The sequence below is a fragment of the Melospiza georgiana genome, chromosome 4 (genome assembly GCF_028018845.1).
Source record: "Melospiza georgiana isolate bMelGeo1 chromosome 4, bMelGeo1.pri, whole genome shotgun sequence".
Taxonomy (NCBI): Eukaryota; Metazoa; Chordata; class Aves; order Passeriformes; family Passerellidae; genus Melospiza; species Melospiza georgiana.
In genome coordinates, this window is record NC_080433.1 from 9,558,017 (window position 1) to 9,846,374 (window position 288,358).

General features: G+C 38.8%; 2 protein-coding genes across 2 annotated transcripts; both read left to right on the forward strand.

Annotated features, from left to right (window-relative positions):
* The first annotated feature begins 3,623 nt into the window (after window positions 1-3,623).
* SEMA3E (semaphorin 3E) lies at window positions 3,624-130,383 on the forward strand. Its single transcript, XM_058022912.1, has 17 exons — window positions 3,624-4,492; window positions 70,257-70,417; window positions 77,793-77,852; window positions 82,512-82,631; window positions 97,258-97,351; window positions 103,571-103,690; window positions 104,192-104,334; window positions 106,054-106,168; window positions 106,504-106,573; window positions 107,858-108,002; window positions 112,579-112,801; window positions 115,426-115,517; window positions 116,715-116,756; window positions 119,979-120,145; window positions 126,161-126,228; window positions 127,687-127,826; window positions 129,144-130,383. The coding sequence occupies exons 1-17, from the start codon at window positions 4,378-4,380 to the stop codon at window positions 129,594-129,596; spliced, it is 2,328 nt and encodes a 775-aa protein (XP_057878895.1). The 5' UTR covers window positions 3,624-4,377; the 3' UTR covers window positions 129,597-130,383.
* Window positions 130,384-153,280: 22,897 nt separating this feature from the next.
* On the forward strand, window positions 153,281-244,249 carry RERG (RAS like estrogen regulated growth inhibitor). The gene is made up of 5 exons (XM_058022158.1): window positions 153,281-153,346; window positions 154,793-154,967; window positions 224,506-224,562; window positions 239,169-239,242; window positions 239,858-244,249. The coding sequence occupies exons 2-5, from the start codon at window positions 154,907-154,909 to the stop codon at window positions 240,263-240,265; spliced, it is 600 nt and encodes a 199-aa protein (XP_057878141.1). The 5' UTR covers window positions 153,281-153,346; window positions 154,793-154,906; the 3' UTR covers window positions 240,266-244,249.
* The last annotated feature ends 44,109 nt before the right edge of the window (window positions 244,250-288,358 follow it).

The following is a 288,358-nucleotide window of genomic DNA, read 5'->3' on the forward strand; positions in this document are numbered from 1 at the left end:
TCTAAACCTGGTTTAAACCATTTATGGTTACGGCAAATCTTGGACCACCCCTGCTTTAAATTTTCTAAACATTTCATTTTGCTTTATGGTTATAATGCAATTTGTTACCAGTACTAGTAGCTGCAGATCTACTTATTTATGTCATGCTCCTGCGTTTACATTTCACTCTATCAGTTAAACCAGTTCACACAATATGTCAGAAGTATTTTGTGTTAGAGTTCTTAGATTTACAGGCTCAACAATTTCATTATGATTGCTCTGGATCTGCAGCAGCTGTAGCAAATCAAACTATGGTTCACAGACTTCACATAGCAACTCTCAATTAATTTGTAGTTCTTTTAATGGACTCTTTTTACTGTACATAAAGACTGCATATGCACACAGCAACCTTTTTTTTTCCCCTTTTGAAAAAACTCATAATCTTCCTCTTTAGGATAGTGCAATTATAGGCATTCTACACTGGCAATCAAATACAGGGTTTGCATTTCAATTTTCAAATGCTCTTTACTTACAGGCATGTTTGCAGGCATGTTTTTTTAAACTTATCTGTCAGCATTTACTTAAACGGCAATTATACTACTGAAACAAACTCAGGTTTGACAGAGATCTGTTGCATTTGCCTTATTAAACAGAAAATAAGGAGTAAACCCACCTTGTTTACTCTTCAGAGATCCTTGTACTGTACTACATGAGGGCTCCATAGCCCTGGGGCTTTGTGTTTGTACTGATCTAAGCCTGAATCCTAATATTTGAACATCTGTGTTGCCATCCCTCTACCTACTATTTAAAACTGTGGAGGAAAAAGTCTAACCCCTTGGGGCAGGAGTGTGTACCTATTAAATTGAAAAGATGCTGAGGTACAGAGCTTGACTGCCTTGCCTGAGGCCACACATTTCTCTTGGGTTGAAATTGTGTGTACCTTTCCACCACTTGCTTTGCCACAAATCATGTTGTGTAAGGGTGCAAGGGCTTGCAATCCTCACACAGCAATTTGTGAATTATAAAGAGAAGATTCACCCTGCGAGAACACAAACTTAGGGGGAAAAAAAATAAAATCTATCTTCTGCATGTACCTGTATGTGAATTTTCCTTTCCTGTTGTTAGGTTACTTTGAGTGCAGGCATCTTTCCGCATGCCCAGCAGCCATTTCCAGATTTCTTGCTGACAGCCAAAGCCTGAACACTGAGCAGCAGCTCCAGCTCCTGCCTCCCTGCCTTTGCCCCAGCCCTTCCCTCTGCAGGCAGGCAAGGAGCCTGAGGCACCCACGCAGCCCACCCTGCTTGAGAATCAGATTTCAGACAAAAAAAAGCTTTGTCCTTGGGCACAAATATGAAAATCAGCTTGTTTGGGTATTTCTGACTCCTCTGGAGCTCCAGCCCTGGGTCACGTTGTGTTTGCAGAGAGCCAAGCAGTTGTGTAATGGCTGGGATATGTGGGGCTGGAAATGCAAGTGAGTGCATGCAAGCTCAGGTTGGTGGGGGAATTGCCCTTATTTGTATGCATGTATTTGTTTGAATAGACCTGCTGCACCCCACATCTTATCTAAACACAAAACAAGGCCCACAGAGCTTCTAGCAGCTCCCTTGTGCTCCCTCCTCCAGCTCCTTTTCCCCTGCAGGAAAATGAAAACAGAACTTTATTGTTGGGGAAATTGTTTTGAATTTGCCACACTAACCTTTTTGGTACCATCTCAGGATAACCAAAGTGTACATATTCAGCCTGTCAAGCATCTCAGGTGCCAGCTGAAGCCCAGGAAAAGTAATAAATAACACCATATAGCAGCTTGGAGGGGAATTCTAGAGAGAGACAAGAGTTGAGATATTGCACTAATATTTGCTTTACTCACTGAATATGGTTTTAGCTTTCATAGTGTGAGCTCACATTTGGATTTTTGCGCACTTTTTGAAAGTACACCTCATAATTAAAAAAAAAATATTAAATTTTCCACAACAAGATCTTTCAAAGAGAAAAATTCCATTTGAACTACCTCAGAATCAGAAATGCTTACATTTTGCAAGCTTATGATGACAGAGAATGAGTATTTGAGAAATGTCTTAATTGTACATTTGTGGGGTGGTTTCGGTTTTCTTTTTTCTTTTAGGAAAAATGCAAATATTTCAGTAAGAACTCAGGGTATCACAACCAAAGGGGAGTCTTCACTGACCTCAACAGGGACCAGATCATGCTGCCTTACAACAGCCCTCAATGGCCAAAGGCAGAACACCTGTGTGCCTCAGCAGCACAGAAAGGTGCCAGCAGCAACAATCCCATCAGGTGGACACAAACCCATCCCTGCTGAGGGCTGTGCTTGCAGGCTGAGCCTGCATTGCCTTCTCCACTGACAATATCTCCAGTTCTCATGCTGAGCTGCTCCCAGACAGCTGGCACGTCAGCATAAAACCCACTGCAACCTGCAATTGTGTGCAAGAATTGGAGCAAATGGCTGTGAGTGATTTAGCTGGTGCTGCCGAGGTTCAAGTGCTGCTGGCACAGCTTCCAGCTGATTCAAAGCAAGCCCAGGGATGTGTACATGACCTGCTCCTGGAGAAATAACAGGTACACATGACCTGCTCCCTGCTCCTGATTATACAGCAGCCTCCAGGAGTCCTTGGGCATTCTGAGGATTTACTTCTGTCCTTTCACCACAGCTGCGGTTTTTTTTCCTCTGTCCTAGTAGTTCACATATTTTATTCTTCTGGAACAGATCTGTCCTCTCCCATCCATGTATCCTGCTATTACATTTATTAGCATTTCATTATATTATTGTTCTGGGTTCTTTTCAGTTTGCTGGCATACAGACATGTCTTATTAAATCTTTCTCTCTAGATATTATTATCTCTGGTTGACTACCAATTTTGTTTGAGTGCATTATTGTCAAATGCATATATTAGTTTTCATTTTCCTTTCTTTGTGATTCTTTTTCTGTAAAAAACAATGAGAAGTATAAAGACTTAACGTGACTTTAATGCTTCATCCTATTAAAATAGTGCAATTGTTAATGTCTAAAATGCACCTTGCATAATCCTAAATGATTATATGCATGAGATCTTAATTACAGAGAACTTTATTCCTTAATCAATGTATTCCAGACATCTGTAGTTTTGATGTATAAAAACCTAGTTCTTGCCATGGGTATATTTTAAGTCACACATGCAAAAAAGAGATGAAGTTTTCTGGTACTTGTGAGCAGTGCAAGAGGTAGCTTCTTGCACTTTTAAATCTGATGCTGTTAATCATCACAGTGCTTGGATCAGGCTTTTATATTTTTTTAAAATACTGCCCAATCCTACAGGTATGTATTCAGATTTCAGATAAATAAATTTACTGACATATATAGATGACCTCAGGTTCCAGACTCAGAGACATTTAAAATGTAAAGGGAAGAAGCTACTGTGTAAAAGCACATAAGGGGGAAAAAATGTAAAAAGCAGATCCTTTTTCTTTAAAGTGAGAAAGTGTATACATCTAGACTCTTGTTACCCTGATCCACTTAGGAGCACGCTGTTTACCGACACTAAGTGACAATGTACTTAAATGGTTAACGCAAGGGTTGATCCTCCTCTAAAACTGAGCTGGGAACAAAAGCTGAAATGACTTTTTGAGAGGGAGGGACAGGGGGAATTCTGCCCCTTCTTCTGGCGTTTTACAACGCGAAGCCACGCAGCGACTGAGGAATCGGAGCACGGCACGTGGATTAAACGCTTCCTAGGAGCAGCCAGGACCGTGCACTGCCCAAACCCTCGCTGAACTTTCCCGGTGAATGCAGCAGCCTGACAGCCCGGCTTCCCGCTGGGTGGATCCTGCACCTCCAGGAGGCAATGGCACTTCTTGCTTTTAATTAGCAGAGGTGAAAGGTGAATTAAAGCTAGCTGTTTGGCAAGTCAGAGCGAGGGGCTGAGTTCTGAGGAGCACCAAGGAGGAGGGTGCTTTCTCCTTTTTTCCGTGGTGGTTTTTTTTTTTTTTTTTTCCTCCTCTCCCTCCCTCCTTCTCTGAATGAATTGCCTTGCAGGAGGGACTGAAAATACAGCTTCTTCCTGAATCCACTGGCAGAGTTACTAAAGACAGCTCAAGACACAACACTGCAGAGTAACGCCTTGGAATGTCCTTGCACTTTATAAACAATTGTCCTAGGGAGGGGAATATTTTTACATGACATTTGCACAGCTTGACAAATGGCTAGCTGAGGCTGTGCGCTGCTCTGATGAACGCTGAATTTCCCAGAGAGGCACCCCACAAACTGACCAAAGAGAGAGAGAGACAGAGAGAGATCTAACTGCACTGGCAAAGTGGAAGTTGGAGCCTTAAAAAACACCCCAGCAGAACAACAAACAAACAGCAGCACTGAGTGAAGAGAACAAGAAATTTATCCCGGGCAGGATGGCATCTGCTCAGGACCTTCTGATGCTGGCACTGTGTGGCTTGTTGCTGGGGCTCCCGGCTGGATGTCGCGCTGCAGATACGAGGCAGCCGAGGTTACGTCTGTCACATAAAGGTAGGTCAGTGTGTCAGGTTTTTAAAGACTTCGTACTCTGCAAGTTCACTGCCTTCACTGAATGCATTGCATCGGGATTAAATTTTGGTCCTTTGATAGATAAAGTGTTCCTGTTCAGAAATGTTGTGAATTGTTTCCTTGTGCTAAGCTGCATCCTAGATTAAGTTTACTAATTCTAGAATACTTAAGGTACTTACAGTGATGATTTTAGACTGCTGAAATATTCTTCTACCTGAAAGTGTGTTAGATTTGCATGTCATTCTCTCTTACTCTCCATGCTGTAAGAAGGCTGTCAGGTCTCTTATTAGGAGGGAAAGAAATGGAGAAGATAACCTGAAATTATTGCTGAATAAATGTGCATCATGTAACCCTTGAACAATTAAATGTCTGTTTCACTTTTAGAATTCTATCTGTCTACAAATATAGCTAAGGCAAAAGGACTGAATTCCTGTGCAACCATATGATTCATTTTCTAAACTAGCAAGTGTCATCACACTATAATTAAAATGAGTACCTGCCAATGTAAGTCTACTTGCTGTTTAACTGAGTTAGCCACAGGAAAAATGTTATTTTTTCTGACATTTTATATGGAATACTTAGAACTTTTATTTTTGCTTAAAATTATTTAAGTCTCAGTTACCTGAAGGCTAAACCATTCTTCCTTGGCTCCTTCAGTGTCTCTGTTCTGGATTGAATGTCATTTAAACTCTTCTCTATGATTTGGGTTAAATCCTGTATATATATATAAAATACCTGTGCATAGCCATGGCATTTCAGTTCTTTGCAGCAGGGCATACATTTGTAGATTATATACTTAGACAGGTATGAGATGGTCATTGCAATAGGAGAAAGAAATGTAAATGTGCAAGATAAAGTGATGATTGGCCAATCAGTAATGTTTGGATATCACCTCTTAGGTACAGATGAAAACAAAATGCTTTTTTGCTGACATAGTTGGGAATGAGCAAATTCCAATTTACTCAAGAACATCTCAATGGTTATACAAGTGATAACTAAGCTGCATCAGTGTGAAGTACATTAGAATACCTATTTTAAGAATGGCTAAGTTTTAAGAATTAGCAGCATCTAGAGATCCATGTGTACACAGCTTTACTCCTAACAAGGTTTAATTGTGTTTTATATAGCAAGCTAAATTACCAATTATAAGGAAGGGAGAATCTGAATAGGATAATTGGTCTGAAAGTCTTGCTAGGAAGCTATAAGAAATGGGGCTTGCTTTTATAGGGCTATGAAATGGTTTAGAGAAAGAAGTATTTTTCATGGAAAGCTGTCTTGTAAGTAAACAATTAATTGCTCTGAATGAAATAAATTATATGACCCCTTTTAACATATAAACCACTTTTCTTTTAACCTATGGCTTCAGAGTACAGTAGGAATGAGTGCCAAATGCTGACTGTATAATCCTTTCACATCTCTTACTGTTGAAAATGTGCATTTGAATATTGATTTATTTCTAGATGTAATTGCTAGGGCTCCAATTGTTACTGACATTTGTTTGCTTCTGTTGGGGTTATGGGGATGAGAAAAGCACAGTAAATGAGACAAATAGACCAAGTGTTATGTTGGTTCAGGACTTTGGCTTAGCTGAAAATTTTGGCAAGCTCCCCACTGTGATGCTGTGACTATTAACTGCTTCTCTGCTCACTTGTAGTAGTAATTGCTGCCCAATGGTTGGAACTAGTGTACATTTCACTGCATACGACTTCTCTTTTCAGCAGTGGGCCAGTAATTTGGCCATAACACATCATAACTCTGGTATCCTCAAAGAGATCTTAAAACATCAATTTCTCACAGAGGGCCAAACCTTACCTGCCTGATGGTAGTTCCCTCAGATCCAACAACACAGAAAGATCTGTCCTCATAAATTCCCCACCACAGTCACACACATCACCATGTTATGTTTCACCTTGTACAATACCCCGTCACATTTTTCACCCTTAGGAAATGAGACTGATTTTACAAGCAGCGTTGCAGCCAGGGAGTGCCTGACCACATATCTATCCCCAGGCAAGGGCTGGAAATGGCATACCTGCCTGCCACCCTGGGAACAGCCACTGCAGCCCGCCCTGCCAGAAGAATGTAGCGACCCAGCAAGAAGACAGAGAGCAAATGTCACTGCTGTCCTCACTAATCAAACAGGAGCAGCAGGAGGGACCCTCATCTGAATTGCATTTGCTCCAGAGAAAGGCTGCTGTGGGTACCAGAGAGCTTGGGGAAGTTACAATGATGTGGGTGTGCACCCTCTGTATGAAGGTGCCTCAGCCTGTGAGTTGCTGATGTGGCACAGAGGATGAAGCCCATATGTGCAAATTTTCAGTGTGGAGTAGGTGCAGCTCAGATAAAAAATTCACTGCAAAGACCCTGCAACATGGAAGTCAGCAGGCCTGCTCACTGCCTCCCTTTGGAACTGCAGATGTTGGTGGCTAATTGGGATTCAGGCCCTTGCAAGAAAGGTCAGTGCTGACTGGAAAGTTAAAAGCTTCTGTGATGAGTATGATGTGGTTATGGACATCAGATTTGTTGTTGTTGTGGAAGAATAATTAAAACCAGTCCATTTTAAAGTCTTGTTTCCATTCAGTCAAGAGCACACTTGCACGAATTAGTGTGTCCTTTGATTTTTAACAATTCACAAATTATCTCTTTAAATCCCTTTTAAAGTGGTGCTCAGTGAAAGTGAGTTAGTGGCCTGACAGTGAAGGGGAACCTTTTGCTCTCCCAGCAAGCCAGACCTTCACCTGCAGTGCACACGTGTCTCCAAACCCACAGCAGCAAGATCAGGTCCTAACCCTTGCAGAGGGGTCGCCTGATGGATTGGAATACCACAATCCCCCTGCCAATTAAGGGATGTATTGTGCAACCCCTGTTTGACTCCGTGGCCATTTACTCTGCTTCAGTGGGAGTTAATGGAAGTCCTGCATTCATGAACTACTGCTAAACCTGTCAAGCCAATGCAAACTGTAATGGTGATTTTTGCTAAGGCAGGTGATGGTCTCAATTCACAGTAAGCTCAAATGTGCATGTTGCCATTTCTTTATCAGACGTGACTTGATCCTATAATCACCTAGCAGTCATTTTATGGTTCTAACTTCATTTCTAGTAAGTTGAGATAGGTTTATATCCAGAACTTAAAGGTGTTTTCCTCAAACCATGATCTTGTGTTCATTAGGAAATTTATACTGCAATCAGTACCACTTGTGGTATTAAAGACACTAAAGATCAGTGTTTGAAGATGACCAACCAAGATCTGTGTATTCCAATATCTTCACGTTGATTTGTAGAGATAAACATGTGTTATAGCATGTCAATCTTACAGAGAAATAGATTTCTGCATTATTAAGTTATAGGTTGACAACTTCATTTAAAAATCATTAGCTCATTTTACATACAGTACAGACTCTGGCTAATGAGGTGTTAATGGAAGCCAAGCTTCAGCCCCTGTTCTTTATAGGCTGCTGGTGAAATTCTTTCCCAGTATCCCACAGTTTGAGTTCTAGCAATGGGAAGTATATAATTAAGGTGAAATCAGCACACACTGGGTGTTAAAAAGAAACTGTTTACATTACAGATTGAAATGGATTGGGTTTCCAGAGGACAGGAGGGATATATTTTTATAAGCCTAACAGAGCTACACTGGAAGCATGTGGTCATGAAAGGCACATGAAGGACATGATTGTCTAATTCAAGCATTATGCATGGTTTTATTTGTATTTCTAATTGGTTTGGGATGGGATTTTTTTCCTAGTTCATAATTATGGTAATGAACAAAGGTAATACAGTATGAAAATGAGATGTTGAGCCTTTAGAGTGGTCCGTACAGTTCTGTTGCAGTGATGGGGTCTGGTGCAGTTAAATGCAGCAATTTGCACATCTTGAGGGATCTGTTTTCTGTTTTACCCACTGCATTCTCTTTAGTGGCTTGAGGGGTTTTGGCATTACCTGACACTCAGGTTGTGCAGCTATGCACTGGACGCTGCTCTTGTCTGGAAAAGTTTGGCTAAGAACCAGCTGTGCCTGCCTTACCCTTTGAAATGTGTCTTTTTACCTGTTGTTGGAATTGATTGCAACTTTCTGCAGTAGAGTCAAGCTGCAGCAGGCAGAAGGAGCACACTGAACTTAGAAGGAAATCATCTGGGTTAAAAAAATGTATTCTCCAAGCACAAATATTTCAAATAGTAACATGCTGCTAAGGAAGGGAGAGATGAAATGTTGCAGACAAAAACTGATACTCTCCATGCTCATAGTAATATTTTAATATATAAAATGTGTAATATAAAACATTTAATGTAGAAGAATTTTGGTTTTTTTGAGGCTGACTAGTCGTCCTGGAGGGCTGCTGAGGTCTGTTACAGCAGAAAAAATGTTTCATTGCCATTTGCAGGAACAAGTTTCAGCATGCCTACTTTAACTTCCCTGATATTTTCAATTTAGAATTTATTGTAATTAAGAGTTTCACCATGTTTATCCATGATAACTTCCTCTGTTCTATAGCTAGAGGGCAGTAAAATTTACTCAGGGACTAACAATTACATTGAGTAACAAAAATGTAGGGCACATTTAGACAGTCACTTCCGAATTCTAAAGTAGGCAAATATGTTTAATCAAAGTTTAGTATTTTCAATTAGTAATCACCTGGCTGCTTAAATCCTGGCTAATTAATGACCAACCACATAACCCAAAGATGAATCATGACTGGTTCAATTTCATACATGAAAATGTTTTCTATTTCTAACAGCTTTCACTGGTTTTGAATTAGGAAAGAGCAGATTTCCTACCAAAGCACATTCAAATCCAATAAAGATGTTAATTCATGCTTGATATAACTCACCTTGACTTTGTACCAAGATAAGGAACCGACTTGTGGTCTTTGTTTATATGTAGTCCAGAGAGGTCGGTGTACAAAAAAAAGTAGAGGATATTGTGTATGTGTACACACATCCACACACATATATGCATATAAATTATATATATATATTTATATATATGTATGTATGTATCTGTAAAATATGTGTATGTGTATATAACAGATTGAAGTTTTTGTATTTCTTACATTGAATTAAAAAGCAGTAAAATTCCAAGGGTTTAGAACCTAATGTTTTTTATTATGGCTTCACACATAAATGTGCTTGGGTATAAGGGCTGATAACCAGAATTAAAAGTGTTTGGAAAAAACACGTGATGAGTAATGTTCTATAATTCTCAGGGCCACATAGAACTCAATGTCAGTTTAGAAATATCTTAGGCAAAGATGCACAAGCATCTCTAGGCCACTTATGAGGCAGAGAGGAGAGCTTTTGCACCTCCCACTGGATAGGCAACTGATTGTCTACCAACATTTAGGACAAAATTCAGGTTTATTATCTACCCATATCACAAGGGGTGACTGCTAGGAAGTTCTGGAGTGCTTACAAGTAACCTTAGAGTGCCTTGCTCACTGAGATGGGGATTTTTTGGCAGAGAATTTATGCTAGTTCCTTTCATAACTGCACTTTGTTGACAAAGGCTGCTGTAAGTATTGCTGTAGCAGAGCTCTGGGGCGATGAGTGCCACGCCAGGGATGCAAGGAGCAGACGGTTTGCAGCCTAACATCAATCACTCTCCTGCTCCTGCTTTAAAGCACTATCTGAAGGTGCAAGATCAGAATATCCTGCACGCTGCTGCTTCTCTGCAGCTAGCTCCCTGCTTTCAAAGTGATAACACCATCTGCTATTTTAAACTCTTCATCAGATATCATACTCATCATTATTTCACTGAAAGCAGGCGTTATATTTTGCTTAAATGAAAAGAGGATTAATGCTATTTACGTGATTTGCAGATGGTGTGCAAGGGTGAGCATCTGTGTCAGGCCTTTTGAGGAACTTTTGATCAATAAATATACTAAAAGTGTGCAATGGAATTTTATATATTATTAAAACTCTTGCCCTGGTTTACTTCTCGTAGCCAGGCAAATGTGATGAAGTTATAGCATGCAGACAGTGTAATTACAAAAATCATCATTTCTTGAAGAAATTCATAGCCTGTAGAAATAAAGATAACAATCTTTGTTTTACAGGGAAAAAAGCCCTCTTGAGTATACTATTTAAAATGTTTTGTGTTGGTTAGTTAATGTTTGGCATTTATTTAAATCAGTTAAGGATTCAGGATTAAGCATGAAAGAGCATGTTGAAAAAGAATGAAAATATTGCATTATAAACATATGCAGTACTTTAGCCATAATTTCAAACTCCTCTTAAGAAAGGACTTAAATAATTTTGAAGAAATAATATTTGAGAAGTTTTAAAAATAAACTCAATCTTTAAATTGGTGAAAATTTTGAAATGTCATCACCAAGATTCAGTTTGAGGAACTGACTTTACTGAGCCTACTGTATATATTAAAACAAAGGAAACCATCATGATTCTCTCAGAGGCCAATTTCAAAACCAATGTGTTTATCTCACGTTGACAAATTCCATTTTTCCCTTGATCTTGGTTCTTCTGATCACCCTCAAGGCTACAAATTCATGTTTTAGAAGAGAGATTTCTCCTTGTTAACGACTTCAATTGAAAGCTGACTTCAATGTGCATTTCCTCTAAGCATTTTCTTAGTTTAAGCTATAAATTGATATGCTTTCACTCATGCTGCATCCCTTTGGCAAACTATTTTATAGTCTAAATACTATTTAATAGTCTAAAGACTATTTTTTCCCCTTTCAAAACAATGTAAAGCAGGACTGTACCATTATGTATTCAGTTTTTTTCTTGTTCTGTGATGATTTTCATACTTATAAAAAGCACCCAAGCAAAAGTATTTTAAGATAAGTTTAGTTTGCTGGGTTTTTTCATTTTTTAAGACACAATGTTATAAACAGAAGGAGTGGTTTCTCTGATTTGTCTCAGGGGTTCTTTGTGGCATTTTGATGCTAGACCTTTGTCAAAGGGTTTGTAAATTGCAGCACATTACAATCAAGCATCCAAATGCACTTTTTAGCTGCACTGCTCTTGGTGAATGTATAATCTTAGTGATGAATCTTTGTTCCTCTTCTGGTCTACCCCTTCTTATTTTACCTGAAATTGAGAGGACCTCCAGAATGAAATGGCATGTCAAAGGTTCCTTTTACAGTTTCTGTGCAAGTATGTACAGGAGGTCTGCAACCACAGAGTTGTCAAAGGGATGCCTGCCAAACATCTTGGCCCTGGCGTGACACCGAGCCTGTGTGTGCAGCCAATAGCTGCAAAACTGGATTCGCTCATGTGGCTGCAAAATAATGTTTGATGAAATGAAAGTTGAATCTCATCTTTAAATTACTTTTTATTAGTCTCAGGTGAAAGCAGAGAATTGGCAGTTGTTTATGTCATGTCTTTCTGCCCTGTCTCGCTAGAGTACCTGATGTGTTTTATTGCCTCTTCTGTCAATCAGAATCTGCTCTGCTCTTATTAAAAGTCAACAAGAGTCCTCCAGTTACATGTAATGATCTGAGATTTGTTGCTGAATGCAGTGTTGTGTTTCAGACTGAAACTTCATTTGCCCTGTGGAAGTGCCAACCTTTTCCCTCATAAACTCCAGAAGAACAGAACCAATTCTGTGTACCAGGAAGCAGCAATAATCCATCATGTTGTCTTTGCTTTTCCATGGGGAAGCACAGTGCCACAGCACCCTCTGTAACTCACCTGCATGCTGCTGATTGCCTCTTGGTACTTAGACCTCCAGTATCAAGGAATGGATTAAAAACTGGTTTTGTAAATTTCTGCACGTTACAAAGTCAATGCAAAAGAAACCTTCTAATGGTCAAATGGCAAAGCCTAGTTTGACATATAGGTGTAACATTCAAAAATTATATTACCATTCTTGGTTGAATTTTCATTTCAGAAGTTCCTAATTGTGAAGGAAACTTTCTTGTCAAGGAAGATTATATGAGAAGCATGAGACTTGTCTTGCTTTGTGGGATCTATTGCAATATAGTTCAAAGGATCTTAATGAATATTTAACGTGAAAAAATAGAAAAAAAATAAAGGCCAAAAAAGTTCATTAATGAAAAATAAAAAAAAAACCCACCAACATAAACTCAACCAAAAAATGTCTAGTAGCCAAAAATGGGAGAAAGGCAAAAATATCACTGACAGCTTCTCCTATCCCTTTGGCCTGAGCAAAAGATGTTCGTTATTTATAAGAATTTGATGACAGGCAATATACAGTACTCTTCAGACTGTGATTTGGCAGGAATAGATATGAAAAAAGGTTGTTTATGGTCCTTGTGAAATCATGTTGCTAGCATTTTTACTACATCAGTAATGAAGAATTTCAGGTTTTAGGAGATTTGCTTGTTCAGCATTTGCGGTTTATCTTCCCTATTTTTTTTTAAACCCCCCAAAATAAATTTATATGCAAACATAAATTCTCAACCCATGCTAGACTCCTTTAACATAATGATGGGTCTTTTTTTTTTTCCCCCAAAAATAATTCTCTAAACCAAGGGGCCAGTGCTTGGAAGATAGGCATTCAGTGAAAGAAGATTTAACTCCTCTTCACATCCTTAATGTCTCTGTTCTCTACTTCTGTGTTTATTTTCATCTAAAGGATTCCTGACTTCATACTGTGAAGCAATTGAAGCTTCTGTGGGGAGTCCAACAATGGGGTTTTTACTGTTGCTAAGTTTGCTTTATAAGCTCTTTCTTACAACACATTTGTTTAATAGGCCTAGTAAAGTGGTGAATGCAGCTGTAAATATATCTTTTATTTGTTGATGTGCAATAAACATCACAAGGATTTTGGTCTTTTCTTATTCTGATCTTCCTGACACTGGTGAAAGGAAATGGTACAAAATGAATGAAAAGTGCCTTAAACTGATTGCAGAAAACAACAGACCCCACATACCTAAGGGTTAGTACCTTGTTTCTCTTTTAACAGATGATTTCTCCCAGCAGTGTTACTAAAACTTAATAATAGCAAAATAATAGGTTTCTTAATGTGAGGGAACTATTCCAGATAGCACTATTCACTGGGGTCATCGCTGAAGGTCATTTTTCATCCAGAAAGCTAAAGGTTAGCAAGTGTTGCTCAATTCCATGAGCTCCTGCAACTCTTTATTTATGATTAAGCTAAGTGCTCTCCTGTGGGTGTGTGGTAAAAGCCAAGAGTAAAGGAAAATAAACCCATTCCTTTATATATTAAATGTTTCATCCTAGTTGATTGAGAATGGTATGATGCAAAGCTTGAAAGTATGTGCTGTCTGGGAGCCCAGAAAGACATAAGCTCTCTTGGAGATCTTGTTCTTATTAATGTTGTTGCTGTGAAAATGTCTTGTCTTTACGTGCCCGTGTTTACGTGCAGTTAAGTCATTATTCTCTCTTCTCTGCTTATCTTAGGCATGGCCATGTCCTCCTGCATATTTTCAGGTTACACAAGCATCTGGGAGAGCAGTCATTTCTAAACATACTGCTGAGAAGGTGCTAAAGTATTCAGCAGGTTCAGCACTTATTATAGCTCATAACCAGGCTGTAAACAGTCCCAAGCACTTTACTGATTCCATAGTATTCCTTGTTGAGTGACTGCAGCTTCTGTGGTTTAACACTCAAGCTCTGCAGTGGTTATTTCATTTCTAGAAGAATTCAGTTTTTGTAAATAGAATGCTTCGCATTTACAAGTCAGTAAAGAAGTGTTTCTCCAACAATGGCTCTGAATGCAGTACACTGTCCTTAAATTCTGCTGCTATATATGAAACCTTTATTGCAAAACCAGAATAATTGATACAAAAGTTGAACAGAGAGCTTATTTCACTAATTACAATAGCAAATCTCCCATAAACTTTTGTGACTACAAAGTTGTCAGCATATTGCTTGCTCCTGACCTTACTCTCTGAAAGAGGTGATCCATTTGGTGATTGTGTTTCACCTGGAGGTGTATTTCTGCCTCTGCTGAGTTTAGAGGGAGAACAGTGGTCAGCTTAAGCCAGTCCTTACATTTCAATAAAAGTAAGATGAATTTGGGAAGAATGTCTGATGGTAGGTCTAGCATGTTACACATGCAAGGATAAAACCCTTTGCCTGAGAATGACTTAGTGCAGAGTTTGCAAGCTGCAGTACTGTTGCCTTGATAAACTATAAGTAAAGATATTATTCTTAAGTAGTGTGTCTTTGACCTAATAATGGTCTGGAAGAAGAGGATGGAGATGTAGTCATTTGAGCACTGTAAGTTGCTCCCAGAGCTGCTGGACACAATTGTCTCTGCACCACAGTCATGACTGATGTGCTCTGCACCTGCTTCCATGCACAATGTGCTGATTTAGATTGAGCATGGCATACTTAGGTTAAGCAGCTTTCAGAACAGTTTAAACTAAATTGATGTACTTTTGTGTGAAATAGGTGAGCCACTCACAGCTGTCTGCCATAGCTCAGCTACTCCTCAGCAAAGAAGCAGTAAAAATCTGCTGGAGGTTAGATACAAGCTAGGTTATTTCCACTGCACAAAAAGTGGCTTTAAAGACTGCATCCTAAAGCTATGGTTCTATAAGTATTTGATCTTATGTGTGTACTTTTAATTGTAAAAATTGCTTCTTTGATTGAAAGTTAAGTTGGGGTTTGTTTGCAAGATCAAAATCTATGGCATGGATTCTTTGAGGCCATCCCTGTAGTGTGATCCATTAAGATCAATGACAAAAGTTGCTCTATTTTGCCCATACCCCAGGCATTACAAAGCAACTTTAAACTTTGAAAATTCTGATTTATGTGTAAAATTTCACTTTCTATTTTATTCTCCAGTTAAACACTTACGGAAAATCTTGAGAATTACAACTTACTGCCCTCCTTTGTCATAAGGAAAATTGTATTTGCAGAAGATGATTCTTTCAGGCTTTTTAGAACACTGTAATATGTGTGGGTACATGTCATTTAGAATTGTGGAATAAATTTTATAAGTGCTATATGTGGTCTCTGTAATTTTCTTGACATGGAACAACCCCTTACTTTCTTAGAAAATGAAACAAGTTACTTCATAATATCAGGCTAATGGATTTTCTTTTTCTTTTTTGTGATTTCACATTTACTGCTTTAATGTGTAATAGCACTAAAATCCTTGAGCTGTAAAATTAGATGCCTGGGCTGTTGAAAACTCCTTGTACTTCTAATTTAAGAGTAAAACAAAGCAAAAAAATTGCAGCATGGTGATTTGAAAATAATAATAACTAGTGTTTGTTCATTCTTGTGAAACAGTTCCTGAAGTGTGCTGTGAATTTGATAGCAGCATAGAAATGCCTTACCTTGGGATTGTTGAAAGGTAACAGAGATATTGACATTTCCTGATATCTGATACCAGTGCCTGGGAGCGTTGCAGCACCCATGGGGAAAAGCTGAGAGTTAAACTTGTCATGTCTTAGCATGTTTTAGATTTTAAATGGTGTATACTATAAATTAACTGGTAGGTTTCTAACCTATGAGGAAAAGGTGCTCCAGAGATTTCTGAATTAGTCATACATTATATGCAGGACTGCAGCCTGCCTTCAGCCTTGTCGGAGTGGTTTGGCCTCTGCCTTCAGCTGCTCACAACATGCTGATAAGTTTCTACAGGTGTTGATTTCTGTGTGAATTTTGTCTCACTGGTTCTGCTTTGTAAGTGTTTGGTCCTTCAGTCTTCAAGGCCTGCTGTTGCCAGGCATTTTAATTTTGATGGCAGAGGTTAGCTGTTACAGCATCGACCAGAGAACCATAATTATGGCTGCAAACACATCACAGTAGCACAGGGAGAGAACAGGTTTCTGTTGGCATCCTGCAGTTGGTTTCACAGGAGTTGTAACAATGCTGATGCTGCTTACTCACTACAGAATTGTTCACGGACTTTACAAAATGCATTTGAGAGCACTAGAGTGTGGAGGTAGATCCAGAGAGCAGGTTCCATAATTGCATTTTAAAGTTGTGTTGATCTTAATGCTGTTGATTGGACAAGACTTGCTTTTAACCCGTCACTTCCTAACCTAAACATATACTGATTTTTAATCCTTAAAAGACCTCACACCTGCCGAAAATATAGAGGATGAACCTAAATAAAGACCTCACAACTGATGGTTGGTGTCTATCTTGGATAGTGAAGTCCAGACATCTGATATGATGCTTAAAGAAGTTATAGTACCTGTGAAACTTGTCTTTAAACCAAATATTTTTATAATTAAGATATTTATTTTTTGGAAAGTCAAGGCCTTTTATTTCGCCGAGAGTTTTTTTTGTTGGGTTTATTCAATCACCAATAATATATGATCCCCAGTAATATTTTAGCAATCTGCATTCATTTAATTTTATATGGAAAACTTTCAGCAAGCTCCTGTGATATATTTAAGTCTTGCTAAACCTCATAATTTGCTTCCCAGTAGAATTATACAACCTACATGGAGACTAAAACTTCCTTCTAACTACCTTTTGTTTTATCTCAAGAGACTGAAATACCTTTGAGCAGTGTGACACTGGCAATAAGGAATATGAGCATGCCTCAGTAGCAGGCTATCATTAAAGAAGATAAACTTGGAAAATGAAGGATGTATTCTGTACTCCCATATCCTTATATCACATGTGCCTTGGGTTTTTTTCTGTTCTTTCCTCTACTGAAGTACTCTGAGACGTTATTTTCTTTATTATTAGCTTTTTAAACATCTTCAATTTTATTCAATCACTTAATTCTTCCAAAGTCATACTCACTTTTCCTCATCCCTAGTGTTTTCCTACTGCAGATATAAGGGCAACCCAGGCACTGAGGTCTCCCTTATAGCAACCATATCCCTCCCATGGAACCTTCTGCAGTATTTCTTCAACCTTTTTTGTTCATTAAACACTTACTTGGCTCTCTAGGTGGGCCAAAAACAGCCGAGGTATGATTGTTTCTGCATGGGCTTGTTGACCAGTTAGTTTGCAAGTGCTAATTGACAGTTAATTGGCCTGCTAATTGTATTAGTTATCTAATGATTTTGTTCTCACTCTTTTCCCACAAAATTTAAAATTGGTCAGTGGGATCTCTTGTGTCATAGAGAACAAGGATTGTGTCGCCAATTTGCAGAGTGTTCCAGAACGCCTGATTTTCTAAGGAAATTAGATCAAAAGGCAATGAAATAATTTTTACTATGATAAATGATTCCTCTCTTTTGGCCCTTCCAAACTGATAAATTCTATAGAGAAGTCAGATAACTACTGACATTTTTGTGGCAACATAATTATCTTTTCCAATAGTTCCTATAGAAATTTCAGTCTCCTGTGTTGCAGGTAGCTGTTCCTGTGAAATCTACATGATATCTAATAATGATTTACCCTGAAGGTATTTTCTTGTTTAATGAATTAAAGGCACTAAATCTGTATTCTTAAGGATTAGGAGAATTAAAATAAGGATTAAGAGAATTAAAATTAACAGAAACATGGGGATTTGTTTTGAAGTTTTTTGGCAGTAAATTGAAGACAGTGGAATAAATGAGTATTTGGAAGCTACTTTGTTTTCTACTCCTTGCTTTCAAATGGGTTAGAATTATTATCCTGGCACTTTCCTCTAGGATTTTGACATACTTCTATTCCCAGGGGAGTCTTGGGGATGTACATACATGTGGAGATTTCTGGAGCACGAATATTAAAGCCAGGAGCCAAGGAATGATAGAGGTGTCCCACATCAATATAAAGCTATAGGAAAAGAACATTTGGAATAAAAGACCACATAAATTCTATATGACTGAAAGATGAGAGTCCTCACTAGATAAACATTTGCACTGGATGTTTAGAGAAGACCATGTAACTGAGGTAGTGAGATGGGGCTTCATTTAACCTAAATCAAACCCACTATATCAGCACGGGCAATCTTTTCCCAAAAGACTTGCTAACATGAAAATTTCAAGAAAAGAAGGATCAGGCTGGCAATTGGAAAGTGCATTAGACAAGCAAGTTAAAAAATAATCTATGGTTATCTGAGCACATTCTGCTTTAGGAGTAATAACAAAAAGGCATTCTGTATTTACTTTGTATTATCTTAGATGGTGTCATTCTCAGCTCAGACTGGTAAACTAGTAATAAATTGTTGTATGCTTTTCTAACAAGCAGGTTTTTTTTAATCTGTAAACTCTAAAGTTTGTAAGTGAAACATTTTATTTAAAGTGCTTTGAGATACTAAGTTAGATAAATTAACCTTTTTCCTTGTATTGATTGTGCTGTAAATGCATTCCAAAAATTCTAGTGTGCTGATGAAACCAAATTTTTCCTTAAGCTGCTGCCATTTGTTCTTTTGTAATGTTTATCTAGATAGTGTTAATTAACTTCAATTTTGCAGATAGTTTAGGAATGCTAAAAGGAGCCTTGGCCTATTTCAGTTGTCAGAAACAGTAGCAATGCTTTGAAAAAGTAAATGGCTGTTGTCTTTCAATTTTAGACTCCACAATAATGCTTAGTTTTGTTCACAGGTAAGCATTTAATTCAGAAATTTCATATGAACTGATTTTGTGATGACTGCCATTTTAATAAATTGAGATACAGCATTTTTCTTTCAAGTCCAAGGTTTTGAAATGAGACGTTCTTAAGAATAAGTAATTTTTGAAAATTATAGTGCTCAGAATTGCATAAAATTCTTTGAAACAATATCTTTTCAATGTTTCAAATATTGAAAAAAATGGACAGTAAATTGAAAGAGCTTTGCACTTATTTCTGGAAATATTACAAGCTTTTCTAGAAAATCTCATCTGCCATTATAAGAGATCCCAAGATGGCAAAATTCCTTTTTTTTTGGATGAATGTGAATAAGCACTAAAAACTTAACACATTATCTGTGACTTTCAATGATGCTTTTTCTCTAGGACAGAGGTTTATCATCATTACTTGAAACAAGTCTTGAAAAGGATATTTCATTAAACTGATGTGATGAAGAACAAAGCAAATGTTCATTTATTCTAAAGTAGCATTGGTGACATGGATCATTCTGTAGACAGCTTCCCTGGTTTGGGGTTTTTCTACAGATTCTTCAGATTTGATGTGAACTTTGCAATTCACTTATGCAGAGAAGAGTTTCCAGTGGTTTAACAAATCATGTGGCATCTAAGTGCACATATACAGCCTACTGAAAATATAAATTAAACTAACTTCACAGCATTGTTGGTAATTTGAAGCTAAAATTTCTTGATTCAGAGGCATTCATGCTAACTTTTACCTCATCATAACTTGGTCAAGTATCAAATCCCCCTCAGTTCATGTTCATGGCTGATTCTCCTGTTGGCCTCAATGGGCTATTTGTTTATTTTGGAAAGGTTTCTGCTTAACGCAAAAAAAAGAGTCCAAGAATTTTTTGCTTTGCTAGTGGAGTTTTTAAAATTCGTTTTCCTGATTCTTCAAGGTCCAGAAATAGTTGTGATTAGTATCATGTGTTTATGCAGCTTCCAACTAGTAATACAAGGATTTAAGTTAACTTCATATTATATGGGTCCAGTTATTTTTGGTATAAGTTTAATTTTTGTTTTGGTTTTAACAGTCTTCTGAAATGTCATATCTTAGGTTAATTTTTTTTAGTTTGTTATTTTATATTATTGCTGCTCTAAGAGATCTAAATTTAATTCTGGTTTGATCACTGTTACTGAATATCTCAAGTATATATTTTTTTTCTATTTTTGATTAAAACTTCCTTTTATATGTTCCAAAACAAGCCATTCCAAGAAGGAATCATTTAACATGCAAAATAAAATTTCTTTAGATGTTTTCTTTATTATGCCAGATAATTAACAAAAGAGATGTCCAAGATATGTTTTAATGTAATATTACTCTTTTCTATATCATCACTAATCTTGGCCAAGACCATGCCTGTAACATTCTTTCCAGTAGAAGTAGTACCATATCTTTGTGCCTCTCTCTGTGTACTCTACATTAATTTGAGAAATAAATGCACTTTTCATATTTTAGAATACATGTACTTTTTTTCAACAGTTGCATTAGATATAGGTTCTTGTTTGTATACCCTGGAAGCATTTCCACCCATTCTTTTGTGGTGTATGCCTCTTTCTCAATTTTGGGAGCTCTGGATGAAGAAATGCTTAAAGATTTTTACAAAAAGTGGAGGTTTTGTATTGCCTGTTGGTTTGGGGTTTTTTTTAAGTTGAAAAAACTACTGAAAATACAGAAAGCAACAGTTAAGTTTTCAGCTCCAGGTATAGGATTTAGTTGTGCCAGGGGAGGTTTATGTTGGCTATTAGGAAAAGGTTCTACACGGAAAGGGTTGTCAAGCATTGAATTAGGCTGCCTGGGGAAATGTGTAGATGGAGTGTTTGCATTTAGGGGTGAGTTGGCAGTGCTGGGTTCGAGGTTGGACTCAAGGATCTCAGGGGCCTTTTCCAACCTAAATGGTTCTATGATTCTGTGTTTTGTGATGTTTGAAAAGACACAAGTCTCCTGAAATTAGCCCAAGGTTTCTTGTGTGAATGAGAACCTAGGAAAAGCCCACATTAACATTAGTGAAGAAGCAGAAGAGGCATGAAGTGTGATCCTTTCAAATGTTACCTCTTTCTTTCTGTTCACAATTAACTATCTTGGAGGTGTTAGAAGTATGCTGGTGAATTTCTGTTGTTTGGGAACTTAAGTTCCTTTTAGGCTCTGGTGGTTATTAATCATATTTGTGTAGAATATTCCATTTTAATTCATAAAATAGTATGATTAAGTAATTTTTCCAGATTTATATGCATCCACGCCCAGTTTTTGGTTGTTTATGATTCTTCAGTCCATTTGAACTGTTCCTATAGTGATTGGCTCCTAGGACTATTGCTGGACTTATAGGGGAAAAGGAATATTCTGTGAGCACCCTCTGAAAAATTTCAGTGGGGCAGGATGAAAGGAAAAGGAGAAAATTATTCCATCATGTTTCTTCTCCACCCCCCTAAAAAAACCTGCAAACCAGGGAAATCACCTTTAAAAAACCACAGGAGTTGGCTTCAGGATGGTGCAGATTAATGTGCTGAAACTGGGTAAAGCTGTGACACACTTCCTCTGGCATGAGTTTATAATATTGCCTCATCAGGCCTGCCCTGACTGCCAGCACCCACATGCTACAACCAGAATGCTGATGGACACGTTATTCACAGGTTGTTGTGATAATCTGCAGTGTTCTTATTATTTACAGGTCATGTCAACACAGTAGAAAGAGAGCAGAAATTTAAAGTTCTATCTAAATTAGTAATCTTCCTACTCTTGATCTGTGTATGCTGCATTTTTAAATGCTGTCCTCTGTTGCAGTTACAGACATATATCCACTGAAGAAATGGGTGGTCCTCCTATTCTTCCAGATCTTCAATCAGTGGAACAATTGGGGTATTTTCCTCATTAGGACACTCTTAATCTAAGTGAAATGCTAATTGTCATGCTGTGAGATCGCAATCCTACATCTGAGGGGGAGATGTAACATCTGAGCTACCTGCAGAAAAGATCTTGTGTCTGAAAACTCGTTGCTTTTTCCAAATGTTTTGGCATTAGACGTTGTAGCCTCTGTTTTCCTTACCTACATTTTGGGAAAATCGCAACCAGACTCCATGAATAAAATGTGGGAAGTGACTGACTTATTTTAAAACCAGTTGTTAGCAAAGATTCACATAAGCCATACTCCAAAATGATAATGTTGCTGAAATGAAAACCAAAACAACGAACAGCAGTGTTCTAGGATATTAAATATTTAGATAGTTTATCTAAATATCTGTGCTATTTCCCTCGTGCCTTGTTTTTATCCCTGTATTTATAACTAGGATCAGAAATGGAAATGTAACTATATTCTTAAGGAAGATAGAGAATTACAAAAAAATCCCTCAGATATGATTTTTTTTGTACATTCATTCCATCTTAAAGAAGGGCAGAACTCTGAGTTTTGTAACATTGCTAGTTCTGTACTTGCCAATACAGTTCAGGTAGGCAATTTTAGGACAAATTGACTGTTTGGAACTGTTGGAATGGAATTCAATTCAGCCTTTCGACATCTATAGTTGATGATCTCAGGCTGATTTACATGAGCACACTGAGAACAGATTTGAACTGAGGAATTATGTTGCATTAATTTATATTATGGTTTACACCCATAACAACTTTAAATGCCAAGTTCTCACTTGTTATGATTAATAGAAGTTTTAAAATTTTCTTTTTTTCCCTTTTTTAAGCTGCCTTACATTTGTAAAGGAGATATGGGCTTCTCTTTACTTGAATATCATCATATTCCATCCTGATTTGGAAGGATCATTAAATCCAGCTCCTGGCCCTGCACAGGACACATCCCGAATCACACCCTGTGCCTGAGACCATTGTCCAAACTCTTCTTGAACTCTGACAGGCTTGGGGATGTGACCATTTCTCTGGGGATGCTCTTCCAATATCCAGCCATCCTCTGGGGAAAAAACTTTTTTTTTTTTTGGATATCCAACATAAAACTCCCCTGGCTCATCTCCATGCCATTTCCTTGGGACCTATCACTAATTATTATTAGTAGTAGTAGTGTTTAAAACAATATCAATTGCTGCAGAAATTTTTAAATCTGATCCCAGATAGATGGAAGGTAGATGAAAAAGATTGTGTGTGTATCTCTGTATCTTTTATGTATCTCTGCCTTTTTTCTCCTTGTGAATACATTGCTCGGCCTGTGGAAAATAACAATGAACAGCAACAGAGTAGATTGCATGAACTTTTTGGATACTGTCTTGAAAAAGCTATATCCTTGCTCAAATGAATATACCCATTTTGTTGTAAGTTAATAATTCTTCTTTTTCAAAGATATATTAAGGATAAATATAGATATATTGTTGTAGAAACCATTCTCACTATTCACATTATGGGAATGATCTTCATAGATAAAGTCTATATATATATTGCACAGGTCCTGAGTTCCTTGTTATTTATTATTTGGCTCTGGCAACGTTTTGGATTTAATTAATTATGTAATTATCTTATGTTTTCTGTTGTATATTGTATTTTGAATTTGTTTCTTCTTACAAAGTATGATAGCTGTTTTCCTGTTCTTCTAAGTAGCTTTATAAATTGCTTATTGATTTTAGGACCATATTAAGAGATGTAAAACTCTGCTACAGGTAATGCTTATATAGGTAAATACAATATTTCAATACCATGTCTCAGTGTTCAAAAAAGGTTTCCTTGTCATTTGAATACCTCTTGAAGTTCTAAAGACAGATTCCCTTATCCTGTGGTACTGTCTGAAAAACAGATAAATGTTACAATATGGAGGTTAGCATTTCTTGGCTCAGTAACTTTTGTACTGGCCAAGACTTCAAACTTTAAAAAGATGCTGGAGGCCAGTCTGTGACTTAAGCAACAATTCTGTCTTCAAGGCTTGAGTTTGAATAGCCTGCAGGATGCTAAAATCTTGCACTCACAACATGTGATTGAGAATCAGTGATCCCTGGTGCTTCAGCTTGCTAGAGAGTAGATCCATGGAGTACAGGCAGTTTCCTGGTCAATTAATTAAGGAAAGGATAGAGTTTTCTACTTCACTATGAATCAGTTAGACAGTTTATCATTCTTACAGATCCAAAAAAACCACATCTGTCCACATCTTGTGGAACAATATTTTTTTCACCCTATATTTCAATAACATATGCCTTTCACCAGCAGGAATTCTTGTTATTCACCTGCAGTGGTCAGTAGCTGAACATATTCAGAGAGAACATAATGTTTACAGTTAAAAAAGGCTATTCACGGTTTACTTTCCTCCTACTCAGCCTATTCAGTTTGTTATAGATGAATTATTACAACAGTAATTTGAATTCCTGAAGTCTCCAGCACAGCCATCCAAAAGTAGGGTCATCAGAGCAGAAAACATCAATATTTGGAGTTTGTGTTGATGGCTGCAAAACCTGGTTTGCAGAAGCAGTTGTTTCAATAAGAGTATGTCTTGTCTCAACTTGTACACCTTGAAGTGATTGATTGTAAACAGATGTTTGGGCAAGTGAGAAATAATAATGCCTGAGCAAATTTTGTCCACACCTGGCCATTTCTGTACTGTTTCTGAAGAGAAATCGGAAGAGTCTGAGGCAAATTGTATTAAGTATTGGTACAAACAGAGTTTCACAACTTCTGTGTGATAAATCAATGTAAAGTTCACAGTAGAAGAGGAGGAATTAGGCCTGATCATGACAATGATGATAGTTTTATTCCTTAATGAATGCTATTATGTAAAATGAGTCTAGTCTACACCTGGCATTTCAATCATCATACTTCAAACATCTTTTTTTTTCCGGAGTGACTACACACATATTCATGAAGCAAATATTTCAACAGCAGCAAAATTTTCTCCTCTATGAAAGAGTAGCTTTTCATTTTGAGATACTGAATAATCCAGGAATTAAAGTTTTCATTGTTTTATATGCTGCACGTGCATAAGTTTCTACTTACACTTCCTCTGCTTATGCCAAATACTGGAGTTTCCCGGTATCCAGTTTTAATAGATTCACTTTCTTTGCCACTCAGTGCAAACCAGATTGCATTCAAATTCTAAATCCACTGCAGTTTACATTGTAACTCGGTGTAAATCGATTTATCACCCAAAACTTCAGTGATATACACTGATTTCACTGCTCTTCACATCCAGTTTATCTACAGCTTTCTTAGGCTTGTGGAGATGAGCTGGGTCACCCCAGATGTGTAGTGGTGGATGGGAATTAAGTGGAAGTGGTAAGCATGCAGGGCTGCTGCTCTGGATTAGCTAAATAAATTCAAATGAGGTTTTGCAGGAGCCAGTGGAGCCTTTGCTCTCTCTGGGATGTGGTATATCTTCAGCAACAACCTCTCCTAATGGCTGGGATCTGCTTGAGGTATCCAAACTATCTTGTACCAAAGCAATCAGCACACCTGGCTACCTGGTTCAGTGTTGTGCTTGTAATTTCCACTCAATCTTTGGCCCTTCTCATTAATCCAACGGGGAACAATTCTCATGAAACCAACTTTGTATGATTAATTTTCTACATTTGCTGAAAATCAGTGCATTGAACTTCCTGGCCCATGTGTGCCAGGAAGTTCAGTGCACTGATTTTGCGCTGCCTTTGAGGTGTCTTTTGAGCAGATACCAGGGTGGTTGGTTCAGGAGGCCTTTAGCAAACACCCACAGCAGTGTCACCCATGTTATCCTGCCCCTTAATTCTTACCCATGAACTCAACTGGTTCTTCATCCCCCCCATGGCAGAACTCAATACATTCCTGTTGCTCTTCACATAAAGAGCCCAAAGAGACTATAGTTAGTTTCTGTTGGCTGATATGAGGACATCATTCTGTCTTTGGTCTCTCGTTATGTATATTTGGTTAAATAATATTATAACACGTGTATTATATATATATTTATTTTTTAAAAAAATATAAAGGTTTCTCAACAGACATATATGTATAAATACCAATATTTACTTAGCAACGCCTATAATATGGCATTTCCTATGAGAATATCTCTGGTTCAAGAAAGGGTCTTTTCATATGTCTGACTTTTGAAATACTGCTGCCTGTACTCTGCACACAGGGTCAGGGTAGATCTTTATAATGTTCTCTTCTATCCTTCCAATTTCTGGGACGTTTCTTATTTGGCATAATTCAGTCCAGCTCTCTTGAATGCAAAGGCATTTACAAACTTAATACAATTTTACTGTCAATAGGCTCCTAATTTATAAAGGCAGCTCTGATACTCTTTCATCATTTATGCTCAGTTTTGATCTGATGCACTTTTTTTTTCATTGGACTTCAGGCAAACATATGAAATATATCATTTTAGCTGCTACTGCATGCCTGAATTTAAAAAGAAAGGAAAAAAATTAGGAAGTTTTATCGTGTTTAACCACAGTATATTTTTTCCATCCTCAGGGAAAAAAGAAAGTAATTCCGTTTAAAAAGGATACCCTGTTATGTATAGAATAATGTTTTCTCTGACTCTAATGGATTTCACTGTTTTAGAAAGCATTGGAAATGGAAAAAATTACACACTGACAACAAAACTCAAAGCACACCGGTTTTATTAAAAACAAAAAGCCTTTAGAAAAGAGACCAGAGAGAAGCATGGATTGAGCAGTATTCCTTTCTTTAAAAGATAGTGATTTCCACAATATATTTTCTTTAGAAACATATGTAAGCATGCCTAATTAAGATACTTAGAGATATTTAATAATGAGCAATTAGTTTGAAATTCAAAAAAGAAACTAGCATTTTAATAGTTTGGTTATATGTAGGAACAATGCAGACATTCAGTTTTCATGAAGCATCAGTGTGACTTGATAATTGATGTAACAACTGAAGAATTTTCTGTGATCCATCCCATTATGCTTTAATATTTTTAGCATAATTCCCAATTATGTTCTAAATTAAAGTCTTACATAAACAGAGGCATAATTGCGAATGCAGTGTTTAAGATGCCATGTCTGGAATATCACAGAATTTCAACTAGCAATTCCACTCAATCCATTTATATTACATTTATAATCCACTGATAACTCTGTTAGAGGGGTCATCCCTACTGATCTAAAGCTTCATATAAAGTAAATACTAATGTGAATTGATTTTGCAATTATTTATGGAAAGCATATTTTTTTAATGGAAGTACCTGAGAAGTGGAATTCCTCATGGAAGTTTTTTACTTAATGAAAACTAATAAATATATTTTTCACAAAGCAACTAGAAGAGCTTGTTTCTTTTTAGGCAAATGTATCCTGAAAACAACATAAACTGTTCTTTAACTCTGCCATTTTAGTTTCAATTCAACACTAACCTTCTCCTCCTGTTGGTGACCTGCACTTTTAAAGAAGTCTCTGTTTGAATGCTCAGATTAGTGTGTGGTTCAAATAAGTTATAACTAAATACAATATAACCATAAATGAGTGACTGAAAGTTCTATGAGTGACTTTATCACTGAAAGGTTCACGTTGGCTGACATTTTCAATGAAGGTTGTGGGGTTTCAGTGACCAAGTCCTTATATAACCCCCTTTAAACCCTTTGAAAGTTCTAATATTAACTGTTAAATTCTCCTAATAAGGTATTTCTGAAAGTACCCATGTATCTCTCAAATGGCACACAATGGACCACTTTGAAAGACTTTGAGAAGGAGAACAACAGGTGGTTTTTCGGTGATATTTCTTAACTCTTCAAATAAAGTTGTGGGGTTTTTTTAATGCAGTATAATTCTAATTTCATGCTACATAGGAGCTGTTTAACAACATATTTAATTATCTTCTTTTGAGAAAAGTACAAAAACATTATTGTAAAAAATATGAATTAATAAAAAGCAGCTATAAACATTGCTGCACTTATATCTGGCAATATATTCCAGCACAGCTTCTATTTATCATTCTCCCTAAATGCTTTATGTAGTAAAATATATATACATTTTGTATCAAATATTCGTAAACATACCAATTTCAAGCACAACACAATGCTTTTCCAATATTACTTTAATAACAACAGTCTGGCATATCTATGTGTCTTTAGTTATTAATATTTTTGAATACATTATTGCCTTTATCTAGTGTGAGTGAGATTAAGGTGACATTTATGTAAATCTGTAGGAAGATTGTTCTGTTTCCAGGGAGCACAGTTTGCCTTTTGTCTGAAAATATCTGTGGTATTAAACTCAGTTTTGGTTGCATATCCTTATACTGCCCCTTCTTACTGGAAAAATAAGCATTAGAGAAATTTACTACTATTCTGGCATCCTCCATAGGATTTAATGAGATGTCTCTCATTTTTCTGATCTTGTAATCTAGGGAAACCTTGCTTTATAATGTTATTCTTCTGAGAATTTAATTGAGTTTTTATATGCAAAGGTCAAATTCCTTACTCGTATTGGCTTAATAATTCTGCAAAACAGTTGAGTTGTCTGCAGCACAAACTACTGCACAGACATGAGTGCTATGTAATATGATTTTATAGAGATAAAATAGGGTTTAAAATCTAGTTTCTGAATTTGAAATTGCACACCACAGAAGGGCAAACACAATCACGTTTGGGTGTCTGAAATTTCTTGGAGACAGCCATTTGACATCACCCACACTGACTTTTGAGTCATTCAATTTTTGCATAATGCCATGTTCTTTCTTTACCTTCATAATCAGATCTGAAAGTTACTTTTTCTATTTGATAGAAATAACAGTTAGGAACATGGAAAATAAAGAATGGAATAAGGCTTGTCTACTAATAAAAAATGGCTCAAGTTCTATTCCTTATATTTGAAAGAAACAACCTATTAAAATAACAACAAGAGAGAAAAAATATTTTTAAAAGACTATTTACTGTGGTTAAAATCTATCTTGAATGGAAATACAGTTCATATGAAAAGTTAATATATAAATTGAAAATGTAAAATTATACATAAGTGGCCTTATTCAAGCAAGAGAAGGATTTGAAAATTTGATGCTGTCAAAATGACAGGAGTGCTTATGGTCAGAAGTAAAATCCAATATTTCATAGCACTAAACTGTGGTCATTATTTGAGTGACAGTGGAGATTAAATTGATTTAAATTTTACTTCGCTATTATAGCTATTAATTCCTGTATCAATTATTTGTATTAAGACTTTGCTTTTCCCTTGGAGATGTCAGAGCACTGCAGAAGATGTACAGTGCTCTTTAAAGATATGGTTCTCATTAAATAAGCCATCTGCCCGGTTTACTCGTTTGGAAATCCAACATGTGTCTGCTAAAATTATTTATATAATTTTTAGTGCCCTCTTCAAGGCAGAGGTCAAGCAACAGCATGGTTGTGCCTGTGAAAAGTCAGTCAGTTTCAGCTGCCCATATACTGGTGCCACATCTCAAACACTTTGAGCCTCTAACTTCTGTAGACAAGTGACAAGAGCTTGAGAATCTTCTATCTCAGTCCCTTTCCCTTCTTGCTAAACAACTTTGAAGCCCATGAAATTTTCCCCCAATATTGCCTCAACTTCATGGATCTCCCCAAGCTCCACAACTTTCACACACAATGAGTTAAGCCTGTATGTTTCTTATTACAGAAATATTTTCTAGCAGAGCATTTATGTTCATTGATACAATTATTTCCAGTTTGAAAAATATACAGGCATTGCCAAGGAGGGCAGCTTTAGGAAATCTGTTAAAAATATTGAAGAGAGACGTTTCATGGTGTCTCAGCCCAGTTTCAAGAGCTATAGCTCTCATTTCTTTGATGGCTTTCATATTAAATTTTATTTTTAAGTCAAAAAAGTGTTATTAAAAAAAAGTCCAAAATGCATCCTTGTTTCTTTGCAAATTATTCTGTCAACATCTCTGCATAAAATCGGACATGGAAAATATTTGGTAGGGTTATATTCCATTTGTTGATTTCTTGTGTTTATTTACCTTACTTGCCCATCAACTTTGAATAATAATCAGGAACAATTTGCAATCAACAAATGACAATTTGAGGAGAGATGAAATGTGAAAAAAATTTATCATAGTGAGCATAATCTTGGCAAGTAACTTGCTATAAAGAAATAAATTGAAAATATAATACAGTAAGGAGGAGTATCATTGAATAACTGTTAGGGTGAATTTTCTTTTGTCCAATATCTCCTTACTTTGATAAGCAGGGGTCTCATTAGGATGAGCAACAATTATGACCTTGATTTTAGGTGGTTTTTAGGCAAGTATGAGATAATATCAGAAAAATGAGGAAGTCAAATACTGTGTCTTGGTCACAATCTAAATGAAATAAAACTGGAATAAACCATGTCTTACTGCTATCTCCCCAAGGTGAGATATGAGAGAATGGACCAGAAAGAGGAAGAAGGCATCTCAAGATATTGGCTGATTCAAGAAAAATTCAGGTGCTCCACTGCTTCACTGATACTCTTGTCCTCTGTGATGAGCACTAAGGGCCTGGGTCTCTCTTCAGTGTCCCCTACATCTGAAAGTTCTGTGTCGCAGCAGAGAGAGAACTGACAACTGCAAAGTATAATCTTTAAAGTCAGGAGCAAACTGAGGAGCTGCACTTTACCAGTTAGTAGGGAAAGGGGCAATGTTATAGTGGCAGTTGTCATGTAACAGAGAGTTTCAGATATCCGCAAGACAGAACTATAAAACTTTTTAAAAGTAATCATCTGCTTTTGAAACAGGAGATGGGGTATCAATTTTTCTCACTTTATGTAACTTCATTCCTACCTAACTTAATATGTAGAACATTTTTTCTTTGAGAGGTAACAGGTCTGAACTCAACTTCTGTCTTTGCTGGTGGCAATACAACTTTTTATCCTTCACCTTCAGTGGAGAATTTTCATATTGTGTTAGGATCCCTTGTCTGTCCTCCCACTGCAGCTCTCACTTTTATAGAAACATTTAAGACATTAAGGAGAGGATACAGGTGGGAGTAAGGCCAGCAAATGGCAACCTGAAAGCTACGGCAGTGTCCTGGATAAAGAAATTCTGGACATCCCAAAATCCTCCATATATTTAGGCAGTTGCTAGCATACTAATTTTGAGTGTTTCAAACAGAATTTCGAATTATTGCTTTAAATGTTATCTTCATCACATAATTTTATTACACAGCTAATAAATCTGCACTGTAGCACTGAATTTAGCCTTCTTTGAGACTGCTGCAACCCTGCCTTGCTTCTTACATCAATTTCTATTTTTAACTCTGAACAGGAGCCAAGTAATTTAAAAGTATGTGAGAAAGTTAATGTATTATAAGTGCTTCTAATAGTTTATTCTCAGAGCATTAAAAATCAGTATTTGCAGTGAAAATATGAGTCTGGGAGAGACAGATCCTACTCCTCTGTAACTGATGCAGATTTGGTGATTTAGAAGTTCAGTTTTAATTGCTTTGAAGGTTTTCAGCTTTCACAGGCCTGCTCCATAAAAGAAAGTTTGCTTTTGCTGACAAATGAGAAAACACAACAGATAAATGTATTAAATCAGACAATGCCTGGACCCTACATTTTTTTTCCATCTGGAAGCCTATTTAGCCAATATGAGTCCCTAAGAGACTTGCTGCCAGTAGCTAGCTGTACTTGTTTATTTATATATCAGTAATGTTTTTACTTCTAGAATCACTGAAACCCGTGTGCAGTTTAGGGTTTCATCTAGGCTCTGGATCTCTGGTCTTAATGAGAATGGTTAGGCTCAGAGTAAGAGTGAAATGCCCACATAAAAGGGCAAACACAGAACAACCCACAAGTGCTTTGTAATCCTTCATGAGCCTTCCAGCCTGGCAGGGCTGCCTGGAGCTCTGCTGCCTGCCCAGCCTAGGGAACACCCTGGGACACAGGGAATTAACAGGGAATTCACAGGGAATTCACATTGCCTTTGGCTCAGTTCTTCCACACGCTGGCCAGTGCAGCTGAGCTGGCATGGAAGTGGCACAGGAATTTATTTCTGGAAAAGACCACAAGCAAATGGAAAGGCTGAGGGTGAGGGGAGGAAGCAAGGGAGGAATTATGACTCAGAGGGATGGTTGTCTGTGACTCCCAGTGTTTCCCTGGGTTACCCAGGAGTTACATGCTGCCTCTTACTTGGAGTTAAAATAAAGGAATAGTCTATTTCAACAGCAAAGTGAGTACTGGAGTTTGGAGTTTACATGTCTGGTTTTGAAAAGAGCAGCTTCTTAATGATGTTTGTATTTTCATGTGCTTTCAGCTTGAATTGAGGGCATGTAAAGTAATTCTGATGAGGTAATTAGAAAATCTGAGATCATGATTCTGCTTCATTCCTTCCATTGCGTTCATCATGAATCTCACAGTGATAAATACAACAGAAACTGTACACATTACAGTAGAAATACAAAGGTGTGGTTCCTTACTCTAGAAGGCTTTTACAGCTTCACTCTTGGATACCTGTCTGGTGAAACTCTTTTAAACACCCACTCAGTGGCAGTGCAGCTGGGTGATTCCAAGGAGCAGAAAAACTTCTTTCTACAGCTTTACTCCTCTCCAGTGAAGAATTTAACGTGTCCCTATATGTCAGGGTCTGTTGAAATGCATTCATGTTCCAATGTTCTAATAAAGCTAAAATGTTAACATTCCTGTAAATATATCTATAGTGGAAATACTTTTTAGTCCCACAGTTATCCATGATAAATACTTCAGCTCAATACTAATCCATTCTTCCTTAGGATAGCAATTATGCTTAATTTGTGTTCTGAATAAGAATGTTCTTACAAATCAGAATATACACCTACAAAAGACCAGTGGCAATCTTTTTATTTGCCTTATTCAATAATTCCCTTGGTGAAAGAATCAAAATGCGTAAGAGTTTATGCCTCTTCATTCAAGTGCTTTTATCTCATAATATGAAAACCAGCTTACTCCTTTTGTGCACCTGGTCTGCTGCTTTACATCAACAGAAAAAGTGGTTTAGGTTTGCTCTCTCTCACTGTGGTCACACTCTGGACAGCCACCACACTAAGAACTACTGGATGTAGCACTAAAACTTCAGTGGTTTGCGGAAAGATCCCTAAAGATTCAGAAGTGGTTTTAATAAAGGAGTAGGAAAGTGTATCCTTAAACTGATACAATCCAGCATCAGGTTAAAGTTTATGCCCTTGAAATTCAATGAGAACTTTGCCAGCCCCAGTGTGGCACTGGGCTCCAGGTGAACCTTCTTAAGAACAACAGCTTGGCATTTGAAAAAGGCGAACTAATTGGTAGCCTCATTTTCCAGTGATCATATATTCTTCTGATACAGTAAGATGACATTAATATTAGGATGAGGCAAGTTTGCATGTTTATATATAAAATGATGTAGTGTGAATATAGACACACATTTCTTTGATGTGTCTCTACACAGATATACATGTATATGTGCATACACACATCTCCACGCTTTCGGTTTATAAAGTTTCGTTCTTCTGAAAATACAGATGTCTCATAAACCACTTTCAGTAATTGTTCCTGTGCTTTAGGTTAGCACTGCACCATTTGCTCAGTTATAATCCCTTGCACAAGTTGTACAGAGATTTTCATTCACTAGTTAGTGCACAATAGGCATTCTGTATTTAGTTACCCTTTTTATCATTCACATGTTTGTACTTTAATTAAAAAAAAAAAAAAACAAGAAACTAATGTGGTGAAATTATTCACACAAAGAACAGAAATTCAATGTCAATTATTTCTTTATGGACATTATTTTAAAGTATATATGTTTCCCATATATCAGACATTCATAGCAAGAAATTGACATTTCTACAAGGAAGTTTTCCATTAAAACATGGTTCTGTTCCCCAGCACTGAGGTTTCAGCCAGCTTTGCTTTGACTGCCCATACTCCTCCAAGGGAAAAAATTCCTCTCTTGGAGAAATGGAAAGGATAATACATGCATTCATAGACTAAATTCTGTGTAGTATGCTTCAAATGTAACATTCAGCTTCCTTAAGAAAGTAGAAAGAAGCTTCTGTTTGTGGTATTAATAATCATGAAAATGTTTCCAAAAGAGAAGGTTTTCCACCCTTCCTGAAATCAGATCAGCTGTACTCCCCTTTATTTAGATATAGTTTCTGAAAGTCTTCTGTATTATGATTTACTAGGACAGAATCACCACAGAATCACCAAGTCTAGATTTTTCATTTATATTTGTGTAAAGATTAATTTTCATTAGCCTTCAAAGAATAAAAGGAAAGGAAACTATAATTCCATTTTTTTTTCTTTAGATGTAACAAAAAGTCCAACTCACACTGATGCTAATGGGTGAAAAGCATCAGTTATTCCATAAAATCTCTGTATCTCATCCCACATTTTGCTGTAGTGAGATTCCAGCTATAGTCAGTTCACCTAAGTCAGTGTCCCAGTGGCCTGGGCTACACATGCCAGGGCTGCAAACTATTACAACTTTTGAAAACCCTTTGTTTCAAGGAATTTTAATTATGGCTCACAAGGTCATTCATGTTGAGACTTTATATCACAGGCCAAACTTCAGATCTTCATGGGTAAGGCAAGAGGTTAGCATGTGTAACTCTATCCTCACTGTAGAGTTCATATGCTGCTGATTATGAGCTTGTAAACAAATCCTTCACATCTCTCCTGTCTGAAACTGCTTTATAAGGAGTTTATTTTTTAGAAAAATAAGAACAGGTGACAAGGACAAATTGTCATGAAGACTGTGCAAGAAAGTTACACCCCCAGTTTCTGATGAAAAGGAGTATAAAATCAGAAATATCAGATCTCTTTAGACTATGTGGAGCGTACTTAGGTCATGTCACAGATGTGTTGTCAAGGAACACTAGTCCTTGGCTTCAGAAAAATACAGGATAACTTCCCTTTTCATTCTTCTCAGCATCTGTTTTCTTATCTTCCCCTCTTTCTCCATGAAAACATGATTTTTATATGCTAGCCTTGAGCTGAAGGTGATCAAATCCCTGGCAAACCAATTTGTAAACTCCTTAACGTATTTGGCAACCTGAATGAGAAAATGTTTATAACTACTACCATCTCTTAAGGGACTTAAACAAAGTATATAAATATTTAATCCAGATTCCCCCTTAGGAAATTATTAATCTGTGTGAATCATGGTGATGATTCTGCTGTTTAGTCTATCCTTATATTTTAAGACATACCTGTGTTGAGTTTGTTTGGTCCATGCAGGAGTACTGTTTTATGGTGCTTTTTTACTTGAAAAGGCATAGTTCTTTTTTTCTTCCTTTTCTTGAAATAAGCAATTCTGGCTTCTCTGCCTCTCACTTTATTTGACAAACACAACTTGTCTTCTGCCTTACGAATCAATTTGGCTCACTTGTGTAATTTGCTCTTTTAGCCTGCTTTTGTCATCTTTGCTTCAGAGAACATTTATGTCTTCAACTAAATTGTGTTAATTAGGAAAATATCTAATGGCAGCTTGCCCATCACCATGCCTGAATGGCCACGTAAAGTTAAAGTAAAAAAAAGCAGTACTGTTTCCCTTGAGTTCATATGAAATCCTTCCAAAACTGCCATCACAGAGTAATTTATCTTTTTAAAACACAGACAATGTAACAGACAAAGGCATAGTAGGACAGATTTGGATAGGAAATTATGTTGACATTTTTTAAAATAATAATTAATTGTTAGGAGCATTTTCCAACCAAAGTGATGGAGCAGCAATAGCTGAGTGAGTTTTTCTCTAAATCATGTACTTAAGCTCATCAGGAATTTGTTAGGCTTGATACAGAAATTACTTCATTAAATTTTACACCCTGTGTAATGAAAGAGGTCAAAATAAACAGTCACAGAAAACATTTTTGGCCCTCACTGGCAGGTGAAATTGTGGTCAAGTGAATCCTAATAGGATCTAAGACCTATTGATTTCAATAAGAAAATGTTTTCACCCAATAAACTTAAAAAAAAATCTTTTGCTTATGGTAGGTGAAGACAGAAAAAAAGTATTTTAGGTAATTTTTTTTTAATATATTGTGCTATGTAATCAAGTATTATGAAAAAGTGTGAAATATGGATACAGTGAGATGCCTATTTATGGTTTTTCTATGGTAATTGCAATTAATATTTTTTATTATTGTGTGCCTTTATTAAGGGACAGAAAAGATAAAAGTACCTTCTTTATCATGCTGAGAAAACAGCTGAATGTCCCTATGGAAATTTAGCATCTGTTCATCTGACTTTTCTTAGCTCATTATTACTAACACTACTGCCAATGAACCTGCTAAGATTTTACTTAATACTGGGATATAGTATTTACTATATTGAATATTATGATAGTGTGTATCTAAAGATATATATATATATATAAAATATGTACACATCATATATATTGTGTGTTGAGTAGCAGATCTTGATCTTTTTCTAGTCAATTAGAGACCCTTTTAACTTCCCTGAGACCCAGGTTTAAGTCCCTGCTGTTTTTTATTCTTTTGCAAGTTAATGCCTATATTTTTAGCTTCTTTATATAATATAGCAGAGAGACCCATGCAATCTAGAATAGAAAGCAGGTCAGCCTGCTGCTGTGCCCCCTAATTGCTTCTGTCTTAAAACATTTCAGTCATTCTATGACATGTAATTTCTTTTTTCTTTCCAGTACACATGAAAAGGGATAATGTTAGCATTTTGCAGTTAATTCAATTACTTCCCACTTGTGAAAATGCTGACAGGATTTCCGACCACTGGAAGAGGTGCCCTGACTGTTAGATGTGATTGGCAGCCCAGACATAACTTATAAATTGCAGCTGAAATTAAAGCATTTTATCTTCACTCATATATATCCTTCATGACAAACCATTCAGCAATACTTCCAAGCCATTATTTCAGTGAATTGATTTTCAACAGCAATTAGTGACCAATTTGTGAGATAATGTTCTCAGTCAAATCACAGGCGTGTCAGGATCTGTTTCAGTAATAGACAAGACTTTAATGCACTTGAGATCATAAATCTTAACTGTTGTTCTTTAAATACTGTAGATGAATTTTTTGCAGATTTACACCATCTGCAGTAATACTGTTATTAGAAAACTGTGCTCTGTGCATTTCATAAAAACAGGAAAATGTGAAAAAAGAAAGCTTATTCAAAAACTGCCATTGTCTACGTGTCGGAGAAGATAACTTCCCTTAATAAACCCATTATTTTTCAAAATGTTATTTAAAGATAATAGTAAAAATTTGCCGATAGCATAATAAGAAAATAATTTAGAAAATAAAGCTTGTCAAAAGCAATTATAAAACACATAGAGGAAAAAAGGCCTACTTCAAAATATATTCAACTAAGGCTCATAATCATCACACCTAACTTTAAGTGTCCATTTAGTTCAGATTTTCTCTATGGCCTGTGGGAAAAAAATAAATGTTCCCAAAGCTAATTTATGTGAGAGTTGAGTTGAATTTCCTTCTCCAAGTGGCTTCCTGTTGTTATTAAATGTAGAGAAGTGGAAGATCCCTCTGTCCCTTTTTAGACTTCACTTTTATTTTTTAGACAACTAATACTAAGAGATATAAGCCTCTATTAACTCACCCTCTGATGACATTAGCAGGATTTTAACACCTAAAAATGCATAAGAACAGAGGTGAAAGTAGGAAGAGTGCAAAGTTTACTATGGTAACTCAATGACTTAATACCATAATGGAATTTGCAGATAAATGCTTGAACCCTGTATTAAAAATTGGTAGAAAATATAATAGCCACATGGCATTTCGTGGTTTTCAGAAGCAGATTTCTCATTCTGTTCATCCTTCAGCTCTGTGGGGGAGAAATGAACGATTTCTTCTGGCAGCCAAGGGCTCTGTGTTGATTTCTTGTCCCTCCTTGAGGAGTAATGAGAGGGTCATGCATGTTCCCAATCTGGAAAGGCAGAGATGCAGTTGAGTTGTTATGCTCCTTGCCTTTACATGATATGGAATAGTAGTTTAAATACCTTAGAAATGCAGCACTGAACATCCAAGGCAGCCTATGGATTTGAAAAGAATGATGAAGTCACATTATATAGCTAATATTAGTCAACGCACATGCTTTTAATTTTTCTTTTCTGTAATAGAACTTCATTTTTCTTCAAATTAAAGCTAACAAGAGATTTAAAGATGAAAAGTTATTAAGGAAAATTAAGGAAAAGAACTATGCTCATATGCAATTTAAACCTCCTTTGGTATCATGAAAAGATATTTTTGTAGTTTTAATCACATTTGCTTTACACTCTGCTTCAGTTTAATTAATTTTTTTTTTCAGTTTCTCAACTTTCAGAATGCTAATTAAACATACAGAGTGGTTTATCCCTTTAGAAAAGGAGTCAATATGTTTCATTCCTTTGGGGAAACTCTCATTTATTAAAGACCCACTTGCAGTCCAATAGGCAGCTTGTTCTTTAGACACGAAGGCAAGCATTTGGTACAGTTTGCAATATCCACTTTAACTAGCAGACAGTTGCTAGGTATATGTTGTAATTGCTATTGTAATTTTAGTGCCTCAAGCAAAAAAAAAATTATAAATGTTTCTTTGTTATGTCTATACTTAATTAAGTTTAGGGATATGGTTTTCTCCATCATCATGTGCTTCTGATTACAGTGATACCTACAATAGCCTGTATTTTGAAGGATTTAAATCTTAAATATTCACCATCTGTTAATAAGAGAGATTATCTCACAGCATTTTGCAACAGGTATAGACTAATTAGAACCAATTGATATTTTTTGCATTCCTTTTTGTCATAAAGGAATTCTTCAATGCAGGAGTTACATGGTTAAAATTTATCTTTTGGCTGAGTGCAGTTTTATTGGATCATTACTTAATCCATCAAAGATGTTGATTATATCTTTTAATAACTGGAATAGTTGAGACCAGAAAAGAGATTGATTTAATGATATGGCAGTTTTAGCACAAAGCAGGCATTTCAAAACTAAGTGGTTGCCTGAAAGGGGAGAAATTGCCTGAAGGCTTTGGGGAAAGCATTCTGGTATTTCAGTGGCAGGTTTGCTCACTGCTCCTTCAGCACAGCTCCTTCACAGCTGGCTGCTTCTGTTTGTGCTTGCAGAGCCTCCCAAGGATTATGAGATTATTGGTCTTGACTAAATAAAATGAAGTGAAACTTGAGATTTCTGCACAGGCTTTGCACTATTAAAATGATATAAGTTTATTTCCATGAGTATGTCTATACCAGTAATTAGTGGAATCCACTGCCTCAGTGATTCCAGTTTTGAGATTAATGTGATAATAAAAGAGAAATTGTGAGGCAGCTGCAAAAATCCTTCTCTCTGAAGTAAATGCATTCTGACAAGAAGAACAATAAAATATCAATTTAAATCTTAATGATAAACTTATTTAGATAATTTATAGTTATTAATATCTTGGTCAGACCTACAAAATTAAAAAGGAATTAAGTCCAGTAAAAGAATCCTTCTCAAAAATAACTTGATGACTGGATATATTTTATGATCCGAAGAATCCTTTTGGTGTTTTAAACTAATATTGTGTTTGGTTCAAAATTACTACTACATTGAAGTGGGTTCTTGCAGAGTAGAATGACCTTGGCCATAAATCCAACAAGAATTGCCATGATACCATAAATATAGATTTATATTGATTTGAAAAATAAATGAAATAAATTTTTTTTCAGAGAGCTGGATCATTAAAAGGAATGGTTGAAATTGATACTTTAACTTTTCTTATGTAATAATTGTAAATATTCTACATAAGAGGCCACAACATTTTAGATGAGAACATTTGTTGCTGGGCTTGATGTTCCTTGTTTCTTAAGATTCATTAGTTTATTTTTTTTCCTCACATAGATTTCATTATTTTAAAAACCCACATGGATATATAGACTGCATCAGGATAAAAAATGCAGTTTGATCTGGAAATGTCTCATAGGCCAGTTTACAGGGTTTTATCAGGCCAGGTGAAAGGGAAGCCTTGTGAAAACCTCCAGCTGCTTCAGAAGCAATGGTTCTCATTCAGACTTTGCTAAGAACACTTTCATAGGTTGCCTAATTTTTGAAACCTTGGAAAATTGTAACCCAAGATCTGAAGGGCTGCATGAATTTGTGTGATTTGCTCCTCACCGATAATAGATTATTCACAGGCACTGAGGGAGACTGGGTTTTAACCAATTATTTTCCATAATCATCCAAACTTCCAACAGTTCCAATAACATCCCCTTTGCTGTATGTGAACCAGCCATGGGCAGACCCCAGGACACCATGTGGTTTCATCAGGAGCTGTGGCTGTGAGAGGAATTTCAGTGTCCACTGGGACATTGCTTAGCATTGGCCTCAGTGATTCCTCTTACCCCTAGTGACTGCTGAACCAAGAGAATGTTTGTTTTTTTTTTTTTACTCTGATGAGATTTGAGACATTAAAGGTGATCTGAAAAGTCATCATCAATTGATGATTTACAGTATAAAGTCACCATGTATGTAATAATTATGTTCATTGTTAATCTGAATATTCTGTCAAGGGAATTTTGAAATACACTTTTTGGAAGATGGTCTGCAAGACCCTTTCAAATGCTTCTTTGGAAGATTATCCTACAACCAAAATAAGAGTTAAGAAATATTAAACAAAAAAGTTTCAAGCCCAGCTTTAAACAGGAGGCTGCCCTTCATATTGTTTTCTTGGATTAAAAACTTCAAACAATACTGCAAACTGAAGCATGAATGTGAAAGTTGCCTCCTAAAACTCTGTTTCTAATTCAGGCAGATTGATATTTATTATTCAATTTCAATCTTCATGTTTTCTGATCTTTTGATCTACAGATAACCTATTAAGCTAACTACTAGGAAAACATGGAAGTAAAACATTATTCTTAGACATACTGTGCCAAATGTTTTAACAAAGTAACTGAAAGGGATCTGGAGATTTTGTTTTAAGGAGATGGTAGTGAAGTTCAGCTATGCATGAAAAGGTGACAATGGGCATTTGGGTAAAACCCAAAATATAATCTATATGTGGCAGACAGCATACTTTTGTTTACTTATTACAGAATCATACTGGAAATTATTCAGATGCTTTGTAGCTTCTCTAAGTGTTGATTTGATAATGTAAGCAATCTGAGAGATCTGGACAGGAAAACCAAAGTGTTTAACAGAGAGTGCTAAGGAGAAAAAAACATCAAATACCTAGTCTGTGTACCAGAATGGCAATGATCCCATCAACAGGCTGGTAGCAGACTCTGAAATCCAAAGATCTTAATTACAGATGGATCATCATTATTAAATAAAGAGTCTTTAAAAATCAGTTTTTAACTTTGTAACTGCAAGTGAACTAGATCAATTGGGAACAATGAAACCTATTTTATCAATAATATGCCTATAAATAGGATTAGAACATTCTTGTACCAACAGCTCTACTTGAATTTGTCTTGTGAGCATCCTTTAGTACCAGTGAAGAGAAATAACCACCTCTAGAGCACAATTTGTGTCAGCAATGTTGGACTTGTACAATGGGGAGTTGAAAAGTTGTCTTCCTAGAAAGACTCACATTGTTGTAGATTAGAACATATCTAAATATCAGATTTCTGGAGTTGGATATGGTACCTTCAATGTTTTATAAGGTGTTAGCCATATATCTGCATCTTTGTGAAAAATAAGTTATGTTTCTGAGCTTGAATTTTCCAGGCTATTATGCAAGGACAATGCCATTAACCTGTCCTCTAAATGTGGCCCTGAGATCTTAATTTGAGTGTGTTAGGAATGATTTTATAGATGAGAAAGTGAAAGCAGAGCTCAGTCTTCTGACTTCTTTGACTGTGCCAGTATTGTGATTGCCTGTTTCCCTGGAAGCCTTAACTGCAACCCTAGCAGTTTCTAATGCACTTGACTGAAAACAATTGAAATTGCAAGTGAATTGCAATTGCTACAAAGCCTTGTCCCTGCAATTTCTGATGGCAATTTCCTTGGCATTTAGTGAGATTTTGAAAAGCAGTTAAATTGCAATTAATAGAAATAATAGTGTATCTGTAATTTTCTTTGGCCTGGGACCAAACCCTGATTGACATATATTCTAATAACATTGTCATGAATGTTAGCTGCAACTTTTTTTCTTTCTTTCTTTTTAAATGAAGTAAATAGGATTGAATATCTCTATTATTACAAGCCATGAAGCATGCAATTACTTGGCTAGCAAGTAAATAGTAACTGGCAAACTGTGTAGACAATCTGGAGCTCAGATATCTGGACCTTCCTGGTGGTCCCAGATTCTGCAGTGAAGACTCAATTGCATAGGGACTGAACTATTCTTGCAGCTGAGTAGGTGGTTCTCTGCAGTTCAGAGCTAAGACAAATAACTAGCAAAGGCAGGAAAATATTTACTGCCACTACCCACTACACATACTGCCACCATACATCATGTACCAGCATTGTGACTGAAAATAACTTTCCTGGCTCAAAGACTATCAAACTATCACATGCTACACCAATAATGCAAGATGTTTGTAAATGAAACAGGATGGAAATGCCAGCATTTATAACATCCTAACCACATCTGTGTCACCACATTCATTGTAGGAGTCAAAGCATATGTTCATTTTATCTAAATTCAGGCACCTATAATGCTTTTATTAATATTTTGATCTTACTAAGCAGCTCATGCAGTCAATGCAAAAAGATGGGCCTTTCCAGAAGGCAAGGCTGATCTGCAGTAAGCTAAATTACTCTTTGGAGGATCATACTTGTCTCCATTAACTATTAGGTATTTCAGTTACTGGATTTGTACCTTGTGTGCCCCGAAGATTTTACTTGGGTGGAATGACTCCAAATTCATATGAATAAAAATATTGTTGAGGAGAGTATAAAGGAAATGATACATAAAGTATCTGAAGGACTGAATTTGGGCTTTTTTATTGTTCTTGGAGTTTCTCTGATATTCAGTCCAATATTAGTGTTGGGTATGGTAAACTTCACCCAGTTAACATTGCCGTGTTCAACCTGAAGCATTTGATTTGTCTTAGTAACTGAATTCTTGAATTTTACCATTAAAGAACCAGTTTTCTCATATGGGAAGTCACGTGTGAAATAATGCATAGTTTCTAATTTATAGAAACAACCAAGTTCAATCAATATTCAATTTACCTTCATTGTCTTCTCATTTGATGACAAGAAATCTCACTGAATGTAACAAGTCAGACAATAATGTTTATCCATTGCAGTTGTTTCACCTTTTAGAATGAGGCTCAGTGTACCTCAACTAGACATATGTTGGCCTTCAGAGACCTATAACTCATCTAAATTCCAAACAGAAAATTTGAGATTAGTGTATTCAATTGACCAAGAAATGTCATTGCATCCTATATCTCATGCCCTGAAAGACATGTTATAATCTTCCTGTGAAACAGGAATCACAACCTTAGAGTCTTTCCTGCAAGATAATGAACTAACTGTTAGGCAGGAGTAAAATGCCTGTTTGCTCATTTGTCTGAACAAGCCCTGTCCCTCTTCCCTTTTTAGCCAACTGACTCGCACCTGCCTCAAAACTGACTTCACTGAAGTCTTATGATGGATTGTTAATGATAAATGCAGATGTCTGAATCCAAATAAAGCAAGTTCAGAGCTATATTTTAGGTGTGCGTGTCTCGTTTTATGCATATATTAAAAACTAATAAAATTCTATAATTATAGGGTATTTTTGATGAAGACCACTGCCAAAGGTTCCAAATCCCATACGCTGCAGCATCTGACTAGCTGTTACAGTTACTGATATTTAAGGACTTTGTGGTCTTCATTTTAAAGCACAAGTATGTATTTATGTATTTACACCCTTGAGCTAAACCATCAAAGGCATCTTTGTAAGCTACAATTTTTAGTAAAAATAAATTAAAATTGTTCTGAATGCTACTGAAATAACAAACTGGGGCAATCCATCTGGAATTCATTTTACTTCATATTACAGGCTTTGTGTCGCTGCTGTCCAATTTGACACCAAAAAGCACAAAAAATAACATTGACATAAGGATATAGTTATGTTTATAGCACAGAAGTAGATTTTTTTTCCATGTTATTTTCAGAGTAGTATCCTTAGAGCTGGCACCCTCAACTGGATTTCAGAAAAAAACTGTCTGGGGTGGTCATGTTAGAATGCAGCAGCAAAAGAATGAAGAGCTGTCAGTCCAGCTACTGTTCTTAGTCAAGTAATGCTGTTGTGCCCATTGGGGGAGCCTGTGGGGCTGGAGCTGGGAGCCAGGATTTTCCAGACATGCTTTGAGGAAATAGGTACAATACAGGTCTGCTGCCTACACCACTGCTTTTTTCTTATGGTCCATTAAGTCATGCCAATTAAAATCAATAGGATTTTTTTTCTTTAAAAAGCAGAATAAAATCTGATTTTTTTTTTCTTTTGTTTTCCCTGGCACCACATTCAATGTGCTTATGTAATGTATTTTTTAAAAACATCTAGAAATCTTAGTCTCTACTATGGCTGCAGTTGTAAGAACTTTATGTATCTGAAAGAGATAATAGGAAGGAGAAGACAATTAGATAACTCTTCAATAAGGGCAGAACTTAGGGATGATCTAAGAATGAGCCAAAACTAGATAAAAATTTGTTTTCAATGAGGGAAATAATGTCAAAATTGAAAATAACAAATGGATTTATAAAAGGGAAGTGTCTTTATTTGATTTAAATAAAAAGCTATAAGGGTTTTTACAACTTCAAGTCAGAAAATATAACCTTCTTCTTCAGCCCCAGCTATAGGCTGATTGAGCTATCTAAAAGTGTGGATGCTAATTCATTCAAGAGAGAAAATAGGTATCTCATTTAATTCCTAAGATGTCTGTGTACATGTACGAGTGCTAATGTATGAAGTGATTTATTCTTCACATATGCTTACATCTTTCATTTGGAACCTAAAAGGCTACTTTACACCAGATGCCTACATTATGTTTTGCTAAATTTAGGTAGAATATTCCTTCAATTTAAAGGAAGAAACCCGTCCTTAAAACAGAATTAAACTGAAAGCAAGATGATACCGAAGACAGTTTCATCAAAGATAAATGCAATTACTTGTACTAATATATTTCTATTTAATATAGGATTAATTCCTTCAGACATGAAATGTAGTAGGGAAAATGTGTTTAGACTTCAATAAAACATTTAATATAGTGCTATAAGATGCTATTAGTCAGCCATGGGGTTGGGGTTGGACAGGTATTAGCACACACCTTACAAAACTAAAAAAAAAAAAAAAAAAAAAACCAACAAAAAAAAAGATAGAAGCTCTATTTGGAGAGAGGTTTTTTTCAGAATTCCACGAGGGTTATTCATGGAATGCATCATCTTTAATAGACTCATTTATAGGCTTGGCAGAAAACCAAGCAATTTGCTAAAGAAATTAGCAGATAATGAACAAAATAGATGACCTTAAGGAAGAAGCGTTAGACTGAAATAAACTAAATGAAATTTTAATAGTATTGAATGTTTGGATGTGAACACAAAGGTCCATAACAAATGACTCTATTAAAAGCTGCAGCCAAGATTTTGGGGACCCAGAAGGAGGAAGAAAACGGAACTGTAAGAGCTGATTCCAGGGAGATTATTAACTAAGCAGTGGGATTGGCCATGTAAAGAAAGAGAGGCTCCTAGAATCTGTTAAGCAAAGTGTTTTCAGTGGAATTGGGAAGTAGTGAATGAGGAATAGGTAAGACAGCCATAAAATCATAGATGCAACAGTTCTGTGAACTGGGAAAGGCGTGGGGAAGATGCAGATATCTGCCAGCCCAGCAGCAGTGAGGATGCTGAGCTCCACTCCCCCTATGAAGCCTCAAGAGAGTTCCTTTATCACCTCCCAGGACCAGGGACTGGGGCTCCCCAGTGAGGAGGTAGAAATCGTGTACAGCTCTGTAAAACTCCTCCAGCTTCCTCCTTCTGGTGCCAGAAGCCAGAGCAAAGCTCTGTGAACACATGGTGTCCCTGCTGCAGCTCAGGGGACTGAGTTACTTCATTATTTTACTCTGGAAAAAAGCTGAATGATCTGAAAGAGCTCTCAGGTTAGTGGTACAGATGGCTCATGGAATTCAGTATGAGTGTGTGGTGGGGTGTCCTTTCCTTTTCCTTCCACACAGATGATCTCCCACTCATCACAGCTCATGCCATAGGAAAATCCTATTTTGAGTTGAGTAGTAGTGTTGTAGCAAGATGGTAGTAAGTAGCTGCAAAACTGTAAATTTAGAAACATTACTCATCTAATAATCAGGAGAGGTAAAAAAAGTGAATTTTGGTAGACAAATAAAGTACTTTTGTATAAATGTATCCAGGGACAAGGCAAATAGTGAAGTTATGCAGCAAATATATTGTGTTGCCCCTAAATTGACTGTTCCAGACATTTCCATGTGACATCAGCAGGCCTTGTAAAAGATACAGAATGATCATGCCACCAAAGTGTGACCAGATTGAAATGTAGCCACATTTCTGCTGATAGAACATACTTCCATCCAACAATGATGAGGTATAAACAGCAGGGACTCCTATCATATGCTTATCTAATCTGTGAGTAACTGTGCACTAATGAGCAGCAGATGAGATAGATTTTTTGTAGTCATTGTTTTCCTTTCTCCCCTCCCCATTTTTCTTCCTTTTCTTTCTTTCTTTTTTTTTTTTATGTTTTGTTCTTTTTGTTGTTGCCTTTGCTTTTCTCTGTGCGTTTGTGTTTATTGTCTTTGACTTTTAGAGAGAATTCTCCTGTATATTTTTGCTTGTAAATGTAATAATTTTTCCTATATATCTCATTGTTTTAAGTGTAATAAGTTTTACATATTTTAACATACTCTGTCCTAAATATCTACAGTTTCTCCTCTACCTCATGCAATTTCTTGAAGGCATTCTTAGTCGGAAGTATTTGTGTAAAGAAAAGGAAAATATCTATATATAGAACCTTATATCTGTTTTTTTGTTTCCTTTATGCTTCAAACAAGGCCAACAAATTTTAAAACAATGAAGGGTAAGTGAAGATGAGAAAAAGTATACATCAGACCTCTACAGAATACTACCTCATTTACATTGTTAATATTGTGTTTTTGCAATTAATTTCATTCATTTCTTCTCCTGGAAGAATGATCTTCAAACATATTAAAGTAAATGAGGGAAACATGATTTAAGGTTTTTAGATTATGTATACTTCTTGAAAGAAATAACAATTGTTCAGCCTTCTAACAAACTTCTGAGCCATGGAACTATTGAAACACATGGAGATAATTTTATGTGTTTAATTATACTTACTTTTTTATAAAGTTCTAATCCAAAAATGTTCAACATTGAAAAAAATCAAATTCAGCATTTATAAATATCTTAAATGCTATATTAATGTGCCTTGTCCATACAAATATATGTATTTATAGAAATAGAAAAAAAAGTGTTAGACATGGAAAAAAATATGACAAAATTAAATGTAACACAACAGAGCTGAGGAAGAATTTAAAGTCTGAAATACTATGAGCAACTGAATATGAAGATAAATATACAATATTACTTAAAATAATATTCACATTATAAAGTGGAAGCACATTAAAAAGATTATGTGCTTTCAGCAGTCTAGAGAATGCATTGTTTTACTTATACAGCTGAATGTACTTATTGAATTAGCCATGAAATTTTAATGCTATTGACATACTTATTCACCAATGATAATAGCAATCCATTTTCATTTTTCTACATGTGTATTATATACCAGAAGACTCTGAGTGGGGTAACACATGTACTATGTCACCTGGTCAGTATTAGAATTACTCCAGTGTCATCTGATTTTTGCCAGAGTCAGCATAAAATTGCTAGTCAATATTAGCAATTGAAATAATTTAGAATTAATCTTGCATTGTCTTTTCAGAATCAGAAAAATATTTCGAAATAATTATCTAAGTGGACTTGAGGCAGCGGAAAACATATCTGTAATCTTACTGTGGGGCTAAATGTCTCCTTCCTTTTGTGTTACTTTGATGTGGTTTTTTAGTTTAGACTGTTTAATTTTGGATTATGCAATTCAGCATGTCTACATTATAGAGCGGAAAATGTAGCACTGTGCCTACAGCAAAATGTGAGTGAGGAAATATTGGCACAGGAAGGTTGATCCCATAGTACACTCAAGCTTATTATTCATCTCTTAAATGAGAAAAGCTGGCTTTTCATCACAAGATGGTGATTTATCACATAGTTGAAGTGAGAAGCCAAAGGTTAGTAGAGGCATATGAAAATGAAACTCTTTCATGCTTTAGTTGAGTAAGGAGCTGGCAGAGTTATAATATTTTGGTTTATAATATAGATTATATTCAAATATCCACATTAAAAAGAGGAAAGAGTGAAATTCTAAATAATATATTTATAATCATAGCAATCATTTGTAGATTACTTCTTAAGGAGATGTGGTAGACAGCTCCCTGCCTATGCTGAGTAGCGTAGCTAAAGCTCTAAGGAGGAATTTCCATATCAGGAGCACATAGTCCTTACATGTCTGGATATGGAGACTCTGATGATCGAAAGAAAAAGAATTGAAGCAAAATTCTGACTAAAACCCTTAGATTCTGTTCTTGGCACTAGAACAAGTTGCAGTTGCTAAGTTACTTATAAAAACCAGCATTGTATATGCAACTTCACTGTTTTCCCTAGAGAGAAGAGTTTGTGCCTAAGCGCAATATAATGTGATTTATCAATACATATCTACTGTAGAACGTTTGTTTTTCTGATGAGAAGACTATGCTGGGGAAAAGTGACCTGTCACTGTCTTCAATGTGATTACAATTTCCATAATTTGAAGCAATTATTTCACATATCATGCCTGTGAAATAGATTGCTGTGTTAGATCCTAGGACCTTTCCTGTGGTACGGGTTTCCTGGGGACTGGATATTTCCCTGTAGTGACATTTGGATTATTTCAAATGAAATTTGAAATTCTTAAAATAATTTCTTATGTCTTAATTTTGCATTCCATACTCAAATGCTTCTTAGATTAAACAAGATTATTTATATTGAGCTATGCTGTAAACCTAAGTATGTCAAAGCAGCTTCTTAACTAGATTTTAATTAACAGATTTCAGATATGCTTTTCTTAAAATGTTGATGATAGCTGAAGTTACCACTGCTCATCAGCATTACTGTGGTGACATGACTTATTCTCATTATTGCTCCTTGGCTTTGAGGTAGCATGTGAATATTTCCCTACTGTTTTGCCTAACTCAATGGCAAAGGACTGAGCCTTTATTGTACACATGTGAGGTGTGTGGTAGAACTGAAATTCTTCTCAGTTCTCCCAACTCTGCTCTAATAGATCAGTTCAATAATAATTAATACATTTTGGAACAGAATAGACATGCCATAAAACAAAGAATTACCCAAATGGAAAGAAAACCATCAGAGTCGATTTAGAAAAGATTACATATCATTTTAAAAGGTAAATCCAGAGCACAAGCACCACTGAAGCATTGAAATGTGATAATTCCTAGTATTTAAATTTTTGATGTTCTTCTTGGCAACTTTGAAAAACAGTACTTGGGCATGGTTCAGGAAACAATACAAGGGCTATTCTGCATTAGGAGGGTTGGATGACGTTATCTTGCTTGGAGATGAAGACAGTGGAACATTTTAGCTTTATGGATGTATGCCATGTGGCCTCTGAGACATAAAATGGTTTTATTTAGTAATACCTCTGCAGCCAAGAAAACCATATTCTTTCATACTAGCAGAGCCTATTAAAGAATTGTTACTTTTCAAAAGAAGAGGTGGTTGAAGTTTCACACCTCTCCAGGTTGTGTTGTAGTTGGGTCAGCTGCAGCTCTTTCGTGTTGATGTTATTTGTTATCTTATTTGAGGATAAAAGTGGCTGAATGCAATTAAGATAATGTTGACAAGTATGAACTAAAATTCATTAGTTTTATTCATAAATCTGCTAATACACTGTTGTTCACTTTTCAGTACAAATAAATTTTAATTCTGCCTCTGAATTCCATCTCTTGGTTGAATTCATTTATGTTTCATATTTGAATGGAATAAAGAATAGGGAAGACACTATTCAGAGTGACTTTCCCCCAAAAATTTTTTGTTAAATATCATAAAATTTGTTGCCAAGAAAATCAAAGTCATCCTTGAGACCAGACACTGAAATTTTTTATGCTATACTTTCCTTCAGTCATCAGCACGCTAGAGAAATAACACCGCCTTGAGGTTTTCATCACATGAAAACATTTGTCAAGCTGACAGTTTGGCTACTTCACAGAAATATATAAAGTTCATCAACAGTGCATGAAAAAGTTGTAAAGTAAAGCTCTTTTTATTCCACTTCAAGATATATGATTAATGGGATATAGCCTAGTTTGATTAATCTATGCAATCATAGTATCTCCCACTTGACTTTTGTAGATAGTTGCTTCTTTTACAAGAATTTTTTCTTACATTTTTATACAAAAGAGGATTAATCATCCTTCCAGTTAGTCACCTTTTTTGTCACTTACCCACCAAAAAGACTTGGCTTTCCAGAGAGTGTTTCCACTAAACACTTCTGCCATAATATTTGGTTTCTTCACCACATACTCAGTTTTCATCTCTCTTGGCCAAACTATTTTTCATTCTACAGCTTATATGGAGTGTGATGTTAGCAAGTTATTTGAACAGAAAAAGACATTGCTGGTCTATTTTCCATTTCATATGTAATGAAAACAATTTGAATTTGAGTTGACATGCAAGCACTAATAGTGCTCATTCAGGGGAAAAGATAAATAATGACAAACATCAATAGTGGTGGAATCTTAAACTTGTATCTGACAAACAACCTCAGTGTCCAGCAATAGAGCATATGTCTTGAGTATAGGCCAGAAAAAAAAAAAAAAAAAAGAAAAGAAAATAAATCAGGTAAAGTACAATCAGTAGCCACTTAAGCAGAAGAAAAAATGTCATCTTAATCCATTATTTCATTTAATCTCTCAAAGGAGAGGTGCTCCAATCCTTTGAGCATCTTCATGGATTCCTCTGGACTTGCTCCAATGTGTCCATGTTCTTATGTTTGGGATCTCAGAGCTGGATGCAGCACTGCAGGTGGGGCCTCAGGAGAGTGCAGTAGAGTGGCAGAATTACCCTCCAACCCGCTGCCTATGCTACTTTGGATGTAGCCCAGGATAGAGGTGTTTTTCTGGTATGTGAGCACACATTGCCAGGTCATGGCAAGCTTTGCATGCACCAAATTCCCCAAGTCCTTCTCCCCAGGGCTGTTCTCCATCCATTCTCCACCCATCCTGTTCTTGTGCTTGATATTGCCCTGGCCCATGTGCAATACCTTGCACTTGGCCTTGTTGAACTTGATGATATTTGTACATTCCCACCTCTCAGGCCTGTAAAGGTCCCTCTGGATGACATCTGTTCCCTCCAGAGTGTCACCCACACCACTGGTGTTGGTGTTGTCACCAAACCTGCTGAGGGTGCTCAATCCCACTGGCCATGTCACTGTTAAATGTGTTAAACCCTGCCAGCCCCAGTGCCAGCCCTTGAGGAACACCACTCATCATTTGTCTCCACATGGACACTGAGACACTGAATCTGCTCTGTGGTGTACAGTGAAAGAGGAAGGCCTGAGAGTTTTTCAAAATCTGTAATAGAACTTCATTGACAAAATTAAAACAGCTCACCAAGTAGTTCAGAGGAAGAGATCTTTACAGAAAGAGTAAGAAAATTAATTTAGTTTTAAGTTTCATGAGAAAAGACATTAAACTCTTCTGTGTTGTGGGGGAACAGCAAAGTATTTGTAAGTATAAGGAGAGCTCATTAAAAATCTGCCCCCAAATCTGTCTCTTAAAAGATGTCACCATATCTCTAAGTGAGGGTGCTCATTAGTTGTAGCAGTTATTGCTCCCAGCACTAATAATTGATGCTTCCCAGTAGTCAGTTCTTTTTTAGACATAAAAATTTTGCTCAGTCTTCTTCTTGACTTGTTCCCCTTGCTTTTTCAAAGGCAAGTTTTTGTCCCTGCCTTGAAGCTCAGAGGCTCAAATCTTTTGAACTTAGAGGTGAATAAAATACCTGGCAAGTAACCTGCCAACTGTAGGATCAGTTTCCTTTTCAAGACACACTTTTAAATAAGCTGGGATAATTTTCAGAGTTTGTTAGCTCACGAAGTCTAAATGTCAGATTTTTCTGTGCTGAGCACTGTGTGGGCCTGTGTAATTATCGAGCACAGCAACCCTATTGTTGCTTTATAATTAATTGATTTTCAAGGCAATGCTTCTTCTGTTCATTTAAACATATTTCTGCTATTTAATTTGTCATAAATAAAGATAACAAAATATATCTCTTGGGTTTTTTTTTGATGTTCCTTCTTCAAGTAAGCCAGCAAAGGACTGGAGATTCTAAGTAGTCTGAAAGTAAAACCTGACACTCTCCCAAATGCAGGCTGAAGTGCCATAATGTGAATAGCACATTTAAATTCCTGGGTTTTTTCCTTCTCTGAAATGCAGCTGAGTAGCCACTGTCCACACCTTTAGCAACTATATCATTCCCTGAGCACACAGAACCAAACAAAACCCAATAAGCTCCTATTGACAGTAACAGCAAAGAGACCTTACTGAGACTATGGCAGTGCATATTTTAGTGCCATTATTGCATTTTTAATTTAAATTGGTCTCTGCTTAACAAGCCACACTTAACCTGGAGGTACAATATGCTGTACAAGAGTTTTGAGATTATCACACATTAAAGGTGTGTAGTTAGGCAGAAGGCCAAAGCAAAGTGCTCCTGGTTCCTCTGGAGAAGACTATCCCCCAAGGAATGCAAATATTTATATTTGGGAGGAATCCTTATCAGCAAGTGATTCAGCTTTCAACAATCTCCAATTCTTCAAAAGGAAGTAGATTATTTTATAATGCTAATAAATGATCAGTATATTATTTCTGTGGATTTTTTGCATGAGCAAATAATAAGCACTCTAGCACCACCATCTTTCCTTCTTTTTAATATATTTTTGCAGCATTAAACTGATACAAATCCTAGACCTTGACATGGATTTCCTATTAGCTGATTCGTGCTAAAAAGCATGTGATGTGTATAGATGGGTTTGTTCACCTAGTTACCATTTCAAATAGTGATAAACAGGACAAAAATGTAAGTCCCTCTTTTCACACTTTCTATCAATGGTGGAAAGAACCACTTAATGTATTTTCTTTCAGCCAGCTTCCAGATGTTTGCAGCCTCATATGCAATTGCTTCTGTCAGAAGCAAACTTTGCACATAACTAATCATGATATTAGAAGGTCTGTTGCTTCTGTCTAAATTAGTTCATGAGGAGAACAAAATCTAATACACAGTGTAACTAAGCACTAGCTAACCTAGATATTCAAGGTCTAGTTTTATGGTAAAATTAAGATATCCTTTAGGTGTCTTAACAGACTGTGATAAGGCTGTGGTTATTAAAAAAAAAGTTATATATAACCAGTTAAAAATATGTTGAAAGACACTTTTTGTTTATTTTAAGAACTTCGGCATTATAAATATTCCACTAGCCCTTCTAAAAGTTAAAATATAGATACTGTGTATCTGCCTGACATCTGAAGAACGGCTGTGAAACAGCAGAAATATTGTGATTTGAAAAGAAACCAAAGTATTGTCATGTCAATATAAACTATTTTGCTAATTTATATGTATTAGAAAAGTGTTGAAATAATACAGAGTAAAACATTTAAATTCTGTTAAAACCCTGAGTCATAATTTAGTGCCATGCATTTAATATAAATATTTGTTAATGCTCTGGCTAGAAATACTTAAAAGAGAAAAGTATTTTTGAATATTTCTTGATTCTCTTAAATTTTTCTTGTATGGAGAATAAAAAGTTGTATATTAAATTAGAGGTGCTTAAAAGGAATGAGGATAAAGATATGTAAAAAACATTTGGAGGAAAACTTTTCACAAAAAGAATTTCACAGTACAGATGATAGTACTAGTCAGCCAATACCTTTATTGAACCACTATTTTGAGATACTGTTCGCAATTAACAGCACAAAGAAAAATCCCATTCAACTAGAACAGAAGAACTTTCCAATTAATGAGACATAAAGCAGGCATTGTCATGCTCTCAGCTCTGTGTGTCATTTCTAATAAAGATCGGATAATAGAAATGTGTGCTAAAATGAACATTTCTTTATAATAAGAAGGCTCTATAGAGCAGGAAAATAATATAAACTTTTTTGCTATAGCTGTTTCTCAATCAAAGGGGCATATCAGTTACTCTTTATTGCTGCAACATTCCAAGCATTAAATTAAATTATAGACAATAGAATCAAATACAGTTTACATCTGTGGAGCATTAAAAAATGAGGCACGTTCAGCAGTTTATTTATTCCCAGTAGAAATACTCCTGTTGAAACAGCGCTCTGAAAACATTCTTTCCTACCAGGCTTGGCTGTCTCAAATGCATTCCTCAGGCAATACACATATTTAGTTTTTAAATGTGACATGTAGAAATCAACCTTGATTTTCTTGGATGGCTGGACTTTCTTTGGTTGTGCTACAGTTTAGGTAACCTTATCACTCCCAAGCTCTAACCCTGCTACTGGGCCTGTGCAAACAGCCTGAAGCACACTTATTCCACAGGGCTGCAAATAAGCACCAGAGGCCCACCTGTGTTGGTACATTTTGAAGGCTTCTGTCACTTATTACACAAGATCAATGTGTAAGGAGAGGCCAAATTCTGTGGAGACTGAACGTGCAATCTTTAGTCCGAATGCAAGGAACTGGAGCGTCTGATCTGAAAGTTACACTGTTGGTGTAATACCATTACAGCTCCCTGCAGTCTTAATAGAAAGGGCTGCAAACATTACTAGTAGGCCTGGATGCACATTTTTAAATGCAGCCTAAAATTGTTTTATAAGTCAAATGTATTTTGGATTTACCTAGTAGGCATCACATCTTCTTATTTCTAGCGCTGGATATTTCCTTCTGTAATTTAGATCAGCAGACTGTATAAATAATTCAGAAACAGCAATAGGGTGCATCAAGGACAAGATTCTACACAGGTATAAATAAGTGAAATGTCACTGATCAATTTACAGTGCTGCCTTTTGCACAGGGGTCACTCCATCTTCTTTGGCTACTGTGGTCTTTTTCTAGAGACACCAGAGCCATCTGAAATTGAATCATTACCTATGTTCAGTTCATCCATTGTATGATTTGCTACACCATTCTCTAAACACATATATTTCTATTTTATTTTTTTTTCCCTCCAGAAAGAAAATGGTCAAGAAAAATTACCTGCATCTTCATAGAGTTTGTAGCTTGATATGCAATTGTGTGTTGTGTTGTGTGACTAAAAGCCAAACTAGGTTGCATTGAAAAAAAAAAAACAAAGGTGTTTAAGCAAAAATTAATCCAAATCTCTTAGAACTCTTGGGCAATATAACTTCTGACTATTTACATTATTATTCTGTAGACTTGCCCTACTTGGATTCTTCATTTAAAGCTCTCTGACAAAAGAATGTGAAAAGGAGGTAAATATTTAACGTGAAGGGATTCCTTAGATGTCTTTAGTACAAGTTACTTGAAGCAGACGATGGCATTTCAAGACATGTAATTTGTGTCAAGGTGCTGATGCTTATATTTTTGGTATAAATGCAAGAACAGGGGCAGCTGACTTGGTGGAAGGCACAGCTGCCTTGACAAAATCAAGGCATATGCATAAACACCACAGCTCCAGTTTTCAACACAGACAGCATCCATACTGCTGCTTTACTGGAGCTGGACATGTAAATCCTTATCAGTAAACCACCAACAGATGCTCAGTGACAATAAATCCTTCTAAAGGACCTGTCTTCTGATCTTTATAAACCTTCTAAATAGAGCAACAAAGAAAACTGAAAATTCCACTGACTATCTGACCTATGAATCATCAAAATGCTAAATTCTACAGGGAAGAAAAAGTAATTGTTTCCAATACCTGTTTAGCATTTTTAAAGCTATTCAGGTAATGGTGATGGGCATAGACAAAAAACATAACAACAGAAAAAAATAGTTACTGTCAAGTGGCATTAATAGCAGCACCAGGCTAGACGTGCATAGGAATGTGTAGGTATAAATAAGCATTTTAACAAATGTTAGAGTAGAGCTTTATTTTTGTACTAGTATCTCTGAGACTTTTTTCAAAAGGAAAAAAAACAACTCAAAAAACTAGAAGTTGAAACAGGAAAAGGAAAAGCCAAGGTTGCTTTTGGAAAGATAGATTCTCATTATAGCTATCATTTTTGGTACCTTTATTAGAATACTTTCAGATGCTGAGCTATGCTTTCTTAAAAAATGAGAGCTTTGTGTGAAATAACATTTTGTGTATGCATATAAATGTACCTGCACACATGCACAAAAACACACATTCTATGGGGCACAGAATATTTTCCTTGGATGAATATTTTCTGAGGAGATGAATGTAAATATTCTTTTTTTTTATTATTTTACTGTTGCATAGAAATATTTTACTTGCAAATGTGACACATCCAACTGCTGATCTGGTATCAACATCCTGTGCTAGTATAAAACTTTGTTCTTTAGTAAATTATATTATGAAAAATTAAGATGGGAAAATAACCTGGAAGATAGCTAATCCTTTCCCCACTAACTAGAACAGATTGTCAGTTGTTTCCTCCTATCTTTTTTGATTGGCTCATCTACTAGCAATTCCACCACTTGCCTTTGCAGATTATTCTGGAACTAATAGATCTGACTTTTACATTATTTATATCCCTATTGCTAAATTACCCACCACAATGACTTGTCTTGTCCTTGCAGGATTTGCTGTTTACTTTTCCCTTTCTTTTTTTTAGAAAACAAATATATGTTATTGATCTGTGCTTTAACAACTTTGTCTTCCATTTCTTCCAACAGTGGAAAATGGGTAGGGAATGTTTGATACTTATCATACACTAAATTTGGACAAGTGAATGAGATTGCAAAAGATGCAATGAAATTGTTTTGGGGGGGCTTTCTTGTGCTATACCTACAGCACACATCATGTCCTGTGTGGTCTCTCAGTGGCTGCCAGATGAGATGTTGTTATTGAGAAATACATCCATCTGCAGGAGAGCCTGTTGAAATCAGAAACAAATTAATAGGTATTTATGTGATTAACACTGGCAGAAACAAATCAGATATATTGCACTTTCATTTACATGTATGAGTATTTTCTAATGCTTTGCCTCCTTTCTTTCATCTTTGAAAGAAATGTCGCATTGTCTTCAGATCAAACACTATTTTATAATATTCTACAAGTGTCACAATATGACCCAATTCTTTAATTCTTTAACAGAGAAAATTCCCCTGAACTTTAGTTAAGCTTATATAATGTGGCAGAACTACTTAAGTGTAACATTTTCCTCTAAAGTATTTATGAAAAATAATATAAACAGTTAAATAGCTCTCAGTTAAATAATATATATTTTGGACCTATTAATTCCTAGGTGTACTTACTTCTGACAGTTTGATAAATACATTATTCTGTGACAAGTTATTTCATACAGTTCATTATGGTGTTTTTACATGTTTTGCCTAGTGTCAGGCATAGAAAATTGTATCCTGATGTATAAATACTAATGCAATAGGCAGCAGGTATTAAAAAATTAATTTGTCCTCAGATAGTCCCATGCCTGTAAATAATATGCAGATTATAAATCTCTGTTTCTATTCTATTCTAAGAAAGAAAATTGCTGTCAGATTAGGTATATAGCACTTGGGATCTATAGTTCTAATATAATATCTTCACATTTTTCATATTTATATTGACAATTACTTTGGATTTAACCAGCATACCTCAAAAGCTGGTATTTAGAAATTGTCGTGTAATTTTGTGAAAGGATTCTGAATTTTGTCTTCTATATTAATTTTTCTCTACATCTTTCAATGTGTACACACTACTATGAAAAATCCATTGCAGTTTTTTCATAAGTTCTATAGCTTTTGGAGATAGCTAAATTTTATTAAAGATACATCTTCTTAGAGAAGCGTTAATAAGAGATACTTCAAAGGTATGCAGAAGTTGTAGAAGTTCTTTGCTAGCTGTACAGATTCTAGTTTTGCTTTTTGATTTTGGTGTTTTTTTCCTCTGTGAAAATTATGAAATTACAGCCTTATGAAATTACAGATATTTAATTCTTTTTCCATTGATTAATATTTTGGCAAAAAAAGGGACATTTGCGTGTTTTAAATTAAGACTTCTATTTTGTTTTAAGAACATTTAGTTTTGAAATGTTAGTTGACTTACTATAAAAACAAAGGACTGCATTGATCAAAATAAAATATGTAAAATTATCAAAATCATTCTATCCTTGGGAAAATGACTGGATTTTTATTTTTGTTTGAAAATGCTCTGTATTTGAAGTTTTTACTCCAGTTTGGAATGGAAACATTTTCCAAAATCTTTAAAAATCCTTTTAGAATCTGAAAAATGTTCTCTCCCAGTTCCAATATTATTGTGTGTCCTGCTCCTTTTTTTCTGAGGGCAAATTCTCAGGACTTGTATTGTACTTGCATTCAAAACATTAACTGTCCAGCAGTTTTATGCAGACTTGCTGAGTGATCAGTGCAAATCATGTAGATTTTCACTGTAAATTCAAACCCTGGAGAATTTTGTGAATATTGAAATTATTATTTTTTCATGTTACCAAGCTGGTGGAAGCAGTGACAGTCCCTGGCTCTGGCAGGGGTTGTGGTAAATGATCTTTGAAGGATCTTTCCAACCCAAAGCTCTCTCTGTATCTAGGATTTAATCCCTAGATCTCTATGAACTTCTGCACCACTCTTCAGTATACAAAAAATGAATCAGATGTATCAATCCTCCATTTTCATACTATGTCTATAATTCTAAACATCAATAGCCCTTGTGAGAAATAAAGGACATTAGTGAAATTTTCTCACATTCTGCCTTCTGAAAAGCCAGCTATAAGTAAAAACGACAGATTGACCCCGAAACATCTGAAATTAGGCCCCAGTGTTAAATCAAGAATCAAGATGAAGGTGAATTTCTAAATTACAGTAAAGAAAGAACAAATGAAGGAACACCCATAAGTGTGTAGTATTTTTACATCCTGTGCAAAACGATTCAGGACAGAGTAATACTGAGACAACATTCCATTTTGAAGTGGGAGAGGTTTATGGGAGATTTTTTATGATTACCATCGAGTCAAGTAAGGATATAGAGATGTCACTTGTAATTTCAGGAGCTTGTTTCTCTGTTGTATCATAGAATTCTCTTCACTGTAAGAGGGGCCTTTGTTATCACTGGGAATTTTTCTAAAAGCACCTGAAAGGCTTAGGAGCACAAACAACAGCTGGAATTCAGTACAGTCTATTGTATGACTCCATTGGATAATCAAATGTGGCATGAGGAACGACAATGTTTACATCAAAGTACAATAAACTTCTAAACAAGCACTATCACTTTTCTGTCTTGCAAAACCCACCAGAAAAAAATGAATACTGTTGGGGGAAAGGGAAAGGCAGGATGGGTGGACATAAACATGAAGGTTTGAGGATAATATGCAACAGTAAATAGTACAGTTTATAATAGTTACCTGACCATTAGTAGCTCCCTATTATTAACTTTTATTCTCCAGTTACACTATTTAAGATCAAGTGTGTTGAGTTCTACCAGCTCCAAGTCAAATGGCTGAAGAATGTTTTGTCTGTTAATATTTGCAAAGCATTGCTGATTCTGAGAGGTTTCAAATATGTCCTAAACTATTGAAATAAAGCTTTTTTCTGTTTCTCTCTTCCAAGGCATTTACTTAACCAGAATTTTAAAGAAAATTAGGCATACTGGGAGGAGAAATGGAAGAGAAAACAAAGATAGATATTTCTATGTGTTGCCCATTGCTGCAGTGATTAAAATTGCAAACACTGATAAAATACAGCCTTGGTTTAATTTATAGAATCCATTTTGGAGTGGAATTCATCCACTCTATTCGAAGTTCATTATGTATCTAAAATTTAGATTGCCTTCTTAAAATCTGAATTATAGAAATGACTGCTTCCAGATTATATTTTTTTGAATGCCCTTCTACAGGAATTTTAAAATGCAGTTTGGGAACACCTCTTTCTTTTTTCTGATAAAAAAAGACAGCTAGATAAATACCTTAAACTAGACACCTGACTTTGAGCAAAACAAAAGCTGAATATGACATATCCAACCCTGCAATATATGAGGTTGAATTCATTCATAAAGCTCTGTGTCATAATTCTTTTAAAAAAGGTAATTAAAATAAATACAACAAGAAGATCTTTGGTGTATTCAGTTTTCATTAATATTTAAAAGTATTTGAGATGGATCAGGAAAAGGAGGGTCAAAGCATGAATGTATTAGTGCCAGTTAACTCACATGAGGTAGGCTTTCCAAAGACACTGATGTAGCAGCTGAATACATCTCCTTCCTTTGAGTTAAATCTTTCCAGAGAGGATATTCTGGTCAATTAAAAGAACAAACTTCGGACTAACAAAGTGTTTATTTCTAGAGAACTCTATTCACTCTGTTTATAGAGTTTCTATGCTCAGGGAAAATTGAGTTTATTTCAGAGTGTGAGCTGTAGCAAATCTTTCTAAACTCACCTGTGGAATACAGTCTTGAACTCTGCATATGCTGTGAGTAATTTATTTCACAGGAAAAAAATACCTTGAAAATTTCCTTTCATCTTTTTAGTTATTTCCATTTCGACTTTCCCTCTGCCTTTTGCTTTTCTCACAATGCCTCCTTTCTCCTCGATTCTGTTTCTTTTCCTGTTGATGACTCCAGATAGCCTTACATACACTGTCAATCACATGCCATCCTGCCCAAGAGCATATGCTGCTGAAAATCACATGAGATAGCTCCTTTTAATCCATCTTTTACAGGGGAAATTCAATTTAACAGTCATTTTGAATAGCATAAACCCCTGACTCTTGGCATCTTCATTTTAAATGAAAGCACCAGATTCTCTTTCTGTCAAAACACAGGATCTCTCCATAGGAAGAATTCTCCTCTTCCCATACTGGTGTGGTAATAACCATGTAGTAAGTGGTACACCTTAATAAATCAGGTCCTCAAGAGACTGGACTGTCTGTGTTTCATCAGCAGAGGTCTGTGATTATTTGAACCATATGTACCTTCTAAAACTCAAGTTTTATAAATCAATTATTTCACTTGCTAACACTATTAAGATATTATACATAATGTAAAACATCTTCTGTGAGTAGAATTTTAAAAAGACTTTACTTTTTGTACTTACTTCCTTAGAGGTATATTGGATGAAGTGCATAAAGTTCACAAAGAATATTTAATGTATGCTTGTGTTTTCCATAGGTTGGAATAATTGCACAACAAAAAATTCCAGTTTATATTTCTGCTATTTTTTTCTATTAAGACATAGAAATGTGTTTTAATAGGAAAACACATTTCTGAACCTTTCTATCATACAGTCTACCATTTAAAAAGAAATTTATAATATTGATGAAGATATTATTATCCATAACTTTATCATATATTATCACCTCGTAAAATGCTTCACTAAAAAAGGATCATTAGGATTTGAAGTCACTAGGAAATTTTAGGCAGCCACATTATGCAGGTCACTGAGACCTGGGAGTTCATAATAGCCACAGTGTTATACCATTTTGCATAAGCAATTGTTTGATATTTTCTGTCACAACCACATTTCTCAACTGTGTTGTCAGACAGCATTTTGGGGATGCATGTACCTTTTCCAATAAAAATCCCACTGGTAAGCTAAACAAGTGTTTTTATAATAGAGTATAATGGTATAATGAGTATGTCAATTTACCATAGCAAATTTGTTTGAATGAGTGCCAAAATTTGCTATCTAATACTGAAATGAATTAAAAAAAATCTTTGCCATTCTGCAAGCAATATCCCTCTAACAGGAAATAGATACCGAAAAAATATAGTAAGCTTAATTTAAAATATTTTAAATTGTTACTATTGTTGAAAATTAAATACCATCATCAAAAGCATAATGAATGGTAGGCATCATTTATATAGTAGTTTGACACTGAAATTATGAAAATTTCTTCTCATTCTGAGTGATTCTCTGTCTGCTGTTTCTCAGGTTCAGATAAAATGTAGAAGGAAAACTATTTTCCCTATACTGCTCCACATCTATTTAATCTATACTGGTGTGATTACCTAGGTCAAAATTAATGAACTTAATCGGGAAAAATGGCAGATGAGCTCTGAATTAGGCCTACTATGAGAAACCATCCAATCTTACTGCTGTAAAAAACAACTGTAAAGTCCAAAAATTGGTAGGGTCAAATGTGTTAACGTCAGAAAACAAATGTAACTTCAACATACATGACTGTTTAGCAGGTTCTGTAACTGCTTTCATTTGACTTAGCAAGAGGTTTTCTTCTAAAAAAAATCTGTAAATCACCCATCATTTCTAGGTAGACAAAATTAAAACCCAAACCATCAAGTTTCTATTACAATAAATTTAATTTCTTTTCAAGCCTTAGTAACATTAAATTGAACATCAGATATTTTTTATTGGACCGGCATGTAAATCTAGAAATGTATCTTAAAATTGGTGCAAACCCAGCTTGTATGAAGATGGTGTGTGATTTCCCTTAAAATGATGTACACCATAGAAATTTCCAGCAAGAACTAAAAATATTATAAAATACTGTGTAAGTATACGTTTTTACTGTTATGTAATATACATAACAGTATATACTATATTATATATATATAAATAAATAAATTAAAAAAAAATATGTATAAATATAGCATATACTATACTATATTATTCATATACTATAAACCCTGGTCTTTTTGTAATGGTTCTATTTCTGTTATTAAGTGACTAAGGCCAAACCAGCTACAGTGCTGCTAGCTGAATATGTTATTTTGCTACCAGGGAAGAAAAAAACAAGTATTTGCCAGATGTGACATAATATATGTATATCACAGTATGTATGTGGCATATAATAGTTTGAAATGGAAATGTCAAGGATTAGGATTTGAGCTGTCATGGTTAGCTGTGTTAAGAGCTTCCAAGCTACACAGAATATTTTCTGTCATTATCTGAGTAGAATGAGAAGAAACAAAAATATTTCCTATGATTTATTATATGTTCCAGTTTAAGGTTTTTCCTATATTCTTAGGATGAAAAAAACCCAGAAGAGTGTTTTGTCTTGCATACAGATTGAAACTATTCTTGTCTCCCCTAACTGTACCTTTTAATTTCAGAAACTTTTGCCTCTGTAATTTCGACAGACTGACAGGCAAAGATTTTGTTTGAAGTTTTGACTATAATTTAAACTTCATCACTAAATCCAGAACATTTAGAGGAAGAGAACCAAATAAGCACAATTATTCATGGGCTTTGCTGCACCAGCTCCCTTCATGAAGCCAATTACATCCCCCAAATAAAGCTCAACAGCCAAACTCACCTGCTGTTAAGAGCAGAGGTTGAATCATATGAAAGTAGTTATGGAATAATGGGTTTTTGCTTATTGTTACTGGAGTTTGCTTTCTGTCTCCTTCTCTGCCAAGTTTCTGAGGCATCTGCCTGGCAGCCACACAGATAAAACCTCAAGCAGTGAAAGCTCATACTTCAGTCTCCCTCACAGACTTTTAATCCTATCTCCTGCTGATTCATCTTCTCCCAGTAAAACACTAAAGTTATCTCAAGAAAAGCATTTAAAAATTACGGTGGTGTCTTTCAGCATTAGTACTATCCTGGATTTTTTAGTTTGTTTACTATTTTCAATTAATTCTGCTATTATGGTTCTTAGCCCAGATTTTGCTAGCGATTCTCCTGCAGGAGGATTTACTTTGGCCAGCTCTGGCCAGTTAACACTGTTCCCTTTCCTACTTCCCAACCAGTTCAGCTCCTTGCTGTTTGACCTGAGTTAATGCAACTTTCCATTACCTGACAATCCCTATCGTGATTCTATAATTACTTTACAGGGTTATATTTGACTGAGGAATGTAAACATAGAAAAGTAAAAATTGTCAATCTCATATTCAGCAGAATTGGGGGATTTAGGTGAATTTTATTCTCTATTTTTTTCGCCTGGGAAGAAATCTTCTGCTTCCTATTAGTTTTATATAAAATATTGCCAGTTAGAGGTCTTAACCCTGTCCAAAAAGATTCAGCCACTTGTAAGTTTATATTTTTGTCCTTGTGATGGATGAGTCTTTAGAGTACCCTCAAAAAATATTTGCCATAAAGTACCAGTGTTTTATAACAGAAGATACATATATTACCTGGTCTTACAATTGACCTGTAGTTCATAAACTGTGTCACAGATATTTCAGGCTCTCCTCTATGCCTCTTTTTATTTTTTCTCATTTTTGTTTCTGTCTCTTTCTTGCCACTTGTAAGCAGATTTTGTTATCACTTGTCAGCAATATAGCAAAAAGCTAAATTAATTAAAATTACATAAGGTTGACAAAGTTCTTGTAAAACTTGTTCCACTGCAGTATCTGTATTTAGGACTATGCCAATAATTTGAAGCATAAGATGTCATTCAGGTGCTCACATTACCTAGGCTTTATATCAGTGGCCTTTCACATTATTGATGGGGACAGAAGGCAACCCCAGCCATTAACTCTTCCTGTAGAGCAGCACTGAGACATCCACCTTATGTGGGCTCATTTGTCAGTGCCCTGCATCTGGAAAACATCTTTGCTGGAAGAATGATCTGCAGCATGAACTAGTGTGGGAGGTGAGACTATATTTCTGAAGAATTTAAAAGGGGAGCTAAAGATTTTTATGAGGGCAAAAAAGGGCAAAGGCAATAGACATGTGCAGTTGTGATGATGTAATGCTATGAAGAGCAGAGCAGAGCAACAGCAGATTTGTCACTCCCTGAGAAAAATAAAAAAAGGTTAAAAATTTGCAATGGTATTTGTCTGTATTGAAGGTCCAAAATTATATAGTACTCAAAATATGCTTAAATTCTGAGAATGTGTTATAAATGAAATGGCACTATAATCTGGTTGCTGTGGGGCACCATTGAGATGTTTTTGCATTTAATTTTCCAGGGATATTTAAGTTATCAATAATTTTTATTTTAAAAACATTTTAACAAAAATAGAGTGACAATTTTTTTTTCTAATTGAAGAAATGACTGCTCTAAAATAATCTTAGAAGTTAGAACTATAAAATAACTCATTAAAATATCCAAGAAATTGCCTATTAGGAATATAATTAACATTGTTAGACCAGTGTGTAATAGAATCCATTTTGTCAAACAGGATACAGTATGAATACATTCACCAAAGTAGATCTGCTATAAGGGATGGTGTGGTAAGCAAGATCAGTCTGAACATTTGCCAGCAAGCTCTGTCAGACAGATAGCAAACCATCAGGTTTGTTCTCAGCTTTTAAAACAGAAAGAAATAAGATTTGTTCTCTTATGAAACGTAATTCAGCAGTGCAGACTTGCTTTAAAGCTTTCAGAGGTAAAGTGAAGTGCCATATAGGAGTATGTAAATATTGAAGCAGTCTTTCCTTTGTTGAGTAAAATGCTGTTTGTACTGCAACAGGGTGAGTTTAGTTATGGTCTTGAGAGTTTAGATTAAAATTGTAAAGCACTATAGCACAAAAGATAACATTTTCTCAAATTTATGGATCAGTACTCCAGAAGATTTGTTTTTACCAAAAAATAGGAAAGGCCTTTTCTCTTTTTTTCTATGTGCTGAATACTAGCAATATATTCACCCTGAATACTTCATCCTCTGTGTTTCTGTCTTTTTGCTTCTTAATGCAAGATCTTTACAGAAGAAGTAGCTTTTTTTGGTGGTTTGTTTGTTTCTATTTTGGTTTTGGGTTTTTGTTTTTGGGGATTTTTGTCACTGAAACCTATAGAAACTCAGTAAAAGGCAGGGTTCTGCTCAGCTGAAACCCTTAGTCACTCCCACGTGAGGGAGAAGCCAAGGATTTCTAACCCATGGGCTGGAACATTTTGCATCATTTATTAAATATTAAATATTTATATATTTTGTTGCACAGCTTCAACAGGAAATGGAGAAAGCATCCATCCTTCCCTACCAATCTGGTAGCTAATAACTTGTAATCAGACCTCGTTACAAAAGTAGAAAAACCTTCATTTTAATCCATTTAGAAAATGAAATTGACTTCATGTCTGCTATTCCTCAGGTGACTGATTTAGCCCTTAGAATATTTTTAAAATTTTAGATAGCACTATATTTTCTCTGGCCAGATTGTTGAAGAAAATTGTGCTTACACCATGTAAGTGTGCTAGATGTGCCCAGATAAATCTGGACATTAAATCCTAATATTATGTAAAGGAACAATGTCTTTCTAGGTTATCATCAAGTTTAGACATTGTCTAGAAATTGATTTTTTAATTAATGGCTATCAGCATGATCAGGAGTGTAACTGTGGACACCTCAAGGAATCTGTTTTTTCAAGGTGACTTTAAGCTTCTTCAAAGTAACTGAAAGTAGATTTTGAGGAAATTTGCTCAAAACTTTGAATCCAAGTGCCTCACCCCAAGTTGTGTTGTGATTTCAATGACTGAGTGCAACTCAGCGCTGCAAAGTGCGGCTGTCTGTGTGTCCAGCTCTGGGGTCCACCACATAAGGATCTGGACCTCTTTGGAGCAAGTCCAGAGGAGGCCACGAAGATGATCAGAGCACCAGAGTACCTCTAGTATAAAGACAGGCTGAGAGAGCTGGGACTGTTCAGCCCGGAGAAGAGAAAAATTTAGGAAGAACTTATAGCAGCCTTCAGTATCTAAAGGGACTAAAGAGAGCTGCAGTGAAACTTTTCACAACTTTTCACTTTTCCATGATCTAATGAGGGGTAATGGCTCTAAACTGTAAGAGCTTAGGTGTTACTGGGCTTGCATGGGTGTTTCAGGGTGAGAGATAGATGAGAATCTTGACTTCATGATCAGAAGGCTGGATTTATTAATTTATGATATATGTTACGTTATGACTATGCTAATAGGAATAGAGAGAAAAGTTCAGAAGTTGCTAAGATAAGAATAGAAAAAGGAGTGAATCATAAAGAAGCTCTCTCTGATCTGTCCCAGAGAGAGCTCGGTCTTTGATTGGCCCTTAATTGTAAACATGGAACATGGGCCAGTCACAGGTGCACCTGTTGCATTCCACAGTAGCAGATAACCATTGTTTACATTCACTTTCTGGGGCCTCAGCCTTCCAGAAGAGGGAAAAATCCTAAAGAAAGGATTTTTCACAAAAGATGTCTGTGACACTTAGGTTGAGATTAGATGTTAGAAATCTTTTACTGTGAAGGTGTTGGGGCACTGGCACAGGTTGTCCGGAGAAGATGTGGGTGCCCCCTCCCTGGAAGTGTTCAAGGCCAAGTTGGACAGGACTTGGAGCAACCTGGTCTTGGAGAAACTATGGCAGGAGGGTTGGAACCAGATGATCTTTAAGGTCCCTTCCAACCCAAACCATTCTGTGATTCTAAGAGCTAACAATGCATTTGTGTGAGCATGAAAGCTGTGCTATGTGTGGAGGCAGCAGCGCATCCAGAAGCCGTACACCTTCTTTACTACATTGAAGCCAACCAGCTTTCCTGAAGGGGCATAGCACAAAAACCTGTGTCATTTACAACAAACCACAGCATGATGAGATTCACTTGCCTAGAAATGGCAAGCTTCAAGTGCTGTTTTAGGCTCCCAGATATACAATTCATCCTCTAGGCATTCAGGATGTGCTGCATTATCCTAATATCTCATGTATCCAATAACACATGGAAATTCTACCACCTGTCAAAGGATCTACATAATATTGCTACATTTGTGATTCAATAAAAAATCACTCACCAAACCCAACTTGTTGGGTTCTAGCCCTTTCAGATGGCAGGTTCATTCTTATTCCTTTCTCTATCCCCACAGCAACCCCGTGTCTGTGTAGCTTGCTGGACCTAGCCTTAGAAACATCTCTTTTTGCAAGTCCTGTCTTGAAAGATATTTAATATTCTCAACTTCCATTTAAGACAATAGGATTTGCAGGTGTGCTTTGTGGGACTGAGTCTTATATGAACAGTTATCAGTTTATGTGATCGGGTAGAGAATTGTTCATCATTATGAGAACACATGAGTCATATCTCTGATCTATGTAAAGAAATACTGTCTCATTTATGAACAATTTGCCTTCAGGATAACATGAAAATAAATCAGGGGAAGCTACCACAATAACCCTTTGTTGCTTGTATATAACTAGAATTAAAATGCAAATCTTTTCACTCCAAGACTGATTAAAAAATAAAATATACTGAATGATTTATATTCTTGCAAATAAAAACTGGCTTTATTTAGGACCAAAAATATATTTCTAGCTCTGCTTTCATTTAATTTCTAATCTGTTCAGAAACAAGAGATGTTCTTCCAAAACAGCAATCTGCTCATTTGCTTGGCAAGAGCAAGCTTTGAAAGTACCATTTCCACATTGCTGTGCAGCTGTGTGCTGAGCGTGTCACTGTCAAAAAATGTGTATCTATCCATTGGTTAGTATGCAATGCTTAGACAAAAAAGTCTCTTGTTCTCTTCATCATGATGTTCCTCACTGTGACTTAGTTTTCCATTTTCATTAAGTGAGGCCAGTCACACACAGGTACAACTATTTAATAGATTCTGTTTGAAAATCACTAGAGAAAGACATCATATGAGAGGCTGAATTTTTAGTACACTCCTTTGATGTAAATTTCATCATCTAAGGAAACAACTTTCAGAAACTAGTTACTTTTACCCTCTGTGACCTGAACTCAGCCTACCTAGTAAATGGAGTAAAACATATTTATCCTATTACTGAAATCGTGCACACAATATACTTAATAATTTAAAAAAAATAGAAATGTTGTCAATTTGTTGGATTATATTGATACCCTTTCGAGCATTAAATTTCTTGCTTACAGAACATCAGCTGTGTCTTCTATGTTGCTGTTAAGATGAAGCATGGACAAATGAACATAACTGCTGGTGTGGCATGTGAGCAGGAGCCTCCAAATTGGATGGGGGCTCATTTTTCTTCTCTAGCTCAGAGACAATTCCACTTCTTACAATATCAACTTCAGTACCACAAGCAAACAAATGAAAAAAATATGCTTATGGAAAGCTGAGAGGATAAGCATATTTGATTAGTTTTACCAAAAGTGATTTCTTCAAAATAAAACAATTTGCCGCAGTACAGACATAAGAACATAGTTGCTTTCCCCCAGTCCAAGCTCTGTTGTTTTGGAGGGAGTCTGAGGGTACTCTCTCAAATGACTCCTTTTGAGGCTTCTCGAAAACAAAATTATTTTCAGCCTTTCTTACCTGTTGCTAGCCAGATTCTGCTGTGCACCACAGTGCAGAGATCCCCATGTTTTGCCTCTTTCTTGCTTTCTGAGGCCTGAATTCAAGTTTCTGCAACATTACCCAGAATGAATTTCCTTTTCTCAGTGGAACTGGCTTTAGCCTAGTTGATGTACAGCTAAACCTCAGATTCCCATATCAGGTCAGTGCATTTCCTGACAAAATCAGTGCTGGAAAATTATTCATATGCATTTCACAGATTTCATACTGTTTTCACTGAATTTAGAGGCAATACACTCAGTGAACTAAGTGAAGACAGCGCTAAGCTTAAAACCCGCAATGCCATCCTCCTAAAAATACAAACCCAGGTAAAAATAGTGTATACATTGAAAACCTGGAGTTTGACATAACTGAAAGACAAAGACAGAATTTCCAGTATGGTTTTTTTTTTCAATTTCCATTAATTCATTCAGTTTTTGTCCATTTGCAGTTATTGTTCTAAGAAGTACTATTGTATTTCCAGGGAATGCCTCAACAAAGGCAGGAATGATGAATCTGACTCCATATTCTCAGAAGGCTAATTTATTACTTTATAATATTATATTATATTGAAGAGTACTATACTATACTAAAGAATACAGAAAGGATACTTAGTAAATGCTAAAAAGATAATGAAAACTTGTGACTCTCTCCAGAGGCTCAACACAGCTTGGCCCTGATTGGCCATTGAGTCAAAACAACTCACAGCAGAATCCAATGAAACAATACCTGTGGGTAAACAATCTCCAAACACATTCCACATGTGAGCACAACACAGGAGAAGCAAAGGAGATAAGAATTGTTTTCCTTTTCTCTGAGGCTTCTCAGCTTCCCAGGAGAAAAATCCTGGGTGAAGGGATTTTTTTCAGAGAATGTGAATTCCACAAAGTACATTTTCCTTTTCAGAAAATGTATAGGAGAAAACTAATTTTCATCTCTCCCTATCTCATATTTTAGGCATAAAGATTATGACGGAAAAACTCAGAGACAAGCCTCCTGTATAACCGGCTTAGTTTAAAAATTGTTCCAGGGTGTTTCGTGTCTCTTTCTTACTCAAAGATTATACGTTTAGCATTTTAATGTCCCACAACTTCTCGCCCAGTTCCCTAGCAGGACATGAAAATGAAGCCATGAAAGCTAAGCTGTTTGGTATTTATCACAAGCACTCTGATTGTGTTTCAGAGCTCTGGGATTTAAACAGGACGTCAGTCTTTCGTAGCCCGTTTGGATATCTTGGACTTCACGTAATGCTGCTGGATGAGTACCAAGAGCGACTGTTCGTGGGAGGAAGAGACCTCTTGTATTCCCTCAGCTTGGATCGAATCAGCGACAACTACCGAGAGGTGGAGTAAAAAGCCATATATGTACATTTATAGTATATATTTATATATATTAGTCACTTCATGTCGCAACACGTAGCACAGGATATTAGAACTTGCATGCTGAGGTAATGTAGTTTTGTAGGTGTTTTGTGCATGAACTCTAAGGCCATATTTATATTTAAGAAAAATGCACTAATTACATTTTTTTCTGTCCCCTCTTCACCCATAAGGCTCACTCTGTATGAAAATACTGGGAGTCATATTACTATTTTTCACTGAATTTCAGCATGGTTACAGATGTATAGAGCACCTCGCATTTGTAGACATCTGATTTATCTTGACTACATTATTGAGGAATAATATCTCCCTTGTATTTCTGGGGAGTTTCAGAAGATAAAATTTGAAGGAAAAAAATAGCATAAATAAAAAATAACGTAATATTTTTACATTTTATATTTTTAGCATATAGCATACTATATGCTAAAAAATAGCTTATAGTAAACTATAAAAAGTTTTAAATAGTAGCATAAACCTTGAAAGTTTTTTGGGTTTTATTAACCTTTAGAAACTGGATTTTGCATTGCTTTGAGCCAGTGGTGCTATTATGTAATGACTGAAAGTGGCATTTGAAGGCTACTCAGTGGTCTGTGGGAGAAAGGTGGGTTAAGTCATAATCCTGGCAGAGAGCTCAGAACATTGTGGAAACCACAAGTGATTGGCAAACTAACAACTGAAGTGGAGAGGCTGGAGGCTGAGCTGATGTGAGCCTTGGATTACTTACTCACTTCTGCCCTTGGAAAGTAGAGTGGCAAGGGAAGCTGGCAGGAGCATTGTTCAACCATTTGGAATGCAGATAAATGATCTCTTGAAATATTTCAGTGTTTTCCTTATCTACTTTTTTAAATCTTCCCAATGTGTTTTGATGTATTTTCATTTACTTGCAATAAAAAGTGAGTAAAATAAAATAAAGTCTTGGAGGAAATATTTTTGATTTCTATACTGCACTGACCAGTGATGTTTCAAAATCTTTTTTTTCTTGGCCTCTTGCTTAAAGTGAATATCACTATTCTTATGTCAACACTCTGACCAAATTTACCGTAAGTGTCTTTACTTATCTCCAAGCATAATTAGCATGTTCCACTACTGTTAAGGGATATGAATCTATTCAGGGAAGCTCTTTGAGAATTTATCTACATTAAAAAAAAATCGCCCAGAATTTAATTCCTCAGGGGGCCGAGTTACATACTGAGCTTTGTTCCTCAACAGTGAGATATAAGCTAATTCCTTTTCACTTTGATACAAATTATTAATATCCTGTGACAAGATATTAGAGCTCGCAGATATAAAAACATTTAGAACAGCATTTTTTTTTCTATAAAACAAGCTTTTTGTCTCCACTCTCTTCTTCCCTCTTTGGCAGTAGATCTGTGAGGAGTGATAGGATAGAGCACTTCATGCTTCTGTCCAACCACCATCATCCCATTTGGACACACTCAAAGCTCATTGCTCCCCTTCTTGTTTTTAGGTGGAATATCAGTCATTTACTCTGAAACCATGTTCTCTGTCTGGAGACCTGTGTAGAGTATGGCAAAGTGATGAAAACTCTTCTTGCCTTTTTTTATGCTAAAGATGAGAAACTGAAATAAATGAAGCTTTGTCTGGCACCTTTAGAAACATGATCTCACTGAGACCTATCTGCCTTGAGTACAAATGGCATGAGCTGTTTCACTCAGAGTAGATCTCATGCATGGATAGTAAAGGAAAGTATGATCATTTTACAACTTTATCAGCAAAAGTGTGGAATGAGACATTTCTGTTATAGGAATCCTTAACTGCTGAGATACATTGGAGAAAGTTCCTGGAGTTGAGAGAGTGGTTGATTAATTATTGCCAAAGTTCTTAATTAATTGATGTTTAACGTGTCTTGCTTAGTTTTTGACCTTTTCTTTTAGACTGAAGAGTTTAGCTTAATTGATCTAAACTGGAAGTTGTAATCCACTGAAAGTATATGAGTGCAGGCAAGTTCCTGGATTTCATTCTCTCTCTAACCAGGATGACTCACTATCTGCAAAATAAAGGTTTCATGAAGTTTGGGGGAGATTTGTATTAATCTTCATCTTCTATGACCCAGAAAACAGTTTATGTATTTTAAATCATAGTCATTCCTTTCTCAACAATTTAGAATATGAATATGCTTTCTAAAAACTAAACTGAAATCTATTCCCAACTAGAGATTTATGCCTTTTGCTGTAAAATGACCAAAGAATTCAGTTCTAGCCAGCATATTAGAAGTTATCCCAAAGAAAAACAACTAAATGCTGAGTGGACATAAAATGTTTTTGCATTGAGACCTGTTTACTGCCAAAGTAATCCAACATTTCCAAAAAACTTAACTTGTGATACATGTGAGGTATGTCTCCTATAAATCTGTGTTTAATAGACTACATGTTTTTCTTCCAGTTCAATTTCTTCAGCTTTCAAACACACTGCAACACTCTGAAGGGTAGATTATAGCTTTTCATGCAACTTAATGGCTGTTTATATAAATGTCTACCAAATTATTTTAAATACATTTTATCCTTACCAATTTTTCATATACACTAAAAAAATCGTAAAAAAAAACTGGGGAAAAAGGCCTTCCGGAAAAAATACTACTACTGTCATTCTTGCATTGGTGAGGGAATCCAGACATTTTGGTTGAGCTCTCAACTGTAGCAAAAACTTTCCATGTCACCTGGGAAAAGGAAAGACCCTCACTTCTCTATTTGTCTAATAATGTTTATTTTTCCTACTTTGCTCTTCATATCTCTCATTTAATACATACAGAGTGTATTATATTCTTGCTTAGAGTATGTAACACATAATGCTTTATGGTTTTGAACATTACTTAGATGTCTTGTTTCTGTGTGAAGAGTGCCCTTACACTAAGAATGAGGGAGAATATGAAATGTGAGTATCAATGGTTACAGAGAATTAGAGCCATATAAGAACTCAAAACCTTGGATAAAGACAAAGCTTTGTAGGCACAATTCACTTAACCTTTGTTTTCCCTAAGAGCTCATTCCCTTTGACACCATCTTTTGGAATAAATCCTTACTCATATTTGAGATTTGGTCCAAAGCCTTCAAGCCTGTAGTGATCTAAAAGATCCAGAACTTTCTTTGGTGTCTGGTGCCAAATTTGTTTTTGAAAACATTGCAGTTTATTGTAATTGGTGCCAGAGAGGATCTCTGTTAACAGCAATCTTGAGCCAGTGCCAGTAGCTCATCACCACTGGTCAAACAGCTCCTAAAGAAGGGGAACCTTTGTTCCTCCTTTGATCTCATGCTGGAGTGAAAATAAACTGCTCTTCCTATTTGCCCACAAATTCCTTACAGATAGTTTCTACTTCAAGAGCCTTAGGAAGATCTGAGTCTGAACAGAAACCTTCCCACTTCTCTAAGTGGGCTTATGCAGGCAGAATTAAATTGTGCTGTTTCTCACCTAGTGTGAGATGGCTCCAGAGTCGGTTTTATATCTCTGCTATATTAAATTATAAAGACCTCATCATATATCTTGCCTCTAGTGAAGCTCTTCTTCACTCCAGAGCTGGCTGAACACCAGTCTGCAAGAGCAGGGCTTGCTTGGGTCTTTTTTAAATACCATGTAGGAATGTGCACTAATGTAAACTGAAATAAGAGGCACACAATTTAGTGCGTATTATCCGTAGGAATAACCTTCCAAGAGGTTATTTGTTGATAAATATATACAATATTCAGTCATCAGCAGATATTTTTAAAGAAATTATGTTTCAGCCAAGCGCAAGTTAGCTGTTAATTAAGCTCTATTTATTGACTTAAACTGGGGACAGGCTGGTTGAATTGCTTAATTGCCCTGTCACACATTAGAGTTCAGACTAGAACACACAGTGGTCTGTTTAGGCCTGAAGTGCTATAAAGCTCATATAATTTCTTTAAATTACTTTTCAGTATAGATACCATCGTGTTTTTTAAGGCTACTGGCTGAATGGAGAGGATGTTTTCAGACACTAATTAGCATTCCAGCTCCAATTAAAGTTTCGCCCATATCTGTACTTACTTACAACTCAATTATTTTCCCATGATGAATATATTTTAAAATATCTTTTCCCTACAGTGTTTTACCCTTTAAAGAGTTAAAATTACATCATCGAGGTCAAGGATGAGAATACTGTGGTACAATAGGAGAAAACATCACTCAGCAAGCAAATTTAAAATTTAATTCACAGTAATCTAAAATTGTGAAAATTTTTGAAAAATTATGTTAAAACAAATAGTTATGTCAAGACTGCAGCTAGTGGGATGTATGCCAGTGTGATGCTAGTACAGTCTACATACCCAGGCAGATTTCCCAAAATAATTATTGATAGCTCGCCAAATGATTGCAATCCCAGGAGAAAGCCAATTGAAAATTAAGGCTGGTAATTGTCACACCTCTTAAACATAAACATCAAGAAAAGTAATACATGGCAGGTTAAAGACTATTATTGCAGCTGATTAATATCTGGATTTTCATGCAGTGCAAACTCATCCTATGTTATGCTAATTTTAAATTTGATATGAGAGCAAAATCTGACATGCAGAGATTTTTTAGTCTTGATTCTAAAATACTCTTGAAGAGATTAAAATCTTAATACTTACTTATGTTAAACTCAAGAGCCTTGCAAGAGTTATGAGTTTTAAAAATAGTTTCTGGATAGAAAAACTTCTCCAGGAGACATATATCTATTACTAGAGTTATCATTCAGGCCCACTTCAGGCAATGAACATGGACTTGCCTTAGAAGTCAGTAATTTTGTGAGGGCCACAAAAATGGTCAGAGGGCTGGAACATCTCTCCTATAAAGACAGGCTGAGGGAATTGGGGTTCAGCTGAAGAAGAGAAAGCTCTAGGGAAAACTCATGCTGGAGTTTCGGTTTGTAAAGGGGCCTTACAGGAAAGACAGAGAATTTTCTCAAGGACTGTAGTGACAGGGCAAGAGACAGAGGTTTTCAAATAAAAGACTGTAGATTTAGATTAGATACTAGGAAGAACTTCTTCATTATGAACATGATGAGACCCTGGAAAAAATTGCCACAGAGAAGTTGTGAATGCTCCATCCCAGGAACTGTTCAAGGTCAGGCTGGATGGGGCCTTGAGCAACAGTGAAAGAAATCCCTGACAATATTAGGTGGTTACACTAGTTGGCTTTAAGGGTCCCTTCCAACCCAAACCATTCTCCAGCTCCATGGTTTATTCTTTTTTCAGTGGCAAGGACCAAATTTATGTAGCTCCACTGCAGCTGCTTTTTGGCATTCCAGACAAAGCAGGAGCATTAGGTTACCTCTTTGGCTTTTTTCTCTTAAATCTGTATATGTATTTAATTCAGTAGATCTTAAGTGGAAAATGTACATCAAAGTATTTTCAACAGCACTGGGACTAAGTCTCCAAATGCAAAAATAATCACCTACACACAGTGTATTTAATATCAGGTTACAGAGTCAAGTGTTTTATTCCCTCTGTGGTTTCTCTGTTCCTAACAGCCACCTACACCTGGTGTGGGCAAAAGCTCTCATTTTAGCCTGCTAGATAGAACTTGTCTTTGGGAAGTGAGAGCTGTGTTTTTATACTTTTAGCCTCAAGAGATCTTAGAGATCTCATAACTTCTAGGTTTTTTGGGTTAAGGACAGGCTTGACCCAAGCTTCATTCAGTTCCTGACCAATGACTAGAATAAATGACTGTGGACCCTGAGTTTTGCAATGAATGAACCAGGAATGGTCTGATCAGGATGACTGGATGAGTGCCTTCATGGGAGTTCAGCAGAGTTTAGATAGCTTTCCAGACTATACAGCAGCAATGTAGAGACTTGATGAGAGTAATTTTTCATCACTCATAGATGACTACAAGACCATCTGACTGAAAACAGATGTTCTGATCAACTTGGATTTAGATGGTGTGAGACCTAAACTCTGCCAGGGCACTGCTGACTGACTCAGTTTGCCACTGGCCAGGACCCCCAGGTCCCTTTCTGCTGCTGCTCTTGTCTCTCATCCCCTGATCCATGCTCAGCACTGGGGTTGCACTGTCCCAGGTGCACAATACCCTTGTTAAACTTGGTATATTTGGTGATTGCCCAGCCCTCTGATTTGTCCTGGTCTCTGCAGTGCCTTGGCCCTGAGAGTCAACAGCTCTTCCCATTTGAGTATAATGCAAATTTATTTAGTATTTCTTTGATTTCCACATCCATCTCATTAAGGAAGATATTAGGGGAAGTGGGTCTTTTACTTTCAAGCCCCAGGAATCTAGGATAAATAATTTATCCCCACTTGTCTGCTATTAAGTTTTCTAATAATCTATCATTTTCTCAGATTAGAATTACCTCAAGAAAACTTAAGACAGTTCAATTACCAAAAAAAAATAAAATAAGGGGGGAAGAAAAAAGCTTAGCAGAAGAATTTCATTTAAAAATATTTTCCAGACAGAAAAAAAAAAAATTGTGATTGGATTAATGACAAAAATGTCTTAATGATGACATCAGTTTTTGGATATTTACTTGGTTTCAGCCAAGACTGATATCACTGATGTGAACATGTTTTTGTTTTCACTTTTAAATGTTGTAAGAAATTAAGTAATCATTCCAGTGTGATCAGTCATTGTTTAATGTTGTTTTCATCCAAACAAATCAGGCATCTGGGATGAAACCTAAATGTTTTACAGTAGATAGCTGAAGAAAAACTCACTTGTGTAATTTGGCTTCACTTCTGGTAACTGACTGTGAAGAGCCAATCCTATTCCCATAAGGTTAATTGCTGACCCTTATTAACTTCACCGTAAGCCATTTTCTTTCCTAAGCGTCACTTCAAGCAGGAAATCAGTAGTTCAAGATTAATAACTATGTTGAAACTCACTGACAGTTTAGCATAGATTTTTCTACTGAATTTGTACAAAATGTTCCATACATTAACTTCCTTTAAATTCTGTTGGCTGCTAATAAATTTGCTGTGCTGCCCTAATCAAGACATTTGTGTTCCAACAGAGAGAGACTGAAGGTCCTTTCCCTCAGGGGAAGCAAGGCTCAGGGGGAACTCATCACAGTATTCCAGTGCTTAAATATTTTAAGAGGCATCTCAAAGAGGAATTAAGCTCTCCCTTCTCAAGGAGCCAGGCACGTGGTGGAGTTTCTGTCATCATTTAAAGATGTCTGGGACACAGTGATAGATAATCTCAGTTGGGCTCTCATTCCCACCAAAAGCTGGACCAGATGATCTTTTTAGGCACCTTCCAACCTGGGCTATTCTATGATTCTGTACTTCTGATCTGAGAATCTTTCACATGAGAAATAATGGAAAAGCTGGATTTCCATGATCAGACTGACAGTTAATTTCTTTTTTTTCCTCAGATCCATTGGCCTAGTACACCTCTGCAGGCAGAAGAATGCATAATTAAAGGAAGAGATGCTGTAAGTATCACTAATTACAGATAAAATATACTTTAATTATACCTGTGGCTGGTCCAAAACAAGAATTCAGGCATCCCTAACTTAAGAGAGATTAAAGCACAGATATAAAGTGAAGTGTTGCAGGTTAAAAACATGTAACTACTGTGAACACATTAAATTATTAGTTTAATTGCTCTTCAAACCAATTCGTAAACAGGCAATGAACACTTTTCATTGCCTGAACTTTCTTCTAATTCTTATTCTGGTGCTATCAAAGAAGGTACCTTAATAATTTTCCTTTTCCATTACTATGTTCTTTTCTTTTCATACACACAGATTATCTTCTCTATTTTCACATTCCAGTTTATATTTAAAATTCATGTTCACTAGAATACATTCAAAAAAGCAGTTAGTAATAATTATAAAATACACTGTAATTTATATTTTCCTATAGGTTTCTTGTTCTATTAATAAAAATACTGTTTTAATGAACCTCTGACCTGTTCTGTTCTTGTGATTCAATGCCCTCACTGTAATCATTTCCTGGGAAAAGACTTGAAAGCTCACTGACACACAGCAGCTGGCATCACTGGCACCACAGGATGAAAGTTCTTCTGGAGGGGAGCTCTCTAATTTTGCAGTGCTCCAAGCTCATTATCTGCACCTCATAAACACACAGAGAGGGCACCTAATAAATCCCACAGCTGAGAGAGCTCACACTGAACCAAGGGATGTGAAAATTATGATAGTTTTACAGCAACAGGGACAGGAATGTAGGACATGGAAAGGCACATACAAGGTTTGCCCAGAAACACAGCAAATAGCAGCCTCAATGATAACCACCATAAAATCCCAGTAAATTAGGAAGCTATAAATATTTCTTCTGAAGTAAAAGCTTGAGAACTGTCCACATTAAGGCACTGGAGCCAGATTTGAAAGTAGTAGTAGAAGTAGTAGTAGTAGTAGTAGTAGTAGTAGTAGTAGTAGTAATAATAATAATAATAATAATAATAATAATAATAGTAATACTCCAACAATCACCTGGTCTAGAACTGATCCTTTTTGAACTTACGAGTTCATTCTACATTTTCAGGTTACTTTTATATCCTTGATAATTTCAGGTGGCTTTGGTTGAAAATGGTGGTTTTCCTTCAATGGCTGAACTTTATTGTCATATTAAATGAATCCCAAACCTAAATAATTTGGCTTTTATTTGATACTACCTCTAAGCATTGGCTTTTATGAGTTAAAGCTCTACCATGGTTCTTCCACCACTACATATTTTCTGATACACTGACAATATCTGTTTTGTTAAAAAATGCAGAAATAGGTACTGTTGTTTCAAAACAAAGATAGCTCCCTCAGACTTATGTTTCCTTAAAACTCAAAACCTTTTTGCAATCCAGTCTGTTGTTATAATTCCTCAGATTTGCATTCTATGAATGTGATAATTTAAAGAGCTTCATGTGTTTCCCACATTTCTCTGCAACATGAAGCTTTGGAATAACTACTGCTTTTACAGAAAAAACCCAGAACTTTTAAATAATCACAAGATTCTAGAAGTAGAGCCTTTAAGAAAAATACATTAAAATTTTAAAATTTTGTAATATTGTAATACCAAACAATATTTTGATCCTCACACGAGACCATTATGTATGGACTATGTGAATGAGTTACACTAATTAATATCAAGAAACCTTATTAATTTCATCAGCATGCTCAGTATTCAGTAAGATAAATTACTCAACCTGAAAGTAATCTAAATTAGAATAAAAAAAACTGTCCTACTATTTTTCTTTTCACCCTTATTTTTTGTAGCCATAAACCAATATTGACTTAATAATATAATGTCTTAAATTCAACCCTTTGTCAATTTTAATTTTTAATGCTATTTTTCACACTACAAAGTCTAGGAAAAAATTTCTGTATTTCAAACTTTTTTGCTTATTTCCATGCTGTTTCTATTTTTTATTTTCCTTTGCAAAAGATCTGTTATCCAAGGCTAATTATTAAGTAGAACTGATAATACTGTAATAAGCTTCTCAGCACTGAAACACTTCACATGTACTTTGCTGCCTCTTTCTCTAAAATAGAACTGGCCACTTTTACAAGCTTATATAACCTTAAAAAGTTGTCTGTTCTTGTTGTAGCAGTAAAAAGGCAAGTACTGTATTCATAAACATTTCCAGAGCTTGTAACAGACTTAATAGGACAATTTAAAAAGGCTTTTCTTAACAGCACGTGCATACTGTTAAAAAGGCCATGCTTTCCTGATTTGAGTGAAGGCAAAGGAAAAAAATCCTTCAGCTGTCATCCTGTGTGCCAGGAATCACACCTGCTAGCCTGCAGTGTGAGAGTTTTCAATTACTCTGAATTACTTTATCAGAATTGGAAATCATTCAGACATAAATCATATTCTGTAGAGATGCCTCACTCCTCCACACTGAGAAGTTTCAGATTAATAAAGTTCCACAGATCTATTAATTTATCTGTGGAGCATCATAAAGACAACCCTAGTATTTAATTAATTGATATAGTATAAAGAAGTCTTATTTCAATGTTCCCTTGGATGATGCATCTCTTCCCTGCTCTGTGTAAAGTACATTATTAGTAGGGTTATCAGCAATGATTTTTGGCCTGACACTTCCCAGAACAGCACCTTTTGTCATCTGTTTATAAACTACCAAGTCTGGCCATTTTGAATTAGTGGTTTTCTATGTTTGGTATTTCCACATTCTAGGGGTTTTTTTTGCAGATTTTTTTTCAGGCATTCCTTCAAAGGCACATAAGAGAAAAAAAAAGAAAAAAAAAAGTGCAGATTTTTCCCATTAAAAAAAAAAATCCCTAAAATGATTTTGGTATAAATATCAAGAGTTGAAAGTGTATATGGATAAAAAAGGAAACCATGGAGTAAAGAACCGACCACCACTGAGAGCAAACAAAGGGATTAAGTCAGGAAGGAGGAGAGGGAGAATCAGGAACAGCATCAGCGCCCAGTAAAGCATCTATTCAAAAACTTCATGGCATCATAAAAAACCTATGAAATAGCATTTTGCTACCACAAGTCAGCAAACATTTGGGAAATGAACATAAAAAGTGGACACTTCTGTTTTTGATTGCTGATCCATACAAAGAGGATCACATGCTGCTCATTTAACCCCATTCTTCTCTCAATTCGTCTGACTTTGTTTTTTATTTCCCAAAAAAAAAAGAAAAGGAACAAATTGGTTACAAATCAAGACATTCCAAAAGTAAGATATTAAAAGGTTGGTTTGCACTTTGTATATGCATAATATTTATTACACAACAGGTTATGTCTTGTGTAGGGTACTTACTTCTATGAATTAGCATGATATATCCTGAGGATGAACAATTAAGGAGAATGAAGTAGAGGGAGAGATTTCTTTCCTTTTTTATTTGCTGGAGCAAATGGAAGACTTACACGTAATGATTTAAGGGATTTGAAGAAAGAAGAAAGATGGTTTCTTAGTTTTGAACCTAATGTGGATTTGCAAGTGTTGAATTCTCCCCATGATTTCCCTGAAGACCCTTCCTTTTTGATATTAAGTTCTTGCAGTTGTTAATAAGATCCAGAATTGTTCTCACACAAATACAGCAGTCCAAAAATGAGAGTAGTTATCAGTGAAACACTGGAAATTTTCAAAAAAGGAAATTCCCTCACTCTCTTTTGTATGTTCATTTCAGGATTGTATCAATTGCCTTTTGGACATGTCTGGCCTACTTCACTGGCTATTGAAAAACCCAGAGAGAATTCCATAAATTACATGTCTAAATGCCAGGACAAAGTTAGCTGGAATTAATTCCATTTTAAATGTCTTAAACTTGATGTGACTCTTAAAGCTCAGGGTTCTAAGTTGCAGAAATGCTGAGCAATGAATTGAAATGAAAAGTAATTTTGCTCCACTAATAGAAACCATTGCAAAACACCAAAAAAAAATTCTAAAACCAAATCCCAGGAATCCCAAGAGTCCCAAAATCAAGGGATACTTTTATCTCACTGTCTCCATTTCTAGTTAGCACAGGAATAATGACCCTACATCTCAAAGGAATGTTTGAAAATGTTTTAATTGTAATATTTATGAAGCTGCAAATACACTAATGAGTCCCAAAGTATTGCCCTGGGGGAAATGAATATTTCTTTTTCAAAGGGGTTTAAACAGTGGAAACAAACAAAGTATGTGCCTATACAATATAAAAATATTGATTAACAATAATAATACAATAAATTAATGGTGCAATTAAAATTTATATTTGTATAGTGATAAAGTATTTAACTCTAGAGAGAAGCTGTTTGCTGACCATTCACATCTGATGCTCTGAATCTTATGTTTGTGTCTTATGTATCCAATAGTACGTAGTAAAGATCTATTCAGATTTTCAGATATCTCCATGACTAAAGAAGCACAAAAGTGTTTTTATAATTTAGTAACTCCTAACTGGTTAAGCATCTTCAATAAGACATGATCAACCAGTGCTCTAAACTTGCTTTTTTAATGTAAAAATATCCACCCATGAAACTTATGGAGCAGAGTTAGTAATATGAAATGAAATAGAATAGAAAGATTCAATATTAGAACATCACCTATGGGCACATATGATACAAAAAAAAAATAATTTAAAAGATAACATTTCCCTGTGTTTATTTTTTACATCAATTAGGATGAATGTGCCAATTACATCCGTGTCCTTCACCGATACAACAGGACCCATCTTCTGGCTTGTGGAACAGGAGCTTTTGATCCACACTGTACGTTTATAAGAGCTGGACATCCTTCAGAGGTAAGAAATTTGGTTTATAGTACTGGTTCTTTCAGTCTAGATTCCAGCAAAGCCTCTGTGGTTTAAAATAAATATTTAAGTTCAGTTGTTCACCTTTCTCATCTGATAGATATTTTCCCTGATGAAATGTAATGCTGGACTATAATTTAGTTTATGATCAGAGGAACTCACTAATATTTGAAAGTATATACTGGAGAATTATGCAAAGAATCCAGAGACTTTTTCATCTTAGGTTTTTTGGTGTGTTTTTCACTAGATAAGCTGATAAAGTAATTCTTAAGAAAAAAATATTAAAATTTTGAGGGAGTCATAGCTAAATCTGTTGGGGTTTACTTTTTTGTTGTTGTTTTCTTGTTTATTTTTAAAAAATACATCATATATCAAAATATGTGTTAGTTTGATGGGAGATTGATTTTTTTAATGAATCTTTGGTAAATTCTTCTTCTTCATACTGGTCTTGTTCAGCAAGTGCATGTAAGCTCCTTAATGATCCTTACAGCTGAGTCACAGTACTGCAGAGATCAAAGAAGAACATATCATCAATATTTTGAATATATTTCTTATGCAAAAATAAAAATTGCCTGGACATCTCACGCACTGGGATCCTTTCTGTCTCAGCTATATTAAACACGTTTAAAGACTCAGCGGAAGTACCAACCTCTCATTTTAAATTAGCATGTAAAACTCCTTGGGCATCAGATCTAGGCTGCTGAAGGCACGTGTGGTGACAGCTTTGGCAACTGAACCAGGGAAATGCACTTTGTGAGGTGGGGTTTAATAGATGGAGATGATCCATAACCCAAAGATAAGACTGCTTTTAAGTGGCAGGTGTCAGGAAGGGTTGCTGGTCAATGGTTTTGTTTGGTTGGTTCACATGATGTCTCCTGGTGGAGCTGAGCCCTTGTCATGGAGCTACAGCACCATCCAAGGGAGTTCTTGCTTTCCCTTATGGCCAGGAACTCTTGGTTTAAATAAATGTTAATTTCATATATAAATTTTTTTGAAGTGTACTCATAGAAATCAAGGGATTTACTTCAGGCAAATGTTTTTGATTAATCTTTTCTGAGTAATAATGCATCCTTTTGACAAAACAAATGAAAAAATCAGCAGAATCAATCTCCAAGGATCCAATCCGTGCTGTGCACCTCCAACTGCTGTCAAAATGAGAAGAATCTCAGAAGTTTGGACTCCAGCACAGCACTTAGATTCAGAGTTGTATGAATTGCAGAAACACACTGTCTCTAATATTAAGGAAGGACCTCGATAATAAGCAATGTTTAAATAAGGAGGATGTGTGTGTTCTTTGCTCCTCTCACAAACCTCCTGTCAGGCGTCCCAGTAAAGTCTGTAAGGAAGCAGTGATTCTATGTGTAGGAACACTATTTTAGAAAGCATAAACAACAGACTAATAAAAATAGAAGCCTACAAAAAAAAAAAAAAAAAAAAAAGAGAGAGAAACAAGATATATATAAGACTGGGTGACCCATGGTCATCCCCTTATCTTATCCTTCCTTCCCTTATTTTTGTTTATTATTCTCCCTTGTCACACTGAGGTTCTAAAATTTTACCCACACTGAAATCATGGGAAAATTTCCTTTTTTTTTTCTTTTTGTTTTCGTTGTGTAGACAGGAAATATATTTTCTACACTAACAAGTAGCTATACTTTTTCCTGTTATCTGAAAAGCTGACCATCAGGATTAGAAAAGACAGATGCCATTTATATGGTAGGTTAAAAATAGCACATGGTATGTGGTTGAATGGGCAAATTGTAATCCTGCTTTTTTTGAGTGATAAGGACATGGTGCAACTGCAGGAAGTGAAAGTACAAGATCCTTCTGCAGAATGATGCAGCTCAGTCTCTGCTGAACTATTTGGTCAGGGTGTCCTCTTCCCGAAACATCTGATTACTGTCCTTTATTTCTTCCACTCATCTCTCTTGCCATTTTCTCACTGTCTGACTGTCCTGGAAAGGACAGTAGCAAATGAAACAGTATTTAAAGTATGGCTGTATACCTCTTTACACCTCCTCATGCCTGAGTAGCACAATTTATGTTTGAGGCTCATATATATTTGAGCAATGTCACTTCTCAGACATGTTGAGGTGTAAGGTGTGGGATGAAGGAAGGGAGGGAGCCCTTTATGGCAAACTTCTGTGTATCCAGATATAACTAATGCAGCATATGAAGGTAGATGCAGACTTTCATATGGAATTATTAACCAGCATAGTATCAGCATAGAAAAATATTTGCTCTGTAGTCAAGGACCTTAACTAGAAGTTTCAATCGTGCTCCCTGAGCTGATGGAGTGGGGAGTATGGCACTGTCTCAATAAAAACTGCAGGGTTCCTAAGTTATTAATGGTATATAAATGTAACCTAGAGATGAATTTAGAGAGGCATTTAGGCACGTGACAGAACAGCAGCACTGTATCTTCTGCAACATTGCCTCTTCCCATTTACTGAGCAGGCCAAAGAGGAACCTGTTGGAACCTAACATCCAGTTAAGGCTCTGGGTCTTGGTGATCACTAATCCCGTGTTGCGGGGACTTTTGCAGGACTACATTTACTTTGCATTTGGCTTCCAACAAAAGTTTACATGGTCATCCATTTCTGAATAGCCCTTTGGTAAGAAAATGAAGCATTGCTGGTTTTCCTTTGAACAGTGGAGATTTCCCAAAGCCACGATCACAAGCACACTGAATGGCATCCTGATTTAGCATGGGTTTGTGAGGCGCAGTACAGTTTGTGAAAAGGAGCATTCTGCCTCCTGTAAAAAATCCTAAATACTTGTACAACCACAAATTCATCTTTTCATATCAAAACCAGGTTTGAGCTGTGTCTTGCAGAACACTGAGCTCCTGTCAAGAAATCATGAAGCCAAAAGGAGATTTCTAAAAATAGGCAGAATTTGATTGCTTCATTGGCAGGTCATTATACTATGGAACTGCCTTAAAACAGAATTTCTAATGTTCTTGAAAAACACAGCAATAATGTCCATTCCTCAGCCAGTCTCTGTAGAAGGTATTAATCTTACAATGTAGTGAATGAAATGTGCTTTGAAATCTTTCACATGCACATTGTGCTATGATACATTACAGCTTCTTTTGTGCTTTCTGTGGTTCTAGAAATTTCATTATGCCATGCATTTTGTCTTAATATGTTGATCATAGAAACCAACAGGAAATAAATATTGGTTTATTTAATACTACATCAAACTTATGTTGTACCACCAGAGTACAACCAAATGTATTTTTCTAAATCAAATTACTTATAAGTTCTATTATACACTATATATCCATTTGAAAGATTAAATATAAAAAGGTTTACTGCACTCTATCCCAATATCAGCTTAATTGATTTCACTGTGGAATTCAAGGCTGCTGAGTTTCATAAAGCTGTTTCAGTTGCTATATGTCTAAAAATATATAAGTATAGTCACTGACTGCAGCTTTTTATCTTTTTCTCTATTTCTAATTACTTTGATCAATGTTGCTTTTCCAAATTTAAACATTTCAGCAAAATACCCAATGTTTTTCTGCCATTTAGAAAAAAGTTACAAATTAGGAAAAGTAGTAGTGCTGACTTTGCAGACAGAACAACTACTGGTGTTTGCAACAGAACATGTTATAAAGTCTTGTCCAAGAAAACATAGCCAGGCAGTAAATGAATTCATTGTCTCTGGCTTCATGAAATGCTTCCAGTGTCAAAAATCAGTGCAGGTCAGAAATAATTTGGTTCTTCCAGACTTTTGTGGGTTTTTTTTTTAATTTCATCCATTAAAATAAACATTATTTTTCCTGAAGAAAGCAACAGTCAGAGACCCTGAAAAGCCCCAAATTTTTCATCTGGAAATGCACATGCAGCCTTCTCATATACTCTGTGAGATAAAGTCTGATATGTCTTCAAACAAGATATAGAGGATGAAGAAATGTTCAGAAAAAAATCTTATTTTGCTTGGATTCTCACCAAATTAACATTTGTTTCTCTTGTTGACTTTGATGCCAGCAAACCAGGTGGGGCAGAGGAAAGGGGAAGCACCTGCATTTAGTGTCTTCCTTTTGCAATTGTATAAATTTCTCAGTTTTGGCAGGTGACAAGGAAGTGCTTTCTGTCTCAGTCTATGTTTCTCCACATCTAGCTGCTGGTAAAAGAGTCCTCTGGCACTGTTCTGCATAGCTGGAAATAGCCTGGGTGAGTTTTAATGAACCTTAGATAAATCAAAGGACCTATCTTCAGTCAGGTAATGATTTATCTTTATGAGTTATCTGTTCAGTAGAGCAGCAGGTGTAGGGGTGTCCTGGAGGCTTTCCAGTGATCCATTCTGCCTTATTCACTAACTCACAAAACACCTTTAACAAGTACACATGGGAGTTTCACCAAGTACAGCTAAAAAATTACTCTGCCTCTATAGGACCTGCAAAATTAGTAGAAATTCCAAAAGAAAACTGTGCAGAAACAATATCCCAATTTTTTGCAAGCTACATGGGGACAAGATAGAGCTGATTCCTGAAGAGGAAGGCATCCCTGCATGACAAAACCTGTTGAGGGAATTAAATTTATGAGAAAGAACTATGCATGAAGAATTTTTCCTCTATAACACACTGTAAATTTTTAATATGTACATGAAGCTGGCAGGGTGCCATTTCAGTGCCTCATTTAATTCAGTAAACTGCCTCCAGCTGTATTTCTTCACTTTGAAAGGCTGATGGATTGAGCCACCCTTTCCACAAAATGCACTGGTGGTTTTTGTGATTCTCCTCTAGGTGTTCCTAATCTAATGTATTCCTTATTATGTTATTTACTCCTCAATTTGCCAACTGAGATCCTGCTTATCAGGGGAGACCAGATCTGAGTATTTAGTCCTGTTAGAGACAACTTGCTTTTAGTAAGCAGCAGCTGTATTTTTTTTTCTTGGAAGACAGTTTGGTCAAGTTGGAACCTTTTTTTTAATCTTATGTTGCCTTTAATGTTTTGTTGAGTGTGGGGAAAGACACTTCTTTTTCTATACGCTCTGTGATTCAATGAAAAACCAAGAAAAGGTTCAATTGTGCAATAAGATTTCTGTTTACCCCTCTACACCAACCAAACACAGGCAGCATGAGCTCCCCAGCTCTTGCTTTAACAAACTAGAGTGAATTCACATACAAGTCATGAGAGAATATGCCAGATCTCAGTTTATCTTTGACATGACATAAATCTTCTGCTCTTGACCAGCACATGATAATGTCATTATTCTTCCAGGTTTGTTGAGAAGCAAAATTGTAGACATATTTCTATCTATTATTTTACAATAATAAAGTTGTTTCTGACGTATTTTTATAATCAAAACAAGCAATGACCTGCCAAGTTGATCCCTCTCCATGCTTGCTCCTATTACCTCATCTCCACACTGTTTTCAGAGGATTAAGGAGGAAGAACATCTGGTTTGGTTTCACTGACCAAATAGAAGTGGGTGTTGGTCATTTCTTCATCAGATAGAATGTGTGACAAATTCTTGCCCTGAAAATATTTGCTCAGAGACACAGTGTTCTGCATGGGTGAAAAGTCAGCATTTGGAGCACCATCCACTAAACAGATATGAAGTTCATCCAAGTGGGTGACACATGTCATACAATCTTTTACCAGAGGGGTTCATTTATATCCTCTGGTCTGCATGCTCACACCAGAGACTGCCAAATTGCACCAAAACATCCATACACCCCACACTTTTTAGGTTAAAGCGTTTCATGTTCTGGAAGTTGAATATGCATACATTTCAAGAGAGGGTAAAATGGTATCTAACTCAGAAAATAATGGTGAAGACAGCATATATGCTCGCAGCAAACAACAGAGGTGCTGTGCTGCAAAAGGGGGAAAGGCATAACACCACTATTTCTCTGACCTCAATATTAGCTGTTCTAATATTTAATTACTTTTAGTGTTAGGAAATAGCCACTTATTTAAGGTCAATTTTTTGTCTAACTTCAGCTTCCTGTCATTTAACCTTGATATTCCTTTGATAGCAAAGTTAAAATCTCCCACTATCTTTTCCACGTTTTCCTCATGTAAGTACCTATGCACAAAGATCAAGCCACCTCTTCACTTTTTTTGATAAGCTGAATAAATATAGCTCCTTAAACCTCCTATACCAGGACTCCTCAGTCTTATTTGTGTCCTTCCTGTGAACTCTCTGCAGTATTTTCACATCTTCTGGAAGTGCAGACACTAGAATCACACATGCTGTTCCATGGTGTGTGTGCAGGCAAGGTCGCTGCCCCACCTCTGTTTGAGATTCCTCATTCATGGACTCAAGTGCTGAGTTCTTGGCACGGTATCTCAATGAGAAATCTCTTTTTAGCAGTTTGCACTTGACCCAATGTTCTTCACTTGAGCACAGAGTTATCCCAGGTTACACACTTTGCTGGGGCACTTCATTATCAGTCTTGTATAACAAGGTAAATGAAAAGATTGCTGGCGTTGCCTCTCAGTGTCAGATTTAATAAGGCATTGGGATAGCCAAGATCCTAAATGAGGCACCTGAGTCTAATGCATGAAAGCAGCCTGAAGAAGGATCTGAACTTCCACCTTCTAGGGAGCTCTGATGTGCTTCAGATACAAACTCTGTTCCCTATTCCAAGATGCAACACTTTAGATATGGTTGTGTTAAAATCTACTTAGCAAGCTTCTGACCTTTAACTCAGTATTACAAGCATTCCATAACCTGAGCTCTCATTAACCTTTTCTCTTTCTTGTTTTGGCCTCCTCAGTACTTTTGTGAACTTTACTAGGAAGGAAATCATGTGATTGTTTAAATCACTGCTAAATTAAAAAAAATAATCTTTCTAGCAATAATAAAACTTAGGGAAACATTCAGTAAAAGGATTCATCAATGATACCTCATAAGAACTGTGCTTTAATATATGTCGACTGTTGGTATTTCTTAACAATTCTACAATGTACATTGTTTATCAAATACCTACATACTTAGTGAAATCCTCTGGAGAAAGTCAGGTATTCTGTAACAGCACAGTTGCTCTTATCATTCTTACATTTATAACAGATAACAAGTTTTTTGAAAGTGCTCTCCATCCATAAATGAGGTGAATAACATTCATTACTTTTGAATATTGGCTAAATATGGCCATACGTGAAGTGTAAGTTCAATTTGGGAGACTGGTAGAGTATGTGAATTGATCAGCCATATGAAATGGATTTTCCATCATATTACCCCTGCCCCTTTGCAAGATTAAACACAGATGGTCCAGGGAGAATGAATCCATACAGAGGAATAATAGTGTTATCCCACAGAGAAAGAAATCTTCCACCTGTGTGGTAATTTGATGGGGGTAACTAAAATATTCCAGCTCTCATTATAATGATTTTTAGATTCTGCCACAGTTATTTGTGTGATAAAGTATTTTTCTAAGTGACAGCACCTGGTGAAGTCTATATCATTGCTTAAAGAATAGACTTACTAATCAAGAAGGTGTTATCATAATTAAAACAAGGAAAAAAAATTTCAGTAATATTTTTACATTATGAGATGAACTCTTAATATTGTATAATCCTCCTATGATATATAAGTGATATTTTTTCTTATTGGATTGATATCTATATAGAAAGTAAAAATAAATGTTGCTAGCAGTTCATCTGTGTCATTGGGAGTCAGTGGATCCACTCCTCTGCCCTTTTTTATAGAATGGCCATTTAGTCCAGCTGAAGCTCTGCAAAAGGGCTGTTGGCTGCCTAAGGCTCCACTCCATGGAGACAGATGGAACAGGGTATGTGAGTCCTTCTGAACCCCATTCCCAGTTTAATGTAGCTGTAATTTTCATGTCCAACACATTTCTTCCTCCTTTCACCACCAAAGCCTAGATAGGAGCTCAAACCTTAGAGCTGCATCCTTCCTTTTTTATTTCTTCACGACCTTGGTCCCCAGTTGTTATGATAGCAATCATTACATTAGGTCATTAGAGAGGGGTTTATTTGGTATTTGCTCTGATATGACCCTCACAATCTCAGCACAGGTTCAGTCTGTCAGAGCCATGGAAGGGAAAAAGCCTTGGTTAGTGGGGTTCTGTGTAAAGACTCTGCACTACCCCACAGAAATCAATTCACTTTTGTCAGCATTTGTGGACTCTCTTTACCTTCTCTTTCACTTGGTTATAAGACTATATCACCATATACAGCTACTCATACATTTTAATTCTAGAGACCCTTTCATACATATTAACTATCACATTAATGCAATGTAATCAGCATTTCTAATGGCTCCATTCCTTGCCGTAAGACCCCTAATGAGTTTATGTGACCAGTTCAAGGTCACACAAAGGTGTCCCTGCTAAAATTCTGATCAATGCAATCACTTCTGCTGAAACACTGCGAACTGCTAAGGATAAATACCTCTGATTTCTATGTGTGCTGTGGTGGGATCTTTTTTTCTTTTGCCAGATTTTTTTCACATTCATTAAGTCAGGAAAATATATTATTTCTGTCACTTTAGGCCAGATATTTTGACACAAGTCACAAATTGCTAATCCTTTTGCAAACTCAGACAGCAGTCTGACATAGCTCCAGATTTTAAACACATTTTCAGATTGGAGCCCAATATGTCTTAATCATTTGACTGTGGAATAAAATGCACAGACCTGAAAAATGCATCTGAATTTTTAGGGAGGATTTAATGTCTATAATATTTTATGCACTCTCATCCCATAGGGCGATTGATCTTTTCAGTATGTCAGTGCATAGTAAAGAGGATTGAAAACAGATCCTCAGAAGAAATACTACCTCCCAAATAATCTTAATTATGTCAAATAGCAGAGATCTGACTATTGCAGACAGTTTTTGAGGACTCTATTCCTAATATTGTATCCCCATTTGGCTTGGAAAATAAAGTTGAGCGAATGCTGAAGGTATAATTTTAAAAGTTAGTAATCCTCTGACAACAAGAAGAGATTTTTTTTCTAGTGCTTAGATCCTTTTGAAAATTAATGTTTGGATTAGTCCAAGAAGATATTACATGAAAAGCTCTTTCCCTGTTGGAGCATCCTTGTCTTGATCACCCATATACCTGTGTGCCTGTTTTATGGTGACTTAAATAGGGCAGTGTGTTGCAATAGGAACTTATTAGTATTATTGTAAGTTTTTGGAGCACAGGTTCCTTTATACAGACTCAATTATATTCCACTGGGTTTAGTTCTTTAATTTTTCAATGAATTAGTTGGCTTTGTAGGAACTAGACACCTAGCTAATCTTTGGGACTATATTTATCAGATAATGCTAATGCACATTTTTCTTAACAACAGAATTTAGTCTGCTTAAATACAAAGGGCTAAATTATATGAGACATCTTTTTCTGACCCAGTAAGTTATTTTCTGCTGTTATACAAGGACAGCCTATTTTCCTGTAAATCTCTTTTACCACTTGCCTTCTTGATGAGGCAAGTGTACAGATTAAGGCAGGTCGTAGAGTTGAATGTTCACTTTGGAAACTTATATCTAAATTGTATTTTCTGCTGATTTACAGACATGTTCTGTGATCTTTCAGCTTATTTTTTTAAGTGGGGAAGTCAAGGTTCAACCTTCCTAAAAGAAGCCTCTGCACAGTGTAATCAGTGTGTCTGTCTATGTTGAAATAAAAATGTAAGGATAAGTATAAAAGAAAGAGAAAATATGTGAAAAATACTATTTTGAGAATATACAAAACAAAAGAATATTTGCAAAAAAAGTAAATTTATCTGTGAATTGATATTGAAACCATTATAGTGTGAAAGAGAATGGAAATCAAGGTGAGGTTTGTAAAGCATTTCATTGGTGTAACTGGATTTTTTTTCTCATGTGAGTGATTGAATACTAAGTGAATGCTTAGAAATTTTTTGATCATGACAAAAACTGAAGTGCAATGTACACTCCCATTTTTGATGGCTTAAGAATTACTTGATTATAAAGAAGAGTGCAACATGTATGACCAACATGTATGACACTGGCACCATGTGGCTTTAACAGTTTTAAAAGAACATTTCTCATAGCTTTGCAAAAGCAGAGAATCTCTATTTTGTCTATTTTTATGCCTTCCATTTCAACCTCCTTTTTCTAGTTATCTTCAAAAAAGTATAAATTACATGACCCCTAGAAATGGATAGCAACAAACAGCTCTTGTATGCAATGTCATTTTTACTCTAAGCTGAAGAACTATGAGATCATTAAAGCTGAGAAAGAATATTTTCCAGTGCTTTAGAGCAGTACTGAATTGTATAGCCAGTGTCTAAAAATATACTTTAAAAATCTTCACAGACTTTCCCCACTGTACTCTAAATATGATTTAATACCTGCCAAGGTAAACAATATGGAATTGTTAGGAAAAAAAAAGCAAAACACAAATCAAAATATACCACACACTAGAAAAAAAAAAAAAAAAAAAAAAAAAAAAAAAACAAAACAAAAGAACGAAAAAAACTCTACCAACCACAAAAATGCACAGGCCTCCTTGAGAGCAGAGCATGTCAGTATGACTGTTGCAACAAATGCATACACAGTTAAGGGTGTAATTAAAGCTTATGAAAAGGTTTCAATCTCCTTTAAAAAATGCCAATATGATATGTTTCACTTTTTTTGTTGTGTGGAAAGTAATAAAATTTAAAATAAAATAACCAAAACACCACAAATTCTTGCAGAAAATCAAATTATTTTTCTCTCATAAAAATAATATCCTAGGAAAACACAACTAAAACCTCTGTATCTTGAAGTCCCTGGTTTAGTGAAAAGATACAGCTATTGTATTAATGTTCAGAATAGGCTTAGGTACTTTGCTTAACAGCAATGGAAGTAAGCATATGTTTTAAATTAATCACATGCATAAGTGTTGTCTTGACCCAGAGCAAAGCAGCACTTGGCATTAGTGAAAGCAATTTTCTGCAACAAAAGTTAAATTCAGTCTTTAAATTTTAATGCCTCTGCTTGACCTTTTCTTTCACCATTGTGTATAGCCTACATTATTCTAGCCTTCATTGCCTGAAATTATCAATTCATATCAAGTTAGTGGCAAAATGTTGGATGTTTTAAAAATATCTTCTATTTCTTTAAAAGAACATTGTTATTTTAATAATAGTTGAAAGTATATTATGTTTCCTGAGTCACTGGTATCATAAATCAAACCCAGAAGCCCCTTTCTTTTCCCAAGCTACATGTAGAAACACGAAATTCCAGTTCCAGCCCTCCATATGTGCTTTTGCATGGTTTTTACCCCAACCACTGAAAAATGCCCATAAAATAAATTGTGATGTTGAATTGATGGGCTGTATAATCTGTGAGGAAACTGTCAGTTTTACTCTGTTGTTTCTCAAGGGATTTCAATGTCAAAAGCTGCAAGTAGGGTTAGAATTATGGAATTAGCCTTCAAAGCTGATTATTAATGTGCAATGCTTATTTCATTTAAACTGGCATCCCATGGAAGCTGACACATCTTACACCTGAACTTCAGTTACTTGCTCCAGTGACAGGAATAACTTATTGCAACCATGGAATATTTGGCATGCTGTCCTAAAAGCTGAAGGTGGAAAATCTCTCTTGGAGGAGTCATTGCTTACATTTTCAGCAACTTTTCAGACAGTTACATGTGTCTGCGAGCATTTATGAGCTGCACATCCTGCTTTATATCAAAACTAGTGACCTCCTCTTAAAAATTCCACCAAATTGCACTGAAATCAAATTTTTTTGTCTACCCCCAGTGTTTACATTATATTCATAGTGTTAACACACATTCACACATATATATTTAGGCTACAATCCTAATTCATAAATTCCAGACAATTAATAGATGCTATGCATATTGTTTAGCGTTTTCATTCCACAGTCACATAGTTAGATGTTCTAAACCCATTCATGTTATAAATGTTAAAAGAGATAGGTTTGTCTTTACCATTGATTTAATGCTGGTTCTCAGAGAAATTATTAACTACATTAGCAGCTTTTTCATTGTGCTGGTACAATTTTGTATACAGTGATGAAAATTCTCCTGCATCATCCAGGAGATGGCCACATCCCCTGCTGGCCACATCTCCCTGCTGTGAGGAACAGTGGCATTTCGTCAGGGGAAGACCAAAATATGAAGTGTGTTTCATGATGACCTGGTGGGATCATGTCTCCTCCAAGAGCAGGACAGCTTTCAGTTTCTATTCCCTGTGCAGGACAGAATGAGAGCCACAAACTATAAACCAGGAAGAGCAGAATAATCTATCAATTTTTAACTCTTGATTTGTCTCTCCACTTGCTTCTAAATCTTTATTTAACCAATTAACTGACAAATAGTTTAGTTGAGGTCCTGGAGGAGAAACTCTTTCATGAGTAACTTTATATTGAATACCCAACTAGAGAAGACCTAACTTCAGATGGTTTTTAGAAATATTTCCTTTACAGCAATTTTTATGCCATTATGACTCCCAAGTACTTTTTCATTATTTCAGAAAGTTTTTCTTTTCCTTCCTGAGTTCACCTCACTCTTTTTTTATCCATTATTGACTCAAAATGTTACAGTATTTAGTTTTGAAAAATACATGGTATGTGATGTTTGAAAAGTATGGAATGGGACTGAGATTTCCACACACAGGGAAATATTTCTTCATTGTTTGACATTTACCCAACAGCAGAGGGGGAATAGTTACTACTGATGTGAAATTGTTGCTGATACAGCATAAAACAATATTCCTGCACCATAAGTCTCTACCCAAGACAGTTATTTTCTGCTACATCAGCTTTAACAACCAGGGCTAGGCCAAAAAAGAAACTTCTGGAGAGGTGAGATTAAAAATGCTTGGTTACCTCATGAGCTTTAGGTCCATTTCCTAAAATTTGTATGGCTTTTTCCTTATTTTATTTTATTTTATTTCATTTCATTTCATTTCATTTCATTTCATTTCATTTCATTTCATTTCATTTCATTTTACTTTTTCACTGCAAGTACACATTAAACAAAAGTCCTCTTTTTGCAGAACTGCAATCTGAGTTGTATCCCATTTTTATAGAAGTTCTCTAACTACTGGGAATATTTCTCTTTGACCAGAAGTTGCAGCAAAATGTCATGTATGATTTAGACAGTTGAGAATGGAGGACATGTACATCAGCTTGTGTGTTCTGGGGATTAAGATGTGAATAATGCTTTGAAGTCAAGGCGCTTATGATAAATTTAGGATTGACTCTTTTAAATTAAATGCACATAAAGATTCAATTATTTGTCAATTAGAGGCAACTAAGAGCTCTACTACTTTTCATTTTCCTAATATCTTTTTGCTTCCTGTCCTTTTAAAATATTATTTTATTACTATTATTATTATCTCTCATTTTTCCACCCTCTGCTTCTTTGGTCCTTGTCTTTTTAGCCTGGGATTTTTATGCAGAAGAACATAACTGTCATGAAGTCACCTGAAGAGAATATTAATTTAGTTTCTGGGGCAATTGCACTTGCTTGAGAATTTTTTATGTTTTAGATTATCAAGATTTTTTTTCTGTGCAAATTCTGAGTTAGTGTAATAAACATGTAAAAAGTCCAGTCTAATAAAACTTGATTTTTATGACTAAAAAGTCCCTTGGAAGTTTTTGATAATGTGTTCTGTATGGGAGAGACTGAGGCAAATATTTCTCAAAATTCTGGGGGATTTGGTTTCCTGTTGCATGTAACTTTATGCCTCACAAAATATTTGCCTCATATATTAGGAACATGAACCTGAGATTTAGTTTAATGAACAGGTAGGTTACATTTATCCAATATATTGATATAATCTGCATTTTAGCAGACTTTTGAGCAAAACTTTACACAGAACTGGAACTACTAAATTATCAAAATATTTGCTTGTCACACATTTGATGGCTGTGTGGCATATTTTTTTCAAGCTTTCATAGCTTTCTATCTATTTGCCCCTTTATTTTTCCCTTTCTCTGTTTTTGGCATGCTTTTCTGTTAATATCTAAATATTGTGCTCTCACTTGATATTTTAATCAGACATTAATGGGCTTTTCTGTGAAAGCTGAGACAAAAGTACCATTGCAAATGAAAATTTAAATTGTAAATTATTTCTCAGTCTTTACAGCCTTATACAGACAACTTAAACCAAGTTGCCAATATTTTTTATGCCGATATTCTGTTAAATCCGCTGAAGAAATCACATCTGCTCTGAAAACCATAACTGGGGATTCATTCCTAAACATACTTCTGTGAAGAAGATATATAAACATCTCCAAGCTATGAAGAGAAGATAACACTGTCTGATATATTTAACAACTACTGGGAAAAAAAAATGTTTAAAGGGGGAAAACACATTCCATGGAGAGATATCTATTTAATGTTTAGATAGTTTGGAGAAAAGATAGAGGTATCTTTCCTCCCTACTCCCACAGAAATTAAAAAAGTTCAATTTTAATGCATATCTTTCTGATTCTTTTTGGGCAGTGCACAACAAGGGTGATTTGTAGAAACCCAGAGAATTTTTACCAGTACATCAGTGAGCAACCATAATTGTGTTTTCTCCCTAATGAAGTCAATCCTCTGCAAACGTATAACGAAGTTAAAGCTTGTCACTAAGGACTGTGTTTCTTTGCCTGTAGGGTTTACGGTGTTCTCTGTCTTTTTTTTTTGTTGTTGTTTTTAATTTAAGGATCATCTGTTTCAACTGGAATCGCACAAATTTGAGAGAGGACGAGGCAGGTGCCCTTTTGACCCCAGCTCTTCCTTCACCTCCATCTTAATTGGTAATGATCTTTATGTCACGAGCTTCACAGTCCTGTCAGTCTGTCACTCTGAGTCTCCTTCTCCAGCACACCAAAGTGTTGTCAGCCTTCCATTGCAATCCTCCACATGTCAGGCTTAATCCTCGTGGTGCTGCCCACATTAATATTGCATTCCAGGCAGCATTACCCACAGCAAGGGTGGCTCGCTGAAGGGAAATGTTGAATGACATGTGCCATCCTGGAGGTAATTGATTGTTGTGTAATTATGGAAATAATCATTTCCTGCTTTCCTTGAAAGCAAAGAAGCATGACTGGCTTAGTCATTTACACCGCTTTTGTTTTCATGTACTGAGATTAATCTGAGCAACAAGCACCCTGCAAAAATGTGAATTTAACTGTTTTTATATCAAGCTTTATTGATCATATAAATTAAGTTTTTTTAAATTTTCATTTCAATGCTGTTTTCTAACAAAACTATCACAAACTGGTGATTCTGTGTTAGAAGAGTTGATCTTATGCTCAAAAGATGTAAAAATAGAAGTCAATCAAAGTCCTGCCTTGCCAGGAAGCTGTGCTGAGATAGTGCTCCTCTGGGCCTTGCTGGGAAGTGTAGCATTGTAGGACTGGGATCTTTGGAGCTGTGATATAGCAAACCATATGGGCTTTCCTCAAGAAATGTTTTCTTAAAACATTTTGTGAGATGAAGCAAAGACAGTCTTGGCACTACTGACTGACTGTACAGTGACTAAAAATAGCCTGGAACAGCAGGTAAATGGTAAAAGCTAGATGGAGTTAGGGAGCAGCACAACCATTTCTGGGTTTAGAAAACCTGAACAGAAACTGAGCATTCAAAAGGCATATAGATTAAAATAAAGAGCTAGAAAAAAAAAAGCTAAAGACTAAGTAGCTATTCTATTTTTCAGGGATAAAAAAGAGGACTTTAGGGCCTTTTTCATATTTACATTTGTCTGGGCATCTTAAAATCAGGTAACTAAATTCTCTGATGATTAATTACAGTGGTATTTCTCATCCATGGTGGTGATGAAATATTGGTAATGAATGACAGTTGTATTTTTACATGCTAGGTTTATTTGTTCCTTTACATCAACAAATTAATTAAAATAAGAATCTTCAGCAGTAATGACAAATCTTTTACACTGCAGGAATTAATCAAAATATCCTTTAATTTCATTAGAAAAAAGTAAATTAGACCTCTAATTCTTAAGAGTTATTGGGTCATAGAAGAATCAGAAAAACATATTGTATTTTGCCTGACCCTTCAAAATCCACGAAGCACAGATTGTCATGCTTTTATCCCACCCTTATTTCTAAATTGTTTCTACAGTTTTTGACAGATTCCAGTCTCAGTTTAGCCTGGGAACAAAGACTCAGGGAATTGCTGTAATTCCCTGAAACCTCACGGTCTAATCTTGAAGTCCTTCTCAACCTTTCCTGAGATAGAACTAAGTAAATAAATTAACCTGATCATGTTCCTACTGTGAGATCAATCTGAATTTTATTTGCTTAAATGGAAGCCAGATTGTCCCACTGAGTTTTAGGAGTTTGCCTGAATTATGGGAGGTCCTATGGATCCTCGTATTTTTATCTGAAGGAGAAAATAATTCCTTTACCCTTCCCTGGTAAAATCTGATTAGAGTCTTGGGGGTCCTTTGGCAAAGATATCTGACAAAGCTAAAAATTCTGTAATATAGCATGATTAACTGGAGGAAATAATATTTTTGTCAGATCACTGATACTCAAAAAAACCAGACTAACTTTCACCTCTTCATCAAAACTAAGAAAGTATTTAGAGGCTGTTTTTCTAGCTATCCATTAGGAAATTCTACAATTTCAAGTTATCATGCAATGATATTTTAAAAGCATAAGAAAATTCTTCCTAGACTTTATCATATTATTTGTTTCATATTTTAACTATTGGGGTTGAACACTTCCAACACTTAGGAAAAATATTTTAAGGAAGTTTGAATTTCCATTTATTCTATTTTATTCTACCAACTTCTACTACCCAGAGACACGCAGTACACAGAATAAAATGCTGCACCTTAGACTCCAGGATGTATGTCCTTTGTCTCTGCAGGTAGCCAGTTGAAAAGTTTGGAAGACCTAGATGCAAACACAGTGAATAATAATCTTTTAACTGACATTTGAGAAGGAAAAGACTTCTAATGCCAAATGCAGTGAGAAGGAAGGGATGCTCCTTCATTCAGACAGGCACTGAGGTCAGCTCATGATGAACATTACCGCATGGTAGGAGATGCAGACTGCACCATGCACACTCCAGGACTGTTCTTCCAGTCTTTCTTCTTGTGCTTGGAGGTTCAGCCAACGTGCACATCCATGAAAAGGTTTTATACCAACCTGTCAGCAAAGCCCACCCCAGCACCTTCTTCCTCCTACGGAAAGTGTTCAAAGCCTGCTCCCACCTCTGCCCCTCACATTAACACAGCCCCTGCACCAGCATGGCCATTGACTAACAGTGAGGATTAGGCTAAAAAGAAAACTTTACATGCATCTCATAAAGTTTTAAAAGCTTTTAAAATTGTGATCGTGAAAGATCATTTGCCCCATAACCATTTAGGACCAGATTTAGCTGGATTAATTTAGGAAGAAAGATAATCCCTTTTCCCCATCTCTGCATGTATTTCAACACAAGAGTTAAAATACCCACTCCAAGAAAACAACAGTTTGTGACTTGGCTTTAAAATGAAATTTCTGTGCTGTTGTAAGCATTATTGTAGGTTATCTGACCCACTAGTGAAGTAGCTTGTGATGAATTCCTCAATACATGAACAATTAATTTATTGCCAGCATCAGGAAACAGAATGGAAATTGGATGGCAGACAGGCTGAATAAAATGTTTATGTTTAGCTCAATGGTATATAAAACTTTTGGACTTTTATTCCTAATGATCTCCTCCATCTGTTTTCAATAGCCAAAACTATTTTTGATACCAGATCTTGCACACTGATTAACTTAGACCACACTAGCTGAGAAATTAGTTTATGTCCACATATTCTTACCTGCAATATATCAGACGAAAGTGGTGAAAATCCTAAAGTACATCTGAATAGGTTTATATCCAGGGAATCCATTCCAAAAGTATTTTCTTCTTTTACAGTTTTAAAAGTTAGGTATTTGTGTCATTTCTTCTAGTCCAGACCAAAATACATTTTTTTTCTCAAAACAAAAGACAAATGCTTGAGTGAAAGACAGAAAATACAAATATATAGAGGTACTGGTTTACCAGTTAAACAATAGGGATTTTTTATATTTTCTGTTTTCATAGTGCCAAAAGTATCATTTTTCTAAAATGTGAATTAGTCTTCTGATTTTATTCATCACGTGAGTAATAACTGATTGACAGTCAAAGAAATGCATGAAAGGTGCAGTTTGTGTTCTACTCATTACATCTACACGTTCTAATGCTTTATTCATAAAATAAATTTTCCTTTTTACACAAATGAATAGTATTTTACACTGATGAATAATAGCTTATATTTGCATTTATACCTTCCAATTTCATGCAGGTACAAAAACCATGCCACCTTTAAGGTGGTAGCAGCCAATTTATAGAAATCTTTTCTATAGTAGAAATCTTTTCTATGAGCAATTTAATTTAAATGGTTCAATCTGTTTTGCTTTAGGGTTGTCATCTAGGAATTTTGAAGGATTTAGAAGAAAAAGATTGCATTTTAATTATTTAATATTTTGCCTTGAATAAAAGGCAAAATGAAGGTATTTTAAAATGGTCACCATTAAATTTCGATATATTTGTTAGATTGAAAAGATGCTAGCTGAAAGATTAAAAAAATGCTAGCTAAAAAGTATATGTGTATCACTTGAGCTAAAAGTGGTCTTTGAGGTCCATGGGAGTTTTCTGTTTGCTTAAATAAGTAAAGGAGAAACTTTTAATTCTTTTTAGAACATGATTAACCAGCCTGTTAACCTGATTTACAAAACTTATATTTTAGCATTTTACTGTGAATCTGAGGTTATTGGGAGAGGGGAGGAGTAGTGAAGTTCTCTGAAGTTACTCAGCTGATTTTTAGGGGAAGGTGGAGGTTAATCAGTGTGATGTGCAGCAATATGAAACCCTGCAACCAAGAAAGGATTGAATTCATATGTGATAGTAGTTTTTCAAGGGAGGAGAAAAAAGTAGAAATCCTTCCAGAATTCTTCAAGCCTCAATCTTAGGTTATCTGTAAATCTGGAATTGGTTAGCACCGGTAAAAACCTAGCAGTGCTCAAAATTTGTAACTTACATTTATACAAAAGAGTACTGAAAAGGACAAGATAAGACCCTCTTAGTGTCAAAAGTGCAAAATATCTTGGAATTATTCAACATTATGCAGAATGTTTTTGTGCTGAGATATTTGATAGTCACATTTGTCAGTACTGTCCCATTGTTTTTCATAGGTGAAGTGACCTATCTGCTCACACATGATACTTATATTTAGTTTTGTAACAGCTCAAGGTAAAAGTCAGATTGAATTTCTGTATCTGTAAAATATGGAACAATATCTCTCCAGGACTGGCACTTCCATTTTCTCCCCTCAGGATCTCACAGATTCAATCAGTCATAGTTTCTTCAGTATACACTAGAATGCCATACCAGCAAGGTATTTATTTATAACAACATTTTGTACCTATGTCAAACAGAAGGAATAGACTTCATATTTAACTTGGGAACATCTGGATTCACAGATGTCAATCCTGATCATTGGCAATATGTGATGAATCATTTACTCCACATTGTTGCATTTTCCAAGATACATTATAGTTCTGAAAAATAAAATGTCCTGTTTTTCATTACACACCACCTAAACTAAAAAGAATACCAACCAGTCTGATATATTTTTCCAATGGAATTCCCAAAAGGGGATATATGACTAATGTAACTCATTAATTAGGGATTTTTATAACAAATAAAATTATAAAGACACTGACAAATTCTACAGTTAGTAGAATAAAGTTCAAAAATAAAGTTCTCTATTAGTTTTGGGCAACCATCATTTCTACAGATGCTATAATTTATACTTTGTGCTTCACTTGCCAGTATTTTACACTACATCTCAACCATGTATTTTCCAGGGCAATAACCATTCTGTATATGATGAAGCCTAAGGCAAAACTGTGCTCAGCTCTGGCTCAGCAGAGGTGTTGGAATCAGCCCCAGCTGCCAAAATATTAACTTTTCAGAATGATCATTCACAATTATACCACCATTCAATTCATGTGTCTCTCTTAAGAGAAACAAAATTCACACTTGGCGGGAGACCTGCGAACAAAATTCTTGCTTTCTGCTATAATCTTTTGTAAGTGCCAGCAAACGTTATTTGGATGTATCAGTCATGTTTATTTGGATTAGGGTGCAGGAAGCTGTGTCACTGAAGTCTCCACTCAGATTAGCCTTCAACTGGAAATCATTTATTTTCCTCTCCTTGTGCAGTTTAATTCCTTTTGTGTTATTTTGCAGTATAAGGTTGCCACCTAGTGACAACTGCTTGCTGAAGCTCTCTGCTTCTTAAATTGGGGATAAAAAATTTGTGATCCAAGTCCACAAGGATATTAAATAAGTTATTGTTTATGCTTAGTCAGTTAAGGGGAATATTTTCCATGCAATACTGAAAGGTTGAAGTATGGATGGCATTTTCCTAAGGTAAAATATATCCAATATCACAATTTAAAAGGGGTTGGAGACAGGCTTGATTTTTGAACATATTAAATTGTACCTATATATATATTTATTTTTCAACAGTATCTTTCATTCAGTGTATTATTTCTAAATTTTCTGATGACTTCTTAGTTTGTGAATAACATCTAATTCTTTTGAAAATGAGACCCAGTTTCTGCCTTCATAAATTTTTCAAGAACTATTAATCACCAGTTGTGGAGGATGGATGAAATCTCTGGTTCTGTCCTTGCGCTGGTAAATATTTCAGTGCTAGGAAAACAAGTTATTGCTGGACCAGAGAAAAATAGTGCCTTTTTTTGTGTTCACTGAACACAGAATTCCCTCAGCCAGCAAGTTATTCCCAAACTGTAATTATTCCAGGTGAAGTGGAACAGCTCCAGTAGGCTGATTGGAAAACCTCTCAGCCTAATAATTAGCACATACCACGTTTATAATGTGGTTCCGACAACATGAACTGAAATTAATTTGTAGATTATTACCAAATTTCTTCATTTTAGGTTTTTATTTGAATGTCTGGCCTGCAGGTGGTGAGCTCTTTACTGGTCTCTACAGTGACTACTGGGGGAGAGATGCGGCCGTGTTCCGCTCCGTGAACCGCGTGGCGCATCTCCGCACCGAGCCCGACAACGAGCGCCTGCTCAAAGGTCTGGGGCAGAGGGAGCTGGAACCAGGGCTGCTCCAGATGGCTGGACCATTTCTGGTTTGCATGGGGTCGCAGATTGCTGTGCAAATATTAGCCTGGTTTTAGCCTGGTTCAAATTAAAGTGTGTAAAACACAGAGAATGGGACTGGAAAACTGTCTTTGGCAAAAATACAAAGGGATATTAATTTCTCAATTGAAGGTATAAATATACTTCAGCATTAATCTATTCTACATCTATTAGATCTACATCTGATAGACGTAGAATAGGTTAATAAATAATCTACATCTTAATCATCTATCTATTCTACTAAACCCTCTCCTTTTTTACTATTTACTAGTAACTATTTTACTGTTTACTATCACCCAATTGCTCTCTGACTGACAGAGATCTTACCTCTAGTTTTATTTTTGAGTTGCTATAGGCTGGTTATAAGGCTTGAAAAAGTAAGGCAGTATTTTAATTACTGGAATCAACTCCTTTTTATTTTTTTTTTTTTTAAAGAACCAAAATTTGTTGGCTCATACATGATTCCTGACAATGAAGACCACGATGATAACAAAGTGTATTTCTTCTTTACTGAGAAAGCTTTGGAAGCTGAGACAAGCACTCATGCCATATATACCAGAGTGGGACGTGTATGTGCGGTAAGAGCCTGTCTCTGATTGTGCAGATAAGAAACTAGAACAAAGGATGAATTGTCTAGCAAATCATTACCACAAATAGACTTAAATTTTACCAGGAGCAGAAAGATCACAAGGAAAGATTTTGCTTCCCTGAACTGCTCCGTTCAATACTCCATTTCCCACTCAGGCCTCCTCCTGGTGTGTTGATCTCATCCCTTTTTGGCTCCCTGGCCCCACACACAGCACTAAGGTCTTGGACAGCTGCTGGAGAGGAGCACTGTTAACATACGATCTCCCAGCTGCCCATGTTGGTGCTCTCTAAACACTGAGGAATTTTGGGTGCTTTCCTCTTCTAATACCCAGCTATTGTAAGGCTGATGAGAGGAGCTCTCCCATTTTCCCGCTGGGACTACAACAGCTTGATTAAAGGAAGGAAGGAGAAAGTTATTTCTTTACACCTGATTTTGATTTTAAAAAAAGTTTGTATTCCCCCTCCTAACTGTAGGGAATGCAGTTTAGGGGATAGTTCAGAGGATTCCTAAAACTATTGAGCAAAGAGCAAGATACAAGTTAATTATTTTTCTATCACCTCAATAAGTGGAATTTGTCATGTATGCTCACCAGCATAATGCCCCTTAAACTTTCTTAGGTACTCCTACATAACTTAAAAACATCTGATGTATGCAAAGTACCAAATTGCAGCCTCAAACATTAATGTTCACAAAGCCACTTGGATTTCTGGATTCCAACCTGCATCAAGATCCAAGCTGGAATACTTTGGCTTCTGTTCTGAATATGTGCCTGGATAGATTATTTTAATAGTTCCCCCTACTCTGCAATATATCCACCATGAAGTCTTATCTCTAGCTATGGGTTAAACCAGAATCCCACTGACCTTTCTCTTCCACTTCTCCAAAACGTATCTGGCCATTAACTTCACAGCTGTATGTCATAATTCAGATTTGATTTAGTGAATACAAAAAATACCGAGCTGGTGATTCAAGAACTGGCTTTTTCCCCCAGATTTTAAATTTTCATCTGAGAAGTAACAGGTTTTGTAACACAGAGGCATGTACTCTGCATATTTCTATTTTACTAAGGAAAACAGATCTCTGTTTGCATGAGGAGTTTTGCAAGCCTGTTGCAGAGCCTTTAACAGCCAGTTACACAGGTCTTGAATTTAAGACCACAGATTGAGGATGCATCCTAAAGCAAGTAGTGCTAAATGTTCCCTTTTCTTGAAAGTCCCAACAGTTGCAAGAGCAAGAAAAATGTGAGGCAGCCGTAGCAAGGCAGGTGTTATTTAAAGTTGGTGAAATTGTTAGAAAACCATGTAAATAGCAGGTCTATAGATATATTCAGGGCTTCAGTTTCCAGATACATTGAAATGAGCTCTTAAAGCAAAGCTAAACTTCAGTAATGTACTCAGTATATCTAGTTTGCAAAAATGAGCAATTAAAAAAAGCTTTGCAACAGCTGTATAGCTAAAACTATCCAGGGATGTGGAGCAGAATTAAAAAATTCTTATAAAACCACAGATCTTAAGGAGACCTGGACTTGATCAGTGCAATCCTACTTGAAAACTGACTCCAGAGAAATAAGTCTAGTAATGGACATGTGGTTTCAAAATGGATGCTTTTGACATTAGAAAATATAATGAGCAGCTAATTCATCAGAGATGTTTGTGCTTCTAGGCTTACTCATTCATATTACCACTGGCATTTGTTTCTTTCTGCACAGAATGACATGGGAGGCCAGCGAGTGCTCGTCAATAAATGGACCACTTTCCTCAAAACCAGACTAGTTTGCTCTGTGCCTGGGAAAAATGGAATTGATACACATTTTGATGAATTAGGTAAATATCCTAGACAGCAAACAACTAGAAATAATGGAAAAAAGCATATACCTTCATCATAACTCATCTTCCTGTCAAATATTGCACTTGGATTCATTATCAGGGAATGGTGGTTAGTGTTGTTTCCAATGTATATGAAATGCTACACATGTGGAGTTCACTATCACCAATTACTCCTTTATGTACTGCATTGTTTTTAAAAGATTAAAATCTGCATAAAATTAAATGGAATAAATGAGTAAAATATGATTATGCTTTCAAGAATCAATGAATTTTCTTTTGGTGGGCTGAGAAAAGCAGGTTTTTAACAATAACATTGCATTTAAATTTTACAGAGGATGTGTTTTTGCTGCAAACTCGTGATAACAAAAATCCAGTGATATTTGGCCTCTTCAACACCACAAGGTAAACAACTAGAAGAAATTTGAACAGTCTATTAATGAACTAGAAACTGGATGATGCATATCCCTTAGCAACTATATAGTAAGCAGTTTCATCTCAGTTCTACTCACAGTAGGTTTCCTTGTTAATGTAAAAACTTCTCTATAACGCTCAGGGGCTTGCTCAGTCTCATTCTATGATTCAGTATATCTGGATCACAAATTAATTAAGTGTTTCTCAGCTTGACAATTTCCTATGTCGAAGTCAATGCACATCTGCATGCTTACAAGAGCAGCATCCCAGAGCCACCTGTCTCCCTTTAAGAGCTCCACTGTAATTCAAGGTTAAGTGGATAGCAGCTTAAATTCCTATGAACTTCTTAGTGAAGCCTAAAGCAGCAGCTGCAATGTTACTGGTGGCCTCCTTTTCCTTTTCCACTGCAGCCCAGCTCAGGTGCAAGCACACAGTACTCTCAGCTTGGAAATCTGACTGTTAGTTTGGGATGTAACTGGTAGAAAAGAGCACCTATGCTTTTGCCACTTTCTCCTGATTTTTTTTTTTTTTTAGTAACAAAAACAAACCTCTAGGGTTGCAAACACCTGGCATTTCCTCATGGCTCTTGATGCCAGTAGAGAAAGTTGGGCACCAAATTGAGATTTTCTGGATCGTCTTCTGTAATCTTCAGAAATAATTTCTTTGTAGAGAGCACTCATGATTCTTAAAAAAAAAGGCAACAAAAAAAAACCCACTAAAAATATTCTTCTGGAACAAAATAAAATAAATAAAAAAATAAAAACTTTTATCTGGATTGTTCCACATAAAGTGATCTGATCTAACTGATAATACCAACCGACATTCCCACTCAATACAAAAAAGAATCATTTTAGGACTGTTTATTTTAGTTAGCATTGGTTGGTTCCCATCTTTCCAAGCAAAAAAACAGTAGGAAAAATGTTAAAATCTTAAAGTGTTTAAGTCACTAATCAAAAACATACAGGACCTGAGTTCACTCTGTTTTGCTTTCTGTGTTTCTAAACAAGCAATTTAGAGTTTGTGTACACTAGCATCAAATTTTGGCATCACAACAGAGAGCTTCCTTGGAGAACTGTTATGAATACAAATAAATGAAAGATTTTTGAAGCACATTGGATGCAGTATTTAGAAGAAAAGCATACAGGAAAGAATAAGTGTCTTTTCCCTGAATGCTGTTGAAATGTGACTTGGTTTTTAATTACATAACAATGCCACTATTATCTGTACATAATGTGACATATTGCTTTAATAATGTCTTTAAATTTTGCTTCATAGCAATATATTCAGAGGATATGCTATATGTGTTTACCACATGGCAAGTGTCCGAGCAGCTTTCAATGGACCATATGCTCATAAAGAAGGACCTGAATACCACTGGGCTCTCTATGAGAGAAAAGTACCTTACCCTAGACCTGGTTCAGTAAGTACAGTCTATTTTCCACTGCTTTGCTATCTAAATGATTTTGGAAAGAAAAAGTAGATTACTGCTGGTTTACAAATCCAGGATATTCCTTAAATATCTATATACTCCAGCTATTCCTGGAAAAGTGTGGAATGGCTCAGCAATAGGTTTAATCAAGTACTAGAAACATACATTTCCCAAAGGAAAATAGTGGGATTAAATATATAAGGTTTTTCAAAATCCTGTTGGGACATGATTTAATCAACATTGTGTAAAGGTCCTAAGGTCCCAAAATTAGGACTTCAGGCAAAAGGGGTAGAAGGAGTCAGATCAGATGCATTCAGTTTCATTCAGAAACATGAAGTGCATTACCTGTGAAAGAACCTCTCTTTCTTTCTTTAAAGTGTTAAAATCTGGACATTTAGCAAGTGCTAAAGGAAGGAAAAAAACCCCTCAAAAACTACAAACCTCCCCCTACCCCCAAAAGAATCCACTATTTCAATAGTTTCAATATTTCAATAGTTTTCAGGAGGTTCTCGTTCCTTTTTTCCACCTCATTTTCCAAAAGGATCAGTAATTTAGATCGATGAGCAGGTAAGAAATCAGACATATTTTAATAAAACTGACTAATCAGAATAAGTGCATTTGTACATAAGGAGCAAATTCTCCATTATTCAAAGTCCTTTGCTCAAGATTGGTTCTTTCTGGAAGCAATAGACCGATACCCTCACAGTTCATTGATTTCCTTTCAGACATCACAGAGTGAGTTTTTTCTACCCTTCAATAGGGTTCCTGAGCTTATCTACATTCTTGCTCTGTACCATTTACAAAGAATATAAAAATATTAAAACAACACTGGAAAAAAAAAAAAAGCCTCATAAAAATCACTCATAATTTTTGAAAATTTTCACACAAGTTTTTTTATAAACTTTTTTTTTTCAGTGGCTACTAAGTGAAGGGAAGAAACAAGATGTGTTTTGAAAATGCAATTAAATGGGAATTACTGTAGCAAGCAGCTATAGAGGTGCTGTCATGTATGGAGCTGTTCCTGTCTGGTACTTAGATTTCTGGAGGAAATCACAAACTCATGACTTAAGAGACAAATAATTAACTGCTACAAGGAATTGCTATGTTGTTTTCTCAAGGATGTCACATGTAATCTTCACCTCGAGCCCTTTTCCTGTTCCAGTGTCTTTTTAGGTGTTTCTGCAGTTTCTGTGCCAGGTGCTCACATCACCACTTGAGAGATGAGGAGGGTCAAAAGTGCCCTTTGCGTTGCAGGGCCTGTCCCCATCTCACAGGGCAGACACAGCCTCCAGGAGGGGCAGGCAAAACATCCAGCATTTCTGTTTTACCCCTTTAATCCTTTTAATCCTTTTGGGATTACGGCTACCTGCCTACCCATGGTGATTGTCACGTGCTGCAAATCTGCTTTTGTTTGCACTCATGAAGGTCTGCCCATTGTCATGTCAGCATTGGGCAGATTTCTAACTCTGAGCAAAGACATGTCTTACAGCTCTTAAATCCACCCCCCAGATTTCACACTTTGCCCCTTAATCTCCTCTCAGGCTTGGGGCTCACTCTCTTGAATTTAAAGGTGTAAAGTTGCTGGACATTCCCTTCAGTGCTGTTTTCCCTTTGCTATCTGAATCAATATTCCCTTTTATACCAAAAGCAGTAATTTCCATAAGCATTGTAAGTCACATACAAGCATAAGTAAGCATAAATAAGTAAGCATAAATAACATACAAATAATTTATCACTGAATCTCATGAATGAGAGGTGGAGGGGCCTATTATCTTGTCTGCTCAATTGCAGTGATACCTTTCTCCTTCTTGTATGATTTCAAATGCATGTCCTTTGTCATTTTAAATTAATAATTTAAAATTAATATTTTTCTCTACTTAGGTTGGGGTTATAGACATAAGTCAAAATTTAGAAGCAGACACTCCAAAAAAAAGACTATCTAGGATTTAAACATTATGAATATGATTTCACCATCTTGGCCAATGAGCTACCACTGTATCAGTGCTGGCATCAATACCAAATATTTTTTTGTTTGTTTGACATCAATTGAAGTCATTAGTATTGAGTCAGGATAGAAAAACAAGTAAATAAATTATTAGATTTTAGGAAAAATGGTTGAATTCACAGGAATTATTGGTTTCCTATTTGATATTTTGTATAGTAAAGGTATGGGTTTTGCAGTTTTACCAAATAATGAGACTGTACTGTGCACGGATTGCAGAATATCTGTATATTTTGCAAAGGTAATACAATCCAAGTTCTTCAAGTGGTATTCATTTTTTTTCTGGGCAGTAGAACACCTCACATATGTTATTTGGACTAGCATTAAACACAGGCATGAATTCAGTCTTAATGACTGCAGTTATTACACTGATATCTCCCAGCACTGAAGATTAAATGGTGTGTTCTTGGCAAGAAGGAGGGAACTCAGAGCCAGCACTTCAGCAAGGTTGACAGTGATTTATAGGAAGGCTGCCCTAAGTTCCACTTGCTTCCAATGCTTCTCTTCCTTGGCCGTGCTTGGGGCAGACTAGAGTGTCACCTCCCCAAAAAGGCAAGGCATAGGAACAAAAAAAGGAGCAGAAGAGTGCCAATAATTTCCCAGTATTAGGGAAAAAATAGCTGAGGAAGCAGGTCTCTCCTGAGTGCTAATAGATTCAATTGTGGATTTCTTTGTATGTTGCAGACCACATCAGAGGCTGAAGTAGATGGCTCTGCCAGGTTACAGAGCATTAATAGATTCATTTTTGGCTACTCATTTAGGGCACAGTTTAGAGTTCTTTTCAATGTTTATCCAGTAGCATGAAGAGAAATTGTGTAGCAGGCTGTAGCCAAGTGTTAGGCTTCACACTCCAAACAATGTGCAGCATGTTGGTAAATTAAATCCCACTACCTTTCCTATTAGAGGAGTGACAGTCACAAGAGGCAAAAAATAACCTACTAATGGGTGTCTCTGAGAGTCAGCACTCATTGATCTTAGGTATTAAATGAGTAAAGAAGAAGTCTATGGGGAATGAGAGAGCTTAAAACTAAATAAACAGAGAGCCACTGTTAGGAGTCACACAGGTTCTGACAGACTTCACAATCCTCAGCCATAGTCTCTCCAGGTTTTTTTAGTTCATTTAGGCTGTGTTGCTTCTGGAAATGACATCAGCTCCATCAGGTGGGGTTGATGGACTTCAGAGACAGCTACATCTACTGTTTCCTTTCTAGACTACTAGACTTTATTTAATTGAAATGAAAAGCCTGTGAATGATTATTTTTATTAAATCTCTCCAGGACCAGAACTTTGCAAAGGGAACCTGGCAATGCCTATTCACTGGATATGCTGTGCAGAGCATGGGAAGCACAGGCTCAGCTTGTCTTCATGCTCCAGCTCTGTCTCTTTATTGCAAACAGCCGGTAAAAGTCCATCACTAGGTTGATTAGACAATTACTTTTAAGTCAACAGGGAACAAATACATTCCTGTAGCAAAACCCAAAAAAGTGGAAACAAACATTGCCCATGCTTGACAAGTGCAGGAGTTTGTTATTGTCGATTACAGCTGACCACAAGTTTAAAATTACTGTTTCCAGTAAACTTAAGGAGAATTGTATTTCATTTTATTGATTGAAAAATCCAATTTAAATAGAGAAAGGCTGCTACTGTGGCTTTGCTTGAAATGCATCTTAAAACCACACTGTCTTATGAATATTTAGAGAAAGTAAATGGTTACTGAGATATTTCCAACTCAATCATAAATGGTTTCAATTAGACATCATGAAGCAAATTGGAAATGTAGGGTCTATGTTCAGTTGGGAAACATTATCTCGTTCACAAAGCATCCTGAAATTAACTTCTCTCTTTAACACAGTAAATTATCTCTAATTGCATATTTAACTGAAGGAGTAAGCCTCTTTTAATCAGTCATTGACATAAAGTTTATTTGCTTTACAAACTGGTAGATTGATCAGTGCAAACATTGGTATTTGAAGCTAAACTGTGATATATAATACTGTCATCAAGAGTCAGGAATCAGAATCAAACATAATGCTATTAGAATGCCTGAAATCAAGAATTACTATTGGCATAATTTTCAAGTGTGTTTAGTTTCTTATGGTAATACGTTTTGCAATCAAAAAATAGTAAAACTAGAGATTGATTTCAAGCATTAGTGTTCTGCTGACTTTGCATGGCTATTTCTCTACTGGGATAGAAAAGCCCTTTCTTCTTACTCTGTCCATGGCCATTTTGATTACATCAAAAGATGAGTTGGAGGAAGAAATAAGCCCTATGACATTTGTCAAAATCTGAAAGTGTTATCCTTTATTCTGTCTTAGTATGCCAAAGAGGGATGAACTCCTGCTTCTTAAACATGACAATGCCAAGGCACTGTTCAGCATTTCCTTTCTTCTCATGATTAATAATCCACACATGCATAAAGTACAGGGTTCACTGTCCTAATTTCCACTGTGGTCTTCTGGGCTTGGTTTTCTGTAGATTTATCTTCATCCCTGAAAATAAGCCCCTTTTCTGGCAATTTCTTGGGCAAACCTTCAGGACAATCTGTGTTCTGTGTTTTTGCAGTGTGCCAGCAAGGTGAATGGAGGGCTGTACACCACCACTAAAGACTATCCTGATGAAGCTGTCCATTTTGCCAGGAGTCATCCACTGATGTATCAGCCCATCAGGCCTGTTCATAAGAGACCAATACTAGTTAAAACAGATGGAAAGTACAATCTTAAACAAATAGCAGTGGACAGAGTGGAAGCTGAAGATGGCCAATATGATGTTTTGTTCATTGGAACAGGTAAATAAAGAAAGCAAGAAAGAATTTTTACATTTATGATTTTGCAAGGGTTTTTTTGTTTGTTTCTTTTCTTTTTTTGCTTTGTTTTGTTTTGTCTTTTTTCTCCAGGATGAAGCAAATCAATACAACATTTATTTTTATCAACTTTTGTTTTCATACCTTCACCTTACAGAGGATGTTATTCATTCCAGACATGTGCTTCACTGTGATGCTAACATACAGGAAAGTAATGATAGGGAACTATTTAAAAACTAGCAAGAGAAAGAAGTATAGGATTCCATTTTAATTTCTTTTCTTTTCAAAAAAAGAATATAAAAAAAATTGCAGAAAAACCAGCCTTATTTTTTAAATTTCAGAACACTGTCAGGTATCTAAGCTGAGACTTGGAGACCTGAGAGAAACAAAGGTGATATGATTTCCAAAAATATCGGTTCAAGTTATTGGCTTTATTCCACAGTTTCTTTTCCCCAGTTCTGGAGACAACAAGTCTAGCTGAAACCAATAAAGAAAGCTGCCAGCCTCCAGATTTGGGTTTCAACACAGATCAAGGAAGGAAGAAGGAAATGCCCAATTTCAAAAAACCCAAAACTTTCAGAAGTTTCCTGCCAAGTTTTCTTGTCTTTCTTCTGTGCCATTTTTTTTAAATATAAAGAGATTGTTTAGCAATAATTTTAAGCATCTTCCTAACAAACACTGTAAAGGAAATATATAGCATATAGCTGCAACGAGTCTAAGAAAGCAGGAAAAAAAAAACTGTAATGGTATTTGAAAAATAGAAAAACATAAGAAAACAAGAGGAAAGGCTGGAACTACACAAGACTTAAGTCACATCTAATCTGTCTGGAAAAAAACCAAGGATTCTTACAGTCACATTTAATCAATTTAACAACAGGAGTGGTATCACAAATCATTTTGACCATTTTGTGTAGGAAAGCAGTTCCAGTGAATTATTTTTTACTAATGAAATTCCTCTGATAAGTACATTTCATTGTTGAGAACATTCAAAAAAATCATGTTAATAGAATAGCGAAGCCCTATTTATATTAGTGCTGTTTTCTAAGATTTTAAATAGCCTTGGAACAGTCTTGGTGAAGGACTTAACCATGGTCTGTAAAATATTGTATTATGTGTCACTTATTTCTGTGCAGCAGATTTTGCAGCAGGTCCTACATCCTTTATATATTCTCCTTGCACTTTTAATTGTGACTGCAACAAATATTCTTGTACACAAGTCTTTTGTTCAGCAAAGTTGAATCCAGAGTGGCTTAAGTGTGTGCTTTAGAGCTGTGCTGGATTGGCCCCCAGCAGTTGCCCAGTGTTCTCAGGCTGTTTGATCTCAGGTGACAAGAAATTCCAGCAAAAGAATTTGGGGTTTAGAAGCTCTGAAATGAAACCTGCAATCACTACTCCGGCAAAACTCCCATCAGAAATCTCACTGCTTATTTGGGCAATATAATATTAGAAAAGGTTGATATATATATTTTTTAATCCCAGTCAAACACCTGCTGTGTAACATAAGTAAGCAGCATCTTAGAGCTGAGCAAGTTTCCTTAGGGTAGCAGGGCAGGTTAGAAAGGTTCATCAAAGGCAAAGTCTGAACATCAGAGCTTTCACTTGTCTGTCAGCAGGATTTGAAGAGGAACTTACTTATGAAAATCACAGCTCAGAATACAAATTCTTTTCACTGTTCTACTACGAAATGGTTGCCTTTGATTACATAGTCTCTTTGAAAAATGGTGTATGACCCCAGTTTAATGGTTCCTCTTTTTGTTTCACCCTTTGATCTTTTGCTGAACATTTTCCCCAGTGCTTCCCTGCTTAATATGTCCCCTGTAAATCAAAGGTGACTGAAAATAACAGAAGAAGTGATATTTGCCATTGTTGATGACAGATTTTCAGATTAAGGACACGAAGGCTTTTTTATAAATAGCCAACAAGGCAAAAGCAAAGTGGTGGAAGACCAGATGTTATTTGTATGTTTTACTTTCCTGCAAGAGTTGCAGTGACAGAGAGGTTGATAAACCTAAGTCCAATGTGTCTGTTTGAATGTGCATCCTGTATTTTGATTAATCTCCCTTTGACTACACCTTCAGGTCAGCAGCAGCTCAGTGTTTCCTTAGAGAAGGGTAAGAATTGTGCACAATGAGCCCCTGAAAGTTTTTATAGTTTTGCTTGGGGAAATGGAGCTGCTGTTAGCAATTAAGCATATTAGTAGTTTGCTATCTAGTGTAAACACTCAGATCCTATAATTAAAGCTATTTTACACTTGCTTGCCTCAATGCACTAGGCTTCCACCTACTTCCATTTCTTTTTCTGAAATATGGTTGTGATCCTCTTGCTATTCACAATGAGTTATGACCCAATGTTTGAAAAATACAATTAATTACGTATCATACAAGTGTCTAAATTGACTCGTATTTGCCAGGTACAAATTGTCATATATTTCATTTCTAAGAGTAAGAATCCTCATTAATGACAGCACAATGCAACTAAATTTTCACATTTTTAAATTTCAATTCATTATCAATTTGAAGAAGTCATTTCAGGTATTTGAAGGCCATATAAATGTTTCAGCCAATCATAACCTTTAATTTTGTTTCGTTTTGTTTTAAATTTGTGTCCAGATAATGGTATTGTGCTGAAAGTCATAACAATTTACAATCAAGAGACAGAATCAATGGAAGAAGTGATTCTTGAAGAGCTGCAAGTATTCAAGGTGAACTGTGTTGTATATGAAGTATATACAAAAGTCTTGAATTTTCTGCAGAGTTAAAATGTCAAACAAATCTGAGGATAGTCAAATGTATAATACTCATGTGCAAGAAATTTTCTAATTATGTCGCAATTTTATGACAGGAAACCTTCATTTTCAAATGAAGTTTTTCTAATGTTCCAAGTACCAAAGCATGTTGAAGCAAATCACAACTACTGCCTTTATATTTATGTGCTTGGACATTGGAGTGCAAGTTTTAATTAAAAACTTACTTAATTTTGTTTAATTTTCCCTTGTATCCAATTAAGTAATTAAAAAAGTATAACTGCACACATAAAAATGTGCCTGCTACAATCTTGGAACTTCAAATGACATCCAGATAGAAAAAGTCCACTCAGAAAGATTTAATCAGTTAACCTGTCTCTACAGTGGGAAAACATGGGTCCTCGTGAGGCAGAACTCCATTCTCCTAAAGAATAATCTATGACTAAAGCTCAGTTCTTGGCATGTGACAAAGCTAACATAATGAAATTCTCTCAGTGAGTGTCATCACATCACGTTAGCCAAATAAAGCAGGAGGCTAACCTGCTTCAAGCTATAGGGAGAACCTAATATCAAAAGTTGGACATTTAAATCTGGTATCTGAATTTAGGCAGTGCAACTAATTTTTTAATTATAAATATAATATATAATTATTATTTATTGTTGACTGTAGAGAAAAATCAGAGAATTTTCCCTTCTTGATAAAGCTAGTTTTCAATAGAAGTATGAGGGGCTGTGCATTGCTCCAAGAAATCTGAGCAGAGGGCAGAGAGGACAATGGTAAAAGAAGGAATTCCTGCTATTTTCGTCTTATCTTCAATGAATGTTTTGTTATAAAGAACAGTCCACTTATCACTCTCAAGCAGGACAAAAGAAATTCAGTGGTGACAAGGGCTAATGTCATGTTTGACAGGGAAATTGTAGTGTTCCTGTAGCTCTGATAATCCTGAATTAAGTGTTGGCTGCTTGTTTCCAAATAAACTGTTTTAAAGCAATACTTCTGAAAGTCACAATTTCCTCACATCTTTCTTAAAGAAAGTCAAAGTATCTAGCAAAGCTGAATGTAATAAGTAAATACCAATACTATTTTACCTGATTTATTTTCATAGCAAAAATATATTCTTTTTTCTAAGCAAACAAAAATCTCCTATTTTTTAGATGCCAGTTCCTATTATTTCCATGGAAATCTCTTCAAAAAGGGTAAGTATTTTGTAAGTGTGAAATGTGATGATTGTGACGCAAATGTAATGAAGCTGTAAACTGCACAGAGCTGGGTGCATGGATAGATGGACATAGATGTACATCATCTATAATGAGATCTGGTTGGATACATGTAATTGTTCTGTAATATAAACTTGTAATTGTTCTGTAATATAAACTTATGGTTATGTGCTCTGTTCCTTTATCATGTATTTATGTTTTTCAATTCTAGTGGTAAATATCCTTAGCTCACAATGCCATAAATATCAAAGCAAGTAAAAACCTTTTTCATAAGTTACTGTTGTACTAATCACAGTAGGGATTAGTTTGGTGGATATGGCAATTCACAGAAAAGTTCTATGTTGATAAAAGCAGACAGACTTCAGCCCCATGGGGATATCAGCAAAAAAAGCCTTGCTGGCTCTCCCACATACTCAGTTGCCCTTTAGGGTTGTTTGGATCTGAGTTCTTTTTGAGTTTCTGAAAATTTCTGCTGATATAAACACCCAATTTATTACTCTTGTGGGTAGATTCTCTTCCATATCATATCATATCATATCATATCATATCATATCATATCATATCATATCAATCATCTCAGCATGGAGCCATTATAAACATCCAAGGATAGTTATATCTTAATGTTAAACATGTCCAACAGTGATGTTAGACATCCAATGCAATGTAGGTGCACATAGACACAGTGAAACACGAGTAACAAGGAGTGAAAACTGCTTTATTAGGAGGTGGGACTGTGCCCCAAAGGGTTATTTGAGTCTTGGTGTCCAATCAACTTGCATTCTTCCTGTATGTAATGCAGAAAGTGAAAGTCCTGTGATGGTAATTCAGAGAAGGATTTGGGTGGAAGTATTTTGAATTATTTCCTGCCTCAATCTTTTCCCACAGACTGTGAAAAAAGCTCTGGAGACTAGATTATCCAGCACTGCACCTAAGTGATTATTTGGAGAAAGACTTGGTGTCTTTTCAGATGTTTGCCTTATCTTTTACTCTCAGTGAATTGTCATGGTTAAAGGGTTGTGTTGGAAGAATAAAACAGATATAAAATATGAAGTAGCATCCTTCCATTATATTCATCTCCCAAGAGATATGCTAACTCTACCAATTCAAGGCATATCTGGAAAATCTGGTCAGATCTGCAAAAAAGCCACCAGAGCAACCCAGTAGTTGAGGAAAAATCTTCTTATGAGAAGTAAAAATAGCTTTATTTTTTCAAGAGATCAAAAAGAAGACTGAGAGAGAACAGCAGAGTCATGTATTTGTTTTACTGTATGAAGTAACTTCCTACTGTGTGTATGAGGATTCTTAAACATTGATGGCAAAGCAATATCAGATTAAAAAACCAAGATTGGCTTGTTGAATGTAAATAAACTTATTCTTGAAATAGGATACAGTTTTCTGACACAGAGGAGAATTAAATATTGGAATATACGTTAGGGTCAGAGTAGGCACCAAATAATTTTGTATTTAAAATCAGCAGGAACATAACATAGTTGAGCATATATGAAAAAAAAATGTTATATCTCAAGCATTTTCACTGATCTCTTTTGAACTTGGAGTTACTGAGCCTGTGGAGATCTCCTTGCTACCCTATGTCTCCATATCCTTATAACACTGACCAGTCTTCACCAAGTCATGGTATAGTAAAATATTGCATTTCAGGGCTGAGCTTGTTATCTGCAGAGACTGGGAAAGAATGTTCTTTGATGTTCACTTGGCTAGATATCAGATGCTTCTTTTCCCTCCTGTGATTTACCAAGACTTAAGGAAGTCTTTACCCCTGCTAAAAGATAAAAGAGAAAATCTCATCTCATATGTCTCATTGAAAGTGTTGTTCATGTCTTCTGGGACAATCACACTGCAGCACTTGCAGACAAAGAATTCCCCTCAAACAAGTATCCTAGGTTTTCTCTTCATTCTAGTTGGCAGATTGAGTTCCTGCTACTATCATCTGGTTTATCTCACCAGAAAAAGTCTTCAAGCACTGCTGTTACCAGCCTCTCCTAATTTATTCCCCTGGCATCTCTCAAAGTTCGATTTCTATGATCTAAAGAGATATAAGAAGTATAATAAGGAAAAATAACAGACTATCCAGATTAAAATTTATGTTTTCTGATAGACTAAATAAGATGTCAGTATTTTCCAGCTTTAAGTAACTTCAAAATACCAGATTTTGACAGCTTGATCAAAGAGTAGGAATTATGGACTAAATTTGGCCACTAGGATGAGCAAAACTTAGGAATCCTTTTTCTGACTGGTAAAACTGTGGAAGTGAGCTGTGCATAAGCAGTTTCTATTGAAGTGCACAGTGCATATTTCTGTGTTCAGAAAATTTGCATTCATCAGCAACAAGACATTTTCTCAAATACCTTTCAATTCAAGCTATTCTCTTCCGAATTTATTGTGCAAGTGTCTAAAGAATTAAATTGATTATCTTTTATTTTATTTGAAAAGGACACCTATGTGAGCTCAAAAGATTCAAACAATGAATGTTAATGCTGAAAAACTCTCACCCAAACCCTGTAAATAAATACTAAAGAAGATACCGACATGTTAATTTGTAAGGAAAGACTGCGCAGCAACAGGAAAACAATTAAATAGTTATCTGTCTATCTATCTATCTTTCTATCTATCTATCTATCTATCTATCTATCTATCTATCTATCTATCTATCATCTATCTCCTGTGCACTGAGAAGTTATACAAATCATAGCACTACTGTGCATGTAAATATGTGACCATATTCTAAATAGCTACATCAAGAGTTAAATTTACTTGAAAACTCCCATTTTAAAATTGAGTTTGCTTGTAACCTTTGCATATTTGAACTTCTTTGTTTAAAGTCTTTTGTGTCAAGTTGGGGTTTTTTTGCAGATTAGTTAGGTGACAAGTGTAAAGAGGAGACATTGGAAAATATATTGATGAAAAAAAGACATGTAAACCCTTTCCTATTCAAACACAAAGCTGAAACTTCAGAAGCGAGGAAATGCCAAAATAAACTTGTTCATTTTGCCTTCTTTCTGTTTCTCTGTCCTCAGTAGGAGAGTTTAATCTGTAACCGGATATTTTCCTGCAGAGTAACTCTGCCTCCCTCAGGTCACAGGCTGGAAGCACAACAAGCGACGATTAATTTAACAATTTCTGCTTTGGGAGGAGAAGTTTTAGTGGACATTCTAGGAACCCTGTGTGGTGCTTTTTTTGCAGCAACAGCTCTACGTGGGATCCGAGGCGCTGGTGGCCCAGGTGAAGTTCCACCAGTGCGACATGTACGGCACAGCCTGCGCCGACTGCTGCCTGGCCCGGGACCCCTACTGCGCCTGGGACGGCATCGCCTGCTCCCGGTACTACCCCACGGCAGTGCAGGCAAAGAGGTGAGAGCCCTGCTTCTCTGGCACTCTTTTTGTAAATATCTACATCAACAGGTTCTACTGCAATGCAGAGTACTTAGTTACTTATTTGTCTTATTCGTCTCCCTCTCGGACATAACCCAACAGTGAGACGTTGCACTGCACTAAGGCATAGTCGTCTTCTGATTTCTCAGCAGAACCTTAGGGGATTGCAAGGAACCAAACTCACAGGAAGGCATAAACTGCAGTAGCAGGAATAAATAAAAATAAAAAATAAAACTTTATGACTAGAGCTAAGTCATTTCGTAATTATTTGCGTCACACGGTAAACCCTGATTTCCTCAAACATCTTTCCGTGTCTTTGCAGCATCAGAGACCTGGTTTGGTAGTGTTATACAAGTATCTTACACTTCAGTAACATAAACCACAGAATTTCTAAGAAAAAGTCAAAGAAGATGCTTTGTTAGTAGTTGTGACAGTGTTCACAGGGGTCTGAGGGTGAGGGAAGAGACGAGGATCTGACTCCATGTTTCAGAAGGCTTGATTTATTATTGTATGATATATATTATATTTAAACTATACTAAAAGAATAGAAGAAAGGATTTCATCAGAAGGCTAGCTAAGAATAGAAAAAGAAGGAATGATAACAAAAGCTTGTGGCTCAGATTCTCTGTCCAAGCCAGCTGACTGTGATTGGCCATTAATTAGAAACAACCATATGAGACCAATCACAGATCCACCTGTTGCATTCCACAGCAGCAGATAATCATTGTTTACATTTTGTTCCTGAGGCCTCTCAGCTTCTCAGGAGGAAAAATCCTAAGGAAAGGATTTTTCAGAAAATATCATGGCTGCAATTAGTAATATACCTTCACCAACCAAAATCCACCAGAACGAATTTTTTACAAAAGCTACGTTTTGGTTTTCTGCAGTGGATTGAAATGCAAATTACTCTAGAGGCAAGTTCAAAGCACAGACCTGATTTGGGTGTTTTAATTCTTCCTTGTGGAGACAGTTTCTCTGTATCACTCTTCATTTATTCTTGGTTCTTGACCTTCACTCTTTCATTCAGTGATATCCTTGGGACCTGTTGTCCTCCCTTCCCTCTCAAATCCAGGTTCTGCAATTCAGCTACACAGGTCAAGTATCTATAACATGCATGTTTCAATCCAGACCTTTTCACAAAAATTAGTCAGCTTTGCACTTAGAGGAATTTCTTCCCTTAATCAGCAAAATTTTGGTATTGCATAGTTCAAATAATTTCTGTGGTTTTTTTAGCAATTACTGGTTTAAAAAATATATCCTTATTTATATTAGACCTACAAGGACTATAATAATAAATTTAATAAATTCCAGAGAGAGTTTTAAAAACTTGTGGAGATGCTTAAGTCCAAACAAAGTCACAGTATCCCAAATATATTATTGTTTCTTAAGGAAAATCTGAAACACGGGGCTTTGTATTTAGTTATTTTTCATCTGGCATATTTTATCTTTCCATGAACCTGGATGCACTCAAATGCATGCTGACTATTGTCAGGCATAATAGACATTTCCATACATTTTTAAAAGATAATTAATCTAGTGATTTTCTCTTTGATAGCACCATTTTATGGATAAGACACATTTAAAAAGACAAATGAGAAATGCAGTGTGTGGCTCAGCATAACTGAGAATCTCTTGGATTTACTGCACTAAGGCATGTGTTAAACAAAGCAGGAAACCTACACAGCTTTTATAATCAGGACTGCATCGTTTTCTTGTGCATTTTGTGAATATAAGGAAGGGAAGATGTGGACTCTGGTTGACTGCTCAGGGTGAGATGAGTCTGGTTAAAATTTTCAGGCCATGGATTAAGAAAGATGAGCAGCTATACAGTGGGCCAGGGAGATTAATGTCCTACAGTATAAGTAGAAATTTGATTATCATAATGATAAAGCATATGGGTTACTCATCTGATGATGTAAAAGTCATTTGGGAGGGAAGGGGGAGTTAAAAATTCCCCAGCAGCATTTTAGCTTGCTAGCAGTATCACCATTTATGTTGTGCAGGCTACTTGTTGACTAAGAAAAGATGAAAGGAACTCTCTGAGGCCTGGACTTTGTTGTACATGTTTCTCACCTAAGACACTTTCCAGAGTAACACCCTTTAAGTTCCCTTAAAACACATTTATCCAGGGTGGAGTGATATGGGCAGCACCCCAGGCACCTTCCTGTGCCTTACCTCCTCAACATTCAGCAGGTCAGCCTCTAAAAGAAGAAAATACTGCTGCTATCTCCCTCCTTCTCTTGAGATAAGCACTGTAGCAGTGGAGAAGGGATTTGCACTCAATTGAATGTTCTTGACGTCTGCAAAACTTGTTTTCTATATCAGAGTCTGGGGAAAACAGCCATCAGGACTAACAGTGTTGAGAGGCATGAATGGCATCTGCTTTGTTCACTTCAGGACGCAGCTGAAGCTCAGAGCATTTTAAATTTAAGGCCTTACACTAACTGTGTGGCACAGGGAGAGGCAGGGAGAGGTACCAGGGACATGTGTATGGAAGTTGTTTTAGGTTGCTCTCTACCATGTGAAGAATTCCAGGGGACAAGGCAGGTCCTGGCAGACAGCGTGGAGCTTTCTGATACCAAGTGGCACTGACTGGTTGATAATCCTGCCATGGGTTTTAATTTAATTAATGCCACATCCCTGAGCATTCATGTCTTAATCTGGCCTTGTCTCAAGGCTCCAGATTCCTGCTCAATCTGTGCATGGTAACACAAGTAATGTAAGTGCAATTGGAGAGTACTTGTTTCTCCTCTTCCTGATACCTGTCCCTTTATTGGAGTCATAGAGTTGTGCCTTACATTGCAACACACTTGAGCTGACCCTAGTACCACCTGTCTCTGCTCAAATGTGGCCTTAATTCTGTACATTTATCTGTTCTTTTGATCTGTAAGAGCAGTGCTGTTAGTGGGTAAGGGCTCTGCTCAAAGCTCTCCTTTTAATTCCAGTCCTACCGGTGAAGAATTGAATTGGGGCAAGGATGTAGAATGTGTCCTCCCCACTTTGGTCCAAATGCTGTCTGCTTTAGATGCTGATGCCTCCAAGGTACAAGTGTTTAGAGTAACAATAAATAGAAGACTGTAAACTAAAGCATGTAACAGATGTAGAGAGAAGTGAAGCATAAATATAAAAATCTTATGCTTGGCCTCTGGTATTATTTTTTTAAATTGTGAAAATCCTTGTACATGTATATCCTGGATAACTAATTAAATGTGGGATTTAATCAAGAAGAAATAAAAACTGAGTCCAAAATCCCATATTTTGATGAAGGCAGCACAACACAGCACAATTCCATGCTAATTACAGGTGTGTGGCTCCTGAATACTGCAAATACCTCAGATGGCAGAAGGATTCTACTGCATTCAAATTTCATGAAGTGCACTTGAGAAACCAGAGGTCCAGAACTTAAATGCTTTAGTTCACTATTAGCTCTGCATTCTGATTTAGTCAGTTTCAATTTTTATCTAAACAAGCACCAGGTTCTACGAGTGAGATTCTTTGATGTATCAGCTCACCATCCAGGCTGAAAAAGGTCTGAAGTAATTTAAAAATGTCTTTGAACTTGGGTAGGCATTGTGTGATTCTTTACCTAATTTTTAGAAGCTGACAGTCTCTCCCCTGCCTCCTCTCCCTCTCTGTTTTCTCTCTCCATCATCCACTCCACCAGCAGGCACGCAGTCTACTGATTTACTTATGTAAACATAGTGGTGCCTTTTCTTCCCAAGACTTCTTGATTTTGCCTCATACATTCCTGGGAAATAATAAAGAAAAATGAAAATTATGATGATGGTAATGATGATGATGACTGTGTTGCTTTCTTGCAGATCATTTTTACTAGGTTTGTGGAAGCACAGAGTTAAGGGCTGAAATCTAAATCAATGAAATTATAGATTGCAAAAGATACTTCCCAAAATTCAGTGCATTTGTTAATCACTGAAAATTGTTCCTTACAGTAATTTATCTCAGGCATTGTCTGATAATCTATTATTCTGAGTAAAATAATTTCTAAGAAAAAAATAATACCAGGCTTATGTCAGTATTTGTGAGATGAGTTTATCTCCCAGCATCTCCCTCTCTTTCAGCACCTCTCCCTTTTTGCCTTCTATTTCAGAAAATAGTAAGTGAAGGCACTGAAAATAGTAAGTGAAGGCACTGTATCTTCCCCAGTCTTCACAGCTGCAACAGTAAAATTCCATCAAGCAAACATTTCTTTTTCTTTAATGAATCTGACAACTGGAGAAATAATCCTGTCTTACAGAACTATTTTTTTGTTAGCTTTACAGTGATCTTAAGGAACTCATGAGTAAATAGAACCTACTTGCTACCTGTTCCTGCTAGATAGGGCTGTTGGACCTTACAGCAGCAGGATTGTTGCATATCCTATAGTGTTTGTGTATATTTGTGCAGCAGAATGTCTCTTCTGAGTAATCTACGCACACAGACTTGCAAACCTGTGACAACATTTATCAGCACTGACACTACACATTGCAATGACAACACCCAGGGCAGAATAAGGCCCAGTTGCTACCTCTGTTTTTCTTTAATAGGATGCAAGTATTGTTAGCATTTCTCTCTAAAAGCCCAATGCAGTCTTCACTGAATTTCCAGATTCCCCTGAAACAACAATGGAAAAACACTGGTTCTTCTCTGAATATCAGTGGAGGTTAATCTTTGTCCACCAATAACACTGGATCATATGGGTGACAAAACTCAGAAAATAATCACTGTCTACAGCCAGATTAAAAATAAAATTAGTAACATCCATGGACAAGACTTTTAGGTGGTATAAATCTAAATAGTTTCTGTAAATTCAATTTGTGAAAAATTAAAATTTTATCTTTTGGGTTTACATAGAACTGGAGAACAACCTTATTTCACTAATAAAATGCAAAGAATAACAGAACTCTTTGGCCTTGTTTGTTTCTAATGTAATTTTTACTGTACACATACTTACTGTGTAAGATTTGCTGCACTGCACATTTCTTCTGTTAATGTCTTATGTATGGCATTGGCAATACTGTATAGAATTACTCTTTATGCAAATACAGGAACAGTATCCTCAGAAAAACTACATTTGAGGTTGTTGGACATACTAATGTAGCAAGATACAGCATTCCTATAGGCTCTTTTATTTCCCAGGTAAACAATTCTAGATTTATTTATCAAGGCACTCAAAGAAAATAAATGCTATATGAAGCCACAATTATTTTGGGAATACACTATATAATAATGGGTTTAATATATTTTTTTTTTCTGTAAATGCAATAAAAAACTCAAACCTCAAAAGCCAGAATGATTTTTCTTTCAAAAGGACTTGTATTTTTTCCAGGTCAAAAACAGGGCTCACATGTTCTGACCGCAGTTCTTCTTCCACCAGTTCACTTTCTAAGCATGGGCATTCATGAATCTGTATATTTCCCTGTTGAGAAAAACGAGCTCAGTAACTGTCTGGTACAAAAGTGAAATAAAATAAAGTGTTTCTTCCACACGTTGAGACTCTCAAGTGAAGAAAAAAAACCCAAAAAACCATGAGAGTAAAGGATAAAAGAAGTACCATCACATCCATGGGAAACTGTGCTGAATTAAAGAAAATTTCCGTCCTTTCTGGAGATAGAGAGAGAGAGAGAGAGAGAGAGAGAGAGAATACAAAGGCAGGCTAAAGGTCCCTATGACTGAGTATTACCCAGTCAGTTCAAAGGATCTTGTTTTCGTATTTATAACATTAGTATAGTTATATAAAAAATGGACACATATATAATTTTATATACAATTGTACCTCTTCTCCAGACAAGCATGGTTTTTCAGACACATGACTCCCACTAGGCTGAGTGGAGACAGAATGCTGCTTTATAAATGAGCACTTCTCACAACAGTGGTAAATTGTTAGCAATCAAGGTTTAACTCCTGAAGTTTTTAATGAAGGCTAGTTTAGCATAAGCCAAACAACATGTAAGCTAAACGTTTTGTCTTAAACAATTCCACTTTTTTTCCCTGCAGACGTTTCCGCAGACAAGACGTTCGGCACGGGAACGCGGCGCAGCAGTGCTTCGGCCAGCAGTTCATTGGTAATCTGTTCAAATGTACAAATGCTTGTAAAGGCCTGCAACAGCCAGCACAGGGTTTGCCAGGAACATGAGCCAGACCATGATCTCACCTGCTGTTTTCACTGGCATGTTCCTGTCGTGTTGTAAGAGCCGTGGGGCTGAGCCCCTGCCATCCGCGTCTAAGGGTGGCTGTCTCAGTGGGTGACATCCCAAAATGTTCATGTGCTGCTGCAGCAATGACATGCAGACTAAAGATGTGGAGAGTGCATCCCAGTGGCTTCCAACAGGAAAAAAAAAAAGAGCAGAAAGATGAGGCAAGAATAATAAACAATAAATAGAGCTGCATTCTGAAATGTGCATGAAGTAGTCAGGACACTTAAAGTTTAAGAACAGCCTTGAGCAGTGACATGACAGAATAAAAATGTGTATTTATGATCAAGTTTTCTCTTAAAAAAATAAGACAGAGTACTGTTATCCAAACCTTGATAACTGAGGATTTCAAGCATGGGTATTGGGAATAGAAAATCAGAAATAAAACAATTGCGTGGAAATGCTGTGTAATTTGCAGGATAATATTCAATGCATTTATAGAAGAAAAAAAATAAAACATTAAAGTTTCTTCTAGAGTAATATTCAGAGAAACACTATTTTTAATATTAACATATTACAAATAATATATTTTACATATATTTTTAATATATATATATAATTTATATATCCATTGGATGATATTGTACACGTTGGAAAATTATGTTCCAATATTAAGTGCTAATTCTTCCACAAGTTTAAAATACAACAGAGAAATCACAATTATATAAAACAGTGTATTTTTTAAGATATAAAGCTGTTTGGGCTCAAGAATCTTTCTCACTATTATGGAATAAAATGGTTTCATTAATGAAGCAGTTGGTTTTGTCCAGTGTAACAACTAGTTTATCTTCCTCCAGGTGTTTTGTTGGATTGAAAACAGAATTGAGTTTTGATTTAATTCTTTCACCTTGTTTTTATTAACACCCTTGGGCCCAAACTGTGCATTCAGTTAATACATATATAGCATGGATATGTAAAATATTGGTTAGAGTATTTATAGTATCATTCTGCAAACAGTTATGTGCTGTAAATATCCCTAAAAAATTATTATTTTTTTTTTATTATATTCAAACATGTTTTGAATCCTTATGTTTCACTGATTGAAAACAAAATTAACTATTCATAAGAACCAGGCACAAGCAATTAGCAGTGTGAAAGGCCGAGATCTGTTTCTCTGTAATGTTAGGTGAGTCAGCACAATTTGGTCAGATGGAGTGAAAGCCTCAGATGATGGGAAAATTCATTTAGCAGGTCAGATCTTCCTTAGACATTACTCTCCAGTCACTGTCTGGCTGTCTTGGAATTAAGCTTCACTTCTAAAAACAAATGTACATTGAGTTTTACAAGTACTTGCAGTAACATATTTTTGAAACATTTTTTTCCTTCCAGGTGAAGTTCTGGAGAAGACTGAGGAAAGACTTGTTTATGGAATAGAGTACAACAGCACCCTTCTGGAGTGCACCCCTCGGACCTTGCAAGCAAAAGTCATCTGGTTTGTCCAGCGAGCACATGACACTAAGAAGGAAGAGGTAGAAATATTCTTATAGACTAACTTTTTTCAAAAAAAGAGCCCTTTGTTAGGAACATTACATCTTCACTGAATTTCTGCCACCAGTTGCTGAAATGTATATGGGTGCCAGGGAAAATCATTATGTTCATCTGGTCTCTTGAGTTAATAGACCTGAGAATTTCACCTGGTGTTTGCATTCAACATCTTGAATGCAGATGTTAAACATGTAGTGAAGCTAATTTAGGATCTCAAAACAAAGGAAAATCCATCACTTCTCTTGGTATGTTTTTGCAGGTAGGAAATGTGTATGTATTATTTCCAGTGTTAGTCTAGCTTAACTTCTATTCATTCTTGCTGCCTCACCCATTTATTATAAATTTTTTGCAAATGAGTGTTGGTGGATTCTCTGCCCCTTTTAGGTGTATTTTATCATTATGAAAGTGCTTCATAAGTGCAATCATATTTATCCCTCCACACCTCTCTGATACACATCAATGTAGCTATCACTGCAGAGTGGAGGAAGAGAATCACCTCCCTTGGCCTGTTGGCCACACTTCTTGTTATCCAGCACAGGATGCAGTGATTTTCTACAAGTGGACATGGCCAGCTCTCATCCAGTTCCTCATCCTTCAGTACTGCCAGGTCCTGAGTTCGTTCTCTTCAGGGCTGCTTTGGATCCCTTCATCACTCAGTACTTCTGCTTAAATCCATCACCTCACTGTTAAATGGAAAGCTGAGGATACCATTTTCCTGGCCATTCCTGTTGCTGGATTAGACGGCTCAGAGCTCCCTGCTTGCCAACATCTGGGAATGTCTCATAGTCAATTCTGAAACCCTCAGGAGCTGTAGGAAAACCTCAAACAGCAGATTCAGACTCAAACAGCAGATTCAGAACTGGGGCTTTAAGATCACAATGGTCCTGCTTTCAAAGATGCAAATACTTTTATGAATGTCTCCTCAAAAGCATACCAGTCTATAAAAGAGTTCACAGGGATCCTTATCAAAGGTCAGCTGGCAAATGCCCTTTTTTTTTTCCATCCAGTGGATAATTTGCTTGTTTCTAACTTATTTCCCTCTGTCTGCTTCACTATATGCTCTTCCATGCTTCCCAGATTCTTTAGATTGTTCTACATTTGCAACTCAATCTCTTTTTTATTTCAAGTAAATATTTTTGTTATTACAAAAAACACTCTGATTTAAAAATTTGTAGATCTCTAATCTTACTCTCAAAATTTATTATTACCGTCATGAAAGTACAGTTCAGAAATAATTGAATTGGTTTAATGTAATAGCAAAGGCCTGTGCTCTATAACTGCATTTTATGTTTTTTTTCCAGGTGAAGACTGATGATAGAATAATAAAAATGGACCTTGGCCTTTTATTCCTGAAGCTGCATCGACTGGATGCAGGGACTTATTTTTGTCAGACAGTGGAACACAGCATTGTTCACACTGTCAGGAAAATCACTCTGGAGATAGTCGAGGAGGAACGTGTAGACGAAATGTTCAATAAAGACTACGAGGAGGAGATCCCTCACAAAATGCCATGCCCAATGCAGAGCAGTATACCTCAGGCTTCAAAGCCATGGTATAAGGAATTTCTTCAATTGATAGGTTACAGCAACTTCCAGAGGGTGGAAGAATACTGTGAAAAAGTGTGGTGTACAGATAAGAAGAGAAAAAAGCTGAAAATGTCTCCATCCAAGTGGAAATATGCCAGCCCACAGGAGAAGAAGGCAAGGATCAGGCCAGAACATTACCGGCTGCCCAGGAACATAGCTGACTCTTGATGGACAAAATCCACCCACTGTTTCTGAGCAAAATTTTATTTGGACTTAAGAGGGAGAAATCAGTCTTGCTTTGAGTAAATTTCACAGGTTTATATATGTAAAATATTGGGACTGAAAACAAAAATGCTATGGTAAGTTATATTGTACACTCATGATGACTGTTTAGAAGCATTTTAAACAAAATCTTCCCAACTATCTGGTTCTAAGTAAATGCAGAGTTTTGCATTAGGGAGACATGACAATCTTCAGGTTTTGAGTGCTTGAATCAGTTCCCTGTGTGGATCGTGCTTGCGCTGTATATTGTTGCACATGATGGCATATTTAACAAATTCAAATAGCTAAACATTCACAAGTGGATGAAAAGTATAAGAGGTATCTTTTCTTTGTTTCACAAATTTCTCATGCTTCTGAAAGCAGCACGTCTTAAGATCTTATTCCTTTTGATTGTGACCTGTCTGAATTCATCACTGAGAACAATGAGATGTGTTAATACAGTGTACTGCTACTTCTAAAGATAGCGAAGGGAAATTCTATTTACTTCCCACCTTTTTTTCAGTATCAGCTATTTATGAAGCACAGTGTGCTCCCACAGCTAAATGATATTGCCTAGTAACTTCATGTAAGCCACATGCATGCTGAGAACACAGACAGAATGAAATTCATCAATTTATCTACATAAGAAGTTGAAATAATGGTTTAGATAGAAAACGAGTCCATCTTGTTTCTGTACATTGCCTTAGTGGACACGAATTAAGGGATCGCCCTCTTGTGGCTATAGAAAGCAAAACACGATATTTAAATTACTTTTTTTTGAAGAAATATGTGTAAGCAAAGTATTACTGAGATCCCCACTGGTTTGCTTTCAGCAGACACTTTTAGTCTCCATGTGCTAAAACCACAGCTTTAGAAGATGGTGTTGGAAGTAATTTTCACTGGAAAGGCAGTGTTTTAAATAAGTGATGCTTTATGTTGATAATGTGTTTTGGGGGTAAAATGCAGTCATAAAAAGTTAGGATGCAGATTAAAAACAAAGCCAGCATTATGCAGCTGTGTTTCTACAGTTTCAGGATCTGGTCCACATAAACCTTTTTCTGATGTGTGATCTCTGTTCAAAAGGGCTGCTTTGCTCCTCTTGTGAGTGATATCAGGAAAGGAGATCAAAAGAACTAAGTCATTTACAATCTAGGTCTCACAAGATTGACTTAAAAAAAAAGTATATATGTGTGTATATATATATTTTTTTTATATATATATATATATATATAAATAGTGTGTATATATACATATATATTTATATATATAAGAAAAGCTTGCTTTAAGAAACCAGATCCAGAAAATGCAGAACACCCAGTATTTCAATACCTGAAAAATTTAATATTACAACATGAATTGGATTGGAGATTTTTTTTTTTAATTAAAATTTTTAAATAAGAAATGGAAGTAAAACACAAGTTAAGAATAAATACAAGTTAATTTAAACGCAAATAAGTAAAAAAATTAGTTTATTCCTAAAATAAGAACATGATGCCAGTAGGGGGAGTAGCCAAGCTGATCCAAATTTTTATGCCATGAGGAAAATATACAAGGGATTCATCACCTACAAAGAGTTTCATGGTCCTGGAAGAGTGAGAATTAGCAGCCTGGGTAGCAGAGGTTTGTGGTTTGCTGTGTTCCCAAGGGCAGCAATCAGTGCTAACCCAGAGTTTTCCAAGCAGGCTGTTTGTGAGAGGAGCTCACAGCTGCTGACAGGACCAGTGAGCTTTGCTGAGCTCCTCTGGGAGCTGGGACTGGCTCTGGAAGGAGCACATGGCACACTGTCAGCAGGCAGAGTGTGAGGAAAACAGGGTTTCACCTGGTGTGGGTATAACGTGAGTGAATCTTCATCAGCCTGGTAGGGGGATCGGGTATCTGAGGGTTTGCACTTTGCTTAGCTACAATGTCTCTCTAAGAGATGGGACTGGACACTCTGCAGATCCTTGCATGAATTCATGCAGTTGCTAGATTTGGTCTGAGAGAGGAGACTGGATGAACTCGTGTTTCTGGGACAGTTAAATGGATCTTGGTTGCATGGAGGATCTCCTGTTTGTTTACAGCTGTATGGGAAGCACCAGCAGTGTGAGTTGTGGCAGAGAACACAGAACAAGCATCCCTGATCTGAACTTAATGCCCTATACAAACCTCACTGACACCCTTGGTGAAAAACTTCTAAAACACTACTAAAATCCTTTTCTCATGAATGATGGAGTTCCCTTCTTTTAAACAACAATGTGATTTATTTGTATTTCTTTATTCATTTGCAAGTATCTAGTGCTAAATCATTAATGAATGATTAGAAGGGAATTACAGCATGTCAGCCTCATGGACCAAATATAACTTTGTGTTTTATTCTGTGAGATTTCAGGTGGAAATCATCTTATATAGAAATCAGGATTCTTGATTTAATATGAGAGTGTATATTTTTAGCTACCCATCCCTTCAGTGTTTACATGTGGAGATTTGCATTATCTTTTTATTTTCCTTTTAAAACTTACATTTTTGTCTTACACCTTGTTCCTTTCATGGTTGCAATGCCTGTGAGAATTCAGAAGCACAAGGTCTTGTTCAAAGAGTGCTCAGACATCTATGGAAGAAGAGAAAGCATGACAGTGTATTTTGGAAGGATGTGCACAAATGTGCATTTAGCACAACGTTATTTAAAATGCTTCTTTGTATATTTGGGGGCCATTGTCTGCTTCTTATCATTATGAGTTTGATGTATTTTGTATGTGCATGAAGTGGTCAAATTATAAATATAATTAAGAACCATATTTGGCTGAAATAATCTGTATTATTTCTTATCATTTATTTTCCCCAAACAGCATGATTCTCTGCAGCTCGCTAGTCACACATTGTTAATTTCAGATGTCCTTCACCATGCATTTTATGAGCAGAGACCACAGATAAGGACAGCAAGATGTATGTACAGAGTTGCCAAATGGGAAATGTGGCACACAGGGTAATGTGTAGATATAGTCTGCCTGATGCATGAATGTACTTTGAGAGTGGAACATGGTCACTTAAGCCCAGAAGATGCTAACCAATGGAAATTCACTGAGAAGCCACAATTTGGATAAAGCTTTGGGCTCTATCCTGTTTCATGGTGAAGGAAAATCCAGAGCACTTGGATTAACACTTCCTTTGCTTTGCTCTTGCTCTTTGTTGTCCATGAGATTACTGCCACCTGGTACAGACTGCTGTGCTCTCAGATTCTCTTGGGACATCAGGCCAGGGGGTCTTAACCTGATGTGCAACTCGTGGCTTGAATATCTCAAAATGGGCTTTAAGGATATTCACTGCTGTTCTGTAGCATGAAACAGATCTCCTTCTGTAGGCAATCTAGAACAATAATTGCCCTGAAAGGGAATTATTCAGGTACCTGAATGGCACAAGTAAGCATCATATTTGAAAAAGTACTTGAATCAATATAATTAACATAGAGTTTCTCTTGTTCTTTTATTTTCTCTTAAATTTCAAGAATATGCTGGTTTGGGCTGGCGTAGAGTTAATTTTCTATTTCTCTTCACAGTGGCTGCTGTGAGGAAATGTTTTGGATTTGTTCTGAACACAGGGTTCATAATACAGAGAGGGTTTTAACAAAAAAAAATTTCTTTTATAGTTGTTGTTGGGATTTTTTGGCTTTTTGTTTTTTGGGGTTTTTTTTGTTTGTTTCTTTTTGTGGGGTTTTTTATGTTTTTGTTTTTGTTTTTTTTTAATTGCTGAGCAGGGCTTACACAGAGCCGAGGCCTTTCTTTGCTTTTCATACTGCCACACTGGTGAGGGACCTGGGGATGTGTGAGAGATTGGGGGCAAACACAGCTGGGACAAATATTCCAAACCATGTGACATCATGGTCAGTTTAGGAAGTGAGCAGAAAAAGGAGGTTGGGGGAAATTTGGAGTAATGATGTTTGTCTTCCCAAGGCACTGTTATGTGTGATGAGGCCCTGCTCTCCTGGAGATGGCTGAACACCTGCCTGCCATGGGAAACAGTGAATTAATTCCTTGCTTTACTTTGCTTGTGTGCATGGCTTTTGCGTTCCCTTAAACTTTCTTTATCTCAAGTCACAAGTTTTCTCTGTTTCACCATTCCAGTTCTCTCCCTGATCCTGCTGGTTTGAGAGCAAATGAGTTTCTGCACTGGGGCTTGGTTGCTGGCTGATTCTTAACCATGACAGGGGAAAAAAAATCAATTTTTCTCCTAAATGTCAGTCAGTCAGGTTCCCTCTTTAAAAACCCCAAACAAACAGTAATCTCCTTATTCTACCTTGGAGCACTGAGGCTGGAGTTATTTATGCAACTTTATACCTCTGAGTCCAGAAGGCACAAATGCCTCTGAAAGCTGCACTGTCCAGATAAGAGGCACTGAAAGTGAGCTTTTTTACAGCTGTAACCAAGCAGGATGCCTGCAATTCCTATCAGCCCTGGAATCTTGTTCACTTCACCAAATTACTGCTTTTATTGGAGAATTCATGTCCAGCTGACATGAGTATTTATTGTAAATGAAGCCATGATTGGCAAGTTTTCCCTTTGGGAGATATTTTTTTTATACTTTCAATGAATGATTTTTTTTATTATTATTAATTTTTTTTTTTAGTAAATAATTTATCTAACTAGCACTATAAAGATGGCAGAGCTAGCAATGTCAAGTAAACCTCTTGGCACTATGAATTCATCAGTTTTCTACAGTGATGGACATATTGAAGAACACATTTTCCCAACATCAACCTAATCCATTACTGCAATTGCATTTCACAAAAGAGCTTTTCTCCTTTGAGATATGGCTCTCATGTAGTGTTGAACCAGGAAATACTTTGTTAAGCATTTGTGCACATGTGCTTATAATTTGCTGTAGTAAGAGTAGCAGAGGAGAGCACAATTGAACAAATTTACAGCACAGAAGCCTTATCTGCCTAATTCCTAGATTTCTTGAGGTTCTTAGAGATGCTCATCTAGAAAAAGCACATGTGGTTGCAGGAGGAAAAGCCTGGATCAATAAATGGTTCTGTGCAACACAAGTCCTGTTTCAGGACACCTGTGGGCTAAGGATCCTTTGTGTACTTGTTTCAGCAGATTTCCCCAATGGCAACACGCAGAAAAATCCATTGAAACAAAACATCTCTTTACTTGCAATGTCAGTTAATTCAACAGCAGAATCTCATGTCTTTGAAAGTGTTTTTGCACATCTTTGGAAAGCTGATTTAAGAATAGTCCAGGATTACATTTAATGTGGCTGCATTTGTTGCTTATGCACTCCCAGAATATCTGTGGCCAATTTGGGTTTCAGTATTTCCATCATACATGCAGCTCATGATGATTTTTTTCTCACTCTGAAGAATCACATTTGCCAAGTCCCTTCAGTTGGACTTTAAGTATGTCTGTGAAGGCACATAATAATGTCAATAACCATCATTATCATCATAAACCACAACAGCTATAATTCACTGTCTTCTCCCTTTCCCAATAATAAGAGCTGAAATTGGCAGACTATTGCACATGATTAATGCACTATGAGCTTTTTCTGCATTTTAATTTGCTAGGTGTATTAAAAAGTGCTGTTAATCAGAACCTGAAGAATGCACTGTGGACCTTATCATAATCAAGGTAATATAAATATTCCACCTGTAGCTTTAATTCAAGTGTACAGAACATTAGTATTTAATTTACTGCATTTTCTTCTGCTTAAATGATTTACTTGATACAATATTACTCTTCAATCATTAAAAAAATCAACATTTGATAGTTCTTTTTACATTTGAAGTCAGCTTAGCTTCACAATAGCCAACAGAGGGATGAAAATATGTTTTTGCATCCTTTGATGTCTTCTTCACAGACCCTTATCTCTTACTTATCTCTCTTTTTTTCTTTTTTTTTTCTTTTTTTTTTTTTTGTGAGGAGAAGGGGGAAAATATGAGATTTTGATTGTATGTTTGGGAGGTTGTATTTTTTAAAGTTCTTCCATTCTAACTGTTGATGAAAAAGGAATATAAATTTTTAAACAGCAATCTGTCCTTTTAAGATGTGTTCATTACAATGAGAGGATTCATCAGATTAACTCCACCATGATTGCATTTCAGGTAAACAAAAAAATTATTTCAAGCTGATTTTTGTCTCAAAATAAATACTAAAAAATATTAGAGCTATCAATATATATGAAAATATGGTAACAACTTCTCAGCAATATTGACTTAAAGAACTACTAAAAGTCACTGGAGAGGGTGACATTGACAGCATTCAACAAGAAAATATATATTGCACAACAGTTTTATTCAGAGGGACTTATTTTTAAATGTACTCTCATCTCTCATAGATCATATTTCATTAGAGATTAATTTTAAGAAACCATTATTATTTATATTTTCTTAGAATCTGGGAAATTAAATTTTGGCACACTTTAACACCATATTTCTGTAAAAAACAGATATTAATGAACCTGAAATATAATTTTCAAATAGAATCTGCCTTTCTATATTTTGCCTTTTAATCATCTTGGAAAAGACCAGAGATGAGATTTTTTTATCATCTGAAAATAATAGTATTCTTTTTTTAATGTGCACTGACCGTTTTAGAGTGTGTACATGGAAATAAAATTCATTTAACCTTCAATATATAAAATTATGGCTCCCCCAGCCTAGAACATTACGCTGTCTGTTCTGTGCTGGGATTTTTGACTATTTTCCACACTTTTGTGGCATTGTTTCCTGAATTTCATTAAATGTTGCAGTTGTCACAGGTCAGCTGGCAAGTGAATATTTGGCTGTCAGTTATTTATATTGGTGTGGGGTTAGTGTCTACAGTGTTATAAGAACTGCTCACCCACAGAAGCTTTTATGAAAGATTTTGAGTTTTGATTTTTTAATAATCGTTCCTGTGCCTGCATGGATTATGAAAAGTGGAGAAGTTTTTAATTGCAAAGATAATATGTTCCAGAAAGGCAGAAACACATTTTATTGGAAAAAGAAAGAAAAAGAAAAAGAAAAAGAAAAAGAAAAAGAAAAAGAAAAAGAAAAAGAAAAAGAAAAAGAAAAAGAAAAAGAAAAAGAAAAAGAAAAAGAAAAAGAAAAAGAAAAAGAAAAAAAAAAGAAAAAGAAAAAGAAAAAGAAGGGAAAGGGAGGGAAAGGGAAGGAAAGGGAAGGGAAGGGAAGGGAAGGGAAGGGAAGGGAAGGGAAGGGAAGGGAAGGGAAGGGAAGGCAAGGCAAGGCAAGGCAAGGCAAGGCAAGGCAAGGCAAGGCAAGGCAAGGCAAGGCAAGGCAAGGGAAAGGAAAGGAAAAGGAAAGGGAAAGGAAAGGAAAAGGAAAAGGAAAAAGTTTTGCATCCCATGCATCCTTTTCAAAGCACCTAAAATGTAAAAATTGTGAAACCACAGAGGAAAAGGAATTGCAAGAGTGGCCTTTCTGTCTTCTAACTTTGGTCTGTGTCTTTGCTGGTGAAAAGAGAGTCAGTATAAACTCCATCCTCTTCAACAGCTGCTGGTTTGGCTAAAGCTGCCAAGAGGATTGCCACATCCCCTGCTTGTGCCAGGGAGCACATCCCCAAAGGATGATTTTTGCCACTGGTTGTTTTCAGGGTGCTCCTGTGCAGCTCTGGTCTGATCCAGTGTGCTGGTTTGCCCAAAACACCTACATCCAGCCTTAGACAGCACATGGATGGAGAAGTCTTGTGGGGACATTGCAAAAGCCATATGGCAGGAGCAAAGGTGCTGTGGGAGGACTGGTATGAGGGGAAGCCTTTCTCATTTACAGTTCACTGCATTTGATACTGTGCAATGCAGGGAAAGAGGCAGAAAAAAGAAATAATTGTTAGCACCTTCTGTAGTTTGAATTTTCCCTTTTGGAAAGCCAGATTCACAGAATTAAAATTAAGTGAATGGCATCTTTGGACAGCAGATGCCATATGCTCCACAGAGCTTTCAGGTGCAAAGCAACTGCAGAGACGGCCATCAACACTGTAATTGCATAAAGGCCACAGGAAAAAGAGAATATATCAATCTTTAACTTGGTGGGAGCTGAATATGAACATGAGCTAAACTTTCAAAGGTTGCAGAATAATCATGTTAGCCCCCATTCTATTCAGGCTCTAGAGGAAGTGTGTTTGCTTCCCTTTCACTAGACATAAGGCTATAAAGGACTTAAAAGGAAGGAGAGATGAAAAAGAGACTGATCTCTTTCTTGTCTCATATTTAGTCCATCTTCTAAATAAGAATTCGTGGGTTTAAGCCACATAAAAGCAATGTATCAAATGAAGCAATTAGTCTATTTTTGTGGCCATAAACAAAAGCCACGCTGTGGGAAATCTCTTCTTACCTGAAACTGAACCTTCCTGTAATCAGCATAACAAAGGCTGTTCCCTCACACAAGATCGAGGTACGCAAAAAGACCAAGGTCTGAATAATTAAGGGCATAGCCAAGGCAGTGATTTATGCAGCACAGATGGTGTGTCTTTCTTTAATGCATACAAGACTTTTACCTAAAATAAGTAAAACCACCCTGACGAGTTTGAAATCAGTAGCTACTTTGCAATAGAATTAAAGAAGTTTCTTCTCGGTTTCTTTGGAGACAAACTATTCTGTTTCTTTCAGAGACAGCTGGCTATTGTGAGAGACTGATGTGTTAATGACTCAAAAAAAAAACAACCACAGGGCTCTTTGCTGAGGCCATGTTTGCACCCCCAGAGAGGGACGAGGTGAGTTTTTGGGTGGGTAATGACGAGACTCTGTGTCGGTTTCTCGGCTGTTTAGGTGACCTGGAAAGGCCCGGGGTGGCCTTGGACAGCCCGCGATTCAAAGGACGAGAAGAGACTTCAGATCTTTTCTCGGTCTCGGTGTTTATTAATTGTTTATCTAAAAGATTTTCTCTTGGCCTGACAGAGGTCTGCACAGCAGCCAGCCATGAGCACACTGAGAGCCCCCGGGGCGGTCACCTATCTTTATACTCGAAGTTACATATACAATATTTATCATTTTTTCCCCAATACCTTTTACCCTTATTAACCAGTGCACTTTTAGTAATAACCAATCCCAAAGTGCCAACATCACCACAGAAGATGGAGGCCAAGAAGAAGGACGGGACACGCCCCAATTCCTCCATCTTACTTCTTTGGACCCCCCTGTACAGAAATCCTAAACCCTGTGTCTTACACTCTAATTAACTTATCCCTTCACCATTTACCCCAGTGAAATCCTCCAGTCCTCATACAGGTGTCGTCTCCTTTGTAGGATCAAAGTCCAGCCACCAGACACTTCTGGCAACATTCCAGGACTCCCGAGCCCCCCAAGGGTGGTCTCGGTCACTCTGCACCTCAGTCCTGAGGTGCTGAGATCCCACATCTCCCCCTTCTGTTTGCACCAAGAAGACCTCTTTTGCTATCTGATTCATGGCACGTTTTAAACATGCAAAGATGCATGGGACGACAAGTATGAGGACTAGGAGAACTATTAAAACATAGAACCCTACCCTTAAAATTCCTCTCCAAATGGGAGAGATGTCAAAGAATTCTACCAGTTGATCGATCCATGATCCTGTGATCTCGCCAAGCTTATTTATGCTATCCTTTATATTTTTAATACTTTCGTGAATTGACCTCGAATGATCTGAGAGATTCATGCAGCACATCCCTTCAAACTCTTCACACCCATGTCCATGAGCGAGCAATAGATAATCGATCGCCGCTCTGTTTTGAAGAGTCGCCTGTCTTACACCACTGATGTCTTTTAACATGTCATCCAATGCGACAGACACAGACCGCGCATGTTTGCTCAACCAACAATCCATGTGGTCGACTTGAGTCAAGGCTACCCCTGATGCTGTTTGAGGTGAGAAGATTGCTGTAGCAATTCTCGCTGTCTTGTCCCAAGAAAATATTTCGTCAATGCAATCTGCCGCATAATGTTGTATTGATCTTTTCTCTTTGCGTTTTCTCTCCCTTAACATGTTCAAATCAGGCCATAACATTGAAATTTCCCCAATGCTGCATGAACCTCCCGTGGCATTAGCAGGAATGCCGTGCCAAATTCTGTCCCCGCAAATTAAGAACAAACCCCGTGGCAATTGCACTGGGACTTGGACCGATCCTCTGGCAGTTTTCTCTGTCTATTTACACCATGCTGATGCATTCTTATAGAATTCATGATTGGGAGTCAAATCGATAGTTTTTGCCTTTGTGGCCTTCAGAGTTTCAAACTGCATGCAGAGTTCCATTGTCATGGACCCAAAAATCTCCAATTCCTGAGGTTCTGTAGAAGCCACAGGAAGTAGATGTGTCCAAGCACACCACTCTTTCACAGGATCTTTAATGAGCTGCAAAATGTTAACTGCGGAGTGCCCTGGAACTGGCCATTGGCAACCCAACCATGCATGCTGAAAATGGTTTCCCTGGCCTCGAATGTGTCAGGCAAATACTATCTAAATTTGCTGCCTGAGCTAAAGTCTCCCATACATTTTGCCTTGGTTGGCTAACAGGTAAATTTCCTCCATTGCTTACTGCAATGAATGAAAGAATGATGCACATAAGCATCATGAAACTCATTACTTCGCTTTTATGTGAATGCCCAAAGTCCTTAGTTTCTTTTTATTTCTCTTCCGAATCGCTCTTTCCGGTCTGAGTCTCGACTCCTGTCTGAGTACTCGTCTCTTTGTTTCTCGGATCAGCGTTCTCGTGTTCTCGCGTTCGGAATGGCTTCACGTGCCGCGCTGACACCCACTTCAGACCTCGTTCTGTGGAGATACAAGCGAAACCCTTGCCCCAAGTGATTAGTTTGAAAGGACCCTCTATTTGTCCTGTCTCTGGGTTTCTGATCAAAACTAAAGGATTTTCCTTTAGCTTTGCCTGTGTGCTGTTTAGAAAATGTCTCACAATTGGTGGATTAGGTTCTGAGGATGAGCTATTTAGGAAATTCAACACATACAGTGCCTTTTTTAATTTCATGTGAGGTGTTGCCTCTGGCTCACCCCTTCTTTGTCTGTCCAGAAGGGATTTCAGGGTGTGATGTGTTCTTTCAATGATCGCCTGACCTGTGGGCGAATGTGGAATACCAAACGTATGTCTGACACCCCATCTTTTCAAGAATCTGTCAAGCACCCTGCCTGTATACGTTGGACCATTATCTGTTTTTATCTCCTGAGGCACACCTAATGCTGCGAATGCTTGCAGAAAATGTCGGCAAGCATGGTCCGCTGTTTCCCCTGCATGTGCTGAAGCAAAGACTGCACCTGAGAATGTATCTACAGAAACATGAACATTTTTGAGCCTCCCAAAAGATGGATATTTTGTGACATCAGCCTGCCACAACTGAAGACTTTGCAGCCCCCGCGGATTGATGGCTCCGGTAGAAGAAGGTGGCTGCACAAGCTGACAGTCTGGACAAGCACTAATGATCTCCCTCGCCTGACTCTTTGAGAGACGAAAGGACTCCATTAGCGCTTGTGGATTCTGATGAAAGAATGCATGACTTAATCTTGCCTGCTCAAAAATGTCCGGCAGTGTTTGCGAAATGGGCATTGTCAACCTGTCCGCCCGAGCATTCCCTTCCGCTAAAAATCCCGGAAGTGTTGTGTGCGCTCTAATGTGTGTGATAAAATACTCTCTTTCCCTGCTCTCTAGCAGTATTTTCAAGCTCGTCAGATATGAGTATAAAACCTCATTACTGACTTCTTTCAAGAGCGAACCCTCCAATCTCTTGACCACACCCGCAACATATGCGGAATCTGTCACCAGATTGAGGGGTTGTTTGAACAACTGAAATGCTCGGACAACGGCTGCCAACTCCACAATTTGTGGAGAGCCCTGAACCATCCTCACGTCTGATTCCCAATCCCCTGTCGTTGAGTCTCTCCACGTGATCACTGACTTGTGTGTCTTCCCTGAGCCATCCGTGAACACTGTGATCCCGTCCAAAGGTTCTTCACTTATTCTTGGTTTTGCTCTGTAGCATATTTGCGATTGCAGTATTCTATGTTGCGGAAAGTGGACTGTGCAAGTTCCTGGGAACGCTAACAACGCGATTAACAGGTCTTTCGATTGTTCATTGCCCAATCGAAATAGTCTCGCTTCAGAGGTAATCTGATGACTGAGATTTCTCTTCCTGCCATTGTCAGCAACCTTGTTCTCGCCTTTATGATGATTTGTGCTGCCATCTCTAAATCTGTGAGAATTGTTTTTGCGGGCCTGTGTGGTAGGAAAATCCACTCTATGATTATCAAAGAGTCCTTTTGTGATTCGTCCCATTGGAAGATCAAACCATGGAACTGTGTCTTCTTCCCCAGCACTGCCAACTGAAAAGGCAACGTTGGAACAAATCGATATGCCTGCCTTTTCTGTATCGCATCCGTAACTTTCTCCAACTCCTTTTTCGCTTCTGGCGTGAGCGTCCTGGGAGACAGAATGTCTGTGTCTCCTCTCAAAAGATCGAGCAACGCTGGGATGTCGCTGTTTGTGATTCCCAAAACTGGCCTCATCCAGTTGATTTCTCCCAAAAGCTGTTGCAAATCATGCAAATTGCTGATCTTGGTGCTGATCTCCATTTTTTGAGGTTTTATTGTTCTCTCTGAAATTTTCCACCCTAGATATTTCCAAGGTGCAACCTCTTGAATCTTTGAAATGCTGATTTCCAGACCTGCCTTTTGCACCTCTGCAATCACACAGTCACGAGTTTCTTGCAGCTCCTGTCGTGTTGATGCTGCAATGAGCAAATCATCCACGTAATGAATGATCTTCACCTTCGGAAATTTCTTCCGCACTGGTGCCAAAGCTCGTGCCACGTACCATTGACAGATCGTCGGAGAATTTTTGAGGCCTTGTGGAAGAACGACCCAATGGTACCGCTGCAGAGGCGTTTCCTTGTTGATACTCGGAACTGAAAAGGCAAATCTCGGAGCATCATCTGGATGGAGTGGAAAAACAATCCTTGAGGTCAATGACCACAAGCTGCCAATCTCTGGGAATCATTGAGACAGATGGAAGTCCCAACTGAAGCGGTCCCATGTCTTCTATGACTTCGTTGATCTTCCTGAGATCATGTAACAACCTCCATTTGCCCGATAGCTTTTTCTTGATGACAAACACTGGAGAATTCCAAGGGCTGTCTGTTGGCTTGATGTGTCCCTTCTGCAATTGTTCTTGGACCAGGTCTTTCAAAGCACTCAATTTTCTCCGCTCAAGGGGCCACTGATCCACCCAAACTGGATCATCTGTTTTCCATGTTAACTTCAATGTGGCGAGTGCCGCAGTGACCCCTATTAAATATCCACTTCGATCTTCGCGCCCCATTGTGCCAAAAGGTCCTGACCCCAGACTGTGATCGGCTTTTGGACGACAAAAGGACGAATGATCACCGTCTTGTCTCCTGGTCCCGTGACAATGACAGAATTCTCACTTTGCAGACACAGAGATGCTCCCCCTATGCCTGAGAGAGAACCCAATGGCGCGACCAAGCTCCAACTGCGTGGCCAAAAGATGTACGATATTACCGTTACATCCGCCCCTGTGTCGAGCATACCTCTGATCGCTATTGTTCTGTCCCCACATGTCAATTGGCATGTGAGCGTGGGTCGGTCTCAACCTATGTGCTTCACCCATGTTGTATGTACTTCAACATGTTCTTTCATAGGGAAACCTTCTTCGTTGAAGATTGACATGACCTCTCCAACTGCGTGTGGCAGCAATGCGAAAGCTCTCGCAACCACAGTATTTTCCGGTACAGTCGATGGTGGACGAAGCGCTCTTGCCAAAACTGTTAATTCTGTATTTTTGTCTGCTGAGACAACAATTGGATAAACAATGAGTCCAAGAATAGTGCATTTATCTTGTCCAACTATCAAGAAATCTTGTTTCTTGTATGAGTTCCCGCAGACACCCATTGGTATCTCCACATGACTTTCATCTAGAAAGCATACTAGTTTTGAAGCTGCCAATGCACACTGTGCCCCTGGTGGGAGGAGGTCTGGGTCACTGTGGAATCGACTGAGGGTTTTGCTGAGGGCATCTGCTTGTCGCTCACTGATGATTGCCCCGTCTGCTCTTGTGACACCGCCAGTACTTGTGTCTGAGCGCGCCGGCGATTTTCCGCGCTTCGCTCCCGGTTTCCCGGATGCGGTAACGGATTTCCGTCCACATCTGTCTGGGAATAACATTCTTTCACAGAGTGTCTTCCTCTTCCGCACCGTGCACAATTTGGCCTTTCCACCTTCTGTGCTGGCGCTGGCGTGTGTGTTCGTGGACAATTCCTTTTCATGTCCCCAAACTCCCCACATTTGTAGCACTGTCCTCTTGGGGGATTGTTCTTTTTCTGCATCGTCGCAAGAACTTTGTTGATGTTCTCGGCCTGCTGTTGAAGTATTTTTTCGAGCATCTTCTCCAATGTCTTGTCCTCTGTTTGCCTTTCTGAATGTCCCTTTAACTGTTCTTCCCATTCCTCTCCTAATTCATTCTTCACAATCGCTGCGACATGCTGAGGTGTCCCCACCTTGCTGCATGCCTCCACCATCTCTGCCAAGGATGGCTGTCCTGGCATGGCGCTAATCACCCGTTGACAATCCGGGTTGGCATTGCCGAAAGTCAAGCTCTCCAAGAGAGGCCTCTTCGCTTCTTCTATCGTCACCTGTCAATCCACGGCTTGCGTGAGTCGATCGATGAACGACATGAATGGTTCTGCGGGACCTTGCCTGATGCAAGAGAACGGAACATACGGAGCTCCTGTTGGTGTAATTTGCAGGATTGCCATTCGCGCTGCTTCTTTGATGTCGCTTAACACTCTTTGTGGAAGCCACGCTGCTTGTTCCCCTGGGTTGTCGTCTGGAGGATCTCCTGCTAACTGCCCTTCTGTGAGGTTCGCGTTTGGCCCACCTTGATATCTATTCCGCAATTCAGAAAGATATTTTCTCCACCTTTTTTCCCAGACGAGACTCTGTGTGTCAGTGAGAATCATTGCCACAATCCTTCGAATATCACATGGCGTGAGGTCATATGTGGTGAATGTCCCACTTAGTAGCTGTTTGAAGTATTGTGAATTCAGCCCAAAAGTTTGAGCCGCCTTCCCTAAGTTTTTGAGTGTCTCATGACCCATCCTTTCCCACCTTGGATTCTGTCCCTGGGCATCATATGTCACCGGCATTGTCAGATCTCCTGATCCCGGAAATAAATGCTTTTCCTTTGCCAATGTTTTTCTGATTCGCTTCCAATCCATCGGCTTCACCGGCTCTTGAAATTCCTCTTCTTGAGGTTCCATTGGGATTTGCATGAATAATGGTGTTGTGGATGTCATCGGTGATTCATCGTGCCTCATTTCTCACCTTGAGGTTTTTGGCCTTGCTCCTAAATCCGAAAAGGAAACTCGAGGATCCTGTTGATATTTCTTTTTTGCTGTATCAACTGAATGCAAGAAGCTTTTTGCTGCTTCTGCTGCTGACAGCATCCATGTCGGAACACCTTCCGATGCTGTGATCCTTATGATATCTTCTCCTTGTAACTGTGCTTCATCTGAGCTTTCATCATCCTCATGAAATCCCGAAGTCGATGGATAATCCCTTTGTTGTGTTAACATTGTCTTCTTTAAAGTGCTTTTCTTTTTGCATCATGTTGGGAAAAATTGCTGCATTGTTGCAGTCTCGCCACGAGATGGCGCTGTGGCTCCACCAAACCGATCTGGCATGTTGTGGACTTCTGTCCTCCTCCCACTAGGTGGCGCTGTCACCGGCCTCCCCAGCTCGGATGACGGCATGAGCTCGACTGCTCTTCCTTTTCTGTTCGACTGCCTGTCTTCTGCCTGGCTTTTAATTCAGCTGAAAATGGAGCTTGAACACCAGAACGTCTCCCTTGAAGGGATGAGCCTTGGACCCTGAGGGTTTCAACTAGAGGTACCAAGTCTGAAGAAGGTGTGGAGCCCCGGGACATAGAATCCCTAGAATCCCGAACACGGCCCCTCCTCGCCCGAGACGTCACAGGGGATCTGGTCCGCCCCCGCCCGCGCTCTGCTCTCTACGCATGCATGCTCTCCGAGCCGCTCCCTGTCACTCCCGAGCTGACGTCACTCTCTCCCCCTTGTTCCACCTCCGAAGTCTCCTCCCCTCGGTCTGTCCCTGACTCTGTCTCCTCCTCCTCTGACACTGTGTCCATTCCTCCCACCGGTGTGTACAGCCCGCCTCCCGCCGGTCCCCGGGTCCGCTCCGCGATTCGGGCCGACCTCCGCACCGGGTCTGACGTCACAACCATGCGCCTCCTGCGTCTCTCTACGGTGGCCCTTTGGGGCTGTGTAGTTTCCCGCAATTTGCCTCCCGTGTCTAACGCTACTGCGCTGGTTTGTGACTCTCCCCCTGGGTCTTTGTGAGTTCTGCCCGCCGCGCGCGTCTCTGCTACCCTGCCAGCCGGGGCGGCCGCCACCCCCCGGCGCTGCGCTGACAAAAGCCACACCGGAACTCATATCTCCCATTATCTCTTCACTCGCGCCCCCCGCCTGCACCGCCGCGGCCTGGCCGCCCTGCTCCGCCGCCGCGCCGCCGTGCCCGCCGCGAGTAAGCGCCCCCCCCGATCCCTTCTCTCCCCCCTGCATCCCCCCTTCCGATCCTGACTCCCCTGTACTCTCCGGAGTTTCAGGACGCTTTAGGAGTTTCCTGGGGTTTCTGGGTTTTGGGACCGGGGGCTTTGATACTATTTACTGCTCTCTTTCCTCGAGAGCCCTTTCCCCCTGGCTTCTTGAGGCCAGAGCTAATTTTTTCCCGGAGCTTTGCTCCCCCACTTCTTCTGAGGGTGCTGCAACTTTTCGTTGCTCATCCAGTCTTTTCGACTGCACTGAAATGCCTTCTAGCATAATTCTAGCTGGCGAGAGCAGCTTTAACGCTGTCTCATCTTTTTCTGTTGCTAAAAGATATAAATGTCTATTAATTTCCTGCCAAAACCCCACTTCGAATAGCAGGCATGTTTCTGCAAGTGGATAATTGAGCCTCACCCACAACAATAACTGTTTTAATTCCTTCTTTGGGATCCCTTTCGTGTATGATTCAGCCACGCCTTGTCAGGCGGAGAAAATTTCCCGCTGTTCCTGGGAGAGTGCGCCCCCCATGTTCTTTTTTTTGGCCTTCTCACCGAATCTGTCGTCAGAGCTGTCCGGAGGCTCCCGGTCTCTGTCCAGCAGGTCACGAGAGAAGGAATCAGAGGCGCCTTCTGGTTCCAATCCGGGCTGCTCTGCTATGAACTTTCTTCGGCAGAAGCTGAGAGATGGAATTCTCAGTGACTGCTGTTTTTTGCAGACTCTTCTGGCCGTACGTTTTTTTTTCTTTCTTCTTCAGGCTTCTCTCCTCAGGAGTTATCAGTGCTCTCCTGGGAACTCGTCCTAGATCGGAGCTGTCCTCTTGGCTCTTCAGCTCTTCAGGGCTGATCCCCCCCCGAAAGGTTTGGGCGGAGTAGCCCACGCAGCGAACGCCACTTGTCGGTTTCTCGGCTGTTTAGGTGGCCTGGAAAGGCCCAGGGTGGCCTTGGACAGCCCGCGATTCAAAGGACGAGAAGAGGCTTCAGATCTTTTCTCGGTCTCGGTGTTTATTAATTGTTTATCTAAAAGATTTTCTCTTGGCCCGACAGAGGTCTGCACAGCAGCCAGCCATGAGCACACTGAGAGCCCCCGGGGCGGTCACCTATCTTCATACTCGAAGTTACGTATACAATATTTATCATTTTTTCCCCAATACCTTTTACCCTTATTAACCAGTGCACTTTTAGTAATAACCAATCCCAAAGTGCCAACATCACCACAGAAGATGGAGGCCAAGAAGGAGAAGAAGAAGAACAGGACACGCCCCAATTACTCCATCTTACTTCTTTGGACCCCCCTGTACAGAAATCCTAAACCCTGTGTCTTACACTCTAATTAACTTATCCCTTCACCATTTACCCCAGTGAAATCCTCCAGTCCTCATACAGGTGTCGTCTCCTGTGTAGGATCAAAGTCCAGCCACCAGACACTTCTGGCAACATTCCAGGGCTCCCGAGCCCCCCAAGGGTGGTCTCGGCCACTCTGCACATCAGTCCTGAGGTGCTGAGATCCCACAACTCTGGTCTGCATTAGACAGATGGGGTGAACAATCACTACCAGAGGTTACAAACTTGGCTTTAAGACCAATAAGAGACAGATCCTGAAAGGTGGGATGGTGCTTTTTATCATGCCAATGGCCCTCCCCTTCACAATTTATTCAGTGGTAAACACACACACACCTTCCCCCTCTTCTCCCGGGGAAGTTCCTAAAAGAACCGGATGGATGGTTGCACCCAAAGAGTTGCAGTCAATGGCTCAGTGTGCAAATGGAGATCAGTCAAAAATGGCCCCCCTCAGGGGACTGAGACATCTTCAACACCTTCATTAATGACAGACAGTGAGACTGAATGCACCCTCAGCATGTGAGGGACACCAAACTGAGTGGTGCAGTTATTTGCTAGAGGGCAGGGAGCCCATCCAGAGGGACCTGGAGTGGGCCCATGAGAAACTCATGTAGTTCAACAAGGCCTAGTCCAAGGCCCTGCATTGGGGTCAGGGCAAACCCCAGCACCAGGACAGACTGGAGCATGATTGGGTTAAGAGAAGTATTTGGGGATATCAGGAGAAGAAAAATTCAGCAAGACGTGGCCACGTTGACCTGCGGATTATCCCTTTCTACTCTGCTCTTGAGTGACTCCACCTGGAGTACTGCATCCAGCCCTGGTGTCCCCAGCACAGCAAAGACCTGTTGGAGCAGGTTGAGAAGAGGGCTTGGAGTTCAGCCTGAAGAAGAGAAGGTCCTTGGGAAACCGTATTTTGGTCAATATACAAATGGGGCTTATAAGAACAACGGGGAAGACTTTTTACTAGGGTGCATAGTAACATGACAAGAGCTAATGATTTTAAACAGAAAGGGGGTAGAGTTAGATTTGATTTAGATTGAATAAAGGAAGATTTTTTTGGTTTTTTTTTGTTTGTTTGGATGTATTTTTATTAAGATATTTAGCCTAATATATCTTTGCCTAATATATCTTTGGCCTAATAAATCATTATTAAGTTTTTCTTTATGCTAATAGGTTGCATGCATACATCATTTGCTATTTAGATAGATTGCAGGGTTCAAATAAAAAAAATCCAAATATTTAAATATCTGTAGAAATATACAGAGAAGAGATCTGGACAAACACATTCAGATAATTTGTTTACTGTACATTTTTTCCAAATTCTCATTCCTGCAGCACAATTCAATTGCTTTGCACATAGCTGAGATAATGGCAAAGATGCAATTTTGCTGCTCAGCAAATAAGTAACATATGTCCTACTTCTTGAAAAGAACAAATCAGTAGCTGCTACTGGGCTGTGCCTCTCAGCTCTGCTCATGCATCACTGTTAAATATACCTGATAAAAATCTTGCTACTGCAAGAAACCCGAGCTGTGTGTTTCTTTCCCTGCACAAATGTGCCAAATGCCTGCTGGGACAGAAGGTCTGCATTAGGACAGAGGCATTTGCACGTGTGAGATGCACACTGTGCTGTCAGGAGCACCCCATGTCCATCCCCTGTGCCCTGTTTGGGCACCTCACAGAGCCAAAAGGGACAAAATGTTGAAGCCTGGGTTCTGCAGGCAGCCCCACAGAGCACCTTCATGTGGAACTGATGGGGAAGCTGTACCTCCTCTGACCACTCCATTGAGCTTGCCCAAATACTCACAGGATTGTGGTTCATTTATTCCATTAGAAATAAACACTTCTAAAGAATAAAGCCTGCATTGCATATTTGATTTTTCTTCTATATACTGAAAGTGGAGAGGAAAAGAAGTTATAAATGCTTAGCTTACACTCAAGAAAACCCATAACTATAAAACCAGCATTTCATAAGCTACCAGGGAAAAATATGAGAAAATGCAATATTAATTTAAAACAGCAATATTTCACATTGACTACAAGCCAAACTAACAGCAAAGTTTATCCATAATTGAATGACAAAGTTGCAATGTTTTTCACTGTGCTAGATTACTGCAGCTGAGCAGATTTATGTACATTGCTGAGAGCCAACGCAAAAACATTTGGAAGATATTCTCTGAAAATAAAGAAAACAATCTGAATCCTTCCCTGTGAACCTTTAGTAATAGCTGCAAACATAGTGCTAACATGCCATTTATTTGGTAGTTTTTCTACTAGTTTTCAAGTATCATCTCAGCTCCCAGCAGAAGGAAGGGTGACAATAAACCAAGCCACTGATTTGCTATTTAATGCAAAAATGACCAGATGTGCTCTGTTCTAGACCAATCCTAACGGCAGATCTGGGCTGTTCTCTACGACAGCAGCCAGGACAGCAGCCCTGATTTCAACAGCCCCTTCCTTACTGCAGGAATTGTCCCAGAGGAATTGTCCCAATTCCTTACTGCAGGAATTGTTCTGCTCTCTCATCCATGCCACCTGTGCCATGATCTGCTCTACAGTTTGTAGGCACTTGGGCTCAATTACACAGAGGTGCTCAGGAGATGAAATTCCACTCAGTTCCACAGGATTCAGAGACTCCTAAATGACCTTCTGAAATCTGTGTCTTGCTTTTCATCTCTCATGAATCTCAACAAACCTCGTGCCCAAATCTCATTTTGGAAGTCGTTGAAACCTACAAAACTGCCATCTACAATGGGATTTCCAGCTTCAAAAGAAAAAAAAACCAAAAAAAACCAACAAAACAAAACAAAAAAACCAAACAAAAATAACCAAAACCACCAAAAAACCAACAACCCACAATTTCAGCTCCTTTCCTGCTCACATGTCTTCTTCATGTGTTGCTCCCAGCCCTGCAGTGTCACTCCAGTCCTCTCTCCCACTTTTCAGGAATCAAATGCCATTGGCTTTCACAAAAAAACACACCTTCAGAAAACACACCAGAAGCATCCAGGATGAAAAAATAAGCCAGTGGAAGTGCCTGACATTAAAAAAGTAGCACCTCCAGACCAGGGAGAAAGAATTCTCTGGGCTTTGGCAGCACCTGGATCTTTTTAAGCCTGTTAAGTTTTGTTTAGTGGTACTTGAAATTGTGAGTCTTTCTGAAATGCTTCTGTCAGCTGTATCTGCTTGGATGGACCTCTGTTAATCAATCCTGAAACAGCACTCTGTTTTGACTAAGGAACATGTGGCTTCATTGGCATTTCAAGCTGTTCACACTCCTATTTCATTATCTGCTCCTCAGCCATCAAAGTTTCTGGTGAAGAAGGGTAGTCCAAAGCTCAGACTGCAGTCCAAAGCTCTGACAACAGGCTAGACAGTCAATGAACCAAAATTCTAGTTGTGGAGCACTGCTGGAATCTTCCTAAGTAACAAGGGGTGCAGTCAGCTTTGGATAGCAGGGAGCTAAATTAGATATATCCCCCACAGCTGCAGAAAGAAGTGTACCAAGAGGAGTGAATTTCCCTCATTTCACCCAGTAATTCCCATAAAACATCTGTCTTCTTGTGCTGGGATTACTCTTCCTCCTGGTGAAACAAGAATAGTATTTTTAAATTCACCAAAATGCTATTTTCAAAAATTAATTAAGCTGTGAAACACTATGTGAAACTCACCAAGAGGCAGAAGGGAGAAATCTAAGACACTTGGCTGTGATGGATGGGAAAGAGTGTTCTCCAGATTTTCTGCTGGATGAGGCTGAATTCAGACTGACAGCACACAGACCACCAGGGATCAGACCCCAGCACTGCTTCCCTTCTCTCAAATGTTCATAAAATGGAGAGGCAGAAAAGGAACCTCCCCCATCCTTCAGCAACATGATGGACTTCACTCATTGGTCTCAATACCAGTGCCAGGGTAACATTTTTTGATTGGCACATCTGGCAAAGCCATTGAGAAAATATGTTATGTCAGCCACAACAACCAAAAAATATTGCTTATGACAAAGCAAGGTGGCCCTGGATCTACAGGATGAAAGACTAAATCTTTCAAAATACATTTTGGGTAGGAAAAAAAACCCCATACCTCATCAGCATTATGAAACACAGCGAGTACACAGGAAACAAACAGAAACTGGAGCACTCCTGGACAAGTCTTGGGTCTCAACCCTCTGAAACCCTTGCCTGTGTCCATGATTAATGTTTACTGAATTCTTCACCAGTTAGAGACTTTAGCACAAGCTGACTGCACAGCCACTGGGATTTTAATGCCCAATAAATTATCTGCTGTTTTGGAAAAGCCAGTTATCCTATTTAATTTGACAGCCCCATGCAGGGTGAATTCCATAGACACAAAACAAATGTCAGGCCTTGAGAGCAACACACATTTCCCCAGATGCAAAATACACATCAGTTGCTCTCTTAGGAGGATGGAAAAATCTAATCCCTCTAAATTATGCAAACCAAGCAGTGAGAGCAGGCTTAAATCCCTGACTTTTAAGAAGTAAAGCATAAACCACACTACTGCTTTGTATCTGCCTTCTGATTTTTTTTGCCTTTCCATGATCTGCAATGCAACTATTTTGAGATCTGCTCCTGGGGGCCTCCAACAGGCACTTCTTAGGGGGAATTAGGTTCTCATTTCTCCTCAGGACTGCCACCCTGCCTCCTAAACTCTTATCTTGCTCCTGTAGAAAGACTTGGACCATGGCAGATCTTTTCCAATCCAACTTTCGTTTAATTTTGCATGAAGGAAGACAGTGAGGGGAGAGCTTTTTCTTTTACTCATCTGGTATCTCATTCAGATCTGAGTTGGAACAGAAACAGAGGAACATCCACTGAACTCTAAGTGCTTTCCAGCTCTGGTTCACATCTGTTACTAATGCATCTTTATATTACTGGGTAGTTTAATAAACAAGGAAGTCAGAGCTGTCGGTCTTCTCATTTCAGAACTTGATCCCTGGCTCTGACACGAGTCTTGCAGAGGCTGATGCACTTACATGATTCGTTCTGCCCATTTGCAAATTGAAATAAGAAATTCTTTTGCCATAAGGCAAGTGTGGAAGTCGGGGGGAAATGCTCAGAGCAGAAAGTTGGTGCTACTGGAAGGCAGCCGGATGGGGCAGCAGCCCTGCTGGCACTTTGCTGTCACACTTGGTGTCGGGACGGGAGGGACAGGGTGGCACAGGGCGGTACTGGCGAGCAGCACTGAGAGAGGGAAGCAGAGAGAGCAGGAGATGCTAAAATAAACTGCGGGGCAGCCTTGGCGAGCGCTCACCCAGAACCCACACAAGCCAACAGCAGCTGCCCCGCATAATTAAAGGCTGCGGCACCGCCGGATTACAGGGCTGCGTCCCTTCCTTTTGGGCACCGCGCTGGGCACGGGTTACGCTCCGGGACGATACTGCGGGGGCACGGAGGCACCTCCGGCCGCCCTCTGTGTCCTTTCCCCTCTCTCCGCATCCCTCCTGCTCTGCATCCCTCGCACTCCGCATCCCACCCGCTCTTCTCCGCAACTTTCCCTCTACTCTCCGCATCCCTCCTGCTCTTCTCCGCATATTTCCCTCTGCTCTCCACATCCCTGCCGCTCCTCTCCGCATCTTTCCCTCTCCTCATCCCTCCCGCTCCTCTCCACATTTTTCCCTCTCACTCCGGATCTCTCTCGCTCTTCTCCGCATCGCTCCTCCCGGCTCCGGCAGCCCCCGTCGGCCCGCAGGTGGCGCGGCAGCTCCGCGGGCGCTGCGGAGCCGCGGCCGGGCCGAGGGGCGGAGGGGCGGGCGGACCCTCCGCATTGTGCGGCCGCGCCGCTGCCGCCGGGAGCGCCCGGGGCCGAGCCGGGCCGGGCCGGGCTGCGAGCAGAGAGGTGAGAGCCGGGCGGGCCGAGCGGGCACAAGGGAGGGTGAGGAGCGGGGCTTGGATTCTCCACGGGTGCGGGCACAAGGGAGGATGAGGAGCGCGGATTCTCCGCGGGTGGGTGCGGGCACAAGGGAGGATGCGGAGCCGCCCCGCGCACCTGCCCGGAGCGGTGCGGAGCAAAGCCCGCTCCGAGGGACGGAGCTGCCGGTGAGGAATCGATAGCTGGCTGCAGGGAAATGGGAAGCAGAGCTGCGGAGCGGGGGGCAGAGCCGGTGTCCCAGTCTCGGAGTATCCCGTTCCGTCACGTCCTGAAACAGTTCATGCTGTCCGTGCACGCTGAGAGCGGTCTGATACTCTCAGGCGAAAGGAATCAGGAGCGTTTAGGCATCAGAGATTAATCAGGACCGTTCTCGACGTAAGGTGTCTTCACTTTTTCTTTTTACAAGCGTTTTTGTATAGGAAAAAGTCTTCCGCCTTTTTTGCCTCTTTTTTCTTTTTTTTTTCAAACAACACGTTAGAAATGCATTTTGCTGTAAGTGAGGAGTGCTGACATCCTACACCACTGTTAGAATTCATGGCTAAAGCGGGTGCTTCAGCTCAGCAGCAAACCTGTCACTGGCTGCATTCACATGTAAAGTTCTACCCTGCTTTAAGGGGACACCGAGTTTTGAGGTTTTCGTCAGGGCTGAGGATCACCATCATCACGCTTGCCGTGTTGTCACTGAAGATCTTAAAGCATTCTGCAATGACAGGTATGGTTATAGATGTCACTGTCCAGGTCAGCAGAATCAAGGTCATGCAGCCAAACTGTGAGCACAGACAATTCCCCAGCTCAAAGTGCAGTACCAGGAACTCTGGCATCCCTCTGCTGACCCCGTGCCTTGCTGAATGTTTATGTATGAGCTGAGGCAGCTTAAAAAGGAGCGCTGGAGAACTTTCTGGGTATGGATTTGTTTAGGGCAGTGAGCAAGGTACAAGTGCTTGGAAGGTTTTAAGGCAACTGCTGCTGAGTAATTGAAACCCTTTTGGAGCTGGAGGGCTCAAGGAAAGAGCAGCTATCTGCAGGCACTGCTAGTGAGAGCTCACAGCCATTAAATATATTCTACAAAAAATAATTCCCTGAATAACATTCAAGTACAATAAATAGATGCAATTTCAGCTGAAAGAGAAAGGAAGAAATAAATAATTAGGAGCCCTGCAAGGTGCTTGGGGTTGTTAAGTACCTTTTGCAGTCTTACAGTGCCAGTGTGAAGCAAAGCAATAGCCAGAAAGCTGAAGGTAGGCTCTGCACAAAGAGTGCCAAATGTGTCAGTGGTGTTGCTGCAATGCTTAAAGCAGGAACACAGCTTCAATTATCATGATTATTTAAAAGGAGAAGGGAAAGGAGGGGGTGGGCAGGGGAAGGGGAGAGCCTGGCTCCTTGCAGCTCCATCCTTGTGCTGCTCTTCCCCAGGCTCTGCATTGACGTCACAATGACACGGTGAAGCTGAAGGCAGGAGCTGGGAACAGTTCTTGTGCTTCACTTTTGGAAATTGAGGGAGTCTGCCATCACTGCCTTCCTTCCAGCATGGCCAAGAGTGCAGAGGTGAAGCTGGCGATCTTCGGCCGCGCTGGCGTGGGCAAGTCAGGTATGTTTGACTTCTGATTTTTACTTCTGCTTGTCTTTGGGTAACTTATTGCTCCCTCAGTGCTGATAAACTCTTCATAAAAAGGGACATCTCTGACCTTCTTGTCAGGGAGGTTGGGATCAGGCCAGGAATTCTCCCTTCTTTGGAGCTATTTTCTCCAGGTTCTACCAAATAGATGTATTTTTATCACTTTTTAAGGAAAAGCTCAACAACACCAAAACAAACTTCCCAAATCAAACCCACTTCTCATGGAGTAAGTGGAAACATCATTCTTCTGCAGTGGAACAGAATTAGTAATATTCAATTTGTCTCTTCTTAGCTTGTGCTTGATGAAGTCATGGGGTATTATGCTCCCTATCCTCTATTAAATATTAGATGACTTCTGTCACAGTTGTAATTCTGGCTGATTTCCACAGGAGATTTTAGACTCAGCAACTCAAAGAACTTTTGTTCTCAATGCTCTCCTGGATTTACATGTTTACCAGCAATCTAAGGCAGCACCACGTGTAAAGTTTGCATTTGCAGATATCTTCTGAGAAATAAACATAGTCTGTCGATTTCATGTGGTAGAGACACAAGGGGGAGGCATAAATGTTAAAAATCCATTTGTGCAGACAGCCTTTTCTCTGGTGAGATGGGGAGCAGAGTGTGAGGCTTGCAATCTCTCTCGGGTGCTTCAGGGGTGTTGCATTAACTTGACAGCTCCACAACCACTCTAACAAGTCCTTGCACCCACAGGGATGAGGAAATGAGGAGACTGAGCCTAATCATGCTCCTGTGGCACTTTGGGAACTGTAAGATACTGTTTCTTTTAGAAAAAAAAAAAATCTGCACAAGAGAAGGCAGGAGATAGGATGTCCTGGTAAGAGCATTAAGCCAGACTCAGCTGCCATCAACCAGCTCCAGTTCCCCAAAGTGACTTTTATGTTACACATGCCAAGGTTCTGTCCTATAAAAGCATTACAGTTTCAGTAACTTGGGAATGGGTTGTTTATAAAAGCACATTTACCCTGAAGGTATTTTAGCAGAACACTATCAGTGAAGTAGTTCTGTCAGCTATCAGGACAAAAGGCATATGTGAGGCAGAAGTTCTTAGAGATTATGCTGCTTATTCAAAGGCAACGCAGATTAAATTACACCTTTTTGAATAGAATGCCCCAGGGAATGCTGATAATATACTTGGATAAGTTTAAACTCTTCCCCTGCTGCTCTTACCCCATTCCCTCTTTTGTATTCATATTTCACTGTCCTACCCAAGTTTTGCAACTTCAGTGGTTCCCCTTTTGGTTTATCTTGCATTCAGTTGATGGTTTCTGTGGTATTCCAGTCTTTTGGCTGGATTCAAAATAATGCAAGGGAACATTGAAATATTTGCAGGAAAACAAAGACTAAAAGAGTCCCCCCTCCCTGGTATTCTTAATAGTTTGAGAGCTTATATTTAAAAAATACAAAACTAGCTTTGAAGTGCTCTGTTAAAATGCCACACCAGCACAGGATCAACAAAAGCCTTTTTTACCTATTGTATCCTTTTTGTAGATTTCAATATATACTAGGATAGTGTAAATAGTAAAAATGTTTTCCTGTAGTCCTGGAAATGGGTGGGAGACAGAAGAAATAGACAGCCAATAAAAACATCCTAGTCCTTCAAAGTCTTCTCCTCTCTCCTTTTTTTCCCTTTGAGATGCAAGGAAATATTACATAAAATATGAATGAGGTCCCCCCTTTTGACTGTGACCATATTTGCCAGTCTGTGTGAAAATGAAGGCAGAAATAAGTGGGCAGCACAACAGGATGAATTTAATGGGGTGGAAGGGCCACAGAGCACTGTCAGCTACCTGAACAGAGCCTGAACTGTGCCTTCCAGAATCTCCAGCTTGCTTATGAAAACCCCTCTTGTACATTCCCATAAAAGGATCCAGTTTCAACAGCTTGGCCAACTGCAGAGAAATAAATGTGTGTGTGTGTGTGTGAGGGGGGTGGTGTCTGAAAATACCTATTTGCCTGTAGCCAACAGCAACAACAGTGGGAGCTGTGCAAGTGCTGTTTGTTGCACCTTTGCTAGGAACAGAGCTGGGCACAGAGCAGCCTGCAAACAGCTGGCTCTGGTGGGCAGTACCCTGCTAGAATAGTGTCAATAATGTATTTTCTGGTGCTACCACACCATGCCCTGTCCCTGTGATCAGTTTGGAGGACAGGATCCTGTGGTCAGAGCTTGCTGGAGCAGACTTGGCCAGACAGCTGGAAGATAAGCCAGACTCCAGAAGCAAGAGCACAAGGCAGAATGCTGGAGCACACATGCAATGAAAAGGAGACTTTGGGTGATAAATAGGGCCACTGCAATTGCCAGAAAGTCATGCCAAAATATGGTCACTAGCTTGCTTTCCTGGCTCATCCTCATTGCTGAGGAAGGGCCAGGCATTAGGTTCTTAATCTGTGAGTGGCTGAAGCACCTGACAGGGTCTGTGGAGTTCCAGGCACACTCTGCAATGTCCTGGGGAGGCTCCTCTCCCACTGCCTGACCAGAGCTTGGGTCAGGGAGTCACAGCAGCTGTGGAGAACGAAGTGCTGTGCTCCAGGACAGTGTGTGGAGAGCCAGAGCTGTCCCTCAGGCGCTACAGAAGTTGTTGGAACTGTTACCGTCACTGAGAGCTCAGGAACATCCCAGTCTCACTGCTAATGCCAGCCATCTGTTTTAAGGGTGAAAGACTCCCTGTTGTACAAAGCAATCCCTCCCAAGACTCTCCAAAATGTGAGGTGGGGAACCAGAACACTGCTCACAAATCTGAGCAGTGACAGCATCTCTATCAAAAGAGATATCTCCAAATATACTCACTGAATAGTGATATCTCTTTTGATAGAGATGCTGTCTCCAAATATACTCACTGAATAGTGATAGCATTTCTATCAGAAGAGATAGCTCAAAATATACACTGAATAGGGATAGCATCTCTATCAAAAGGGAGATCTCTTTCGATAGAGATGCTGTCACTATTCAGTGAATAAATTTTGGGATATCTCAAATTTTGAGATCTTTCAAAAGAGATTTAACAAAAGAGTTAAATCCAGATAAAACAAAACATTTCTTTCTTTCCACTTTCTTGCTGCTTATCAAGTTTCCACAATTCAAAGGTTTAAAAAACAAACAGGAAGCAATAGTTAATGTGAGTGAGTGAGTGCCTTGTCTCCTCCTGCCTGCTGGAGAAGACCAGCAGAGTAGCTAATCAACTCACCTGGCTAATCAACATACCTGTCCTGTTTTGCCTTTTAACTTAATGCAGATCTAAACCTTTCAGGTAGAAAAAGAGCAAACCAGCTCAGAAAGAGGCACACAGGAGTTCCCCCAGATCAGAACTACACGGAGTAATGGCCAAACTCACCAGGTACAAGCATCCCAACCTGCTCTCATACAGTGCACTAGATTACTCCTCCATTCACCCTGTTCTTACTGTATAAAAGCTGCACAAACATTGTTTTAAAACAGCTGAAAAAAGCCAGATGAGGAGCTGTACCTGAGCCAAGGAGCAGTTTGCAGCTGCTTCACTGGGGAAGAGGAGGAAGTGCTCTGTGGGTGGGAAGGGACATTGCTAAGACCTGCTATAGATAACAGGGCTGTACCTCCTAATTTGGGCTGGAGTCAAGCAGCACTGAGGAGGGGAAACAGCTTTTAGAGTCGTTCTTTACAGCCAAGAGGAGCTTGGATGGAGCAGAGAATTAAAGTTGAAGTGAATCACTTAAACACTGCTGTTTAAATTGTTCTTTCACTGAATCTTACAGCTTCATTCCTATGGTAACAAAACTGAGGATTTCCTCAATAGTTCCTTTTAAAACTACAGTGGTAGCAATTAATAAAGACTTAAAGGCCTTGTTCCTCCATGTCATCACAAGACACAGCATTTGCCCAGCAATCTAAAGAGGAGTGAAAATGTATGAACCAAGAGGAGAAAACCAGGGCGTGTACTGGCTAACACTGCATGGCTGATGCTCTTCCAAATCATAACTCAGTGAACTATGAATGCTCAAGATACCTCTGCCTAGGAGCCTTTCTATTTTGGCAAAAAAAAGAGACAATGTCCAGCTGCAGCTGCAGCTATTCAAGGTGCCTTTTTGCTGTGTGTGTGTGCCAGGCTGAACACTCCCAAGTTTCTGGGTTAGCAGGGCTGGTCTGCCCAGCCCCTGGCAGATGCAGTTCTCATCTGTCTGGATGGGCTGAGGAATGGGACATGGAAATGTGTGTGGGTTCAGCAATGGGGGAGATACTGAATATTTCCCCCAGTAAATGATACTGAGGATTTCTCCCAATAAATGACACTGAAATAAATGTACAGTAAATGTATCAGCTCCTAAGCAAATCATTGCTTGTGCAATCAGGTATGTGGGGCAGAGGGGTTGTTCTCACCTTTTGATCCAGCAACAGCTTGGATGCTTCCATTTGGGCAAAAATGTGACCAGAAATTGGTTTCAGTGAGTGTCACCTCACAAAGAGCCTGTGCCATCACAGAAATGAGGATCTCATCAACTCCAATCATTTAAGAGTTACAGTTGGGAAACTCCTGAGCAGATATATTTTTCTATCTTTTGGTTTATGGTATTTTCCCATGTCTAAGCCCGGATGGGGGAACATAGCTGCGAGAAAAATACCTGGTTTTTAAAGTTCCTGCAGAAAAATTCAAGTAGCAGCCAAACCAGAGAGTCCTTCAAGAAATCTGTGTTTTGTTTTCATTATCTGGGGATGTCTGAAACACACTACCAGGGATCACTTCCCAATTGCAAGGTCTGGGCATCTGGGAAATAGAACTGCATTCATTGTCACCCCACCCCCCATTCAAAAAAACCCTCTGGGTTACTGGGAAAGAAGCCCAAAGTGATTTTTCTACTTCACAAATCCCTGCTCATATATTTTCCCCCACCAGTTGCATTTCAGTGACTTTTGCAGAGGAAACACGAGTTATTAAGGAGTGATTAGTTATCAAGCTCACAGCTCTGCTAGTGAGGCAGGAAAAGCTGCCACAAGATCTTCAAAGTCCTTGCTGTACCAACTGATGTATGGATTACTGCAATAGGGTGCCTCTGAAATCCAGAAGTATGGGTGGAAAGATGCTGGATTTTCTGTTGAGGACTTTGTTTGGTTTGTTTTTTTTTTACTTACACTAGTGTAGTAGATAATTTGCCTTTTTTCTCCCCTTTTGCTCTTAGGAATGGCAATGACAACCAGATGCTTAAGTGATTATTCAGTGATCATGTTTAACACCCACTATATTAATTTTGCTATGTTGCAAAATTTGAAAAAAAAATTTTTTACTATTTTGCTGGTGAAGTACTCATAAAACACTCCAAATTTTTACATTGTATGGTTTTACACTTTTCAACCAGCTCCAGCTCCTCTGAAGGGACTGTGCATGTATAAGTCATAACAGTAATTAGGCCACTAACTTTAAGATTATTTCTTCCCCAATGAGAATACAAATGTGTCCCCTTGGAGCAAGTAATGTTACAAGCAACCAGCTGCATTGAAATAATCCCAGGCTCCTGTTCAGGGAATGATGTTGAGGGAGGAAGAGGAAGAGCCCCATGTTCATGCATTGGTGAAATAAGTTGCATTGTGGCTTTAGCACACAGATACATTCTCAAAACTGCATTTGTTGATCTTGTCATGCTAGAACTAAAGAGAAGAACACCAGGAACCTGGGCTAGACACACAAACATTTGCTCTGCTTGTGTCTGTTACCCCCTCCCTTTCCTCTGCTTGTTTGCCTATCCAAGGTTCACTATAGCCTTGCCCTTGCTGTAGTGGAAACCATTCATGCTCTGCTCAACATTTGATCCTCCTTCTGGCTAACCATGAAATCATAAAAGGCAGAATTCCTCTAACCAAATGCCAACGTTGTTCGTTCAGGCATAGCTGCCTCCCCTGTTCCATCTCATTTAACCACATCTGACACCAGCTCTACCTGTATCCCCTCTGAGCAGCTGGTGGCAGCTGTTGGAGCCAAGACTAGTCCTGCTGTTCTTTTTTTTTGTTGTTTAGGTTGGGCTAAATATAGCCTGCTGTTTGATTGCTGAGGAAGGAATGCAAGGATTCAAGATTTATGCGTGCAGCACAAATTTTTCCCTCGTCCTGTGCCTGGCCACCCCCTGCAGCTCTTGCCTTGATAAGATAGCTGCCCTGCCCCCTTGTCTCCTGCAGTTTTGCCAAAGGCAACTGCAAAGCTTCCTGCTGGAGTTCCAGGAATGGTTTGTCTGGTTTTGGTAAAGTTTTGCACTGCTTGGGTCAGTCTGCTGCTCCCCAGCAGGGTACAGAATGCAGAAACTTTCTGAAACAGCAAGATTTTTAATCTTCCACAAACTTGTTGCTACCTCCCTGATATTTGAAGTCTTTTTTTCCTTGTATATACTTTTCTTGCCTTGCTTCTTCTCAGCTGTCATCCTCCCCCTTCCAGCTCCCTAGAACTGTGCATATTCCCTAAAGACTGCATATGGTGAAATGGCTTTGTTCTTTACAGGAAGACTTTGTATTTACAGCTCCTTTCTCATCCTCCTCACTCTGTGCTTCCTCCCATCTCTGCTTCTCATCCCCAGCTCCTTCTTTGTCCACACTGTCAGTGCACTGAGCATCATCAAATATTCAGGGCATGAGACCAGGTGAGCTAATCCTGGCAGCAGTGGTGTGATGCAGCAAGGAACAGCCACTCTGAAGTGGTTCCCACTGGAACTGATCCTGGAAACCACTCCTTGGTGTGGATTTGGAGGATGTTGGCTGTTCCAGGCAGTCATTGCCTGAAGCCAGCTTTGCACAGGTTAAAAAGGAAAGCAGTCGATATCTGTACATAGCTAATCTTGGTCATAGAACTGGGTAAATTTACCTATTTTGGCTTTGTGGCAGAGCAGGAGAAACAAATTATGTCTGTATTTCTCAAAGAAACTCTCTTTTGTGCCACCCTTGAGCCTTTTACATTATAGCACCCAAAAATAAATATGTTAGGTGTATGAAAAACTAACAGTGCCCTAAAGCAGGAGGATCAATGAAATGCTTTAGGCTCTAGCTGAGCCCTGGTAGCAGGGCTGTAATTATCTGCTGGTGACTGGAGGTGTTTGTACCCTCTCACCACACTCCTGACAGAGCCCTGGTGAGCAGGAGAGACAAAGAATTGCTCTGAGGTGGCAAGGGAGCTGTGGCACCCTCATTCATTTGCTGCTTTCTTTCCAGGTCTGTGTTTGCTCAGTATTTCTGGCAGCCTTTTGTACACCCTCAGCTGCAGAGGCAATCCCAGCCTTGGGCAGGGACACTCCTCAGCTTCCCTTCCCTCTCCACAGGCAGTCTGAGGGGAGCTGCTGGAGCTCTCCATTGCCACCCCAGAGTTTTGGAAGTCCCACCTCAGCAGATCTCATCCTGACCTGCTGTTTGAGCCCACATCTCCTTCCCTTTACCTCAGATCAAACCAGCCCCTCCTGTTTTCATTGACTCCTACCTTTTCCTGGAGACAGGCAAACAGCTGAGGGAGGTGCCTCTGTTTCTATAGCCTTTTCATACTTCTGAATGGGAAAAGTTCTTTTTTTATGGCTGTTTCCCACCAGGTAGAGCATTCACACTGCTGGAGTCAGGCTGCAGCTGCTACAGCTCCTGATGGATTTGCCATGTAGGTGTTGGGAAGTGCCATATGTTATGGAAGTGATGCTGTAGATAACTCATATTCTCTGCATCCAGCATGAAAAGATGAATGGCAAGAGAGGCATTAAGCCCTGGGGAAGGAAGTAGTAGATATATTAAACATATGTGCAGCTTTAAAATGCCATAGAAATTGGCTGGGGCCTCCAGTTGCCTTTCCAGAAATGTTAGACAGTAGTCTGCTTGCAGGAAAATGAGGGAATATGTTGAAAACATCCAGCCTGGGTTTGAAAGCACACAGAGCTGCTGACATTGCCAGGTTGTTCTGCTGCCTCTGGGGTCAGCAGCAGAGGAGCTGCAGAAAAGCCGGAGCAGAGGCCTGGGGCAGTGGCAGTGCTGTGCTACCACAGGGGAGCTGCTTGGATAAGTGGCTTGAGAAGTTTTCAGGGTGGAAGGATGCAAGTGGGCAGGATGTATTCTCCCAGGGAGGGAATTTCTCCAGTGCTTGAGCAGCACTGTGGCTTCCCAAAGGCTATGGGAACCGTGGCCACCAGCACAGTCTCCATCCTGCAAGGCAGGCTGCTGGGACAGGCCTCAAGTGACTGAGGTGAAGGAAATGGGAGCCTGAGAGCCCCAAATCTCCCAGAGAATTGTGGCTTGGCCATTGCCAGAGCTCCTTTCCATGATTTCTCCTCAGGGCCAGGGCTGCTGAGATCCAGCCTGAGGGATGGCTCCCAGTCTAGCAGCGTCTGAGAGCCAGCCCTGTCAGCCCTCTGGGATCCTTCTGGTCCTGCCACTGACACTTATTACTGACAGCAAAATAAAGCACAGAAGCAACACTTATTTTCATTAAAAACATATTTGGCAATCCTGTCTTTCACTGCTTTTCCAATAGGGCTAATTTCATTTTGACCCACAGTACCCACAAGCACAAAAGGAGTTTGTCTTTACTTCCGTTCCCCCCTTCATGTGGCTGCATTTTCCATCCAAGTCTCAGTCTGACTACAACATAGTCTACCAGAGATTTACACAACCTTGCTCTAGAGAGCTGCTTTTGTCAGCAGCTCATCCCTGTGCCTGCCCTGGGAAACAAAATTCCCACTCCCCAGAGCAGTGGAAGCCACTTAGCCAGAGCTGTCAGCCATGATCTCTGCCTGACCTACCCAGCAACTGACCCAGAGGAGCTGCACAAGGGAGAACTTCAAATGTGTCATTCAAAGTGTAAGAAGATCAGAGGATCAGAGTCAGCTATTTCTTTTTTTTCACTGCAGAATAAATTGGAAATTATTGAAGAGTCACCACAGAAGAATGCAGTATTAGACCCATGGGTGGCAGAGAAAACATACAAACAAAAAATCCCCACCAAACCCCACGCTCTCCAAAATGTTGGACATGGGAGTATGAGTGCCAAAACAAACACCTTGTTAGCCAACCTCAGTGGCAGAATTTGTGATACACTGCTGCTTAACCCAACTGGATTCCTTTGGTTATGTGCACTGGAGTTGGTTCTCCTCCAGGCTGATTTACAGCATAAAATTAGTTCATTGTGATCCACAATATGTCTTGGCAAAAGCTTCAAAAAGTTTATCTCCAATAAAGAAAAACTGACCTTTATCTAGGTGAAACATTACAGGTCTCAAGATATTAGAGTAAACTGTGTCCTGGACAATCGAACGTTCATATACTAATCTTCAGTCTCCCATGCTAATCTCAAATAATAACATCTCATGCAAGAATACTCTTTTGTTAGTATTCAGTGTAATTAAACCAGTCTAGTTCTCACCACCCACCACTGTGTATCCTCAGCATCACTTTGGTAATTTCTCGGCAAATTTTGTTTGCAGTTTCTGACCCAGCATGTGAAATAACCGAGCCTGTCTCATGAAAACAAACTACCTCTATTTTAAACACACTCAGTATGACTGGTTTCTTCATTAATTGCTATTTGGGATCTAGTATGAAAGAGGCCCCTGAGATTTAACTCAGTACCACTGTGGTGGAAATTCACATAGTGTTCAGTGCAGACTGGGAGGAGTTTGGGAGCCTGTATTATAAGAAACACTTCCATAGTTTGGATAGGTCTTATGTATTATTCTGCAGACTTCTAGGACTCCACAGAAAAGACCAGAAAAGACTGCTCTCAGCAGTGCAGAATCTGTCCAATTCTAGGTGTCTCATAAACACCTAAAGGTTTTATTCCTCATTAAAGAATTGCCCCAGTGACAAACTTTTATGTCCTTCATTGCAAGGGGGTCAGAGAACAGGACTGCAATAACCCTTCCTGGCTTAAAAAATATGATCTTGGTGACCATCAGTATATTAAATTAAGATTAAGAATCTTTCCCTGGTGCTTAGTGGATTTTTAATTCCTCTTAAACTAAAACCCTGCTACAGTCATGATCCTCTCCTCTGGGCCGCTTCCCTTTTTTCAGTAGTGTTTGTATTCTATATATCTGCTTATTCCTACACACTAACCACATGGAGCCCTCTCTTCATTTGATGAGACAGGTGATCTTCATAACACTGTTATGAAATCTTTTTATGATTTAATATTCAAGTATCTAATGAAAAAAATCTATAACTTTCTGAATTGGTTTTATTTAACATATAACTTTATGGCACTAGGTGGAAAGCATTCACTGAATCAATGTTTGGACTGCACTGCAGGGATGTTAATGAGAACATCCAAATTTTATGCTTTTGAACTCATTAAAATGAACAGCACAATTTGTGCAGCAGTGGCTTATTTGCAAGAACAGAGATTAACAGGAGCGCATAGAAGAGCAGAATACAGATGCAATTTTTTTCTCATGGAGATCAGAACAAAAATGCAGAGCTTTCAATGCTGACAGGAATATTTTTACCTCTGAACAAGGTGTAAGATTTGAAAGCGCACTGGCAAACAGAGAGCTTGCACAGAGGAGATCTGCACATATCAAAGAGGAAATGTAGAAGCAGTCAGATTTAGAAAGACAAACCTTAAGCTAACACTGTTGGAAGATGAAAAAGCAAAGTCACAGAGGGTGAGCTTTAGTTACAACTCTTCAAAACTAGATGGAAATTTCAAGGGATTATTTGCAAAGCTAATACAGAACATTAGTTATGGAAAATTAAAGATTAATTCAAGGCTCCACAAAATGCTAGACTAAATAACCTTGTGCTGTGTCCTGAACAAATGCTGTGGCCCTCACAGATAGGAGGAGGCTGATATATGAAAATAAATGAAAAAGAAAAAGCCAGCGTTTATTTCTGTGGGCTTGGGAAGACCACCATGAGCAGGATCAGTCTTGCCATGGATGATGCCCAGGGGAAAAGAGCATGTCTGGAGTGACCCCAAAACCAATTCTAGCAGACTCCCAGAAAGTAATATCATGAACTGAAAGACAAAACACAGTTTGAAAGCAAGCACTGTAAGGGCATAATCACAAAATCAGAAAAAGTGTGGGTGCTGTTTCCTCAGTCATAGGTGCTGCATCGTTTTTCATTCAAAATTTAGAGCACTTCCTACAAATTCTCCAAAAACACATCATCTGAAAAAGTTATAGTTCACAGGTTTTTTCCACCCCTGCCTTGCAGCAGCACCAGAGTTTATGCAGCACAGCACTAACACACCCTTGCAAGCAGCATGGATTTCACAAACTGAGGACACACTGAATAAAACCACAAAGGAACTGACCAAGGTCATCTAACCCAGACCATTCCAGCTCAATCTAGATTCTGACTCCTTGGACCAATGACTCAAACTGCCCCTATCAGCATGTGCTATTTTTCAGTCACATACACACAGGCTTGCCACAACCTCGTGTCTCCATCTCCTTGATACAAGCACTTAATAGAAGGCTTCTTATCACAGGACAGCAGGAAAATGCCCAAAGTCATGAGGTTTTCTGTTCTATAGCAATGTGGTACTTCTACATGAGCCTGGCTTGGACTGCTCAGAAGAGAGAAAAAAAAAAACCCAACCGAAAACAAGAAAAAAACAAACATAAAGGTGTGGTTTGCAAAGAGCTTTGGTAATTAAAATAATGAGGAGACAATGGCAATGACTAGCACAGGACGTGTCAGGATCACAGGTCCTAAAACAGGATCTATTTAGCTGTGCTGCCTCTAAATGCTGATCTAAGTGAAGTCGGTGGGTTCCTGCATTTCTTTCTCTGACAGGGATGAGTGGCATCTCTCAGGATCTTCACTGAAAGCAAAACTTGTTAATGTAGCATTAAATAGTGTTAGGGTAGTACCAGCACCCTCCTCACTTTCTTAGGATACTGCTTAGGTTTAACTGTTCAGACTTGACATTTCCATGCTGGGCATCTGCTCCAGGCTGCTTTTTTTTATTGGAAGATGTCTGCAGAAGCAATACAGATCTTTCTAAGAATAAGGTTAGGAAAACAAAAAATAACTGTGTGTCTGTGCTAAAAAAATATTATTGTAGCAGTTTTGCCCAGGTGTTCTAGTATTATCAGTCCCCAAAGCAGAAACACAAAATATGACAAGAGTGGGGTCAGGATGTCAGCAAGGGTGTTCTGGTACCTGTATTTGACAGCAAACCAATGCCTCTGGAAGTTCCAAGCTGTGTGTCACATGCTGGAGGTAAAAGTTAAATTTTCCTCATGAAGACATTCCAGCACTAGATATGGGACACTGTCTTTTCAAGAAGCTGTGTAGGGAAAAAATAATTGAGCCCAGACTCTCTGAAGAAGTAATGAAGTACATAGGAGACAAGCCCCGAGAAATGAAGAGCAAATGGCAATTTAGGATTAAGTTTGCCTTTCCATTAGCTTATCTGAAACAGATTTGTCTTGGCAAGCAGCTCTGGAAGCTAAAAAAGTGGAGCTCCCAGCATCAGAGATCAGTGGCTAAACCCTAGTTGCTTTGCCTCATTTCTGCACGTCACTGTGAAACTCTCTCTCCACCTTGTTTGGGCTTTATATAGCTTTTTACACTCTGCATCTTTTCTCCATCCAGTGCAACCAGAAGTAAGGGTACCATCAGGATAGAATTTTTTTTTCCTATTTTATCTACTGTCCTAACCGAGGCCATTCCAGAAGAATTATTTTTTTATCCACTTCAGTTGAATGTTAGTTGTTTGCTGCATCTTTATTTTATTTTTTTTTTTATTTTGGCTATTTAGTGCCAGGCTGGAATACCATATCGAAGTCAGAACAGTGAAAGCTTGGGAAGAATGAGTATATTATATATGTATATAAAATATATTATATATATATAATGTATTATATATACACACACATAAAAATATATATACATAAAATAAAAATATAAGGTTATATATATATATATATATATATATATATATATATAATATAACCCTGAGTATATTTTATATATAATATATAGTACACATATATCTATACACACCATGCAGCAGTAGCCCCAGAAACCATTGTCAGTGCATCACAGTAATTTTGGGTGCTCACCTTACTTCTGGATGTTTGTCTTAGCCAAATGCTTTTAAGACTCTTAAAATAATTAGTGATCTCAAAGCCTTCCCAATGTTCAGCACTTGCAGAGCAGTGGGGAGGCCTTTGTTTATAATAAAAATCCTAAGAATCTGTTTGGGGCGGCCTAAAATCCAGTTCAGGCTGCCCCAAACACTGAGCACAGGCCACTGGATGCACTGGCATTTACATCAGCCCAGCAGGACGCTGCTGTTTGGCTTTGGTGGAACTTTATAGCCTGTTTTACTGCAGCAAGGCCAGCACCGGGATGAATCTCTTAAATAAATCTCCTCTGATGGATTTGCTGGCGCCTCACTTAGATTAGGGGTGGAAAGTATCTCCCTGTCAAAGCTCAACACATTTACCACCAACATAGGCCCCATTTACCAGCATTAGTGCAGTTTTAACTAGGAAATTTATATTAAAAAATGCATTTATATTGTGGGGATACATCATAAAGTGTTATGTGCATACAGTAATGACACAAAACTGACGTGAATTTTTAGAAGTCAGAGCCTTATACACAACTTGATAATTGTCTCTTTTCCCCACAAAACAACAAGTGAATAAATGAGTGCGCTGCATTTTGCCTGCTGCTGAAACAAGCTGTGGGGGAAATAATTCATTTAAGGGCAATTTCAATTTCATTTTCTCTCAGAAAGTGAGTTGATGCAATTTTTCTTTATAAAGTAACTTCCTCTGCCCTTCCCTCCACTTTCTGCTTCAGTGCTGCAATACTGAAGCAAACTGTTTGAATGGCAAATTTTTCACCTTGTCCAGAATTGCCATGATGAAAAATTTGTTATCCCATTGAGAATAAGGCCAATTTCAATTTTGCAGAACCCTAAAACCCTGGGAGTATGTCCACATTTGGACTTTGGTTTGTGCATTACTAAGAGAAAAGCAGGAAAAAAAAAAAGATGTCTGGGTTGGTAAGTAGTTCTTGATGCTATATTTCATGATATTCCCATTAAACTGCACCTTGTTTGCTTAAGCCCTAAGTCTGTGGAACTTAAAACTTTTAAAGCCTATTTATAGGGCAGCATCAGCAGCCTGTGCAAGTGTTAAGTTAATCATTCTGCCTGTTGCCTGGTGAAACAAAACACCCCTTCAGCATTTGTCCCTGTGCACAGGAGTTTAGGGTCTGCAATTCCCTGGTCTTTCCTTGGCTCTCTCTGTGCTGGTGCAAAAGAGGTTTTTGATGGATTGCCACTGCCTCCCCTTAGTATCCCTTTATTCTCTGTTCCCTTCAAGTTATTCCTTTGCTGAAGAACAGTGGGAATGGGATTTTACAGCTCTCTGCCATTCTGGGGGCACATCCTTCCACACTTTTCCTGCTCAAACCTTTGCTTTGCTCACGGAAAAAGCTGCATTGATTCATCATTTCCCCTGTGGCTTGCAGGAGCATGAAATCAGTACTTTTATTAATTTAAGGCATATTAATTTTACACCTCTAGCAAGTGATAAAAGTCTGATCTTCAGCAAATATAAAGTAGATGTCTACAGATTTAGAATGTCACATTATTTTCCCCTTTCTTTATGGAAGCTTTCCCTCAACATATTTCCATATTTTTATGTGTGAAAAAGATACAGGTGATTTTGAGAAGAGCTTGAGCCTTTTTGAGCAGCAGGCTTAAAATCTGTTTAGAAAGGAAAAAAATTAACTGCTTTACTAGCTTGATACAGGGTATTCAGTAATTTTTATCCTATGGTATAGGCAGAGAGCTTCTCTCTGCATTTTTGAATCTCTTAGGGAATCATAGTCTGATTCATACCAATTCTCCTGAACATTCCAAGCTACTCACAGTGAATTTTAACTGCTACAGAGAAGTTTCAATATGAATACAAGTGCAAGGATCATGTTTATGTGCACAGAGCAAATGAATGACATTTCTGCCGTCCATGTGGGTCTACATCAACAATTAATTAGCAGCCAGAACAAAATGCATACATTTCAATATTTAACCTCAAAGTCAGGCTGGTGTAATGTCTGAAGTAACATTACAGTGGTCTCCAGTAATTGTTTCTCAAAAATGAACCACAGTGAGCTGTTGTTGACAGCAAGAGACTTTGGTCCCAGTTTCCCAGGATCTATTCTTAATTCTGCTGGTATTTATTATATAAATGTGAAAAATCTTTGATCAATTTGGAGTTATTTACCATCTTATGCTGAGACACAAGGAAAAGGTTTTCTTAAGGTCAGAGAAATGCTTAAAGTCATTGTCCTGGGGCAGCTATACAGGTGCAAAGTGTGGATGACAGAAAATCTCCTGGGAATAGAATAAAAGAAGGGGAAGGTGGAAAGGAATTCCTGCACTCCTATTTCAGCTATTTGAGATTATTCTACTTGTGTGCAAGGTTTCAGAGCACACCTGCATAACACCTTCAAACTACTCTGCATAATCACAGTGGCTGAACACATCTCCATGGGCTCTCAAGCAAAGCTGAGATTCTCAGTGTCTGCTGCCATCAGTCAGGGATGCAGAGAAGGCAGCAAATGTCAAAAAAACATTGCAGGGAAGTCATGAGAAATGACAATACTTTTGTGACTGAAGAAAACTGCACCTGGCTCTCAGCCATCTGGGTGATTTTATATGCACTCAGCTCCACAAAACAAAAAGCTCCTTGAGTTAACCTATTTCCAAGGTCTCCGTCAAAGAAAACCAGCACTTGAAGTCTCAGCACAGGTATTAAAACCAAACAAAATTGGCATAAAAATTACTGTTTTTCTCATATAGGACTCCTTTCACCACAGTCACAGCACTATGGGGTAGTTCTTCTTAAACAGATGAATTGTCTCTTAAAGTCTGTAATCTGGAAATTTCTGCAACAGGTTGAGCACACAAACCAGTGTTGCTGAAATGGAGCACAAAATCTGGGCAGTTGCATTTCATTTTACTGGGATTCTTAAGCTACTGGTTTATTTTTAATTCTGTATCTGCTTGGTGCTGTCTTTGGCAAGGGCACTTTATCTGGAGGGCACAGGTCTGTGCTGGCTGGGCCATCCATAAGGTGTTCTTTTCCTTTGCAAGCAAGGGTATTTAGCCCTCATAAAAGAGGATAACACACAAACATGCTTATTCACAAGTCTAATAATATTTCTAGCTAGAGCTATTCAAAGTGTTCCACATTCGTGGTTTTGGGGTTCATTGTGGAAGGTTTTTGTGTTATATTTCTCTTTTTTTTTAACAGTCACCCAGATTCCTAGGTAAAAAAAAACCTTATCTGTCTGTAGCCAAGCAGCAGAAAGATTTGTCTCACTGTAAATAAACACTTCAGCTACACCTCTGTGCTTTAAAACACCCTTATCAAAACCCCTGTAGGACCACAGAGTTCTTCTACCAGCCTGAGCACTCAGATTTGATAATTTTGAGTCAGTTAAAAGGGACATGAAGTCACAGAAGGAGAAGGGGTACAGCTACTTGTGTCCAAGCTCAGGGTGGTTTACTCTGAGGACATCCTTTGCCATTGTTCCTGTGTGCCAAAGGGGCAGAGGTGGCCAGGAGATGATCCAGACCAAGAGTCCAATGATGCACTTCCCAAATTCCATGATGCTTTTCAAGAGAAATCCTAGTTTTAATGCAAGAAATCCCACATCTCCCAATGGGGGCTGCAAACTGGGAAATAATCTGAGGGTTCTCCCACTCCTTGTGTGGTCCTGGCAAGTCACAATTATTTTCTACCTCAGTTTGTCCCTGTCCCTGAAGAACACAGCACCTTTTAATTTCCTGCTTCCTCTTTAATTATCCCAGCAAGCCCCAGCAGAGATTAGAGGGCTGGCTAGAAGGCAAACAAAGGATGTGCAGAAATCAGCTGATGTTTGTGTAGCAGTGAGTGCCTTGTTTGCAGTGCACCATATGGATGCAAAGTTTTACGTCTGGCATAATCCTACAAGCAGATGCCTGAAGAAGCAACTGCTCATCTGAAGGTTTTCCTGGAGGAACTTCCCATTTCCTTTATGCCACAACCTCCTCCTTCTCTGACTGTGGCATTCACATTCTCTGAATACGATTCCTTCACCCAGGGTTTTTCTCCTGGGAAGCTAAGAAGCCTCAGAGAAAATGAAAACAAATTCTTATCTCATTTGCTTCTTCTGTGTTGTGCTCACATGTGGAATGTGTTTGGAGATTGTTCACCCACAGGTGATTGTTTCATTGGATTCTGGTGTGAGTTGTTTTGGCTTATTGGCCAACTGGGGCCAAGCTGTATAGGGACTCTGGAAAGAGTCATAAGTTTTCATTATTATCTTTTTAGCATTCTGTAAGTACCCTTTCTATATTCTTTAGTATAGTATAGCATTCTTTAATATAATATAGTATAATAAAGTAATAAATAAGCCTTCTGAGAACATGGAATCAGATGTATCATTCTTCTTTGCCATGAGGCTCACTGTGAATTTACAACACCTGACATATGGAAGTTAAATGTAGCTATGACTCAGGGGAAGTGTTTCTCCTTAAACTTGAAGAGTTTCCCCTGAATGTCCTTTCTGTGAGGAGTTTTCTTTGTCACGTTTCTTAGAAACCACTTGCAGAGTTTCCATGCTTTTATAGATGTAGCAGAAAGCCATTTGCGAAAGCCATTTGCTTGTACTAATGTTATGATTTTTGGGGACAGGTTTGCTGATCATCAGGCTTCAAAATAAAATCTTTGATAGCCCAGCAGAACACTTGTTTGTTCTCCCGCTTTTCCGTCTGCAGGAAACACTGTGGAAGATGCAAGGCAGCCCTAAAATTCTTTCTTTATTTGGGAAAGACTATCCAAACAGCAGCTAGGGCAAAGCAAATGATGTAGTGCCTACCTAAATTGAGGTACCTATGTCTACCTATGATGTAGTTGTCATTGAGGAGTAGATGTCTTTGAAAACCAAAAGCTTGAATTCAAATTTTGAATCTGTCAGATTTCTTATTCAACTTTAGGTCAGTCACTTCAGTACTAGAGTAATTCCTAGACTAGAAGTTTACTTCAAAAAAGCCTGGGGGGAATAAATCCTTTTTAGGCCTTTAAAAAATTGAATACCACATCAGTGGGAAGCTCCACACATGTCAGTTTGTGTTGTAATTGTGTAAAAATGGTTGGGAGTAGATGAGATTTCCTTTGTGACTACCTCCTTGGCCCCCACATTATTTTTCTCTCAATCTATTTTAATGTCAAAATAAATTTCTTGTAAAAGAAAAAGACCATAAAGATCATGTCTAAAAAAAAACATTTGGAGATGTGAATATGTGAAATGGCCATTCCCCAGGGAAGAAAGAGCCATCCATCAGAATGTTTTAAGCCAAGGAGTTTGTATATAGATCTGGACCTTCCCCATCTTGTCCTAACATCTCCAGCAGTATCTTCAATGTCCAGTGTCTTGTCCATTCACTGGGCATCCAGCAGAACATGTTCTCTATGTGGAATCTCAAGGATTCAAGGAGCCTTCAGCTCTGTACGTTCCTTCTTGGATCAACCAGACTCCACTACTTAGGTGCCTTCACTCTGTCCTACAGAACATATCCCTGTGCTCCTGCATTTCCTCTCATCTCACTGGTGAGGCATTTAAACCCACTGCCAAGTCCCCAAACATTTGGTACCTGACCCAGGAGCACACCAGGACCCTTCTGAAAAGCAAAAGGCACATTGTCTTGCAACAGAAGCAGAAGCAAATTCTGCTCTTTATGTGATGAGGGGCAGTCTCATGCTTTTGCTTTAAAAAGACTGGAGGTTATAAAATGTTTCTCACTGGAATGTAGGAGACTCAGCGAGTTGGTTCAAAGAAAATGTTTTTCCTCTCAGTCCAGTTTAAACCCTCTCCCTCTGTTTTTCCCTTTGGCACTGAAGCACTCATCTGAAATAGCTCTCCCCTGTAGAAACTTCTGTCCCAGAGAACATCTTCATGCAATATCCCAGTGGTACTTATTAGCCCTTAAATGCATACCTGATACCCTTTTCCTGTGGAAGCCAGGAGGGCTGAGACACCAAACCCACCTGCAAGCCTCATGATGCAGAAAGAATTAAGGATGTTTCCCCTCAAGAACCAAGACTGTAGACAGACACCTAGTCAGAAATCAATCCAAAGAAAGAAATAAAAAGCTACTCCTCCTGTAAGTGTGAAAATTTAGTATTAACAAATACAGACACCCTGGTCCTCAGAGGTTAGTTAGGACAGCTTAAGCCAGATTAGAAATTTAAATATGCTGCCCATGCCAAAGGGCCTTCCTGCAGTATTCCTGCCTGCATACAAAGGGAATTGGCAGCTATGGATGTGGTCAGAGAAGATATGCAGTACAGAATTTGGTCTGCTGTGGGCAAAGATGAGCAAGCAGAGCCTTAGAAGTACATTGAACCTAATTCATTTTCAGCATATTGCAATGACAGGCAGCTCTGAGGTGAGCATATCCTGCAAAGAGCATTCCCAGAGGACAAGAAAGTTGCTCTGAAATAAGGATAGTGTTAATTTGAAGCATAATAACTATCCTAGAATACTCTGCATAGCTGTCCTGATTTCAAGCCTAGTATTTTATAATTAAGTTCCTTTTCAGGTATTTGTTTTTATCCTTGCTCAAAAACACATCTCCAAGAGCTCAAACTGTCTATCTTTCATTTCCCACATCAGGGAGTCAGAAATAAACCACAAGCTTACAATATTGCCTGCGTGGTATCAAATGGCTTTTGGAAATGCCTCTTTGAAGTTTCACATCCTGGTTTATAAACCACCATGATCACATTCCCTGTCTGAAGGCGCTTCAGTGCCTTACACAACTTCTCCAACAAGATTTGCAGAGTCAAGATAACAAGGCAAAGTTTTGGTAGCTAGAGCTCAGGACTATAGAATTACACATTAAGTGTCACATTGGGACAGGCTTTGTGTCTTCAGGGAGTTCATTTGCTGCTAAACCCTAAAGGTTGTCCTTATTTCCTGGGTAGCAGGTGGTGTTTATGTGCCAGGGTCAGGACACAGCAGCAGCAGCTAGCAGAGAGTCACCAGATCCCATAGTGCACACACAGGCATACAAGGAAAGTGGGATTATCAGATCCTGGAAAAACTTGGGCTTGTTGTGTATCCCATAGAAACAGCATAACATTTTTCTTGGAGAAAGGCCACTCACAAATGAGTCAAGCCAAAAATCTAGGAAAACAGCAAAGAAATCACTGACTAGTTCAGGCCCAAACACTAACCTCCAGTGCAGAACATTTTCTGCCTAGGAAGATTTCTTGGTGCTTTCCATTGACTGCAACCAGGCACCACCATTCTTTTCATGGCTTCAGGTCAGTCACATCCCTTTAAAACAGTTTTTCCTAGGACCTGCATGTTTTTAAGGTCAGACAAGCCAAGGCCAATCTCTGGTAAGGGCTAGGAGTCTTCTTGCCTTCCTTCACTTGCTGAGCTCCTAAACTCAGTTCTCCCATTGGTAGAATTACCACTGGCACTGCCATGAAAATCACACCAAGCCAGGCACAGACTACATAAAGACATGTAGGATAGGACTGGGTTTACTTCCCCTGAATTTTTCCCTTTCTGCTCATCATTTTCTGGTCTTGCTTTCATCTGCCCTGCTTGGAACCTCCTTTTCATCCACCCTCACCTCTCATTTTCTAAGACCTCATTCCTCTGCTTGGCACTTCCCTAGGCCCTGTCCAGCAGGCAGAACAGATGGCACAGCCTGGTTAGCCCCAGAAAGGAAGACAAAAAAAAAAAGTATTGCCTTGCTATGTCAGTGCTGCAGCTCTGATGCCTGGTGAAGTGTAGGCCAAAAATCCCATTCCCTGCATTGTGGCTCCTAGGAGGAAGCTGGTTATTTAAATGTATCTTTCAACACAGCTCATAATTTCTGGACAAATCCTTTCTCAAAGCAAGGAGCCATGTGGGGGAAGCATTTTCACAAAGCACTTGGAGCTGCAGGTGATCCATAGCATGGGAATGTACCCATGATCTCCAGTATAGGAAATAAAGTGACCTTATCCAACAGCTGAACCTAACTAAGTTTAAAAAAAACCCAAAGCAATAAAAGCTGCTGAAGGCCCATGTGCTCATAAACACACACCATAATGAATTAGGAAAATTTTGATCATCCCAATGGTTATTTGACTGCCATTTACAGAGATCAGCTTCTATTTGCTGTAACCCAGGTGGTGTGGTTGAAGCTGAACATAAGTTAGATCACATCAGATATTTCCTATCCTTTGCAGTGCCCAGAGCTGGACCAATGGTCCCTTCTGTGATTGAGAGGTGAGAGCGAACCTTGTCATAAATTGGATTCTCAGCTTGTTCTCCAAAGCATGCAGGAGAGGCATTGTGAGACAAATCACAAAAGGCTCTTTGGAGCTTTGAGTATGAATAAAATAGGTTAAGAGCAGAGCTAGATAAATGATAGAAAATGCCTGACTCACATGGTGGGAAGAGCCTTTGAAATGGGGGAAAAAACTCCAAAGATCTGCTGCCATGCTGTTGAGACAGGCATTGACATCAGCCTTGTCTGCTGCCGTGTAGAAGGAGGGCTGTGGGCGGGGGTCTGACTGCCAGCTCCAACACATGGCCCTCACAGGGTGCTCTGAGCTGCTCTCCCATCTCCAGACAAGAAGCATGTGCTGAATTTAACACCTCTGCCCTCAACATGGGCACAGTTTGCATGTAGGAAGCAGTCAATGTATAGCTCTGTTACAAAATTGACAATTTTTGCATAAAAGCTATATTTCAAGAGCAGGTTTCTTATTCATTTGAGTTCAAATGGGCTCCTTTGCTTCATTTAGGCTAAATACAGAAAAAGAAATGTTTCTAGCGCAAAAGCTGACCATGGATCTCTAAATTTTACAAAAGCCCTTTATTTTCTACAAGTCTTTCATGCTCACATACATTTTGAGCTCCAGGACAAGCATATCTTCTAAAAATTATTATGACTGTAAAAGCCAAGCATTCAACTCCCGTAGCACCACTCACTCCTGCTCCGCAGGAAAAAAACCTCAAAGCCCTCCAAGAAATGAAAATGATTGTCCTAATAAAAGGAAAAACACAGGAGCAGCTAGAGAACCTGAACTTAGTTGTGGTCTTGAGCAGAGACCACTAATTAAAAATAAAATTGGTGATATTTTATATCTCACCACATCAGAAGGATGAATACAGGACTGCTCACAGAAGTTACTATTTGAAAGGGATAGGTGTGAATTAAAGCCTGAGAGTAGATTTTCCAGACAAAGCATCTAATCCCAAGGCTTTTATGACACAGCTGTGTGAAATGCATTAGCCACAAGCTGCAGTTCCACGCATAGGGATACACAATGACCTCTCTGAAACTCACTATTAACAGCAGTATTAAGAGATTCCTCAAATGGGCACTCATAGCTCTACCCACTCCCATCTCCTTGACCCAGGATAAAGCTTCTCAGTGAGACTAACAGCAGCAGATTTTGGAGTTTCACAAAAGGCCTGTTATTTTCTGCACACCCTGTTTCCAGCTCCGCAAGTTAACTGTAAACTAATTTTCTTACTTAAATAAGTCATGGTTCATTTTTGCCTCTGTTTAAATTTTCATGCAGGATGAAATGTTAAAGCTGACAAGCTTGAAATGAAGTATCAGAATGTTCCTTGACCTCGTCATCACCATTTGCTTTTTGCTCTTCTGAGCAATGAAAATATTTTATTTTAAAAACCAGCGTATTCCCATGAAACTTGTTGATTTTCATGAATTGGAATTTTCCAGAAGGGGGGGAAAAAATAGCTAGCTGGAAATTTTTCAAGTAGCTCTCTACAAAAGAAATGCAAAGTAGAAAAATTGCCCCAGCCAGTCCAGTTTGAATTCCCCAGGAGCTTCTAATTTGCTCCTTTGGCTGCAGCCAGAAGACAGAGCCTTCCCTGAATTCCCTCCTGCAATACTGTATAATGTGAAATAGTTCTCACTGCTTTTTGGTTGCTTTACAATAGTTCTCACTGCTTTTTTGGGTTGCTTTGCACTCTGATAAATCCACACGTGCGTTACATTAATGGAACCAACGTAAGCACTAGGAATACCTGAAAAACCCTATTTGGTATCCAGACACAAAAATCACAAAATTTGCTCCAGGAACAGCCACTGGTTTCTGTGCAGGACTCTTACCTTTGTTGTGTGGCTCCTTCCCATCCTTCTGCAGGTGCATCCCATTCCCCAAAGAGCACCCATGCCAAGCTTAGGCTGCCCTAAGCACTCTAATGGGTTTGCAGTTTAAGAGAAGTTCTGCAATCAGGTGATCTCCATCACCTGGCCCCCAATTAGACACAGCCTGCTGCCAGTTTTGGGGTCCCTTTTTTTACCTCAGTCAGGATTGAAGGCACGTGAGATGATAGCTCGCATTCAGACTCAGGTGTTTGTTATTTCTTATCAGTGTTACAGCCTCACAGCAGGGAGTTCTGCAGCCTTTCATTAGCAAGGCACAAAATGGCCAACTATCTCTTGTTACAAGGTCTTTAAAGGCTAAACTGTCCAATTAAGAAATGACACCTAAATTATTTTCCCTTTTAACCCAATAACCAATTCCTCAAAGTCTGCACTGTGGACTTTTCTGTCCTGGTACAAAACACCAGCCAAACCCATGGAGAAGAAGGTGAAGAAGAGAAAACTGTCTCCACCCTAAAAGCTCCATCTTGCTCTACATATATTGCTATATTGTAAAACCTTAAACTCTGAGTTTTCCACCCTGTGATATCACACACTCCTATTCAAACTCCACACCCATAATCCCAGTGCTATCAATCAATTTAGAAGCTTCTACACAGCCTGAGGTCAAATGTAATGTTGTCTTGAGGGTCTGTGCCTTTCAGCACAGAAAGTTTAAAATTCTCAGCATCCAGGGTTCCAACATCTCATCCTCTTGTCTGGACCATGGACACTGGAAACTTTGTCACCCACATGCCAGACAAACATTTGACTGAACCCACATTTTGTTTAAACCGCCATCTAAAAAAATTCTACACCACCACTGATTCCTACATCCATAAAGAAACCCAAAGTACACAATCTTCTGTGGGCAAAACACAAGGGCTGGAGTCTCTGTGCAATCCAACAGGTTCCCCATCAGGGAATTCCTGTCTCCATGTCCCATCAGGGCTTTGCCCTGTGAGAGGGTGGTGGAGAGGCAGCTGCCCTGGGGCCACTGGTGCGAGTGACAGGGCAGGCAGGGGGACAGAGCTGTGAGCAGGGGCTCTGCAAAGCTCCCTGGCTGCTCTCTCTGCTTGGCACGTCACTCTGGAATGAAGCTGATGGACAGAGAAGACACCACGCTATAAACATGCATCACACCCCACAATCCAAGCCCATTAAAAGAGCAAAACTGAGCATGGAACAATCTGGGAGAGACTTTTAGACATTATGAATAATTCTGACATGTGCAGCAGCCCGTTTCCAGCTACTGAAATGGAGAATATTATACCTGAATGGTCAGCCAGACCCCAGAGGACGTTCCTACATCCCAAGAAAATCAGCAAGCCCTGAAGTGATCATGGTGCTGAAATACAGTTTTTAAAGCTATGGTTTAATTATTCACTCTTGATGAGGAAAATTGTTTGAGCATAAATTTTCAAAATTACAAGCCATGATCTATAAGTAAAAGCTTTATTTTCATGATTTACAGCTACATTTGAATCTGGCCTTGCTAATGATGTGATGTTTATGTCTGAGTAACTTATGAGTTATCCAGCAAAAGCACAACATTTCAGCTCTTAATAGCTGAAGGAGAGTTTATTGGGAGAGTTTATCAATCTGTGCACTCCATCAGAGTAAAGAGGAATCCTTTCTTTACAACACTCCACAAGTTACATCAGGACATGGGCACTATCAGCCTATCACACAGAATTCCCAGGGGGCTGCAGATTTGAGAAGTATATATTGAAAACTTGCCAGTATTCAGCTTCAGTTTTTCATAAATCCTCATGGTTTCATTCCTGTTTTCCCTTTGTGCAGATGGGAATGGTGGAACATTTCCAGGATGGAGATGAAGTAGTCTTCCCATCACTATGGCTTTTTCTAAAATTAGATTTGTATCTCAGTGTACAGCCTTGTACAAAGGGTCAACAAATATCCTGTGCAATGTTTTTGTCCTATATCCTTACACCAGGAATTGTGCTGAACCAAGGCCACAATACTGTTCCACAAGCATATTTCACCTTTTGAAATGCTGAGGAAGGAGATCGCTTGTAAATCTCAGATTTTTTTCTTCAAAACTAAAGAAATAAAAAGGAACTGTTTTGCAACCATCTTATTATAAAACTATTCTGTTGTGTAAGAGGTCTTGCTGTTAGAATGGTATGTCAAACTTTCACATAACTTGGTTAGGAAGGAACACAAAAAATCTGTTTTGATTGTATTTCTCTAAGGTTTCAGAACCTCCTAAAATAGTTTGAAAGTCTTGCAGAAATACATTTTATAATGAGATTTTTGTGACTATTTGCTTCTGCTTAAACTGGACTGTAGAGGGGAAAAAACCCCACAACAATGTTTAAGCAGAGTTTGCTAAGACTGAAATAGGTCTGATTTGAGATGGAAATATTCATCTGTACTGTCATGGTATATATTAGGGAGAAAGTATCTTAAATGTACTTTGTGTTTACTCTTCTAACCTCACATTAACTTCCTGTAGTCCACTATTTTTTACTCTGTAATTCTATCTCTGAGAAATTGGGAGGTTCAGATTTAATTACACAAGAAGCACAAGTCTAATCAGCAAGGGAAAAGCAATAAGAGGAGGTACTTCTGGAAAAGTGTGAACTGTCATTAAAAAAAAAAAGTGAAAGTGGAATGAGAAAATATGTGAATGCAAAAGTTCCATTTCACTGTTGTTTTTGTGCTCCTGGTTTCCTAAAGAAACTTCATTTTTCCCCCACATGATTCCATCTGTCTCTTATTTTAATTATTTGCGGACCAAGCTGCATCCAAATTTGACAAATAGATAATATCTATATAGATATACCTGAAGCATATTGTGTCCTGACAGTGCAAATAAAGCCCTGGCTGTAGAAATTGGTCATTGTAAGCTCTCCTCTTTGGACATCTGAGCTTAATCTTGGGAGCCACATCTGTAAAACCACCTAGACTCCCGCAGTGTTGCCCATCCCAGAGTGAGTTCCTTCCATGATTGTAGCACTTCAGGTTGTGTTAGGTGCTGTGCAAACACAGACCAGGAGCAAAAATTACCATGAGTGGCCTCCCAGGGCAGAACAATGCCTAGAAAAGAGCTCTAGAGTAAAATATATCCAGACAAACAAGCAGGTGCTGCTTGACATCCCCACACTGATTCATATTTGTAATGCAGGAAGCAACAAAGGATGAGTCTAGGTGCAGTTCTTCGTCACTTGTCATGTTCCCAAAGTGAACCAAAGAGGAAGACTTAATTTGAAGTTATTCTGAAGTGCTGAATTCAGCTGCAGCCCCAGCCCTGGATTTCAATGCCAAGGCAGATGCCTCAGTGGCAGAGCTGTAGTTAATTATTCAGGGCCCGTGAGCTGCAGTGAAAACAGACCTGGAGATGCCAGAGTAATTTTGTGCTTGTAAGTCAAACTTACCAGCACTGAGTAAGCAGGTGCAGCCTCAGCAATTTGAGAGAAAGTTCTGCAGTGAAACTGGGCCACTCTTTGGGGTGCAGGTGGCAGGAGGCTGTGGAAGAAATGGATGTGCCTCATTTGCTTTCCATAACACTTCTAATGTAGTGTGCAGCTATATGCTGTGTATTTACTACAGCTTTTACTTTACTACAGCTGCTCTTCTTTCTGTAAATGAGTGCTTGCAGGCCATGTAACAGATGCTATGCAGGCAGTGTGTTCACTGGAGCTCAAAATGCTGTAACAGCCCAGGGTGCTGAAGTTCTCTGCACCCTGTGAGATGAAGCCATTGCACAATATTCAAACTCCTGAGAAAACACCAGAGTCCTTTCTGCAGGAGAAATGAAATATTTAGTCCCTAAATCCCTGTGGGGCACAGCAGGAGCACAGAGGGATGTGGAGCTCTGCTCTCAGCATGGTTCTGCACTGGCTCCCAGCATTTCACACTTGCCACTCAGAGCAAGTTGTTTCACTTTCCCCTGAAATGTACCCGGCCTGGGGGGAAAGCATGGAGTCTTTTTTATAGCACAAAGTAGCTGTGACTTTTCTGGACAGAAAATGCTGGGCTCCTGTAGCCATCCCAGCTTCCAGAGTTGGGAGGCTGGCAGGATGGAGGTGCCTGGGTGTGCCAGGAATAACAGAGCTCCTCTTTCCTGCAAGGGTGGCCATCTGTCCTGCTCCTCTGGCTCTGCTCTGTGATCCTTGGCAGCCTCCTGCTTCCAGCCTTCTCATTTATGGAACAGGGGCTTGCAGTGCTTCCTCCACCTCCCAGGCCTGCCACAAAGCCCCGAGACACAAGATGCTGGAGATATCTAAAAATATCATGGCTGCTTAAAATTTGGAGAGCATTTGGATCAGAAAGGCCAGTGAGAAGCATCTGGAATCTGTCCCAGATCCAGCAAGGTGCATTCATTTCCAGTCAGACTTTGTCATCTGGGTGGCAATGAATCAACAAGAGGAGAACTTCCATTCCACGTGTGCTCTAGCAGGACATTGCATTATTGTTTGTAATACAAGTAGGTGCTGGATAATCCAGATAGCCCTGCTTTGTACTTTTGTACCTCTGGCAATGGTGCTAAGTGCATAAATACTGCAGTTCTGCATTGAAAGGTGGTTCTGCTTAAGAGAAAATTTAGATGGTTTGAATTTTGGTAATATTCTGACGAGAGACATGTTTTTAAATCCTCTATAAAAAGACATGGGACTAGGGCTCTGAAGCAGACATCTTGGCTCTCTTCCCCACAGGCAGTGCAATGCCAAGAGCCCTAAGAAACCCAGGCTTTGTGCTGACTGATCCCAAAACTTCCAGGGTTGTGAAGAAAAACTGTCAAAACCAAACCATGTCTTCAAAACATTTCAACTTTGACAAATAAACAAATGCTAATGGAAAAAAAAAATAGTAAAAAAACCCCAAACCAAACCCTCCTGGATTTTTTCCTCAACCATGCTAGTAAACATTGAAGTGCAATGGCTCCAGCTAAGCAAACAGGAAAGCATGCCCTGCTGTCTAGCTGTGCAATCTGGCAGAGGCAAAATAAAGACCAGATTAAAGGTGTGTTGGACATAGCAACCAAGAGAGGTCTGGCTCTCTAAATAACACCATGCAATGAAACACATAAAGATGGTTCCTCTTCATGAGCTGGTTATCATAAAGATAATTATCCTCTTCATGAGCTAAACCCTGTTGTGCCATGCAGGTGATCCAGGCTGATGTTGTGCTGAAGCCATCCAGGAGAGCAAATGGAACCTGCTGTTGGCCAAAACAAATAAATAAGGACTTCAGGAAAAAACACACATCTTTTCCCTCCTTTTGATTGGGAAAAACATCAGTGGTATTCCCTGATTGACAAAATTAACCCTCAGGATGATTGTGAGTGTTGCACAGGTACCACTCATCCATGAGGTGTTATTCCAGCCCTGTTGCTGGGATACCATTGCATTTTAGGAGTATTCATGGTACTGATACTGCCAGGAGGGGGTGTGGGGGCAAAACTGGAAATATCTTCCCCACCCACCCTTGGTGTTGTGTGTGATGGCAATTACTGTTCCTTTTTCTAGGCTGGGTAATCACTGTTCCCTCTTTCTAGACCGGATAATGACTGTTCCCTCTTTCTAAGCTGGGTAATTAATCACTCTTCTCTCTTTCTAGGTAATTAATTTCTGGGTAATTAATCACTGTTCCTTCTTTCTAGGATGGGTAACCATCCCAGCTGGCTGTAAAGGATGTTTACAGCTCCCCCCAGGCACTGCACACCCTCCATTCTCCCTCCCTGCAGGACTGGGAACACAAACTGTGGCCCCTTGGCCATCCTGCAGCCCATCACCACAGCTCCACTCATGTCTGAAGTCACCTGCAATGATTCACCTTCCCCTGTGGCTAAAACAGCCATGGGTGGCACCTCAGCCCATTCCCTGGGTGTTTTGCAAGCAAATTGCCACCCAGGTCTAGAGGGATTTACAGCATTGTTTGCTCTGTCTGCCTGATCTATATTTCTCCTCTTCCCGTTTTGTTATCTGCTTTGGGATTCATATTTGAAGAGCTGTGACTCACTCTACTCATGCTCCTACTGCTTAAAATTAAAATAGGAAAGCTTCTCCCTCGACACCCTCCACCTCCCAATTTTCTATGATGTTGCCTTCTGAAGCCCCACAACTCCTTATAAATGTTTCACCAGGAGGGAGATGACAGAGAATTCCCATCTGTCACAGTAACACAGCCTGGTTGGAAATATTTTTTAAAAATTAAGAATATGGTGTGGAAGGAGGGAGTGGACAAGGAACTGCCTACATGACTGGGAAAAGCAGAGAGAATAGGAACCTGTGAAGTACCTTGGGCTTGAAAATCCCACCTTGAAATTTGCTTCAGCTGCTTTTACAGTGGATGAGCAACCAACCACCACCGCCTACGTGCACTGTTGGTGATCAGCACATCTGTGACTGCCCTTTGCTCCTGACCCTTAAAATCTAAGACAATTTCATTAGAAGTAAAAAATGTGGTGCCTAACAGTCCCCAGAACTTAAATAGGAATACTTGAAAATTAGCTCTGCCTACATTCTCAAAGTGGGGGAGGATTCTGTACCTTAGCAGTAAGTTTTTTGTACAGTCTGTCCTTTGAGCTAAACTCCTGTGCCACCACAAGCATTGCTTTGGGCATGGCTGGGGTGGGTTCTCAGCCTTTGGTGTGGCTGCTCCCTGTGGAAAAGTTCAGATCTCACTGAGTGAGCACTGAAAATAGTCACTCAGGAAGGAGGAGTGTAACAGCTGGGATGTGTGCCTGCTCAGGATAATGAAACTTTTCTGTTGGCAGGGCTTTGTGGCTCTGCCTCTGCTGCTACACAGAATTGACTTTAAAGACTGGTTCTTAGCCCTGAGTTCTCCCCAGAGCCCAATTTGTCTCAGAAGGAGCTGCTTAGCACAGTCCAAAACAAAGATGGGGTAGCCTGATGAGTGGACAGTGTTAATGAGGTTTCTCTATTTCCCACTCTTGCTCTCTTCCCCTGTGCCATTCAGCAGTGCATATCTTTGCTTGCCTGCTCATTCTGACCTGTGGGCTTCTCTCTTCCTTGGGGCTGTCCTGAGCAGGAGCCTTTGGTGACTTCATGGGCTCACAGAGTTGCAGTGGATGAATCTATATCCCAGGGCAGTGTGTTCAAGCTGTAAGCCAGAGACAGTAAAAGACAGTGATTTGTGCAGGGAAAAAAAAAAAAGAAAACAAAGCAAAAAATAAAACAACAACCAAACAAAAAATAACCTAGAAACCACTTTTTTCCTTATTAGATTGCTTTAATTCAGAGATGTACGCACAGGTAGTACATCTGTATTTCTCAGTTCCCCCGTGTAGGAGGAGAGCAGAGCGTTATCTTGTGGCTTTCCAGGAACTTGCCTCACTCTGCCTCACTGCCTGTGCCTCATGCGGCAGCTCTGTCATCACCAGGATGCTGCTGAGCTCGTGTTCCAGCCCGTGCCCACGTCACACCCGTGACACACAGCTCTCCCTGTGCTGAACACTGTCACACGCCAGCCCCACTGCAGCCCAGCTCCGTGGACAGAAATGTGTGGTTTGACAGCCTGGGTGCTGATCTCATTTCCACCTGCTCCACAAATGTTCCGTGGCTCCGGGCCCTCGCTCTGAGCTGTCACTTTGTCTCCTGCAAAGCAGTGATAACCTTACAATAGAGCTCCAGGCTTTCACAAAGAGCTCAGCCTCCCACTCTGACAGCCAGACTTCACAAGGAAATCACCTCCCCTTCAGGCACCAAAATGTTCATAGGTGGGGAAGTTTAGCACACTGAGTCCTCAGCTTCTCTCACAATCTGGGCAGCAGGCACTGCTGCTAGGGTTGGTGGAAACTTTGAAAAATTTGCACCTTCTTTAAGAAACCAAAAGAGAACTCAGTTTTTCGGGAAAATCTGGCTCCAATTTAGGTGTTGAGCACTCAAAAATTTGAGTCTGATCTCTCTGAAAAATCTGGCATCTAACAAAGGAGTGCTGTGAGGATAAATTAATTAATGTGAGATCCTGGGGTAACTGTGTTGACAGGCCTGCTAAACTTTGTAAAGAAGTGAGGAAGAGTTGCATGTGTTGAAATTTCAGGGAAAATACCTAGTATGTGAGAAATTATGGCCTACTGTGGATCTGCCACAACACGAGGAAAACCACAGTAAGTTCTCCATAGCTGAATTCTGCCACTGGCACAGTGAACACTGTTGCCAGTGACAGATATGATACTATTGGCACACAATTTTAGAAGCTTTAAAACATTGAAGTACAGGCTTTTAGTGAAGCAGAGAAACACAGTATATCTTTAATCCTGGCTTCCTAACCAAGCAGTGCAAAGAATGTTTGAAAGCTGTTGCTGTGTTGCTATTAGTTTCAACCAGAAAATTTGTTGTCAGGTGGACTTGAATTTTCCAGATGACAATAATATCCCTGCAGGAAATGAGAAGGAGATGAAGCAATGTCTTTGAAACTGCTGAGAGACTAGTTTTGCAAAGGAATTATGCAAATGTGATAATTGTGTGTTTTCCTTTCTGACTGTATGAAAGGAAAACAAATGCATTTAGGAGATGCCTGATGTACTGCATGCTCACTGGTGTAACATCTGCTTTTTGAACAGTGTTTGTCACTGTCAAGGGACTTTACTGTTCCCCTCAGGGACAGCCAGATAACTCTGGTTTGGAGGAGAAACAGAAAGGGTCTTGTTACCCTGATTTTTAAAGATTTTCTGAGCCTTCTGTTTACATTCTTGTAGCAAACTTTGTCACACACTTTCTGTAAATAACTTACTATTTTGCATTCTTTTATGGAGGAGGAGAAATTTGATGGACTGTTGGTTTGTCCAGTGTCATTGGAGAGGTGGCACTTTCACCCTCCAATCCACTGTCACTTTTGGAAAACAATAAATGTTGGAGTCAGAAAATAAACTTTTCTTTACCCTGAGAGCAGCGGTGTGCGCACTTGCGTTGTTTCGTGTCCTGTAGTGACAGGGTCTTGCTTCTCCTGGATTCCTTCAATTCTGGTGGCTTCTCAAGCGCAGCTGGAGAGCAGGGCTGCATCTGGCACATCCTACAGCAGGTTAGCAACATTTCTCTCACAGCTTCATGTTCCAGGGACCTTCTATCTCAGTTTTGTGGTGAGCTCAGCACCCACAAAGACAGAATTCTGATGAGTTCAACAGAGCTGCTCTATTTCCAATTAGCAGAGAGAGCAGTCATGTGAATAATCTTTTTGCAGATGCATTAATTATTTGTTCATTTGTTCACACATACATACATGGACAGCCCAGCATTCCAAGAGCAGTGGAAACAAGCAGGTCTGGCACTTTTGCCATTTGTTAGCTATCTTGCCTCTCTTCCCAACATTTCCTTCATAAGATTTCTCTTCTGCCTTTGGGATACTTAACTCTCTTGCCTGCTTCTGCCAGTTTAAAAAACATAAATAATTTTTTTTTTTTTAAAGGAGGTGGGAAAATTAAATGATTTCTGGAATGTGTCAGCAACAAGTAGGATCCCTTGGGACTACCTTTGACACACAGGAACAATAAGTTTGAGAGAGGAAATTGGTTTCCCCATGGCTGATAGCTTTCCTGGATTGGTTTACCCCACTCCCACAGTGTTGAACTACTGAATGCTCAATTACTGTTCCCCAAAGTGTCAAATGAATTGAACCAACTCCAGAAATTCTTCACTGCATTTGATGTATCATTTTTCAGGCTCTGAGAAAAGGACCTACTGTTTCACCCAGTGCAGCAAACAAGTTCTCCCCTTCTCAACCCTCTGTTGGTTTTGCTTTTTTAAAACGTGGTTCAAGGACACCTGCAAAAATAAACAGGAGTGGCAAGGTATTTCCTCCAGAATGAGTGCAGCACCTCAGCAAACTGGTTTATAAATAGATAGGCAGATGGTTATAATGACCATAGTATCTTGAAGTAGTTTGGTTTGGTTTTGTTTTGCTTTGGGCAGTTGCTATAATACCCTGTGTGATTGTGACAACGGTAATGGATTCCCAAAGTGGAGATGGCCAGCTCCACATTGAGCTACAGGCCAAAACTCATGCTGCCAAGCCCAAGGACTCAGAAATCATGACCTATATTTCATCTCAAATGAAGGGATTTCTTCACAAACTGATGAAACTTGTCTTGTAACTTAAAAAAAAAAAAAAAAAAAAAAAAAAAAAAAAAAGAAAATATTTATTGTATTTCATATTTATATTTTTGAGTCTTTGTAATGGGTTTGGTAACATTTTCATCTCATCTTTATATCCAAGAGTCATAAATTTCTTGCTTAGTAATAAAAACAGGGATCATAGTGTGACTCCAAGTTTCAAAGCAAAAGCTTTCACTAGAATAGAAAAAATAACAGAAGTTAGAAATTAACTTTTCAGGCTCAAGGGGGGTCCAAGGATAACTGGTTCTGGTTTAGCCCAGTGCACATTCCCAGAAAGTTTGAACCACTCACTAAGGTACTCAGTGTAACAGACTCTGCAAATCTTATTTGCATTAACTTTGTTAGGTTTGCTTATTATAGTCAGCTTGACCCAGCCTTTGCTGGGGATGTTGGCCAGGCTTGTTCTTGTGGTCAGAAGAAGCAGATAAATAAAAATAATATATAGCTATGCTGGGTGCTGGACACGACTGAGTGCATCGTGCACCAAGATGCTCAGAAGAATGAAAAAGCAGAAGTTGTCTAAACTTTAAACCTCAAATCACAGCTGGATTTTAACCTGAAGTACCAAAGAAACTTGCAACAATTTTTCCATTTGTTCTGAAGCGAGTTTCAATATCTTGGTGCTTTGCAGTGAGATCAAGGATTATTTTTTGAGAATTGAAGCACTCAGCCTTGAGTGAATAATAAAGAGCCAGTCTCCCCAGTTCAGTCAGGAACTATTTATGGGAAAACTGCTTGCTCAGGGAAGTATCAAAGAGAAAATGGTTCAGGAGAAGAACTGGGCAGAGAAAAGAGACAGGGGCAGAGAGACAATGGCTCTAGATGCAAATACCCTTTGTTAATCCCTGAGCTCTGACTGACACACGGCAACATAATAATTGATAATTTTCATTATGGGTTGGAAAATATACTTGTGATATTATGCTGGGATGGACAAGAAGTGTTCAGAGAGTGGAATAAATACAAAATGATCCTGGTGATTTGGAGAAGTGGTATAAAATGACTGTTCTTTCAAGAAAAAGATTCTTTCACTTCTCTTTAGAAAAATTCTTTGACTTCTCCTTAGAAAAAGGTTTTTATACAACATTGACTAGTGGAAATTGTGGCAATCAGGCAGAAGATATTAATGGCACGAGCACAGCCTGGGGGCTGTCTGGCTGACAATCACTGTGTCCAGCAAGGACTTGAGGGTTATAATGAATCAGCAGCTGTGACCATGAGTCAAATCAGCCTGTGGCAAATAGGGAAAATATCATACCAGTATGTTTAAAACCGGGTATCATCTGTAGGAATCACTCCACTCTGCTTGGAGCTGCTTAAGACTGAGGCAGCAACAAGTAGCATTCTCCAGTGGAGAATGTCACAGGATGCTCAGGAGAGAGGCAGGGGTGGAGTTGTCATCTTATTGCAGGGGTTCCATACTGTTGTCTCCTTATCACAAAAGTTCCATACCTTGTTGGTGTTTCTCATGGTCAGCTCCTCAGAGCACTGACTCTTTCTTCTTCACAAAGCAGCCAACTTATTACAGTTCCCCTCTCACCCAGCCACCCCACTCTTTTACAGCACTCTTCTTCTCACTGGTTAGAGCTGTGGCCTGTTCAACTCAGGCCTGTTCCTAATCTGATAATTGGCTCAGCTGCAACTCCTTAGGGGTAAGATCACTTTGTACACCATCTTTATTTTTCTTATATTCTATCCTCCTACAGGGTGGCATCACTGCCCACGCTTGTTTCCAGCAGGGATGGGGGTGCAGCTTAGGCTGTGAGAGCACAAAGATTCAGAGCTCAACTCCTTTGGGTTTCACATGTGAAGATGCAGCTCCTTAGCCCAGAGAAAAGCCCCAAGTGCCTCCCCTTTATTTATCCCTGGATGGTGAAAGGGCTGCTGCAGGAAACCTTGCTCGTGTTTGGCCTTCTGGCAGGATTCCTGTTTAATATTTGTAGAGAAATCAAATGTCCTACCTGCCTCACCTCCTCCTGGAGCCCCTGGCAGAAGCCAGCTTGGTTACCTGGAGCTTCAGCCCTTACAGAATGCAGCCCTTATTCCAACTTGGCTCCTTATTGAATGTTATGCATGGAACAAACACTAAAAATACACTGGAACAAGCCAAAAGAAAGAGATAATGGGAGTCAAAAATAGAGTATTTTCAGGCACACAGTGTGTACAACCCCAGAAACTCTACCTTCATTTTAGTTTTCAGCTTTCTAAGAGCGCAAGAAAGTTCTGGGGGAGTGGGAGAGCGCTTTGACACGCACACAAAGATTTGTTCCCTGGCAGAAAAAGTGTTGCTGGATTTGCTGCTGTATCAAGGGCTTTACTACACTGGCCTCAGCTCATACATACTGTTTCCTAAAGTTATACCTCTCTTCTGATTTCCCTCCTTTCTTATTTTCATTTGGAAACTATGTAGTCAATAAATAAAACATTAGATAGGCTCCTAAACAGAAAAGGCATCGAATCAAAAAAGAGTGGGTGAACAAAGAGGTGGCAAAAAAAGGGGGAAGAGTGGGCTTAAGGCTGCACAGAAATTTCTTCTACTTGAAATAATGTTCATGGCATTTTCTCAGCCTATGTTGAGTTTAGCTGTGCAGCTAGAAGAAAGGTCATGTAAACCAGAGCATCTGAAACAATCAAGCATACAATAGATCATTTGTAGTCTCCCAGCAATGAGAGGAAGTTTCCATAAATAAGTCCCTAACAAGCCTGAATTGCCGTTAGGGCATGACAACAACCTAACTAAATATGGAGTGTAAATCCAGGGACTTTAATTGAAGAGATCACCCAAAATATTTATGAATTATGCTGAGTTAATGAAAGAATCAATTGCCATCTCTGTTTTCTCATGCTGCACTATCATCTTTGCAGAGTTTAAACAATGTTGAGGGTGTTGAGCACATGCTGTTGAAGTTGAATTTGCCCCGAGCAGCCTAGGCAATAGCTACCTATAAGGGAAAAGAAAACTTGAAATGGGGATTTCAGCCTGTTTCTAATGTGTCCATGGAACTTGCTTTGCAGAGGCCACCAAGAAGCAGCCAGACACTGGAGATCATATTTTCCACATACTGTGGAGCTGCAGGGATTAAAGCCCTCTGGTGAAAAGCTTTGTGTCCCATTATTAGCACCTCAGTTTTTGTGTGCTGGTGACAGAAGGACTACCTGGTGTGAGGAATTCCATTCCCACACAAAAATTTTAAACCTGAAATCTTAATTTTATTTTATTTTTCCTTTAGGACTTCTTTATTGTTTCAGGGCTTTTGGTGTAATTTATGCCCTGTTATTTGACTTTATTATACTAGATGCCAAGATTTATGTTAATAGAGGAAAATGCATTTAAAATGTCTCCTAATATATTTCCCTTGAAATAGAGGAAGATTACAGCTGCTGCAATAAACTCATAATCTCTGAATGCTAGAATGGAAATGTTTGACATTAACAGGCTGCTTTTAGAAATGAAATATCTGCAGCAAGGACATGGAGAACTCACAACTGACGTCTGGTTGTGACTGCATTTGAACTTTGTGTGCTGCTTGAGATTCAGAGGGGGGAAATGTTAACTTTTTGCACATACCTCAACACTTCTTGATGCCAGCCAGAACCAGGGGCAGCAGAATTCCTCAGGATAGATTGCTCCCATGTCAGTTTGGAGTTGGCAGGAGCCAAGGAGAATGTGAAGTCTGGTGAGAAAGTCTGATTCTTCCTATTTTCCAGCCTCAATGACTTCCATGGAAAAATGAATGCGTACAGAGATTTATATCTCAACTGCAGCACAATGTTGAAAAATCTGGAATGGTCTGGGACAACTTTGGGAACATTTGGGTTTGAGTTAGCCTTGAGTTTGTGACGTACCCTGGTTAAAAATGTGGCTGGGAGACCTTGGAGGTGGTAAAGCACTCTGCCAGCCCTTATTGCACTAAATTTCATCACTTTTAGAGGCTGGCTGCTCATGTAACTGTGAAGTAGCAAATGACAGTGAGATGAGAAGAGATGGTCTCGGACCAGGTTCTCTGCTCTGCCACAGCACTTTTGTGCCAACTTTGATTTTACTAGCTTATCTCACTGTAAATCTGATGCAGCAGAGCAGAGATTAAATCCAGGTTTAGAAAATCTGGGCAAACTTGAGATTAAATTATTATAGTGGAACTGTAGTTCTTACTACTGTTACTGGGCTTAAATAAGATGAAGCTCATTTTTGTACCCATAAAACTCCTGCTGAACTCTGCTGGCATTGACAGGGCAGTGACTAATTGCTCAAAATAAATTACCATTGCCTGCTCTGAATTCCTTTTGCTAAGGATCTAGATCCTTTTGATATGCATGGGGTTATTTAAATCATCCTTTGAAAAATGGACGTCAGAGGGTGGGTCTGAGCATGACCTGCACTTTTGGGCTGGGGAGGCCTTGTCATAACAGATATTTAATTTACATCCTAGGCATTAACTGCACAATGTATTGCACAATACAAATGGTACCTTGCCCTTGTCCTGGAGTACTCCACCAGGAGGAAATCAACCTCAGAGTGGTTATATAGCCTGAAGGAACACAGTGGGTTTTGTGCAGAAAAATCACAGATACAATCCTGCGTATGTCAAGAGAAACAAACAAAAACAAAACCCAAAACAACCCTGAATCTGCTTCAATAACATCAATCATTTGCTATTTTTTAACAAAGGAATCATTTTAGTGCTGAGCTTATGAATATGTTCCATGCCAGAAACACAGATATCAAAACTGAAACACACCAGAAACCAGCCCAATTAAAATAAAAATCTTACATTCTTATCATGTCTTCACATTTCCATCCCGTTAGAACAATGTTAGGCCAGTCTCTAGTTGAAGCAAGGTCAAAGTGGTTTCAAAGAAATCAATTAAATCCATGTTCAGATTTCTGAATAACTGAAAGCAGAATTTCATCCATTAAGTATTAAATGCACACTTAAAATAGGAAATATCAGACTCCAGGCACATGTATCATCATTCATATTATAATTTACCTCTCTGAGCCTCCCAGCACAGTGAAGAAACAAACAAGTGAGAAAAGGAATTTCACAGTCAGTGAGGAGAACAGCACCTCTTCTACTATTAATTATTTATTATTGCTTTTCCTGTTTAGAACCATAGAATGATTTCTTGCATTCATCAGGAATAATTTTTTTATGGTTTTAATGTAAATTCTTTTTTGTGTTCACTTTGGGCATTTTGTGTGTCTTATTCTATAAAATCTAGAGTGATTATTTCTCCCTTTCTATCATTATGCATTGTCACCATTATTTTGTTTATGCTATAAAGGGCTCAGAACTGGTCCTTTGCTATATACAAATATGAAAGAAATCACAGTCCCATCCCTCAAAACCTTAGGAGGAAAACATTTTTGGCTTCATCCCTTTTATGGAAACTAAATTTAGCCTTTAATATCTTTTAAAGAGAAATCACAACATTTTTGTAAATTATTTATTCAAGCCAGAAAAGGTACACAGTAGAATCTTAGTTGGGGGTTTTATATGACTTGTTAAGACTTCTGAAAATGTCTTGTTTTTCATTTTAAATGCACAAACTGAAAAACCTTTTGCTATTCCAGTAGTGCTGGGAATTATAATTCTTTAGTCATGAGTTTAAAAAAATGCCCAGAGTAAAGCATCTTTTAGCACAATTTATCCAGTACAGCTTGAAGGCAAAGATCCCAATGTTAGTCTGGTCTGCAAAATTGCTACATTATTAAGTCACTAAAGGCCTTCATAATAGTAAAACTAAACAAGAAGTATGCACATAACATGATATTTGGATGAGTTTTGCAATTATACTCTCTTTTTTGGGGTGCTGTGTTTAATTTTTTTTTTAAAGAAATGTGGGATCTGAATATTGAAATGTCTCATTTGGAAGCTCATTAGATGAAGGGGAACAGAAGAAAACTAAAAAACCAATGTGTTCATACCTGTGATGTCCTGGTTATGATTGCAGCGAGAGTTGAGAGCTCAGGTGAAGCACAGCATTGCTGAAAGCCTGTTTCACTGTGATTTTAATTTTATATCTTCATACGAACTTGGTTGTACACAGGAATATTTAATACAAAATATGGCTAATCAAAAGTCAATTTACAGTAAAGACTGCTTTTGATGACAAATTTATCACCAAAAAATGTATCATTACAACTTTATAATCCATAACAAAAAGGAATTCTGAGGTGGGAAGTAAAGGTCTTCCTTTTACTAAACATATTCACTTCCTTGGCACCAAAGGTATTGAGGCCATTTTTCTCAGGTGGAGCTTCACAGAATCAGGTGCAGAACTAAATTGCATGGTGTCCACCTTCTGCAACCAATGAACCTGATCTCTGATATACAGAAACTTACTTATTATCAAGAATCTGCTCTCCACCCTCCACAGAGTACAGAAAAAGTACTGAGGTCCTGGAAAAATAATACATGATCATGTAGCTAAAGATTGTAAAATAGACTCAAAGTCATTAGATTAAGATATAATGGACAACCTGAATGATAAATGCTTAGAGCTTGTTTTCTTACCAGTTTAGCAAGCATATTAATAACAAAGAAAATTAATTGGGTGTCTATTAAAACAAATATTCAAAAAAGGTTGTCCCATTAATTTTATGCACATGCTGTGTTCCCAGGATTGCCTCAGCAATCCACCCCTCACTAGTGTCCCTCAGCTAGAGGCTGCAGCACAGGATGCTCCCAGTGCCCTGCAGCTGTGGCTGGCATGCAGCACTGCATGCAGCATCCCACCAGCCTGTCTGCACATCTGCAGTGCTCTGGGGACACACACACAGCTGATTTCTGTGCCCTGAGCAGCAGGAAAAATACCCTGGGCTGAGCAGGATATTTTCCACTGCAGACTTACACAGAGCATGAGGATGCACAGTGACCTCCTCATGAGATGAGGAAGATGAGAATCTTCCTCTGAGGCAGGCCAGCAGCTGGCCATGGGGAATGCTGGGGTGCATCTCCAGACACTCCTGGCCCTGCTGAGGGCACATCCATCAGGGCTTGGAATGAGAAAAACTCAGGGAGGGAACGCCAAAGGCAAAGAAAGGCCTGCAGCTCCAGGGCAGCAGCCACATCCCAGGACATTCCTCACTCCAGGCTGCTCCTCAAGGCAAAACGTGAGGAAGATCTGTGGGTTCAACTAAACTGATGAGGGGAGTAAAGATAAAAAGGGCAACAAAATCTTTGCAGCTGTTTGAATAGGAAATTTCTGTGTAGTTCAGACCTCAAAATCAGATTTGGTTCAGGCATCAGCACATGTTGCTGCACTGGTTTTTACAAGACACCAGATGCTGATCTGATTTGCTTCACAGAAGCCATTAACAATCCAGGAGATTTAGGAGGCTGCTGATAAGAGAAGGAACAGCAGCTCTGTAAAATTGTCTCATTAAACGTCAATAAGGTTGAAGTGGGAGCTTTCATCTGCATTTGATCTCTGCCTAAATATGTGGAGTGGTTGAACCTGCCCATTTTCCTGAATAATAAAACTATTACATTAAACCTTTCAGAAAGTACTAGATTAACTCACCGCCCTTCACTGAAGAGGCAGTTGTAGAGAGTTTTTATTAAACTGATTTTTTTTTTTAGAACATTAAAGCTTTGGAGGCTACTGCTGACATTTACTTAGGTGGCTTTAATTAAGTAATATTTTCAATGCTCCTGAAGGTGTTGTCAAAAGATTATTTTATGTATGCTGTATCAGCAGACCTAAGCAATAAATCCACCTGAAGCTGGTAAGGTATAAATGTAAGTTTAGAGAGCAGTTATAGTAAACTGTAAATATTTTCCACTTGATTTTTTAGTTTTTCAGTTGTGCCTGACAGATCCTTTCTAAGTTGTGCTGGACCTAAGCAATAATTCCACCTGAAGCTGATAAGGTATAAATGTAAGTTTAGAGAGCAGTTATAGTCAAGTGTAAATATTTTCCATGTAAATATTTTCCACTTGATCTGTTAGTTTTTCAGTTCTAACAGATCCTTTCTAAGTTGTGCTGGATTCTCCCTTTGGAAGCATCTCCTTGGATGGAACTGCTCCAGGCTCCCTTTGAGTGGAAACACTGGAGCACTCCACATCAAGCTTGCTGTCATTCAATGGGAACAGCAGAATTCATATCAGAAATACACTTAAAAGGAGATAATACAATTAATTTCAGCCTTTTCCAAGGAGAGGATCTCACATTCCCTGCCCCTGTTGTCAGTCTGTAGTTTGCTGAAATTTTGGAAGCAGGGATGCTGTTCTGAGTTGTTATTAAAGTTCTGGTGGGTTCAGGTATTTGCCACAAGGCTTTTCTAAGTGACATTGTCAACACAATTGCAATAGCTGAAATGTTTCAGTATATTAAACTGATTTAAGTGCTTTGAGGGTTTCTACCCTAATTCCTTGAGAGCAGAACTTAAAATGTCACTTACAGCAGAAGAAAGTACAGCAAGTACACACAAGAATAACATCATTTACAATTAAAGTATAACTAAACACTCCTAGGGATGGATATAAACCAGAACAATTAGATCCAAATAGAAACAGCCTTTCAGACAGACTCACATCTGGTTACAGTCTCTGTAGCTGAGGCATCTCTCTAAATATCCCTTAAAGGAATGTATAACAACTTACACTGTAATATCTGAGTCACCCTTCAGCTAAGGAGGTAGAGGTGCTGGAGACAGCACTGAATGTTTGGATATTAAGGGCACCTTATAAGCTGTAGAATAAATAGCCAGTTTTGGGATAAGTAAGGGGAAAAGTCAATAAAAAGCTCAAAATTCACGTGTTTAGTTCTGAAGATACCAAGCTGTTGAATTGTGGGCAAATAAAATGAAGCATTTACCTAGCACAAATGGAAAAAGAGATGAGAATTCACATCATATTTGTATATATAAGGTCCAAAAAACCCCCCAAACTGTTCAGAGCATATCCAGCCTGTCAAATAATTTCATCTGCATGCTTTGCTCCCAGATGTGGCCCTTTAGCTTCCTGCAGGGGATGGAATAAAACTGAATTCTTGCCCTCCCCTCCTAGAGGGATTCAGGGAGCAGTTTCCTCTGGACAGTTCCTGTAGCATGGGACTAATTGCTGTTAAAAATAAACAACTCTTTTTTTGGGGCTGATTGATACCATGGACTGAGGGGTCCAGAAAGTACCAGTCTGAGTGCTCAAGGAAAAAAACTGCAGCAGAATTTTATTGAATCAGTTATTTCTTCTAATAAACTGAAAGATGCAGCCTTATTTTCTACACACTAAATGGCTTGCTGGTAGACTTGATAAAGCTTATGATTACAGACACCAAAGATGAGCTGACATGCTGGCTTTTGTACAAGGACAGACAGACCTGTCTGGAGTAGAGATGAGATAATTACATTTAGCCATTTTAATAAGCTATTTCTCATCATGCATAAATATAGCCTGATCAGTAATTAAACTGAATTATACTATCTGAATTATACTAACTGAATTAAATGAAATTATACTATGAATTTGTGCAGCTTTTCTTTAAACAGGCTCAACTCCATTTTGCTGCCTGTTCACTTTGGTATCTCTTTATGTCACTGTGCCAAGGATAATAAAATCACCTTTTTGGGAGACCCAGTGTGAACACACAGATTGATCAAATACAGCAGTAAAGCATTGGTTCAGTGGTTTCAGGTCACCAGGGGTCACTTCAGAAACCTTTTGTCTCCATCATTGGTGCACATGTAGAAGGGACAAGCTGCACCTTGTGGCTGTGCACAGAACAAAGACCACACAGGGCTCTCAAAAATAAAACTGTTAGTTTGTAATGACAATTAATGTAATCATCAGTGTTTATTAACAACAATAAAATGCACAGTGATCCCACATCAGGGGAAGACAAGGATCTTAATTGCAATTTTATCCTAAATTGGCTGAGCATTAAAGGATGAATCGGTGAGTTTTCAGGACAGGCTGATATGCTTTATGTGAGTGCTCATGTGAAGGAAATAGGAAATAATATTGCCAAAGGCAGCAGCTTATCCTGTTGAAACTGGGAAGATTTCAAGAGATCTTAGAGGGTATTATTAATAGAGAGTGTTTAGGAAAATAATAATTCTCAGCTTAAACAGAGCATTGGACTGGCTCAGAAACTCACTTTTTTCCACTATATTGGTAGTAAAAGCAATGTTTCTTGTTTCTTTCTGAACTATCTTTCATTCTTGTAGAGCTTCTGCACAACTTCCAAGTCCATTCTTTTTCTGAAATGAAAGGCTTGTAATAATATATGGCATTAAAAGATAGGGGGAAAACCAATTCTATGGATCAGAGTTTGCCATGACCTAAAAAAAAAAACCGACAAAAAAAGGTACAGAGCATAGAGTCCATCTTCTCTGAGTTTGGAAGGTTTTCCTAAAAAAATGGAGCCATGGAAGACAAAGGAGCCACAGACTGTAAGGAAGAGTAATTCTATCATAATAAATATTGCAGAAGACACAGTCAGCTTTTCCCTGAACATTTTAGAAGTTTCAAGATATATCACCCCTGCCATGACATTGTGCTGGGGCAGAGGAACCCAGTCCCACTTGATGGTCTGGGAAACCTCATGGAACCAAATTCTGCTCTTTGACACTTTCCCAGGAGCTGTTTGAGCACCATATGGAGCCCTGTATGCAGCTCACAAGGCCTGAAGTTTTGCAAATGCTTCACCACAGTACAATAAAGATCTTGGAACATCTTGCATTTTGCAAGTGAGGAAATGAAGCCACAGACAGAGACATTCTGGTCGCCTCCCACTCTGTTTTGAGGGATAAAAGATAAAATGTGCTTCACGCCAGAGGCCACTCGTTCCATCTTTAGATTGTGCTATTGCTATTTGTAAATATTTATCCAAATTTATCCATTTCCTGCTCCAAATATGGCTGATAGTAAAAGCTGTAGTAACACAAAACAAATATGTTTTTAGTTTTATTTTACTACATGTTAGTGATGGCAAAACCTTCGCATTGTAGAGTAATGGTCACCCTGGCATGGAGAAACCATTTAGAACATGTAAGAATAGAGAGTGTTTTAACCTGCACATGCTGAGTGCTCACTTCCACACTGTGAGGAATTCCTTTATATGGAAAACATTTCTCCTTTGTCATGAAACAAATGGTTTCATAATCTGACACAAAATAGAGCAGAACAATGAAATTAATTAAAAATTGTGAGGGAAGTTTGCTGAATGCCAACAAACACCATAAGCCAGGTTCCATCCTCATTCTGTATAATAAATATTTGGTAACAAAGCAGAATAAAAGTGAGACATATCTTAATGATTGTAGGATTGTAGGTAAATTCAGACTTGGCTGAAATGAATTAAAAATTGTGAGGGAAGTTTGCTGAATGCAAGCAAACACCGTAAGCCAGATAAGCCAGATTCCATCCTCATTCTGTATAATAAATGTTTGGTAACAAAGCAGAATTAAAGTGAAACATATCTTCATGCTTGTAGGATTGTAGGTAAGAAAGAGGTGCACCAGAAAATAAAAGGACAAAATGGAAAAAAAAGTATTTTTAAGGGAGAACAAGTATGAAGGGAAAAAAGACATTATCAAAGCTGGGATACGCTATTGTAAAACTAAGGGAACCTAAAGATAAAGCAGCTTCATGAAACCTAAAAATATAGAAAATAATTTTTCATAAAAATCCATCTCCACCATCTATCTCATTATGCCCTTGGGAGTTGCTTATGTATTTTGTCTGCAAAGAACAGAGTGAAATTCATCTTTGGAGCATTTTGCTGCTGGCTGGGAAATCAAGGAGATGCTCATAAAGAGAAGCTACTAAGTGCATTTGTAACTCCCTGGGCTCAGCATTTCGAGTGGGAATGAATAGCTTTTAGCTAAAAGTGAACTGGCAATTTCACACTAGGAGTTAAGTAACGGTATGTGGGAAAGCAGCAACAAGATTATTCTAATTTTCATCCTTGGTTCAGATCTATCCCACATGGCTGCTGGTCAAAAGCGTTTTCCCATCCAGATGCATCTGGAGACAAGCCAGGACACCGGAGAGTCATTGCAGCTTGTGGCTGCCTGCAGCACATCCTGACTGGGTCTAGCTGGGGTTTGTGCTGTTGATTTGAGCAGAGTCTCACATTCCCTCCAGTGAGATCAATGCAGGCAAATTCAGGCAAATGCATCTCCAGTAGGAGCAGACACACAGAGCAGTGGGACTGTCACTGACACCACACCAGCAGAGCTGCCTCTGTGCCCCAGCCCAGCAGAAAACCATTATTTTCCAGCCTGAAGCCTCAGTTTTCTTGAAAAGCTTCTGGTGGTGTGTGGTGGTGTTCACGGGGACCCTAGGAAGAGTTGAGAATCCTGACTCCATGTTTCAGAAGGCTGATTTATTATTTTATTATATATATTATATTAAAAGAAAATTATGTACTAAAACTACACTAAAAGAATAAAGAAGGATTTAATCAGAAGGCTAGAAAGGAATGATAATAAAATCTTGTGACTGACCAGAGAGTCCAAGACAGCTGGACTGTGATTGGCCATTAATTAAAATCAATCACATGAGACCAATCAAAGATGCACCTGTTGCATTCCACAGCAGCAGATAATCATTGTTTGCATTTCATTTCTGAGGCCTCTCAGCTTCTCAGGAGAAAAAAATCCTTGCAAAGGGATTTTTCATAAAATACGTCTGTGACAGTGGTGGTGATCAGGCCACCACCATGCTGGTGCTTCAGCCTGCTGTGAATTTGGGCTGGTGGCCCAGGCTCTGCTGTCCCTGCCAGGCCAGCTCCTTGGGAACACATCTGTGCCAGCACCTTCAGGCAAGGAAGGGTCCCTTGCTGGTTTGTGAGAGTCAGAAGATGCTGCTTGCTGCACACAGTGATTTTAACTGTTTGTGTTCACTGTGTTATAACAAACTCTGAGGCAGTAATTACTTCCCTGAGGTAATATAACTGCACTAACAGCATGAGAAATTTGATCTGCCCATGGCCTGGTTTTGGCCACAGCTCATGAAATCACAACTATCAAATGCAGGGCCTGGATGAAAGGGCCATTCTCCTCTACCTACACAGCTATTTTTGGTACTTCATGGCTTATAAATAAAATAATCTGCGAGAGTAAAATTGATCAGGAGCTCTTTTCCAACCACATGGCAAGCTCTTGGGGAGACAGGAGAAGTCAAAATAATTTTTGAATCACGATTCTGAGTTTGAAGTATTCAAAAATGAAAGCATGTTCCTACAAAAACAGATACACAAATACTCTGAGTTTGATCCTGTCCCTGGAGGAGCATTCATAGCCTCAGTGATTTCCATGGAGTTATGCCAAATCACACAAGCTGGATATTTGCTCTAGGCCATTCTGCTATCACAAACAGCAGCTCCATGATAAGGATCACAACATATTTCTGAAAGGAGGGCAAGTGTCACTGATAGACTGCTTGCAAAAACGTCATTCATTAATAAAAAGGTCACGAGTGACTGCAAGGGATACAAATGAAGTATTTCACTTTTTTGGAGCATCATCTTGAAATCCTGTTAACTGTACCTACCAAACATTTTCCTAACCTTTTCCAGGGTCTGTCTTCCTGCAATTTATGGTCTGTGTTTGGGAACCCAGGTTAAAAAGAGCCTCCCCTTTCAGCCTCTCATCCTGAGTACACGCTGGGAAGGTGAGGACTAAAGATTGCAAGGTGAGAGGGAACCTGGGCATTGAAATGTGCCTCAGACCAAAGAGTGTGTGCAAAACACAGGTCTGAGCACAGCAGCAGTGGTGCTCTAAAATGTAGGGAATTGCCTGCTCAGGGAATTACAGACTGCATTTTCAGGCAGCACACACTCAGCAGTGTGAGCCTGTAGACACTGAAAGCATGAAGTGTTTCCCAACCCAGAGCACAGTAGCATCCTTAGAAAAAAGTTCCAAATAAAATTAAGTCAAAAGAGATGCAATCTCACAGCATCAAGCATGAAATGACTGAATACTTGACTTCCTCAGTCACTCCTACCTTAGGCAATGAAAGCAAGCGTTCACTACAGGGTGAGAGGGAAAATTTATGAGAATTGTGGAAATAAATCACAGTGTTTTACTTGTCCACGGTGGGCAGGTTTTTCTCAGAATCCAGAAAATTTTTTTTGTTCTTGTTCCAAACACAAACAAGGAACGTGTCCTGAATTAGTGCAAACTTTTAAGTCAGTTTTTCCAAGATAAAGAGCTGTAATATAATTAAGAACACTCTAAAGTGCTACTTTAGGGATCACAAAAACTGTCTGACTCCTTGATTTGGACAGCACCAGAGGTGAAGGTCTCCAATTCTTACACAATACACTATCCAAAATGAAATTAAATTGTAAAGCAGTTGCAAAACACTGAAGATTTTAATACCATGAAACTTTGCCCCTTCTTCCCCCCAAGTGATGCTAATGAGCAAGTACGAATGGGCAGTACCAGAATCCACTCACGGCAGGGATAACCCCACAGCATTTGTACAGTTTTTCCTGTTCCCTGCCTGACCTGCTCTGCTTTGTGTCAGTGTCTGCTTGGAGGGGGAGGATTTGCCTTTCTGTGCCATGGTTTATGTAGTGTCACAAATGCTGATACTGATCTCTTGCAGCCAGGGTTTCTGTTTGATCTCTCCTGTGTAAGAGCATGTGTGTTATTTTCATCAGGCCCTTTCCAGTCACTTGATTCATTTGTTTTGCACAAAGCAGGATTGTAACTGGGCACTGAGAAGGGGGAAGTTGTATGTGCAGAGCAGGATTTAGCAATTCCTATATTTCCTGTAAGACAGAGGCTATTTTTAGTTTGGCTTTTCACGCTTTCTTTGGGGGAAAAATGGTATACTGCCAAAGCAGAGGGCAATGGCATCTAATTTTCCCATCCACTGCTTGTAAAATACATATTTAATAAACTTTTACCTTCTCCCTTCTTAATTCTCAGATAATTCTGGGACAGAGTAATCTTGTTCGGAGTGTAAATGTCACTCCTCTCCCAGACACAGAAAACAACTCCCTTTGACCAAACAGCACATCTCCATTTTTCACCACAGCATTGCTTTCCCACTGGTTGTTTAAAAGGCAAAACAAATGTTTTTGCCTGTGGGAGCAATTTAAGATGAGATAAACTGTGGGGTTTGGCCTCTCAAAGGTCATCCCTAGCTGATGTTATAACCTTGTTGTGGTGGTTTGTGAACCTTCCTGTAGCAATATCCATAGAAATGGTTTAGTTATGGATCATCCAGCAGGATTATGAATTTGTACCACTGTCACAGGTGGGTATTCTCCTAAGTGGGCTCTGACTCATTTGCCATTTGCATTTTTAGAAGGAGGAAAATCCTTAGAGATGCAAATCAAAGGTATTAGTAGGGAACAACTCGTACTCATCTGCGAGAAGCAGGAAAAAAGTAGAAATCTCAATATTTTGTGATTACATCATCATCCTCATAGGACCAGCTGAGCATTATTACAGGGCCATCGTTACTCCAAGGCTGCGGGATGGAAATTTAGGTGCTAAGTCCCATAAAAATTCTCTTTGGAGGAGATGTTGAGGGAGACTAAGACTAGGGTTCTGTTTCCAAACCCAAGTCCAACGTGCAGCATGTTCACATTTGCACGGGAGTGAGGGGTGCACAGAGCTCTGTGAATTTGTTTGAACAGAGTCACCTGGTGCTACCTGGGACAGCTGCAGGAGTCTGTTTGCTGTGGGACAGGACCTGCCTGTGCTTTTCTGAGTGGCTGCTGGAGCCATGTAAGGCACTGCAGGGAATTTCCAGCACCACTTGGTACCTGACCCAAACCTCCCCACTGCCCCTCGTGCAGCTCAGACAAGCAGCAAGCACGGCCCAGGAAGCAAATGGCTCTGGATTCCAAAAGACTGAGCCAACAGCTCAGTTCTCTCAATCAAAATTTTACCAAAATCTCTGAATCAAGGCAGAAATTTGCCTGGCAGAAAATAATTTCCTCCCTGCAATTGACCTAAAGAGTGGGAACACGGCATCTCTGTACCCTTCCCTTTTCCTGTCTTCTTAAACTTTTAGACCTTCTCTCACACCATGAAAACAAGAAAATTTTGAAGTTCTCTGTGGGGAGAGTGAGTCCACCTCAAGGTCTAGAAAACAACTTGATATCCTGAAGTGTTGGGCTGTGACAACCAGCCAGCCTACTTGCCTGTCAATTCCTGCCCTTGGCTCCCTTTATCTTCCTCAGATATTCTCCCAGATACCATTGGGGGCCGTATTTGAATAGCAAAGGTATTTTTGACATTGCTCAGGAAGAACAGCATCATTATTCTGGTGCTTTACAGCCCCCAAAGGCTTCAGAACCTGCAGGCCGTGGTGGTTTGCTGTGCTGCAGGTCCCTGGTGCCTAATCCTGCAAGTAAATATGTGACTCATCCATCCTACAGCAGTGGAGGACCATAAATATCAGGCATTGCTGATAGGCCACGTTCATGTGTGGCTGACAAACACAGCTCTCTGGGCAGTAAACACTCAAACCTGAAACAACCCTAGCCTGAAACCAGGAATTAAAAGCTTTGCTGTTCTGTAGAATTTCATGTTCCATGTAGTCAGTACACCAGGAGTGGTCCCTGATGAGAATTATGCTGTCTGACTTTCATAACAAAAGTATATAACAAGTTTTAAATGAGCTTTGTTGTTGTTCATGTCTTTGTATCCTTTTAAGGCCAAAAATTATGTTCATTGTGTCATGAACTGTTTCCAGCCAAAACGTGCTTGACAGATTCTAATTACTACATTCAAAGGGGCACTTTTAGCACAGTTTCCCACATACACTTCTACAGCAACTGTGTTCTAAGGGGGACATAAAACCAAAAGAGATTTTGCACTGAAAGAACATTTGGCTGTTTATCTGTGCTCAAGGTTACCTGGGTGTTACGTGTTCTCTCCTGGCAGAGAAGAATTATTTTAAATGGGAAAAAATACCAGGAATCTTTCAGGTAGAGGGCTGCATCATCCTGGAGATTTTTTTTCTTAGCAAATCAAATTCAGTGATATTAGCCCTAGCAGAGCTAGAAAGAGCTCAAGAACACATAGGTGCTTCTTTGCACTCATTTAATTTCCACCTAAACTATTCACCACTGTGATGAAAGTCGAATACAGCCTTGAGATACCACTACAGAAGTACCACTAGAGACTCCAGCATTACAGGTACATTGACAACTGCAGCATGAAAATCCTGCTAGTTCACAAATTAATGGTAGCTTTGGAAACCAAATTCTAACACAATAGCTCTTCAGGGGACAGTCTGGAGGAGGAAAAGCATTTTAATTTGGTTTTGACAAGCTCATTTGTTTCCTCAGCCCCCTTTTGCTAGCATCTACTTCAAACCTTGCACTTTGAGAGTGCTCTCACTCTAGTACAGATCTGAGGATGCACGGCACATTTCAAACCTTTAATCACAGCATTCTTCATTACCAAATTTAGTTCTTGCAATTAAAATGTCAAGCTTCATGTGTTTAACTGATTTTCTAGAACAGCCTCACAGCTTTGACAGAAATGTCTCCTTACAGTGTTTGCTCTTTCCTTGCCCTGTTCTCATCCTAGGATCAATAACCAATATTCAGAAGCAAAAGCTCTCAGCCTGAAAGACTTGATCAGTTGTGTGCAAAGCCTGGTGACATCCAGAGGGTACAATAAGTGTGACTTTCCAGCAAACCTTCAAGCTCTTGCTGCTCAGGAAAACACAGTTCTCTATTACAGGAGCTTCCAGTCTTCCACTCCCCCGAGTTAGCAGCACAGCAGCTTCTCCCTGTCATGAGTTTCCTGCAGTGCAGCAACTCCTCAAGCTTTAGTTTCTAACTAGTATAAAATAAAATTTAATGAGAGCTGAAGCCCAAAGCAGGAGAAGCAACATAAGCAAGATGGGCAAAGAGTTCATCCTCCTCAAACCTTCCTGTACTGGAAGGGAAATAGGCACTTATGCCACAGAGTTTTGATTCCAGGGTAAATGTTGTCCAATGGGTACATTAGACAGGTTTAGGGTCAAACATAAAAATTACAACAATAAAATTGTACTGCACAATAATTCACTCTCATCCTAGTTCCTATTGAGCTCAGAATTGAGATTTAAAAAAATCAGAGTGGGGCACTACAGAAAATCAGAATTCACACCAGACCTAGTATGCAGGATAAATATTCATTATGAATGGGAAATAAGAGAACACGTCATTGTGAAATCTAGTCACTTCTTCATGTTTCTCTAATGTTACAACCTGAGAACTTCACTCTCTGAAAGGATTAGTAACCAGTAGTATGTAGCTCATGCCAGCCAGGGTTCACTGACCATTTTCCCCTCTGCTCAGAGCCAGTGAGATTTTGATCTCTTCTTCCCATGGCTTTCAAAACCCAGGCCTGAAGCAGCCAGAGTGGTCACTCCCTCCTTGTAACCTCTTTGTAGACAACTGGAGAGCACAGAAAGGCACCCAGAGCACTCTCAAGTTCTGTCACTGCTCTTCTGGGACTCATCTCTGAGAGCAATCCCATTAAATGTGGATTTTCTCTGGCATCCAAGAACATTGTCCTTTGCAACTCATAGCTTAAAGAGCCAGGAGTCAGTTTGGGACTTGGTGACCATTTAATTGTATGTGGTCCCTTTTTCTGTGTTATCCATATGCACAAGTATGAACCATGCACTCCAATTTTGCTAAAATATATATACATAGCCAAACATATCAGAAATACATAAGTAGATTTTAAGGTAAGGTACAACTATAGAAAAAGATTCTTGCAGCATCTAGAAGCATCACTGCAGGCAAATTTTTTTGAGCCAATATTTTTGCCCCACGTGCCCCCTGGGTTTTTGGCATGCCCTGGCTGCCATGCACCTTGCACTGCTTGTTGCTTTAAGTGAATGCTGTTGCTGAAAGAGAGTGATCTGATGGCAAATTGAAAGAGCATTTAATCCAATCACTTCTTGCTTTGAACTCCTGCCTGTCAGATTGCAGATTTGCACAGTGCAGCTGCTCCTCCTGAGCCTGCACCTTGTGCTTTACCCAGGGCTGCTCCAAGGTGCCAGCAGAGCTTGGGACTGCCAGATGTGCAGAAACATCTGGGGGCTTTGCTGCCGCTCATCCCTGCTTGCACAGGGAATACCAGACTCCTAAGAGAACCTGCTCTCAGGAAAGTGCAGTGTTTTTCTCCTGGTCTCACTCCAAGCCAGCCAGAGCAGAAGGATGTGGAAGAATTACGGAAAAAGTAAGCAAGGAGAACTTTCCAACTTCAAAAGGAGTGCTGAGCAATTTCTGCCACAGAGAAGCCCCAGGTAGCAGAAACAAATAGAATGCCATTCTGGTTTCATTCAGACTAATCTGAGTAACTCTGAATGCTCTTTTTCCTCATAGAACTATAATTAGCGAATGCAATATACTTCATATTTTCTGAAATAAAGAAAGCAGGCAATCTTAAAAATCTTAACTTGAAAAATCTAAATATTAAAATCTTAACTTTACTAAAAAATTTAGCCCATGCAGTAAAATGTCACAAAGCAGAATTACCTGATGGAGTCCAGAGTTGGTGATTTCTTTTTATGTCACCTCTGCAGGATGGCTTTCAGCAAGTCGTCACATCCACATAACCCCTGTTTGTCATAAAATGGCAAAATATTCTAGTTAATAAATCATCTTGGAGAACTGTGGGTGCAAACAAAATTATCTAAGAGCTCATACCAAATACTTATTATCAGCTTGCTTGTATAGCTGAAAACATCACATGGATAAAAGCTGCATGCAATTAACTGGAAGGCAGGAAAGATCAATTGCTTATCAGCAATAAACTGGCAAAATATTTTGGGAGGTCTTGCAGGGTTTAGGAACCCAAAATTTAGCTTTTATAAAATCAAGGTCACAGCAGAAGGAAGGTAAGACAGACCCTAGGTAAGAAACTCAGAAAGTCAAATCAAAAAGCTGTAACATCATATGATTGTAAAACACAACAGTATGCAATTGGGGGTTTTTTATGAATGGAAGTTCACATTGATATAGAAAGAATGTAACAAAAATATGAAGCATAAATGTTGTTTCACTTAAAATATAAGTGCATTTATGCAGGGCTTTCTTTCATTAATCTCATAGCTTGCTGTAGGCAAAATGGATATAGTGGAAGAAAGAGGATAATAAACAAGAAAAAAAAGATGGGCTCAGTAAAAATATGTAAATGTAAATATGTAACAAAAAATAATAAAGGACGACAATAATCAGAAAAACAGCAATAGTAAGAAAAATTACAGCTACTCTCTAAGTCTTACTCAACCCTCTTTTTATAAAGGGAACACAGCAAGAATTTTATTTATTTATTTACTTACTTTAGACTATTCTAAATGCTATTAACTATAGAACAAACATCCCTGTGTTGTTTGTGGAAACCAAGTGAAAGAATGCAAAGCAAATATGCAAGTAAACTAATAACCAGTGTTTATTCAATTACTGTTTTGTGAAAACAAGCAGAGTGATTTAATATCAGTTTGTAAACATCTTACCCAAACTGCATTTCCAGTTGATCATCTGCATGCAAATCAGTTTAAAATAAGCACATGCAAAAGCAGGCCAAAATTCAAAGGAAAAAGCCCCACAAAAATTCAGTAAGAAGGGATGAAAAAGGATGAAGAAAATCAAGTAAAAGATAAAAGCAATTGTTCAAACATTTCCTCACTAAACAATGTTAGAAAACTGTCAACCAGAGAAAGACACACACACAAAAAAAAATCTACTCATCTTGTATAAACTCACTTGTGAATTGATAATGAAAGATTTTAAACAAGACTGTCTGCCAAGAAGAGAAGTGGAAGCCCCAGCTGCAATTAAATATATTGACTACTCTGGAAGCAGCAGAGCCAAAGCTCCTCTTTGATGTCTCCCAAAACTTCCCCTTTTCTGTGGCTCTTCCATGGAGCCCACCTGGCTCAAGGCAGGCTGAACTTGGAGCACTGAGGGGGCTGGAGGATTTTAGGGATTTTTGCAGATGTTTCCTTCAGGTGCTTGCAATGAGAAGAAAGGACCTGTTTGAGGAAAGAAGGAGTGTCCCAGGTGAGGATCTTCTTTCCTGCTGCCAGGGCACTCAGGGAGGAAAAAGGGCAACAATTTCCCTCAGATTATTATTATTATCAGTAGTAGTAGTAGTATTAATAATGAAATAGTGAAGAAGAAATAATAGTAGTAGTAGTAGTAGTAATAATAATAATAATAATATTGACATTATTAACATTATTAACAATTCCCAAGAGAGAGGGTCTTACAGTGCCCATTGCTGGCCTCACTCCTGTGAAGGAGGGTAAAACAGAGGAGAATCTACTTTTCAAACGTTCAAATGTTGAGGTTATTATCTTAGATGAATAAACCATGTAAACTGTAGATTGTAGTCAAGTATCCCCAGTAGCAGATTTGATTTCCTGGGACAGTTACATGCATGAAACTAAGCACATCCATCCTTTACTGAAACATTTGTATTGTTCCCTAGCCAGTTTTCGGGTTCCTGTTTTTCTAACCCACAGAAATTATTCACTTATCCAATTATTATTCAATTATCCAGCAACCATTCAGCTTTCCTATTGGGATACTCCAAGCATGGAGATTTTCTAGGACATGATGAGGTTCCTTATAAAAGGATAAAGCAGCTGAGTAATTTGTTTTCCCCACTTCCTCTCAGACACACATCTCCCCTATTCTGTCCTCCCTCCTGAGGTGCCCTTCAGCACCTGGCCATGGCCCTGGTGGCTCTGCTGCAGGGTTCCTGCTTTGTCCCAGAGAGGAATCCAGGCTCTTCTTTGCAATCCACCTCATGCTGGAAACCTCCTGAGTGTTATTAGATTCTGTTAGAGCTGACCTTTAAAAGTCAGCAGTGCAATTAAGCAATCTGGGCTGCTCTAGGCCAGCAGCTCAGCTGGTCCAGGAGAGGAGCCAGACAGTTCCCTCCTGACTAATGTCATTACAGGAGGACAGGAGGGGCACCCAGGCTCTCTAATTAAACAGCAGCAGGTCTGCTCAGCAGGCTGCTGAGACTGAGGGCAAAGCAGAGAGGCAGTGCAAGACATGACAGAACCCCTGGCCTTGGTCCAGTTATGTGTCACAGCCCTGGGCCCAGTTATGTGTCACAGCCCTGGGCCCAGTTATGTGTGACAGCCCTGGGTCCAGTTATGTGTCACGGCCCTTTCTGGGGGTTTGTTGGCTGTAGTTTCTCATAGAGCTGGCAAAAGGAAGGGAAGGTGTCCAAAGAAATGGGGATCCATCACTGCCAGTGCTCTGGTCTGAAGGCCTCTGTCCTAACTCACCTTCTCAACATTTATGCATTAAAGCACTTGCAGAATGGAGGAAAAGGTGGTGTGGTGAGGGGATTGCCTTCACTGTCTGTGTGGGACTCCCTGCTCTGCTTTTAGGAATTTCTGCATGCCCTGCATGCCCTGGAGTCCCTGAGATCAGAGGAGTGAGCTGCTCAAGTCTGACCCACTGTTTCTTTGCCATGGGTCAGGAGCCTCTGGCCAGTGCTAAATGGTCACTTCTCTCTCTCCCCCTGTCCCATTTACCTTAGATATGGACTCAAACAGCAAATAGGAATCCTGCAGAAAGGTGAACTTTGCCATTGTGTTGGAGTGTTTTGCTTTTTCTGGCGTGTGAGATGGCTGGAGTTGTGCACTGGCTGCATTTGTCCATGTCAGTGTTTGCTGTCCTTCCACTGGGGCTCTGCTGACGTTTCTTGCTTCTTTCTCTCCCTCCTGCTCACAGTAAATTGCCTGTGGTTCCTCACAGGCCTTTTCTGTTAACAAATGAAAAAGTTCAGATTTTAAACTAACTGCTTTTTACTTGTGTCAAATAGGGCAAGCCTGAATTTGGCTTTTATTTAGGCTGGTAAATTATTTACTCTGCAGTACAAATGCGAGTCAAAGCTGGTGGTTGCTGATTCTTTTCCCTCATTTCTCTCATCTCTTAATCAGAGAAGCAAAGTTTTCTGAACAGTTGCCCGTGAAAGAACCAGATTTACTCAAGAGAGCCTTGAGCTGTCCCTAACCTTCCTACAGTGTGCCAAAAGGACCCTTTTGCATTCTCAAGGAACCCAAACACCCTTCATATTACTGAAAGCTGAATATATTCGTAAATGTGGGCATGAGCTCCTTGCAACTCTGGGATTTCAGTGTTAACTCCTTTCCTGTATAGTTGGGTGTGCTGCCCATATCAATTGGAGAAGATCACTTCTCCCACTGCATCTAAACAACTCCCTGGGGCAGGAGCTTCAACCTACACAAAGAAAAGCTTTGATGGCTCCAGTAGGTTCTGCCTCAGGCTGCATTAAAGGAAAGAAGAATTCAGCACAAAAGTCACCCCAGAAATACACCCAGCTGCACTGGGCAATGGCAGGGCACTTCCCAGCTGCTGAACAATTCAACAGCCCAATCCAAAATAACCTCCCCATGGTGTTTCACTAAGAATAATTTCAGTGGCACAGGAATTTTCTTCCCTTTTATTGTCAGCTTGATTTCCAGGAATGTTTTTCTTTTTTTCCAGCCAAAGCTCTCTGTCTCAGTGGTTTATCTGATGGTAGTTTGCATTGGGCCTGCTGCTTCTCTGCTTTCCCAAATTCACAGTCCTAGTTTTATCTGCTCTGCATGACATATCTTAGTATGTTGAACTTTATCTGGTTAAATGAGAGTTCATTGTTTATCCCCTTTTCTAGCCAGAAGGCTCATTGCTTTGGAGCGGTGAATTATTCAGCTCTTCTTGCCACTTCTCTTGGGCTAAACCCTGAAGAATGGGAGGGAAGGGAATTCAGAGAATGGGGTGGAATAACAAAATTCCCGCTTGAGCTCTGATCTGGATGGCAATGGTGAGAGCAGGAGCTGTTGCTTTGATTGCTGGTGCTCCAGGACAGCAGGTGGGGCAGACAGAGAGGAGCAGAGCACAGCAATGCTGCTGGGGGGCACAGGAGCAGGATTGCTGGGTTTTACTGCCCCCCCTTAGGGCTCCATCACATCTGCCCTGGGTGGATGAGCAGGAGCTGCCTCAGCCCTCCCAGGTGCTCGTCCATCTCAAGATAAAGCCTCCAGGTCAGGGCACTACTTAGAGTAGAGACCATATCTCTTCCTCTGTATGAAACCAAAACAGTAAAGAGGGGATTTAAGACTAGTTTAAGAAACAACCCTTGCTCCTATAAAAAGGGTCAGCCAAGCTTTCAGCTTTGGCTGAGCTCAGCTGGAGCTGAAGAGCTCACCCCACCCTCAGCAGAGTTATTTGTGAGACCACAAGGCTCATCTTTATCTCCTGGGGAGGCTGCGCCAGGATGCATCAGGAAAGTTAAAAATGCCATCTAAATTTGCTTCCTCTTTTAAAAGCAGTAGAGAACCAAGAGTTATAGGCTATTCTTGCAGTCTTTAAACAGCTTCCAAAGGTACATTTGTGAAAGCATTGTTTCAGCATCCAAGTGCTATTTATATTTCTAAAACACTTCTGCTTTGTCAGCACCAGTCTATCTGCAGTGATAATCCATTTATACCAGCAGCAATAGCATTACACACAAGTTCCAGATGAAACCAGGGAATGGCCAGGGAAACCAAAGACCAAAATTTTCAACAGCTGCTTGGAGACTGAAAGAGGAGGACAAGCTCCAAAAAAATTTCTAGTGTAAGAGAAATCTCCAGGTGCAGCAACAACAAACTAAATAACAACAAAAGCAATGAAAACAAACAAACAAACAAGAACCAAGCAAACAAAACCCACAACAAACCAGTTTTGGGGAAAGAGCACCTATCTTTTGAATCAGGAGAATTTAATTAATTCCAGATAGAGTCCATCCCCACACACAAGCGAATCAATAGGGCTGGGAGAGCATCAGACTGGGGAGTGACAAGAGACTTGGAGGGCAGGAATGGATGGGATTACACTGGGAAAGGGCATCCTTTCAGCCCAACACCATTTAAATACTGCTGGGCATCATACTGGCTACCTCTGTTCTGCCAGGCACACTAACAGTGCTGAAAAGTGCCCATTACTCTGGGCAAAGCAAAATGTAAAGCACAGTGAAGCAAGGAATGTAAACCTCCTCTTGGACTGGTTCCCTAGTCACTGCACCAGCTTTCATTGTGAGCAACTGGAGGTTTTTTAAACTTGTTAAATTTGGAGTCCCAGGGCTGTGTTTCTTCACTTCTCCTAGGATGTGATTGTGAGCAGCTAAGCAAACTCAGATTACTGTAGCCACTCCAGGGCACTCTGCAGGGCAGTAACAGGAGAAGGAAATGTATAATGTGCTGTTCAGCTGCTGTCAGAGAGAGTGGAGTTGTTTATGTGCTCTCTGCTCACTCTGGAAAGAGCTCAGGGTGAAACTGAGGAAGTGTTCTTAAAACAAAGCATTAGATGGAAAACTTAGCTCTGAGAGGTTTGTCACACTGGCCTGAGAAAATAATAGAGGCTAATTATTGTATTTGCAGGGAGTGCCCTGAGGAAGGCAGGAATGGTGCATCTGACTCCATGTTCTCAGAAGGCTGATTTATTATATGATACTATATCATATTAAAGAATACTATACTAAAGAATACAGAAAGGATACTTACTGAATGCTAAAAAGATAACAATGAAAAGTCGTGACTCTCCAGAGTCCTGACACAGCTTGGCCTTGATTGGTCATTGAGTCAAAACAACTCACACCAGAACCCAATGAAACAATCACCTGTGGGTAAACAATCTCCAAGCACATTCCAGATGAGCACAACACAGGAGAAGCAAATGAGATAAGAATTTGTTTTCATTTTCTCTCAGGCTTCTCAGCTTCCCAGGAGAAAATCCTGGGTGAAGGGATTTTTTCAGAAAATGTGAATGCCACAGCTGATATCATCATAATTGCAAATTTAGAGCTGCATGATCTTTGAGCCTCTGGCACTGTGGTGGTGTGCATCTACCAAGCTTCGTGATGGAGGGGAGGCTCCTTGAAAGGAAAGATCCCCTTGTGAAACTGCCCTGGGATCTTTAAAGTCCCCCTGGAGCAAACAGGAACTTGATGTTTTCAGCCTCATGTAAAAGGAATGAAGAAAATCCCATCACTAAGGTCACTTCAAAGTGGATAAACCACTGCATGAGATAATGACTGAAAGAGCCCTGAATATATGACTTGTTATAGTTCTTATCTGTGTAATTTCCATGGACAAGAGAATCTCACACAGATAGCACCTCAGACTTTAGGGGTATAACTCATTATTCAGCATGGATAAATGCAGAAAAGCTCCCTCTTAATGCAGGCTTTTAACTAAGTACAGTTAATTACTCAGCTGAGCACTCCCTTTAGCTCTTGCACTCTGGGGAGGCAGGGCCAGGTCTCCTGGCAGCTGTGATGAACATCATAAACTAAGTTATGTTAATCCTCCAAGTTTCAGACTTGAGATAACTCAGAGGTTTTACAGCACCCATTATCTACTACTGTGGCTCTTATTTTGTTTGAAGCCATGCAATGTTTATTAGCTGAATGCCCTTAAGCATTGAGAATGAAAGCAGAAATTTACCATTTAAATTTAGATCATGCTTCTCCCCCTGTCACACACACACATAATTTTAAAGTTTACTCTGAACAGTTCCCAGGATTGTGTGTCCAGATTCCAAGCAGAAGGCTAAGAATAACCCCTACATTATTACAGGCACCAAATGGGTGCTCATAAAACCATAGTTGCAGCCAGAGATAGGAGATGATAGTTGTTTATCAAAACAATGAATTAGTTTAAATTCATTTTGTGCTGTCACCAGCACTGGGAACCAAGCACAGCCCTCTGTAGTGCCCTGGCTGGAGCACTCAGCAGTATTTATCTTTGTCCATTATGACATGGCCTTGTAGGAAATCACTGCTTCCAGGATCTGGGATTAATTATCCTCCCCCTGACAGAGGTTGTATGGGATGAGCAGGGATGTGGGCCCTGGCCGGTCACCAGGCAGGCTCAGACACAAACAGCCTTTGCTCACTGGTGCTTCAAGAGCTGCTCTCCACCCACACCCGTTCCTCCAAGCTGCTCCACCAAAGAAAAGTGATGCTGGGGAGATACTCTGAGATAGCACCTCAGACTTTTGGGGTACAACTCATTATTCAGCATGGATAAATGCAGAAAAGCATTAGGTACCTACCAATTCCATATCCCCTGGGGTCACTTTTCTGCCTCCAGGAACAATCATCATCATCAGCATGTTAGGAAACCTTTGCTCAGACTGACCTCTTGTCTTCAGCTAACCATTTCTACACTTTACATTTATTTTTACTGTGATAAAGATGCAGTCCACATCTTGTGCCTGCCTTCCATTTCACTTCAGTTGTTGATCACAGTGTTTTTATCATTCCATTTTATCATCCTGCAGCATTGCAAACCCTACTGTGGAAATACCTCTTAAAGAGCTTCTCTGCTCCTCCTGCTGTGTGTCTTAATTCTCCAGGTGTAAAGGCAAAGCTGTTTGTTCTTTAAAAAAAATTAAATTCCTGGTACAAACAAAAGTTCAAGATTCCAGGTGGCTAGCAAATAACAGGAACAGGTGTCTTTACAATACAGAGAAAATGAGGGAGGGTAAAAAAAAAAGAGCATAGCTAAAATATGAGAATAATATCTGATTTTGAAAAAGATGGGTCCCCCTAAATATTCTGTTGTGCACTGTGTTAAAAAGATGCAACATTTATCAAAGCTTATGTCATCAGACTCATAAAAAAAAAAAAAGGGAGGATCATTAAAAATCCATGGGTCAGTTTTCAATGTATTTTGTTGCCTCAATTCCTCATCTTCCTGCGACATTCTAGGCCTGCATCCATCAACTGATTCAACCATCAGTCATCAATCAATAGGGCTGGTACAAACTTCTGGTGTTCACCTAAGCCCCACTGTCAAAGAAAGATGGAAATGGCACAGGACAAATGATCTTTCAAAATCTTCCTGAATATCCTGCTCTAGCTGGGTTGCAATCACAATGCAAAGCTTTTCCAGGTTGTGTGAGATCCCCATGGAGCCAAATCAAGAAAGCAAAGAAAAAATAAGTTTATCACATAAAAAGCCAGAGAACAGCTTGTTTTTAGTTTGATGCAAGCTGAAGTCTCATTTGATATAGTATATTGATATAAGTGAAAATAAGACAAGAAAATTATTACAGTCAGGCTGAGGAGAAGAGAGTGACAGCTACTCTGTTCAGATTCTGACCACACAGAAACACCCAGCACTGTCTACCAACATGAAATACAGAGCCCTGCATGTCTTTATGACATTTCTAGTCACCATTTGTGCTGCTCCACACTCAGTGAAACACTGGCAGAGCAAGGCACTCTGACAAGAGCACTTTTTGTGTTGTGAAGATTACAAGTACAGGCAGTGATCCAGCATTAATGCCGGCGGCTTTACTCACTCAGTGTGCCAACTGCCCTCCCATTCAAACTGACTCACCAGAGCCTGATAAAACTGTAATTTTTTAAGCATTTTGACTTACTCTAAGCTGCAAATAGTAAGCTGTGCCTTTCCAGAGTGACTTTGTCATTACCAGAACATACAAATGTCTTTTTGTTTGACGCGGTATGTTCTGGTCATGACAAAGAGCAGCAGAAGGGAAGATGTTGGAACTCCAGCCCTCAGAACTATCAAGCCCTAACCCCAGGAGGAGGCAGGTTGGTTCCTGGAGTTCCTGAGGAGCAGTTTCCCCCTGGGCAGGGCTGGGATTTGTGGTCAGGTTGCTGCTGGCAGCCAGGATGCTCTCACAGAGCAGCTGGACCCTGCACACCAGTCCCTTCCCTGGCCAAGGTCTCACAAAAAACTCTTTTTGAACTTTGTTGGAAAAATTTCTTCATGTCCTTCGTGCATGAGACTGTGCCCCCTCTCCTGGCCCCTGCAGCCCTCCCCAGATGTGTGCACTAAGAAGGGAATAAATTCACCTCTCTCTCCTTTATTCCTGTTCTTCCTACTCATCTCTTGGCTTCTGAGCATGGGAGAGGGAAGAGAGCAGAGATCAGACCAAAAGCTGGAAGAGACCCTGAAAAAAACCCAGAAAAACAACAAAAAACCCATTCCTCTACCAAAAAAAAAAAAAAAAAAAAAAAAAAACAACTAAATAAAAACCCAAAAAACCCCCCCAAAAACCCCAAAACAAAACACAAAAACAAAAAAAACCCACAAAAACACCAAAAAAATCCCAAAAAAAACAACAAAAACCCCACTCTCCCAGAAAAAAAACCAGCCCCCAAAACAAAAAAATAACCAAAGTAAAAGAACAAAAGAAACAAACAAAAATCCCAGAAACCCCAAAAGAAAACAAAAAAAACCCAAAGTAAACCAAACGAACAAAAAACCATCCAAAAAAGCAATATCACCACCAATACAAAAAAATCACCACAAAACAAAAACCCCCACCTCAGCACCAGCCATGTGTTTATGGCCACTCTCTATTATAGTTTTTTTTAAGTGTGAGTTTTACAGTGCTTTAACAAATTAAAAAATGGAGTTGTATTTTTCTCTTTATAAGTGTTTTTAAGGATAAATTGTCTAATTAAGAAATTAAACTTCAATTATTTTTACTTTTAACTTAATAACTAACTACTTGTGATTCATAATGTGAATTTTTATGTAATTACATAATACTAAAATTTATGAAGAAGAAGGTAGAGAAGAAGGATTAGCTTCTGTTTTAAAATTTTTATCTTGTTTTATATATATATTACTATATTTTAAAACTTTAAGTTTTCTACTATATGATATTACACACTTCTATTCAAACTACAGACTTATAACCTTAGTTTTATCATTCAATTTTTTGAAGTTTTCTCCATACCTTCAGGTCAAATGCAGTGCTCTCTTGGGGGTCAGTGCTTTTCGGCACAGAAAGTGTGAAATTCTCAGTAACCAGAGTTCCAACACTGGGTTAGTAGTAGCACAATGGGTTAGTAATAGCACACCAGAAATTTTAGATTTCACAAATGGGGTGACAGAACAAGTTACACAATGAAGTCAGGAGAGGGAAATTATACAAGTGTGGATATTACCCTAAAATGATCAAAACCATTCAACACACCAGTCTGATAACTTATCTTTCACATGAGTGCAATAAACACTCATGTGAAATAAACAACCTTAATCTGAAATTATATGTTATGGAATGGAGTAATGTAATGTAAATTAAGCCTCCTGCTTGAGTTCCATATGCAGCAACCTTTGTGAAAAAATACCTTGAGCACTGAAAGCAGTGGGGAGAACACTACAACAAAAATCCTCCTGTTCAGTGAGGATGGGATGAGTGACTACTAATCAATAAAAAAGTCAGGAACTATCCAGAGGAGCATACAAAGATGCTCAGTCTCCTATGAAGACCGCTGAGATCAATATGTAACTTCCAGAATTGGACTTCCAGAATTTCAGACGAACTCCCTGGAACAGGTTATTTTTCCCCAGGCTCTTTCCACTCAGTTCCTAAAACTGCATATTTCCCACAGCAGCAAAATGCAATTACGTCTGAGATGGATGGAAATTGCCACTAACAGAAGAAATACTCCCCAAAACCTTGTAGCAGAAATTGAAAAGTGACAGTAGCATGAAATACACTGACATTTACTCAGGCTGGAACATGAATGACCTGATGGAGACTGCAAAAAAGCAGAGCTGAGCAGGAGTGTGCTCTTTGTCTCTTCCACAGTAGGATACTCTCTCCAAACAACTCATGAAAAGAAGGTCAATTATTGACATCTAATTGGACAACCTGCTGAATTATTATCTGAAACAGCCTTTGGAGTTCTGCTGCATCACATTTTGCATGTAAAATATTATTCACGGTAAAGATAAATCCAATCTGCAGCGCTTAATATTGTACATTTGAAAGCTTATTAGTGGCTTTGAAATACTTGAATGTGGAATGGTGGTTTCAACCATGATCAAGTGGGAATTGAGATATTCGAGACAGGTATTCCGGTCCTTTTATATTCCACCAGAACAAAAAGACATTTGAGCCACTCCTGCTGCTTGAATCCACAGAACTGAAGTCTTTTCCATCACCACTGAAGAAAAAAGGCTTGCATTACACAGTGAAACCTCCTGAAAGGCGAAGGCAGCACATTTCATCCCACAGCTGTTCAATCCTGGCTGTATTTGCTATAGCACTGTATATATACACCTGCATATACACACACACTGTTGCACATAAATTGCTATGTGGTATATATAAGAACATATACATTTGGTATTTATGTTTAATTGATCTTTAGATATTAAAGTATACATACTTTTGAACTTACATTGGCAGTCACTGGAGGACCTCCCTGTGCTGTTAAAGAAAAAAATATCATAAACAGGAATTTTTCTGAACAGTTCACTGCTCGAGACAGTGACTTAAAAATGCCTAAAACATGCAGAGTTTTAAACAGCAAGGCAGTGTAGAACAAAATATTTTTGTGCTTCATTGAATTCTCCATTATTTTTCTCACTGATCTTGCTTTGCTCCATTACATTTACTGTAGGAAAACTCCAGTTTACTGCAGCAGGTCCCAACATCAGAGGTGGCCATGGTGAGCAAACCAGGGGAGGAGGCAGAGAGGTGCTGCTGTTGGTGTCTCACCCAGCCCTCACATCCCCACATCACAGAGATCCCATCAGAGCTGACTCAAACTCAGGCCCACGGATGCAGAGCCAGGCAATGAGTGCATGCTGACATCCATCCCTGATGCATCAGAAAAGGACTCTGCGTTATAAGTTCACACTTTCCCCCACACACAGACACCCCCAGACGACCTGCACTTCCAGAAGCAAATTAAATCCTCATGGTTTTGCCTTTGAAACAAACCATTATTTCCTGAAGGTGGACAGAAAACTGTTTAAGGAGGCAGAACATCATCTACCAGAATCCAGAGCACTGCCATCCTGCAGGAACTCACTCCATCTTCCAGGGGGGCTGAAATTCCAATACCCAAAGGGCCTCTGAGAAGGTGAATGGGGGATGAGCTCTCTAAAAAAATATATATATTTTAAGAAACAGTGAAATACTTCATTTCTGAAAGTGCCTTTTGATCACTCTAACCTTTGGTTTTAACCACTCTGGTGCCTCCTGCCAAGTGTGGTTTACTGATGACACATCATCATGGCACCAGGAATGGACTTGTTGATAAGTTAAATAATGGGACTACTTTCAGACCATTTTTATAGCTGAAAATTCTCATGGCATAAAAGAGTAATCATACATTTATTTCACTGTGGAAAACTGTTATTTTTCTTAGAATAACTTTGAACTCTGTAACTTTTTGGGAAGAGGGTTGTTTTTCAAATAAAACCCTGCCTCCTTTCTTCCCCAGAAAACTCAGCTTGTCTATTAGCTGGAATGATACCAAATCCACAGAGATATGTGTTCAGACAGATTGTAAATTTAGCTAGAGCATTTATATGTTACTAAATCCAAACAAAGATCTAAAGCAAGATGCAAAATATCACACACACACAAAAAAAGTCCCAAAATATATGGAATGGGATTTTTAAAGCTGAGCAAGGGACTCAGCCACACAAGTTTGAAAGAAATTGATTAATTATGTGGTTGATAACCTTGGTTTATATGCCATGTTAAATCCTGGTATAACTTCATTGTCTTCAGTGGAGCTGCACTGCAAATGCATTTGACAGATTGTCATGATTCTTCTCCAAGAATAACTTCTAAGGCAGAAGTTTTAAACATGAGTGAATGAAAGTCCTGTGCCAAGTCCTACCCTAATTTATGCCCTGTATAAAACAGCTGAGTTGGAAGTGAGGGTGTCAGGGAAGGCAGGAGGAGACATGAGTCTGTTCTTCCTTTGCTGGGACGTTACATCAGCTCCCCTTGGTGATGGCCATGTCTCCAAACAGCACAGCAGGAACCCACAAGGCAGCTTGTGGGAGATTCTTTCCTTCCCAGCCTGCAAGTTCTTGTGTTTCACAAGCTCTAAGTGTTCAGGGAAGAGCCTGGAGTGGTGGAGAGCCATGAAATTCACTCCTGTTAACTACTGCATCAATCTGAGCCTGGGCTGCTTCAAAACGAATTTGAGGATGAGCAGTGGAAATGGCCATTTTAATATGAATATTGGAATTAGTCACTTAATTTAATCAGAAAATAATGTGTGTCAGAAAGTCTCGGTCTCAGTGTTATTTTGAATCAAAACCCAGCATTTGGATTGGTTTTCTTTAGTCTGTTGGGTTATTTTTGGCTCATTATTAGCATTAGAGTAAAACCGACTGGTCAGACAGTACACACACCTTTGCTCAGGTGAGAGGGAAGTAATGCCCATCTCAACTCATCTTTTATGCAACATTACTAAAGACACGGGGAGGATTTTATTATTTTGCCCAAAGCATCATTTAAGCCAGCAGCAGCAATCTGACGGCTCCAGCTCCAAGCCTAGTGAATTGCTGATGTCCTCACTCCTGATTCTTCTGCTGGCAGAGCTGTTTTACAGCAAAGTGATGTAATCTGGCAGTGCGTGAGCTCAACACAAACAGCCTGGCTCCAGCAATACCCCTGCTCCAGGGGATCATTGCTGGGGCAGGAGGCACCAGCCAGCAAGTTGGACTCCAACTCACAGCCCAAGCACTTGGATGCCTTTCCCAGCTCTTCCCTCACTGTCTATTTTCAGCCAAATCAGGCAGCAAAGCCCCATACATTGCTTTAATACCCCACTGGATGGCAGAGGCCCATCTGCTGAGCACCCCTAATGAGGCAAAAGTGAAGATATTTCCCATCCAACACAGTCTGAAATACTTATAAACAGAGCAGGCTCTGGATCAAGAGCCTCTCACGCTCTCCATCTGTGAAATGCAGCTAGCTGCTAATCTTCAGCCTCATAAAAATGTGTGGAAGGGAAAAGCTTCATAGGATGTGCTGTGACCACTGCCATGACAGAGAGCAGCAGCATTCTGAAGGAATTTGACTGGGTCAGAAGCAGGGAGGCTGAGCAGAGCCAGCTTGGAGGAGCAGCAGCCCTGCACAGCCCCAAGGTGCCCCAAAACAGACACAGGGCACATGGTTCTGGAGCTGGGGTTGTGATAATGGGGTGTTTTCTTCCCTTCACTGGGCCCAGAGAAAAGAAAAATACTTATAAAAATATTTCATTGGCAGCAGTGCCCAGCAAGCAGCTCACTGTGCTTTCTGTGCTCCCCTCTGAGGTCTGCCAGCAGAGAGGCTGATTGCCATCTGACCCTGCATGGCAGCCACCTCCCACGCCTCTTTCTTTAGTTCTGCACCCTCCTAAACATGTCATTATTTATGTATCTGCATGTGCTGGAGATAAATACAGCCTAGCTTCCCCCTCCTCAGCAGAGCTTACACTTGTGATCTCTGATTCTTCACCTCTGCAGCGCTGCTCACCTGCACCATTTCATCCTTTGTAATCACTGTGGGTTGTGTACTCTGGGGTTGTTATGCAACCTGCATTTCTCCTCCTAGGCTCATCTGAGCACCTCCAGCCCAGTTCTGCTTCTTATGGCTTGTCACCTTTTAATCTCTTATATTTGGGCACCTCCAAAACCAGCTCTTTTTCTTCTTTCCCTTCAGAGCTCTCTCTGTGATCTTAGTCATGCTTGACAAACTTCCAATCCCCTCCATCATTTCTACTCTCCTCTGCAGCAATTTCCATTTACAAATACAAGGTTATAATAAATAGGGGGACCATGTTTGAGTATAAAAACAGTTGGACAGGTTCTTCTACCTTTACTCTTTCTTCATTAGCTTCTCCAGGTCCAGGCACAGGCTCAGACTCAGGCTCTGCCACACAGGTAGCTCATCACTGCTTCTCCTTCAGAGTATGGCTGTGGAAACATGTTTAAAATCTTTAATTTTTTAAAATAAATTTTAAAATCTGTTTGATTTTTTAAAATCTGTTTTAAGTAATTTTAAATCTGTTTAATTTTTTAAAATCTGTCCTTGACAAAGAAGCTAGTAAGAGAGAATCTATTACTAGCAATTAGAGAAGAATCATGACCAAACTTTCAAAGCAACAAGGTGCTTGAACTATTCCAGCTATGATAATAAGTACATAAAAAAAATTATTGGTGCAACATTACCATGGATGGGAAATCAGCTGCAAAGAGGTCATCTTGTTTTTGTTTTCTTATGGAATTCAGGTTGAGAACCATGACTTGAAAAGTTACTTTGACTAAGAATTGCCACATCTACTCTGAGGATCAAGGACAGCATTTCAGCAAAGCCTAAGCAAAAAAAAAATCAAAATAAGATTTCCTAAGGAAAATAGAAACTTAAAATAACACCAACTTTAAATTGCTTCTTGTGTGGTGATCTCATTTCCTAAGGATCAGCTTCTTATTACTCCTCCAAGTATGAGGAGGTATATTAATCTTCTTAAAGCTAATACTCTGATTGTCTGATTAAGCAAATCTTCATTCATCAGATTTATTCTGCAGACTCTTGCCTTATCCTACTGTTGGGCATAGAAGTCTAGGATGGAAGGCATTCTCCTGGTTTCAGTTTTGAAAAGGATCTCAACTGGGTTTTACTGTCCACCTGCAACCAAAAGATGGAACAATCCTATGGTTTTGATGACAAGGAAAAGTTTTCCTGCAGCTGTAATTGCTGCACTCTTAGCTTGTGCAGTGATATTTGTGGATGGTTTGCAGGGGTACATGATTCATTTGCATCACTAGAAATTTAAAGCACTGCTTGGTTCTAAATTCAAGAGTAACCAAAGTCTATATAAGTTATTTTTAAAGGGTTTAGAGGGATAGAAAAACTTAAATACAAGAATATAAGTAGCAAGATCTTATCCTATAAGATATATCCGTTAAGAACTACCTGTCTGGTGCTCCAAAATTTAAACTTGTTTTTCTATTTCTGCAAATTGATTAATAGGATGTGCTGACCATTGGTTTGAAATATTTAATGCTTTCTTCAAGTAGCAAAATGTGGGAACTAAACTGTTACAAGGAAGGCATGCCAAAATAGAGAAGGAAGCTATTTAGCCAGTTATTTCTGCCTTACAAGGTTTACCATCCCAAGGCAAGTTTTCAAGAATAAAGTTATTTTGATCAACCCCTCATTTTGAAGTGTCAAAGCTGCTTCTAAAACCACCAACATTTTCCCCACTGGTTATAGGATACCTAAAGCATCCAAAGCAGTGGCTTTAATGTTGCAAAAAGTTTTTGGTTTGTTTGTTTTGAGCTGTTCTGTTGCTGCTATCCAAAAGCGTGAAATGGGCCACAAACAGCGAAAAGTTTTCAAGTGCCCCAGTAAGGAAACCTGACTCCTGCTGACATCTCAGGGGACCTGCTACCTGTCCACTCACATGGAAAACTTTGCTGGGAAAGCTATAAAACAATCTGTTGAGTTGATGTCTTGCCCTTCTGACCCGAAATCTCTGTGTCCCTGCAGCTCTCGTGGTGCGGTTCCTGACCAAGCGGTTCATCTGGGAGTACGACCCAACGCTGGGTAGGTGGCTGTGCTCTTAGAAGGCTAATTTATTATTTTATTGTACTATAATATATAAAATAATACTATACTTAACTAAAGAATACTAAAAGAACACTTACAGAAGGCTAAAAAGATAATAATGAAAACTCGTGACTCCTTCAAGAGTCCCAACACAGCTTGGCACTGATTGGCCATTGAGTCAAAACAATTCACATGAAACCAGTGAAACAATCACCTGTTGGTAAACAACGTCCAAACACATTCCTAAGCAGCAAAACACAGGAGGAGCAATAAGATAATGATTGTTTTCCTTTTTCTCTGAGGCTTCTCAGCTTCCCAGGAGAGAAATCCTGGGCAAAGGGGTTTTTCAGAAAATGTGATGGTGACAGCTGTGTCCTGGAATGGCATGGCTAAAGCAATGGAATCACAGAGCTAAAATTCCAAGCCTCAGTCAGCCTCTAAATCTGCTGCAAAAAAGCTTCTCTATGGTCATTTTATACTGGAACAAATTGTTGGCTAAAATGGCAGAATAGATAAGCAGCAGCACCAGACAAAGGCTGAGTTAGTGTATGAGACACATTTCTGTTCACTCAAAAATCCAGGGAAATTCTGCCATTGAAACAAATTGCTTCAGCATTAAACTTTTCCAATCATTTAGTGTGATACCAGTTTTCTCCTTTTGAATAACCCAAATGGCTTCTGCTTGAGAATAAGATATTAGGATACAGATCTGTATTCTGGGAGAGAGAGCTTAAAAATTTGTGGCCAAAAAAAGGCTTTTACAGTCAGTCTGCCTAGACTCAGGTAACTTTTTTGCTCTTTTTCAAACATATATTGTGTCTTAATTTTTGGATGACCAGATAGGGGCATCCACATGTCCCTTCCACTGCTCCCACTTAGCTCTGTGTGATCAGGCATTTTCATGAAGCTGGCTCAGATATTTCAAAAAACCCGTCAAAAAGTTGCCCTGAATTAGAGGCTTCGCTTAAAATTTGTGTCAAGGTCAATTTTCCTAGTATTTCTTAACCTCTCATATATTTAAATGCTCTGCAAATACAGGCCAAGTGCAAGAAAAGGCATTCACTTCTTAAAAGTTGCCTTCAATACCTCAGGACTAAGTAATTCACACACAAAGTAAAGGGCTGGAAAGTTCTCTTTTCTCCAATAATATGTTCCTCTCTCCTTTCTAACATTTCCTTGCAGGTTCCAACACAGATCATACAGTTAAACATCAATTTCTTTATTAATGTTCTTTCCTTAACAGGTTTCATTAAGGAAATAGAAAATGCCATAAAATTGCACAGCAGAAATGAAGTTTAATATATTCTATTACAGAACACAGGTAGTCCTTGGTAAAAAGCAAGCATCCAGGATTTTTGTTTGGCAAAATGGAGAGATAACAGATATCAAAACTCCCATCTTGGGAAAATAAATCTCAGCACAACCTGAACTCAAATACATTATTTTATCTGCTACTATCAATGCAGTCCTCAGTGAATTATGTGTCACCCGCCTTGTGCTGCGCAGTGGAATGTTCAATAGGATGTTCCTTTGGCATTATTAGTGTTAGTACTTCACATTTCTGTCACCAGTACATCATTCTAAAATCTTGACAAGAGGTGTATAAAGCCTTCTCTGTCAGTGTAGTTCAAGTTCATCAATTTCTTACAGGGCCACTGCATGCAGAATCATCCTTTTTGCCTTGTTTAAGCACACAAATGAAGTTATTAGCAAGTTACAAGGTTTATTTTTTTTTTTTTTGCCCCATTATGAGGGCCCCATGCCCTTTATGCTGTACAAGGCTTGACATTTGTTTCTGTTTTACAAATGAATACAATTGCAAATTACTGTGCCCCTCAGGAATCTGTCTTCTCTTTGCAGCAAGGAAAGCTTTCGTGCAGGCAGCAATAAACTAAAAAATTAAATCTCTTCTGACTTACTGAATTCTACATCACCATTCAGTCTAGAGAATAATAGCTTAAATTATGTATTACAGTCATTGTGATGCTCAGCTCTCTAGGTTGCTCTGAGGAAAAGATTTGAGAAATTCAAAAACTTATAAACTATTGTCAAGGAGTTATTCCTTAATCACAGTAATCTTTGGTGGAAGCTGCTCACCAGGAGATTGTTTTGTAAAGTATTATTTTTCTCAAACTACGGATCACAATGGGATTCAAAAAGGGTTCTGAACTGTTAGAGATGACAAATAACCTGGAAATTGTAACCACTATTTAGGCCTTCAGAGATCAATGAGAAAGAAACCGTACCTTGAAAAGCTTTGAAAACCAGTGCCTGAAAAAATGCATTTCTGTCTTTTAGCATTGTCATCCTGCAGTGATTTGGTGTCCACTTACCTGCAAACATCTGAATTCACTGAGAAGTTCCAGCAGAATAAATTCATTTCTTCGCAGCAGTCATGGGCTGGCAGCTCTGTGGAAAGAGGGATATCATGCTCAATCAGTATAAAAAATTAAAGTTGTGTCAGTGAGGGTAATTTCCTCTGCAGGGAGAAATAAGCAGCTTTGTCAAGTTATTCCAACAGGACAGGAGTAAAACAGATGCAAACCATCCAGCTACTAAGCAATGGGAGGTTTTGCCAAAAATCACTGGGGCTGAGACAAGAACATCAAATTTCCAGTTTATTTCTTATGTCAAGCTTTCAACCACCCATTAGCCCTCTGATGCAAGCAATCTCCAGATAATTCCTATTTTTAGGAAAGCTTTCACCAAGCTGTTCAAGGCCTGATGGAAAATCAACATTAACCTAAAGTAAGCATCATAGTAAAAAAAAAACCCCAAACTATTCCTCTTTTTATTCAAGGGTGGCACATTTTAACTGGAAGGGGAAAAACACACCTTATAAGTATTCCTTACTCTTCTAACCTGCCAGAAGAAAATGAAGGGCCATATTTTTAGCAGCACCTGGACAGAGTGCTGTACACCACCAGGAGCCAAATTACCAACCACAAAATAACATTTTCTGGCAGGAGGAACATCACTGAGCCCTGCAAGCTTTAGGAAACAGAGCTGCTGCTGAAGTCAGGGCTCTGCAGCTGTGCCACTTCTGTGCAGATGTTGGATCTGTGCAAGCACTGCATCTTCACCAAAAGTACATCTCACTCTGCTTTGTATTTAACTGTTCTCAGCCAAAGGGCAGCAACCTCAGCAAAGGTCATTTTCTGGGGAGTGTTAAGCACCAGCTTTGACTTGTCCAATATTTCTGTTTAAATGGCAACTCGTTGTCACCACCTTGGCACAGAGATGTTGTTTGCTTTTCCAAGAGGTGCTAAATTCATCGAGGTAAATTCCTGCCTGGCATTATCAAGGTGAATGGGTTTCCACATCCATCTTCATTTAGAGAAAATTGCAGCTATCTCACATTTTCAACAGAATTAGGTGGAAGAGCTCTATGTAGGAATAGGCTGGAATAGCACATTTTAAAAAATACATGCAGTTGTTTTCTAAAATATTAAATTCATGAATAATTCAGCATCAAACTAGTCTTCTTCAGCTAGTTAAATATGCACTGAGAAAGGGGATTGTGTTCCCACATGGATTTCACCAAAATTCATTCATGTTTACATGTTTTTAAATAGAACAAAACTTGGAAAACATATAAACAAGCTCAGTGTGATGTTAGAAAGCTTCAAAATGCTTGGCCTGGGTAGGACCAGTGAAATCACTCTCTTGTCATGAATGTGGGAATCTCATGGAATTCACTGACCCCAGGGCTTGACCCCATAATTGTCAGGGATTTCAGCAGGGAATAGCTGCTCTCCCCATCCCAGTAAATTGCAATAACAATTTTTGAGTCTGCATCTTAGCAATTCCCCCCAGGAGCTACTGGCAGTGCCCAGAATTTATGGTGAGCTTCTCCTGAGGTCTAAAAATGAGATATTGTGGTTCACTTTGAAATTTAATTGATTTTAAAATTGGAGATGCTGAATCAGAGTAATCAAGGAATCTGCTAAATTAATTTTTTTCCTGGGAGGCAAAAAAGGAGGAGAAAGCCCAAAGAGCCATCACAGCAGAAGACAGATGGAGGCCCTGCAGAGAACTTCATGGACAGCAGCAAACTTCCTGCCTCCATAAGCCATGGCATGCAGGGAGAATCTCCTGGATGAAATGAAGGAAGAAAATTCATCATTGCTATGCCTGAGCACTTTTAAAAATAATTTTGCAGCATTTCTCTGTGAGCACATTTGTTGCTCCACCAAAACCTGAATGATTTGCCTTACTAGAAACAGAACTGGGGTATCCAAGAACTGTAAGGGAAAAAATTCAAAGTAAAACTCCAAAAAACCCCAAAAGAGGAGTGTGTGATGAACTGTGTTTTGTCATTTGTTTTGGATTAGCATTTTTATATATAATTGGGAGAATCAGGAGGTCCCTGAGGCTCAAGGACTGAAATATCAGGTTTTGCTATACAGGACAAAGCCCCAAACAAATAAAACCCCACGTAAATGCAGGAGACAGGCTCCTCAGTTCTTTACTTGTTTTTGTAACTGTTTTGTTGTCTGCAGTCTCTGCCTCTGTGTCTCACCTACAAAATCCTTCATCTTACAGAAGGATTGCAAATCCTTAGAGTAACTGATACTCAAATTGAGGACACTCACCAAAGGCACAGAGAAACACCAAGCAAAGCCTGGATTTGACACAAAAATCTACTTCTATCAGCAAACAAGGAGATGAAATTTTTGCTGACCTTTCTAAAAGTGTCTTGGCTTTCTCACACTGCCCCTAGATGTCTTTCTCCTGCTATTCACACATTTCATAGGATTTTGGCAATCCTCTGAAAAGAAAACTCTCTGTTAGCAGATGATCAGTAGAACAGGACTGTGCATGAAGGCAAAGAAAGACAGAAAGCAAAGGAGTTTATTTAATTTGAAAGGGATAGAGAGAAGACTCTTCACTACTTTGAAGTAGAGGTAACTATAAGAAATAGGGGTTTTAAGAAAAATAATTTTGTCAGGACTAGTAGATTAATAGTGACATTTTTGAAGAGTATTTCTTGTGACTATGTCACACTTTCTTTACAGGTTTTTGTTCACTCTTTTTTCTCCCCTGGCAGAATGAAAAGCTTGAACAGTGTTTCTATAAAGTCCTATCTAATGCAACATGCAGACAGCCCATAAGAGACCCTCAAACATGGGTAAGATGTGTAGGCATCAGGAAAGCAAGAAAAATAGGAGACAAAGTAGTAAAAATTTCTTGAAGGAAGGAGACAGAAACCTCTCTTAGAGCCCTGAATTCTCCCAGAGCAGAAAACTAAACCTCCTACAGACCAGCTCAAGACTTGCAAATTACACCACTGTGGCAAGAGCAGCAGAAATTACTTTGTGAAGGTATTTACACTGGCAAGGAGGCTTTTCCCACTGGAAAACTTCTTACAAGGATGATTATTTTTACATTAGAAGGGCAGTTTTGCTTGCATCTATAGCTGGGGGGTTCTGTTAGCAAAGCAGATTCAGGAATCACAAGGAAATGGTGGAGGTCCCATACAGGATATAAATAATATGGCAAAACTAGCAAATAATGCTGGCCTGAGTTTGTTTTCTGCACTGGATAAATACAGGTCTGTATGAACAACACAAACAGCAGAGAAAAGTAGGAATATATCAGGAATATATCCAAACTGGCTTTCATCAAAATGATTGAGAGCCAGGAACAATTTAGCTGGGGGAATCAAGACCTCACTAAAGAGTAGAAGTATAGTTATTTAGTATAATTTTTAATATATGTCTTATTTTAAATAAACATAAATATAAACAGTATATTTCATATAAACATGAATAAATAAAATTATTATAATTTATTATATATTTCTAAGATATAATAAAATAAACTTCTACAATATAATATTATAAATTATAATTATAATATTATAATTATATGTGGTGATACAAGATTATATAATTATAATATTATAGTATATAAATAATTATACATTATTTAGTATAATTAATTATATGTTTATTATTTTTAAAAAATAGAAATATAAATAATATACTTAATATAAATAAATATCACTACAATTTATTATATATTTATAATACTATAATTTATAATTATAATTATGTACTCTTACATAATTATAATATTGTAATATAGAAATAATTATATATGATTTAGGATAAGTCATTATATATTATAATATATCCTAGCAAGAGAAGATAAAAGAACTATCTTTCTGGGACAACTTTGTGTCCCTGAAGCCATGATAAAGAGCTCGGGTCCAAATAGAGCTCTCCAGGATTGCCTTTGCTGTCTGGTTTATTCAGCTAACACACTGTCTGGACAGCTGGAATGCCATGTGAACACAAACTCCTGATCCCTGGGCTTGCCATCCCTGCTGCAGATCCCAAGTTAGAGAAACATTATCTTTGTGCACTGTGGGTTTTTCAGTTCTCTTGACTGGTGGCTTACTCAGCAAATTTGCGCCAACCCTCCTGAAGGTTTAACTGCCTGTCTCCAGCACAGAAACTCTGCAGCAGCACAGCTGAGGGAGAAACTGCCCAGACAGCAAACAGAGCCTTGAACAGAGCAGCCCAGAGTAAAAGAGGGGTTTATAAATCATTGACTGATGCCCCTGCAGCCCTGGGTGGAAAGGCTGACAGCCCTGGAAGGATTGTCAGTCTCTCCTCTTCCAGCTGCCCCACAGGACAGTGCAGTCTGCAACAGCTCATGATGGAAAATTTGAAAAAAAATTGAAAAAACCCCATTTTTTTACAGTGAGCAGAAGGGCGGAGAGTTCTGCCACCACCTTGCAGAACTTTTCTTTCTGCACATTTCATGCAAACACCCATGCTGACAACTCCAGCTTGTCCCAGCACAGGCTGGCAGTGACACATGTGGTCCTGTGGGGTGTAATGGTAACCAACATTTGGGGCTGGGAGGAAGGACTGCCAGCCTGTGCCTCAGGGACTGCCATGACAAATGTGTAGGCACTTCATAAATCACTGGGAAACAGCCTTATTCTCAAGCCAGACTCCAGCTATTCACATCCTGGGTTTTTATTGACAAAATTACTCATTCCTTCTGCCTCGGTGCTTAAGGGATTCAGCCCTCAGCAGTCTAGGTTTTGCCTTCCTAGGCATCTTCCTGTGATCATATTTTTCCTACATCAAAACAGCAGAAACATTATTTAACTTGATGTACATTTAATATGCTGTATCATTTTTACTGTGCTCTTCAGCAGGAGGAATTGATACTGAATGTATTATAGCAATGAGCCATGCAAGAATTCCCAGTTTCTCTGAGGCGTTTCTAAGGAAATGGGCTCATATGGCCTAAAGCACCTTAAAACACCAACTCTGGCTTCTAAAATTCTCAACAAAGCCTTGAAACGATGAAATTGTAATTGAGAGCAGCAACAGAGGATTCTTACAATGACATGGGAAACAGTTATCTGAAAATGTGGTTTGTTTTCTTTCATATGAGTCTCAAGATGAAGATATTCCTGATGCCAGTAATAAAAACACTGCTTTTTTACAGTAGCTCAACAGACTGCAAAACTCAGGAGTGGCAGTGCCTGTTCTTGCTATAGCTACAGCTGCAAAATATTTCTCCCCTACATTTGTGCTCATCATATTCTGAGATGTTTCCCAGATGGGGCAGAATTTTCCAGTGCTTGCCTCTGCATCCCCAGGAGAGAAGGCTTTTTGTTTTACTTATTTTGGGTGTGAGAAAATTCTCACTGGTTAGTTTTCATTTATATTGTCAGAAATAAGTGAAACTCAGCTTCACCAACAAAGACTTCTTGCTGCAATCAGACAAAAAGGCATTAAATTTATCAGGCTTAAATTTGTCACGGTTGTATTTCCTACCAAGAACCAACATCCCTTCCAAGCATTGGCAAGAAAATTAAATGAAAACCAAAAAAACCAACAGACCAAAAGAACCAACAACTATTTAAATCTTTGAGCTTACTCCCTACTTGTTAGCACTGCTCTGGCTTTATTGGTTTGGTTTTAGCATGCCTTGAGGAACTCATTTCCAGGTTCTGCCCACATTTTCTTTGCCTTTCCCAGTAAAATTTGAATGAGGATAGAACCTATAGGAAAGGAAAAGTAGCACCACTTCACTTCCCAAAAGAAACCCATTCTTCCCATGCAGCAGAAAAATCTTATTTGCATGCAGCAGGAGAGAACAAAACAAATACATTTTTAATTTTTTTTTAGAGTCCTCTTCAAGAAAACTATTGTACAATTTTTGTCTGAAGGCCAAAATATTATTTATTGAAAATATCAACACATCAAGAAAAAATGTTTTTATCTAGACTAGGTTTGTATTACCCATGTGTTCTACCTAAAAAGAGGAAATTCTAGAGATGCAACAAATCCTCTCATACTAAGATGAAAACTTTATAGTCAATGTAAACACTAGCCATCTACTACCTTCCCACTTAATAATAGGATAATGTGATAAAAACCAAAGTGCTGACTAAGCAGCAGCCTGATCAAGCCTCATTCCTCCTGGATTTGTTCTCCATGTTCCCCACTACAGTAGCTGGTTTTTGGTGCATGTGTCCTTGTGCTCCATGGAGCATCCTTTCCCCCCATAAATGAGTATTATTTATGATCTATATTATATTATATGAAAGAATACTGTACTAAAACTATACTAAAGAATAGAGGAAGGATACAGACAGAAGGCTTAACAAGATACTAATGAAAAACTCGGGACTCCTTTCAGAGTCCCAACACAGCCTGACTGTGATTGGTCATTAAATAACAACAATTCACATGTTGGATAAACAATCTCCAACCACTTGCCAAAGCAGCAAAACACAAGAGAAGCAATCAGATAATTATTGTTTTCATTTTTCTCTGAGGCTTCCCAGCTTCCCAGGAGAAGAAATCCTGGTGAAGGGATTTTTCAGAAAATATGACAGTGACAGAGTGTTCAACCTCCTGGAGCTTTTCCTTCCCTATTTCCTGACTCTTGGGGCTACACATGCACAGTACAACATTGAAGAGTCCATATCCAATTATCAGTCACAATGTTTCCTTTCAAAAACATTATTTTTACTAGTTTTTCTCCTTTTACATATGATAAAAACAATGCAATGGCCATTCATGGCATCTTGTTTGATGGTATTATTAACAAATAACCCACCTTTTCTCTTTGGAGGGGTCTGTGATATTAATGAATAGAGAGACATGAGGTTATGCTGCATTAGCATTAGAAATATGTGGTAAATACACAAGGAACTGTGTTATACTGTGGTACTGTGTTTTTACTTACTGTAAAACCACTGCTGGTGGCAAAATAACCCTCCTGCAAGGTAAACAACAGAGGGAGCACGTAACAGCCAGAGGCAAGCAAGAAAAATAAATTCCACTGTGCTTTGAGAAAACCTGGGGTTGAGGAAGGAAAAAGGCAGGAGAGGCTTTCAGGAAGATACGCTCAATTTGCAGAGGCTTCCTAAAATGTGAAAAGTTCCTGAAGCAGCAGAGAAATGCAGAGGGGGACAGACGCAAGGCTGGGTAAAGGAAGGGTTGGGAGAACAACACCAGGGTTAATAATAAATTTTGGGGTGTTTTTTTCCCCAATAGTCAAAGTAACGGTTCTCAAATGTGACAGAGAGGTGCCCCTGATGGGTGCCAAAGATTCTAAATGAGTAGTGAGGTACCAACAAAACCACCCCAAACAATAAACAAGAATATTTATTCTGTTAACAGAACTAATTATGGGGAGTATTAGTCTTTTAGACATTGCTATCCAACAGGACTTTAACCATGATTTTAAAGTTCATGTCTATTAGCTGAGGTTTTTGGTCTGAAAACTCTAATGTAATCATGACACAAAAGGTCTTTCTCCAGATCTCTTGCATTTCTCAGATCCACCTGGCTGAAAACCACCATTAGATCAAAGTTTCTTAAAACAAGGACATATAAAAATGCTTTACTAACCTCTCTTGACCAAAAAAAAAAAAAAAAAAAAAAAAAAAAAAAAAAAAAAAAGAACTAAAATTCTGTATGGAAAGAGAGGTCATGTCCCTCTGTACTTAAAAGCAATCAAGAGCCCAGGCTGGCTTAAGATTGTCTGTAAATTATAGTTGCTCCACTCCTAAAACCAAGAAACACCTCCATGCAAATATTATCTTCTAGAGCTGTGACATATCCCAATATATATTGCTGGTTCACTTTTTACATCACTGCAAATTAAACTGAAAATCTAGAATTAATTTCCACAGTTTTTCCCTACAAACTACAATATTCAGGAATGAATATACTCAGAAAAAGAGGATAGTCCTGGACAAAACAAAGGTTTGAGAGATGACCAGCCAAGTCTCATAGGCCAAAACTCTGTTTAAAATGTCACAGTAGTGCCAGGATGTGATGTGAACAAGCTGTGACTGAATATTTCATCCATAGACAGTCTGTGGATAATGAGCTTCAAAGTTTTCCCTAAAAAAGTAGGGTTTTTTCCTGTATTTTTTTAAATCATACTGCTCAGAAGAATAGAGATATTTTGTAATACACTTATCAACACCAAGAGCCCCCAGGGAAATTGGTTTTTTCCTTGCAAAATATTTTTCTTACAATTATTCAGCAGTCATCATCATTTGATTAATCATTAATCAAGGAATTATTGTGGCTCAAACCCAAACCAAGTGCTGCCATTTTCCAACAAGTGTCTCAGGCCTTTTGACAGCTCAAAATTTATTTGAAATAAACTTGAATTTTTCAAGCAATGGAACCATGAGAACCAGGAGTGCACTGCAGGAGCACTGGGGGATTTCAGCTTTATGAGCAGGAATCACTCTGGAATGTGGCTTCAGCCTTCAAAGCCACTCCCATCACACCTTTGAGCCTCTTACTGGGAATATGGAACTGGAAGCGCAGCAAGAACAGGTCAGATTTACCTATTTATATTGAAACAGAGCAAATAAATCAATCAATTTCCACATCACTACCAGATTCAAGCAGGCTCAGTCTGCACAGCAGCTCCCAAACTCTGCTCTGACACTGAGTTTGTTGTGAGCAAAGCTCAGCTCTGTGGTGTCTGTTCCATCTCTGGGGGTGTAGCCACACAGCCAGAGGTAGAATAGGCAACACCTGGTGGAAATGAAAGTCTGAAGTGCAGGAAGTTGCCTAAAATCATCTTGGGAGCTGCTGGGAGAGTGCCGCATTCTGCTTTTTCTACTTAACCACGATGATGCAAGCAAAAGACTTTTGCAGCCTGGATTCATCTGAGCAGTTCTGGACTGTCCAGTACTTTTGAGCTGCAGTTTATTCCAGGAGGGAGCTCACACAAGCTGTATCCAGCAGCACCTATTTTATTTCATCAACTCTAATAGGAGTCAAGGGGGAGACGCAGACACCTGTCATGTCAGGGGTTTGTTTCAGTCAGGGGTCCAGCAGTTTTCTCAAGCCCTGTGGTTACTGTCTGGCTGCATGGCTCAAAAGAGAAAAGAAGAGAAAAAAGAAAAAAAGGGAAAAAAGTTTTAAAAAAGGGGAAAAAAGGGGAAAAAGAAAAAAAAAAAGGAGAAAAAAAAAGGGGGGAAAGGGAAAAATAAAGGGAAAAAAAAGTGAAAAGAAAGGGAAAAAACGGGGGGGAAAACAGGAAAAAAAAAGGAAAAAAGGAAAAAAGGGAAAAAAGGAAAAAAGAAAAAAGGGAGAAAATGAAAAAAGGAAAAAAAGGACAAAAGGGGGAAAAATGAAGAAAAGGGAAAAAGGAGGGGAAAAGGGGCAAAAGGGGTAAAAATGGGAAAAAAGGGAAAAAAGGAGGAAAAAGGGGGAAAAAAAGAAAAAAGGGAAAAAAAAAAGGGAAAAAAGAAAAAAGGGAAAAAAGAAAAAAGGGAAAAAAGAAAAAAGGGAAAAAAGAAAAAAGGGAAAAAAGAAAAAAAGGGAAAAAAGAAAAAAGGGAAAAAAGAAAAAAGGGAAAAAAGGACAAAAGGGAAAAAAGGGAAAAAAGTGGAAAAAGGGGGAAAAAAGAAGAAAAGGGGAAAAGGGGCAAAAATGGGAAAAAGGGGGGAAAGGGGAAAAAAGGGGGGAAAAGAGGGGGAAAAGGAGGAAAAAAGGGGGGGGAAAGGGGGGAAAAAAGGGGGGGGAAAGAAAAGGAAAAAAAAGAAAAAAAAAAGAAAAAAAAAAAAAAGAAAGAAAAAGGCAGTGCCACAAGGAAAATGATACAAATAAATCCCAAAGCAAGGCAATGTTTTTGTGATGTACCATGGTATCAGTGTGAGCAGACTGGAACTCACATCTTCAGGGCCCATAATTTACAAGACAACCAAATTCTTCAGATTTTTCTGCTCCCTTGAAGGAGAAGCCATGTCTGTGATTACACCAAAAATGCTTTCAAGGTCCAGCTGTTTTACACTCCTCATTAAAATTCACCCAGCTACCACACATTCCTGAGCACAGGAGCAGACACACATTTAGGAAGATTTATTTACATGAATCTGACCTAAATCTGTGCTACTCATCCAAGATCAAATTCCTTTCCAACAAGAGCAGCCAAAGCAAGTTAAACTTGCAACGTAAAGTGCTGCCAGAGTCCTATTTTGAGAAGCTAAGTATCATTTAAGATTCATGCTGCTTTTGCATGGTGAGCAAAAGCCTATTCCTTGAGATTTACTCTCCCTTTTCATAGGGAGTATAAATCTCAAGAATTTATTATAAATTTTTATTATATTATTTTAAATAATATTACAATATTATATAATTATATATTTATTATTATATTTCTACAATATACTATATATTATATATTATATAAACATAATGTATTTTATAATATATATTATATATATTTCTATAATATATTTCTATAATATATATAATATCTTTATATAATATATTATATATTATGTATTATATATTTATTATATTATCATAAATTTCATTGGATGGGCTACCCCCTCCTGCCTCCTGAGGACATTTCACAGATATCCTGCAGTCATGGCTGGGTGAGCATTTTTTCTCAGCTTCTGTGGAAAAATTCTCAGCAGCCACTTGTCAAGCAGGACCAGATGGTTGAAGGCAAATGAGCACTGCAAAGCCTTAGCAAGCAAGGAGCTAAAATCACACCACTTACTCAGAGAGCCATCTCTCCTGCACAGCATCCTCACCCCAAAGAAACAGAGCACAAGTTCCTAAATAACCTCCAGCTTGGAGTACTACACAGGGAATCCCTAACCAGCACTGAAATAACCCGTTGAAGGTGCAGCTCTAACACCAAAACAGAGTTTCCTGCTCTTTCTGCATTCCCTGAGGGAGTTGCTGAGCCAGGGGCGTGTGAGGAAGGCTCAGATAAGACATTCCACCAAGGGACTCTGACATACCTCACTCTGCTGTGTAGGCATAGCCTCAGGATCACAAAGGGAGACTGCAACACCTTCAACACCCTGGAAAAACCATCCACAAGGAGTATTTACAGCCTTTAAGCAAGCCAGTCTTCATGGCCTGAAACTACAGCAAGCTTGCCTGCCATCTGCCCAAGTAAATTGGCCATTTGTCCCTATTGGAGACAGCTGGGCTGTTAAAGCAATTAAGGTGGCACCAGGAGGGAGTGACATTTTTGGTTTGGGAAGAGACTGTTTGCAGCACTGAAATATTCCTGATTGTGAGGAGGTGACATTCTTAAGTAAATAATTAAAACAGGCATTCACAGAACAGGAGCCCTTGCAGAAGTTCAAGTTAAAGAAATGAGTTTCCTTCATTTGTTCCTATTGAAGAGATTTGCACCAAATGAAAGAATTCTGTCTCTGACAATGCAAAGCACTCACAGTCACTGGCCAGACTTTTACAGCAAGCATATTTGTCTTTTGATGTAGGACATCTGTGAGCTAGCAACAGTAATAAATCTGAATGTTAGCACAGGCAGTTTTCCACATTTTAGGTCAAATGCTATCAAATTTAGCTTATCAGCTTATTAAGATAAAACAAGCTGCTTTGTTATTAGTTTTCTGATTAGTTGCTTGCTTCCAAAACCTGGGACAGTAAATAGAGTTGTTGGTTTCTATTTTTCCATAGTGTAAATGCTGAATGCCCACTGGTTATCCTTATAAATGATAAACAGGGAAATCACTGCTTGATCCCTTGCTAGAAGAGGGGAATGTGATGATTTCAGCATGTTTAAAACACACATTCCTAACATACCTAACTGGTCTGTAATTTTTTCACAGCATAAGGCCTGAGCTTAGTGGTTGGGTTCCTTGATCTGCTATATATATATAAATCCATCCTGGTTTTGATCAACAAGCTACGCAGTGGCAGTCTGTTGAGCTGGATACCTTGAGAGTTGTGGTATTGTCTTCGAAAGGTAGCAGCCTTTCCTGGGAGCAAGCAGGAAAAATGGGACACAGCTTTGCAGAGCTCTCTGCCACAGCAAACTGTCCTTTTTGCTGTGTGCAGACTGCAGCATCCACCAGGCTTTTGCAGTCTAACCCATGGGAAAGTAAAGGTTGTGTCCTATAGAGAGAGGTAAGTGCTGCTGTTTCAGAAAATAGGACTTGAGTGTGCTCCAGGAGGGCTGGAAGAGCTCCAGCAAAGAAAATTTAGCCAAACTGCACATCACATGTCTGCTCTTGCGCTGGGAGATCTGTGAGGAAGATATAAAAAAAAAAGAAAATTACGTTCTTCTAATACGTTTTACAACATGTGTTCTTATTTTAGAGTCGACATACCGTCACCAAGCTACCATTGATGATGAAGTGGTTTCCATGGAGATACTAGACACAGCTGGCCAGGTGCGTGGGTGCCTGTGCTGCTGCTACCCAGCGCCTTGGCTGGGCTGTGCAGCAGGGCAGGGAATTGTGGTGGTGGCAGCAGTGCAGGGGCTGGCAGGTGTGCCCCACTCTGGGGACACAGATTTCCTTGGGGCAGGACCCCTTTCTCCTCCCCCATGCTGAATCCATACTCTTCCAAGCAAGGATCCTGCTTGGAAGAACAAACAAGTCAAGGGGTTTACTCTGGGGGTAAAATTATTTTGCTGTCATGCCTTTTTATTCAGGGCCAGCCCAACAAGAAGGGCTGGCTGGCAGGCACAAAGTCACCATTTATTTCTACAGTCAAGTGATGGGGCTTGGCAACTTCAGGCAATGATTCCCACCAGACTGAAGAGCAGATTTGTCATAGTCAGGTCTCCCTTTTAAAACATAACAGCTGAACATACTGCACAGGTCTAGGCAGGTCGTGGCACTGGGTGGAAGAGATCTCCTATGCCACGTGATAAAAAAAGTGATGTGAGCAAAGTATAAAGCAAAGCAGATGCACACAGCTTTGTAGGGCCAGCGCCTCTCTGAAGACCCGCTGTCTTCTTCATAAATCAAATTCCTGAGGTGTTCTTCTGTCTCTTCCAACAGGAGGATGCCATTCAGAAAGAGGGACACGTGCGATGGGGCGAGGGCTTTGTGCTGGTTTACGACATCACGGACAGAGGCAGCTTCGAGGAAATGCTGCCGCTTAAGAACTTGCTGGACGAGGTCAAAAAGCCCAAAAACGTCACGCTGATCCTGGTGGGCAACAAAGCAGACCTGGATCACTCCAGGCAAGTCAGCACGGAGGAAGGGGAGAAGCTGGCCACGGAACTGGCGTGTGCTTTTTACGAGTGCTCGGCCTGCACGGGAGAGGGGAACATCATGGAGGCCTTCTACGAGCTGTGCCGCGAGGTGCGGCGCCGCAAGATGGTCCAGGGCAAGACCCGGAGGAGAAGCTCCACCACCCACGTCAAGCAGGCCATTAACAAGATGCTGACCAAAATCAGCAGCTAAAAAAGAGCTGTCCTAAGCCAGAGAAGTGTTTTAGACTGTATTAGCTTGGAGTCGGGATGGGACAAGCAGAGTTTAGTGAGAAATGGTCGAATCTTTGCAATGAAGAAAAAAACCACAAAAAGACAAACGCCGCCACTTTTTGGAGTAACACGGAATCATACTGTTTTCCTGTTTTGAAATGTATTTAGCCACACTGCTTCTGACTAATTTGGGGGGGAAAAAACCAACAAACACCAAATGAACTCCAAATGACTAGACAATTGTGGGGATTGGCAACCAAGAGAGAATCTTCTGCTTCTACATGACTAGCTCCAATCCCCTGCAAGTCAGCAGTGCCTAAACATCACTTCCAGCCAGACAGCTGCTCAGTAGCCTTTGGAGAGTAAAATTCAGCCCTCAGTCCACCAACAACCATCACAACTAGTGTTCTCCAGGACTGAATATGTCTGTGTAGAGGCTGCTGTGTGGAAACAAAGTTCACCTGACACCTTCACCAGCTCTGAGTTGGCTCATTGTATGCTTTCACTCCTTCCTTGTTATTTTTGTCAAATCCATGAGTGTTGACGTTCTTAGCAAGGTATGCAAAAAATATAGGAAAGGTCTATTTCCTAGAATGTTTAGCCAGCTAGACACACATTTCAAGAGAGCTAAAGTTCAGCTTCTCTTCCAGCTCCTCTGAAACTGCAGAGTTCTCCAAAATAATCATCGAATCCAGCAGTATTTCACCATTTCCCCCTCAAAGTGCTTGGGGAAATGGGAGTAAAGTTGGGAAATCAAACTGAAAAAAAAAATAATAATCATATTACTATTAATGTAGCTATGGGTAGTTTTTAGATTTTTTTTGTCTTTTTTTTCAATCCAAGTAGTTCTTCTTAGTCTATTTTATACTGAAGAAGAACTGAATCCTTGGGAAGGCAAGTATTTAAAATCTAAGCTCAAATGTAAATCAGATCTGAATTGCCTCTACCATATCAAAAGACCATAATTTTCAGCTGTTTAAATTCCCAGATGCTGCTTGGAGCACTCTGGGGCTCAAAGCAGTGCAGGTTTTTTGTGACTTTTATCTGGCACATTGAAGTGGAAATACATTTTATGAGATTTTGGTGCCTGGGATAAAAAGATGTCCAGTGCTTTCCTTCTCCCTCATCATCTCATTTAAGTTTTGCCTCCAGTCTAATTGGTTTCTTAACTGCTAAAAGATGCAAGAACCAAGATTGGAAGCTTTTAATTCAGATTGTGCTGGTCTCCCACCAGTGGTGTAGCATCCCTTTGGGCAGCTCAGACTGTCAACACGTAGAGCCACAGCCAAGGGTTGGGATGACAAATTAGCAGTGTTCTCCTTTGAGGAACAGCCCCCATGGAGTATTTGCTTACAACTTTATTCTCCACTGCTTTGTACTTCATGTGGTTATTTGTGAAGAAGTGACTCCAAAAGCCTGTCAAATTCGAATTGCCACAGATGTAGGAAAACTGAGTAAATCTACCTGGCTAGCACTTTGTAAAGCTCTAGGTAGCCACGGTTTTGCCATTTTTAGTATTGTAGAATCAACACAAGTGTAAAAGAGCGAGCTAGTGCCTGTTCACAAACCAGAATTCTTTAGCTGAGGGACTGAACTTGCCAGCAATTTAGCTACATTAGGAGCCAGAGTGGGCATTTGCAAGTTGAAGCACTGAGGTTCTGTTATCTTTCAAATCAGTGCTGGTGCACGAAGTAAACAAAATCCTTACCTGCAATCCCATGGCAACGTAGTCACGTCTTTACTTTGGTGTGCTAAGCAATTGGTTCATCCCTCTTAGAAAACCTCAACTGTTCTTTTATCTGAAAATCCTTTCTTGGGGTTCAGGTTGGAGCTGCATTTAAAATACAAAAACGTTATAAATGAATGACAGGAGAAAATAAATAATCGTATTCATATGAGAAGAGTTGAAAGGAAGGAGAGGCTAAGTTATGGCTCTCATACTTTCCAAAAGATTTCCAGCAAATTGTATCTTCTTTAATAACATCTGTGTAGATAAATTATAAAGCCCTGGTGAAAATGAAAATGTTCCACTGTGCAAACATCCCTTGTTACAAAAAGAACCTAAAATAAAAATAGTAACATTCCTTTACAAGGACTGAATTTGAAAGTTGCCAAAGAAGAGAAACACTTGGTCAAAAAGAAGGCTGCCATTTTGTGACCCTTCCTCCAAAATTAACACAAACTTCTTTAATTAATTGCTCATTCATTTGTTTCCCTCTAAGCCATTTCTGTTGATACGCATTACACAGCATTAAATGCAACTTGATCTACTGTTGCTCACAATGTTGCAACCTATTACTGGATATGTTGTAAATCTTTCATATTCCCACAATGTGCAAATTGAGCCCAAAATTGCCCAAGCATTGAAAGGGCTGATTGCAGCATGAACCCACAATCAGTAGCCTTTCTGCAGCAGACATCAGCAGATTCAATTCTGTTTCTCCTGCTGCTGTTTATGTGTGTGTATGTGACACTAATATTGAATTTCTCCGCCCTCTGCCACTTCTGCAGAGAGAGGATGGGAAAGAAGATAAAAATGAGGAGGAGAGGTGAAAGGGATACTTGTTACCTTAAACAAGTTGGCTGTCATTTATGAAGTTTTTTAAAATATTTATCTTCAATTGATGAAGAGTTAGTCATGCCCGTGCTGCAAGACCTGGATCAGGACCCAAGACTTCCCTGGAACTCTGAGAATCTTTGTATCTGGGGGTTTGATGCATCCACAGATGGAAGAGAGGATCAGCCACGGGGTTTGCACCTGGATCCAGACAGGTTGTCCCCAACCTGGGGATAGTTGGATCTGGCAGTTTGCTACAAGGCTAGTTGATTTTTATATATATAATGATCTGTATGCATTTTTACATTAAAAATATGAAAGCTTGTGCTTGTAGATAATATATAAGAAAAAAAATAAAAAATAAAAAAAAAATATAGTGTTTTCTGTAATGAACTCACATATTGATCTTCCATTAGGTATCTCCAGTGTTCCTTCCAGCTATTAAGGGGCCAGTTTCAAAAGCTCTGATTTGGTTCTTATTTAATCTTTATCTAAGGAAAACAAACAGTGAATTTTACCAGAATAAGCACTGAAAAATTTGGTTGATTTTACTTGAACTAATTTGGCTGTTAGTCCTGGAATAGAGAAGTCAAACAGCATCTACAGTGAGGCACAGCTCCAAATGTCCTTGCTAACTATTTCAAGGCTGATGAAAACAGTTACAGGGTAAGTAACTAACCTCAGTGAAACCCACCAAAATCTGTCCTGCCAAATAAATAACACAGACCTTGATCCCAAGCTTCTGAGGTGAAATCCTGGGATAAGAAGTCTGGGAGATTTATGCTGGTGATTTGGACAGAGGCAACTTTTCACCTGCTGCCAACTCCGCCCCTGTTAAATGATAATTCACTGTTAATCTGAGGAGGATGTACATAATTTGTACCTTATGAAAGGTACATTATATGAATGATAAATACTCAAACAGAGCAGGGGTATTACGCTGTAGCAGAGGAAGCTTCAGCACTGAAAAGGAGAGTTTAATCCATTCTTTTTCCCCCCAAACTTGGGCCAACCAAATGGTGAACAGGAGTGGGGATATAAGAATGGTATAAGAATGTCACAACAGGCAGAGCACTGCATAAAACCTGGGTGAAAACTCCCAACACCAGTCACTGTCTGCCTCTGGAGCACTACAAAGCAGCCTTGAGCTTTGTCAAGCCACAGAACATTATTTTGCTCCAGTCAAAATAACGTCTCCTGCACAGTAAGTATCTGCTGTCATAAAGGCTATGCATAAACAGTCTTGGGGTTCCTTTTATCTTTTTCCTTAATGGCTCAATACATATGCAAATCTTAAGAAGAAAAAGGAAAAGAGGCTTTAATTAACAGAGGCTTCCTGGCATTTTGATGTATCTGCCTTTATGCTCTTAGCAAAATTAAACATATAATGAAAACAGTGTCATCCTAGAGACTCCGGTGTTGTGCATTTTATTTCCTTTACAGATGCCAGGCACTAATTACCCCAGGCTATGAAAATACAAAGCAGCAGCTTGTCCAGTGCTGTGCAAGGTTTCCAGGAGGTGAAAATGGTGTGAGGCCAGCTAATAATGACAATGGTTTCTGCAGGCACCATTGCCCATGGGGAAAGCTGTTAATGCAGCAGGAGAGGTGGCAGATTGCTGGGGCAGGACTCTGCTGGCCCTGGTGGGGTTTGCATGGGATGAGAACACACCCCAATGGCCAATTCCTCTCATCCACCTGAAGGGTTTTACCTATTTTCAGTTTAAATTGACTGGCAGGAAACCCTAAATCCCCACAAACCAAATATTTTGAGGGGCATTTGAACTTTTTGGACTGATCTCTTTCATTTCCACCTTGATTCCCCAAAGCAGCATTTGTCTTTTGCTGTTTCCAGCATATTAAACAAAGTAATTTTGAGATTTGGTTGTTTGGGTTTTTTTTAAAGGGTAGTTGTCAATAAACTCTGATACCCATAGGCAAAGAGGCTGTATCAATTCTCAGAGGTTGCTCTCACAAGGATGGATATGTGCAAATCCCTCTGGATATAAATTAGTAACGCTGAACACAGCAGCTCTGAAGAGTTGGAAATAATTTTTTTTTTCAATAAAGGAACCTCTCATCATTGTAGTACAGATGGCTGTGTCAAGTACCAGCCCTAAACCAGACTGAAATATTCTGCATCACGAGGAGCAGCCATGGCCTGTCATGAAATATTAACGTGCAGAATAATAAAAAAAAGAAAAAAATTGAAAACAATTTACAGGCAGACTTCAAATTATACCGCACAGAAGAAACCTGCACATTCTTTCCTTTTAAATTGTATGTGGTATCAGGAATTTACAGAACCTCATTTCAAAATCCAGCAAGTTCTGGTGACTCAGAATGTGTCAGTAATGTAAAAAATAAGGGTTTTTATCTAACTCCTTTGTCAGCACACATGATTTAAACTCTCCACTCTGTTTCCTCTAGCCTGGCCAAAGCTGCCGTTACTACAAAGAATATCAAGGAGACCCAGATGGAACTTTTGATATGAAAAAAAAAAAAATCAAATTAAAACCCCCCAATAAATAACCCCAGAGGGACATAATCCAAATAAAGGTTGAATTCTCATTTTCCTGAAAAGCAATTTAAAGATTTCATACACCAGTGCTGGTGCACAGGTGATCTGACCAAACTAAGTAATCAGAAACAGAGGAATATTTTGAGGTTATAACTTGGATTTCTTTTTACAAATCTAACTGTAAAGAAATAAAATTATTATTGTTCAACAGACATTAGGTCTGGAATTTGTAATTGATGCCAGGTTTTTTTATATCCAACTTTCAAAAAATCAAGAGGAGGGAAGAGGAGAGGGGAAAGGAAACAGAAAAGGGGAAAAGAAGAGAAGAAAAAAAAAAGAGAGAGAGAAAGAAAAGAAAAGGAGAAAAATCTAGTTTAAAAAAGTCCAAAAAATTTTCTCTTTGTTCTTAGGGCTTCTCTGTGCAGAGTTTTCTGCAGTTCTGCAGTTCCTCACCAAAGGCAGTGCTAGAATACTGAACACTGACACTTGCTATCCAAAAATCTTGTCTCTCCTAAGGACAGACACAATCCAAACCACACTCCTGTAAACATTCAGCTCAATTCCAACCTGATACAGAAGTTTACATCTACTTCAATTCGAATTATTTCACTTTTGCATATAGGGTGTATTTCTCTTCTTTGGAAAAGAAATCATTCTAAAGCAATAAGTGTTATTAACAATATAAAATACACATAGTTTAACTATGTATCTAAAATAAATCCATAAACAAAAGAATGCTTTGTCTGTGAGAACTGCAAAAGGCAAAAGAATGTTAGATAGTTCTGTAAATATTAAACCTCTTGTAACAGACCAATAAATTGCCTGTACCTTCTTTTCTCTGTTTTTTCAATATTTGAAATAACCATAATAAACACAAAAAGCCTTCAACTTCCTCTAGGGAGTTTCAGTGAAGGACAGTATTTCTTTGCAATAGAGTTAAAACATTCAAGTTTATAACTCAAGAGAAAATAGAAAATGTGGCAGGAAAGACAAAGAGTTATTTTAGAGAGGTAGAAAGTGATGGAAGAGTGACATCCTCAGACTTCCTAGACAAAAATCTAAGTTCTGTGAAGGACTCTGACATTTTCCTACAGTGGTGAGCTGATACCTGAAGTTTAAACTCAGATTTTTAAAAAATAATTATTACTGCAGGGAGCAAAGAAGAGATCGATGAGATGGTGTATTTTGGTAGCAACCATCAGATCTTTAGGTTAGAGTTGTTATCATTCTGAATGAGAGTTACTATCCTGGTTTCAGATAATTTTCTCCAATGGAACCACTCCAACCACCACCACTCCAATTTTCACAAACAGATGTCAGCAGTAAAAAAAAAATAAATAAGAAGGTGGAGACTGAAAGATCACAGTGTTTAATTTACCTGTGCAGCCCATGAACATTTCCTGGGGTTTTGGAAATGATTGCAGACAGAAATTCATAAGCTACATCCATAAAATGGCAGACACAATGTTCTGCCATGCCTTGCCCAGGTGTTGGCTCTGTTTTCTGCACCAGATTCAGGTCTGTTTTAATGCCTTTGTCTTCTTCAAAGAAAGACCTAAAAACTGTTGGTGAAAAATTTAGGGAATTGAAGTAAGTTTGGTTTTTGAAATATTTAAATATTTTGAAATATTTAGAAAACATTTCCAAAAGAACAATCCCCTCCACACTTTAATTTAGATTACTGTGATGATCTCAGTGAAAATATCTCAATAACTGCTTAAGAGAGGTATTTCTCACAACTATTTTAAAAAGAGAGCTAATCCAACCATTTTTTGTGAGCTAATACACAATTTAGCGTCCTCTGTTATTTTCTAGTGTGAACTTTGGGTCAGTAGGGCTCTTAAACGTTCTTGTTGACTCCCACAGACCTTTATGAAAACAATTTCATTTATTAATTTAGTTGCAGAGAGCATGCAATGATCTCATAGCTGATCTCTGCAGGTGAGAGGTTACCAACCATGCTCTAATCAATTTCCTGTATTCAGAGATGAGCAAAAGGAATTATCACAATAATTATCACATCAACATCCTTGGCCACACCACTTGTCTGACCAGCAGCTCCAGATGATGTCCCTGGGTTTGATTTACAGCCACAGCAGGAATTTCAGCTCAGTCAGAAAGGCCTTGCACTTCTCCCACATGGTTCTTCATGGATTTGATCCAGTGGCTTCTGAGACCCAGCCTGAACTCTGGACACAAAAATGCACAAAAAGTGCTTTTTTGGAAAAGTTGGTGTTTCCAACATGCAATTATCGTGCTTATCAAGTTTCAGGAAGGGAATGAGCTGCTTCTAATTACATGAAGGGAATGTGTACCAATGGCAAACTCCAGGAGAAGTCAGAGCAAGTTTTCAGACACTCCCAAAGACTGGTGAATGTTTCAGTAAGAGTGCACTCTGCTGAATTGCAAAATATTCAAAAATACATACCAGGACAGGACTAGAATGCAAAATAATTCACTACTTAAACACCTTCATCAAGGCTAAATTCAGTTTTCAGACTGCCCTCAGACTTACTCCTTTTGATCCTGAATTGGAGCTGCTTCATAGTTTGCTGAAGTTAATAAAAATAATTCCCAGTATGTTCTCAGGAGCTTTGGGATCTGAATCGTTACCCTTACACTTAAAAGTTCTGTTCCTTTAACTGGATTAAGAGCAATAATAAATTAATAATTTATTAATAATTTATTAACCCTCAGCCCCTTTGAAATGCTGCAGGGAAACCACACCAAAGTGAACATGACCAAGCCTAATTGTCCAACTGTCTAAAAGGGATTATTGACTTTATTCTGTTAGTGGATGAGGGATAATTTGTAAAAGCTGAAACTACTCACTGTATGTATTATGAGCCCATCCTCCTGTCAGTTCCAAGATAGCATTTTCAACCAATTCCTCTCTTTTACACGAATATTGGATTCTTTAAAGCAGCTTGGCTTGTTGCAGCACAAGGGAGAACTTGATGTCAGCTCACCCTCCTCTGAGAGGCTCACCAAGGGATTCTCCCATGGAAAAGAGGGATGACTCTCTGATAGCACCTGTAATTAAAATAAGTCATTAAAAATCAAGAAAAAACTCCTATCAAGACTCAATGTTCCCTTCCTCTGGAATAAATTGAGAGAAAGAATGTTATTGTTCCTACCAGAATGATTAAACTGCATCAAGATATTTATTCAAACCAACTGCTATTTTTTCTCTGCTTTTGATGATTAAAAACCTTTCATGACATTAAAAATACTACAGTTAGATATTGAGGATTGTTTTTTATCATAAAAACTTCTTTGTGGTAAATCTTCTAGTTGTTCCTCCTTGTCCAAATATCTAAAGACAGATTTACCCTTCAGTCATCTCCATTTTTCACTCCATAAGTCCCACAGTGCAGTTCTCCTCCTGCCTCCTTCCACACTCAGTTAAACATGAACTCAAAAATTACACAGTCATTCCTTCAGATCACTGACATCCCTGGAAAAAAAATTAGAGATTCATAATTTTTCCAATAGAAATAACAACAAAAATTGCCAATGGCTTTGGCAACTCTTACTTAGCTGCTTTTCCCTAAGGTCTCACCCACCTTGGGTCCATTAACTTTTCTTACACTCTTCTAAGTAAACCAATAATATCATTTAAGGCCTGTGTATTTTATTTTTCTACCCATATTAGTAGGTATATTCTCCCTCCAATTTACTCCAAAAATCACTTGATTGCTAAGTAAAAAATCATACCTTTCAAGACCTTACCAGAAGAGTTCCTAAATCAAGTTCTTTGCAAAGGGAGATTTTTTTCCCCCATATATTCCACCCAGTGTTGAGCAAATAACTATCACCACAGCAGTAGCACTTGGCACACCTCAAATGTTGACCTCTACACAGAAAAAGAGTCCAACAGAAAATCTCACTATTGCTTGTTACTTCTCTTTTTATTTGAAGAATTTTCCTGTGATGGCAGCGCGCACACATTGACACCACTGCATTAGAAAGGGTGACTCCTTATTCCACTCACAAGAATGAGAAGTTATATTAAAAAGGGCTGCAGAAAAGGCTAAATTCATAATTAGCATTTCTTAGCACTATATATTGAAAGGTAAGGAGATGAGACAGAGAAAAAATTATATCCTTACTTTTAATGACAGCTATTTCTGGTAAGTAGGAAAGGCAAAAGCACATCAACCCTTTCATCTCCAACCCCTAGATTTAGTTATTCTCTGTAACAATTGCTCCTTGTCCATAGGAAATCAGCTCACCACACTGAAAAGATCACCTTGTCCAAGGCCTAGCACAATTTCATATTCAAGAAGGGCAAGAGAAAAAAATTTCTCTTGCCCTTCTTGAATACAGGAATTTCTGAATACAGGATATTGAACCTAAGCTTTGTAGCTTTTTCACTGTGATCACAGTTGCTCCAATGTTCTTCACCTGTCCTCAGTGGATGTTTGCCCCAAGAAAAATAATATCCCAGATGCAATGATGCAAATACAGAATAGAAATGCAACAAAGAACTGCTGTCATTTCTCTGTCCTAGCTGGCAGTGCTGGAAGTCATACAAAATTAGAGGCACAGGTTCATTGTAATAACAAGAATAGTGGTTGCTTCCTTGTGCCCAAAGGAATGGCTGATTTTTTTTTTTTTCATTTACATTCATAAAATTATTTAGTACATTGAGTACTGCACTGATGGTTTACAGGGACAGTTCCTTAGCTGCAGGGAATTGTTCTTTTTTCAAGCCCCACTGAGAAACATTAAGAAATGCATCTAGGAAATGAAAGATCAGCATTTCTGTGTTGGGCTCTGCCACAAAACCTCTGTCTCTGTCGGCACCAAGCTCTGACTGCTCATTTGGAAAACCTCATCCACCCCATGGGGATTCCTGAGCCTCAATTTATTAATGGGGCTGGCTTGCTTGCTTCGAGTGCACCCCAGCCACATCTTCTGCAGTTTATTGCAAACTCACTTTCTGCGCTGTGATAAAAGACAGGGAAGGTTGCAGGGAGAGCAGGGGCTGAGCAGGGGCTGCCTGTGGGGCTATCTCAGTGGGGAGACCAAAATAGCAGAGTTTATGGTGCGCTGCCCCCCTGCCAGGGTCACCAGGGGTGAAGGTGAACGGGAAAAGTGGCTGTGCTGGAGCTGCACAAGGCCTTGAACGTTTTACTAGGCAATAAAAGAATGTTAAACAGTCCCCTCCTCTCCCTCCTCAAGGTCAGCTGGTGGTTTCATAACTCCTTGAATACCATGTAAAACTGCATTGTTTCAACCATTCCCATGTATTTCATCCAAGTATGAAAAAGTTAAATGTTTAAATGGTTAATAAAGGGGATCTAACCTTTGGGAGAAAAAAAAGACCCAATACATTGTGGTGTACAGCACCAGAGCCTCATCTCATTTTTCTCTATGATTTTGCTAAAATCATAGAGCCTGTTTTTTATTTTTAAATGGAGCAGCCCTCTGAGCCTGTTTTTCATTTCTAAATGGGGCAAAGGACAAATTTTCCTTATTTGAAATACACATGGGAAATGTGCTTGATGGCAGGTTAGAGGTACTGAGCAAAGCCACTCAGCAAAGATAAGAACTTCAAAGGGAAATGGTGGGTGATAACTGGAAGAGTGACAAATACCTAGAATTTCAAACTTTTATCTGTGAGGAGTCTTGTTTGCCAGATGTACTTCCAGACAATAACAATTTTAGTTTCAGAATACCATTAGAATAACAACAACAACAAAAAAATAAAAGGAGAAAATTTTGAACTTAAGATATTCACTCCCAAGGATCTTAATGAACTTGGAAGTTTTTTCCCCCAAGCTTTTCTCATAGAGAAAACTATGCAGCCATGGTTGCATCTTTTAAAAGAGTAGAACATCATGGCCAATTCTTTGATGTGTGATGGAATAGAATTTACAAGAATTCCTGTCATCTTGAATATTTTCTAAAGGAAACAGCAGGAAGAATTATGACTTTAAGAAGATGCCGACATAATCAGCTTTCTCTCTCTTTTGAATTTCAAAACAGCAATGAACAGACACTCTGGGGCCAGAGTACAACTCCAGAGAGGCCCAGAGTGCTGAACACACAGAATTTGGCCAGAAACATGTTATTGGTCAATGCAAAATGCAATTTTGGTGGGTTGGTGTAAGTTTCTGGTCTACCAATGCAAGGTTTATATACCAAGCATGCTAATGCCTATCTGGCACCAAGGAACAGTTGATGATGTTTCTTTTCCAGTGTCCCTTTGCTGGAATCTTATTATTAACATTAAATCTGTGGAGAGTGATTGGAGAATGAACAATAATTCAAACTTTGCTGCTGGGATGTGTGTCTGCCATGAGCTGATCTCAAACCCTAGGCCTGAATATCCCTCAAATCTGGATCCTTTCCAGATCTAAACTCTGTATCGAGCTCCAGGTCGAGCAATACTGATGTCTGATTCACCAGCCAGCAAACATGTAAACTAAACAGAGTTCCAGGGCCAGGTCAGAAAATTTCCACACTCCCCACTTAACCAAGCCCTGAAGATTGATTTGCATCACTGAAGCAGCACAAAACAGCTCAGAGATAAAATGGACTCGATGCAGGGACTGGGGGCAGCAGGTCAGTTCCCAATCTGAAGAAAAAACCTCTGGAAGGAAGGAGAGCAGAAATGGCAAGCCCTGAAGAAAATAACTGGTCAAGAAAGAGGCTGGGTTGTGGGAACAACCTAAAATGTCTTTTCCTGTGGGATCCCAGCTGCAGTGACACTGCTGGCTGCTCCAGAGGGCTCAATGTGTCTGGGTCACAGAGCTGCCTTCTGGAAAACAGCAGCTGGAACCAAAGAGACAGGGAGGAGGAGGAAGGTCCTAAACATCCTGATTGCAGCTTTGCAGAGGGAGACAATGCAGTGCAGCTCAGCAGAACACATAAATTCAATGGGTATTTTCAGAGAACAGCACATCAGAGTAGATTAAGGCAAAAAGTTTCACTCTGTGCGTTATCAGCAAAAAGAGAGAATGGAGCACTGCAGGGATGAAAAGGGATGATGGAGAAAAGGGGATGGAGAAGAGAACAGTCAAACATTCTTGAAAATGCTTAGAAAAGGAGAAAGAAAGCTGAAACTTCTTGATAAACAGTCTCAGGACTGAAGATGCCTTTGGTTATTTTGCCAAAATATGTTAAATGAAGTACAGCAGCCTTTTCCCCCTGCAATGATAATTTTTTAAAAGTGCAGAAAAGCCCATTCACATTCCCACATGCCCTTATGCTGAGCGCTTTCAGAGCCAGCTCTCAGCAAAGAATACATTGGAACAATCTATCTCTGGTGTGCACCCAAAAAGTTAATAAAGCAGCCCAAAAGAAGAGACTTTTTCCATTTCATGCAATCTGAAATATGTAAAATAACCTATTGGAGAAAATGAAATGAGAGGAAAGATCACCCTTCACTTTAGATAGTCCATTTAGATTCCCTGAACAAATATTTGAATATTTTCTAGTGTAGCTTCAGGATACATGAACTTAGAATGAGTAATAAAATAAAATTGAAGGACAAAATAATACTCTGCATATTTTTTTTAAATTATGTTACTTGAGAAAGCAAACTTACAGATATATTCATTGACATTTGATTAGCCAATGCATTTTAAAGATTCAGAATATCAATTCCAAATTTAGTAGAGTTTTCAGCATGTAAAGTGAAAAACTAAATTTACATCTTCCTGAGGCACTGTATGTTGCTGGAATATGAAAAAGAATGCACTCAGTTCAATAAAGGTGTGCCACAAAATTGTGGTGCAAAGTTTATGGCCAAGGAGCACCCATGTCCAAGCTCCAGGGTGTGCAGCAGTCTGTTCCCTCTGTTATCAGCTGCTCCAGAGCCCAGGGACATCCATTTGTCAGACAAAGCCCACAGTGCTATCCCTTCCAGAATATTCTAAGAATAAGGTGTTTGTCTTGTCAGAAGGAAGTGAAGGTGATATTTTTATTAGAGTCCAAAATGATGGCAATAATATATTTTGCCATAATATTAGCAGGTGGTCCTCTAACAGAAAACCTTCCAATATCCTGTGCAGGGAAAGCACAGCCTTCTATATGTCAAATATTCAATGCTGGAGAACACAGACTGTGTGGGAATAAAAGGGAGGAAATGGTATGGGGGGATTGCATCACTCTCCAATAGATAGATAAACAAATAAATCAATTTGGCAAGATGCAAAAGAAATAATTGGTTTAAAAGTAAACCAAGTAAGGTTGTGTAAGGGTGCATTAGACACCAAAATGCTACTCTGTTAAAGTTGTATAGAAGAACCTTTGTAGAAGTTTGAGAATAAAATCTGAGCCAGAAACAAGGCTTTTTGCAACTCAAAATGAAAACCCCTCTATCCAAGTGAGGAAATCCATGTGAGGGAGCCCAGAGAAAATGCTGAACACACAGGTACATGTCTGAGATCCAGCACAAGCACACACGGCTGCCTCCACGAGCTCCTTAACAGATACTGATTCCTGCACCACCCTGCCAGGAGACACTCGGGCTCAGAGCCCTCTGCCTCTGCCCAGGGAAGCTGCACTCCTCTCTAAAGAGGCTCTCAGCCTCACAAATAGAGATTTACATGGGGCAATGCACGGGCCAAGGGACACCAATGGATCCACAGGGAAGGAATCCACCCTGCAAACAAATGAGGGATAAATGGCACCTGCTGATCCTCACCATAATTATCACCAGATGCACGAGAAAGAAAACACTTCAAGGACTGCTGCCACTGGGAGATGCTCCCCAATGGCTGAGAAAGAAGCCAGATAATCTACTGCCAGCACTGCTTCCATGTGGAGCAGAAAAAATAACCAGCACTTAATTCCATTGGCCTTTTGCTGCCATTCCCACTGCCTTTCCTAAAATCCAGCTTAGGAATCACGCAAGCCCCTTCCTCTGGAGAGGTTTTCGTGTTCATCACTTCCCAATACCCAAGCAATGCAGAATTTCCACAATCTAGAGATCTTCAGCAAGCTGACATGGTCACTCTGAGCTGATGGCAGGCCAGAGAAGTTGTTTCTAAAGGCACCACAGACACATTTGACACAGTTGTTTGGTTGGATTTAACCAGCTCACGGAAGGCTGGAAATCTGCATCACAATTCATTTTAGTAATTAGAGCGGGGCACCCATTTTTTTGGAATACAGCAAAATGTCACAGAGCCAGCCGCTGGATGATGAGAGAGATAAGGGCCCCTGCAGACATTTCAAAGAGCATTCAAGAGGATGTGAGAGTCACAAAGATGATTTGCTCCACAGCTGGGAAGAAGAGCTGGTTATCTCAAGTTATAACAAACTCCACAAATCAGGTTAAGTAAGGGCAGCATTAAAAATAAGCTGAGATAATTCCAGCTGAGCACTAGGCCATAATCTAAGCTTGTCATGACCTCTTGCTTTTTAAAAGTAGATGCAAAAAGAAGATAAAACAAAGCAAATTGAGGTACAAAATACATCTCTAAACAACTGAGCTGGTTTAAATCTGCATTGAAAACTGAGCTGGACTTTATGATGCTGGGCATCAAAATAAGGAACGTTTTCTCTGCAGACAGAGTCAGAAAAGGAGATAAGAATCCAGGACAGACTGGCTTTGTTTGGAAGAGGAATGGGAAGGATTTAAGGGCAGCAAAAGGCTGCTGGTTGTTATCTCACCAGTTTCCAAGGGCCCTGTGTGTGAATAACAAAACCAATATCACTGATGCTCTGCTGCTTGAGGCAATGCCCACCTCAGGGAGGGCAGATTCCTTGTCCAATCCCAAAAACAGAGGGCTGGTAATTGATATTACCATCTGGCAATACCATTTATATTACCATTTGGTGTAGATGACTGGTCAAACTGCAGCCTGCCTTTTTCTCCTGGCAGCTTCAAAAAGGGCAGCTGCCTTAACAGGGTCTCCAATACACAATCCATTCCTCTCCATACACACAATTCATGCCACATATCTGCAATCTCACTCCTTCAACACATCTTACTCTGTGGTTTCTACAGCACCAAGGGCCCAGAGAACAGCCCTGCTAATGAGACAGCCTGCAAAGTTTTCTGGAGAGCTGGGAAATGGTGACAAACCCAGGGAAATGAGGGGTTGCCACAAGCCTACAAAGGAATTCAGGCTCATCAATCTTTTGCTATCAAAACACTCTCTCAGACGTACAAATCTCTTTGCATACTTTTGTGAGGCTGTTTCAGTGAGGCATGATAAATGCTAGAGAGAATTTAAAGATAACAGCAGGGACTAGGTGGTGAATTCAGAGGGTTCCAAACATCTGTATTTCACAGAGATCCTGCTCTAGTTTTTTTTTTTTTTTTTTGTCTCATTTTGCCTCCCTAATATCAAGGAACACCTTGTTCCAGGCAGTACAGATACAACCTCTTTCAAAGTACATATTTCTATTTCATAGTATCCTAAAATCTTAGACTGGCCTGAACTGGAAGAAAACCTTAAGTCCACCCTGTCATCCTTGAGTCAGAGATGACACAGAGCCACATCAGAAGGCAAATGGGAAAAGCCCTGTTTATTTGAGCCTTTCTCCTTTTATACCTTAGTTTGCTACAGGTGGACCTGATTGATCATTTAATCAACATATTTCACATGATTAGCTAATTAGACACCCATCTGTAAACAACTTTATGAGAAAAGCAGCAAAACAGATTGTTAAAATCACCACCTGCAGATTGTTTTAATATTTTACTATCATTGCTTATCTCCAGCTCCCTAAAGCTTCCCAGGTCAATTAATGGGAAAACTTGTCTAGTGTTAGTGTTCTCTCTCTGACCAGAATGTGACATCCACAGACATCATTTCCTTGCCGTGGGTGGGGACACCTTCCCCTGGACCATCCAGCCTTGAACACTTCCAGGGATGGAGCATGCACAGCTTCCCTGGGCAATCTGTTCCAGGGCCTCACCACCCTGACAGCAAAGGTTTTTTGTCCAAATATCTGCTCTAAACCCACTTTCTTCCAGCCATTTCCTCCTCTCCTGTCACTATGTGCTGTTGTAACTCCTCTCCATTTTTCCTGCAGCCCCCCCTTGATACACTGGAGAGCCACAATGAAGTCATCACCTGTCACAGACATATTTTATGGAAAATCCTTTTGTTATGATCTTTTCTCCTGAGAAGCTTCAGCTTCCCCATGTTTTGCTGCTTTGGAATGTGATTTGGAGAATTTTTTACCCAGCATGTGAAATTGTTTTTACTTGATGACCAATGACAGCCACCTGTGTCGAGGCTGTGAGCAGTCACAATATTTTATTATCATTCCTTCCTATTCCTTTCAAGCCTTCTGATGAAATCCTTTCTCCTACTCTTTTAGTATAGTTTTAATATATCATTTTCTTTTTATATAATATATATCATAAAATAATAAATCAGCCTTCTGAAACATGGAGTCAAGTTCTCATCTCTTCCCTCATCCTGGGACCCCTGCAAACATCACCAAAATCACCCATTTGTTTTGCTTTGGCTGAAGTTTGCCTTCAGCTAACCAAAAATTTTCCTGGCTGGAAGGACACAGCTGTTGATGTCAGAAAAAACCCCTCAGTTTTTGCTAATGTTTAACATTTACTAAGAAGCAGAATTTCCAGCACATTCAGCAGCAACAACTCTCCCTGTAGAGAATCACACATTAAACCATCAGCACCTGGGGTTCCTTGGAGGTTTCAGCATCCAGCTGAGGATTAAATTCACCTTTAAGCTCTAATGAATTCCTCTGAAATGCAGCCTGGCTTCTGGACAGAAGTGACCTGCAGTTCTGCAACTGAGTTGCACTCACAGTGTTTGGGGACTCAACACTGGAGATAACTCCAGTGATATGGAGATATGAAGATTTTTGCCAAAAAATAAATTCACTGAAGACAAGTCAGCTGAGGGGATTCCAGTGCACGCCCATTCTGAAGGAAGAGAGAAAGAGATAAATAAATTACTGAAATACAGAGAAACAAGAGAGTGCTGCTGAGCAATAGTGACATTCAAGTGCTTTACACAGCATTTAGCAATACATATGATTTTTACACATAAATATATATTAATATATAGTATTCACATATATATTAATATATAGTATTCAAATTATTAACTTATGCACACACACATGCATTTAAATGGTCAGCAAGAGAATATTGGGAAAATATCCCACTCATTTTCCCCCAGACAAAGGTTAATCCAATTCCCACAATTTTTCACATATGTCATGTTCATGAAGACTGAAGTACCATTATGCTGCCAGCATGTTTGAATAGCTTTGGAAAAAAAAGATTGTTTGAGAGTCAGGTATTTTCTTAACTTGGGAAAAACCAGCATCTATAACTGCATCAAAAAAGATGCAATTTAAGACTTTTTTTTTTAATAACCTGGTGGCTGTTAAAACAGATGGAGTAATCATGAAGAGCTAGGAGCACATTTTTGCTACGTGTAGCTATGCACAAAGCAAAACTTTGTTAATTCAGCACCAGCCTGGAGGACACAGAATAACTTCTGTCCCTCTGCGCCCTGACACTGGGTCCTTCTCGAGTTGCTAAAGAAACACGAGGAGGAAAACACAGGGCCAAATGTTCCCCTGCAATTCCCCCGTGCATCAACAGCTCGAGTCAGGCTGGAGGAGGAAATTGCTGTGCTGTTTTATGGCTCTGTGGTGAGAGCAGCTCAGAGCATCCCCAGGGCGGTGCTGAAGGATCCATCTGAGAGGGGAGGAGAGAGAACTCAGAGTGCAGGAGGAGGAGGAGGAGGAGGACCCTGCACACAGGCAGCAGTCGTCCCAGGGGTTCCTCAGGTTTAGCTTTCTTATTTTTCAGATTTTGCACTGCTTTAGTGTGTAAGCTTCATAGTTTTCTTTAGTTCTGAGCTTCATATCAGGGGATGGTGAGCTCCTGGCAGAGAGTAGGCAGACAAAACAATTCCTGCTCCAGCTGAGCACCAAGGACAAATGATCCAAATCTCAGCCCAGGAGCACAAACACCGTGGGCTGGAGAGAGAAAAACAAGCAGGGTGGGACTGCCTGGGCTAAAGCTGGAATGGGACAATGAACTGCAAGGTGCAAATGGAGCAGAACTGATCAAAGGGAGAGACCCCATGACTGGGCGTCCATTTTGGTTCATCTTGGGTTCATTTTGTGACCATTTTGGTTCATCTTGGGTGCAGCCCTGGCTGGGCTCTTGTGCTGCCCAAGGTGGATCCATTGAGGAGATCCTTTGAATAAATCCCTACCTTACTCTTTAACTCCATATAGCCTCTGTTCTAGCTCAGCCCTCACAAGGCATCACCAGCCTGAAAGAGCACAATCCTCCACTCCTCCCCTCAAAAATGCTCCTCTGGTCATGGAAGGCAGGACAAAGGATATGGGGGTGGAGGGATGGACAGTGCCTTTGGTACCCTGTGGTTTTCATGACCTCAGAGCTCTTACACAAAATTGAATGTGACAAACATTTACAGCCATATTTACTCCCCATGCAGCCAAGGCTCTGGGCTCTTCTGGAATAACATCCTTAGAAGGAAGAGACTGAAGCCACATAAAACCTACAATTATTTCTTTCCAAGTACACCCAAATGAATTTTTGAGCAAATCAACCATCCCTGACTCACCTCCACAGACACACATCAAGTTCCTGCCTCCACAAAAGAAGGCAGCAGGATCCTCAGTCATTAAATCACTCAAGCAAGGAACATTTCCACAATTTTCATTTGGAATATCTTTCTTGACATTTGGTCTCTATTTTCCCTTTTCCTCTGCTTCACCTCATGCTACCAAGGCTCACCTTTTAGTCCACATCAGTCTCCTCTTCGTTGGTGTTCTCAGATACTTTTGCCTTAATCACCCCCTCTGCCAGATGGCTGAGAGCAGTCCTGATCACACAGAGCTCCCACTCCCTTTACCAACCACCGTAGAGAAGGCAAGTTTCCTTTTCTAACAAAAGTCCTCTGTAATTTTAGCCTGAATATGAGCAGATTTAATTTTCTGCTCCTACAACTGAGGACTCCCTGGGAGGAGAAATGCAATCTTTTCTCTCTGAGTCAGCACGTAATTACACATGGTCCAGACATGGCCTGCAGCATCTTCACAGTTATTTTTGTCCCAGAAAAGGATTAGGCTGGATGCAGCATCATATATTCTGAGAGAGAGAAAGGGGCAGAGCCAAAAAAAGCCCTGAAATAGAAACCTCTGGCTACTCTGAGCCCTAACTCTCCTTGAAACTCAATGTTAATTCCTTAATGAGCAATAAACCCAAGTGCTTCCACCACTGCACTGGAATCAGATTCCCAAACAGTTAAATCTTTTGTTTTCATGGGTGCTGCATTCATAAAAATAAAACAAACCATCAGCTCCCCTCACACTGAAATGATTAACCAGAGGGAAGAGTGCTTCTATACAAAGTACATTTTGTGCTGCTCATGGATTTGAGCACAGATTTCAAGCAGTTCAAACTGGGAATAGGATCTCAAAAGTAAGCCAAAAGATTAACTCAAAAGGTATAACCAGATATTTCTAAAAGCAAATTGATAAGTGAAAAAATAATTATGGATTGCTTGAATTATGAGAACTCTTATGATCCCTATATTCTCTTTTGTTTAGAAACATTCCCATCTTCCACTTCTTCAAGTTTTCCATAAATTTTCAATTTATAGTCAGTGTTACATCCTCTCATCTGCTCCAAAATACGTTTCTGATGTTAATATAACTCTATTTCAAAAACTGGAGCTGGTCACTGGTATCAAGAACACAAAATCCACCAACCACCATGGCATGGCCAGAAAATCACTGTGTTTGTGTGTTTAAGTTACACCCTCACTTAAAAATGACAGCAGTGCAAAATTGAAATAAATCACATTTCCTCTATAAAATGGTCGGGGATCTGAAGATTTACTGGGGACATTTGCTGTCAGGAAGACATCTGAGGATTTGGCAGCACATAACTCAGGAAAATAATAATATATGTATATTATGGCTCGTATTTCATGGCTATCTGGTCAAGCAGCAGTTTCAAGAGGAAATAAGCATATGCTAAGCTGGCGGCCAATCACTGGTGGACGAAATGTTTAATATCTCATTACTTTCACTGCTCAGAGGCTGCCCAGGTAAAGGAGGACCTCTCCTGTCAGGAGATCCAGCTGCCCATGGGCTCCTTTGCAGCAGATTCAGCAGGATCATGCTTCATCCTGTACTTTTCCAAATTATCACAGAAGGTGCTGTCACTGACAGGCCTGATAGCTTATTATTATCTTTAATTCTGGCTCACAACAACACTTCTTTTGGAGAAAAATTATGGATGGGAGTTCAGAACATGTTTCATATCAAGTTTTGCCGCAGACATCTTCTATGAAAAATCCTTTCCTTAGGATTTTTCGTCCTGAGAAGCTGAGAGACCTCAGGAACAAAATGTAAACAAGGGTTATCTGCTGCTGTGGGATGCAACAGGTGCATCTGGGATTGGTCTCATGTGCTTGTTTCTAATTAATGGCAAATCACAGTCAGCTGGCTCAGACAGAGAGTCTGAGCCACAAACCTTTGTTATCATTTTTTCCTATTCTATTCTTAGCTTAGCCAGCCTTCTGATGAAATCCTTTCTTCCATTCTTTTACTATAGTGTTAATGTAATATATATGATAAAATAATAAATCAAGGCTCCTGAAACATGGAGTCAGGTCCTCATATCTTCCCTCAGCCTAAGACCCCTGTGACCACTGTCACAAAGTTTGAATTAAAATTCTAGATTCAAGAGTCCATAACAGCAGTGGAATGAAAGGAGAATCCTCTCTAATATGAAAGGTGAAAGAAGAATCCTCCCTAATATGAAGATTTGTGCAAAAAAAAATTCTTCATTGAAAAACCATGACAGAATGTGGTTTTTGGTGGCTTCTGTTTCTGCCAGCAGGAATCAGTAAAGTATTAAGGGAGTTAAGACCCTCTCAAGGCCTCTTTGCTGCTTCTTGTTGCCACTTTGCAGCGAGAGCTCTGAACTGAGAGTAAGGAAGGTCCAAAGCAGCTTTACAGAGCCATAGCTGAGTCACCACATTTCCCCAGAAAATAAGCAGCTATTCAGCCTGAGAGGGGCTGGGAAATGCTGCTTGAATGCCATAAAATGTGCTTGTATCAGGAGATAACCCATATCTGCCTCTGTGGATGCTGGGGATCCACTCAACCACAACAGTTGCTGTGGCAGCAGAGGCTCAGTATCCCCCTGAGGGTTGATCACTTATCCAAACTTTTCAATAATTGTGGGATACTACACCAAAAACACTGTGCTATCCCACTCACTGTCATTTAATTCTGATTTCCACATTTCTAGATCCACTACAGCCAGAATTGCCACACCGCTTTAACTTTTTGTGCATTTTCTGCATAAAACATAACACAAGCCTACTCACACTCAAATGTATTTATTAGTGATGCCGGGCTGAGGAGATAAAATATTTGATCCTGTGCAGAAAACCAAGCATGTTTTTGGCTAGGGATTTCCAGGAGTTTGAGACTTGCCACAATTTTCACTACTACCAGCAGAACTATCAGACAGTTTTTCTTTGCATGACAACTGTTGCCACCATTAAAAAAAAAAAAAAAAAGGCTAAAATCTATCATTCCTCCTTAGAATTTCAAACCAGATGTTTGGCTTAGCTGCCTTAACTCAATTAAATGTACAATATAACCAAGAATACTGTTTCAGTGTATTTAAAACAGGCTGTACAATCTGAAATATGAGAGATATCATCTCTCGTGCAGCCACTGCAGCCTTCAGGGCAGCTCTCCTCCAGATAAAAAAAGAGAGGAGGATCAAAACATTTAGCACTATGGAATAGAACTCCCAAAACAAAGTTCTCTGACTTCAAAACTAATTAAGAAATTTGCAGTTTGGCCACTTCTGTAGCCTCAAATGGAGAGCACTCTGACACACTGAGCTAGCACCAGGGAATCTCTGATTATTTTTTATCTCTACCTGTGGTTTGCCACAAAAGGAGCCTCCCCCAGGCAGACTAAGATGTGTGAAGCTACCAGGTAGACTTAACATCAGAATCTAAGCAATCTGGAAAAGATCCCTGAAATCAAAGCAGAGAATCTCAGAAACATGGGCATGAAATCACATTCTGGTGATTTTCAAGGCAGAAGAAGCTCATGCTATGAATTTCAGCTCTTCTGAATTTCATGAGCAGCTACAGATCAAAGTGCATTCAAAGTGCTTCAAACTGCATCCTGCAGTTCCAGTGGCTGGTCCTGACTTTGATGGAACTGAAAAATGTCAAAATTTGCTTTAAACCACCTTTTAAAGGTCAGTGGCATACCAATGACTTCACATTAATCACCAGAAATCATCATGTATCATCCTAATTCTAATATCTTCAAGGAGAAAGTTGCAAAACTGCAATTGTAATTTATGCTGAAACTTTCTGAAGGGAGTTTTTGAGGAGATAAGTGCAACTTAGAAAGCTTGTTGATAAGGAGAAACATTAATTCCTTCCAATTACTTGCAAAGAAATTATTATCCCCTGGGTACAGCAGGTGCTAAGCATGGACAGGAATTTGTTTCTTCTGTATACACCCACACCATCTGCCCAGAGCACAGTGGAACATTTTCATTAATTTCCCTGTGGGAGCTTCACTACTACCACTGACATTGAAGTCACAGAAATAATTTTGAATACATTTGATGCAGCAGTGGTAGAAATCAGGTGTTAATTTTCATAGCTTGTCTAGCTGAAGCAATGCAAAAGGTCAGAGAGAGCAACTGAAGAAGTAATGTCATGGATAGAGGAGGGAGGAGGAGTTGTTTTAATAAGAGATGGAAAGATCAGACTTTGAACATACTGACAGACTTCATCATGCTGACAAATTACATAATGAGAGGTAGAAAAACTGTCAAATAGCCCTTCATGCAAAATAAACACTCTCTAGCCCAACAAGTGTAATAGGCATTTAGAAAATGTCATCTTTTCTGAGCCACCTCAGTGACATCTAAGTCAGCATCAGCTGTGCCCAGACTAGCCCCAAAATGAAGCTGTTTTTCAACACACCACCCTTTGCAAGCCTATAGTTTGTATTCCCATTATGGTCAAGAGATAATGGTGTATTTTGCTCTTCATGAGATGTGCCACTCACATTTAATTTCAGCTCCAGCAACCAAATGCGTCAGTGGCTTCCAGCAGCAGCAACTCAAGTTTTATAAATGGCTCTCTCTGTGGGCTCCTCCTTTTCCTTCAGCAACGTTCCTTCCTCCACTGCAGCTGCTGCCAGCACCCAGCCTAAACCCTGCAACCAACAATATCACTCCTGTAAGCAACAGAATAAAAAAAAACCCCAAACAAACAGCCACCACCTCACTGAGAACACAGAAGAAATAAATTAATTCATTTTCCAGCTCAGAGTATAACTCATGCATTATTCCACAGCAGAAATAAAACACCTGAGTGGTGTGACAATGCATACTGCCAGGCAGGCACAGATGCCAGATGGAAGAGGCAGAGAAAAGCAGTTTTAAAAATATGAGGCTTCTATAATCAAGGAGAAAAGCAAAGAAATCCAAAGGGTGGAAAGAAAAACAAAAAGATAACTGGCTCTGAATAGTAGATTCTAATAGAAACACTATTTGGCTTCTTTCATTTACTAGCACCTCTCTAAAATGTACAGATGCAAGGACACACCGGTCCTGGTCTGGAGGAAGGGCAGGAAGGTCTCTGAGGCTCTCTCCTGGCATTGCACACTTTGCTGCAGTCCCCACATGTCCAGCTGGGGTTGACATTAAGGAAAAATCTGCTCTGCCCATCCTTCTCCACACTCATCTCACTAACTTTGCACCCACAACCACTTTGGTTGGATACAAGACTATGTGAATAACAGTCATTGGTTAAAAAAAAATAGCTTAAATTATAAATTCTAACAAGCAGCAGATAGTTGAGTTTGAGTGGATGGGGGAGTGTCCCAAAACTGAATTTCTGAACTCTGTGACAGAAACCTGATACTGCAGCCTGGCTGCAACAAGTGCAGGCTCTTGTAGATCACCAGGACTGAACAAAAGTGACACATCCCAAATCCTTTTAAAGAAAGGGACACCAGACAGAACCACCAATTAGGGTGGTGACAACACAGTGTGCTTCTTCACACACACTGTTTTGGATTGAAACAGGCAGGCATTTAAGGTTTCAGAAAGGAGGCCAAAAAGAAGAGTTCCCACAGAGGCACCATGGTCTTGGAGAGAAGAAGAGAGCCCAGAAATAGGAAGGTGAAGGTGCCATCTGGAGGAAGATCCCAGAAGTGGTGGAAGAGCCAGGAGATTCATGCTGTCAACTTATTGCAGGGGTTCCATACTGTTGTCTCCTCATTACAAAAGTTTCATACCTTCTTGGTGTTTCTCAAGGTCAACTCCTCAGAGCACTGACTTTCTTCTTCACAAAGCAGCCACTGACTCCAGTTCCCTTCCCAACCACACTTTTATAGCACGCTTCTTCTTATTGCTTACACCTGTGGCCTGTTAAAGTCAGGCCTGTTCAAATCTTTGATAACTGGCCCAGGTGCAACTCCTTATGGGTAAGATTGCTTTCTACACTATTTTTATTTTCTTATATTCTATCCCCCTACAGATCCATGAGTGTTCGGGGAGATCCAGGGGAGTTGTCCAGCAGCACCAAACGCTGGCAGCAGCAGCACACCATGAAGCACCATGAGCTTCTGTCAGCCCTCCCTGATCAACAATCTCACTGCTCCTCCCCATGAGATTTCCAGGACTCTTGTATTTTCTGGGACCCCTCTTGTTGGAAGGAATGATGAATCTGACACCATGTTCTCAGAAGGCTAATGTATTATGATCTATATTATATTAAAGAATACTAAACTAAACTCTACTCAACTATACTAACTAAACCAACTAAATTATACTAAACTATACTAAAGAATACAGAAAGGATACAGACAGAAGGCTAGAAAGATAATAATGAAAACTCATGGCTCTCTCCTCAGCGCCCAACACAGCTTGGCCCCTATTGGTCATAAGGTCAAAACAATTCACAGCAGAATCCAATGAAACAATCACCTGCTGGATAAACAATCTCCAAACACATCCTAAAGCAGCAAAACACAGGAGAAGCAAATCAGATAATTATTGTGTTCATTTTTCTCTGAGGCTTCTCAGCTTCCCAGGAGAGGAATCCTGGGCAAAGGAATTTTTCAGAAAATGTGACAGTGACACAGGACAGCATACCAAGAGGGGAGAGGTGAATCTACATTATCTGGCACTCTAAAGAAACAGAGCTACTGCGCATACACTACGTTCTCTTTGCATAAGTTAACAGGGTGAAAACAATAATGCTGAGCAATGAGAGAGGCTGCACCTTGCTGGGAAGCAGGTCAGAAAAAACTCACTTCAAAGCGTATTTCTTCCTGAATGCAAGGTCACCTATTTAAAGAAAATGGCATTTGAATATTAGAAGATTATGTGTTGATGTGACCTTAGGATTACAGGCAATACACTAAGCTTGCAAAACACAGTTTTATAGATCCATTAGAGTTTTCTTCACTAAACCTACTTTAAAAATATTCTGAAGATATAAGGTTAGATTTTAAATTTAGCACATTTCTACAACTCTGGCTGCTTGTAAACTGAACTTGGGTACCATAACCTGTTATTTATGCTCTCAGTCAAAAACAAAACTGAAATATCATCAGCTGAATTTCTTAATAATTCAAAACACATTTTTGATATGGATTCCACAGGATTAATAAGTTCATAATTTCACAGGAGGTGCCAACTTGTTTGCAGGCAGTCTTGCTTTAACAGAGACAGAAATCTTTTTATTGTTTTGTGTGCTTATTTCTTTAGAGAAGCTGTAACAGTCATCCAATTTAAATCCATCTGAATTCTTACCTAGAGCCAGTTTTGGAGAACCAGAGTCAATTCTTGGGGCATCAGCTATAAATACACTGCTAAATAGAGTACAGTCATGGATTGACTCAAGACACAGAGGTACTTTCTGATTTCCTCCCACCCAACTCATTGCATCACAGTAAGAGGCAGAGGGAGTAAAAAAGGAGTGCTAGAAATCAAAGGTTTGCAGCAAGAACTCTCTCTTATTTAACACTACACACATCCCCATGCCCTGGGACTCTCATGATGATGCTCAGGCACAGAACACTGCAAAGAAGGTGTTTGTCTCTATCTCACTGACAATTCCTGTGCTGGCAATAGTGTAAACAGCGACAAAAATTCCTTTCAATATATGCCCACTAACACAAATTTCTAGGAGACAGAATTTGCCGCCCAGCAGAATGCTGAATCAATACATTAGATTTCCCAGGGCATTTAAATCATATGAGCTGAAGTATTAAGAGAATAATAAATTTTGCAGAATGCCTTCAAGGGACAAGCTGCAATTTGACCACTGTTGCAAATAAAGGAATTGGCATTAGGACTTTAAGCCCTGTGCCATGACAAGGAGGGGGAGAGCCGCTAAGAGCAGACATCCTGCTGGATTAAGAATAATTCATACTGAGAGTTAAATGTTATAAAACAGCATTTGAGTCATTTAGAAGAAAATTTTAAAACCTCTAATGGGAGACTTAAAACCAAAACCCAACAAGAACAACAAAAAGGCAAGCTCGTTCCAATTTTTTCTTTCCAATAACTGAATCAAGGCAAACTACTAACTCCTGGCATAATTCCATTTTATGGTCCATACACTAATTTGTACTCTAAAACGAGATGAAGAAGAACGAAAGGAGGTTTTCTGCAAAGCAGGAACTTCAAAGCTGTTGGCTTAGCACTGTCAGAGTGACAATGGCGTTGTCCTGTCCACCTGCAGATACAGGAGATGATTTCCAGCTCTCCCCCTGTGCTTCCTTTAACTCAGCAGCCCAAAACATTAAGGCTCACCCAAGCTTCAAACACAGTCAATGGCAAGGATGCCCCTGACTCTGGGCAATGACTGAACCCTTAAAAAGATACTTACTGCAGATGACAGAAATTCTAAGTTCCTGCTAGGTGGAGTTCCTTGGAGTCATAAATTCAAACACTTGTGTTATCATAAATTATGATGATTTCATACATCATAAATTCAAACACTTCTGGAAATGTTCACTGCAATCCACCTAGGCTCCATTAAACAAGGGATTAATGGGATTCTGCTGCTGGGAAGGTGTAGAAAGCTACTCCTGTGAGCTGTTTGCAAGCAGAGCCTCTGAAGGAGAAATAACAATTATGCTGATTTACCTGAACTGTGGCCCTAATGCTGTTTGATGCCTCTGCTCTCTAAATACATGAAAGCTCTGGTCTTTTCCTGAAGGTGAAAATAGATGCTGTTGAGGCAATTATCTGTAAAACTTACTAGGCACCAAGTTATTTCTCATTTTTTTTGTCCCAAACTGGACTGTTGCTGGCTCATGCATTATTTTAATGATTTCCTTAAAAACTGCTAAGGTCTTACCTTTTCATTTTTCTTCACTTTTAGCCAAGTATGACTAATTTAGCACCTTTTGTTCTAGAACAGACAGGAAAACGTGTCACCTACGTAAGCTTGACAATTAGCTAGAAAAACTTTTTCTCCTAAATTAAAAATAAATCCTGAGTTTTAACCTAGTTTCTGGTGATCACTGAATACTTGGAACCAAATCTGGAGTGTTTATTACAGCACCAGCTCCTGTAAAAAATAGTTTATCACACTATTTTGTGTCAGACAGCATTCAAGAGCAGTTGCATCAAAATACCTACATCTTTAGGAGGTTTTTTGCTCAAAATGTTTAGGGTATATAGTAATTTTTGGGAGAGATAAAAAGAAGGTGGGAGGTACCTACTCTTTATATCTTTAAACAGATAGATTAGATAGATAGATAGATTAGATAGATAAGTAGGACTCTAGGCAGAGAAGCAGAATTTCTGCTATGGTTTAGAGGATGTGTTCATTCCCCATCAGAGCATCACATGGGTACCCTCCCCCTGAAAGGCATCTCTGTAAAACAGACTCCCCCAGATCCAAGCTCTCAGAAATCTTGTGTGATTTATAAATGCAGTACTCAGTTTATAATGAAACAATATTTCCTATCTATGTGTAAGTATATTTCAAATTTTGCAAGGTAATTACCAAGTAGTTTGATCTGTCCTCTGCTAACATATGCTGTCCCCTCAACTTTCAGAATTTCCTATAATATACTAAATAATATACTAATATATTATATAGTATAGGACTATATTATGGTCCTATGCTATATAGTCATACATACTATAGTATATTAAAAATATACTACACTACACTAAATTACACACTAAAGAACACTCATGGCTGTCTCCCAACAGTCAGGACACAGCTTTGAGTGTCTGGCCAAGGAAACAAAGCAATCTTCAGCAGAATCCAATTGCCAAATCCCTTCAGGTAAACAATCTCCCTAACACATTCCACACGTGCAAAAACAACAGGAGCAGCAAGTGGAGATAAGAATTGTTTTCTCTTCTCTCTGTGCTTCTCCAGGAAAAAGCCCTGAGAGAATCATCTCTCACTCTGTTCAGAGGATGTGAATGCCACATCATGACACAGCCAGGTGCTCTGGGAGGAGAGCACAGAGTGTAAAACTTTGGAAGGGCAGCTCTCCCCTGACAGCCCTGCTGAAATGATGTATAAAAGGCTGATACCGTCACCTGCCCTCCTCACTGTATTTTCTTGGTTTAGTTTTCATTAAGTCTGCTCATAGACCCAGAAAATTCCTCTGCCTGGCATTATTTGTCATCAACAGTATCATTCTTGCACAGGCTGGGCTACCTAGGGATTAAAACGGAATATTGTGCCTTAATGCACACTCTGTGCACGTCGCATCCCAGCCATAAGCAGCAAGCCAAGTTTACAGAGCAAGGCAAAATTTAGCCCTTGTGCAATGCAGCTGGATTTCTTGATTTAAATGGCTAGATTTAGATTGGGTAAAGGAGATCAAACAATGCCCAAAATCCTCCATCTTGCCTTCTCTCTACCTCCATACTAAAAACCCAAAATTCTAAGTTTTTCACCCTGTGATAAACTACACTATTATGTATTTCATCCACTCATAGATTCCAATTCATCCCAAAGTCTTGAAAGCCTTCTCCATGAACAAAGCAGTGTTCTCCTGGGGATCAGGACTTCTCAGGACAAGCAGAGAGATATTCTCTGTGCCCTGGGTTCCAACAGACAGAAATCAATTAAAATTCACTTTGTGGCCCAAAGCTCCCTAAAGACAATATCTCATTGACACTTTTGTCTCTTGGTAAAATTGAAAAGTGCACCAAGCAATTGCAGTGCTGGAATAAGACTAAAAAATCCTCCAGTTCCCTCTGAGTCCAGCTCTTCACTTACTCACTCACCAGACAGTGCAGTTTCTAATCAATGCCAGTTTGATCTCACACTAATATCCCAGTTAATCCTCATGGTTTCAGTTGCTGCAGACTCTCACTACAAATCTCTGGTGCTCACACAGTGGCTGCAGAGACACAAGATTAATAACAGTGCAGGATAAAGTCAGAGGTGGCCATTTATTCTAATTTGTCTTGCCACATGGGTAATTAAACACTTCTTGCCAAAAGTAAATGTGCACAGAAGTATGTTTCGTATATCTTGTAGCTAAGTTTTCCTTTGCTAAATCTTATGATCCAAACCAACCCACACAGAGCACATTTATTACTAACATTTGTAGCACAGGATGAATTTCCTTCCTTAAAGTGGATGCTGACTAAAGGAATTGCAGGGGGACGTTAGGAGTTGAAATGTTACTTTTTGTAGCACCTTTGGATCCAACACAACCATTTGACTGACAAACACAGACAATTCTTAACTCACTTTGGTCCTTGGCACTGAGAAAATAAAAGAAGCTGTCAGGTTTATGTAGTCAGGAGAATAGATTTATGTTCATGAAGGAAAAGCTCTTCTTGCCATCCTTCCCTCAGTTTCCTGTGCCAGGCCTTTCCTGTTAACAGGATTTCCCAAGTCATACAAAATTTATTAGAGACTGATGGAGTGCACACTTGCCTTTTACATGCAAAGGTGCTGTTGGACTCCAGGCCTGATCAAACCAAAGAGTATCAACTCACAGCCTCAGGGAGGAAAATGAAGATATTTTTCTCTGAATCACAGTGAGACAGATTGGAACTTTGGTCTCTTGGAGAAAAACAGTGATGCACAATAGAGTATCCAAGATCAATAGGAAAATTAAGTGGGCAGCTGGAGAGAAAATAGAATTTAAAAAGGGAACTGTTAACCATTCTTTGTGTTAGCCAGTCACATGAAAAGAAAGGAAAAATTAGGATATATGATAAAAAAGGAAAAAGCTTGGAAATAAAGTCCTTCAAGGTGCCCACAGATTAGCAGTAGCAGCTCAAGTTGCCCCTTTACATCAAGCAGAGCTTGTTTGCTCAGCTCTGACACACAGGATTAGCTCTGTGCCAGAATAAGAAGTGGTTAAGCTCCCTTTCATCTGAAGTTTCCCGGTTAATTTGCAGCACATACATTAGGTTAAGTCTCTGCTTGCAGATGTCTGGCTGGTCACAGATCTCTGGTGGTTGCTCAGCCCCAGTGGAATATGTTGATAGTTTGTTTGCTTGCCCCTTCCAAACAGTGCTGATGTACTCAGACCAGCCTAACGCCAGGTCTCTGTATATAATCTCTGTTTACTGGGTCAGTTGCCAAGACAGCAACTAGAAAGAGAAGCCATCTGCTGCCAGGGGTCTAAAAGGTTTAACTTTTTCCAAGGTCACTGATGAGAAAAAATATAAAATAATCACCCAGCTCTTTGGTGCTGAACCTGTGAATGTTAGCAAAGCCCTAGGAATGCCTGAAGCTAAGCAGATAGCTCAGGACTGATCAATCCTTTTCCCCTTTCACAAAATCCAAGACTTGGCAAGAGGGACTTTGTTATTCTTCCCCACACCCTTTTCATTTTCACATGCTTCTCTGTTTCTTGGCTCTGTCTGGGACCAGGAGCAAGGGCAGGATGCTCTCATCTTTCCAGCCTGACTAGAAAAGGGAAATATTAGAAATCTCATGAAATGAGATGTCCTCTGGAGATTTCCAGCCCGGTTTGGCAGATGCAGCTGTAGCTCAGATAATCAGCAAGACTTCTGGGTGGTGCTTACTTGGTGGGAAATATTTGGTTGCTCTGCAACACTGCTTAAAGCATGCATGGAATAGGGTTGTTGCTGTGGATTAATGGACTCTGTCAACCTAAAAATCTGTGTTTGCAGCTCAGTTTTACGAGGTGTTAGTACTCAACACACCAATGTCCTCGCCACTCACCAGCATCACTTATTTTCTAAATGATCTGACCCCTGCAGAGGTGCACTCCAGTAAGTTTGTTTTGCTTAAATAGCCCCAGCACTGAGAGAAGCTGCTCTTTAATTTGCAATCACAAAAAGGCTGTTCATCAGCAGGCATTTTTACTCTGTGCCATCCAGCTTGTGCTTTGCTGCAGCTTCCCACTTTGCTGTCCCTTTTCCTGCTGCCAGCTGGAGCAGCTTGGCTGGGGTGGGCACGAGAGGCTGCTCCAGACACTTTCCTTGCTGGAGGTGTCCAGCTCCAACACCTCCCTGTCCACTGCACAGCCTGTGGCTGCACAGGGCTCCCAGTAAAACCAGCCCCAAACGCACTGGAGAATTTTGTCCTTATTTAGAGAAAAGGCCTTGGATATGTGATGAAGTGATGAGCTCAGCTGGGTGTGTAGCAAATAGCTAAAGGAGTTTGCCAGGCCTTATTTAACCCTTAGATAGGCTTATTTTGTTAAAGCTGAGCCAATTTTGGGTTGGGATCCCGTCCAAAATCAGCCCTAAGGAGAGGAAATCCGTACAAAGTATCTCCAAGCAGATACTGATGGGTACCAGGTGAGCCATGATTATTTAAATGGATTATTTTAACACATTCTTGCTTGACATAATTAACTGTTCTTGTTATTCTGTTATGCTACAGTAGCCAGCCATATGGTAGCTCACACATTTTTGGAATGGGATTTTTTAGTTACTATTCTTTTCAATCCTTTTTTAATCTAGTGCAGAACATACATTACATGATAAATTACCAATATATTGCCTTAATAAATTGACATTTAGATCTAGCCAACACAGAGTAATTTTCCTAATTAAATGTCAATATGTGCCCCAGAGTAGAGCTCTCCAGCCCTGCAAATGTCACAAATTAGCAAACAGGCAGAACCATCCACAGCTCTGTTTCCCCAGATACCAAGGAGAAATTCTGCTGTTCATCTCCCATGGCAAAACTGGGGGGAGAGTGAAAGCAGCTAAAACTTGAAAGGAATATGTTGTTGGAGGGTGTCACCTCTGAGCTCAGCATAATCAGCCACTGAGATGGCCCAGCACTAAAGTGGTCCTTAACCATAGCCAGCAATCTTAATCCTACTGGGTTGGAATTAATCCTTTGGTAATATTTTGAGTTGTTTTGGCAAAGCAAGGATTGTAACAAAGAAAAAACTTTTTCTTCTCCCTCCCCTGAGAAAGAGAAGGGACTTTGCTAACAGGACTCAGTCACCCTGTAGATGGGAATCCATCCAACACTGTGCAAGTAAAACCTGCTATTTCTCTAACACACTTTGTGGAAGCAATTCTAGTCCCCCATCTCATAAAGATGATCTGATCTCTGTCCCCTTAGGGCCTTTCAGCTCCAGCAACTTCTCCAACTGGTCTCTGTAACTCTTGGTCTTGAGTCCCCTGGAATCCCACGATGTTAAATCCCATTTTAATGCCAGTTCAAGATGATCTATCAGCCCCACAGAAATGAATCAATAAAGATGCACTCTGTTGACAGCCCTAATCAAGTAAATTGATACAGTGATTTATTGCTTACCCTGTTGTGGTATTGGACAGATTTTTCACTGCCATTACTGGTGAGTTTCTGCTGGTTTGGGTTTTTTTTTTCTGTCTTCATCATACCTGCAAAACACCACCCTTTGCACTTCAGCTGCAAGCTCTGTGTCCATCAGGAGTCCAAGACACATGAGTTTATAGAAAACTGGTTTTCTTATATTCCAGGACCCTGCTGGTCTTTGCAGAGCACACAAAACATTGAACTTTGTTTGAGAAAGAGACAGAAGATAGTGTTATTCCTCTTTCCCCATGCAAATCCTGAATTCTCCCTCTTTAAACATTTTTCCTCTTAGTTATTTGCTGACATAAAGAAGACAATGAGCATGACTTTAACCCAGTGTTTTGAGAGCTCACTTGGTGCATAGGAGGGTTGTGATGTAGTTTCACTAAATAATTAACCCAAAATAGTGACAGCAGAAGTCTGAGAGAACCACCCACACAAGGCAGGATTTCAATCATTTTCCTCAGATCTAATTCAAGATAGAAAAGAAAAAATCACTTCTCCAGCTCCCATGTAGAAGCAATTTGTCTTCATTCTTTTAAATGAAGCTATTCAAGTCCATCAGTGACTAAAATTAAAGAACAAACAAAGTCACAAGTCAGGGAGAAAAAAGCACCTAATCTTCCAAATATCCATGAACACAATGATCCCTATCCAATTTCTAGTACTAAATAACTAGTGATCTACTGTTAGAATTAACCCCTATGTTTGTAGGAAGCTAAAATGCCCTCTTGTGATTTGTGGTAAACTGCACACCTAATTCTGGGCTCCAAATTCTGCTAGACAGCCCAAATGATCAAGCAGTGACCATCACAACACTTCACCATTTTTGTTACATTTGATCCCCAGCTATAGAGATGATCTAGTAATATTTTCTAACCACACAAGAGTATAATGAAACTCACATTCTTGCTCTAGCAATTAAAAGGCTTTGAAGAATTCATTGAAAGACACTGTTTAAAAGCAAGTTGCTCTGGAATGTACAAAACCAAAATTAGATTTTATTAGGAATAATCTTTGGTGAGGAAAAAAGCATATGGGAGAAATGTTTTAGTGCTTATTTGGAATACAATGGCAGCAAAATAATTAACATTTGGCCTTTGGAAGGCCTTTCTTGGTAAAATCATGCTACACAATGAGATTTAACATAAAATACATTTTGGGATAAATACTCATTTCCTCATTAGGATTTATTTAGTTTCAGGAAATAAAATTACTATTGATTAAATAGACAGATATAGTTTACTAGCTTCTCTTTTCAAGAACAAAAGTAATCTAACTCTTCCTTTGTCATAATTCTTTGAATAAATTTTAGCCATCTGTACTCTGGAGAGAGGGAGATTCATGAGTGTGATTAAAACACTCTTAAAGTACAATAAAATAAGAACTACAGGCCTGACACTATTGCTGCTGGACATAGAAAAATTCTACTAAAAACTTTAAACCACGTCAAGGCTGCTTACTGCAAGTCATCAGTGCAAATTATTTCTGGCAAAGCCTGGCAAACAAGAAGCCATCTACTTGGTTTTGGACAGGAAAAAAACCAAATCCTTCCTTTACTCCTACAAAATATCCAGGAGAATCACACAAAAGAAAAAAATAATTGTTTGGCCAATGAAATTTGGGATGTAAGAGAGACTATCATGGCAGAAACATTTCCTCTTCCTAACACTTCCTCTTTTACATTTCCTCTGTAAAAGTTGTGAGGCTTGCCTTACAGGTTTTATATTTAGTTACCTTGAACATAAAACATGACTCAGTCCCTAGATTTATGTCCACCTATGTAGGTCCTGACATTTTTGGCATCTTAAGTTCAACTCATCATGCAAAACCTCACAGCAGAGTGGAGTTGGATAAAGCAGCCACGATTTGTGGTGCTCACTGTGTTTAAAACTACTGCCAAAACCAGCTTGCTGAGCAGCACAATATAAACAGCCTTTAAATCTTCTTTACTTATAATAAATGGGCAAAGGCAAAGCTGGGCAAAATTTATCTGCCTTTTTATTGGCTTATAGAAAAAGAAAGTTCAACTCACACTCTGGACAATGTTGGCAATCTGAAAACTGAGGTATAAAGAGCACAAACAGTTAAACAATTCCATCTCTTTAAAAAAATTGAAATTATGACATTCACATCAGTATGCCTGGGAGAAAATTCTGCTGCAGGTGAGCTTGTGTCAAACATTAAGCTCAGGAGAATTTGGGGATGTGGGACTGATCTTTCTGCAGCTAAGGCTCACTTCATTCACTGGGTAAAACCTTCCAAGCCCATGTCCATCATACTCAAAGTAAGCCAAATCCTCTTCCAAAACTCTTAGGAAGAAAAATAATCTGACTATTGGTTTTGACCAAGCTAAAGGAATTTTTCCACCCTTCCATTTCAGAAAAAAATAATTATTACCATATTCAACACACTTCCATGTTCATTTAAGGAGAAACTCCTTCCTGGCACAAGGATCCTCAAGCAAAGATTTAGCACCATGCTGGCCTGATGATAAATAAGAGTTCTTGATAAGGAAGTTAAACAGAATAATTGTGCCTCTCATGCACTGCAGCAAGAAGTTATGGATCAAATAATGGGATCCACAAAATATGTGGAAGGAACAGAGAATTTAAATGTGCCTGCACAAGGTTGTTGTTTTTTTTTTTTTAAATAGAATCAGTGTGAATGGGATTAAAATACAAAAGATTAAAGGTAGGAAAAGATAACCATCTATGCATTCTGTTATCATTGTGATATTACTGAAATTTTTAATATAGTTAAAGTTACAGGAAGGTTAATCCTATATGAAAGAAGCAGCAATTTACATCAATCTTATTAATTAATTCATTTAATATTTTTATTTTAGGCTACTTCTGAGATTTCACTGGAAAAATGAAAGGCAGTTGTCAAAAATATTACTTTTCTTTCAGAAGCAGAATATAGTCTTGCTTACCCATATTGACAATCCAGACTTCCAGAAAACCATGTAATAATGTGGAAAGTTGTCATCCTGTCATAATATCAGCAAACAAAAGGGATGCTAATCCTCTTTGCAGTTCCTTTCTTGTCTTTGTTTTTTAGCAAAGAAAGGAGAACTGGAAAAACGAGCAAGGTTTTAATTTGATATCACCAGGTTTAAATTTCAGTAATTGATTTAGCCACGCCTAAATCCAAAGATTTACAATTAGGAATCTCTTAGAGGACACACCTAAGGGATTCCCAGCCCAAGATTAAAACTGAAAAACTCAATATTAAGTTGCTGCCCTTCAGAACACCAAGACTTCTGGAAAAAAAAATTAGTAGGGAGCAATAGAAGTACAGCAGGATAGATTCACTAACACTATTTATTTACTACTATAACACTATATATTTACTAACACTATTTACTATTCAAATAGGCCCATTCTGCTAGATAACTTCAAGGAAAATGGCAAAGAAAGGTTTTCCCCTATACTTTCCAGAGAAAAGCCCTTATCCCCAGATTTCAAAAAAGATTTTTCTAAAAACATTCTCAATCAGCAATATCTGGTTTCAGCTCATTTCAAAACCAGAAGCCAAGTGAATGCAGCAGGTCTGTTTGGAGGCCTTCTGTAGTATTCTTTCAGTGCATTCTTTCAATTCACTTGGACTTAGCTTTGATAATTTTTAATGTTTTCTTAAACATTAGGCTTTGCACACAAGGTTTTCTGCTTCATTTGCAAGGTCAGAAAGCCCATTGGCAGAAACCATTTACTGACAACACAAGAAATCTGAAAGTCACCGAAAAAAAGACTAAAAACACTGGGGAAAACAGAAAGGAAGGAAAGAATATTATCGGAAGGAAAGAATATTAGGAAAGCCTAAAATACAGGAATAGTAGCAAGGCTACTATTCCTGTATTTTAGAAGGAGATGGTTTTTGGCAATGGCCAAGATGACAATAATGGCGCAAGGATGCACACCACGTTACTGGTGGCCCAGTTTTCCATGCCAATCTCAGCTTTCCCTGCTCCCAGAAATCCGAAATCTGCTGGGCTCTGCCTCAACTCCTGCCATGCTCATTCCTGCTGCCACAGGACTTGATAATATTTTTTGTTTGGGTTTTTTTTCCCTTCACTTTCCCCAAAACTGAGACCCTGGTATTTCCCATTTATTTCTCCTTCTTTTTCTTTTCCCCTTTGCTTTTCCCAGAGGGAAACAACAAATATAACAACAAATACAAATGGGATTTCATTTTAAAGGCTTTGCACTGAGGACCAGCCTTATGTTGCTCTAACACCTTTTCAAAAGTTTTGCACATCCAGAGCAGGTTCTGCCCTGACTCAAAATGCACACATTTCATTAGCAGGGTCTGTTTGCAGCATAATTGACATTTCTGAGGGCAGATCCTCACTCCCTGTAAAGCAGTGTCAAAGTTAACACTAGAGGAATTAAAAGGAACCCCTCTATTCCCAAAAATAAAAATAATTTTTAAAATTAATAATAAAATTCTTTACCTTTGAACATGTAATCTTTAAAACAATACCCCATAAATTAACATAACTCTTAAACCCAACTGTAAAAAAACCTTATAAAAATAGAAAAAACTTCACAATGACATATTTCCCTAAACAGCTACAATTCATTAAAGAAACCACAAAAAACCCTATTTTTTTCATATAAAAAAGTCTCTACAACATTTACAAAAAACCTTCTCTCCCTAAATTAACTAAAAAAGCCTATTCTAAAAATAATAATCTAGCTAAAATTTTAGGTTTTATTTCTTTACATTATCAATAAGGAAAACTTATAAAAAATTATTCTAAAAATTCTATTCTAATTCTTATTCTTTCTTTTCATTGCTATTAATTAAGTTACCTTTATGCCCTTTTAAAGTTTTAAACCTACTTTACCTTTCTCCTAACCCTACCTCACAACAAAAAATAAATATATTAATAATTTACCAACACCAAACCCACCACACTTTTTAACACATTAACCAAAAGAATCTCAAAACAAACAAAATCTCAAATTAACAAAGCAAAACCACTACAAGGAGGGACACAGGCAGATGCAAACTGGTTGGTGGTGAAGCGAGAACAGTTTAATCAGCCTGTTGTCTCCAAATAAAATTTGATATTTCAGAAAACACAGCACTGGGTACTGGGATCAGCACATACTTGGGAAATCAAGGAAATGGAGTAAAAAGTAAAAAAGTAAAAGTAGAAGTCAAAATGGGAGAAAGAGCAATTCTTTGGAGGTGGTTGTTGGTTTGTTCCATGGATTTCAAGAAATGCAGGAATTATATTTCCTCAATTTTTTTTCAGTTGTCTAAATAATCACTTAAAATGCTTATTAAATGCCCTACATTATATATATTATATGTATTTATACATTTTATTACATACATTTTTATATATTATATATCAATTGGGTTTGTTCTGTTTTAATTTTGGCCCAGACCCCTTGATAGCATCCTGTTGAAGCAGAGAAAGGATTTTGTTTTGAGACTTCTGAATTCAGTGACATTTTTGAGGTCTGTGCTCCTTCTCAGATTATGCTCCAAAGAATCTCTAGGTTTTGGTGGTGAGAGTGTGAAGTTTGAAAATATGAACAATCAGCTGAGGCGAAAAGGAAAAGAGGGAGGATGAGCTATAGGAATGATTCTGCAAACTGAGAGCCTGCTGCAATCCAGGGAATTGAAAATTGCCATGGAAAAACAAGATATAGGAGAGATAAAAACAACTTTGGAAAAATTTTATCTATTGAAAAGTGTTAAGGATAAGAAGTAAAAACTTCTCAGTAGAGAAATTAAACAATGTACAGGCTTGCTCTGAGTTAGAAGAAAATAAAATGCAGGAGCTGTGAGTTCCAGAGAAAAGGGTAATTCTGTATTACTGTAGCTTCAAGCTGAGTCTCTTCTTTCCAGTCTTTGTGCTCTGAAAGCCTCAACTCCCCTGCATCTCTGCTCTCAGTTGTTTTTCACTCCAAATCTCTGAATTAAGTGGTGAAATCAGGGAGGACAGGCCAGCACCAGTTCAGCACAGTACCATGGTAATTCCCTGATTCACTCTTTTTAGACACAAAAATGCCATCATCATCATCCACTAAGGATTTCAGACCTACTGAGCCCATGTCCAGCTGTAATCACAGGCCCATTGAAAGAGAACTCAGTCACTCATTAGGTAGGACACTACATCCTCCTCACAGGGTAATAAGCCAGCACCCAGCTCAAGAGAAAGAATAATCAGCTTCCCCTCTCCTTCCCTATTCATCAGATATTATTTATCTATATCTAAATATATATCATATATTTAAATATAAAATATCGATGTAATAGATCTAATAATAGATATTATATTATCTATTATCTTATATAATATTATACTGATAGTAATACTACATAAATAATATATATAGTACTAGTAGTAGTAGTATACTAAGAGTGTAATATATATTAATAGTACATATTATATATATTATATATATATATAAAATATTATAAATATAACATGGATATTCAGGAAATTCTGATTATAATTATGATTATTATGCTGATATTCATGAAATTAACATCAGGAAATTACACTGATAGATATATTTATATATATGACATTATACAATAGATATATTATATATATATAATAATATATATTATATATTATATATTATATATATTATATATATTATATATTGTATATATATAAGATATATAACATATATAGATATATATAGAGATATATAGAGATATATATACATAGGTATATATAGATATACATATATAGATATAGATATATAGATATATCAGTGTAATTTCCTTCAATATGTATTTGGCCAAAGAATCAAAAAAAATCCAAAAAATCAGTTTTGTCTCCTGATTTCTCAGTTAAGAAAGAGCTTGGAGCGTTTGCCCTCTTTCCTGCATCAGGGCTTTAAGAGCTTTTAGGAAATGATCCAGAAGTGCATTGACACAACAGAAACAAAATGCCCCAAGTCCTGAAGATGCTGACTTCTACAAGAATAGCAACACAGCTGACAAGGGTTATTTATATTTACCTTGTCAGGAAAGCTGCACAAAACTCACACACTCCTTGGTGCTGGTGGTGTTCAGAGGCTCTCAACAGCCAAGCACATAATGTGTTTGCTGTGAGGAGCCAGGAACTTTCATTTCTGTTCCAAAACTCACTTTTCCAAATTAAAGAAAGCACTGCCAAGCCAGGAATCACTTTGGCTCCATTGCTAAGCTTATTAACTGTGGTATTAAACAGCACATGAAATGTGTGTGATGGGATTTACCACACAACTCTTCAAATCACGAGAGCTTCTGGGAAGAGAAGAAAAACCCTCTCTCAAAATTACTCCCAGAAAAGCTAGCATTACCCTCAGTCCTGGAATACAAAAAAATCAATCCCAAAAATGTTCCTGAACACAATCTTATGGGGTTTATTGTTGGATATAAAAATATATGGTTTTTTGTCAGGCTATCCCAGAAAACAAAGATTTTTTTTTTTACTGAAGGAAAGACATTAATAAGATGGTTTAGAGTGTAGTTGTCTCTTACCTCTGTTGTAGACATCATTCCAAATTTAATCATAACAGTTCTTTCCTGAGAAATAATTCTTGACAAATAATCATGGCTGTAAGAAAAAAAATGTCACCTTACTTCTCCATATACATCTCCAAGAGGACAAACACAATGTTAAAAAAATTAGAAGGCAGCAAATTTTACAGGAATTTTAATAAAAAGGAAATAAAGCAATAAATAAATAAAAATGTTCATCTGCTTACATTTGGATCTTCTTCCAAGCCAAGGAAGAGAGTATAAGCTCTAAATCCAAAGATAATCATGGTGAAACTTCAGTGACCAGAAATTCAGAAAATGTACCCAAAGACTGAGCCCGTTTCTGTTCAAGGAATAAGACAAGACAGAGGTGATAAAGACAGCAGCATCTTTTCACTTTGTTTAGCTTGCTTCACCTCTTAGGGATTCTGGAAACTTACTCTACTAATGTTTGGTACTTGCTTACTGTTGGAAATGCAAATTACTTTGATGGGCAGAAGCTCTCTGTACCTCCAGACTTCAAACCAGCCACATCCACCTAGAAAAGTTAAAATACAATCTCTATATCAAAAAAACCCAAACAATCAAACAAAACCAAAAAACATAAACCAAAACCAAACAACCAACCCAAGAAAAACACCCCAACCCACCCAATAAAGTTAAAAATAAATCTTGGTATACATCCTTTATATGTACCAAGAATAAAGGGATGTGGCATCACAAGAGTCTCCACATGACCACCATGCAACCTGACCCCTCCAGCTCCATAAATATGTGTGGACCTTCCCCAAAAATGTAAATACCAGCAGGTGAGGACAAGGAGATTTACACACAGGGCACAATTTCCAGCCCTCAGTGCCCAAACCCCTCCAGGCACTTTGGTGTTTTCCCTCCTCTTTTCCCCAAATTTATTTTCAGCTCAAGAGCGTAATTTTTCTACTGATGGATTTCCTGCAGGCATTAATGTCCCACCAGCAGGGGCAAAGCATCCCTCAGTGCTCTGTTTGGATTTCAGACTGACAGGAAGCTCAGTCTCTCCATCAGCTGGATGGCAGAGTTTCATCCCTGCTTGCAACACTCCTCGAGCACTGGAAAGGAAATGGGAGCGTCAGGAAGTTTTACAGGAGCTGGAAAAGAGAAAGGAAAAGAAGTCATAGAAAACAGAGAGGAAGAATCCAAAGCACAGCCACAGTGTGATCAAAAAATGAAATAAATCCAACCCACCAAACCGCTACATCCTTTAAGAAAAAGCAAATTTTTCCAAGTACAGAAGGACTGAAGTAAATCAAGTAGAAAGCCTGTGATTTGGAGTATGAAATTTACTTCAGCCACTACAGCACTAAGTAAAAAGAAATCAGCATTGCCAGTAGCAAAATCCAATATTCACTTTCAATACAAAATTATGATAATACTATTGGGCAGCCAAGAGAAGCACTTGCCTGCTGTGTAGAATTTTGTGAAATAAATTTAATTTCCTTTCAACTGAAAAAAGAAAGAAGTTGGAAGTTCATGATATCTATAGCTAGTCTTAATGATTGATTGATTTTTTTATCTGAAAATATTCTGGTGCATGTGTGTATACCCAGGGCTGCAGGGCCCGCATGGAGCAAGGATAGAAGTAATGCCCCTTTAGACACCAAAAACATTCTTCATCTCAGCACCTAAGAGCATTCTGGTTTAGAAACTACCATATTATCAGACCACATTATCCTAAACTCCCCCTATATCAAATAAACTGGATGAACCCACTGAAGCCAATGGAAATATTCTATTGATTAAATTTAATTTTATGGCTTTGACTTTGGTAGACAACCTTTTTTCTTGTATCTTGAAGAAAATTGGCTCCAAAATTCATGCTTCCCTTTTAACTGAGTCATTACATGGAGTTATTGATTTGCAATTATTACACTGTTTGAAATTTTTCTGTTGGAAATATACTTCCAGTAGCAAGTAGGGAAATATCCACTCTAAAAGTTCAGTTATGGTCAGAAAATTGGCATTGTGGAAATTTCTGGGTCTGGGCGAAGCTTCAATTCAGAAACACACAGGGTCAATCAAGTATTTATTTCTGATTCACTGCTGGGCCCTGGCCAGAACAGGAGAGGAATCTGGCACTGGGAATCATTGTTAGGGCTGTCAGCAAAAATCAGGCTGAAACAATTCTTATTGCAGAGTGACACAGGAGGTGGAAGGAACATCTCTGGCATTTCAAACCCTGATGGTTTAGGCTGCAAGAGATTGTCCTACATAATCCTGCTTGCAAGTTAAGAGATTGATTCACACAGGTAAGGCTGCAGGAGAACAAATAGAGCCTTCTACAGCCATTCCTACAGGGATGTTTTCCAACTCTAATTCTACTGGGCAGCCCACGACTGGCAGAAGTTTTAAATGACTGTCCAGGGAGATTTCCCAGCCTGTCGCTGCTTGTGGCACTAATGAGTTTGGTCTTTGGGGGAAAAATCCAAATTCCTGATTGTTCGGCATAAATTTGCAAAGGTAAATAGGAAGGCTCCCTGTTTTCTAAAAGGCAAAAAGAAATTAGAGTGATAGCTGCAAGTAACAACATTTTTATAAAGCTTAAAATATAAATCTGGGTTTTTTTCCAGACTCAAAGTGTTCGTAACTGATTGATAATTTGCATTGTAGTAATTTTGCTCCACTTGAAGCAAGATCAAATTCAAGATGGTATTTGTTTACTCAATAATTAGGCAAGGAGACTTGTAGAGAATGTACAGAGAATTTACCTGTAAATGATGCCAGATTCACAAATACACATATCTTGATTTATCAATGAGTACAATGAGAGATTTATGCAAGTTATATTGCCTTTTTGGAATGATTCAAAGGGATAGATATGGCAGGGGCTGTGAATGCCCACAAATATTTAAATAGATGTTTACTAGAAACAGTCCTGCACATTTCTACTGATGAGTTTTCATTATTTCAGTGTGATATTAAAAAATCCTGTTCTGTAGATGAGTGACAGCCTTGTTCCAACTGGTAAAAGAAAAAAAAAAAAGAAAACATATATAAAGAAAAAGGAAATAACAACAAAATACAACCAGGTTCAGAATAATTCTGATACAGAACAAGCCAGAATAAAACCAAGGGTAAATTTTGTTTCAAATCATAAACTCTCATTTCACCTGCATTAGGAGTCTCACTACTCCAAATTCTGTTTGAATCAGAGTGTGTTTTCAAAGCAGACCTGCAGAATTAATCAGTCATCTCCAGACCCCAAACCAGTTTTGTAAACATTCTGCAGATGCCATCACAAGACCCAGGAACTTGGATACTGCCTGGAATTGAAGAGAACCATGTATTTAACTGGTATTTGGGGCTTGAAATCTGCCACCAGCTGAGGATGTCCCAGCGTGGCCATCCCAGCTTTGGGCAGGCAGGGAAGCCACACTGCAGGTGAAACTTCCACTGATGTCTGTGCTCCTTCCCAGGCGCCACTGCTGGTCACTATGCACTTGAAATATCCTGATTTTATCTCAGTGGTTTTATCTCAGACTCTTGTATAATTGAAATATTTTAGGGAATAAGTTAAAAAAGTAAAACAATTCAACAGAAGTCAGATGAAAGTCATAAGTCTAGTTTGCAAAGGTCAAAATATTTTAAAGAGATCAGTATAATGATAACTTTTCTTACAATGCTTTCAATCTACATTGAATTTTTTTTTGTCATTGTTACAGTTTAATGAGCTTACCCAAAGGTCAGTGAAGTCAGAGGGAACATTTCCATTTACATCCACAGGCTCTGGATTCAGCCAACAGCTTGACAAGTACTCTGGGACAATTTTGGGTGAAATCATCTGCATGACAGAAAGCTTAAGCATCTCTAATGAAGCAATATGGATTTCAAATTGCAAAGAGACAAAGGATGAAGAAATCTGATTATATATCCCTGGAGGTGTAGCCACTTTTGTATTTTCAAAAAAATGTTGTCATGAAATTCAATAATTGTATTTCTGAAGCAGCTTTATCATAAATAGAAAACTGCACTCACAGGTTTGGGGAGAAGGAGGGAGGAGTTAAATGACAGGTACCAGCACTGAGGGGCTCTGCTCAGCTCACTTTCTCAGATGAAAATACACTTGTGCAACCATAATATACAGTAGCTTCCAGTATGGTTGTGTTCCATAGCCAAAGGGCTAAAATGGTCCATAAATCTAAGCATGTTCTCATTTTAAAATGATTTGGTGAGATTTGGTGAAGTTCTAAGGCCCACAGAATTCAGCAGATCAATGACATCTTCACTTTGCGTTGCCACTTGCAGAGACAAAATCAACTTCAAAAAAAAAAAAAAAAAAAAAAAAGAGATAAATAAATAAAGAATTTATAGTTTTAAAATGTTTTTTACTGGGTTTCCTCTGGCATTCATCCTTTCCCACAGCTTAGAGGGTCACATCAGTGGAGGTTCTCATGCAGGAGGTGCCACGAAGAGATTTACTCCCAATGTTCTCTGTCAACAGGCTCTGTCTCCTCAGTGCTAAACCAAACACACTAATGTGCATTTTCCCCACAGCAAACTCCAGAAAAAACTCTGCTTTTCAGCTTGAGCAGAGCTGAATTGCAGAGAGTGATGCCAGGTTAAATTCCTGTTAATGCACTGGAAGTGGATTAGGAGATCAAAGCAGCTGCTGCCAAAACCCATCCTGTGCATCTCAGGGGCTTTTCCTCAGAGCAGCTCCAGAGTGGGCTCTGAACCACTCTGTTCATGCAGTTCAAAGGACAATTATGCTCTCAACCTCTGTTTTCTTGGACATGAGGCTCTCAGTGGGTTAGTCTGGGAAGTGCCATTCAGCTTTTGTTTCCCACAGAGAGAGCAGCAAACTGCTCAGCCCCTGGCAGAGTGTACAAATACATGCAGACCTCACTTCTGCTCCTGATTTTGCTCCTGTTCTAATTCTTTCCATCCCTAAAAAACAAAAAACAAAACAAAAAACCCCTCAAAAATAATAGCAACAACAGTAGAGTGCTGGAAAGCAGAACATTCAGTGTGCAGAGAGAATCCTACTACACCAGTATGACTAAAAACATATCCGAAAAACTAATAGGGTTTTTATTCTAATAAAATACTTAATTAGCTCAAAAAAAATTGCTTTTTAGGGCATAAAAATTAGATTCCATGGGTTATCTGCATGTTTGGAAATGCTTCTTAAGCCACCAAGAATTAAATAAGGTATCAGCGCTGGGCAAAATTCTCAGGTCTGGAGAAACTCAGGTCACAGATCTGAGGGACTGCATAAAATTCTGTTTTTGTCTGATGACAAAAGGAATTATTTATCCCACAAAAATATCCTCAAAATTTTATAACAAAAACAATTAATTTGGGTAGTGATTTAATAATCCCAGTTACCACCACTTCTTCACTATTCTGAAAATTCCAGAATTAAGATGCTTCCAGGCCAACATGGAAAAAGACTGACCTTTCCCCAGTTCTTTGGCTTGGCTTTCTTGTCTTCCAGAAACCAAATTTATTTTGACCTGCTTTTTCTGGAGAACTTCCTTCTCACATCTTCTTCCTCCTAAGGATTCCTACCCTCACTCTGCTCAGCTGGAGCAGCAAATCAATCCCTGCTCCTCACTCTTTGGAACTTCCATCACATTTAAATTGTTTCAAAGAAATGCTGAATGTACAGTGAAATTTATTTACTCACATTTGGTGGAGAAATTATCTAGATTAAGGATTTTTGCTTCCCATCTATCTCAGCAATTTTATCCATGGATTATCAGAGAATATTTGAAATTATGTGGAACTGAAATTTCCAGCTGATCATCAATTTGTCAAAACACTCACAAGCTGGAGAGAAGATGGAGAGGGATATTCAGGCAGCATTTCCTGGCTAAAAAAAAAATCTGAAATTGTCTTTTTCTGGTCACTTTAGTGCAATACAACACTTAGGCATCACTGGCCCCCAGTGCTGTGCTCAGCTGAGACACCAGTTAACCAGAAAAGAGAGCTCAGCAAACCCCAGCAATTCACTGGAAGGCACTTGACAGACAATGTATGGCAAGAAATCTTGTTTTCTTGCTAAGAGCAAAGCTTAACTATTCCTTCCCAGCATTTTGTGCCCTGAAGAATAACCATGCATGGCTACAGACACTGATGCAAGCTAATCCAAAGCAGTTTGGAAAAATAAGGGAAAAAATAAAAGGATAAGAGCAGTGATTTTTGAATGCTTTCCTTTAACATCTGTTTTGCAGATTCTTTTCCTTGTCAGTGCTTTAAACTTTGTTACCTATGAAGAGGGTTTTATATAGGTGAACTCAAATTCAAGGAGTTCAGAAGAGCAAAGGGAAACACTGCATTGAGGAACTGGATATTACCAGATAGATTTCAATAAATCAGGTCACCATCATGTTATATAAGGCGCTCTTACCCTCAATACTCGGAATTTAGATCTGTTTGCTTTGATTATAGGAAGTTGGCCTCTGACCAAATACATTTTAGGAGCAATTACTTTTATTTTTTTTCTCGCATGGAACTACATCCTGATAAAACCAGTATAAATTCAGACAGTCCCTCTGCAATCACTGATCATCTGAAGTGTTTTTTAGAACTTACTTAAATCTATGTTATTATTCATATTCTCCTTGCACAGCAAGAAATTGCTGCAGGTGTTTCAGAGCACCACAATCCAGCCACAGAAAGGACAGAAGTGTTTCAGGGACAAGGTTTCAAGCAGCAAATGCACCCAGCAAAAACAGAATGCTGAATGTTGATAGCTCTGCACTGAAGGTGTTTCTATTCATTCCTTCTCTATTAAGCAAGACTCCTTTTGTTTCCAATGCAAACCAACTGTTACCATAGTTGTATTTAACACAACTGGAGCCTTGCCTTTCTCCATTTAAAAATTAATTATGTTCAGCCTTATTCCTAGCCAAGGACAACAACACACCTTAAGGCAACAAGAAGGGGAGGTTAATCAGGGAGTGTAACATTTAAATCTACTTTACATCGAATTTAAATCTACTTTACAAGGAAAGGGAAAGGCAAGGCAGAGACACACAGCAATTCTCCTGCTACCACCAGATTTCTCAAGGAAGGCTCCATCCCTGTCCTTTGTCTCAAATTTTGCCCAGAATCCCACTCTCTGCCCTGATTTTCACACCAGAGGGTAAAACAGATGTGAGGATGAGGGAGCTGCACTCATAGAAGAACAGAGGGGAAAGGGAGAGCTCTGTGGGCTCTTTTAGGTGATTGAGATATTCTAAACAACGTTTCTAGAAATCCTAAATCTGGGCAGGCACACAGGTGTTAAGAGCTGGCAAACAGGGAGATCTCTTTGATTTTCTCTCTGCTTTGCTTGCAAAACTCTGTTGTGCTTTCAAAGATGCAAAGCATCCTCATTGATATGGGAGAACGTATGATAAAATATTGCTTACTTTTAAAGTCCTAAAGATATCAGAATGTCAAGATTTAACTTCTTTTTTTATACTGGGAAATCTAATAAGAAGGCAAGGAACTGAAGACAGGGACCACATCCTACTTAGAAGTTGAAAGAAGTTAAATATATTTTTATAAATATTTCCTCCTTTTCATCCCAATACAAGGGTCACACTGAAAATTTTGTGCTTGAAAAATCTCTTTCATTCTCAACTCCTCAGCTTACAGTCAAATTCTAAAGCAAGACCAGGCAATGATTTAAAGAAATCCAAACTATCTAATTTGTTTTTTAAAGATCAGAATCCCTAATTATTTTCCTATTAC

What these genes read in the sequence shown, in the direction of transcription:
- SEMA3E (XM_058022912.1), top strand. Translation starts at nt 4,378, where the DNA reads ATGGCATCTGCTCAGGACCTTCTGATGCTGGCACTGTGTGGCTTGTTG. An exon ending in TAATTAAAGGAAGAGATGCT is followed by an intron (nt 77,853 to 82,511) that starts GTAAGTATCACT and finishes TACATCAATTAG; the next exon opens with GATGAATGTGCCAATTACAT. An exon ending in CTTACCCTAGACCTGGTTCA is followed by an intron (nt 108,003 to 112,578) that starts GTAAGTACAGTC and finishes GTGTTTTTGCAG; the next exon opens with TGTGCCAGCAAGGTGAATGG.
- RERG (XM_058022158.1), top strand. Translation starts at nt 154,907, where the DNA reads ATGGCCAAGAGTGCAGAGGTGAAGCTGGCGATCTTCGGCCGCGCTGGC. An exon ending in GGAGTACGACCCAACGCTGG is followed by an intron (nt 224,563 to 239,168) that starts GTAGGTGGCTGT and finishes TTCTTATTTTAG; the next exon opens with AGTCGACATACCGTCACCAA. An exon ending in TACTAGACACAGCTGGCCAG is followed by an intron (nt 239,243 to 239,857) that starts GTGCGTGGGTGC and finishes CTCTTCCAACAG; the next exon opens with GAGGATGCCATTCAGAAAGA.